We start from the raw sequence: 263,930 nt of genomic DNA on the forward strand, positions 1-263,930 counted from the left end.
AAGGAAGGGTAATTGATGAACCATCGTGCAGATGTTTACAGAGCTGTTAAGATTTATGTGTGAAGTCTGTTCACCCCTGAAGATGCAGTATTTTCTGTAAGGAAGAAACTGGCAGGTCAGTGGGAGATAACCTTCTCAATTTCTCTTCCTGTCAGTGTAAGGTGGTTTTGGACCTAAGAGTGAACTGCAAATTACCCAGCTGCAGTTTGTCAGTTCTTGGGGCAGTAGACTGCGACAGTTTTTTTCTATGTGATTTTTTTTGTTAGAAATAACATGTCCAAGTCTATGACTGGACTGATACAGGAAGATAAAATCATCATGTACAATATACATGACATGAGTCCTGGGATCCACCATTTAAATATTGTGATGTTGAGGAATTACAATATTTGTGTTGGTTAATTTGATGCTTTGTGTTTAGGTATTTGAGATTCCTGGTAGCACTACCAGGGACTCTGTTACCAGTCTAAAGATACCAATAGTCAGCATGAACTTTCAAGTATCAGGCACTACAGCTAAGGGATTTTTATGACTTTCTTCCTCTGAAGGTACTAAAGGCCTTGAAGGAGCAATTTGTGGGAAGCCTTCAAATAAAAGGTAATAAAGTGAAAGGCTGTTTTACTTTCTATGAGCATGGAAAAAAAAAGGAGAAGAAGAGTCTGTATTTTTAGGATACTAGAGAGAAACACAGTTGATAAGGTCTCGGTGTTTTAAATTAGTCTGGTGCTGAATATGTACCAGTTAAGTAAGGGAAAAGATATTATCTGTACTGAAGAAGAAAATCAAGCCACTCTTTAAATTTAGTGAATTTCTACAAAGTAGTTACATACCTAGTAAATCACTTTAATTTGTGACAGATAATGTTGTACTAAAGAAAATGTAGTGGGGTTGTAATCGGGTTTGGAGGTTATAAACTTTGTGGGAAACCAGGCTATTAGGATAAACTTTTTAACTTGGCTCAACTTGTTACCCTGTGAGGCTCCTGTCATTAGACTGTGGTATGCCAGGCTCCCTTGCTGAGTTGCCATCTTTTTCCACCTGAAATGTGCCCTGCTCCTGTGCCTCCCTCTGCCAAGATATCCTATAGCTCTTTATTTGTAGACCTTTCCCTTTTTTGCACAAAAACAGGTTCATAAAGTTGACCAAAGTGGAGGGAAAACTTCCTGATGTTATGCCATTATTGTAATTTTTAATGATACATGGCTGTCTTGAGACATTTTGTCATTTCTGTCCTGCTTTTTAAGGTTGCTACTTAACCAAGATAAACCAATATGTTAATTGAGTAGATGTTCTGACACCCAGATCAGCTTGCAGGATTCATGAGTTATTAGTGGACAGGTCCAAATCTGTCTGAAAAAGTCATTGAGATTAATTTGGAAGATGAAGCACAATTATTACACAGTACAAGCCAAAGCAAGGTGAGGTGCAGAGAGTTAGGCAGGGCTCTTACATCAGCAGTGAAACTGCCCACAGTGCAAGTGAGAGCACTTGCTGAGAAAGCAGCAGTATGCAAGTGCATTTCTTCTTGCACACAATTTGCAACTTTGTACTCAATGCTTTTCTAGGACATTCATTTAAAAGAAAAAATAGTTTGACCTAGCTTTGGGGAGGATCTTAATCTTTAGCCATTTTTCACTTGCTTGCAGGAGTTGTTTCTATGCAGATCTCTTATAATGGCACACTGGTTGCACACCTTGTGCAGCTCATGGCCAACTCCACCTACTTTTAGACCAACTTTGACTGTTCACATTATCCAGGAAATGGACTGCTGAATGGAGATTTTTTTTGCTATGTAAAGAGCAGAGGGTTGCATTTGAGTGTTAATCACATGTTCTGTTAAATTTGAAGGCAGGAGTTGAAGAGGAAAAAATGTGGTAGAAGGCTCAGCAATGTTGTTTAGCTGCTGTAGGATTCATACAGGATCAGAGTTCTGGCTGTATAGATCAGGCTAAGGGCCTAGACAACTTTTGGCCTTTCATATAGGCTGTGTTCCCTTCCTCACTCCTGTTTCAGTCTCTCTTATTTTGTTTATTGCCAGCTAAGAAGTCTCACTTGCTATATATGCTGAATGCAGATTGTTTGAACCAAGATCTGCATCTCGACTAGTTCTATGAGATATCTAGGTCATAAAGTAATTAACAATTAAACCGACAATTCAAATAGAGAAGACCTCCTGGCATGAAGACATAATGCAAGTGTTAATAGTTCTTATTTCAAAAGCAGTGTTGTTTTAAAGCCATAACAGGGAATAGATGTCATTTAGGATAGCTGAGTGGGGAAGAATTCTGAAAGTGAGACATGAATTCAACTTAAAAGGCTCAATGCTGTATGTGATAAGGGACCTGTACATGACACCTAGACGTTGCACACCTGACCTTTCGGGGGGGAAACTTCTGCCTCTGATCCTTGTACTTAGGTCACTCTAAATCAGTAAGTCTGTTCCCAGATGTATCAGTGCAAAATGAAAATAGATGCCTATAGGATGGGAATTTAGAGAATACTTTGAATGAATGATTTTTGTCTGAGCTGCTAATGCAGCTGCTTCAGTGAGGAGACTGGTTGGATTGTAAGCCTTTTGGAGCAGAGGATGTTTTCTTGTGTAAGAGGCTCCAGTGTTCTTCAAGGCCCCATAATCCTGTTGAAGAGTAACCTACAGTGTGTAACCTACCACATGCAAGTTGCTCACTTTTGTGGCAATGACACACATGGAATTAGGATGTGGTGGTGGAGGAGAAGAAGTAGGGGAAGCACTAATGGCTTAACTTTTTACATGTACTTACTTTAGCTACTGACGATGTGATAACAGGGGAAAAAATGCATGAAGAAATATTTCTTCCTCTTTGTCTATAAATGCATATAACACACAAGATATATTTCTGCCTGCTTTTTTAAAATTCTCTGCAGCACTCTCTCCTCTGTGAGCATACAGGATTATGCATTAAGACAGAATTAATCCCTCATTGCGAAACACAGGCTCAGCATTTGCCATGGCTTTGCTCTAAGAAAGGGATTCAGACATTGTGGTCTCTATCAAAGAATGGCAGATTCTTGGCAGAACATTTTTCCATTTGTTTCTGCAAGTGAAACAGTTAATAAATCAATCATGCATCATTACTGGATTAGCAATCACACCCCCAAATACTAAGAACTGTTCACTCTTTCTCCTGAAGATTACCTTTAAATCCTATCAAGGGGCAAAATGCCTTTTGCCTTGCCTGGCATTAGCACCCTACTGACCTACAGGCAAAGTCAATAGTCAGTAAACTAGCTCTCTGTCATGGTGAAAGAACAGCGTGCCTTAACCAGATCCACCGTTTCTTAAGACGATTTGAGTTTCTCCTGTCAGTGCCTCCACTCTTTACTTTTTCCTTTGTTCTATTTTTTCCACCTCAGCAAGTCTGAAGCTGAACAGAAGGAAGTTTGCCACAATGAATCACTCAAGAGTCTGTTGTGGGGTCACACAGGCTGGGGGAGTTTTGCAAAGCTGAAGACTGCAGAGGAGCTGGAACCAAGAAAATGAAGAGAAGGTAGGCACTTAACAAGTTCTTTCTTTCTTGTTAATAAAGCTTATTTACCTCTTGTCTGCAGTGGAATGTGGTCTGTAAAACTGCCTGCTCCTCTTGGTCTGAAAGCTAAGCAACAGCACTGGAGAAAGTTCATAAATTGATGAGAGGATTCACGGTCTGTGAGCTCTCCTTGTCTGCAGTTCCAAAGGAGAGTTACTTTAAGTAACTTAAACTTTTGGACGTACAAAATAATACTTTTATCTTTTGTTTTGAAATGCTCACCAATTAAATGGCTTAGCTCAGTAATGACTTCTTACTTTGCCTTATAAGCTACTTTGTGTTTATTTTCATGGTGTTTGATTCATTATCACTGGGATTCATTTACAAAAGCACTGGAGTATTATATGCAGAAAATATACAAAAAGTAAGATTGCACCTAAGTTATGATGTGTTTCATTTTTAAGGAGCAGATATTTTTAAAATATTTGGGTTTGAAACCTACAATATATAGATACCAAAATATTTTGAATAGTAATTTATATTCTTATAGTTTCATTATGTTTTTCTGCATGGAGGATTCATGTTAATGTATCTGTTAAATATTTTTCTCATAGCCTCACAGGTTTTTTTGCTAACCTGTTATTAGATTCAAAGGATGGTCTGGAGATTTTAAATCTTCTTAGTATGCAGACAAAGATAACAGGATATAAACTGACAGGTATGAACAGTGATTTATCTTGAACACATACCCAATGATGCATGATTGTGCAAGTAACTTTTTCAAATGCCTCCTAGTAAATATGCAGCCACAGCATGTTTGCTGAGCTATGTTTTCTGATATGATCAGTGTGGTTATCTTTTGGAATGAACAGTCAGATAGATGAATGGGCTAGCATTCAGATCAGGGCTCACTATATCTGACTCTAAGGTGTCAGATTGCTTAATCCAGAACTGTTATTTCCTTGAATCACAGAATGAAGTCTTCACCAAAAGTTTAGTTTACAGTGTTTCTTTTCTAGAAATTGCAAACAAAAATAGTAGGTGGAGCCAACATGAGAAAGCAAAGATGAGTGCAACTGGACAAAGAAGAGAGGTTAAGTGTTTGATCATTGAATTGAAAAGTAAGAGAAAATAATTATTTGAGTTGAATGGAACAACTAACTATGTGTAGGGAGAGAATCATGTAAAAAACAAAATCTGAGAGGCACCCAGATTAAAACCAAACTTTGTTTTCTACTACGTCCTCCCTTAAATACAGACCTAAATAGACCAACTTGCTACTATTTAGTCCTCCATCCTCACCTAGCACATGTTCCTCTGTGGACAGTCTCAGCTCATAGACTGCATTGAAAATTCAGATTATGGGCTCATCATTGTGAATGGAATATTTTGCTGGCTTTCAAACCAACTCTTCCCTTTCTGGTTTTCAAACTATATTTTTCTGGCTGCTTGAAACTCTGCTTCATGGTGTGTTCACTGACAGACCTGCTGCCTGTTTATGACTGATGATCTCCCAGCCCAGCAGACCATGCACAAGGTCCCTACTGCTGTCATGCCAAGCACAAAACGTGATGCAGGAGCCAGAGGGCTCATATGTTGTTTCTGTAATGCTGGGTTGCTTTCTTGCAGACTCAGATCACTTACTGCATGACATTTCATTTGTTCTCTTTGGGCTTCAGCTTCTCCTCAAATGAGGTAATAAAGTTTTGCTTACTATATAAAAAATGTGGAGAAAAAGCAGTGCGAGTGCTAATATGACTATACGGCAGCTACTTGTGAAATGATGTGACTATTTTAGATGAAACATGATAAAGAAGATAGAAAGGTCTTAAGATAGTTTTCAGTCATTTTCTAAAGTTATGAAACCCTGTAGTGTTCAAGGCCTTGGAATTTTAATTTTTCTTCCCCAGGTGCTTAAACTTCTTGACTTATTTTAAAACAAAAGGGACATTACACTATTTTTTTCCTAGCATACTGCTACTGTACGCTTGTCTTATTAAAAAGGAAGGAATGAGATGTGCTGTGTAAACATTTGCATCTTGGCTTTGGATATGGCGTGCAAACATAGTGTGATGTAAGGAAAGGTCATTCAGAGAATAGTAGACTCTAAGCTCTGTGGTCACCAGGAAAATTTAAATTCAGTTCCTGCTTTGCCACAGGTGGTTTGTTGAGGTTTTTTGATCATCTTGGGCAAGCTGCTTTGTCAATAAGGTCTCTCAAGACCTAGGCTGCCTCGTTACACAGGAGGCATTGTAATGATGAGTACATAATGAGGCAGCTCATGACAGTGAGCTGCCTCAGGATTGCTCTGTTGGGAGCCATTCGAGTACCTACAAGTCACCCCCTCTCCCTGCAGCAGGCCCTGCCCCGAGGAAGGTGGCTTCATATCTGGATAGATGATGAGTAGTATTTCAGCATTGTGAGTTGGTTCCCAGGCTAGTGTTCAGCGGGCAACAGGAAATCTTGTGTCCACAAAGAACCAAATTTGAAATGCTGAGCCATGTTGGCAAGCTGGAGAAAGATTTAGTGCTTCCATCTTGTGACATATAGCGTGTAGTCCATTATTTTTCTTCATTGTCAGTACAGCCTCAGGACACTAGAATCTTGAGCTATGACTAGGTTTTAGAGGTGCTCTAGTAATACAAACAATACTGCTACCACTAACCAGCTTGATTTTAATAGCGGTCTTCTCTGCAAAACCCCAAACCCAAGTTAATTACACAAGGCAGGGGAATGTGGAATTATTTCAATTAGACCAAGACATCAGCCCTCTGTCCAGAAAAACAGCTTTAAGCACAACCGTGCTGGAGAAAGTTCACTCTAGCTCATTAGAACCAATTGTTAAGATCACAGCCAGCTCCTGAACTGTCTTTTCAAAACTGTTTCTTCTGCTGGTTACTGTTGTCTGAAGAGCTGCTCTGCCTCTGCTTGATAGCATCTCTCTTTCCTCTCCAGCCGAGCTGAGACCAGTAGCTCTCACCTAATGGTGACTCTGCTCTCTGCACCTACCCTGGCCTGGAAAATCAGAGTTTGTAAACCTTCTTTCATGCTCTTGAGATAATTGTGTGCTTATGTGCTGATTTGTTAGGATAAACATAGGTAGAGGAAAACATATGTGTGTCTGTCATTAGGGTTAGTAATTACAATTTATGGTACCTTCTAGTTCTTGAAATCTCTGGGACCAATATATATCTTATGTCCCAATAATATTTAAGTAAGCTCTGTCTGCAGAAGCTGATTTTCCAGTTTTTCTCCTTTACTGGTTAGGAGTACTGAGCTCTTGATTTTGTTCTGCCTAGTGAGACCTGCTGGATTTTACACCTGCTGCTCCCTCACCTGTTTTGAAATTAGTCTGGATATGACTGCTGTCACACTACCATAGCCAAGGACTCCTCACAGGACTGAGATTACACTTTTGAAACAAATGAAATTTGCAGTGACCCAAGTTACATCAATCAGAATGGAAAATTTTAATGCAGTTGTTTTAAAGGTCAGGATTAGTATTGATGAAATGTTGCCATCCACAATTTCTTAAATCTCCTAAGAGCAGGTTGTATCCGCAGTGGTATCTCCTTGGTCTCAAACAGCTGTGAGGTGGCAATTCTTGGGCTTTGAGTCAGTTATCACTTGTGATATCCCATTTCCTGAATGGGTGCGAACTTTGAAGAAACGAGTACTGCCCAACTGTCCACAGCCTGTGGACACAAGAAACAGTTTATCAGTTTGATAGTGTTAGCAGAGGAAGGTGATATAAGGCTGAAGAGGAAAATGACTGAAAGAAAAAAGAGACAGAACAACTTGACAGCTGCATGGAGATGAGGAGAGAAATAAACAACATGGATTTATTCCTTATGAAATGGGATAGATGGGATTAAAGAAATCCTAGGAAAGTAATAGTGAGAAAATGTAAAATGTGCTTGTATGTAGTAAATATGTGCATAGAAGCAAGAGGGCCTGAGAGGAAAAAGAAAGCAAAAAAGAGAATATATAATGAAAAAGGTCTTGCTGAGCTGACAAAAGAATACCCCTGGAGGAGAGGAATGCAAAACTGTAAGGAATTGGATATTGTGACTAGCTTGAGGCAAAGCACAAAGCCTGGCAACAGGGGAAATGAAGCTCTTTGGAAGAAGGAAAAAGTAGCTTTTCAAATAGAATACAAACTACATATATTTAGAGTTAATTTTAAGTCTTATTCTATTGAAAGTTGGTTGATCAGATATTATGCTAAATACTTATCTTTTCTTGGGTAGAAAAATAACGGAGAAGTTTAAAGTACTCCAATTTTTTAATAGCTTTTTCTACAAGGTCTCATGTTTTTATTACCACTTCTGGATGGTACAGTGAATGATCCACATCTGCCACCCAAGAACTTGAATTTTCAGCAAGTCTGGCTTCCTTGATAAGTGTGTGCCTGCAGTACAGAGGAAAGATGCCCCAGACAGCTTAAGGCAGGCTGAATGTAGTTATTGTTGCACTGTGGCTGAAACAGCACAAGCCTGAGTGTGTCCTGCATATGTCTAAGTAATGTTTGAGAGCTGAAACCTATGCTGTTGTCATTGCTCTTTTTTCATGTGTACATCAGGTGCAGGACTATAGTGCAGATGTATCAGGACTGAACTTTGTAGATGTGAAAATGATGTCAACGTTTATAGAAATGCATTAATTCATAATTAAGAACATTTAATGTTCTATGTACTTGCTTCTGCTTTTCTACCCACTGATACAGCTTTGTGTCTCACTAGTCCTGATTACTGCTAGGAAACTATATGCCAGAGGAAAACATGCCATTTCAGCAGGGCTGACCATGGAGGGAAACCTGAGCTCCTGAAAGCCTTCATTCACTTTAAATGGAACTCATAATCTGGGCAGTCTAATTTTTGTTGGCAGGAAAAAGAATATAGTAAAATGATCATCTTATTCTCCAGCACAGTGAAGGTCGTAAAAAGAATGGGTTTGAAAATGGCTTCCTCTGTCTCTATCTGAAGAATGACTTTTCTTTAGAAAAGGAGTTACTTTATTCAACTAGGTTTTTCTTGAGACCAAAAGATTTATTTTCAGGTAGCTCAAACCTCTAGCATAATTGGTTCTAAAAATATCTGTTCAGAACAAGAGTTGGAATATAACTTAATACTGTTTCAAGTAAAAGGGGTAAAACTCCAGTTTAGTCCTTTGTTAATATAGCAAGTGGTGTTTTATGTTTTTAAAGTAAGTTTCTTAGAGTATTTTATCCTAATGCAGGCAGAATAAACTCTGTCAATTGAAACTGGTACATTTGCTAGGTCCAAAACACTACTGGAAAGTTACAAAGAGGAATACAACAAAAGCTAATTTTTTTTCAGGTCTTTGGAAAATCTAATTGTTACCTCTAAGGGTCATTGCTGGAATTTCAACCAAGTTAGAGAAAGGGTTATTTGTTCCTATTTCTGAGAAACCACATTTGATAAGCCTGTGGACTACTGTCCTCATAATAATCCCCTTATGTATTACTCTTGTATTTCTACAAAATAGCTCTTTAATGTATTGTCATGCCAACTTACTCCTTTCTATTGAGAAGATTTCCACATACAAATTATTCTTGCTCCTTTTGTTGAACAAACAAGCCCTGTGGTATAGCTTGTTTCATTTACTCATATTTACGCATGCTCTGAAGGAGAAACATCTCTAAGAGACACTGAGTTTGACCCTACCACTGCCTTTGTGTGATTGGTCTTAGAGACACAGGACTATGTACTCAAAAGTGTTTGTCAGATCAGAATATTTAGCTAGAAGTGTTAATCTTCAGGCTCATTTTAAGAAATGCTAAATGCCTGCTGTGATGACAGGATTGTTCAGGGGAACACCACTACCTCTAATACTCAGTCTTTTCAATAGCTTAACTCTGGAGCAAAAACATTAGGGCAGTCAAAGAAGCCATTTTAGACAAAAAGAAAAAGAAAAAAGAGTCATTTCTGTAGCACCTTAGTTCCCTTCAGTAGTGAAGTGCAACCAGTTTTTACCAGCCACCTTTGTAAACCCCTTTAAAATGAATGAATGGAAGTGTCTGAATAGCTGCTTTGTCTAGAGCCTGATAGTAGCAAATGTTCATACTGTGAGACTCCTACTACTAAAAGCAGCTTTAACTAAAAGCTGCTTGGAAGGCAAGTAGCAGGAATCTGGCCATTTGCAGTAGGCCAGACTGGAGATGCCTAAAGATGCAAATTGTGATCCCCCCCATCTATGAGGAATATGGGTACAGCCTCCAGGTTGCATATGCACTGAAGATGGAAGAAAACTTGTTTCTCAGTACTTTTTCTGCAGGCCATTAGCATGGATCTGCTGCTGTCTTTTAGCCTCCATTGGTATAGGATGTAGTGATTAAGGCTGGCAGGATATCAGAAAAGGGAATCCTAATTTTAATTCAACATTCTTGAAGACTGTGATGGCTCTGTTATTTGCTAGTCTGTAATATTTGTACAGTAGTGTAACAGTCATGGAGATGTTTGCAAATCCTAAAAAAATAGTCATGGAAATCCATTCTCTATTGTTTGCTATTGATTATTTTCCATGAAAGTTTCAGCCACCCACTCAGCAAGAAAAGGCAATGGTTGAAAAGCGTACACGTAACTCAGGCTGGTATGTCCATGAGCATCCAGCATCTGCAAAATGGGCCACCAAATTGTTTGGCAAAAGCATCCAGGGACAACATGTGTTCCTTGACAGTGAGAAATATTTGCGAATGACTGTGAATTGGAGAAGATCAAAACTGGCGTCAACTGGCAAATAGTATTCAGCCAGCTCCAACATTGGCAATTAAAATCTCAAAGAAGCTAAGTTCCTGAAAGTGTGGAAATTGGTCTGCCTCTAGGGCACATGTCTGACATAAAAGTAATGCCTCTTTTTAGTCAACCTTACATAGACATGCTAAGAACATTCAGTCCAACCAACATCAGAAGATAAAGGCTCATTTTCTGCTGCTGTGCAGCTTGTCCACTTGCAGACAGATGTCCAGCACTGTGAGACTGGAGCATCAAAAGTAAACCTCACTATTTCCTGAAGGAATCTGTGGGGGAAAACATTAAAGCTACTTCAGTGTGGTTACAAGGTGCTTCATGTCAGTTGGATGTTGAATCAGTGTAATGTTTCGGCAGTGAGGTGTAACAGAATCACAGAATCTTCAAGGTTGGAGGAGACCTTCAAGATCACCTAGTCCAACTATCAACCCAGCACCACTATAATCACTCCCAAGTCACATCCCCAAGTGCCATATCCGGATACCTCTTGGACACTTCCAGAGACAGTGATTCCACCACCTCTCTGGGCAATTTATTCCAATGCCTAACCACTCTTTCAGTGAAATATTTTTTCTGTTATCTAATCTGAACTTCCTTGGGCTCAACTTGAGGCTGTGTGCTCTTGTCCTTTCACTTGAGACATGGCAGAAGAGGCCAACCCTCACCTCACCACAACCTCCTTTCAGATAGTTGTAGAGAGTGATAAGGTTTCCTCTGAGCCTCCTTTTTGCGAGTTAAACAACCTCAGCTCCCTCAGCTGCTCCTTACATGACTTACTCTCTAGACCCTTCACCAGCTTTATTGCCCTTCTCTGTTCAGGAAAAGTGATAAAAGCAAGAGGTTTTCTATTTGTTTGTTTTCTTCCTGACAGTGTAATTGCTGGCAAATTAAAGGCCAAGTAGAGTGTTGGAAAAAGGCATGTCATGTGCAGGAGGAGGTATAAGATGAAATCTCTAATAGACAAAGTTGGAGTTCTTCAGACATCTGAAATCATAGGGCTGAGGTAATGTGCAAGAAATGACACAAAGCCTGAATAGTGGGATGCTTCTCAGCCTAATTATAAACAGCTTTATCCATAGGCACATGAAGGCATCCATTTGCAGATTGAAGCTCCAGTGCTTATATTCATTACCAAAGAGAAAAAAACTTTCTGTGATGTTATGGCTTTTGTAATTCACTCACTTTTTTGTACAGAGACTGTCGAGGTGACCTGTTAGTAGGATATAATTAAGTATGCAGATCTTGGGAGCTACAGTGCTTTTACCATACTGGGTCTTCAGCACTGTGTAAGCACAGTATAAAAATCTGCATATCCCAGACAGGGCTGTTCTGTTTCTTCTTTGAATGTTTCGTTGCTTGGCTAAGTTAATTTACACAAGCACAGCATGATCTTCCTTAGCTGCTTCCTTTCAAGCTAAGGGAAAACACTTGATAGAGGACAAAAAGTCTGATTTGCAGCAGATCAGTCAAAGCAAATTCCATTTTAATTGGAAAATGTGGAGGCATTTCTTCTTATTTAGCCATCTTGCCTGCCAAATTCGTGCCTTCTATCTCCAGCCATTTCAGCACAAGTCTCTTTTATGTTCTTTGTGTGTGTATGTTTAGAAATGGAAAAGTTTGTGTTTATTTTTCATACTACTGAACTGCTTTTGCTTAGATTTGATATCTTTTTAAAGACTAGCTGGAAATTACCAGCTCAAAGCATGAGTTTCAAAGCTCTTCATAACTGACACATTAGAATTATCAGGAGATAAGGAGAGATGAAAGGAACTTTCAAGGGTAGTTATTAATTTTGCTTCTTACCTTTGAATATTAGTTACCTACAAGGACAACTGTTTCCATAAGGACTCCATGCTAGCTTTTTGGGCATCAGACTGTTTCCCAGGATAGCATTCCATCAGTAACTTCCTGTGGCTCATTTGTCTTTGTTTACCAGAAGCTACCTTACCCTCATTTGTGCTAGTGTGACTGACTTCAAACCTAGATCTGTGAAATGGTCCATTTAAAAAGGAAATAAAATACTTTTGTACTTCAGTAAGGCCAACACATTTTGCAGGTCTGTTTTGGAGTGCAGTCACACAAGTTGTTGCATTGTACAGGGTACAAACTTCTGCCAAGGGGCTGTGGCTGTGAGGAGCAGAACTAGGATATTCTGTTGAAGGAACAATGGCCTGAAAATACAAAGTCTCTTTAGAGTTAAAAGGGCAGTATTCATGCCATTTCTGCAGGGAGTCCTTTGAGTATTTTCTCCTATTACAATGAAGGAGATAGTCCCTGTCGTAGGTAATTCCAGTTTTGCCAAAAGTATGTTTTATGTACCTTTTAAATGTAGTAGAAAGTCATGACTGACTTCAGCGAACACTGAATCAAGTCCCAAACCTGTAACTCCTGTTCAACGATACAGGCACTGAAAGACTCTAATCAAGTGGATAGAAGCACTTTTGCAAAGGATACCAATCATCATATGGCTCAACCTGGTTCCTTGTCCTGGGTCCCTCATCAGCATGACTGCTTTCATCTCTTTGCCTTGCTTTGCAATATCCTGAAGCATCATAAAATCCCTCAACTCCATGCCCTTTGTTGCGTATGAGCATGTTCTTTGTCAAACTGCCTGGAACAGACATACTTCAGCTAGCATTGAAGTCTATCTAAATAGGAATGTTTTGAGGTTGTTTTGTTGCTGTTGTTCTTGTTTTGTGTGGGAGGATGGTATGTTTTGTTGATTTAAGATGTTTTGGGAATTTTAGAGACTTTTTGGTGGTGCATTTGGTGTTTGAAAGCAGCTGGATTCTTTTATCTCTAAACTTGGCAAATGAATTTATTCCACAAACCCTTTGGCATTTTCCAGAATATGCTGCCAACCCTGACTTTTTAAAATAACTGTAGATTTTTTTTCCTTGTGCTGTCATCTTGTTGCCCAGGTATTTTTGGTATAGAATAAAAGCTTGAAAACATATTCATAAAGTGGGCACATTTCAAAAAGAAGTCTGAGTTTTTAAAGAAAAATGGGACGAGAAACAAAGCCATATCAAAACACAGAGCTGCTGGGCATTTAGGATCAAATGTGGATCATCAGTTTCATGCCGTGGCGTGTAGAGAAATCTTGGAATTCACTTGTAGCCAGTAATTTAGCACATGGGAATTGTTTATGTGAAAATCAAAAATCATGAAATATTGCTGTCCATGCAGTGAACACTGCCATTTTGTGGATCAGTTTTCTACGCAAATGGTTTTTATTTTGTTTGCATTGGTCTAATTCAGAGTTCCCAGTGAAATAGGAAGGAATCCACATTCTGAGCATTTGGAATGTCACCACAAATATTTCTGTTGAGTACTGTAAATGGAAAGTCCAAAATTGTTAAAAAATGCTTCTCTAATCAAACACGATGCAGAGTACATAGCTGCAACTCATGAGCCCTATAATACATAACCTTACAAACCTTTGTTTTTCCATTTGTCTGGATATTTGTGTTGTATTGATAATCTTGGGAAAGAGCAGTGATGGTAAGCAAGCTAAAAATGCCCCTAAAGAGGTGATGCATGGGAAATTTTTGCCTGCATTGCAGTCTTGTTTACATTGGCCTTGCAGTTGATGACTACTTTTTCAGAGGGAGAAGTAACTCTTGCCATTGCTGAGGAACATTCAATACCAGGGGATGTTCAAAACATTTCTGGTGCAGTTTAGGAATATACATGTACATATCAGGTTCTTGCTTAGTGCTGCCTGGCCCAGGTGGAGCACTATGTCATGCATCATTGAAGAGGTGTGGGTGATAACCACAGTCCTGGCATTCTCCCTTATAGGTCTCTTGCATGCCAGGATATCTGCAGCTGATGCTAATCAGTGGGAATGACATTTCCTCCCCACTGACACTGGACTGCCAGCTTCCCAGGAGGCAGAACAGCTTAGAAAAAGGAGGTCCTCCTAACTTTTTTTTTGTTATTCTGTATGATTAATTGTGGTGGGGTCTGGACACTTGAAAATGGGTCCAGTAGCCCTGTCTTAATGATCATCCACACCCATCAAAGCAGAATGTTTTATTAATTGCCAGCTGACCTAAAATCCCTCATAAGATAAAAGCGGAAGGATATTATATTTATATAAGCCAAATGTAGACAGCAAAGTCAGTAGGTGCAGAGGCAGGCCAAAAGAAATAAAAGCAAATCTTGATATCTACCTTTATTTTAGCTCAGATTCAGCTAGCAAGCAGTCAGAATACTTTGATGCTTTATGGCTGGGGTCCAGTTCTTGGACAAGGCCCACTACTTTGGATTCAAATATCACTTAAAAAACTCCTATATTTAGGGGTTACTTGTATGTGATAAACTGGCCAAACTTTTCTTGGAATTCTGTTCAGATTCAAGCATTCCCTCTCTTTCCCTTCCTCTTCCTCCTTTCTTGTAATTCATCACTTTCTTAGGGCTCAGTTTAAATATTCTCATACAGGACAAGTAACAGTTCACCTTGCTGTAGAAATGCTGATGTGTTTCAGATGTTAGCTAGACAGCATTCTCATTTCCAGATGAAATACAGGCTGTTTGCTTCACTGGACTACAAACAAATCATTATCCCATTGTGAGATAAGCATTTTTTCATCTGACTGATGATGTTCAAACTTCAGTACATAGCTTTTCACAAAGCCATAACCTTATACCAACAGTGATGCAGGGTAGAGACATGTAAAAGAGATCAGAAGTTAGTCCGTTACCAATTCTTGAGGCTCATCATGCCAATAACCAGCATCTTTGGTGAGACAGTGGATTCGAGATTAAGGGTTCCCAGGCCTTGAGAAATCCAATGACAAGTTATTTTCTGAACCAGCAGACAAAAAGGGATGGAAAGGATTTACTATTGCGATCAACTTTTTAGGTGCTGTGTACAACTACAGAAACATTGTTGCCACTGACAGAAACACTGTTTTTCATGCTCTATTTATGCATGCCCAGGATAAAAGTAGATTCTACATAATTTAAGGAAGTCAGGGGCAGGGAAGGAGTACTTTCATTGCTGCTGAGGAGAAGGGAATATACAAGTTGTTTTTTTGGATAAAAGGTGATTTTGCTGAATTATTCAGCAGTAAAGCATTCTCTCCATCCAGCAGGCATAAACGATAAGACTGTGCCCTAGTTTTCCAGTGTGAAGGAGTTGCGTACTGTAGTAGTGTGGTATATGATGGTCTTTTACAGAGAGGGTGTAGATCAAAGGTCAGAATGAAATGTGAAGACCCTTGACCGCTACTTTGTAATGGCTCAACTTAATAATGTTACATGTGAGAACAAAAAGATTTCTTTGTATTAGTAGCTCTACTCTGTTCTTTATTACCGTATGTAATTCCAGCTACACCCAAGGGACTGAATATCAGTGGAACTATGCTAATGAGAGAAGAAAATGAAAAACAACAACTATCTTGACTTTTTAGCCTATGTATACGTATGTACTATTTTCCAGGGTTTTTGCATATGTAAATGCATATGCATTTGATTGAGAGTTGCTTAAAAACTGTGTACAGCACAGCATAAATGATAGATAAAAGAATCTTACGAAAAACTTGGATTTTGCCCATTAGTGTTTATTGTAACCTTTCTGTTTGCAATGGAAAAAAACCTTTTTTACTTTCTCCTTTACTCTTCTTCAGACCATAGACCCACTTCTTAAGTGTTATGTATGAAAGCCCAACTCCACTGAGGCCTATAGCAAATATCCCATTGACTTCATTGAAACCAAAATTTTCCCCAATTTATAAAGTGGCTAAGCATTACTAAACCACACATGCCATAATGCACACCCAAAATGCCAGTGGTTTCTTCTTAGGGATTGGCAAAAATGCTGTTGCTAGATCACGGGCTATTAAACCAGTGTTTCTGTTGTCAGATATCCAGCAGAACCATTGTTGCTATGCAGAGGAATGTTATTAAACACTCCACTCCCAAAGCTGTTCTTAATGTCAAATGGGAAGTGTACCTTTTTAGATGCTACTTTGGGGGTTAAATATATTTGCCTGTCCACAGTGCTTTGGAATTTAGCTTTTATGAATACATGAGATTCATCTGCAATTGCCTAAAACTGTCAGTATTGGCTTTTAGCTTGGTTTCAAAATATCCAAATGTTGTGTGTCAGAACAGTATAGGATAACCAGCCTCTGAAGATCTGTTATGTGCATCTCCAAAGTGTTTCTGATTTGTTTCAGTAGAACTTTCTAGGCATAGAAGTGTAAGAATTCTTGGTTCTAAGACTTTCAATAAGGACAGTTAACTAATTCTGGGAACTGAAATAATTTTGTATAGATCACTGTACATTACAGAAAGTGGTATTGTCACTTCTGAATCGATGTTGATATAAACTGCTCAATGAAAATCAAAGAGTCTGTATTTAATACCATCTTTAATCGGTATTGATCTGCCCAAGGGCTGAGCACCATTGCAGCCAGAGACTGGAAATCCCAGAGGAAACATGGAGCTGTCATAATGGAGCTACTTCCAAACAGTTTGACAGAATACGTGAAATGGATGTAGATGCACTGTGGCTGACACATTTAAGACTGTTAATGTTTTGGTTTTTTTCTTGGGTATACTTTGATTGCCAAAAATTACAGGCCTTCTTAAAGATATTTTCAAACTAAATTGCTTTTTGTAAAGGACTCAGCTCACAGACTACATTGTTCATCTTGTGTGTCCACATTTAAATGGATTTGTGTGTTTCAATCACTGAATTAGAGATTACTCCCTGCAGTGACTTAATGTAGAGGGAGGCTCCCTAAAGCTGTAGTTCTCCTTACAGTCAAAAGATGGTAGTACAATTTCTATTCCAAGTGGCCCAGCAACACAGAGCAATAGCTGTGCATCCATTGTTTGCACTTACAGGAAGGGATACAGCAAGAAAAGAAGGGCGAGGCTCTGTAGATGAGATCACAACAGCCAGTTGTTTGTCAGGTTGTGGTTATGACCATATCTTCTCTGGTAGTCAGTAATTCTGAATGAGGCCAAGATGGCCAGGTTTAATTGACTAGCACAGCCACCAAGACACCTGGTGCCAGAATGGGCATCTGTAGTGAAGGGCTTACTGAAAGGCTTAGGGGGTTTAAAGAGCATGAAATGAAAATGCCCTTCTCATCATCTCTGATGTTTTCATGAAGGTCACTAAAAGCAACAACTGATGTAATTAAAATGGCAAATTTAATTAGACCTAACTATTGATTAGTATAATGTTAATCTCAAAGTATTTTATAGTGAGGTGCAGATAGTTCATAGCAAGAAAATGGTGCTTCTGTGGAAAATAGTACTAGAATTTCCTTAGTTTAAAAGTTGCTGTGATCTGCTCAGAGATTTAAGACAGGCTGTTCCCTGAGAAATGAATGCTCTTCCTATCACATTTTATTTTCTAGGAATACTAAATAAGATGCTGATGCTAAAGAAAATAAAATATTTATCTGTTTTTTTCAGTAGTCAACAATGGGATTTCAATTCCATTTTGTCTGTAATGAATCCTGTTAGAGCAGTTGTTGGCTCAGGCTTACTGCTGATTGCAGCAGAATCTGAAAAACTTATTTTACACAAGGGATACATGATGTTCTTCAGCAAAGTAGGATCAGTAAGGATCTAATATTCCCTGCACATAGATATTTAGATGCATATGGTGCTATATCTCAGCTGAGAAAGCAGGAAATGGGGTTGCATGCAGCCTGTGAGGAGATTGAGATGGAACGTTTTTATCCTTGATTAGTATAGTGAGTCTCTCTGTACACATTGAAATGCTACTGTGTATCTGCTTAGAAACAAGACTGATAATTTGAGACAAGTGCTCAAATACAAGTGCTCTGCTTTTAGATGTGTAATATCTGCTTCAAGAATTCCAGTTCTGCACTGCAGTGCCTGTAAAAATTGTGCTTGGTCCTAACAGATTAAGCTTAGGCTCCAGAATTAGGCACTGTATAGAGTCAATGAAGAGCCTTAAGGCTCCTTATATAGCCATAAGAAAACAGTGAGTGCAGGAGTTTGTCTAAATTTTCTTCCTTTCAGGAACCAAGGTGCAGTTGAAAGCCCCACATTATCACATTTACCTACCAAGGAGTTCCTCATGGATGCCATTTACTGCAGCAGGATTGTATTTGGAGAAGGCAAAACAAGTAGTGGTATTTTTCAATTCTCTGACTTCAGAGTGAAGAATACAAAGAGAGATATTGCCAAAAAAGCTGTGCAGATCAAGGCAGAAGCCCATCTCTGGAGTAGATATGAGAGCATTATCTTGCAAAACCAAGGGTTTGTTTTCTGTTCTCTGATTTCAGGCTCAGCCTGGGAGCAGAAGGAAGTTTGCAACTTTTAAGAGTCAAAATATTAGTTCTGGGCACTAAGATTATCTGAGATCTGTCTAAATAATTCTCTGTATTATGTAGGAAAAATTGTTGTAGGAGCAGACTGACCTTTGGTTCCTTTCCACCAAGCCAGAGCATATTCACCTCTAGAAATCAGGAAAGCTCTGTGCATGAAAAAGGGCTTCTGCAAAACCTGAAGAAAAGATATTGCTAACATACATCCTTATAGCTCTTTCTTTCCTCTTCCAGTGATCTTTGTCTTAATTCATAGTGGTTTCTGCAGCATTCCAGTTGTCTCTGGGAATTTATTTTTTCAGGCATGTCATAGTGTGTGGTTCCTAAATTATAAGTAATCCACTCAAATATCTGATGTGGACTGGAGTGCTGGAAAAGATTGCTGACAAATGTTTCGAATGAGTGCTTTCATCATTTCCAGTCCACTTGGACCCCCACATGCCCAGAAAGTTACTCAATTCAGTTTAAATTGGAGGTAAAGCCATAAAGAGGTCTAACTAGCTGAATGCGTCACTCACATTGGAATATAACTCTCTTGGTAGATAATTTTGGCTTGTGTGTTTTAACTTGTTTCCTTGTATTTAACAAGTATAAAGACATTCCAAGTAAGTAGTGCTGTAGAAAGTTCCCTCTGGATGTTCCTGGAGTCTGGAGACATCCACTTCAGTCCAGAACTTCTAGGGCACAAATGGTGTCAGAGCAGGCGACAAAATGTCTCCATGCTGACTTGATGACTCAGGAGAGTTAAAGGTAGTTATTTCTTGTTCTTTTATGGTCTTCATGGTCTAAAAGGGCTAAGTGGAGAAGTTGTGAATGCTAGTTATGGTGATGGTGTCAAAGTACTAAAATGCAAGAAGAATAGGGAAGGTGGACAAGGCAAGGCCCAAAATGTTCTACCTATCAGCCATTTGTTTTGCAAATAAGTGATGTTTGACTTCCCTTTTCCAGATACATCTTCCCCTGTGTATACAACACCTCATTTTCACCTGCTGTCTCTTATCTGTAGTCCTGTAGTAACTGTAAGCAAACCAAACAATTTTATTTAATAATAAATGCAGGGTAGACCACTTCAAACAGGACACTGCATGTACTATGTTCCAGAAGCTTTTGCTAGATATATTGGCATTAAAATTTGTCCAAATGTGATTGAAATACCTAATGGCTGTTAAAGGCAGAACCTGCAGCACTGAAGAACAAGTTTTTCATGTGACTAAATCCATGACATAGCTAAGAAGCCATGCTAGGCCTCTCAGATACAGTGCTCTCTGGCCATGAGACACATTGAACAGCACTTTTTCTCTCTTCCAAAATTATGTCAATAGATACAATCCAGATCTTAGCAGAGAAATATGGAATTTCAGATAATTTTCTTCCTGAATTAGAAACCCCCTGTTCTGTGGAAGCTTGCAGAATTGTTTCCACTTTTCAATTATAATGTTAGTAATTGTGTATGTGAATTTCCTGCCTTTCTGGATAAAGTAGTGAGGCACAGATGAGGCTATCACCTTTCATTTCAATGGGCTGAGGCCAGTTGTAAGAGATGCAATAAGGTGAAGTGCTGTGTCCAGCACTTCAGTCACAACAACCACATGCAGCACCACAGGCTAGGGGAAAAGTAGCTGTAAAGTGGTTCAGCAGAAAAGGACCTGGGGGTGCTGGTAGATAGCCAGCTGAACATAAGCCAGCAGCATGCCCAGGTGGCCAAGAAGGCCAGAGGCATCCTGTCCTATATTAGGAATAGTGTGGCCAGCAGGACCAGGGCAGTGATTGTCCCTCTCTACTTGGTACTGGTGAAGCCACACCTTGAATCCTGTGTCCAGTTCTGGGCCCCTCATTACAAGAAGGACATTGAGGTGCTGGAATATGTCCATAGAAGGGCAACAGAGCTGGTGAAGGGTCTGGAGCACAAGTCTCATGAGAAATGGCTGCAGGAACTGCAGTTGTTTAGCCCAGAGAAAAGGAAGCCCAGAGGGAATCTTATTGCTCTCTGCAACTGCCTGAAAGGAGGCTGTGGAAAGGTGGAGGTTAATCTCTTCTCTCAGGCAACCAGCAACAGGACAAGGGGAAATGATCTGAAGTTGTGTGATGAGAGGTTAAGTTGGTATAAGAGCAAATTTCTTCACTGGAAGAGTGTTTAAGCATTGGAACAGGCTCCCTAGGGAAGTGGCAGAATTACCATGTCTGAAAGTGTTTAAAAAACAAGTAGATGTGGCACTTAGTGCTATAGTTTAGTGGGCATGGTGGTATTCGGTCAAAAGGTTAGACTTGAGATCTTGGAGGTCTTTTCCAACTTTAATGATTCTCTGATTTCTGTATTGTTAGAACTCTTTATTTTCAGATGGTCAGTGACAAATTTTACTCTTCTGTGTCATTATTTTAATGCAGCCTCCTCTGCTGCAGCGGTATAGATCCAGTGAAGCTTCTTTCTACTCTCTTTATTCTGGACCTATAAAGCAGATCAAGATTACTGGATAACATCCTTCTTTTGATGCTAAGTGGCAACTTTTCAAATAAGATCAGTTTATTTGGTCTGGTGATGTAACAGAAAATCTGAAAGCATTTGAAGTGTTCTGGATTGAAAAGGGAAATGCTATCATTGTATCATGCAGTCTTTGTGATTAGAAACTTACAGACCAACCACCCTTGTAGAGCAAGGAGAATCATCAGGTTACAAGCAGATAGTGGAACAAGGAGACTATTTTAGATTCCACACAACCTTGACATGAGCATAGACAACTCAGAGGGTTCATGACATTCTGATATAATAATGTTTGACTCAGTAAATTGGGGACCATTCTCAAATATTTCTGAAAAAAAACTTAAATGATGAGGACTATGGACTTTTTCTAGGAAAAAAGGCAAGACATCCTTACTGGGACAGACTATTGAAGTCCTGTGTTGGCCTTTTTCAGGTCTGTTGATTCCTTTTTTACATCGCTCAGCCCTCTTTGAAACAGACAGACTTTTATTTAGCTAGTCACAAGGTTTATTTGAGGTGAAGCACCTTGTTTAGAGATGGTGCTTTGCATCTTACATTGTCATAACATGTAATTTCACAGAATAGTCTGTGTTCCACTCTCCAGGCAGTTGAACATCATCTCTGCTTCTCACCCTTGGGAGTGACTAGTTCATTGGCCATGTCATGCAATCATATCACAAAAACCTTGGGGACTGTCAATGTTTAATCTGCCCTTAATGAAGCCTGCCAGATCAGCTTACACTATTTGTCACTATTTTCTGGCCTGGCTGCCAGAGCCTTGGCAACGATTTGTGCTTCTAAAACAAGGAAAGAAATAGGCAGGCCTGCAGTTGTGAATGTTAACTAAAATTGAAATCCATGAGAAACCCAGGCAGAAATCCACCTTTGATCTGTTTCCTGTGTGTTCTAGGCTGGGTGAAATCAGTTTGGTTTTAATCCCCATAATGACTATTTTCTTGGCTGAACTCCAAGGCAAGATCCATCCATGGACTGAGGCCAGATGTAGGGCCTGCCTACTCTCTGGGGTAGACGGGAGTTCAGGAACCCTCAATCTGGAACAAAGTCACAATGGAGTGCAGGCTTGCACACAGAACTATGGCTTGTTAGTGACCATGCCCAGAGCCAGATTGTGTGTTTCTGCACTGAACTGCCCAGCATTTCTGGTTTATGAGTCAGTATGCAGATCCCTGCCAGCTCAGGTGGCCCTGCTCCCACATTTGTAGACATGGCCTTAAATACCTAATGGCCACCTTAAATTCTTCAGGCAGGAATGTCTGCCTTCAAAACCTGCCGTTTAGCCCAGGTGTCTGGAGACGGAAGCAGCAGCAAGGCTTGAACAGCTGGGCATCTCCCTCATACCTTGGCATGTCAGGACCATCACAGAAGACACGCTGTGCCTGTGCTCTCTGAAGTAGTTAATCTGGCAGAGCTCAGAAAGCACCTGTTGAACCCCAGCAAAATAGCTCCTGTCATCAGGGGCACAGAAAACTGATTCTACAGCTAATGAACAGCCAATTACTGAGGCAGAGATTGGACTTTCAAGGTTAGTGCCTTAAACAACAGTCTGACAAAAGCTACGCAGTGGTCTTTGTTCTCTCCCTCACTCCCTTCGTTATTTACTAATATGAGGACAGCAGCTTTGGGGGGATTCCTACCTTGGAATACCCTACAAAGATACGATTAAATAAGGGAATGTTGGTTAAGCTTTTAGTAGATTTGACCCCAAATCTGTCATTTCTTGAGTACTGTAGTTGGCTCTCATCTCTTCCCCAGTCAGCTTTTTTAAGAAAGGGAATTTAACTCAAGAGAATGGGTATGTATGAATCCAGCTGGAGATAGGCATTTTCCTGTGGTCCAGATGAGGATACCAAGTTCATGGAGAGAGTTCTTAGCATTCACAGTAGATAAGCTGGGCAGTTCTGTGCTAATGTGCTGGCTTTTGTGGGTGTCATTCCTGTGGGTTGCTTAAGCACAGAACTCTTGGCAGGAGGATCTGCAGACTGCAAGGCACCTTGTGGTTAGGAGCTGACACCCCTGCCTGTGCCTCTTTGTGAATCTGTCTCTCCCTTTATTTACTGCTAAGATTTCTTTTCCTCATCCAAAGCATGGCAATCCAAGTAGATAGGAAGTAGGACTTTTTTCTATAATAGGACCATGAGAGAAAAGAGACTACAGTATCAAAAGCAATATAAATTTGATGAGCAGTCAGTACCCTTGAACAAGTAGCTTGTCTATGTAAAAGCAGGAGTAAAGTAAAAAGGAGTTAAGTGAGGTGGTGTGAGAACTAGAGATTTCTTTTGGAATAAGTGATGCAATATTGTACAAAGGATTTCTATTGACACCTCTGTCTATCTCTGAGTAAAGCCATATGTAATATTGCGTTGCTAATATATTTTTTCATAGAACTGATGTAATGATGTGGGAAGAGGTGGAAAACATATAATAAATACTGAGGGAATGGGTGGAAGGCATTTTAAATAACCACTGAAAGTCTTCTGTATGGTAGGCTGTAGAGTCGCTGTAATGTTCCATGATGTGTGCCAAACAATGTGCAGGTCATAACAGCTCAATTACATTTTTTCTGAATCTATTCACCAAGAGGCCATTATTGCAGATCTTGGGCTGTCAAGAGAAGCTTGAACTCCTAGAGTGAGCTAACTCCCTGCTGGAAGGAAAGTAACAGCAAGTTCACAGGTTACAGCTGCATCTCTGTATGCCTGAGTCCTGCTGTGAATGCAAATCTTTCCTTGGTTAGTGTAACTGCCTTCTCAGCAGTATCTCAGCCAGGTCTCTTACAGCATGATCAGAGTTTGAGGTAAGAAATGTAAGTGCTGTGTGTTAAATTACTGGAAGCACACTGGTACTAGTGAAATGTCCACTCCTGAGGTTGGTGCCCAAACACCCTGTCCTTTGCTTGAGGAAGCCACAGGTGTCCATGAATTGGAAACACACAGAATATCTACGTAGATAAATGGAGAGGGATCCAAGTTTATGCTGCTTCCGCTCTGAGCTGGCTAGATGCTACTTAGCTCAGTCCAGAGTCATGTAACCATGTTGGCTTTTGCTGTGACAGGCCTTTCTGTGTTGAGAGACTTGGCACAGCTATGAAAAATAGTTGAACCTTCTCATTCTATGTCATATGTTTGTTTCTTTTTTTTAAAATAAGCTGTTAGCTTCATCGCTTTACCTTGTTATAATATTCATTTCTCAATTTGTCCCTGTTGCTGTCTTTGTGCAATGTACTCTTTGAAGTTCAAGGTTTTACATAGCAAAATGTCAGAACTACATGAGTTTAAGTGACAGCTTAGCTCTTTCTAATCTGCTTATGAAATCTTTTCCTTTTATTGGTTTTCTTTTTGAATATATTGTCTTTCCTAGGGCCAATAAATACATGTTTCACTAGACATTGTCTAATTATTCTGTAATTTTGCATATAAGATTAATTAAGAAATGGATGTAGGATGTCTTGTTGAAAATATTTCTACTTTTTAATTTTTTTTAATTTTAGAAGGCAAAAGATTGATTGTAACACATTGTGGCTGTATGTCCTGTGGATAGAACATGAGAGCCCTGGGGTTCAAAAGTTAGAGGGGCCTGACTTCTGTGTAATGTTTGCCTAGGAATGTGATATTTGATAAATCATAGAAGTTTCAGTCATTTAAGTTTTAGACTGTATCCTGCTGATGCTGAACTTTCTCAAAACCAATTTAACACCATGCATCAAATCTCCTTTGTTTTTCTGTGTAAGAGAGAGAGAATATTAATGCTTTCACATCTTCATGCAACATTTGATTTTCACATACAAAAAGGTGTGTGTGCACAGCCTCTGACAAAATACTGCTCTGTGTGATTATCAGAGTAGATCTTCTGTATTGCATTGTATTCAATGCAATTTATGGAGCAGTTTTCTTCTTTAATTTAAAAGTCCAGGGACTTTTGCCCAGTACAGAGAAACCCCTTTGAGGGATTTTGTATTAGAGAATGTCTCATGACTTGTGGCACCAGCAAGTTTTTTGTGAAACCCTAGTCTTGAACACGTGCTTGGAGAAGCCAGATCCCAAACAACACCTCAGGCATCATGAATGTCGTTTGTTAGAGTGTCTCCACTACACAAGAAAGGAAGATAAATGCTGTGGGGTTTGAAGCAATGCTTCATGCCTTCTTTGTCCCATTGGGAGAGCCCCTTTGCACAGGGGAGTGTAGCAAGACCTCACTAAAGTTTTGGGGAAATATTCTGTAGGCCGAGTACCCTCTCTTATTCATCTTCTGAATAGGAGTGGAGAAGAAAAATCAGTCCCCTATATATAATAATGTGCTTCATGTTAATAAGGGTTGCTAGGTTGACAGATCAGGAGAGATATCAGTCCACTGAGTCACAACATAGATATCTCAGAGGCAGGGTTTTAGTAAAGCTTCCCTAACAATATTGTTCCAACTGAAATCACCAATTTTGTGTAGAGTTAAACAGGTAGCTGTGCCCTCTTAATGATTTGATTTGATTTGTATTACCAGTAGAAGGGTTATCTGCAAGGGTGGCTGCAGATAGGGGAGAGAAGGGAGACATCTACCTACCCGTTTCACAACATCTGTGACGTGACTACCACTCCATGTCATTCCCGACCCACCAGGTCTTCAGCTGCTTAGAAGGCAAAACTCCCTCACCCTGCCCAGCCCCATTACTGGGGCCCTTACATCCCAATGTCCCCAATGCAATCTGACAGACCTGCCCTGCCCACCATGACTGTGGACAGGTTTGTCTCCTCTGAGCTGAGAGGAAAGTCATATAAACAGCAGTGTGCCTTTTATGCTTCTGCTCCACTGCATGCTATGCCTCACTGACTCATGCAGCTCCTTTCAGGCACTTCCTCGAGTTTTAACACAGCATGATTTCATAGTGTAGGGTGACTTTGAAGCTGATCTTTCGGTTGTGAATGGGGTAGATGTAAGAGGTATTTGGGCTCACATCTTTAACTGAGGTCCTGGTTGCTGGAAAAATAAACACACAGGGAAAAGCTCAACTCTGCAAGATGTGGTATTGATTGCTACACTGAGCCATGATGTCAAGTATATGCTTCCCTTCCTCCTTGCTTCCCACAAGTGCTAAATAATGGACCTTGTTTACTGGCATTTACAAATTATTTTGTCTTTGTGACTGATGCAATGACATGCCCCCTACACTCTCATTTAATTCGTAACACCATTTGGATTTTTCTAATCCTATATTTCTAAAGCAGTTATTAAATAACTATATTTCTTGCCCCCTAGACAGATCAGCTCTTATTTTATACTGAGAATTTCAGGGTCAGATTATTTTTAAAAAGAATCTAGGCCATATACATTATGTAAGGTTTCCATAGTAACAGTTTCTCTGAGGGGAAAACCGACTGTCCGTAGTTTCCACAGAAACCACTCCCCGCTGAGACAGGTGCCTCCAAGGGAAGTGAAGGGAATATAAATGAGAGAGAGCAAAAGACGTGCACAGATGTCATATGACCTCTGCGGCATCCCTGCACTGTTGCAAATTCAGCTGAACACTTCTTTGTTTATTTTTAGTTTGTTGTTCTTGACTGCGTGAGTGGCACCTTCTCTACTCGTGTAAAGTCTGGCCACCCTTCCCTCACATGGAACTGGTTTTGCAGCTGGAGGTACGGCGATGCTCCACCTTGGCAGTGAAGTGACCACATCAGATACTAAAGTCCAGTGCTCTAGGAACCACTGTGCGTGGGAGAAGTTAAATGGTAAAAGAGAATTTTACCCCTTTTTTATTAACTTTTTTTTTCCTGAAAGAAGTCAGCAAAGACAAACAGGTATGGAAATATTTCCTTCCAGAGAGGAACTGGAGAGGAGGGAAGCTCAATTAATCTGCCAGTCAATGGTTTTGTTCTTTTGGGGTAGAAGGCATACTCTGCTAGGAAAAATGTATTCTGAAAGATTGGGATGTAGGAAAAAGAAATTAACACAAGTCCTAGGATTTGTTAACTGAGGAAAAAAAGGAAAAATTTCTTTAATGTACTTTAATGTCACTGAGGCAAGTATGGATTGACATTTCTGAAATCCTTTTGCGCTTTTTTTTCACAAATAGTGTTGATTTGTTTTATTTTTTTTTTAAAGGGCAATAAAACCGTGACATTCATTCAAGGCTTAGTGCAGCCATAACTACAGATTAACGCGCTGGCTACTTCATCTTCATCCTGTCATCTCTCTGCTGCTTTATGGGGAAAGCAGGCTGACATGGTTATTAAATCTGGCAGCTGTGTTGTATGCACATGGGAAGCAAGTAGAGCACAGCATATAGAAAATGAGTAGCTTTCAGATAACAGCCTTCGTTTCACTGCTGCAAGACTTGAAAGGCAGCCTAAAAAGCTCTTTCTCTTCTTTGTAATCACCAGTCGCTGGATCAGTGCGCAAATATCACAAATACAGTTGCAAATGTAAGTATTCCTTGCCTGTGTGGTGCTTTCAGATTGCTAATTAAGGTTTCTACCTCAGTCTTCTGCTTGAAAAAGCAGAGAGATGAAAGCTGAAAACATCCTGACAGGGAAAGCTTCTCTGCAGTATTGTTCTGGCTTTCAGTGGAAGAGCTGCCGAGGAAAACGGATGCATGAAAGCTTTCCAGAGCGAGTAGTTTGTGGTTGTGTTTGTTGATTTTGGGGATATCTGCTTGCCATTTTGTCTGTGAGGGGAGAAGTCAAGCAAATGCAGGAGTTACTTATAGAGAGATGTTTTTCTGCTTAGATTAGATAGTATTAGATATACAGCAAGAAAGATACTTCAGCTGTAATAGACAACTTGTGAGCACATAGGGGAGAAATCTCCCCTGGTATTTTTCACCGTGAGTCTTTTCTTTAAAAATCCATAAATGCAGACCTGGACTTCTGATTCGGAAACTCAACAGTACCTTATTATAAGAAACGCAAACAAATAGTCATCATAAGGGGCACCAGTAAGTCTGCAGCTGACCTGATAAGAACAATGAACATAGCACGGTGAGCAATGCATGTTTTTCACCAATCTCACTCTGTCTATACATGAAGATGATCTTTATCTGCTGTGTGGCATGACGACAGGATAGTAAGGTGGTTGGGAAGCAGTGGAGTTGAAGGTTTCTTGGTGTTGCAGTGATACTGTAAGAAAGAGAATTGGTATTTTTCAGTGTTTTTTGGTCTCGTAGCACTGAAGAAACAGCATCTTGGTTTTTATTCTCCTTTCTAATTCAAAGATTCTGTAGTGTAATTGTCCTTTTGAGTTTATGGCTAGTGAATTCTTACTGTGCTGTGAATGAATTCTGCTTATTGAAAACAGCTTGTGGTCAGTACCAAGTATAAATATCAGATAATTGCACAAGAAATGCAGGTTGCAGTCAGTTTGCTTCTGTTGCTGCGTCATGTGTCTTGCTTTATTTATAGGTTTGTTATTTCTTGGGGACCTCTGCGGTACTGTAAACTTCTCATGAGCCATGTGAAAATGTCATTTTCACACTTAACAGGTGACTGCCATTAAGTGACTAAGGAGAGAGTATGTGTGTTATGTTGTTTGCTGCAAGAGAGGGCCAAACATATTAATGGTATAACCCCCTTGATAATGCTGCTGTAACACAGCTTTGTTTGATCAATCTGTTGTCTGTTGTTTATAAGCTTCTCTTGCAATACTTCAGCCTCATCTTACATATGTGTATAAATGCCTATCTTCATTTTGGAAAGTAAAAGGTAATTTTGAAGCTTCTCTTTCCTTCCTCTTGTCTCCTTTTCCCCTTATAGACAGTCAGAAATTCATAGCTTCTCTGAAACTTAGCACTGAAAATGGTCATTTTTGATGACAGCTGTGGAGCTAAGCTTCCCAAGCTTGAGTGGCAGTCAGCCAACTGCTGAGACAAGTGGTGACCTTTCAGGACAATGTCTCTCACAAAAATGTCAAAATATTAAAATGGCAGACATCAAATGCCATGTGTGTGGGGAAGAGTAGTCAGCTGGCAGTCTTTCAGCTGAAGACAGTTAATCCACTGCTTGCTTGGATTAAACATTGAAAGCCCCTGCCTAAGTCTCTAAAATATAGAGAAATTATTCATATGTGTCCTGAATAATTTCAGAAGTTCTTCTGGGAAGATTTGGGACATGGATGGAAAATTTCAGAGGTGTTTTATTTAAAATCTGCTCAGACATCTTCCTGACAGATATCCAGAAAGGCAGATTTTGGCCTTTAATTTCGCCCTTTGCATTGTATACCAGTTTTCCTCCCAAATCTCTTATCCAGAATGTAAATGGATCCTGATGAAGCCTAAGCAAAGTTCATCAATGCACAGCAGGATGCTGAAATTCTGATAGCATGTGCACTGACTTTTTAGGCATATGCTCACTGAATACTAAACAATCCCCTGCAGTTCTTGGTGCTGCAGCCCTGTGCTGAAACCTCATTTGCTATTACATGCATCGATGCTTTGTAACTTTCTTTGAAGGCACTGAGGTGTGAGCATTCCCATGCTCGCTGGGATACCTTTACCCCCTGGTAACAGATCAGTGACACTGTGACAGGCTGCCTTGCTGGTTTCCCCCCCGCCGCATAAATATTTTTGGGAGGTGTGAAACTGCCTGATCCTTTACCTTAGCTATAGAAAAGCCAGGCAGTCGATGAGGACAAACCTGTTCACCTGTTGATTGACCTCTCTTAGACAATAAGAAGCGGTACACCAGTGACTGCACTGGACCAGTCTTGTTCAGCCAGTTTGCAGCTGCCCACTGTTCAAGAGAATTCTCAGTATTCTCCATGCAAATCACAGGGTGAGCTGCCAACACAGGTAACCCTTGCAAAGTATTCAATGTTCAGATTTAATAGTGCCAAATCCATTGTTACTTACCAACATGCTGAAAAGGAATATAGTCCTTTCCAGTATTTCTTTCCCTTTTTCCTTCCCTTTCAAGTTAGGAGTTCTGTGTCATTCCAAGTTTGTTTTCTTACTACAACCAGGCAACTTTTTGTAACTGTGTTTTAGTGTTCTTCACTGCTACTCATAGAGGAAGTGTGTCCCTCCCCATCTGTCCTTTAAAACTGTGAATCCTATATTCCATGGCCACCTTCTCTCTACTGTAGTCATAGGAAAGACTAAGTCTCCATGTTGGTCTTTTCTTTCTAGTTAGTGTTCTGTGATCGCTCCTCCTTTCTCCTAATTCCCTACAAAGAATTTTGAGACAAACGAGATAGGTGAGGACAAATTCTCACAAACATCTTAGAGAAATTTATCCTTCCTTCCCTTCCTTTACCTTTCCTCCACCTTCGAATTTCTATCTGCTTTGACACAAACACTTCTGTGATTTGAGACTTATTAAGATGAAGAAATCTGTTTGGAAGAAAACCATTATGCTCATCTAGTTGAGGAATAAAAAGGTAACTAGAGTACCAATTAATGTAACTTAGCACAGATACCTAGGCTGAGTTTTGGATTTTGATCTTCAAACATCAAACCGCATGTAAGCTCAATCTATTTAATCATCCCTGATAATGGCTGCTGTTTTCTGTGGGCTCTGCATGAAGAAAAAATCTGAGAAAAATAACTGCATGAGCAGTAATTTCTTTTAAATCGAACTATTCAGGACTTGATTATTTCCTAAGAAGCCATGCAGTATCAGATCATTTCATTAAATATCAGTCATTACACCTGATATGAAATTCTGACTTGTCCCCAGACATACTTGTCCCCCCAGCATACAAGCTGTACTACAAAAACCTCCTTAGCACACACTTAGCACCATTCTTGTTTGGCTCTTCATCTGAATTCAGAACACAGATGTCAGTAGTATGTTACATCTGAATTGGTTGTCAGGATAACAGAGTTTTCTTAGACATGGCCTTGAAAACGCATGTAATTAAAATTAGAAAATGACATACACTTACTGTGACCTTATTTCAGAGTTGTCTTACTGATTCACTTGGAATGTCTCCCTTAGGCTGGTAGTGTTTAGCTATTAAGTTAATGAAGTATATTAATTGAAAGTAACTCAACTGACCAAAACATGACTATAATTACAAAATAGTTGTGGGCCACCAATGAAGATTCCCCTTAAAATCATTAAGACATTATTGTCAATTACTAAGTTATTAAGGTTCATGCTAAACTTAATTATTAAGGTAATAATATTCATTATTAAGTTTAATGAAGCCTGTTTACCTTTAGTTATTTACAGATTCTAAATGTCAATGTTCATTATTGGCATGAAGTAGCAGCAGCACGACACATGGCCATCAGACAGTAACTGACTCATCCTGGACCATGTGCTGTGATTCAGGCAGGTGAACAGTGGGGATCACAACATGGGATGAGAGCCTTCATCTGTATTTTCCGCAAGACTGATTTTTCCCATCACTGTGCTCCTTATCCAGCTTACAAGTAGATTTCAGGAGCAGTCCCACATCTGTTAAAATCACCTTTTTTGCTCCCTTTTGTTTAAATAATATGGTGTAAGGTACACAGTAGTTTTTATACCCGTAAACTAGGACTGAATCTGCCATCTGAAATAAATCAGGACAACTCTCTAGTTTACAAAGCCACATTATAATGCACTATTCCATGCTGAAGGTATTTAATTTTTTCAGTTTGTACACTCTTCAGATCATTTTTCATGAGGCAAGGCTGTAGCATGTGAATACAAGCTATAACTTAACTGAGCAAGGTAACCTATATAACTGAGCCAAACTTGTAATTATTCTTTCTGGAAATGTATATTGCATAAATCACTAGAATTTCTAATTGCCATTTTTATTTTGAAGTGATAAACCTAGTTGTATATGGAGGAATAAAAAACTCTAAAGGATCCCAGAGGGCCAAGTTGCAGTTGAAAAAGATGCAATACCTTGAAGTTCCGAGGAGTTTTTCATTTCAGTTTGAAACTATACTTTGCAATAATATCTCTTTTTACATTGACACTGCAACTTGTATCACTTTAGTGACATATTAAACACTAAATTTAAATATATATTCTGACAGCGTTGCTTGACCCTTCCAGAAAGCAGTTGAAAGGATCTATACGATTGGAAGCAAACAAACATGAAGGGCTGTTGTACTCATAAAATGTCTGTCTTTTTTTCATACAAGGAACAATGAGTAGAAGTCTGAAAGATTGTTTGCAAGCATGCAATTAATCATAAAATCAGCTTGATCTGAATGGATAAAGCAGTGGTTTATCAATCTGGTTAGCTAGTACTTTGAAAGGATTTTGCAGAACTCATTAGTTCAGGAATATTAAGATGGGTGCCTCTTTTTTTATGAGACAATAATGTGATTCCCAAATGGATTAGCTAGAAGGTTAAAAGCAAAGCAATTTATCCCCATGGTGGTATGGATTAGTGTTAAGAACATTCTGAAATCCTGTCCTATCATTCATTTATTTCAAAGCATTCTTAAAAGTAATGACCTAATTTTAAAGACAGTAGATTAGAAATAACCAAATCACTGCAGCTTCTTTGTCTTTTAGAAAGATAGGTAGTCTTAATTTAAAGGCTTCAATACTTTTGAGTCTCCTTTACCTGTCTAGGGGAGTAACTGAAAAAAGTTAAACACTTTTTCTGTTCTGTTCCCCCCTCCTTCAGTTCAGTGGGAATTCACTGACACAAGGGGCTTTTTTAAATAATGAGAGTGTTTGCAGACTAATATTGAGCTACTTCTGTTTGAATGCCTTGTAATGAACCAGTTTCCACTCTTCTGTGGAAATAGGTTCACTGAAATTAGTGTCTTTGGCTCTGTCTTAGCAGAGAAGTAGTTCCTGCTGGAACTACTAGTCTTGTCAGGGCTAGGTTTTTGAAAGAGGAGGTTGACATCAACTCCCTTGACATTCTGAGTGTTGCCCTCTGACATACCTGAATCTGTAGGTTGCTCTAGCTGTGTTAGAGTATGTGTGGCCCTCAGGTTTTAAATTAGTCCTTAGATAATGCTGAGACATTAGGTAATTGCTATGTAAAAGTAAAGCAATGAGGCTGAAAATGGATTAAAGAATTAGATAACTAACAGCCAAATTATTTTAGCATGTTTGGAGTTCCCAGGACAATATATTTATTAACCTTTGGCCAAGACATAGCCATCCTACAAGTGAACATAACTCATACTACATATACTCATGGCAAATTTTTACTCCAAATGGGCTTCCAACCACCACTGTTTCTACAAAGTGGAATAGCCAAAGTACTCTTTTTCTCTATAAAATTAAGATTCTGTTCTTCAAAATGAGAAACAGAGAATTTATTCAGCTTTTCTTTTGTTTTTGAGAACATGTTGAGGGTTAACAGAGCGGTGCTTGTAGCATAGATACCATTGTATAGTGCTTATAATGAACACCATGCTATGACATCAAAGGTCTTCTAGAAATCAATAATTATTGATGAGAAAATAGGTCATTATTTTCACTGTAATTATTAGGAGATGTGATGGTTTGCTTTGGTTCTGACCTTAGTTGTTGGTGCACTAAAATAATAATTGCAGCTAATTCCTTTTTTTCCATAAATGTTCATTTCTTGGTCAGCATGACAGAATGTAGGTAAGGGAGGGTACTACTTCTATTTCTTGGGAAGTGTGAGTTTATCCTTTTGGGGCAACAAAAGGTCACATCATTGGCTTAAGGTAATGCTTTAAAAAAATTATTCTATCCTTAAAATGTTTTCTGAAAGGTTTTGCTTTCCTTTATTCTTGAGCAAATAGACATAGAGAGGACTTCACCTGATTGCAAGTGCTATGGAGAGCAGAAAGAAGAAAGTTCTTTGATGCTCCTTGGTCCTTAGCCAGCTAGCCCTTGGAGAAATCAGAGCTGATGTTATGCAACCCTGATTTGGGAAAAAATGGCTTAGATCCTGCAGGAGCAGCAAAGCCACACTACTCTGGCCCTATCACGTGAAAAGCTTTTTCCTGTAAATATATTTCCCCTCTCTTTGTCACTGAGGAAAGTTTGAGTGTTGTCAGAGCAAGAAGTGGCTGAACATTGGTATGTCATCATCTGTGCTTCCAGTGAACTATTTAAATAAAAGTGTTTGTAAAGAGAGTGTAAGAGATTGCTTTAATCAGGGAGATTGCTTTAATCAGGGAGGGGACTAAAAGTAAGTGTAGGGCTGCCTATCACACTGGCAGTGCAATTCTCTAGGTCAGTGGATTGCTGTCTCTTCACAGGACTATTTGTCAATGGGTTTGTGTACAAAGAAGTCCATAGTAGTTTGTTTATCTACTGATTCAGAACAGAAGCTCAAATAGCACAACTTTCATGAAGGAGGAATTGACAAAGAGTGCAGCTGGGCTGAGGATGGTACAAGAAACTCCATCCATCATTTTCCAAAAGGCACAATGTATGGCTTAATTGTTGCTACTAACAATTGTTGACCATTTTATTTGCTATAGCAAAAGTATGATCCCACAGAGAGCCAACTTGGAAAAATACAGTGACAGAGGAGTCTCTTTTTCCCATTCACTTGGCTTCATTCACTGAACAGATTCCACTGGTTCTGTCTGGACCAAGACCTTCCACTATTGCTCACCTGCAGAGCACACTCCTTGACCACCATGAGGTCTTGAGCTGGCTAATATCGTTGTAATTAGGGAAGGAACAGCCCTGACAGTGAGGAAATAGTGTTAGTACAGTATGCAATAAAAAGAGCAATATTCCATATTGGGGAATTTTTGTAAGACAATATTTCTTCTGAGAGAGCTGCCCATGGGAATACTTCTCATACCAGAGAGTTTCCTTCAGTGCCTTGTGAACTTAAACTGTCCTCTTTCATTGAACTGGGTGTGATGTGCCTTGTTTAATATTGTTCTCTGCTGCAAGGTTTATATTTAAGGTATGCTACACAAACACTAGGAAAGGAGAGAAAGCAACATGCCTATATCACATAAAAAATTTGTCTCCCAAGTGAGTATGCATCGGGACACAGTGAGCTTAGTGTACATATTCATGAGATATTAAAAAATTCATTTTCTGGAATAAAGCCACTCCCTATTGTTTAATATTCAGGCTTCTACTGCAAAACAGAGGATTTTAGTGGTTCTGAAATAAAGACGTGAATTTTTGTCATGCAAAGCAATCTGATTTTTCTTAGTCTCAATGATTTTGGCTGAAGTTATAATGAGACAAACATCTAGCATGAAAGATTTGACCCTAGCCCCTAAATACTGTCAATCTATTAAATGCTGAAGCATGGTCACTTAATGGAGAAATATAAAATTGCTATGCTTTCAGATCATCCTACCAAAATGCACTAAAAATGCACAGTTGACAACAAAATGCTGCTTTGGGCAATTATCATGGCATTCAGTACCTCTGTGTAGCAAGGAGGTTCCTAAGTATAGCTGTAACAAGATTTCTTAGAAAAAAAATCTGAATGGTAATTTATTGTGTTGAGGATCATATTAAATACCTCTGTGGGCTCTTCCCCTTCCAAAAAGTGATATTGGAACTTGCTGTAGAGTCTGAGGTTACTGTGGATGAGGAAGGAAGTGAAAGGCAAAAAGACTGGACCATCTTCAGTTTCATTTTTTGAAATGCTACTGGGAAAACTTGACTTTTTCCCTCATTCCCAAATTAAATAGATTTTTCAGTCTGCAGAATATTTTCTTCCAGAGTGCCTGTGTCCTGTTATTTTGTATTGTGGACATTAATGCTCCTGAATCCTCTGCAGTATCAAGGGATTTTAGGCATCATCATATCTAGGGATGCCAGTGGAATGGACTACAATATAAGCTTCCTTTCTGGCTGACTTGTGCTTTTTGCTGTCTTTAACCTGTCCTTAAAATGACCAAGAAATATGGCTTTAAAGTAACTGCATTAATCCAAGCAATTGCTGAATTTTAGCAATTACATTGCAATTATCACGGCCGCCTTCTGTGCGGTCTCTCAACTTGAACTTGAGTCAGAAAGCAGCCAAGAGCAAACAACAATCCTTTAAACGTGCCACATTGCTGACCTTGACGAGCATGCAGAAAAGCACAAGTGAATGCACACAAATTTTCAAGGCCTGCTGTTCATCCAAACACTGCAATATTACCTCACACAGATTTTTTTCCTTGCATGCAAACAGAATCACAGTGTGTGAGCTATAATTTAATACATACTGTAGCCTGGGTCAACACAAAGGCCCTGGTAGAGCACTGTGATACAGTAGGGCAGCTGTGACTGTTTTAACAGCATCAGAGGGTCCTCGCTCAAGGAATGAGGCAGAATATTCATTACTTTTAAAGCAATAAGAAGAATGAAGGCTGGAAGAAAGGTTTTTTTAATATAAGTGTCTGTTAAATAGAACAAAAAGCAGACTGAGATGGAACTGATTTCATATTAATGTAAAAATGCCATAGTGATGCTGGATCCAGGTTATAGAGATTATAATTTTATTTCATGCTGCATACCTTCAGAAAACCCTTACTAATTTAGATAGCATTGGTATTGGTTTTGCATATATGTTTTTAAAAAATTTTTTTATTTGCTTGAGATAGAATATACACTATCTTCAAGCTTGTTTGCTGGCTAGATAATATTTCAAAAGACTTTAAGTTCCTTCCCTTCAGTTAACATTTGCAAGAAACCTATCTAGACTTTTTTGTTTTCAAATGAAAATATATAATTTAGTTGATTTTAGACTCTCATTGAATAAATAATTAAATGTCATGTTTAATTCTTAATTCATGCTACTTGTGTATTAATTACAAGTATTAAAATTCATTACAAATTCTTATGTAGATTTCTCCCTGTAACTTACAGTTGCTGTGTATACATACAGTCATACAAAAACTTCTTATGGAGAATTTGTTTTAAATATGTATATGTATTTCTGAAGCATTTTAGCATTCCATGAATTCCATTTCTTTTCAAGTCAGCGAGAGTATATTGAACAGAACTCCATTCTTTCAAGTATGCATGTTTCATAGGTTTGCTTGAATTTTATAGACCATACAGAAATTTGTGGGAGGTGCTTTCATTCTGAAGTGAGCCATTTGTCTGTACACTTCTTTGTTTTTCTTGCCTTTAATAAGAACCTTTGTATGCTCAGTCTGCTGATGTTGTCTGTTATCCATTTTCACTCAGGTTCTTATATGTGTGATTGACTCAAGAATTACTCTGGGATTATTTTTACCCCCAGTTCACTTTTCTTAGACTGCTATAAAATGGCATGACATAATTAAATCCAGATGTGGGCGTGGTTTGGTTCTGATTACATGACAGGTTTAGCCATGTGCTACTTGGATCAGGAGGACTTTTATATTTTAATTGAGTTCTCCTGTATTGCTAAAGTGTGTAGTATCTTCTAACATTAAGGTCTTCTTTCCCTCTCCTACTGCTCAGAATACCTTTATAACAGAGCTTTGCTTGAGAACTAGCGTGTCCCTGTTTTTATAGGGGATAGGTAATCACTAGGAACTTGACTTGAGAACACCTGGAATTCATCAAAATTCCCTCTTACTACCCTGTTATATGAGGATATTGAAAACTTGGACTGCTGTGTTTGCTTGCAGGCTTCTATCAGTACACACCACTATCTTTTAAAAGCATTTCTTTATCCAAGTGAATGATTCTGACCTTTGTTGTGTCTCTGCAGTTTCAAGCATTTAAATTATTTAAGTATTTCTGCATGCTAGGTAACTAGCACATTTTCTCTAGGCTTGCTCAGTAGAAAGGGTATGGAAAAGTAAGTTGAGTATAGCATTTTTCTTGATATCCCCCTCCCTCCAATTCAGCAAGTAGGAATAAAATGCATGGGTAGTCTCATTCGAGGAGAGGTAAAACTCCTGATCCGCACTGGGAGAGGGGAGGGACAAGTCACATCTGCACCATTAGGCGCAGACCACTCTGGCCATTATTCAGTGGGGTGTGTATGTGTGAAGGGAGTTAATTCCTTTCAGTTCCTGGATAAATCCATGGCTGACCTCATTGATGTGACAGCGAAATCAGCGGGAGTTCTCATATGCTTGGCAGGAAGGCACATATTAAAGTGCTTTCTTTGAACCAAGGTCACTGCATTGCTAATCTGGGCATTTTTCCTGTGATGGGCAAATACCTCTTGGTCTGTGAGCATCCTTTGCTCTTGTTGATGCAGAGGTTTGGTTCTGTGCCAAGGAAGCAAGTGGGATATTTATTGCTGAGTTCAAGATGAATATGGTTTCTAATGGGAGCATGAACCATGGCTATCTTGAAGGCAGTCTTCTAGTTAACTGTATGTGTTTGTTGTGTAACAGCAAGGTCTTTGCAAAAGAGTTCTTTTGAATATCTCCCTTGAGTTCTTCTGTGTGAACAGGAACATCTCAGCTCACAGAGAATTGCGAGGAACTGGAGAGGTGATCTTTTTTCTTTGTAAACAAGCTCACATTGCAAAGGCCATACCTAATAGGGAATTTGTCAGTTCCAGAGATACTGCTGGAAATGTTTATGCTGTTATGTAGAAAAGCATTCCTTGGAGACAAGTCATCTTGTATTTTGAAATTAGGGTGGATGTGTGTGCTACTAGTGTCTGTAGCTCTTTTTTGGCTTTTTATCAGAGTACCTGACACTCAGAATGTAGGTCTGCTTCAAAGCCAAAACATTTGTCCTTCTGAAATATTTTTGTGGACTCTGAAGCTAATCAGAGCCAAAGGGTGTTTCAGCAGTCTTTGAAAAATCCCTCTAGAAGTGCATGAATTGTCCCCAAACAATAGTGGAATTTAAATGTCTCTAGATTCATTCACATAATTTAATAGAGAAATGCCTGTAGTGTAGTATAGCAAGGCTCAAAGTAGCTTATAGCCAGCTTGGGTATAGAAGCCAGTTATGGCAGCATGGTGCTCAAGACAGGCTGATTTGCTTCGCTTCTTGTCTAAGTAGGTTTACTATGTTCTACAACCCCAAAGTTAATCTTTGCCCACAGTGCATATATTTTTGGAGGTGCATCCTTTTATTAGTGCATTTGTGTTATGTTTGGAATAAGTGACCTCAGAGGTGGTAGGAAATTTTAAAAAAAACCCTGCTGATGTAGTTATCCTGTGAAATAGGTAAGACATAATATTACCACTTTACAGAGGGATATAAAAAAATAAAATCACTAGTGCAGCTCTAACTAGAACACCAGTGATAGTCAGACATGACAACTGCTGATGTACATCAGCTGTATAGCCCTTGTTTTCTTTCCACACAGCTTCTAATGCTATAATTGTATTTTTGGGTACAGTTACCATTTCATAATACTCTGCTGCTTTTCCACTCCTGTGGAGCAGAGACACAAGTCTCCATGTGCAGCGTGCCGTTACTTACACTATTAAGTTCTGGCGCATATCTCTGTTTGATCTGATCCTTCGTGTAGCATTACTGATGAGGGTGAAGGAACCATGACAAGCCTTGAAGAGAGGCAGATTCTGGATAGGAAGCTGGCACATTAGGGGGAGATTCCAGCAATTGTTCAGCAGTGCAGGAAGGAGTAGTTGTAAACCTGACCTTTCTATGTAGAGAGGCGTGAAGAGAGAGGTGCTGACAGGAGTTGTTTCAGTTAAGCCATTTGGGCAGGGGGATACTTCCTATAGTATATGTGGCCTCCAGAGGTTAGATACATCCCCAGTCTTTTCTGGCACTTGCTAGACCTCAGGAGGCACCAGCAAAGGGTTAAATAGTTCCACAGTGTGTTGCTGTCTCTCTAATTAGGAAGTAGTCCAAGAGCTCAAAGTTCAAAATGCACATGGTCAGAACTGGGACTGAGCCCAAGTTCCCATTGATTGCAGCCTCATATGTTAGTGTGCTGCATCTGCACATGGTCTCTTCCCATTGCCATTTCTGACATTTGTTTTCCTTTTTAATATGAAAATGAAACAATTCAGCTACAAAGTTTCACTTCTTTTGTCACTGTCTCAAGTCTTCCATTGCTTGAGCTTGTGTGCTTTCTGGGAATAATTTGTGATTCACTTTATAATTGACAGCAGGCCAGTAAAACATGACAAAAATCTTTTCACTCAGGTCCATTCTGCAGCATCTGTGGCTACTGCTGGAGAAGCAGGACAAATCTACTCCCAGCATCGGAATAGATATGAACTGGTCAGGCTGAGCCTCAGGGGACCTGAGGTTCCTTGTTGGCCCCCAAAAGGAGACACAAAGGACAGGCAAAATAGCATCCAGCTGAACTTGTGTTTTGAGAAGAAAGGGCAGAGTGAGGCTGGGCTGAGGCCACAAAATGGGAAAAGTTAAAAAAAATAGTTTTAGCAAGCAAACAATAAAAAGTAGAAGCCAGTTGCATGGATAGTAATATGAAAGGGGACAGAGTCAAAATGTTAGGCATGGAGCCTGCAATCTAGAGAGTGGACAAAGTTCTGCTGAATCATATAATAGAATCATAGAATATGCTGAGTTGGAAGAGACCCACTAGGATCATCAAGTCCAAATCTTGGCCCTATGCAGGCTACCCCAAGAATCACACCATGTGCCTGAGAGCATTGTCCAAATACGTCTTGAACTCAGACAGACTTAGGGTCTGAGTGACAGTGCTGTGACCACTTCCCTGGGGAGCCTGTGCCCAACCACCCTGTGGGTGAAAACCTTTTTCCTGATATCTCACCTAAATCTCCCCTGACTCAGCTTCATGCTGTTTCTTTGAGTCCTGTCATTGGTCATGAGAGTGAAGAGATCAGTGCCTGCCCCTCCCCTTCCCCTCACAAGGAAGTTGTAGCCTGCACTGAGGTCTCCCTTCAGTCTCCTCCAGGCTGAACAGACCAAGTGCCCTCAGCCGCTCCTCATACAGCTTCCCCTCAAGGCCCTTCACCATCTTCATTGCTCTCCTTTGGATGCTCTCTAAGAGCTTAATGTCTTTATCATACTGAGGTGCCCAAACTTCACACAATATTCAAGGTGAGGCCGCACCAGGGCAGAGCAGAGCGGGAAATCCCCTTCCCCAACTGGATGGCAATGCTTTGCCTGATGCCCCCCAGGACACGGTTGGCCCTCCTGGCTGCCAGGGCACTGCTGACTCATATTCAACTGGCCATCGACCAGGACCCCCAGGTCCCTTTCCACAGCACTGCTTTCCGCATCTCATTCCCCAGTCTGGATGTACAGCCAGGGTTGCCCCATCCCAGGTGTAGAATCCAGCACTTCCCCTTGTTGAAGTTCATATGGTTGGTGATTGCCCAGCCCTCTAATTTGTAGAGGTCTCTCTGCAGAGCCTCCCTGCCTTCAAGGGAGTCAACAGCTCCTCCCAATTTAGTGTCATCAGCAACCTTACTTAGTATTCCTTTGAGTCCTGCATACAAGTCATTAATGAAGATGTTGAAGAGAACCCAAATATTTTGTTTTCAGATGCAGAAAACTTAAATATTTCATTTTTTTGCCTGTCAAAATATATCTCCTATCCAAATTTTTCCATGGGAAAACAAATTATTACTATGTTTTCAGAAACTTGCATTTTAATAAAATAAAACCACACCTTCCTTTAGAAAACACATTTCAGTAAAACATTTTAGTTCTTGCTTGAAATCAAGCAAGGGGTTACAGGAGCTTTTGTGACCTCGTGTTTAAGGATGACATGGTTTTGGGGGTCAGAGTTTTAATTTTCACCCCAGAATAGATAGTAGCTTCTAGGGATGACAGTCAGCTTTTTGCTTATGAAAAAGGTGGTGATTCTGGTCTCCACCTTTTTCCCTCTCCTTTTTCAGCTGCATGTGCTTACTATTTACCTCCGCTGGCTCTTGGGCTGCTTAACATGGCAGGGAGATGAGTCAGATCATTAACCCGTCTGAAAAACATACCCAGCAAAACAAATTTGGTCTGTGAGCTTTCACACCATTCCAGGAACATGCATGAGAGAGGGGCAGGCCTGTGCAGCTGGGAATGGTGGTGAAGAGAGGGGGCAGGATGACCCTTTTGGTAAAAGTAAGTTGTTAAATCAGCTTGGCCATTACACGTAGCTGGTGCCTGGGTTGGTATCATTGGCAGTGCTGATAACAATTTTCCTACGTCATACAAAGCTTAAGGACAAAGAGGCAGCTTCATCCTTGGCATAATTCTGTTAGTAGAGTCGCAGGACTTGTACCCAGGGTGACTTTGTCTAAAGTGTGCCTTTTCAACATAGTCCACTAAATCAGCTCATTCTTGCTCTCTCTTTTATTTCTTTATTTGTGGCTACACTGAATTAGCATCTTAAATAAATTGCCATGGGAATCAGAGATGCAATAGCTAGCTTGCTTTCTCTTGTGCATCTACAAACAGTCTTTTCATAGCAGTCTTTTCACAATCTCATGGACAGTGTTTGGGCACTTGATGCATATCCATCAAGGGCTTTTCATGCCTGTCCTGTTCCTTAAAATATAACAGTGTAAGGTGCATAACATGATATATGCTTGATGGTAGAAGATTTCTAGCACATATTTTTTATATACACAGATGAAACATCCCTCCTTCTGAAGTGACTTGTTGACTATTTATTGTTCCTCACTCTCGTACTGATACGTTATTTCTATATTTTGTGACAAGTGGATTGTAGAAAACAAAGAAGAATAGGTAACTTGATTTGATGAAGCAGGGCATTCTCTTCATAGAGGACAAGGTAAGAAAAGTGAGCTTTGTAGGAAGAGAGAAAGCTGAAAAGACAGGCCTTGTGATGAAGAGAGCTGTGGGAGTGGATCCATAAGAAAGAAGAAACTCTGAAAAGGCCTTGAAGTTCAGGACAAGAAAGCATGGCTTTCATAGGGGTGTAGGCAATTTGGCTGTGGTATGGAACAAAAGATAACCTCAATTGCTGAATTTTTTGTGGAAAACAATGCAGGTGCATTGGGAATAAGATCCAGGCTCACTAATCAAAATAATTAAAGTAATCAAATACTGTGATCACACAAGGGATCTCGGCAGAGATTTGCATGTTAAAAGTATTAGAAAAAAGCTCCGGTAAAATAATATTGTTAGTGTGGGTAGCACAGAGTTAACTAAGTAGGAAATCTGGGTAAAAGTAAAGGCAGTGTAGGTTATATACTTGGGTGGCAGCTGATGGAGCTGTGCAATTGCACCAGAATCTCAGATATCATTGAGGAACGTGCCTAGTATGTCTCACTGTGAAGAAAAACTTGCAAATGTGACCCCGATACATTGTGATGCAGCACTATATGCCAGAACTCTCGTGCAGCCTGTCAGCAGAAGCCCGAGAGCTGTGATATGCCTTCCCATCTGAACGAGGTGCTAACTCCAGCATCTGCTTCTGTGGGGTGTTCAACTCCATTACCAAAGCAGAGGGGGAGAGAAATTACTTTTGCCAAGACTACACAGAAATGAATGTAGTGTGATTGCACTGCTTTAATTTGACCCCAGAAAAGGATCTTAAAATTAGGAGCTGTCAAGGCATTTAATACAATATGCCTAAAACACAGGGTGAAATATGGGACTGGAGAAAATCAGAAAGCTGAAAAATACATATGGATGCTTGTAAATCACTAACATAAAGTGGTACAGGAGTCTGCACAAGCAAATAGTAAAAGCTGGACAGACTATAACAAGAGTAGGGTGCCTTTGGGATTGTGAGGGAGGAAGGGGTAGATGCTGAGAGAAGAATTATCAGAAAGGTCAGAGAAAAAATGGTTAAAGCCAAAACGATGGCATGGGTTTTAAGGAGGATTTTAGTTATTTCCAAAGCAAAAAAGAGCTCAAAGAGCCTGAGGCTTGAAGCACAAAGCATGATATTTATGCAGGGAGTTATTATAAAACATTTGATGAGAGTGATTTTGGTGGCAGACAGGCCTCACAGCCAAACTAGAGGCATAAGAAAGTAGGACAGAGCTGGGATGAAATGGGATCAGCAGCTGTAAGCAGAGTATTCAATTAACTAGGAACAATTCAGTTCAAACAAAGGAGAGAGGAACTTGGGGAGACAGGTGGGATCATAGATGGCTGAGGCAAGATTAGCAGGAGCTTGTATTTCAGGGAGTATTCACTCCATGCAGTACCTCTTTTGTCTCTGTGTTAAGATCAGTAAACTGACAGAGAAATATTTGCTTCTGTGCTACATTACCGTTCCTTGAATGATGGGGGGCCACAGTGTAGTGCTGAAGAGAGGAGAGACTCAACACCTCCACTTCTAACAGCAGTAAGTTGCTACATCAACTTGGTTCTCTCACAGAACCTTACCATAAGGTGCCTCTGTTGTGACTCTGCTCATTCAGGGCGATCAGGACCAAAAGAATAAGCAGTTAAGATGGAGGTGAAGAGAAGCAGGCATAGGAGGATCAATGAAGGTTGGAGGGTCAGGTCATGAAGGTCAGGGTAAGACATTTGTGACAGAGAAGTGAGAAATGCCAGTGTCAGCAAATAAAGCATGTTAGGAAGGATGAGAGTAAGAAAAAGAGTGAAGAGAAGAAAAATCAGACTTTGCAAGTAAAACTTCTTTACAGTGAATATGAACTAGACTTAATTTACAGGTTTTTTGTTCATTTGTTCGTATGTTTGATTGACCTAAAAGAAACAATGCATTGGAGATGCCTGCGGGCTCTCTAAAAGTGTTTGTATGAATACACATCAAATATGTGCTTTTCCTGAAGTGACCTATTGATTTTTTTTTCCTTCCACCTTAAGCCTTTTAATGCCTAGCAGCAAACCGTGGAGCACTGGCCCTTCCCAGTCAGTCCCCCTTGTTCCCCTGCTTAAGAATGAAATGCAATATCTTGAACACCCAGAATGCGAAGAAGCTAATCATTGGCTCGCATTGTGGCTGGCAGGGCAGACCCGCCTCTTTGGCTTGTGCTGACAAGCTGTTTATGTTTGTGCAAGGCCACCCTTTAACTCAGCCGCCCGATGGCCGTAATGGGACCAACTGTCTGAATGCAGGGAGCTAAATCTTCTGATCAGAGGCACAGCGAATTTCAGCCTCTAATACTCCTGCGTGGACTCTATGGAACACTAGTAAGTAGCTTTCTGTCGTCTTCTGGCTTTTCTCATAAGACTAAGGGCGTGTTTTAGCAAGGCAGGTAGGCGCTGTCATTCAGAGAGGCAGCTATTAAAGTATTTTCCTCTGTCTAAAGTAAAAGAGCAGCTACTTTGTATGCAGTGTCATGACTACAAGGACCACACGATTTCAATCTCAAATGAGACCTTCCTGGGAGGCAAAAGAGAAGAAGTTAATAGTAACACAACCCATTTCAACTTACTGGGTTATTTTTTTATATGTGCATATATATGTATTAATTTATTTAATCTGAATCTAGTTATTATTTTTAGCTACATTTCCCATATCTGATCATCCAGTCATATTTCAAACACCAGCAGTTTTTGCAAGGTCATGAGTAGTGTGGTTTAGAAAAGTGTGAAATGGCTAGAAATTAGATACTATAAAATAAATGCTCCCCAAAATGCTGATATGTGCTGTCATATTCGAAGATATACGCCTAGCAGTAGAAAAGCAAAGTTACGTTCAGAGATTTCAGTCCTCTTTGTTCAGTGCTACTGGGAAATGTTCACAGCTCCACAGAGCAAAAGACTGCAAAGATGGAATGAGCTTGACTTCTTGTATCTTTAATATGTCCTTTCTAATTTTCAGAATTTGAAATAAAATATTACCTGCTTGGACAGTATTCTTCAACTTAGTCCTGCATAGCATATATTGATGGACTTTTTATATTTTTTCTTTTACCATTTATGCCAGCAAAGAAAATCTTAGTGGCCCTGTTAGAGCTGACCACTATTCAGAATCTTAGAACTGGTCTGCTCCTGAAGTTTTGGCAAGTCTATGTCTAGGTTTCATGTGGTAAGTGAGGCTCAGACTAGAAGATACCTGGGGGAAAAAAGTAGCAGTCACTGTAAATAAGTGTGTTCATTATTCCTCTTTTTAAAATACAGGAAAGTAAGTTTCAGTCAGATCTTCATTAGCCTTGAGTCATGCCAAAAAAAAAAAAAAAAAAAAAAAAAAAAAAAAATCCGAAGCTAGGCCTGATACTATATTCCTTTCAGCTTGTTTAACTTGCCCCCTATGGATGTACCCAATAGGGGGATGCCCTGGGGGTTGTGCCCTCATCTCTGCTGTGCTGCTTGTGTTTTGGGGCTGTGCACAGCTTCTGCAGACAGCCCTGATGCAGTCTAGAGACCTTTGGCTCAACTCTCCTACTCATCTATAGGATCTTAAGGACTGCATCAATGAGTTGTGAATTGCAGAGGGCCAGTCAAGCAATATTATGTGTGGGAAGCAGTGGCTAAGAGACAGACAAAAACTTTCAAATAAAACTGGTCAGATTATGGGCAGCTATTGTACTTGGTACATTTTAACTAGGTGGGTCTCGATGCTGATGGTTGTTCAGCTCTGAGATTGAGCCTCCTCTACAGCAATACAGTGCATGTGTGGTAGTGTATGAACTAAAGCTAATTACAGCAATAAGCTGCTTCTGTGCCAGGCTGTGAACACAAGCCAGAGTGTTTCAGTGTTTCATTCGCTCTAAGTAGCAGATAGATACTAACCCTTGATTAGTAAAGATGGAAATGAAATTGTTTTTTATCTAGATTAAGAAAGCAGGATCTCAGTACTTAAGTAACAGTGAAAGCCATGAGATACACACCTAGGAGTTTTTGCTGTGCTCTCTCAGTACATAGTTAGGAGTAATCAATATGCTTACCACATTGTCTCTCTCTTGACTAAAGAAAGAACTCCCTTGCGCATCACAAGCTCAGCACAACATGGCTGGCTCTGTAGGGGCAGACTGTGCCTGTTTGATTTGCATCAGGGTAAACAGGCAGAAGATTACAATTGATTTTTTTCCTCCTAGAGAGCTCATTTTGAAGATGTATTCATAGGGCTTGCTAAAACAAGGTGCTGAATCAACATCCTTCATTTAAAAAAAAGGCTCTGAACTGCATAAGCTATAATTGCAATTTTTGATTCTGAGATGGTAGGCAGTTTGTGAAAACAAAATTATTTATTTGTACTCATTAATAGAGCATTCAGATAGCCTGGGAAGCAGATAAGCATATCGTCCTCAATCTACAAAAGAGGGAAATGAAATCTGCAAGAAAGCTGGAAATAGAACTAAAATCTGCTTCCAGGGCTGTGTTTTTACTGCGATTCATTCTCTTCCTCTGGCTCTATAGGTGCACTGTATGTTGACTGCAGGATCACTTGCCAACACTTTCCCGTGGTTGAGGAAAATGCAGGCACATTTGTAATATAGCTACTGTTCAGTTGTTCAGCACTCAATGGAAGGTGTTAATTTTGAGTTGACTGAAACCCTGAGCAGTATTTCCCAAATATACTTAGGGTTACCAGATTACTAAGACTACCAGATTTCCCCTTCATTGCCCTTGAGAATGTCAGGCCAGCTCTCAAAGTGGATCGATTTCTTGGGAAAGAACAACTTTGAATTAATAAGAGTTTTGAGTTACTAGAGCTGTAATTCATGACACTGCGCATTTGAATTTTTAGTGAAAGCAGAAGGCTTCAAGGGTTATTTTCATCTCAGGTTTTGGACTTTTAGCAGGTGATCTGCTGCTGTGTCCTACGGGCTTGACACACATGAATTAAGGTTATGATAAGGGAGAGCCTATGAGTGAAATACCTCATGTGCCCCCCCTCTTTGAGTCTGACCAGGAAACTGAACTGTCAGGTAGCAGGAAAAAGTCTGAAGGACTGAAAGAAGCAATGGCAGCCTTCTGTCAGGTTTGAATAGAATTCCTTATAAAATGGATCACTATCAGTAGAACTCAGGTCTCCATAGAGATAAAGGCTGAGATTTGCAAAGAACCCCTCCTCAGCCTCCTTGGGTAAGTTGCCCTCTCTCTTAAATCTAAACCCTTTTACTACTATCCTCCATGCTAATATTCTCAATTTTTACCCATACCTATGAAAGCTTTTAAAATCTTTCATTTGTGGTTTGAGTTTTTCTTTTCCAGGTCCCTTTTCCTAGTTATTAGATCCTTTTCTAGGTAAGGGATATTGTTGCCACTAAAGTGGAACATACTGGTTGGTTCTAAAAAAATGAAAAATGCTAAGCATGCAGCCTTTTCTATTAAAAAAGAAAGAGCAGCAGGGCTGTAGTACCCAGATCTCACTCATACATCAAGAGCAGACAGTCTTCTTCTCATATGTGCATTTCATTTTGATGGTGTTACTTGGAGAAGGCACTGCACTTAGGAAAGAAAAGGATTGCTAGGCAGGTTATAGGTGCAAACTTCACCCCAGGAGAAAAGAGGAGTTTCTCAACCAGGGATTTGCCACAGGGCCCATTCTGCAGGGTGGCCTGAAATATCATGGAAAACTTGGGCCAAGGCCAGAAAAGGGATCACTTCCTATCTTCCTTGCTCGTGGCAGACAGTGAATTGCAGTGGCTAAGTGGTCTTCAGGTCTGTAGTGCCTTAAATCATCTGTATCTACCAGTGTCCACTGGTTTCTTTGACTTCCCCAGAGCTCTTCACTCCTTGCCTTATTCTCCTCCTACTCTCTGTCTTCCTCACTACAGCCCAGTCTGAGAGACAAGGGCTGTTTGTTCTCCCCAGGAGTCTTGGGTTCTTCAATGCAAAGGCCTCAACATACCTTCTTTTACCTCTTTCTTCTACTTGAAGGCAGAAAAGCAGGACAGGTCCAGGATAAACCAGGCAGTTAGTAGTCCTTTGTCTGCTGTAAGACTGGATAGCTCCAGGCAAGGTCAGAGAAAGACTAAGCCAAGAAATATATAAGCATGGTATATTTTTTTTTTAAGAAAACATAGCCCTTTCTATTTATCTTGGCCAACAAAGTGTCCAGTATTCAACAAGTATCTTGTGAACTAACTTCAGGCCCAGAGCTGCTTTTGAACTGTTCACTGTGATTCTTCATGTGCTCATTTCTTTGTGTTACCAGTCACATGGTAACATTTCTGATTCTTGGATGAATGATGTTTTCAAACAAAAAGAGGGATTTGGACACATTACTTTTGGTTCAGAACTTTTCATGAATGCAGACATATGAAAATGTCCTACATCAGTGTTTCCTGGATACTTGCTTTTGAAAGAAAGCTTACTTATGTGAATGAAAGTTTTGAAAAACAGTGATACTGAGACAGTACAATTTTATAGGAGCCAGGGCTGGTGGTTATTTCTCAGAGTAGCAAACTATGATTTAGGGCAGTATAGAGCAGAAGCATAAGCATGGGACAAACTGTATGCCCGTGTTTAAGGGACATAGTTGCCACAGAAGTGAAACTTAGAGCTTGAAGAGTGTGGGCTTACCTGCTGTTTCATAGTATATTTCCATAAGAAGCTTGAGCATTTGGCTTACAGTTGTCTTTCTTCCCCTGCTCTGGTCCATAACATCCCAAGTGTGTGTCCGCTGCAGCATTCAGCGGACCCCTGTGAGCTAATTCACCTCTCATAGCTTGCAGAAAATTGATGCATTTTATCATAGGGCAGTTTTCTGTCAGGCAATCAACTGTATCTGTTCAGTGGCAATTCAACAAGCTCTCAGTGCAAGGTAAGACCTGTGAGTGTGCAACCAGAGGGCAAGAGGGAACCTTTGAAAACAGTCTAATGTTTGTCTTTTGAAATTATGTTCTTCTGATATTTAACCTTCCCTGATGAAAACTACTATGACGTATGCATTGCATGCTGTTTGCTGACTTGTTACCTAAAGAATACAAAGTATACAGCCATTAACTCCTGTCCTGTGGGCTTCAGGGTAGGAAAAAGGGATCATCATTCCAGCATACTTAGAAGGGAAAAGCCTGCGTTTTTCTCCGTCACCAGTGCTCTCAGAATGAGCTCATGTGCCCTAGGCAAGCCCCAATCCCTGCAGTCACAGATGTTAGTGAGACTTGATGAGAAAAAGTGGCTTAGTGTTATGCTTATTCTCCCTTTTTTTCTGGGGACAGCCAGGGGCTACTGCAGGCTGTAGTGAAAACAGCAGCAGCCACGGGGCTTCTCCAATGATGACATCAAGGTTAGAATGCATTATGTTTTTGTCTGAGCTGCGTATTTCTTTCTGTGAAAACAATTGATACATTATAAAGCAAAATACATGCATTATAAAGCAAAATATCAAAAGCACTGAAACAGCCCAATTCTCATCTAACAGTTGGAGCAGGCAGCAAAAGATTATCACACAGTATTATCTCTTTGAGAGATCAACTGACAATTATGTGCCTTTCTGGAGAGGGACAGGCTTTTGCCAAACTCAAGTCACTGGGCACCAAGCTGAAGTACTACAATAAAATACATAATGAGTCCAGACTGAATACAAGCTTAGCATCTGAATCCAGACCCAAGATGGCTGTTCCCTGTGCTGAATTTAAAGATGCTGGTGATGATTTATAATGTCACAGCTAATTTGTCTTTAAAAAATGTGTTATTGTCAGTGCCAAAATCTACCTTATTTTATGTCATTGACAGTGAGTGAACTGAAGCTTTGCCTTGGACTCCTCCAAGGGTAGATTTTTCTCAGTTTATCAGACTTGAGGTTTTTCAGTCTGTACAAAGCCTGCAAGCTTGTTTGCATCAGAAGAATTATCTAGGACTTAAACTATGACCGACTAGAAATCTGCATAAACATATTCAAAATCCTACACCAAGTGGTCTAGTGCTAAAATCAAAGGTGAACACATAGCTGTAGTGAAACCCTGGCTTGTTAATCTACTATCCTGAGCTTCTATCATTTAGGTAATTTCACAGATTCTAATCAAATGGCAAGGTGCATCCTCTACCAAACCCAGACTTTTCACCTGTCACTTTCTCAGTATTTAAGCTGCAAAGAACAGGTTGAAAAACAGGATGCTTTCATCTGTACCTTCGCAGTTCAGCACTCACAATACAACCACACCAGACTAGATGGGAGCAGAATTCAGGCCAAGAGAGATACATACTCTGCCACCTACTGTGCATTACAACCTGTCCATCACTGACTGAGGAGGGTCACTTTTTCCTTGCTTTAATGAACATGCAATGAAGTTTGAAAAAACCTTTCAAGAATCTGCATACAAAGCTGCATAATCAATATCTAAGCTGCATCCTGCTCCACTCTTGTCCTGCTAATATTGCTAACATAGTGGATCTCTGTGAAAAATCAATATGGAAAATAACAGAGTGGTTCTGTATCTGGCATTTGAAAACATCCTAAATGGAAGCGTCTTTTTTTCCAACAAGACAGATTGCTTCTAGGTGGTTGTTTTCCCTATCTGATCTGTTCTTTGTTGTAGTCTTTCCTATACGAAGCTTTCTAGAATAAATTTTCTCACTGTTAAACTGTTGAATATCTTCCATCTCCAGTTTTCCAGAAAACTAGCATCCCTGTGCGATATAACAACACGGTGAATATCTTCCATCTCCAGTTTTCCAGAAAACTACCATCCCTGTGCGATATAACAACACGGTGCTTGACTGCCTCAAAGGTCATGGAGACAAGAGTGTGAGAAAGTGAGCATCAAATGATGTCCTAGTAATATCCAGGCAGCATTGAAGGGACACACAGCTAGCCTGTCTGGAGGCAGGAGCTATCTATGGACAGTAGGGTGCTGGTACCCCAATATGGATGATATGAAAGAGGAAATCAATTTTGAATATAAAAAAAGAGAGAAAAAGACGGTGAATAAGTGTCAGGGAAATGAAGGGTCATTTAAAATCAGTCATCTATTTTTGAATTTTGAATTTTCTTGAAGTTTTCTTACAGAGTTGTTATTTGTGAAAGCTGCCTTTGATGTAAATTGACAGACATATTGAAAAGCACCTGAGAGATCAGTGTGAATTAATGCATTCACTCCTTGGAGGGAAAAAATATCTGTCAGCACAAGTATCAAAAAGTGGTTACTCCCACCTACTCTCCACTTTAACACCATGTCTCACCAAAAAATGTGTTCTTATTCCCAAAATAATAGTCATTCAACTTGTCTTGTACTGTGACAGTACAGTGAGGAGAGAGCCTACAGGCCTAGCAAACCACACAAGGGCTGCTCTGCTGTATCCAGTGAAATAATTTCTGTCCCCAGACTCGGAAGTCTGCTCTACCAGTATCAGGTTGTTTGGTTTCATGGAAAGTATCAGTCCTGGTAAAAATGTGATGTAGTCAGTTCACCCCACTTGATTACTAAGTGGGAGAATAACTCAACTGTTAACAAACCCTGCTTACTACTGTTTCAAAAAATAATATTTACTTCAGCTGATGTCTGTGCATTTCAAGTGTTTTGCTGCTTACTACCTGTATGGGAGAGGAGGGGAAAGATGCTAGAATGCAGGTCAAAGGTACCCAACTATGGTAGCAGCTGAGCAGTAGGGCACATGAAATCTGTTCTCACGTACCTCTTGTTTGTGTGACGTGCTCTGGTGTCTAATAATAAAACTGAACTCATCTGTAGCCTTTTACATTGGATCACTGGGTTGTATTGTATTTCACTCATCTGGAGGGCTGCCTTTTTTCACAATAGCTGTAGGAATATAATACCTTTGAGATCTCTACCTGATGTGACTGAAATTATTCAATGGGTTATACAACTGTTGGAAGGATTTGTGACAGCACAGGAAAAAAAAAGAAAATGAATTTATAATTTCCTCCTTTGCTTCTACTGATTAGAGTCTAGTTGTTTTTTGGGGTTTGTTTTTTGTTGTTTTTGGTTTTGTTTTTGTTTTTTTTGGTTTGGTTGTTGTTGTTGTTGTTGTTGTTTTGGTTTGGCTTTTAAATAATTCAACTGCTTTTGACTTTAACAGTCCAGTCATCTCATTCCTGGATCCAGGTACAAGATGAGTAGACAATCAGCACAATCCTAAGTGTGCAAAAATGAAAAGCTGAGCAAGTGACAAGGCTCAGGACTTTTAGGCAGAGTGTTTACAATGGTGTTTTTATTTTGTTAATGACTCACTGTACTGATTCACCCATGCTTTAGTGAAAGCTGCCTTGTTTAGAGAGTCTCACTGTTCAAACAGGGTAAGATTATTCCCAACAGAAAAGCTTAAAAAAGTCCTCTAGGAAAACTAAAGACTAAATAAAACTTGTTATTTTAAAGTAAAGAACATGCAGATAACAACCTTAGTTTTAAGCAATGGCAAAACTTTTTTTTATCCACCATAAAATCGGTTAAAATTGGTTTTCTGATTTTTTATTGAGAAAACGTTATTCTTCAGTACTGACCGAAAAGCCATGAAGTATCCAAAAATATAGGTGACCCCTAAAGCCTTTGGTATATTGAATTTAATCAGGGCTCTAGACCTTTAAATAGCTGAAAATAGGGACTGAAAGTGACTTGGGAGTTTGGAGTCATGGACTTTCATGGGCTGCTTATCAAAATTTTACTTCTGATACTTTTGGTAAAATGTTCATTCTTGTAATGAATAGCTTGGATCACCTCAGAAGTTCTCTATTAAGCAACTGCCCACTGACTCTTATTAGAGAAAAAACCCACCTAAACGAAACAAAACCTATCAACACAATAGATTTGCTTCTCACCTGGAAGCTTTAGGGGATGTAAGTGGATGAGCATCCACTTCCCTGTTTATAGAAAACATGTTGTTCTAAATGACTTGCTAAACTGTTAAACGATTTCAAGTAATGCACTGGATTTCCCTGCCCCCCTTCCCGAGAGGCTGTTTGTGCTGGGAGGGAGGGCTGTAGCGTCTGTTTGTTTCCACAGCGGCGGGGGAGGACCCGGCTGCCACCTTCTTGAGTGGTGTGTCGTGCTCTGGGCTGCTGGGGGCTGCCTGGGGGAGCAGTCAGGCATCTGCAGACGGGAGACCATCCCGGCATGGGGCTGGTTGTTTATTTTCAAAGCCTTTGTACCTCAGGTTACTTGTAAGGCTGGTGCCTGGGGAGTTCTGCTAAAACTGGACTGTGTATATTCCCTGGTTTGCCTGTAATTTCCAGATTATGAAAACCAGATGGATGACTCAGTGCTCTGCAAGTTAGAGTAGGAACGGGATCTTCTGACATAAGAGCAGCTTTTACAGAAAACACTGAGTTAAGAAGATTCAGGCTCAAGCTAGATTGCTTCTTCCCTCCCCCCCTCTTTTGTCTATTTTTACTGCATCACTGGTATGTGTCCAAGGAAAGTCGGCCATATCATTGGGAAATGCAAGGGGATAAACTTTTGACTGTCGGATCTCTTCAGGCTGAGAGACTCTAGAGTAAATTAACTGGGAGAGAGAGAATTAAAAGGAGGGATTTCTTTGGGTGAACTTTTTTGGTTGTCTACTCTGCCAACAGCAGTGTAAAATAACGAAGAAACTGCAGCAGTCCTTTCCCACTGTCTTTCTAAATAATGTAAGTTACCCTTTCACACTCATCTCTAACTGTTCGTGTGTTTTTTCCGCTTTCAGGTATTTTGTGAGAGCAGTGGTTTTACAGCGGGTGAGCTCTTGCCAGAAGCTCCGCTGTGTGAATGAGTGAATTGCTTTGTCTTTCTTTTTCTTCTTTAAGTCAGGGTGGTAGTGGGGAAGCCGAGTTTGACACCACCTTTCTTTGTCAGTCGTGCTAGCTCGGCTTTAATGGCTGTCGAAACCTTTAAACCTTTTCAGTGTTTGTGCAGAAATTTGTTTGTAGTTGGCAAAAGACAATAGCAAATGTTTGATTGAACTGTGCGTGTCAGGCTTGCTGTAAGAGCAGGCGTTTCAAAGGGGACTGTGTGATGCTATGTAAAGAGGACAGGATGTGACAAGGGAAAACAAATGTTTCCTGCTCTTTAATATTTAAAAGAAATAATTGAAACAGAGCCAAGGAGTTTGCCTAGGAAAGATATAGTGATGTTTATTCAAAGCAAAATAATGACTCTGTAAATCTGAGAGGACAATGCCAAAGTCTAATTAGGAGAGACACTCTACTTTTCACAGTTGTTAATTTTTTTGATTCTGGCAGTTGACATTAATGTTGCCATATTCTGTTGTGCTTTTCGTGAAGAGTAACTTGAGCCATTAGCTGGTGCATAGCTCTCCATAGGTTATTTAGGTAGGTTGATTTACCCCTTTTTAGTTTATTTTACTATTTTCAAAATGCAGTCTAGGCAGATTGTCAGGCAGATTGACAGGTTTAAGTAAAAATAAGGGGTTATAATTAGAGATAATGTACCAGGTACTATACTAGGACAAGAAATAGACCAAGAAAATTGTCCTGAACTCAAACATTCATTAGGCCAAAACAGTTAAATAACTGTTCATTTATATGGGGACAAATGAGAAAATTGTTGTGAAAGTACAATGACTAAATAAATATTTCTTACTTAAGAAAAGTTGCTTTCTGTTCCAGCCTTGGATTTTTTGGTTTTGAGGGCAATGGATTTACTACCTGGATAATAGTCTGTGGCCAACTATTGTGCTTTAATAATCAGAAGGTTTTTTCCTTAAAATTCCACATTCCTGCTTGTGTGAGAACTGAAATTAAATTGACTAGCGATACTAATGAAAGCTTCTAGACAATGTAAATGTTTTTCATAAACTTGAGAATATAAACTGTAGGGCTTAAAAAGCATATTAAAAGGTTTAGTTTGTTAAAATCTATATCAACTTATTTATTTTCAAGCTAGTCCCATAATTTTCTGGAAGATATCTAAAGCCTGGAGTGCTTATAGAAAGAAGGTACCAGAAAGCTACTGTACCTGATTTTGGGACTGCATCATCCTGCTAGAAAACAAAGCTACCAGAAAGAGGAGTTCTCTGTTTCCAGAGAGCTTTTTTGGGGGGAATCAATCTGTTAGCTGCTGACAAAATGCAATAGGGCTTCTGTGCTTTGGCCCTCAACCAAAACTGCTTACCATAAACAAAAGGTTTCCTCAAACTTCTCAGCAAAGGATTTGACAAACTTGAATGGTGAAGAAACTCCCTGGTCTGACCTGGACCTGCAATGCCCAGAGTTTGGCTATAAAGAACAGCTTGGGGTTTTCTCCATGGAGGGTTCAATTCAGTCCTTTAGATTCATCCTTTTTCATGAGAAATGGCTTTGATATGCCTTTAATACACGATGTCTTTCCTCAGGGAGAAGGCTAAACAGAACTTTGCTTCAAGGAGCATCACTAAGACATGCCACTTGAGGGCCAGAAGGAAACATGAAGTGGATTTTATGACAGAACCAATGCTAGATTTGATTATAGGGTTTCTGGGAAGAGGGAAAAATGGAAACAATTATTTCAGTCATCTGGGAAAAATCTTTTGATTTCTTCGTGTAATTCATAAAGGGAGACAGCAAATGTATCTTTCCAGACACAGAATAAAAATTAGAAGTATATATATGCATAATGCCTTGGGGGAGGTGGGTTGTGCGTGTGGGGGGGTGTGTGTGTGTCTTAGAAGTTGATCTTTTTTTCAGCATTGATTTTTTATGAAATCTAGCTTTGAGACAAGCAGTCTCCATGGCCACATGCAAGGGCTGTCTGAATCCTGCCATGTCCGGCAGCATGCACAGTGTTTGGAAAATTAGACCTTACCTGGACAAAGATGACAGTACTGCTGGAGAATTTCCCCAGCCTGTATTTCTCAGGCAGTCCCGGTTTTAGCTTGGAGGTCAAGTTGTTTACTGGAAAATCCCAGATAATTGGTGCTTGAAGCCAGCGTGAAAACATGCTGGGCCTGTCTTTGCCCGATAATGGAATTTCATTAATTCTTAAAAAAAGTAGGATTTGGACAGCTTATACAAACACAGTGATGCTCCTGATTCCTTTGAGGAAAAATGAGGAATTAAATTAACTGAAAAGGTTCTGAGTGTCCCAATGCATAGAACTAAGTGTTGTGCATTACTATACTGAAGCTGAAATTTAATAATCTGCATAAAGTGTTAAATATACACAGTTTTGCTGAAACATGTAATACTATGTCTAGATACATGAACTATTTATATAAAAACAAGGGCACAATGTACAGTAGGTTAGGATAAATCCTTGAGCCAAATGTAAGAGAATTTTGATTTATCTCTTGGCAAGCATATTGTCTCATCGAAATTAAATGTGTCTGAGGATATGGGTGTAGACAGTTTGAACTATTTTTTTATACACAGCAGCAAACATATATATTACTCCAAATAATAAATTCAGTTTATAAAGTATGTTCCTTAATACGGTTGCATTATATAAGGGAATAGCTGTTTAGATTTAATTAGTTGTTTTAAGGACAATGCAATATTCTGTATTACAGAGAGCCATTAATTCCAAAGCCCTAAAAATTTTCTCCTGGAATTTTGCCCATCCATATTTTGCAGGGTAACATATATGAACTTGCTCTTTTCAGTTGTTGAAGCAGACCAGTGACTGTCAGATTGAAATCCACTATTGCAGATGCTACACTTGGCAGACACCTTCAACCAAAATTAGATATTCTATTTCCAGAGAGCACAGGTTGTGATTACATTTTCCGCTAATGTTTCCTGGTGAAAAAACAAAGGTGAACTAACCATGTGAAAAGCCTTGCATGAGCTGTTAAAAAAACAAGACTCTGGAAAAAAATCAATATTTGTTGAAAGGAATCAGTACTGGAAAGGAAATAGTTATTATTTAGAGGTTTCTAAAATACTGGAGGGAAGAGAACAGGGCTTAGCAGTCACAGAAATGGACTTTACCTCTCTATACCTCCATTTTTGATAGGTTAACTTTCAAGACACACTTGCTGCTTCTGTTAGAATTTGGCTTGCTCTTCTATTTGTTGGGTGACATGAATGGATTGGAGGCAGTCCCTTGGTGTGCTGTAAGGTTTATGTTAACGTGTCTGTAAAGGAATGAGCTGCTTGGTTGCAAACACTTAAGATCAATTTGGAAGAATTCCTGTTTTGTGCACAAGATTTCTTTTTCTTCCTCTTTATTTTTGATCAAGTGGAATAAAGACCACCTCCCACTGAACAAAATTCAGGCTGACCTTTGGAGAAATGAAAATGGCATTTCATGTCAAATTTTCTGAACTGTTTTATTTCTATAAAGACCATGTTTTATTTCTGTGGTTTAAACAGCTAAATATTTACTGCATAAATTGTAGCATTAGAGGCATTTGTCTTTGTTTTCTACCACAGAATCTCTAGACATTTTCTGTCCACAACCTGTAAACACATCTTGGCATTGCATGTCATTCCTTCTAATAATTGGGCTGTCTAGCTATATTTGGATTGGGCACTGCTTATTTAAAGAGGTGATTTTAGCTGGAAGTCAGTAATTTACTTTGATCACAGGAATAGCAGTTTGTGACTGGAATACCATACAGTGAAATAAATGACATAACATGTCACTAATGCACTGTGTGGGGACAGCCAAGGATCTAGTTGGCTGAGATGTCTGCTGGCAACCAGGGAGCCTTCCTACTTGCTAGCTGGACTTTAGGGCAATAACTCAGAGGAAAATCCCATACAAAAGGAAGACTCGAAATAGCAAATGGAATATAGTTCTTCTGGTGCTAAACAGGTAGATGTAGGATGTAGATGTTGGCTGGCTCTATCCAGCCGCTATCTACTGCCACTAGCTAGTTGCAGTAGGGTTAAAAGAGGCACAGCTAAATTAAGAAGGATACTAATCACAGCCATGTGAAAAATGTTAGCAGCATGTATTCTGGCACTTCTTACGTTACATGGTGACCCTGTTAACACAAGCATCAAAAGAAACTGGTACCAGAATGGCTACGATGGTTTACTGTTAAATATTAAATCTAGGCTGTAATAACTTTAAGAATATGCCCTGCCACTAGGAGAAGACAAATAACTTAAAAATTTACTCTAATCACATATATACTAAATGTTCCCCTGAAAGAACTCTGAACAACTCTGCTTTTATGGTCAGCACTTTTGCTCATGTGTAAAAGTATTATTCATTCTCTCTCACTTTAAAACCATCTGAATATTATCAGTTTTGGATGCATTTTAGAAGTGGTTAATTAGGAGGATGGTGATCTTCAGTCTTTATGCCAAGGTGGACGCCCTTTGTGAAAGAGTCAAAAAGATTGGAGTAGATGCAATTACTTTTGATCAGGTTTTAAATGCATGAGGTGAATGTTCAGCAATTTGCTTGCTCCTAATCCATATGGATTTATTTGTCTTAGTGTTATTAGTCTGCCTAAACATGTGTATGATCAGTTTATTTATGGGTGACTTTCTGTTCTTTTGTCATGGAAAGCTATTTGTTTTGTGCTACCATGGGCTTCTGTTCTTAATTTCTTTTTCTTTTCGTTCTGGAAACATAGAGTGACAATTCCCTCTTTCTCTGTTATTTTTTTAATGAGTTTTTAATGCTAGGTTTGAGAATACCCCTTCATTGAACTTGTAATTTGGAATATTGTTATTTCTGGACTGATGGCTTAAAGAAAAAGGGAAAGGTTTAGTCTCTGCAAAGATTTATACTCTGCTTGCCTCCTTCTACATTGAAGTTTAGTAAAACTGGATTATTTGTGAGCTTGAAGTTGTGTGCTGTCTACCTATGTGGTTTGTGAATTACTCGGGATTGATTTATCAAGGAAAGAGCAGTGTCTAGATTATTCTGAATGACAAAACTCTGACAAGAATGAAAATATAAATGTGCAAAATACTCCTGCACCTTGTGCAGGACAAAACCCCTCCAAAGCAGACAGAATCTTCAGCAAATGTACTTGAAACAATTACTTACAGTACCCAACAACAAAAAAGACTGCATTCAAACTATTTTGCTGAACTTGGAAATGCTCTTGAAAAGATCCCAACAATTGTGGGTTTTTTGTTCCTCTGAATGCATTAATCTCTGTAGTGGTCTTTGAAGAGACTTAGTATGTGTACCATATTTAGCCCCAGCCATATTTGTCCCATGATCTGTATTATTAGAGAATTTGCACACTCTGGGAGAAACAGGACTTCCAAAGAGCAGATGCCAGCAGGTTCAGTAATGTCAGGTGTCTTCAAGGCCACTCTCGTTCTTCTGAGAACATCTCTAAATTGCAAATCCTGTAAATCCCACTACTTTCAAATTCCTCAGGAACTACAATGACCCCCAGGAATGAAAAAGCATGACTGAGGAACAAGCCTCTTACAGCATACATAAACCCTTGAAGAGGAAAAAATGCCATGATTTCTCTGCATTAGCGCAGCTTTTTGGTTTTTGGTTATTTTTCCTTTTCCAGTGAGGAAACAGTATTCATGAAATATCCTTCTACAACTTTCTCTCCTGTAATCCCTATATTGGTGGGAGTGTTAATGTAAACCTTCAGGGATTAACTCCTGCAAGATAAGCTTCTGCAAGTGTTGGTTTGGTTTTGGTTTTGTTTTGTGGGAGTTTTTTTCTATCTTGAAAGCAGATCTAATTTGATATTTAGAGCTTAAGTAATTGCACTGTACTGGAGAGTTAGGAAACCTAGGGCCAAAAAATCATGTAGAGCCACGTCTTAATTTCATAGTATCTGAGGGTTGGGTTGTTTTTGTCATGTGTGTTCCTCTGGCACAGTACTATGATATGGGCTAGTATGTGTTCTTTCCAAAGGATTTGTAAGTCTTACTGGACCCTCTGCAAAGAAGGCTCTTTATTATTACCTAGTTCTTAGTCTGCTCTGTGTAGTTTTGGGAACAAATGATCTTTCTGCATCTCGGTTCAGGAAACATTTTATAACAAAGAGATAAAATTAAGTGTTGCGCCATGAAGATTTCATCCTGTTTATCAAATATGCAGTGATAATTTTTTGTCTTGTATTAAAATAGCTGGAAATAAATTTTGATTGTGAAATACAAAAATGTTCTGAGATACTTAATTCCTAATTAAAGACAAATAATTTTTCATTCATTTACAAAAGTAATCCTTTACTTAAAATCTCTCAGTGGAGATAAGTACAATCTTTTATTACACAGAAAAGAGAAGACAGTATTGGAGGACTGTTTTATAAGAACTGTACTACATGTTCTGTGTAGGCAGAACTCATACCTTTGCTTCTGCATTCTAATTAGTTTTTTACTATTCCCTCCTACAAAAAATAATAAAAATCCAGACTACACTAGGGCATGCAAAAAGGTTTGTATATATTAAGGTGGATTTGCAAAACAAGAAAAAGTGAGTAGTTCCATTTTCTGTGTTTGCACAGTCCAAAATTTTTGTTTGTCTTATCAGAAGCTGATACATTGCACAGTCTTGAATACAAACAAGCGTAAGAGCAGGAAGGCTTCTTCCTATATCTGACCTTTGGGATGAATTTTTATCTGTGCTCTGGAATGGTAGCCTTTACCCTCTGAACAACCATCATTGTTTGCCCTCTGGGATGTGCTCTTGCAGAAGGCCTGTTCTGAAGATATGCACCCTCTGGAGGGACCTCTGATGATAAAGGTGGGCAACTTTTAAATGAGGAGAACCAGGATAGCGATGAAGGCATGATTTCCCCAAGCTCTATGGCATTGCTTTTAGAATAATACAGAGTACCTCTGCAGAGAAACAAGACTAACTTGACTCTTAAGGAAATATCACTAGAAATATTTTTTTTGTCTTAAGGATAAAGTAAATTTGAAAAGGTTGGGGGAAGTGGAGAGAAAAAGTGCTAGGTTACTGTTGTATTGTCTGTGAAATGGTTCTCTGCTTGGGGTGATTATTAATCAGTCACCATTGTTGTAACTCTTCTTTGTATGACGTCAGAACAGGTGTACATGCTAAAGGTACTCTGTGGCCCTGAGTGGCATTCTTCATGCAACAGTGGTGCATCAAGGCAGATGTCTGATGGATTCATTTCACCTGACATCCCTAAATGGGAGGGCTCTGCGAAGAGATAGAAACAGCCCTGCAGAGCCACTAATGTCCATTAACTATGCCGAAAGGGAGTGGCTACTATGTCAGCTTCTGTGAAGTCTCCTCTGAGTAATTTGAAGGTTTGTCTGGGTCAAATCAAAAGTAAATCTAGTCTAGCCTTATAATATGGATGGTTGCTGACAGCAGATGCTTACAGAGGGGCGGGCATAAGAATAGATCAGACATATCACGGTACTCTTCAGAATGCTCTTACATATTCAATGATTTGTGCTTCCAGTTCTGCTTCTGGTAGAGGTGGTGTCTTTAATCAATCTATTTACCATGAATTTGTCCCGCTCTCCTGGAATGACTGTAAAATATTAACAACTGTAGCATCCTGGGCAATGGGTTTCACAGCTCACAGGGTGAAGAATTATCCAGTATATTATTGGTATCAATAAAAGGGGTTTCTCCTCTGTGGTCAATAAAAAGGAATAGTAAAAAACAATAGATATAAATTGTGAATAAAAAATAAATTGTGAATAAAATTTAACTCAACAGTAGGCTCCACCTACCAAAAACCTTTCATCAGGCTTCCAGAAGCATTTAAATTATTTGAAATACATCCTAATAACTGCTTACTGTGGTAAGAGAAGTTCAGTACCTGAGGTAGTGCAGCCTTTATGTCCTATTTGTAACTGGTTTTCCACTAGCATTTCTCAACTACTTGTAACAGCTGTGCTCGCAGCTGGTTACTTTACATACACCTCTAATGGGTTTTATAGTTTACTACATATAATCTGTTTCAGTAACAACATGGTGCATCCTGTCACAGTCATCACAAGGACTTATGTCTAAAGTCTCAGGCAGTTCTCACGTCCATTCAAGGAGTTGGCAAAGGGAAGAGGATGGTAAGATCTGCTCCTGTTCTCTGACTGTAGGAGATTCATGCTATGTAAGCTGCTGTCTTGCACCTCTTTCTCTACAGAAATAGTCCTTATCTAAATTAATGACTGGCTATGAAAACTTATTTCATAGTTTAGAAAGGTACTTGGTGTCACAGATACAGTTAGATGGCAACAGACGAATTGCGTGAGGCATTAAGACATGGGCTACCTATGTTTGCATAGGACTTTGCACTGTTCTGTGTAACTGGTGCCTTTCACAGTGGGATTCTGGTACTTGAAAGAGATTTCTAGGTGCTATCAAAATCCAAATGAAATTGTGGCTGATGTAAGACAATATTGTTCTTAGCTATCCTGATACCAGTGTTTTTTTCCAAGTGCTTTTTCTATTTAAAAAGACACATGCATCCATATGGTTAGTGTTTTCTGTAATGTCTCCTAATTTGCTTTTCACGTACATAAAAATGTACTGGTTTTCCTGTAAAGTAAAATGGATGCATTTTCATTAATTTCCTGTGTATCCCAGTTCATCCTGGGAGTGTCTTAAAATTGTGCATGAGGGGTTCTGCTTTCCTCCTCTTTCATTAGCTGTTGTTTTGTAAGTTGTGATGTCAGTAAAAAAGACTGATATTCATGCAGGAATATATGTACAAGGGTCCTCTGAGAATGTAATTTTTGTAGAGTCTGACCTACATCAGTGCTGGGCATTTGCTTACGAGCAGCCTAGCAATGGCCCGTAGGGGCCTTGGGCATCTGGCTTGAACCTGCCCTGTGTGGTGAGAACCTGGAAGAGATGTCTAAGAGAAAGCTTAGAAGAGTTGTTTTTGAAGATGAAGGATGAACGAAGACGGCTTTGTGTCAGATATAAACCCTTGTCCTGCAAGGAAAACCCTTGAGGAAAACCTGGGCTGAGCCAGAGTAGCTGCTTGGTAGGCCCTGAGAAAGGGCCACTAGGACTGTCTAGAGATCCTGCCCGCTGAGGGGTTCGGTGGCTTTGCAGGCAGATGGCACATCTTACTGTGGCTGTGGTGAAACTGCTGGGAATTGATTCATATGCTGGGAATTGATTCATTTCTGCAGGCAAGGCATGAGATATAGAGAGCTCTTCATCTCTGCTGTGGAAAGGTTTCAGCTTTTTCCAATAACAGTTCTTTAAATAGGAGTGCTAGTGTGCAATCAGCAAACTAGTGTCCTTGCTGAGGACTGGAAAGACGTGTTTACTGGGTGAAGTTCAGCCATTGGGTGTTTCCAAGTTTTGAAATGCTGGATCTGACTACTGGGAAGTCAAATGGAGTGACCCTGTGAGTGTGGAGGTGGAGGACACAGCGTCACAGCTGGCACACTCGGGCTCTGAGCACTTCGAGCTCCCCCCCCAGGAGCTGTAGATGGCTTTTGCTACGGTTGTTTGGTCTGTTCAGCTCCTGTGCCTACAACCATTGTTAAAACCCACAGAGCTCCTTTTGCCAAGGTTGTCCTGACATTGTTTTTCAGTAGTGCTGGTGCTGCCAGACTACCTGCTGCACACAGCTACGTGTTTACCGTCTTGCTGTGAAAGTTCAGTATTGTACTTTTGCCAACATAAAGAGCCTGCCTGGGTAAACCTCTGCCTGCCACTTAACACTTGAGCAAGGATTCTTCTCAGAATCCATGGACAATATAAATTTTTAGACATATTGCTGTATTTTTGAAAGATATTTTGGTTCAGAAGAAGACTTGGCAGACACAGAAGGTGACATTGCTGCTGGGCTCTGGATAAGAAAATGAGGTGAGTACTGTACAACAGCTAAGGCAAATATGGAGGTGCAGCAACCAATTTTTCATATTTTAAACAATGTAAGTGCTGCAGAGGATGTGAGCCTGATTTCAGCCTGCTCACATGCTGGAGCGGGGCTCTTCTTTCTCTCTCCTTCTTGATCCCTCTCCCAATATGTGTTTTTGCACTAATATGTCTTTCACTTTGTGCCTCTATTGCTTGCTTTTTTAATGCTTAGATTCCATCTGCTGTTTCTTGCTGTGAGACACCTAAGTTGTTTGGGTTTTTTTTCTCCCAGTTTATGTTCCATATGCTGTATCTGATGGGAAGTGGGATTTTTGAAGGCTGCAAGAAAAAAATTCTAAAGGGCTGGCAGTCTCTAAGTTAATTTTGTGAAGTTACATGGCACGTGGCGATTGCTGGGTGCTGCCTTCTCCCTTGCTGATTTGAAGTTTGTGCCACTTCAACAAAATCCTACTGAAGTCAATGGAAACAGAAGCAGAGGAACTTTTCAGTGGTCAACAGAGAATATATAACTAAGCTCCAGCTCCCCTAAAGGGAGAGTTGCAGTGGAGGTGCAGTGTGGGGCAGATCCGGAGGAGTGTCTCAGGAGGTAGTGAAGGAGATGGTCTCTAAGCAGTTCAACCTTCACCACACAGTTCAGTACCAAAAGCACTGAGCATTTGCTACTTGCTTTTAATTTTCTTCCCATTGCTCAGCAAATCTGAAGAAAACGCCTAGAGCATTTTTAAATGTACCTATATCTAAGACTATGTAGAAAAGACCAGGGACCTGTTTCCAAATAGATTCCTGCTCAACCTCCTGCTTTTTTCATCTGCTGCCTGTTTTCCTGCACCTGGAGGGGTTATCAGTAATTAGTATGGAGTCTCCATGGAGCACTTTTATTTCAAGTAGCATTTCACAGCAGATGTTTATGGAAAGCAGCAGTGTTTTGATGTGCAGTTTTAATTATTTGTCAGTTCAGCTTGGTTTTATTTGAGCCTGCATACCTATAAAGGCTGAACAAAGATCTGTCAGTGTTAACAAAACAGGTAGGCCTGGAGAGTCAAAAATGTGCAGTTGACATTGCTGATGTTAACAGCACTGGGTAGTTAGTTGGGGTAGGGTGGTTTTTTTGCTACAGATGCTCTGACTCACTGCTTTGGATGGCAAGTGTACAATTTAAAATCTTTTTACTTATGACTGCACAACATCTAGCCCCTGAAATAATTACTTGGGCCTACCTCACTGCAGATTTTTTTCTAGGAGATCACCTGAGAATATGACATTTTATTAAACATGGAAAGGGCCCTAAATGACTGCTCTGAGGCTGTAATTTAATCTTATATGTGACAGTTTTATCCTATCATTTCCCTTGGCGTGTCCTTTTCCCTTCATTTCCTACCCTTTCTCTCTGAAATCTCATTTGATTGGGAATTTTGGGTATTTGACTGGGGATTTGTGGATGTTCACTGCAATGCAAGCATTGTCCTTGCATGTGCAGTAAATTCAGTGTGCTCCAAGTGTGTTGGAATTTATTGTGCAAGGCCCTGACCCAAAATGAGGTCCTGAAAAGCTCAGACAGACAAATAGCCCAGAAGTAGGTATCATATCTCAGTTGGAGATGACTGTGTGATCACACGAGCTCTAACCTGTCAGTCTTGTTCCTTGGCATGTGCAGGGCAGCCCCCAGCAGGCTCCCTCTCCGTCCAAGAACAAGACAGCTGGGAGATGGGGTCTGTGTGGATGGAAGCAGGACTATTCACCTCCTAAGGGCAGTGGAGAAGGGGTACTGAAGAGGAATGCACAAGTTGTGGGGATGGGCAGAGAGAAGAAAAGTGGGTGTTAGATGCCAGCCATAACCCTCTCTCTACACACTGGAGTATACAGCATTAGTACGCTGATGTCTTAAGAGGTCCACCGCATGTATTTCAGGTGCTCACCCTCTTAAAAGCTTTGATTACAGACTGAGGAAAGGAAGGAGGAAAAAGGAACAAATCATTAAACATGTAAAGCTATTAAGCAAGGCTTTAATTTATAGCAGTGTTTCTATTCCTGTTATTCCTGTGCCTTTAGAAGCCGAAAGCTTTTAAAAGGAACTTAATTCATCACATTTGTATCTGACAGTGGTACTGAAGGTGAGCCCATTGCCGTGCAGAAGGAATGGCAGAGTGCAGAGCTTATTTCTGATGACCACAGTGCCACCTCAATGGCAAATATCCAAAATGGGAAAGAGAAAGAATAACATGGAGGGTAGAGAAGCAGTTTGTGTCTGGTGCTGCCTGACTTGCAACTTCAGTGGTGGAGAGAGGCAGGAAGCACAGTCACATCAGCCAAGCTTAGGCTGGCTGAGCAGGGAGGCCAGGCTGTCCCAGCTGGGCTGCAGTTGTGCTATAACAGCTTCAACCTTGGCAAGCTAAACTAGGCGTAAGCAGAAAGTAGAAGGAAATAGAAGAAGGTGGCAAAGGCATAGGAGGATGGGTGCTGGGGGTGCTGGGAAGGTTTCCAGCAGCCCAGCGTGACATCCCAGGCAAACCTTTCAAGTTCTTTGCCTCCCAGGCTATGACAAAGCCATGTGTTGGATCACAAGCTTTGGGAAAAAGCATCTGCTCCACTAGATCACAAGATGGGGGAGTGACCACAGCTCAAGGCTGTGGCTGGTGGGGAGGAACCAGGACCTAGCAAGGCTCCTTTTGTGGCAGACGTGCCTTGTAGCTACAAACCCACAGTGGGAGGAAGCTTTGGCTCTTTCCAGCTAATATAAGCTACAGACTGGACTATTGGAGATTGTGGAGTGAGGGCTGGAGGTTGCTGGATCTGCATGGATGCACTGCCACACTAGGGAAAGGTAAAGGCCACTAGTTCATGAAGATGACTAAGGCCCCTTGGTTCCTGGTATGGGCATGGTCCTACAATAACAGAGCTTAGCTGTTTCACCCCACTTGCTTTTCTGGCACCAGGGTCAAATTAAGGATGGGCGATGGCTGTAAAAGCCCATCCTCTCCTGTATTTGTGTTCCTAAACTAATCCTCATTTCCAGCATGTTGGCTTTGGGTAATGGATTTCTGGTCTCTCCCACCTCTGGCTTTTCAGTCAGACTTAATTGCCAGGACTGTATTAGCTGGTCATTTAGTTGGAGCTAACCAAATAATTTTTTTTTCTGCTGACATTAAAATCTCTTTTATAGAGCAGGCTGAGTTAGACTACTCTCCCTTCAGTGATCTGTAGTACAGACTTTAGTTCAGACTTTAGTTCTTAACTTGGAGTGATTGGATGACTTATTTAGGGAAGGTCATACCAATATCTACCTATGAACTGTAAATAAAACTGTGAGTTTTTTTGGTAGCTTACTATTTATGGACTCCCTAAGAATATGAATCAGGTTGTGTTTTGAACAAGGAAAAGAATAAATTATTCAAAAATTTGGACATTTACAGGGGATGACAACAGGAGCTAGATCACTCTTTCATGGCACTATGAAAATGGCATGTACTATGTACTATTTTCTCCAGAACTTACCTCACTAGTCAGCAGTGACACACATAAGTCAGCAGCAACGATGAATGCAGCAAATTTATGAGGGAAAGTAGCCTGGTTTTTTTTAAAAAAAAAAAACCAAAAGACCAACAAACAAAACCAAGTACATAATGACCACCCCCACTCCCATCTCCCAACACAAAAGACATACACATACAATAAACCTATCTGAAAGAGTCTGGTTGTAACGGCTATGGGGGTAAAGTGCAAGATTGTTCACTGAGCTGTGAATCCATTTCCTCTTCACTAGGGAGAAGGAACCCACATATCAACATGTAACAAGAAAAATCTCAGGAGAAATGTTATGCATTTTGTCTCATTTTCCTTGTCATTTTCCAAGCACGTTTTTGTTTTGTTGAAGAAGTAGGATTATTTGTGGAGTATCAGCTCATTGTCAGCAGGCAATTCTCAGAGTTAATTATAAGAGAACAGCACTTTGAAGCAATCTCACATTTGGAGGTGTAGATCCCTGTGAGAGTGGCTGCAGCTGTGACTCCTGCAATCTCCTCTGACCATGAGGTATGTTACGGGATCAGTTCTGTTTTGAGACCTGTGTAGTCCTTACTGCTGACCACATATGGAAATAGTAATTTGAGTAATACTTGTCATTTTGGGTTAGTGTACGTAAATTTGATGCATGAAATGAGCCAGGGAAAGCAAGCAGCTAAGTGATATCTGCATGCTTTTGTTGTAGAGTCTTCCACTTCGGTTCTGGGGATGCCACTCCTGAATTTTCTCTCTTGAATTTTGTTTTAAGTGTGCTTTTGTTCCAGTGTTGGAAAAAACCCACTCCTTGGATCTCCTTGTTGTGGGAGTGAAATATGTTACTTGCTCTTCGCAATAGGGATTCTCTAGACAGTTTAAAAAGAAAACAAACTCCAACTAAACATAAAAAACCACCTCTCTAAAAACATGCCTGAAATCTCTGGCCTTTTTTAAACTGTGAATCCTGCTGTGCAGATGCTTGCTGTTCCTGAATGTTGGAGCTAAAATGAAACATACCTTGTTCTCTCTCTTTGAGCAAGTTCAGCACATGTTAAGGGAATCAGAGGAGCAGTATTTTGGCACAAGCACCCCAAATCTTAACACATGTACACACGCTGCCTGATGTTTCATTTCAGGTTATAAACTGGATTACAACATGCTTTCACCCTGTGGGCATTGTCCAGGGAAACCAGACTGGATCTGTCTGATGCATAGAACCAATCTGGCTAAATGATCACCAAGTGGAAAGTAAAGAATGTACACGGAATTTGAATTTTTAACAGGAATTTAGATTACATTTCAGTCATGCTGAATGATTATTAATACTATTTACCTCATCAATTCAAGAATGGAATAAATATTATATTCTGGAAACTGTGCTTAAATATCTTATGGCAACATTTAAAACTTCTCAAATAACTATATCTGCCCTAATTAAGTCAGGATAGCACAGACAGTATTTAGGCTGCACATGTTTTCTTCTTGATGCAAATGGAGCTTTGTGTCCTTTTATTTGTGGGAAGCTTTGTTAGCCTCGGTTAGCTGAAATACTTGCATATGATTTGTTTTTTTCAAAAGAAAAGATACACTGTATTTAGAGATGCAAATACTACCTTGTCTGCAAAACCCACCAGCTGTTATACTGGAAGACAAAGCTAATTCTATGTTGCTTTACTTCAGTAGTGTCTGTGTATTCACAAGCAGCTTTTTAACAACCTTCTCTGCATAGCTGAAAAATAGCAGGGACCAAATTTCTATTTGATTCCTTTGGTAACAGCCTAGTAAAATCGGAGTTGATCCGTGATTTTAAGAAAAATTTAAGCAAGCAAATATATTGACTGTGAGAATATACCTTTTTATTAATGTTTGTAGAAAGGTTGAACAGTGTTAGCTTTGATTCTCACATTCCTTGAATATGAGTTTACTAATTGCTGACTTGAATATTTGACTTGAGTCTGAGTCAGGTCAAATATGTGGCTCTGTAGTAGAAGAAGCTGCTGCTGGTTTGTGTGTCAGTAGCACAGCTTTCTGAAGAGGCTCTTTGCTTCTGCTTTAAACATCTGGGGAGACAAAGAGTGTTTGTGGGGTCTTTTGTTGCTGCTGAAAGTTGGAGCGGGGAAGAATTACATTCCAAGAAATACTCTGAATCTGGAAAAATCAGGGTGGAATAATTAAGTATTAAGCTTTATCTTCTTTATAAACGAAAGTGCTTTCGTTTCATCTGTGATGGCTCCCCTGGTAATGGATGTTATGTAATTACTCTCCCCTTCAGAGTTAAATCCTTTTTCCGATTTGTGAGTAATATTTGCATATGTATTTCTTAGCTGCATTGACATGCCAGATGCACAGTGGTAGCTGTCTCCGCCTGCTAATCCTGTAATAACATTCTGGTGACCAAATTCAATGGCCCTGCGCGGAGTCTCGGAACAGCTGATTGCTGAGTAGGGAGGAAAAAAAAATAACCCAGCGAATCTGGTTGCAGCTCTCTGCTGCATCCCCATCCCACAATCCCTTGCACCATTTGCTGCAGTCTTTCTACACAGGCTGAGTGAGAAAAAGATGTGCTAAATAAAGATTGATTGGTTTGAATCCTGAAGGGGTCTCCCACTTGTAAATGACCCCAGGGAAAAAAAAATTCACGACGACTTCACTGGGCCTCCTCTTATTCTTCCATTTTTCTTTCCACCTGTCCTTTTCGTGGAATGGAGCGTCATTCCTTAGAGCACAAAATCTGTTGTGCATCTAATAATGACTATGCTGTGATAGGGCTTCTTAAACAGTTTTACGCGTGAGGCTTGAAATATTAACAGATGATGGTTTGTTCGTTTGGATTACTGCGGAACTGCAGCTCCGTCCCTGCAAGGATTTTATCCTCAGCACTGCACTGATTAAGCTATTTTTCTACAAAGATGGGTAGGTCTGAAATGCTCAAGTTTGCTCAGTATTATTCCTGGTGGTTGCTGCTGGGTTGTTCCTTCTGTTTTGGCCCCTGATCATTCACTGCACTTCTGCATGCTGTAAGAATGAAGAGGGTTGCTGTGTTTTAAACAAGGCACTAAGCTGATTGCAAGAGTGGGAAAGAGAGGAATGCAAATTTAGCTTATCAAGCCTTTTACACAAGTGGACTGTGTGGTGGTTATGATTATTAATTTGTTCAGTGTGTTCTGTATTGGCTAATTTTGGGGCTGCTGCTAGAAATGGCTTGAATCTGTTTATTCCTAAAGACTGTGGACAGGTGATCTATCTGTTTTAAGGACTTTTAAGCCCTAGCTCTCCCAGTCCTTGAAGCAACATTATTGAGGTTCCCCACCCTTTCTTACGGCTCTCGAGGCCTAACTATTCCTTTGGAAACGTTGCTATTGGAAACCTATTCATTCATAATACATGAATAGACCCTCTGGGTTGTGAACACCATTGATAAGAAGAGGATGAACAAACTGCAAGCAATTTGTTCTCCTCAGGCTGTACTTTCAGGCTAGTTGCACCTCTGGCTGGGTGGATTTCAGTGATAGCAGTGTATCAGCAACACAGAATTCTACTCTTTCAGGAATAGAATCCTGAGAACCGAACAATTATAAGTTTCCCCAATGTCTTTTTGTTGGCCAGGCCATGGAAACTAATATAGGATTTGATAACTGTTCAGGAATTCCAGAGCTCATTTGAAGATATCTGTAGGAAGGGTGCACTTTCATTATTATATGTTTCTACCTACCTGAAACAACTATTCTGGAACTGTTATTTGTGGTTTTTCTTTTCACCCTTTTCTAATGCTAGAGGGAAGTTCCTTTCATATGGGTGGGGCCGCACCCTGAAAGCATGCATGCATAGTGGGGCAAGGATTTCCACTAGCTTAGAGAGCCATTGTGTTCTCCTTTCTTTGCTGTATAGTGTATTTTGAATGAAAAATGATAGTCATATCTCCAAACAGAAGGAAAAAGATCAATGTTATTTTTGGGGTGGCTGGGAAGATAGCAATCCTTGAACCTCAGAGGAATGACAAAGGGGTACATTTCCTGCTCTTAGCAAACCTGAACTATGTGTGTCTTATAGATAAATGGGTGGGAGGTTATATCATTTTTGGTGCAACATTTTATAAACCTTTGGCTTTGCATGTTTAAATTATGAAGTGTAACTATATTGAGAACTGATACACTTATTTTCGAAGCTCGTGCTTCAGCTACTCTGTATTAGCTTTGAGACATTATGAACCTCTGAAAAGCATCAGTTTCTCAGCTCAGAAGATGCTACTAGAAAAAAGAACGTTTTTCTTGTAAAACTAGTGTTTCTTTACAAAATCCCTCACTGCTAATACATCTGAAACTTAGTCTGCTGTTTTGAGGAACTGCTGCAAGCGTAGCAGTAAATCAGAAAAAATACTGTGGTGAAATTCAAAGGCATTGTCCAAAATGTTCAGCTTTTCCTCAAATAGTCTGATTGTACAGTTACTTTCATTGAGTAAATACGCAAAATCATCCTTCTCATAAATACATCATCAAAATTGCATCAAAGGTGGAGCTGGCTCAGAGAAGCTGCAGAATCCTGCAAATCCCGTACTCAAAAATTTTTTTAAATGAACCACTTAAGAAGTTGTACCAGGTAATGGCAAAAGCCACTAATGTATTGATGAAATTCTATTTCCATGTTTTAAACCTGATTTATGTGAGCAAAGTGAATAAATGACAATCATGGCCTCCTGCGTTTCAGACAAAACACAGAATATTAAAAGCACTTTATTTCTGAGTCTTTAATGGTTTCTTTCATTGAGAAAGCTTAAAGCATGAACATTTGAAAAATGAAGTGGCTGGCATGAGCTAAGAATTACTTGATCTTGCAGTGAGATTGGGGGAACATAAAAAACCTAAGATGAAGATCAGATTAATTTCAGGCAGCAGAAATTTTTCTTGTGTCACTGCTATTTTCTGGTATAGCTCTACTTGATAAGCAAAAATACCTGGTTGCAAGAGAACTTTCTTCTGTTAAATGACAGGCAGCATTCACCAGAGACCTATTCTTTCATATCTTAAGTACAGTTTTTTTCCCAGTAGTCTGTGTTCAGTCTATAACAAAAAAATTATACCATTTGTGTGTCCAATTTGGAAATCGTGCTTTTGATAAAAAGTCATCCTGCTTCTGATTATCTTCCCTATTTTGTATGGGTTGCTGCCCCTAACATTTGGGGAGGGAAAGTGGGAGGCAAACACAGCTGTGTCAGTGGTGAAATGAATTTTCTTTTGAAACACATAAATGATGTTCTGCATGTTATGCTGCCAAGTGTATGAATATGTTAATGTGTATTTGATTGTCTGCTCTTTCTACTCCGTTTTGTAAAAGCTATATATTTTGGTTCCACGCCTTGTAAAACCATCTTTAACACAAGCTTGTAACATGGTTTCCTAATTGATCTCCTAAGGTTTATTATGTGTGATTTATGGCATTTAAATAGGAAAAATTAATTTGGGTTTATGTAATACTCACATTTTATCTTACTATGGGGAAAGAAATTTAAAAAATTGTTAAAAATTATTTAAAAAGACATGAAAATATTATCAATCCTGAAATCATGCATTTTTGGGTCATGAACTCATATTTTATGAATATTAAAACAATTTTTACCATTGCAGTTTCCCCTTTATTGGGAAAAAAAGGAAATGAAAGGCCCTGCTGTGAGTGTTTTCCATTGAATTAAATGTCAGTTACCACTGTTGGGTTGTGAGTGACTTTATGCTGCTGTATTTGCTAGCATAGAAGCAATGACCTAGGAACCTGTTATCGGGCAAATCAGTATAGCATGATCCATAATTACTATCGTTACGCTAGAAATAGCCACTTGCTCAATGTAGTAAGTAAACCATACCAGTATGGCTAAATACACAGCTCAGCATGGCTCAGGTCTGACAGATTAGTGTGCCATGCATTCAAGCATAGGAAGAAGATCTGATGTAAAACTGATGATAAAATGCTACCCAGGTCATGCAAATAATTGTGGAATTGAGTGACCTTTGAGTGTGATCAGCACAGAGGCAGAGGGCTTATTATTTCTGTCTTGGAAAGCCGGAACTGCCCTCAAGCTAGATCTCAAATTGCCTGAAATGGGTGGCTAAAAATGGTAGAAACTGTTTAGGGAAAAAGTCAGACCCTCAGGAGTGTACCTGAAGTGAAGCAGTCCAGCTGGGCTTGCTGCTCACAGAGGAGCCCCTGTCAGCTGGGGGTGCGGGAGGACTGTCAGAACTCGGTGCTGTGACAGAGTCGCTGTGATCAGCTCCCTGGGGAGCGAGCCTGTGCCTCCCAGCCCTCCAGACTGCTGGAAATGCTGATGGAGAGGAGTTCTAGCTGGGCCACCCTGCCAGGGCCTCTGCATGCCAGGTTTTCCTAAATTATTTTAGCAGGCAGTTCTCTAAGGGTGTTTCCTTCCTTTTCCTCCTGTCTTCTCTTTCCACGTATTAATTCTGTTGGCTATAATCTGTACCTCCAGCTTAAAAGAAATTAAGTTTTTCTCTCTGGTGCCTTGTGCCAGGACAGAAGGTGTTCCAAGCCTGCAGTTTTAATTCTGTCAGTCACTAGACTTCTTTCTTACCCTTTTATTTCATGCTTTTTATGCCAGGTTATGAAGAGTCTTTAGTCCTAGAAACGTGATTCTTACTACAACTTCTGCCTATAATGCCATTTTTCTTGCATTTATAATTTGGATGTGCTTCATGTATCGTTCCCCCTAACTTTGCTGAATCTCAGCAGCTATGAGTTGCCTCTGTTTTGTTTCTTTTATCGTGAAGATTTTCATTTCACCTATCTCACCTTTGTTGCTGATGCAGAATTTGAGCATTCCCTTCCCAGGGGCTGGCTGGTTCTGGAACTTCCTTCTTGGGGGCTTCTTGGAGTCCAAATCTACCATATTTTTGGCAATACCAGAACTGATAAGTGAAAAAAAAAATGTTAGATGAACCATTTTCAAACTGTGATGCAGCCATTTGACTGGCTGGTGCAGTTCCAGTTTAAGCATTTTTCCAACAGTACTGTAGATGTAAGAAATCCGATGTTTGTTAGCACTGACCGAGCCTACTGGTCCAAGAACATTTTTATCGTGGGATTTCTTTAAAACCAGACATCCCTGTAACTCTTTCAGTCCAGAGGCAGCATGCCTTTCACTATTTCTTCTCACACTGAGGTGGTGTAGACTTGGTGGACTGTTTCCCGGGCTCTTATTAGTGATAAACCATTTTAGAAGTTTAATTCTTCACTGTTTTGGTTTTATATGGAAATATGAATTCCTGCATAAGGATGAAACATAAGTGAATCAGTAACTGATTTTTTTATTTCATGGAATTTATAAGCCATTTTTCTTTTTCTCTTCTTTTCCCCACCCCGATCCAGCAGTGTGCAGGGTAGAAGGGAACAGGACCCATATGTCAGTGGTCTAGGATGGCCAGTGAAGGCTCCAACATCCCAAGTCCTGTGGTCCGTCAGATTGACAAGCAGTTTCTGATTTGCAGCATATGCCTGGACCGCTACAAGAACCCCAAAGTACTTCCCTGCCTGCATACTTTCTGTGAGAGGTAAGTCCTTTCCTCATGTGGTGTCTTGGTATTTGTGTTGTGTGGCAAGCATGGAACAAGGCATCCTTTAGTGGAGGGAGTCTTTTTACTTGTAAAGGACATGTTAAGGCATCATAAAGTCTGGGAAGGCTGGAGAGGCAGGGCTGTAGGAAGAGAAATTTGTATCAGGCAGGAAGAAGAGACAGCAGTGAAATATTTGGAATACAATCCTTTTATGCAAGAGTAAACAAAAAGTAAATCCAATTAAACTAATGAATACAGTTACAACAATGTGAAAGGTGATGACAGCCAGAATTTGGACCTCAAGTTAATGGTCTCATATTTATCCCGATTAGCTTATAATTGGAAACAATAAAGAACGTTCTTTGTTGATTTACTAAGCCAAGAAATAATTATCCGATCCTTTAATGTCCAAGCCTTAGACATGATATATACATTATTAATAACCTATGATTAAATGTCTTCATTATTCTGCAGCTTGGTTGACTGAAGTGGAAAAACTCTATGAAAAGAGATGTGATAAAACAGCAACCTGCCTTTTACTGTGTTCAGCTGAATGAACTGAATATGCATAATGATGCTTCAGTGTTGTATTATCCATCAAATGGTGGGGAAAATACAGCATCTGCAGAAAAGTTATCCTGAAGAATTAGTGGTTAGAGTTCTTTATCTGATGATGAGATGCAACTCTGTGGATTATATATTGAATGGCAGGAGAATTTTAATAAATGGTATGTGGTGTGAACACTTATTTAATTTAGGAGATTTTCACCTCTTAGTTAGTATTGTGGTGTGAATATCTAACTTTGCACAGGGTGCAAGAAAAACTGTGGATATCTGAGTGTGTCAGATGAACTAGTCTTTTATAGAAGAGTAGGATATCCTGGCATTACAGAAGGCAGCAGTGAAACCCTTGCGGAAGTTATTGGAGACAAGATTTTCACCATCATGTGTTAAGTTTCCTGACTTCAGTTCATGTGTGAAACCTAAGGTCAGCTTCTGGTTTTCACCGTAATCCTCTTATGTTGATCTGGTTATGGAGAGAGGCTGGAAGAACTCTTCCAGGGTACTGCTGAGATGCAAAGCCTAAGCTCTCCTTTCACAGAGCCTTTACCAGGGGGTCAGGAGGTGAGCTGCCAAGGAAGATGAAGAGTAACTGAAGTCCTTGGAAATGGATAAGAACTGTGGAGCTGTGTAAGGTCACACTCTCTCAGTTGGCATCTCATGAGAAATTTTGTGTAGCACTGCTTCCCTTGAGAACTGCATTCTGCAAAGCTTCCTCTGCTTATAGGACTATACCGAATAGAGTATATTGCAACTATATGTTGCATGCCCAGCAGGTGTTAAGTTCATTTTCAAGGCCCAATAAGTGGCATTAACTGTCACCTAGGCCAATCTGCTGCATATTGTTGATCACAGAACTTTTGTGTCAGATTTATATTCTGTGAAATTTATTTTTTCAAAAAAATCCCGACACCAGTCCCACCTCCTCCCAATTGAACAAAAACAAAAATCTCCTCCAAAACTCTTCTTAACATAAACAGTGATAACCTAGGATGTACTTCCCTATGTAGTAAAGAAAGCTGTGTTGGTTCTGGCTAGCTGCCAAATAACTTTCCTAATTGAAATAAATGAAAAAATGTCCCTTGGTTTCATTGGGACCATGTTTTACCTCTGAAATACTAACCCCACAAATACAAGCTAATAAAGGAGATTCTGTTGAAAAGACAAGGATCAAACACAGGTTAGTCAAAGACACAGGCTCAAATACTTGATGCAACTTCATGTCTGTCAAACTTTATCTGATAGTTCATAGTTTTTACTGTCCTGTGAGCAGGATGCCGTAGATGTCTGGCAGCATGAATCAACTGCACAAAAATCTCTAAAAAAGGCATATAACTCTTGGAATAATATCAGCTTATTGAACTTTTTTTCATGTGGCAGAGGAAAAAAGGTTTAGAGGAAAAACAATATTCCCCCATTACTTCTGAAGCCTGTAGATGTACCTTTCCTTTTATAATTAGGAGTAGCACTATTTTAAACTAGTTCTTTAACTGAAGGAAGTGTTCTTTTTCCTCTCTGATGATACTTTTTCTTTCTCTCCCCTTCCACCTCCCTTTCCCATAGGTGTTTACAGAATTACATTCCAGCCCATAGCTTAACCCTTTCTTGCCCTGTGTGCCGCCAGACCTCCATTCTGCCAGAGAAAGGGGTTTCTGCACTCCAGAACAACTTCTTTATTACCAACCTGATGGATGTCCTGCAACGAACGCCGGACAACAGCATTGAGGAGTCCTCCATCTTGGAGACTGTCACTGCTGTTGCTGCAGGCAAACCACTCTCCTGCCCCAATCATGACGGAAATGTAAGTGAGACGACCTCCTGTGATATGTACAGGTATTGATGTGTGCTGATTTGTCTGGGTTTCATGGATATTTTGTTCTAAAAAGATAGCAGGGGAAGTGGAATCACACTAATTCTTTGATTTTATATGTCAACAAAAGACAAGTGATTTTTCAAATTAACACAGATGTTCTTAGTGGAGCGTCTTAGAGTAGTCAGGATATTATTGCATCCTACCAGTCATCTGGGATGATACTGTCTTTTAGCACATTTGGTAACAACTGTTGTCCTGCAAGCACTGAACCTTGTGCCTTTACCTCTTTGGGTTGGGTTTCCCTAGCTCTCTTGCTTGTAGCATCAAATATTGCTGTGGGGACCTGTGTGTTTGTTTAGACAACATGTGACAGGGAACTTATAAGCTTAACTCACTTGCACATTTAGGCAGTACCAAAAGGTATGTGAACATATTAACATAGAGCCAAATAAGAGTGATCTCTAGCTGAGGACGCTTTGGGTCAGCACAGGCTAGTAACGGAGAGCTTCTATTTATCTGCAGTGTTTTGTGCATCTCGCGTATTAGTCTTTTGAGGCTGCCTTTTTTTCCTTTCACCTACTCTTTTAACCAAACATGTCCCCACATACATCCTCAAATCATATCAGTGAATTCATTGGCAAGTACCCCCAACTGAGTAAGTGTTCACAGATTGATGCCAGAACAGCTCTAACTCTGCTTACTTCACAATTTTCAGTGTTAACCTGTGTGACTTCATGATAGGCATATGAGCTCCTGATTTATAGCTAGGCTTATGCAAACATGTAAGTAAACCACATTACAAAGCTCAGCAATGCTGTGTTGCATACTGACTGCTGTGCTTCTATGCAAGTTAAGAAATACGTACCAGTAGTTTAAGACAACTTTCTGGGGGCTGTTTTATTTGATACTCAGTGTATGTATATTGTATAGGAATAATTTGGCTGATAGGTTACGATTACTGTAACAGAGGAATAGCTCAGTTTCCTCTCCTTTGCTGACCTGTGGGAATTAGGTGGACTTGTAGAACTGATTTGCTGTACACTCTGGTTAATGAATAACTGGTGTAACTTTTTTAATGTATACTATACCTGTGTTTGTGTAGTGGTTACTGATTAATAAATGCCTAGTTTTTATTTGCATTCTATTTCCTCTCTTTAAAGTGAATCATAGTTCTTTTTTGACATAGCCACTGTGATAGGAGCCATCTGATTGTGAAATGCAGAAGAAAAATCAGAATGAAGGTGTTGTTTGTTTTGCATTTTAAATTATTAGCTGATTATTCTTAAGGTGCACTTAGAAAGAAATGGTTTGCCTACAATTAAAAATATGCCACCTTATACCTCTTGAGAACTCCTTTCTTAGGGAAAGGGAGATTTGTAAGTCCTCTAAACCAAACTGACTTGGCTTGCCTTGAAACACAGCATGCCTTTTAGGATGCTAATAATGTGTGATGGGAATATCTTCTCGCTTCAGTAAGTATCTGGGAGATAGGAGTTGGGGATAGGCTGAGGATTACTCCAATTTAAAGTTTTGTGGAACTAGGAAATGAAAAGCTAAATGGCACACATTAGTCCTTGTGATGGGAGGAGCTGAGGTAAGCTTTGGGGAGAGCTGCTTGAGGCTGGCCAGGTGGGTCTGGCTGAAGGGCGGCAGGGTGCACAGGCCAAGGTGCTGGGCACCTTAGGCATCACTGAGGAACGGATTTTGATGGCTTCATAGATACAGAACATGAGGGCACTGCATGGCAAGTAAGTTAGCTATTAGGAAATGGTTCTTCACACTGAGGGTGGTTGGGCACTGGAACAAGTTCCCCGGGGAAGCGATCACAGCACCAAGCCTGACAGAATTCAAGAAGCGTTTGAACAATGCTGTCAGGCATGTGGTGTGATTCCTGGGGCTGTCCTGTGCAGGCCCACGAGTTGGACTTCAGTGATCCTTGTTGGTCCCTTCCAACTTAGAGTATTCTATGATTCTGTGATTCTAAATGCCTGGCTGCTAGTAGCTTTTCAGGGGGATTTAGGAAGTGAAAGAAGATTGAGCTGGTAGCTGGAGAATGCCTTCACAGAACCAGCAGTCATTATGCATTGAATCCTCCCTCCATTAATTTTTACATATTGCTTGGGGTAGGGTCAGACCCATTGTATTTTTACCATTTGCATGAAGTATATTTCTTTTAAATATTACCAGATTTTCTTCGTATTAGCTTGGAAATAAGTTTCTGTTTAAACAAGTTTTTTCAGTCATTTGAGCCATGCTGGATTTAAACCTCTTTGATTAAAATCACATAGAAACTGATGCACAGATACTTTCTTATTAACTTACCTGTCTACTTGTAATTTAGCCTTCCTCAGGCCATGTAGGTTAGATATTTTCCCTTTCAGTTGGTCTCTTATTCCCGTCACCCATATTTTCCATATGTGCGTGTATTCTATTCCTTCTGTGCACATCCTCTCATCCTCCATTGTGGAATCTTTGTTCTGTGTGTTCTTATGAAAAATGAAACTTAGCTTGCAGTACCTTAACATGAGAGATGGTTTCCTGTGCTTGAAGTATAAACAAATGCTTCCTCATATTGACCCAACACAGAGCACAAATGTATGTTCTTGTAAGTCGGGGTAATAGGGCACATGTGGAACTTCTGAACCTACCAGAAGATTTTTACCTTCTACCTACACATTAAAATAAGATTGGCTTTATTCTCAGCTGCTAAACATGTGCAGCTCTTGTCGTGTATAAGCATCCTGGATCCTAACATTGATCCATGATCATTTAGGGGCAGCTACAGCAGCCAGGACAGGGAAGGCTATGAAATTCTAGCTCCATTACTTCATAGTATGTAATGTGTGGTGTGGACTCTTTGCAGTCACCCATCCTGAAAAGTCCCTGCTTGGGTTTTATTTGAATTTGAAGTGAAAACCAGCCCAGAGTTGAGGATCCATGCTTTTACAGGGGCAATGTATTTTCTGTCTATGGAGCGTAAGAAGAGAGGATACAGAATATTAATTAAATGCTCGTAGTAAGAGAGCATGCCTTAGCTCTGACTAGCTTTTTCTCAAAAGATCACAATATAGCTTGGCAACTTGACAGGCATAAGATTTTGTTTAAAAAACACTTCCTGAACTTGTGCAGGTGTTGCTTACTACCTGTATGCTTCTCTTGGAAAAATAAAAAAGCACCTATCCTTGATATTCCGAGGAAGTGACTTCATACCGTACCTTTTAAACCCTTGTTTTTTCTCCTCACCTCTGTACTTCCCACCATGTCACTTACTCGTGTATCCCATTAAACTGTAATCTAATTCTATTCTGTACTCTTCAATATTCAGTGTGTCATTGAGGCTAAATAAAAAATGCAGAATATCAGGGTTAGACTCTTAATGAGCATTAGAACTAATAAACTGAGCTCACTGCTGGCAAAATTTTGTTCTGCCTCACAGGGAACGTTTAATATAGGTAGGAAGCAATAGTGTGACTGATACAATCATATCTGAATTGGAAAGTCATACAAGGGGTTTGGGTGGTTCACTTCTATGTAAGCATATTGTTTAAGTCATGACAGTCTTACAAAAATATTCTAAAAATTTGCTTAAAGTTTTCAAGTTTATAGTATGGTAAGGCAAAAGCTATGACTAGGCAGAGCAAACCCCCACATTCTAAATTTTATCAGATATCTCAAATGTACCCTCAGGTGATTCAAACGTACATTCTTCTAAAAGCTAAGGTACATGCTAGCCCTGGGACAGAGGAATTAAGCGTGTGTGTGAGATGAGGAAGGTGGGAAGCACAGAGCCTTTTTCTCTAGGCTGCTCTTTTAATTCAAACAAATAGAAAGCACAGGATGAGCAATGTGATTTTAGAGAAGTGGGGCTTGTGATTGGTGAGAGCCTTTTCCTCAAGACCTGAACTTTGAAGGGCTGGAATTAGTGTGTCTTGACTTCGTGTAATCTAATTCAGAAGTACTCGCATCCTTGATTATGCAAATTTAAAAGTTTCTGTAAATTCAGTTTAATTACTGTAGTGAAGATATGCATGGGTCTTCAGTTACATCATTGTGCTGAAATATGCTGGTCTGGTTTAAGGTGGGAGTTAGTGGATGGGATTTCAGAACCAGTGGGTATTATGTCACATGTCTTTACAGCTGATGGGAATGTTCTCATTAAATTCAGTGAAAATACAGCTGAAGCTGGTATTGGATGCCATAGTATATCCTGACCAAGAGCTCTCTTCAATTTGGAAAGGAGAGGTTCAGCCAAATGTAATTTTTTGAGTTATTTTGTAAAGCAAACCTGTTATAATGAAAAGCTTTCTGGGAATGTCACAAACTGTGATACCCATGTTGGGCATGGAGGGGAGAGATGAAAAGCCAGCAACATGTGTCTGTCTGTAGTTAGACATTAGTCTTACCAGATTAAGAAATGCTAGAAAAAATCTTAGCAAATCAACTTATCTAGACACTTGAAGCCTGAATTGTATTAATATTAGGTTTTCCTTCTCCTTCAGCTATGGCACAATCAAAAACATTTAGTGGGAAATGAAAACTCTCTCTCTCAAAACATTTTGAATTTGACAACTATTTCTGTGCAGACATACGCATTAGGTCTTTGTGGTCTGCTTGCTATTACCATTCATGTTACTGTATTACCATATGTGTTTCTCTGTTGCATGAATAAAGAGGAAGAAAGTTGTTTGGGCTAAACTTCAATATGCTAATGAAATGCTTTCTTCATGATATATGTGGCTGCAAATATAATGATGTTTATTATAGAGTGTTCAGTAGGAAACAGAAATATTAAATTATTCTAATCACTGTATCCAAAGATAAAAATATTGAATAAATAAAGGGCTTGTTAAAATATCCTGAACCTAAGCATTATATTATGAGGAGGCAGAAAGATGAACACAGTTGGACACTCATTCAAAATAAATGAAATTTTTTTGTCTGTATAAAAAGACTTCAGAGTTTCCTAATAAAATATTCTTCCTTTTGGTTGTTTCTGCTTGCAAGTTCTTGAAGCCTTTGAAAAGAATTTAAATCCTAAACTGTGCTTAACTAATTTCCTCTATGCACTGTAAGAACGCATCACATCATAGTGCCTACCAAAGTAACTACCAGGCCTCGGGGGATCTATTACCATGAAACTGCTAAATTCACAGTGACTAGAGTAGTGTTGATGAGGATTGTAATTGTTTAAAAGGTCTACTTTTTTTTTCCCCCCCCTTGCTGATATATTTGATGTTACACGAGTTATTTAGAGCAACTTTTAACTTTTCTCTAAAGGGGCTTACACAAATGGCCGACAAATGACTAAACCCTCACTGCATGTGAATCCCATATCTTGTGAATTGAGATAAGAGGGAAGAATGGGAATAAGACCGAAAGGAGCTTATCAGAGGCAAATCCCTATTAATGCTAATAGCCACGTGCAAATCATGATTCTTGCTTCCCCCTCCTTAATTCTCAAGATGCCTTGGAGCAGCCAGCTACTTTGCATGGTACTGTTACAGTTTCCTCTGCTCACCTGTAAACAGCTGATTCTACACAACCATCTCACTCTCAACCAACATCTCCAGCACAACCCTCTTGTGTGAGATGTCTGAGTGCTAGAAGAGCACCAGCCAAATTATTCAAGATTCTGATGCTGTGTTCTGAATGCAAAAGAGCTGCCAAGGTCTTCCTTTGAAGCATATACTACAGGCTTCTTTGTATCCTTTTAATAAGCCTAAAATGCTTTGTGCCCAAGGACTTCCTAGCTGTAAAAGGAAGTCTCATGCTGCATTTGCATATATGTGCATTATTTTGACTAACTTATGATTTTGGGCACAGCATTTCTCTCCTTCTTTCCCTTCATGAATATATTCAGAATTTGGGGTACTTATTACATGTAAAGATCTATTTTTATCTCTAGACAGCATCTTACTGAGAACATAACAGGTTCAAACAATCTCCTCCTCTTTCAAGTGTAGATCAGCATTCCTATTATAATCTCAGATATGAAGTTTTGATGGTTTTAAGGGATTAGTAAGGGATATGGAGATTTTCCCCTGCAGCAGGTTAGTTCATTTAGGGTGCTTTCCTCTAGCAAATAAACATGCTGTTTGGTGAGTCCCATCAAGTTTATGTTCCACCAGAGGTTCTGTTACAAAAAACAGTCTAAGTTTACACTTCCTTTGGCAGAACCTCTGGGAAGACTAAGGATCAAGTTAGTGAGGGTACTTGAATGCCCTGCTTTTTTGAGTTGTTTCACAGAGTACTTAAGACAGACACCAAAACTTACTATTACACAGTATAAAGATGATGTTAGGACCAGCACTGAAGTCCAGCATTGTTCACAGGCTGCTGTTCTGATAGAATAAAATTCATTTAAACCAGCATTTTAATATGAAATATGTAAGAATAACAACCATCTTTTAGGCAGTAAAGTATTAGTGTCTAAAAAAAGAGAAGCTTTGTCTCAGAGGCTGGATAATAACATGAGTTCAAGACCCAGTAAGATGTGCTTTGAATTGTGTTACTGCTGCCATGTTTGAACGTAGAGTTGTGCACTTTTCCAGGTGATGGAGTTTTACTGCCAGTCCTGTGAGACAGCTATGTGCCGGGAGTGCACAGAGGGAGAACACGCAGAGCATCCCACGGTACCACTCAAGGATGTGGTAGAGCAACACAAGGCTTCCCTCCAAGTCCAGTTGGATGCTGTCAACAAAAGGTGGGGAGACTCCACTGATTATTTTCCATTTTCAGTTCTATCGCTGGCTTCCTGTGTTAACTTGGGTAGATGTTTTAGTGTGCTGGTGCCATAGTGAGGATAGCATTAAAAAAATCCATTGAGTGTGATGTTAGAGAAAAGAGCAAAAGATTCCTATGTGTCTTTTGCAAAACAGAGGCCGTTAGAAATGCAAGTGTCCTCCAAAGAAGGGGCATAAAATGTTAAGGAGAAAACTACAATCCAGTTATGAATTTAATGATTGCTAAATAAATAATATTGGGTGCTAAAAAGACTAGTACAAACACTATGGTGCCAAAAAGGCTAAAAAAACCATGAAAAAGTGAGGTAGATCTAGTTATATCTTCTGGAGTAGATATCATGTAGCATAAAGGATGGAGGATCCAAGGTTTCATTGTTGGTAGTGCCTAAAGTCTAATACATTTGCATAAGGGAGGGATTATTTTATGAGACCACACCCACTATGTGGTTATAAAAGAAATGAACTTACTTCTGGGAAATGACTGAGTTTAAAAACAGCCTGCTGATTAGAGTTTCATTAAAAGATACCAGGCAAGGGCCAATGTTTAATGACTTTTGAAACAGCAATCTTTGTAATGTAATTCCTCCCTCAGGCTTCCAGAGATCGACTCAGCACTTCATTTTATATCTGAAATCATACACCAGTTAACCAACCAAAAGGCTAGCATTGTAGATGACATTCATTCCACTTTTGATGAACTCCAGAAGACTTTAAATGTGCGAAAGAGCGTGCTGCTCATGGAACTGGAAGTGAATTATGGCCTTAAACACAAAGTAAGATGCATGTTTTGTTTCAATGAAAAGCTGTTAATTTAATCATCCAGTTTTTACAAACGATGCAGGATGCCACTTTGACAAATTGTGTCTGAGATCTAGAGAATAACTTTTTCGGGAAATCAAGTGCTGCAGAACCTCGCTTGTTGGTGCTCAGCCTTATAAGTGGAATACAGACCCTGCCTGGGCAGATAGCCCTTTGTGAATGGTGTGTGAGGAGGAGCTAAAATGGCCAACACACTAAGCAGGCTTCTACTTAAAGCCAACATGCTGATGTGCAAATGACAGTAAGGGAACACCAAAGGAAAGTCTGAATTCTTGGGCTACAATCGTATGAACCCTTCCATGAAGATACAGGCCAAACAATTTGTCCTGAATAACTGAGTAGGGCTTCCTGTTATGCTTCAAAGCACTGCTTTCCTTTCCAGTACTTGGTAACATATTGCATGTTAGATGTCATCAATTGGAACACATTAAGATTGGAGGGACATCTCACTTTCTCAGGGGAATGCTGAGAGCAATAGATTACAGAGCTGTATTCATACTTTTACTTCCTATCTAGATGATTGAATTTTGGGGTTTACCACCTGTATTGTAGACTAAGCTGCAGAAGCGGAAAACAGAAACCTGTACATTTTTACAAAAAGAAGCCTGTAGCCTGGTAGGTAGGGTTTTTGTTGAGGATTATTAAGTCTGAATCAGGAAAATGAAATTATTTAGTCCTTGTCTTCCTGGGCATCAGTTGTCTGTTTTATATAAAAGAAAAATTTCTTCCCTCAAAGTAGTCTTGAAAAGAAAATAACATCAACAACTGGAGTTTCAAGAGTGCCTGATAGCATTGGCATCTTTGGTCATTCTCTGCCATTGCTGAGCAGCTTGACCATCTCCAGATGTCTGAAGTGGAGGAATGTTGCATTCCTGGATCTGGAATAGGCTTGATCATTAGGAAGGTCTTGAACTGCTAAACCTGTGAAAATGGAGGAATTCTAACATGCGCACAAGATGTGTACTTTTAGAAACAGAGGGAGCCCAAGACCACTGGGGCACAGAAGTTAGTCATCTCCAGAGCTAAGTAGCAGCTGAGAAGTTTTAGCATCAATAATTTGGACTCAGATCCCAGGTTCATCTAAATGTATTCAAGATATCACACAAACGTACTTTCTTAGCAAACAAATACACGTTGGATGTGTACAAAGTTTACACTAGATAGAATATGATGTTAAATTATTGTTGTTGAAAGGGATTTAAAATAGTTTAGTAACTATTTTGAACATTAGAGAATCAAATTTTTGCAAAGTTGCACATAAGCAGTAAAAGAGGCATCTCCCCTCTTTATATTTAAAAAAAGCAGTTGAAATTGGATTTTACTTTTGAATGAATAGTAGTCCCGCAAAATAATTCAAACCCAAATCTTCAGTTATTTTGATCATACTTTTCAAAAATGAAAAATGAAAGATCGGCACTTTACTAAAAGAAAGTTGGCAGTTCAGTTTCCAATGGACTGAAAGAGGCCTTGTGTAAAATACTCAAAGTACATTTTAAATAGTATTTATGTTAAGATTTAATATTTTCAATCTTTGTAATGAAAGAAAACTATCTTGAGAAAATATTGGTTTTAAAACATAGCTGCAAGTTGTCTTTCTCATAAGTTTGTGATTTCTTATCCCAAGCATATGGGGTTTTGTCATATTGGGAAATTATTAGCTATGCACTCTCTTTAACTACTTATGTCCTTGAATAAAGACAAAGCAGATTAAAAATGCCTTGTATTGAATCCTGAGAGGTTTATGGATGCCTAGAAAAACAGATAACTTGAAATTTTAGTGTAGTCTTGACATTTGTTCATTCTGTTTTGATTGCAAAACATTTTGTGTTGTTATCACTTTTCCATATCAATAACACATGATCTTGGATTTTCTCCAGTGGATGAAAAGCTGAAAGCTTTGTAAAACTTAGGAAAAAGTGCCCTTATCATGCAATATCATTACATAGCATGTCTCAGCAAGGGAAAAGTATTTTATAACAATAAATACACCCAGTCTCTAAGTTTACTTTAAAATCAATTGAAATATTTCAAAAATATTTCCTTTACATTGATGGTCAAAAACCCCCCTCTCTAATCAACAGTAATGTCTGTGCTATAGTTCTCTGTAGGAAAAACATAGCATGTGTGTGACTGGGTACTTTAGTTTGAGTATTTTATCAGTGGAGAGTATGGGGGCCAGCTGGAATGTTTTCCTGACTGTCAGGAATTTTTCTGCTAGGTTGTTATAATTCAGGGATCCTTTTTCCAAATCATTGCAAGAATGGTTTAAAAAAAAAGGTTAGCTTTGTTCCCAGCCCACACCTAACAATTTTGAGGTCAGTACTGTTTTAAGGATTTTAGACTGAGGGCCAAAATTAACCCTATAAAAGAAACTCCTTCATAGTCTTAAATATAGAGTAACTACTTGCTGCCCACCAAAATTTCAGGCTACTCAATCCAGCTCTTTCCAATATCCACAACCCATTCTGTATGTTTTACTTTCCACCCTGCTGGAACTAGGGAACCAACTTCCCTGCTTCTGCTGGGGAGAATTTTCCTTTCTTCACTTATTTAGTCCACGAGTCACACTTTTCCTCAGGATGGATGTACATACAGGTCTTGAGAGTGCCTTCTTGTCCATCTCCATAGAGGAGTAACTCACAGTTTCCTTCAGCTCTGAAGAAATGGTTTCAAGAAGTTTCTTTCAGCCTGTCTTATTAATGGGCCTGATGAATCCAAAATATCTCTGCCTCTGTGCACACAGCTCAATTGTCTATAACTATCTCATTAACTGTGACTGCTGAAAGTTAGATGGAGCAGGTCCAAGCTTTTAGATTTGTTGTTGGGGTTTTTTTCTTAAAAAAAAAAGAAGACACAAGACAGGTGGGGCAATAATTCAGTCTAGTGTGGCAGTGGATCTGTGAAGCCCTGAAGACCCAAACCAGGGTAGATTTTTTGTATTGGAGCATTATATTCTAAATATGTGTTGGGGATTACTGGGTACTTTTTCTAAGAAGTTCAAATTAAACTCTAAATTAATGCACTATAAATTTGGGTTCTACAAAGGCCTTCAGATATAAAGTATGCTACATTTTCATAGGACAGTTCTTGTAACATGATGCTAATCTGGTGTTTGGTAATGCACACAGGTCCTCCAGACACAGCTGGATACCTTACTTGAAGGGCAAGAAAGCATTAAAAGTTGCAGCAACTTCACAGCCCAAGCCCTCAACCATGGCACTGAAACCGAAGTGCTGCTGGTGAAGAAGCAAATGAGTGACAAGCTGAATGAACTGGCTGAGCGGGACTTCCCACTGCAGCCCCGTGAAAATGATCAGTTGGACTTCATAGTGGAAACAGAAGGCCTGAAGAAGTCCATTCACAATCTGGGTACTATTTTAACCACCAATGCTGTTGCCTCTGAAACAGTGGCCACAGGCGAGGGACTGAGGCAGACGGTGATTGGACAGCCCATGTCCGTCACCATCACAACCAAGGACAAAGATGGGGAACTCTGTAAATCCGGGAATGCTTACCTCACTGCTGAACTGAGCACGCCTGATGGGAGTGTAGCAGATGGAGAAATACTTGACAACAAAAATGGCACTTACGAATTTTTGTATACTGTTCAGAAAGAAGGGGACTTCACTTTGTCTCTGAGACTTTATGATCAACATATCAAGGGCAGCCCGTTCAAACTTAAAGTGGTCAGATCAGCAGATGTGTCCCCTACCACCGAAGGGGTTAAGAGGCGTGTTAAATCTCCTGGCAGTGGCCATGTGAAGCAGAAAGCTGTGAAAAGACCTGCAAGCATGTACAGCACTGGCAAAAGAAAAGAGAATCCCATTGAAGATGATTTGATCTTCAGAGTAGGTAGGTGATTTTGCTACCTGTGACGTACTTAAAAATAGTTTAGGGAAACTGGATGAAAAAGTTAAATTATTGTTAAGGTAAAGGTGTAAGTAGAGCAACCTGATGATGTCTTTAGACCTCTTGACTTTTGTAAATTTTGAAAGTCCACACTTCTGGAATTATGTTTGCAGCAAATATTGAATTGGGATTTGGATTTAGCAATGCACACATTTGATTTGGGATATTTTAAAAACTGGTAATATTCTTATTACAAAGCTTTTGGTATGGATTAAAGTAATTTCAGCTTGTAATTTCTGCTTCTGTATCCCTTGCTTCTAGTGAGCAGTTTCTGGCTAAATAGCGATATGGTTCTGGTTTGGCTTTTGTTGGTAGTGGTGTTGTTTGTTAGATTTATTTTTCAGCTATTTTCTCCAATATACTACAAACTCTAGAAGTCTTCAACATTTTCCAAAAAGTGCAGTGCCCTTTTTTTTCTCTTGGGATGCAGTCATGACCATGTGCTTTATTTTTGAGTGGTACCTCCTCCCTTTCTTCACCAGTCGAAAAAGGAAGATGAAATAATTAGAACAAGAGCTATGCATGTCTCAGAGTTTTTCCTGATTAAACCTCTCAGAGTGCCGACATTTGGGATATATGGATTGCTATTTTTTAGAAAATCTGAGCTGAGAGTAATATTTCATCCTATTACATGTTCAGCTTTCAGCCACTCATTTCACACAATGATGCTACATAGATAGAGATGTTCCTCTGGGCTTCTGTGGGCTTATGTATGCATCATCTGAAAGGTCTCAAGCCATTGCAGCTGTAATTCTCTAGTGTTTTATACTCTTCCACAATATGCAAAATTATTGAGACAGGTAAGACTTCTGACATTTTCACAAGGATTTCCTTCATGGATTTAAGAGTTCGTTTGGTTCAGCTCACTTTGAAAAGTTAAGGTTTGGTTCATTTGTTGATGAGGTAGTATAAAGTTTATCACTCTTTTCCAACACAACTATTTCTATTTTGAACCCATTGTTGAATTCCTCTGATGGTCCTGGCCAAATCTGGATCTGTATTTTAAACTGGGCAAGATAAATCTTATATTGGGGCTGCCAGAAGCTCATACAGCTGTGTTGGAGAACCACCCTGTAATATTTCTCTGGTCATCCAAGTATATGGAGTATGCTATGGTATGTGCACTGATATATGGGCTTTTATGCACAAGTAAATTGATCAGCTCCTAATAGGAGATTGTTGTCCTGCTAGTATTAGCAAGAGATAGCATTAACACAACATTAGTACATTTCCTTCATGGGGAAGTGTGCATTGTATCTTCTGCCAATTCTGTGCTATTCATGGCTTTTAAAGTGGCATGTGGTTCTCTTCAGACATTTTAAGGTCACGTTATTGACTTCACATTCATAGATTTGTGTAACTCATTATTTACGACAACAGAGCATTTCTTGCATCCTCTTTTTCTGTCTCAATAATTTATATCCTCGACCTATTTTTTTTAAACAGATGCGATCTCTACGGGTGTGTCCATGCAATATCTGTGCAGCATATCCTTATTCTATACAAATGAAAACAAGCATGTTCTTATGATATCTAGAAAATAATTGTTGCTCAGTGGTTTTTTGCTACCTCTACAAGTGGTAGGAAGCACTAAAGTGAGAGGGAAGTCTCTTCTTCATTACCCTGCTTTTGTGCCTTAGACCCATGCTGAGCAGAGGTGAGGGATGTTCACAGTGTCAGCCACTTCCATCTTCCCTGGTAAATCTCTCCCATGTCCTCCAAAGGAGGGTTAAGAGACATGGTTGGCATCAGCTGCTCTGTCCAGGATTCCATTTTGTGTTCTAGCTCTGCTGTGCTGTGTACCTTGGTACTTTTTCTCTTCTGGCACTTTTCATGACTGGGTTCTTTGACACTGTTTAGCAGTAGTGGTGCTATTTCCCACTTTAACTGCTTTTTTCCCTTCATGTATTTATATTTGGGATTAGCATCAGATACAGCCAGATGGAGAGTTGGCCCTTTGCTAGAAAGTACCATTTTCCTTTTCCTCAGACTGTGTTTACTTGTCTGTTCAGTCATGTAACTGAGCATCTAAGTTTAGCTGGTACATTTAGTGTGTAAAAAAAAGAAGTGCCTTTAACAGTACCTTCTGTCAGCCTCCTTACTAGGCGTGAACGTCATCTGGTCTGTTATCAATGCTAAAGGCAAATAAGAGCCTTACTGTGAATCTACTCCAATAAAAACTCAAAACCAAGGCCTGTGTAATAATAGCTTTAGTGCAGTTTAGAAAGTAGGCTTAGGGGGAGCAAAGGGATTCTTGATCAGGTGTTTTGCAGAATTACAAAAGGGGGAAGGTTGGAAGGGACCACAGTGGGTCATCTGGTCCAACCTCCCTGATGAAGCAGGGGAATCCTAGAGCACATGGCACAGGATTGTGTCCAGATGGCTCTTGAATATCTCTAGTGAGGGAGACTGCATAACCTCTCTGGGCAACCTGTTGCAGTGCTTGGTCACCTGCACAGTAAAGAAGTTCTTCCTCATGTTCAGGTGCATAAGGCATTCCTGTACATCAGTTTCTGCCCATTGCCTCTTGTCCTGTTGCTTGGCACCACCAAGAAGAGCCTGACTCCATCCTCTTGACACCCTTCCTTCAGATACTGATAGACATTGATGAGGTCCTCTCTCAGTTGTCTCTTCTTGAGGCTGAACAGGACCAACTCTTTAAGCCTTTCCTCATAAGAAAGATGGTCTAGTCCCTTAATCATCTTGCAGCCCTCTACTGGACCTGCTCCAGGAGCTCCATGTTTCTCTTGTACTGAGGAGTGCTGGACATGGCACTGCAGATGTGGCCTCACCGGGGCTCAGTAGACGGGCAAGATCACCTCACAGTGGTGACAGTGCTCTTTCTAATGCAGTCCATATACCATTGGCCTTCTTGGCCACAAGGGTACACTGCTACCTCATGGACAGCCTGTTGTTCACCAGGATTCCCAAGTCCTCTGCAGAGCTGCTTTCCATCAGGTCAGCCCCCAGCCTGTACTGGTGCCTGGGGTTATTCCTCCCCAGGTGCAGGACCCTGCATTTGCCTTTGTTGAATTTCAGATGGTTCCTCTCTCTCCATCCCTCAAGCCTGTCGAGGTCCTTCTGGAAGGCTGCGCAGCACTCTGGGATATCAGCCACTCCTTCTAGCTTTGTTTCATCAGCAAACTTGCTGAGGAAGCCTCTACTGCTTCATCCAAGTCAACTGATGAATCAGTTAATACTGGAGGACACTGCTAGATATAATCCTCCAACTAGACTCTGTGCCACTGATCGTGACACATTTCTTTAATTGTCTCTGAAGGCTTCTGCCTGAAACTCCATATTGGATTGTTCTTTTTGAAAGGAACAGGGCTGGCTCTAAGTATATACTTGTTGCATTTTTACAAAGATACATAAGGGGACAGATAGGGATACGCATGTCCTTGAAAACAATATGGATTTTTCCAACTGCAGTTAGCCCCGTTGGGTGGATGGTTCAGAGGAACCTTCTCCCTGCAGCAAGCAGCATCTGCTTCCTCCTCTTTCCCCATCCCTTCTCTACCTTTCCGGCAAGGTCGTGTCCTGGCCAAATTACAGCCTGACTAAGGGCATTGGAGAAGAAAGGGATGTGTATGTGGAGTCATTCCATGTAGTACAGAAGTGCAGAGGCCCCTCTGACACACTTTAATCAGTTATTCTTCATTCTATGTTTCAGAACTCTGGAACAAAACCATTAATAATTAGTATGAAATAGCAAGATGTTTTCTATACAGAATTTATATTTTGGTAGAAATAGAAATGCCTGGTAAAGGGAAAATAGGATTTCCTTTTCCAGTTTATTAGCTCAAATCCCTATGATGCTTGTCATGAACTCTTTATAAGCTTGTGGTGGCCACTGTGAAGTTTGGCCAGGCCTACATTGCATTACATTGCAGTGATTACCTGTACTGGACGGGGGGGAACAACTCTGACATCAGTTGCTAGCAAAATCTCCAGCATGAGTCTGATGTCCTGACAACAGAGACCTGGCCTGGATTCTACTCTTATTATTCAAGGTTTGGCTGCTGTACCAGCAAAGAACTGTTTCTGAGGTGCTCCTACCCCTGGGTTTGTGAATACCTAATCTGTGGTGACAGGGGCTCTGCTGCACAGGCAAGTCTTGGAAGTGGCCTTGGCCAAGCTTTTAGGGACAGGTGCTGTGTAAAGCAAATTAATACAAATCAGACCATCTTCACTACCAACAGTGTGTGGGCATATCTGCCAGAGTTCCTACTGAATTATTCATTCCTCTTTAAAGGTTACAAACACTGTGTGCCTTCAACCAACAGACTGATTGATTTTAAAACGTGCAGTTATGTGGGAACTTGGATTAGAAACACTGACATTTGTTTTACAGCAAGCACATAGCCTTAACAATTCAGTGCAGTTTTACAACAGAGCCTTTTGGTTTTCAGCTGTATCTATTATGAGATGGAGCATCACATCCTCGTAATATGTAAGATTTGATTAAATATCTTTTGGCACTCTGAGGAAAAAATAAAGGAAGCTAGGAAACAACAAAACAACTCCTTGACACCTGTCATGCAGTATGTGTGTAGGTCTTTCCATGCTTAGTTTTATCCTTTTTTTCAGTACCACATAGGGAAGAGTCCAAGAAGTATTTGAAGTGTTGTAGGCAGGAAAGAAATGGTATGTACACAACAGGTTATGGTCACTCACAACCTTTAAAGTCTTCCCAATAATCTGTAATATTTCTGCAGTTTTATTTTGTCTCTCTGAATCTACTCTCTTCCTGCTGGAAGGCAGTGACGTGTTTTTTCTTTGTGTTTTAGGAACCTGGGGAATATAGGTAAGCAAGCAAGGAGGTTATTATTCATATTAGTAAAACTTAGAAAGCAAAAACCATTCCTTCTCTTACTGTGCACATCAAAAATATACACCGTACAACAAGTTTGTTCAGATTCCCAGCACTCACAGAGCAGAATCTTATTGCAGTTACATGATGTAATTTTTAACATCTCCTGTGATGCTAATGGGCTTTTAGATTATTTTTTCCCTTCTTTCTGGTGACATTCAATATGGTCTCTAGTGTGCAAGAATAAAAGATTGAAAATATGAAACTTTTTATGTGTGCTAGGTTGTCTTGAGCAAAAAAATGCATACTTACTTTGTTGAAAGCTAAATTAATTGGTTTGTTAAGGCTATGCTCAGTAATACCAGAAGGAGTTAGGACTAAGACAAATCTGGTTATTATCTGTATACAAAAATGATATAAAAGGAGCTATTCCACAGGCCTGCTTCCTAATAACTCTGTTTAGCCTTTGAAAACTCTGCTGTCCTCTCCCAATCCCCAGTAGCTTGCCACAGCAGTTGCAGTAAAATATCTGTCTTTTCCTCCTTTGTGCCCTCCAGTAGCTCAGAACAGGAAGGAGATGAGGCTGGGCAATGACTGGCATGAAAGATGCACGTTTTCATCTCCTAACAAGGCTGCTTGGGAAACACTGGAATGAGGATTCCACCAGTTCCAGCCCTGTGCCATTGAAATGTTAGTGCCTCCCTAGGCTAAGGAGAGATAGCTGACTGCCCATAACAGAGAGAAGACAAAGCATGGAGTGCCTTGATATAGAGTAGTATCTTGCAGTAGAAGATTTTCTGCAGACTCTCTCTCAAGCAGTTATGTTCATAAGGAAGGAAGTTCTGCTTACAGAGGGGAGCTATCATCCTTTGGTATTGCAGAGTCAGTTGCAGGAGCCTGCTTTTCCAGAGGCTGACATACTTTACTACAAGCCTTCCTCTCATCATCTGAAGTGCCTGTGCTTGGCTTCAGATCTTTGCTGTCATAGTGAATTATTCAAAACAGAAAGTTCAAAGTTATCTGTTTTCCTCTTGAACATACGTTAGGAAATAAGCTGTGTTTCACTAACCTCAGCTTTCTTATGCAGAGAAATTTGTGCCACTGCAGAGAGGACTGTATAAAGACCTGTGTGCAAATTAGGACCTATGTGATAGGTTTAATAGCTGCAAAGTGCTAGGTACAAGGACATTTCATGAAGCTGAATTTCTTCTACACACTATGCTAGTAAATTGCTAAATTTCTTAAGCTGACTGTGAAATGTGACTGTGGCATTCCTGGGTAATTTCTTCAGTTTTTCCTTTGATGTATATTTACAAGGTCCCACTGAAGAACACTCAGTGACTCTTTATATAGGTCTCTCTTATCTTTTAAAATGAAATTCCTTGACTTTCAAGAACATTTTTCTAAGGCTAAGGACCATACATTCCATAAAGTTTGTGCTAGTTGGTTCCAGATGCTCTAGCTTATGCATCCTCTTTTTTAACAAATGTTTTCCCTTTACTCTCGGTAGTAAAAGGAATGTTTCTCCCTTTTCTTCCATTCTCTTTGGCTAAAAGGCAAAAAGGAAACTTATCATTAGCATATGGTGGAAAAAAATTCCTGCATGTATCCCTTGGGCACTGCATATTAAAAGAATACACAGAAATGGCTCAAGAATGGGTAATATAATTGGTATGTAACTCACTATTCCCTGAATACGTAGTTTCTCCTTGCAGTGCAAAAATTGAGAAGCATTTGCCTTGTTTAGAGGATGGAGCAGATGGAGTTGAAGAAAATAAGTCTTGAAACAAAGGGACATTCCTGCAGCAGCAAGTACAGAGAAATTAAATGCTCCTTGTTAGCCAGTGACAGGAAATATGAATCCCACAGCCATCACCACAGAAGAAAGAAGAGTTGTTATGAGCATACACATCCCTAATGAAAGCCAAACACAAATTAGACCTAATATATATGTCTTATATTAGGCATCACAGTCAGAACAGTTTTAATCATTGAGCTCCAGGATATTTTGGACTGACTAAAATAAAATACAAGCTTTTCAGTTAATACACAGCCAGTGAATGCTTGTAAAAATATTTTACCAGGAAAATCAGCACTGCATCCAAGTCTTGGAAAGAACAGCTTATAGAGTTGGTTGTTGGTTTGTGGTTTTTTGTTTGTTTCAAAATTCATTCATTCATTATGAATAACCTTAGAGTCTAAGATCATAACTGCAGTCTTTTCTAAAGACCCCTGAGCCTCTTTTACAAACAAATCAAGAATTTGGCTATCCTGTGTTCCAGGTATATTTTGAACCAGCCATTTTGAGGCTGATCTTTTAAAGATACCAGTTTGCTCTGTGATGCTCCTTGGAACATCTCAAAACAGACATCTAAGTAATAAGCCACCTAAACTTACTGAACTTTCATGAAAAGTTGACATTTTACAACTCCTTATCACCTTAAACCATTGGGGAAACAACATAGAGTTGTATGTAAATCACTATTGCATTTGTCCTGGGTTAAAATGAGACCTCTGTGTGTGGACACTGCTTTATGAAACAATCTAAGGTCTTTGCAGAAGCACTCGGTCTTCAGGTGATGGTCTTCATTGGCCCACATGTCCCAGTCATTCAAAGCTAATTCTTCATCTGAGTTTCCCTGCTAAGGGAATTTTTAAAGCCTATGACTGAAAACTGTCATGTTTATGAGTAAATAGGAAACTTCCCTCTCTTGCAGTGGCCCCATCCAAAGTGATATGTTTTAGAGACTTAGCTGATTGTACTAAAACTGTGTAATCTGTGCAAGTTCTTATCTTAGCCTCTGTCTATATTTTCCCACAGTAGTACCCCTTTAATTTCCTTCTCAGTTGAATAAAAATCCACAGTTTAAAAAAAGTCCATCACTTAGGAAAAAAACTTTTACTACTTCCCTCATGCAAGAGGCAATTTGTGAACACTGATTTATGAAAGCCAAAGAGGTAATTATGTTGATGGCATACATGCTGAAGAATATGAATAATCCCTTCTTGTAGGTAGAACTGTGGATCTGTTACTGAGATGGTTCTTTGAAGTTGTAGCAGTGATAAGAACTCTTCAAAATAGAAATCTTTAGATCAGGAATGTAATAATTGCATGTGTTGACATTTAGGTCCTAACTGATTAGTCCTGTCTAACCTGATTTCTTATGTGCTTTGTGTTCAATTTTAGGCACCAAAGGAAGAAACAAAGGGGAATTTACAAATCTTCAAGGTGTAGCTGCATCTACAAATGGAAAAATATTAATAGCAGATAGTAACAACCAGTGTGTGCAGGTATGAGGATATGCCACTTTCAGTGTTTTTCTTTTTCTCCCTGCCCCCACACCTCTGCCTTTTTTGTAGTCCCAGAAAGACACATTTTCTACAATTCAAGCAGATATAGAAAATACAAGGGAAGCTCAATTTTTTTATCATCCATTGTCATTCTATCTTCTTGACCTGCAGCTATCTTTTTCAGATGTATACTATATCTAGTATGTATATCAGAGTTTATTTCCTCTCCTTATGATGTTTGGCAATGAATGAAAAAAAAGTCATGCAATAATCTGGAAAAACGCTTTTTTGTAAATATAATTTTACATTGTACATTTTTTCCCCCGTGCTTTCAAACATAAATCTAGGGTAAGGTGCCACAAATATAATTTCTTAAGGAAATACAAATAGAAGAATAAACATATAGATGTAATTTTCAAATGGCTTTTAGTGTACTTAATTGACTTTTCTGTCTGATATCATGATGAACTCTTTTCTGTGGTAGCACTTCTAACATCCATAATTTCTTGGCTTCTGTAACCTGTGTGAAAATCAAGCTGTTTTTTCTTTTTTTGCTTGCCATGCATCTTTTTTACCATTAACAATTTGTCATCGCTCTTCAGGCTGCCCATGTGGTAGCAATGAACACGGCAGCAGCGTGTGGCTTGTTCTTCAGTATGTGAGAACCAGCAAGCCGCATGCTGTAAGAACTCATTTCCAGGCCTTTTCAAAGAGACAGATATTCATCAGCACCCTCACGCTTCATAATTTGCAGCCACTTCAGAGGAATTTCAGTGTCTAGTTACCTGGCTTGGGGGCACAACCAGTGAACTTATTCCTACGTTTTCGACAGACTTAGTGATTGACTGTGGCTGAGTCACTCAGTGCCTCAGTTTCCTCATTTGTAATATGGGAATAATACCACTTCCTACCAGCTGAGAGAAACATTGTGGAGCTTAATTCACTAAGCCTGTTTGTAAAGTACTTTGAGGTCACTGAAGAAACAGTGCAATGTAAGTGCAGAGAATTTCTTTATTTTGAAATTAGGGTTCAAGTGCAAGCTTCTTCTTAAATTAGACATATCACTTTCAAATATAGACTATGTAAAAGTGCTTCAAGTTACCAGATCTCTTCCTGACTATAGTCATTAGTTCATTAGTGACTTCTAAAATCTAAGCTCCGAGAAATAGGTGATGGTAATATGGAGACTTAATTTTAAAACTTATGCTTTCTATTACAGATATTTTCCAATGATGGTCAGTTCAAAAGCCGTTTTGGCATACGAGGAAGGTCTCCTGGCCAGCTGCAGCGGCCAACAGGAGTGGCTGTGCATCCCAGTGGTGACATCATTATTGCAGACTATGATAACAAATGGGTTAGCATATTCTCATCAGATGGAAAATTTAAGGTACGAGTTACCATGTGAACTCTCCTGAGCTTTCTCTGTCTTCCAAAGGAATGCAAAGTAACATTGTTTTTCAAGAGACTGCATGTAACTTAGTCTAAATTCCATTGCTGTGATGTGGAAACCCATGACACAGCCATGTTGTATAATTAATAGGAGGAGATCACAGTTGTGATGCTAATCTTATACCAAGTAGAGACAATATGTTCCACTTTACAGGTCTGCATACTAGGTGCTTGGATTCCTTTCTATAACTTATGGTCGAGGATAGCTAGTGCCATCAAGTCTAGTTGGACTAGCTCAACAACCTTCATGTCATTAGTACTCTGATAGTACAGAAAGGTATGCGCAGATATGTGTGTACACACAGACAAACACAAAATCTTATGAGGAGTATGTGAAGCTCTGCACTGACATATGGAGGAGAAAAAGAAGGTAGCAGATTGATGATGCATTCCTCCACTCCATGTGTGTCAGCAAATAAAGTGTCTAATTCATGTAGGATTCTGTTGGTAATCAAAGCAAGGAAGGGCAGTTCAGGATGTTGTTCCAGTTCTACAGCACAGACAGGAGTGTTTTAGGTTGTGTGATTGTGCGATGACTGGAAAAACTGAAATACTGTAATAATGTCTTAGGTTTCAGAAATCAGAAATTCTGAGGAAAGCACACCTCTTATTTTCATAGCACCTCTGATCCCTTTAATGGGAGTAAATTAAGATGGCAGCTACTGCGCTGTATTTATGGTTGTCAACCTGCAGTATTTATTTTTCTTGGTTCAGGTGTAATTCCAGAGACAAGTAAATGTTGCCTGTATTTGATGCTGTTCTCTGAATGCATGTTACCAAGTCTGGTGGTGATGCTAGAAAGAGCCACCTATAGCAGCAGTTAGCAGTACTCACTGGTCATTGGGATCATGGATCTGCAGGGAAATTTCTACCATAAGTTCTAGAGTCCTACTTTAGAGAGAAATGGCCTATTTGGCTAATTTTCTGGCAGTCTAATGAGCAAAAACTTGGGTCCTGAGCTGCTCATGTGTGCACCAAGAAATGGCCTGCCTTTGAAAAGTCTTTGCAAAGTGACAAATGCTGTAGCAAATAGGAGATAGTGCTTGTATAGTCCTCAGTGACCTCCATCTGAGAAACTGATGTCTGTGCTTTGAAAAGTATCCAGATCATGTACAGACTTGAAACAAAACTAAAACAATACTAATATGCAATGCAAGTGTTAAAAAAGTACAAATCACTTGCATTTACAGAGAGTATGTGATTTTCCTTGTCAACTAATTTTAAAAATGTGCAGCTACACAGGAAAATCTTGGGTTTGGTTAAAGTCCTTGAATGAAATGGAAACACCAAAACAAACCCAAAGAAAGATGTAATTTAGTTAAGAATCCAAATACACTGAATATCCTAAGTGTGTTTTAAATAATTATTAACATCTTTAATGTGAAACTGGCTTGATCTGAACACAGAGCATGGAGGGCTTGTTTTCCTTCCTTCTCAAGATATGCTGTAAATCCAGCATTTTGGATGGTGCCAGCTCTGGAGGAAAAAGCTCTGGAGAAGTCAGGACCCTATGTGCAATATACTACCAGCAGGGACAGAGGAATTGAATAAAAAATTAATTATGAATGTTGTTCCTCTGATGTGAAGCCTAGCTTTATTTTAGTCAATATATTTGTTGGATTGCAAAAGCTATGCAATATTGGCAATATTTTTTGTGATTTATACAAGTTGATGCATTGGACTTCATAGTTCTTAGAACTGGACTGATTAAATGAGACATGAAACATCAATGTTATAGAACACTATTTTTAGATTGAATGCAATAAGCCATATTTATGAGAGAAAAAAATAAATGTTTGCAGAAGTATTTTCTGTATGGAGAACAGGCATAATCATATCTATGCAGGAGCTGGGTGCAGGGCAGGTGGCAGAGCACGTGCGTGGGGAGAGCAGGAGCAGGGCAAGGGGAGCACCAGGATGGAGACAAGGATGGGCACCGGGACCAGGTCCACACTCTGGGGAGCTGTTCTGGGAGAAGTGGATCCTGTATTGGTGCAGCGCTGGTTAAGGGGGATGCTGTACTGCATGCTATGTAATCAGTGAGCTGTGCTAGGGGACAGGGGTGGGGGGAGCACAGGGCCTGGGGGAGCCCTGGGGACACACACACAGGGTTGGGAGGTTGTGCCCACCAAGGATAAGGCTGTAAGATGGTGCATGGAAGGGATGGGGCTTGGAAGGGATGGGGCTTGGAAGGGATGGGGCTTGTACTGGGCATGATGGTGCAGGGCCAGGAATTGGACTCAATGGTCCTTGTGGGTCCCTTCAAACTCAGGATATTCTATGGTGGGGTTATATAAAATATATTTGAAACACAGGACATAGGTATAACAGATCTAGCCTGTGGGAACTGGGCAAAGCCTCGTAATTTCTTGTGTGTTGGCAATGGTATTTCTTACAGAGGCTTTGTCGGATTAAATTGGGCAGCACTTGCTAAGATAACAGAGAAAGAGAGAGAGAGAATGGCATTTCCCTTCAAAGGACTGTGCCTGCAAGTCATTATATAAGACCTCTGCAGGTGGCCTGCTAGTTGTTAACTCAGCATTATCAGGGGTCTCTTTTGAACTTAATCTAACCATTTCTGATGTTGTCCCCTTCCTTCTGTATTTACTTACACTTACTCTCTTAGTGGCATTTTAATAGTCATGTGAGCCAGAAGGCAAAATTCCCTGGAGCCAGGCCCAGGCATCTTCCTGCTTACAGCACTGGCATGACTCACCCCAGCAACCTCCACTGCCAGGCAGAAAAGTGTCACCTTCCTCAGTTGCTGGCAGCAACAGAGACAGAGCTCTGTTTTCTCAAGGCTGTTTTAACTTGCATAATACAGAGGTGGACAAACACTAATCTAAGGTTGCACCAAGACAAGCCTTTTAAAATGAGAGACTGTATTATCGTGGTAAAGACTCAGATAGGGTCTTAGGATTTGGGGCTTCTATTTCTGGCTATGCCACAGATCTCACAGGTGACTAATGATCTTCCATTTCACTTCTCAGTGCTCTGTTTTCCTCATCTCTAGAAGGCATATAGCAGTGCTGGCTTCCCCTGTCAAATACTCTGAAGTCGCTTAAGAAAACTGTTACAGCAGACATATCTCTAGGCTAAAGAGAGAGCACGTGGTGAAGCAGTAGCTTCTTACCAGTGTAGTTTCAAACCTAGTGAAGGAACTGGACAACAGAGCCAAGAGAATGACTTCTAGTCCTCCGAGAATTATTTTTCTCCTAGTCTTGAAGAGTTATGTATAAGATAGCTGGTATCAACCAAACAGGGCTGCAAGTCAAGATCAAGTTTAGATGAGCGGAAAAAGATGAAAGGAAACATTTTATATGTCAGACTTTTTTTTCTTGTCTCATTAGAAGAATTAAAGAAAGAGCTATTTGAAGCTGGTTGCATGTCCAGATAGCAATAGGTAGTGTGGTTAAATGGTCACAGTTGAATTATGGTGGTTACGTGAATGATAAATTCATGTATTGTGTGATACTGCAGTGTGTAACAAAGCTCTATATCCTTATTAGGAAAATTCTCAAACAGGGAAAGATGGTATGTTGAAAGTCTGTAATTAATTCCTGACAATCGTGAACCTTTCAGACAGCAAGAAGATTGGTAGAGTTAACCTTAAAGCCCAAACACACTTACTTCTACAGTGGAAAAGTCCTTATAAATTTTACATAGGCTGGCTGATTTTTTTTTTTACCTCTAGGAATATCCCACACTAGAATATTTTCCAGCCTGGTAGGGTGACTTTATAAACACATATTTGAAAAACAGTCTAAATTCCTAAGAGCCTATAAAAGAAGGGACATAATGTCCTTGACTGAATTCAATTAAACACATTATTTGTATTATGGGTTCACATGATTCATTATACTGTATTCATTTCTAATGGCAGAAAAGTCTGAAAATACTTCCATTCATACAGTTAACAGGAGTGACTGGGTTTCATAATGTTCTGTTCTAAATAATCAAACCTATAATTCTAAGAAACCTTCTGAAATAAAAATATACAAAGAATATGTTCAGCCAGACCCAGTAATGTGTCGTCAGCATATTTTGATCTAAACTGGAAACAGAGATTTTTAGTAAAAGGCACTGCAAACTCTAGCTGGATATACTTTATTGCTGCCTGCAAATTATATTTTAAATCCTGGTCCAAGGCCAGTGATTTTTATTACTCTTCTCAGCACTGAGTGCCCATTAATGTAGTATGTGATTTATTCATTTTATTTTTCCATATGTGTTTATATGGGCAGGAAGTCACTGTACTCACGAGTCTGAGTTATTTTTCCATAGGAATCCTGGAAAGATGGTAAGGAGGTGGTGCAATGTACAAGCAGACAAACACACGGACATCCCAGAGGAAAGAAGGGAATATGACTTAATCACCCCAAAGGAAATAAATCTACTGATTTGCATTTGATTTATGTTTTTGCTACTTTGTTGTTATGCAAACCTGAATACATTTTGTAGGTCTGCTGGTATCTTTCCCCTGGTGAACACAAAGTAATTTTTAATAGTTTCTCCTGGGAATATTTTAGCATGATTCAACTAGGTGGATTTTGCCTAAATATTTAGGAATTTATAACCGTGTATGTACTTGAACATAAAACAGACTCATGATGCCATTGTTGGCTAATCATAGTCTTGAAGCTGCAAGATTTACTCCCTGGAGTTTTCTTTATTTGAGACTGAAAGAGGTTGTGTAGTGACTTGGTACCAGACATCCTCAGGGAGCCCAGATGGTTTTATTTTAGGACAGTTCCTATTTTTACCTGCAATCCCACCTATGAGAATGTACCATGGAGTAGGAGCGTGGGACTTACTAAGGGTAGTAGAGCTCCTTCTGTTTGCTTTGAAAACATTAGGGACATCAGAGAAATGAGTTAGGTAATAGATATTCTTCATGCTTTGCAATCTGTCCCACTTTGATAGGTTCCACTACTACTCATGACTTGCAGGAGGTAGAGGAGAGGGGCAGAGAAGTCAGAAGTAGATGTGGTAGTTGTGGATGTGGTTTAATGGTGAACATGGCAGTGTTAGGTTAATGCTTCGACTCAGAGGTTCTTTCCAACCTAAGCGATTCTATAATTCTAAGCATTGCTTGTTCTGTGTGCTGATCCGTCCCACTCTGCAAAGGCAATGAGGTGAAAAATGGCCTTGTTTCATAAACAAGATGAGTATTTTAGTATCTATGTAATTTAAATTCCAATAGAAACAGAAAAGTATACTCTTCACCAAGATATAGACCTCTCTTTGTAGGTCGTGTCTCTCACAAATTACTACAGGATCTGAAAGTTCTGGAATCCATAATTTCAGCACAGCCTGTTTGGTGGATTGTCTGTTCAGTACAGTAAAAATGCTGGCAAGAGACTAGACTTTTGAAACCAACCACAGATTTACAAATCTGTGTATCAATTAAAAAAAAACAAAACCAAAAGCAGGACACAAGTTGCTCTATTCCAACCCAAACAACCTTTTTTAACTGAAAGGTCAAAACTCAACTGATTTTATGTAGATTAGAACAGTTTATAGAATCGCTGCCTAAAAAAAGAGCAGAATGGTGAAAAATGTGGAATGGGTTGTGAGGTGATCCTAGAATCTTCTTGGGTATATGCCCAGATAGTTCATGGATTCTTTGAAGGCTTTGTCTCTATTTCTGTTTGCTCTGTTGCTTAGATCCTCTTCTTAGATCCCCTTCTTTTTGATCCTCCTGAAAATTGGTTCTAACATTTTCTGATTTGACAGCTCTCTAACCTTTCCAAATAATCTACTCTGTGTGAGATCCATCTCATCTCCACTGAATGTTTTTCCACTGAAATATTGTATACAGTATTTGTTGCTGGTTATGCTGGCAGATGGTTTTGGTAGTCACAAGGCCTATTTAAAATGATGGAAATTATTTTATTTACTTATGACAAGAGCAAGCTTTGATTTGTTTAGTGTTTCAAAGATGAATTCATTTGCTGTTTGGCAGCATGATCCTCTCTCCTTTGCAGTTTTCAGCTGACACTTCATGTGTCTAAGCAGAAAGTGAAGCAATCTGATGTGGATCTGGTGGAAGATAGAGAGGTTAGCCTGAGATTTAGTTCTGCTCAAATTCTTGCCGAGAGCACTCAGAAGGTGCTGGTGTCTCATGAACCCAAGAAAGGGAAGAGAGGACATCATAGCCTACATCCCACCCACCTCTGATGCTCTAAGAGTGAACTCTGACTGCTTTGAATGCAGGCAATGATGGAGGCATATTTCCCTGTCCATAACCAGGTGGTTGTTGGACTCAGGAATAGAATGCAATAGGAGGCAGAAGTCTTTTCTGATTGTCTGCCTATCCTGCTGGTACCCTAATGCTGGATATACAGACATTTCTTGACAGATGCTGTAGTTTGTCAAGACACACATGATTGTATTTCTTTTGAGTTGTATGTTTGGACTCAGTTGCTGAGGTGGCAGATTTTTCACTCTAGAAAAGATGTATATAAAGCAGTCTTTATTTCAACTGAAGAAAAAATTATGAAGTGCACAGTAAGAACTGATAAAAACAATTGCTTCCAACTGTTAATGACAAAAATGCCTCTCCATCCTGCTGTGTGCCTGTAATACAATCTTCAAAATGTACTAACTAATTTCTACCATGCCAACATATTCTCCTGTTTTGTATTTTCCCTTTTAGGCCAAAATTGGGTCTGGAAAGCTCATGGGCCCTAAAGGTGTTTCAGTGGATCGTAACGGACACATCATTGTAGTGGACAATAAAGCATGCTGTGTCTTCATCTTCCAGCCAAATGGGAAAATAGTCACCAGGTTTGGTAGTCGAGGAAATGGTGACAAGCAGTTTGCAGGTACACTTGATGGTAATATGTAAATCCCCTTTTCTTGCCTCTTCTGCTCACATTTGCATGATGTTTGAGCATGTTGAAGATGCTATATCCTACTCATTTATCCTCTGGGGAGAGGTTCTACTAAACATACAGCTCCTATTCACTTCACCATTTGTTTAACTGGTCAGGAAGACTGCAACATCTGTTCTGCAAATGCAGCTGTAACCAGATTGTTTTATCTACCTCTCTGTGTCTGGAAGCATTTCAGATCAGTGATCCAAGAAAGACTGATCTTAACTAGCATTTTATAAGTGCTTAGTAATGCCCACACTAAGCTGTTCATGATAATCAGCTCAAACACTGTGCTTTGTATTTCCAGTGATCAGATACACATAAACCAATGCCCCAAGTGGTAGCTTCCCACTCATTAGAAAATGAGTGTAATGGGATAGTGTTAAGATTGAGATCAGGAAGACACAGTTATGCAATGGCCGATGTGACTTCGGGGAAACTGCCACTTAACTGACTGCTTGCACATGGTGTCTTTCGAGTAGAACATGCAATTAAGTTTAAAAAGAAACCCAGTTGATGTATTTTAAGTGAGAAGCTGTTCTTTCAAAATTTGAAATGAAGATGCCAAATTACATATGCAAGTCACTTTGCAGGTGTTGGGTCACTTTGAGTATGTAGTCTGATTGGTCTGATGTTCTGACTGGTTCACAGTATAAGAGAGGCATATAGCAGTGGTATAACTGTTTTTATCTTCATTCTCTTGCAATGTCTTATGGCATAATATATATAATTTATGAGCACTTGGGCTCTAACACAGCTAGATTTTCTGGGTATCTTGAATTTCTTTCATTTTAAAATCTATAAGAACACCTCCTGAATATAAGTGTGCAAATACTTCCTAACAATGCATTTGAGAAATGTATCACCTCTCCTTGCTTGTATGCAACAGAAAACACGTCAATTCTCCATACTCAGATCTTTTCATTGTAAAGGCTTTCATCTGTTTTATAGGTTACCCTGATACACTCTGAAAATTGAAAGTGAGTTCTGATCTGTTTAATAACTCAAAATGGAATGAAGTATTTTGATTTGGGGACTTGCCTGTTTTCAAGCTACCATTTGTTTATTAGTCAAATTTGCATAGTTCAATACACAATGTAAACCAAAAATGCACATTTTTCCATGACAACGATCTTCTATGTAACTTTTGTATTTATCCTAAAACTTGTTATCTGAAATGCTTGTAAGATGTGAGCACAAAGAGCATAGAATATTTCAATTAAGACTTTAACATTTTTGAGAACTATTTTCAGTGTATACACCATTTTATACCTAAGCACTATGTGTTTTGAGTTGTTAATAAGCACATAAATCTCTGTATAGTCATATGTATACAAGAGAGGGAGAAATGAACAATGCTTTTGGTAACAATAGCTGACAACTGGTTGAAAAAGAAACTGTTTACAAAAAGCATCCTGAGCTTTAAAAAAAAAAAAAAAAGAAATAAAACTACTCCTACTTTGAAACTGGTATTCCCAATTTGACTGTTATTGCTCAGAAGCCAAACATAATATCCTGGCAGGCTGCATTTATTTTTTTTTTTAATTTAACAATACTTTTTGTTTTAATGCTACTGTTATTTTTTTTATTTTTTTCTTCTTCTGCATTGCAGGTCCTCATTTTGCAGCTGTAAACAGCAACAATGAAATCATCATTACAGATTTTCATAACCATTCTGTCAAGGTACTGTCAATTAATGGCAAATTGGAAAGTTGCCATTTTTATTTTATCATGGTACTTTCTTGGGGAATATTAAGTATTGTTAAAGCCAAAGAGATCAGACTCCATATATATGAGCTTTGATATAAGGACACGTGGTGGTTTCACCCTGGCTGAACGCCAGGTGCCCACCCAGCTGCTCTTATCCCTCCCCTTCCCAGCCAGACAGGGGAGAGAGTAAGGTGGGAAAAGAAAACAACATAAATCATGGGTTGCGATAAGGCAGTTTATATTCATGCAAAGAAAGAAAGCAAAAGCAGCGTGCGCGCGCACAAAGCAGAAGCCAGCAGCTAATCTCTACTTCCCATAAGCAGCCATGGTCGGCCACTTCTCTGAGAAGCAGGGCTCCAGCACACATAATGGTTGTCAGCAGGCAGCTGTCAGAGACAGTGAGTGCCTCCGGTCCTGCTCCTTGCCTCAGCTTTTATATCTGGGTTTATGTCCTATGGTATGGAATATCCCCTTGGTCAGTGTGGGTCAGCTGGCCTACTTGGGTCCCCTCCCAGGATCTTGCCCTCGACTGAAGAAGGAATGTTACAGTGCTGATGCTGTGCTCAGCAGTAGCCAAAACATGGGCGTGTTATCAACACTGCTCTAGCCACCAATGCAGAGCACAGCACTGTGAGGTCTACTATGGGGAAATAAATTCCAGCTCAGCCAGACCCACCACAGGACAGCATGTTCAGAGAACTTTGCATGCAGTGCATTTCTTAGTGAAGATATAGTCCCTTGCCTTTGGTGTCGCTATAATGGCCTCTAATTCAACTGCTCAAACATAAGCTGTACCTGATATAAATAATTTTGACTTAGTTATTAACATTTTATTAGCACTTTACCAGCACTTTACCAAACCTGTTATTGTCCCTATGTTCTGTCCTATTTTAAGAGTCTGGTAACTGCTTTTGAATTTCCCAGTAAGAGCTTTCCACATTTCTAGCTGAACAAAGTTATAACAAAGTAAAGATACGTGACAGTCTTCAAATTCCACACCTGTAAGCTTTAAGATTACCGGATCCATTTACAATCAGATCTCTTAAAAACTGTGTAACCATTGGTTTTCATTCAGTACCTCCTGCATTGGGCAGAACTGGCCACTAGTCCTTACACCCACGGGAAGTCCTGACTCATGGCCTGTTAAAACAGTCATGGTAAGATAGAGAAGTATATTCGTTTGTCCCAGTAATAAACCAAAACAAGGATACATGTGTCGAGAGGTCATGTGTTGGAAACTGTATATGAAGGAGATAAAGGCCATTTCAGAAATTACTCACCTGTGCATGTTTGTTCTCAGGCATTCCTTTTCAGACGCTTTCCATGTGTGCTCTTTTTCCCTCCCTCAACATGAAGCAGCATCAGGTGGATGCAGGCAGAATGCTGTCCTATCTGGGTTCTCAGGCCACATGCATCAAGTCCCATGCACCAATGAAATGCCTGAGATTTCACCTAATGGATGCCTATTTTGATTGAACTCAAATATGGACCCTCAGTTCAGTTCTTCACTGTTCATAACTGCAATGATAAATCTTACATATTCACCTGAAATAGGAAGTTGCTGCCTAAACAGACACTTTCATGTCCTGAGCAGTGCTGAATCATCTACCTTTTGAACAGCAACCTTGCTTGCGTATCGTTTTGGAATTTGTGAGGAAGTAGCAACTCGTGGTTTGGATTACAACACAGAAATCAAGACTGCTGCAGGAGCCTTAAAGCAGACTGTTTAGCAGCAGGATGCCTATGATTCCATAAATTACCCCTCCACAAGCATGGCTTGCCTGGTAACAAGAATGCCTGGAGAGGCTTAACAACAAGGGCAAACTAAAATGAAAAAAAAAGCAAGTGAAGACATGTAAGAAGTGTGGCATCTTAGCGAATTTATAATTATTACATTTCTAATGAGAACAGAGTGTTCTCATCTGTCTCTGGCATGACTCAGTGGGATAAACATGTTATTTGTTACAACTGGGTGCTAACTGGAGAAGATTCTTATTTTTGTAGTGCTGTCTAAATTGGTACAGATAACTGTTGACACTCTGGAGAGCAGAGTGTATAATCTGGGAGCAGAGTATATCTTGTTTTAAATAATAAATTAATTTATAAATAACTAAATAAATTAATGTCACTCTTCTGGGTCCCAAAGCCTCTTCCTGCCACCAGTGTTTTTAATTAAACATGCTCACTCAGCAACATTATTCTCCCTCCTCCGTTAAGCTCCAAGCATGTTCCTTCCCTCAGGCATCTTCTATGGAAAATCCTGCACAATGCAGGCTTCTCTCTCATTTGGTCACTTTAACCCAAGGAGAGAGCAATACATCTTTGCCTGGTTTTTTCACTAGTTGACTTTTTTTTTCTATTTTCTTTTATCACCTGAGGCACCAACCAAGTACATCATTAATTCCCCTTCCCAAATGCTTTTTCTCTGTTCACTGTGGGTGTTCAAGAACAGGATGATTTCCTCAGATCTTCCACCTTATTAGCACTTGGCACTTGTCAGGTCTTTGCATTTTCTTGTGCAAGCCACAGTCAGTCTCTAAGAACACAGTTGGACCTTGTGCTATAGCTGGGCCTGAGTCCAAAGTGGACCAAAATATTTTAGAAATGGCTATGGTATTATGTCAGTGACAAATTCTCTATCTCAGTTGGTCCCACTGGTGCATTCAGGTCACTGACACAATAGTCATTGACCAGTTCCATCTTTCTACTGTCTAAACCTGTTACCATCACAGAGAATTCAGTTTCTGAACTGTCCATACAGAGAGCAGCATGCCATGATTCTCAGTGTGTGTTAGATTATGGAAGTCAGAGAAGGGTGTATCTGCTTCGCTGTGTTTCAGTTCTACAGAAACACAGAACCCAGTACTGCATCTGCCCTCAGCTCTTTTTAATTCAAGATGGGCAAGTTGTAGAAGGGTTCTGGGGCTCTTCGCCTCTGTGTTTGAGCTGACTCAGATGTTAAGTGGGAAGGGAAGGACTGTACAGTGTAATGGAGCTGGAGGGAGAGAGGGATACCTTTTCTCCCATCTTCTGTGTGTGTGTGTGTGTGTGTGTTCCTGGGGAGTCTTCAATTCCTACTTTCACTGGCAGGTGAACTGGTACTAGTAGAATACTAATATTGATGCGATGCCATATTCAGGTTTTTGTTTTAACCCATACAGGTATTTAACCAGGAGGGAGAATTCATGCTGAAGTTTGGATCAAATGGAGAAGGAAATGGACAGTTTAATGCACCAACCGGAGTAGCTGTAGATTCTAATGGAAATATTATTGTAGCAGATTGGGGAAACAGCCGAATACAGGTAGAAATTTCCATATTTCAAAGGTGCTTGATTAAGAAAACTAATGGATTGATAACTCTGGCCACTGAAGTCTTAAGACTGCCCAAGAAACACGATGGCAAAAATTAGAAGTGATGTGGTTTCTCACCTTTTATAATGCCTCGTTCCTGGCCTGTCCACTTTTAAAATTGGTGGTGTCAGATGATAGGCTTTCCAGTGTGACTGCTAGCAATTCTGATGGTCACTGTGACCAAGGCTTTTGTCTGCAAGTAGTTCCCCAAAAGCTATTTGATGACTTATGCAACTTGCAAGCATTGCTGAGATGATAGTAATTTATAATCACCATAACAGAAGATTGGAGACATGGTGGAAAATATGTAAAAGCAAATGACCTGAGGCAAATGCAGCAGCTTTTTATCATCTTTTTAAATATTGAGAAACTATTCTGCTTTTAAGTTATGAGAGTTGCACTCTTTTTATCTTTCAAGTGCTAATCACAAGGTCTTCTTATTTGCCAAAGAATACCCAATAAATAACTAAGTGTATGTATTATTTCCACTGAATACAAAAATGAGGGATCTGCCTATGAGTTGTTCTCAGGAAGCACTATCAACAGGGTAAACAAATTCCTGTTTTTTTCTGTGTGGGAACCTAAGAGTCAGGCTAGCCACGACAGTAATATTTGTTAGGAAAACAACATGTTGGTTGAGTTCCTGATTGAGTTTGATTTATTGTAGTTGCCTATTTTTAGAACAAGGAACAGCCAAGGTGCTTTTTATTATTATTATTTCATTGTGTGTTTAATTCTTGCCAAAGATCCTGACAGCTTTAATTAGCTCTTTTTAACAAGAAATACATTTGTATATAAACTTGCATATTATGAGATAACAGAACAGATTTTTCCCTTGTTTGTTCTAGTGTATGTCAACTGTTTCAGAGATGAGAAGTATAACAGTATAATTGAGAGCAGACTTGTGTCCGCTATTTTTCTTTTTTATTCATAACATTTATTCTGTGCTTTCTCACCCTCTAAGGTTTTTGATGGAAGTGGATCATTTTTGTCCTACATTAACACCTCTGCTGACCCACTTTATGGTCCCCAAGGTCTGGCCCTTACTTCAGATGGCCACGTCGTAGTTGCAGACTCTGGAAATCACTGCTTCAAGGTCTATCGATACTTACAGTAGCAATGAGCTCTGGAGCTGGATAATCACTCACCCTTAAGAAAAGACTGGTCCTAGAGATCCAATGCAAGATATCTCCTACTTTGAGTTCATTTTTAATAATGAAGGAGTCTCTTATGGACTTCCTGTGATAATTTCCAAACTTACCTTGTTTACATAGGACTTGCACCTCTTATGTTTCTCACTGAACTTTTTGTTGCAAGGGTTAATAAAAAAAGTCTTCTTTCACTGAATTCATAAAGACAATGTGAAATTAAACACAAACTGCAAGCTTATGGAACTGGAATTAACTAATTAGGCAAAAATGAGAAAAGTTTGGGAAAAGTCCCCAAAGCTTTTTGACGACTGCGAAGGGTAGCTCCTGCTCAGACCTTCCAAATTTAAAGAAGTATCATTCTTATGCATTATTTAACCCAGAGGTGATCCTGGGAATCTTCTAGATCTCATTATCATGGTAGGTATTACACTTTTAACATTCTTCAGTCTTACTATCTATAACAAGTAGGTCTTTTTAGTATAAGGTTAAGTCTCACAAAATCCGTCTAGCTCTAACTGTCAGACCTAACACAGCTCAACGTTTAGCACTATGAGGATCAATGCAAATTCCCTACTCACGTGGAATTAATGAAGGATTGTTTCATATGCTTGTTTTTCACTTTTCCTCTTGCTCAATGTGCAGGAAGGACTTTGCAGAGACCGGACATTTCTAAAGCTCTGGAAAAACTTAATTGTAGCGATACATTAATGGGAACGGAATTTCTGTATAATGACAGACCTTTTGACACCAAGCTAGTTCATTAGGATCAGGGTTATTACAATGTCAACTCAATTAACCTCATATGTGCCACTCTTTCGTATGTGTTCATTGCCATGTTTCCTTGCGGCAACTCATTGTATTAACCAATAAAATAAAATGCAGCATCACACAGGACAGAAAGCCAGAGAGGTACCCCTGTGGAGGACCTACATTGTACAACCAAAGGAACTGTGGAAAACAGAGGTTGTATAGGAAAGCCAAGGGTTACCAAAGCTATTTGTTTTTATGTGAGAAAAAAATACAAATAAGAATGAATTTGAACCAATTCCTGAAGTCCTTCATTAAAGGGAATTTTGTTAGAGGACAAAATAAGGACTAGGAGATTTGTTCCGATTTGTTTGTATGTATGTATGTATGTACGTATGTATGTATGACTGATTGACATAAAAATAAAAAACAAAGTAAATGTGGGTTATTTCAGCAAACTGGAACGTACGTATGACATTTGACAATGGCAGTACTCTAAATAATGTCCCTCCTTCTTCTGCCAGATCTCTCTTCTGTGTTCTTTGTTAAAGTATTAATTTAACTGGAAATGCTTACAGTCATAGTTCTGTTTTTAATGTTTGGTTTGTTGGAGTTTTTTAAGTGTGAACTTGTCCTTTTTAAAGTAGCATTTGCTTTATTATTTCTAAATCCAGTGGTCAAGGGATAAATTGCTACTGTAGCCTAATGTAGATAGAGTGGTGCTCCCTCTTAAATCTCATTTGAGAAGCTGGTGAGCTTGCTGCCAATGCCTACAATGGCCTGGGAAGTGCTGTCTTTCTTTTCTCATTTTTAGGCCTTGAAACAAAAGGGCATTGGGTCAGAAATGAGGGAGTATTTTAAGCATGTCTTCAAAATGCAAAGAAATCTTTGATAAAATTACTTGTTAAAAGTATTTGTCTTATTTCTAAAAGGTTAAGGTGGTTGTTTCAATGAATTTGAGAAAACGAATGGTTTTTTTTGTAAAGTTGCATTTGACTTGTAAAAATGCAGACCCCAAGGTTCTTAAATGGGGAACTTGTCTGGTTTTTAATTACTTTTTCTTAAAGATATTTCCTTCTCTTTCCCTTGTTTATTTTTTGCACATAGAACCAATGTATGAATTTTCATGCAAATATAAGTTTCCTTATTTCATTGGAATAAATATTTTGTGCATGAAGCTTAAGGTTGGACTGTATAATGCAGCTGAGAAACTGATGGTAACATTATGGAATATTAAAACACAAGTTTATTATTACCAAGAGAACGAAATATCCTCTGCTTGAACTGAGTTTGTCCTAAAATTCTGAAGATGGTATCTCAGTCATTACACAATAAACTGTCCTATCAAAATTTAACAAAGTTGTAGATCAGATTTTCATTCTAAGTGTCCTTATAAGCAACCTTCTGGTAAACAAACAATTTCTGATATTGGAAGGTCTTTAAATGGCACATTTATTAATGAAGACACGGTGCGTAGCATTTTAACTTTATTTATTAGCAAAGAGAAGGGGTTGCACAGATTCTATGAGATAAAAACTTTAAGAGAAAATGAAACGTGCTGTTGCTGTCAGTTATCATATCTAGTTCCAAATATGTATTTTTATAATGCAGTGTTACTAAACTTGCATGCTTACCGTAACTCAGAAAACATCGCCAAATCCTCTGTTTTCAGGAACTTTGAGAAGCATAGAAATCAGATCCTAACCTATATATCAAAACATATACTTAATACTGTACTATTTCACGTACACACTTTTCTTCAAAAGCTTTTCAGTCCCTTTGGTCCAGCATTGTTTACCATAATTTTATATAACCCTTGTCAACCCAGTCCATCCTGATGAAATACGGAATTCTGCACACAACCCCCTTACAACCCAGCTAAAAGCTATTAGGGAGTTTGTGGATTTTTTCTTAAAATTGAGTAGTCCTTTTTCAGGACTTTTAGACATTATCACCAGAGAAGCACCTGAAAAATGTCACTAATTTCGAGTTCCTTCTGATAGCAAATGCGGCCAATTACGATTTCAAATTCAGTGGCATTCCCTTCCAAGGTCTGACCTTATCTGCCTGGCACTGGTACACTGAGAAACACATTGCTTTCACAGTGTGCTTCTGAAGCCAATTTCACTAAAATGCTTGGCTTACAAACCTTACGAAGAGCCACCAAAGCAGAAATTCTGTACTAAAAAACTGGCAGATTTTTTTCTCATCTAATTAAGGGAACGTCAGAATTGCACTACGTGGTTTGCTGAGTTGTTAGCATTTATTAAAGGCTTTATAGGCACGCTGCTGCCAGACTTCAGGTATAACCAAATGTTCCCTTGCTTTCCCTGGAATGCTAATTGACTAGCAGCACAGCATGAATGGTGAAAGTATGTGCTTCATTTAACTAATCTTCAACTCAAAAGTAATCTCAAAAGGTTATTAGATCTTGTGTCATTTGGAGCATTTTAGGACAAACTAGCCAACTGCATTTTCATTGTTTTGTGAATAGAATAAAATAAAAGGATCTGTTCAGATAAATCCAATACAAGCAGTAGGAGATTTTTACATAGGCTAAAACAGCACCAATGTAGCTGAAAAAGAAATGGAAAATGTTTTAGGCACACATTTGCCTAATGAAGGTGGATAGTTATTTATTAGTACATGCACATCTGCTCTGTAAAAGCTAGAGGGCTTTTGATTTTATGTCGATATTTTTTATAACTAAGGATCTAGTGTTGCCATGAGAACTATAAGTGCCCAATATGTTCTGTTTGTTACAAAGAAATGACTTTCAGTTGTGGGAGACAGCTTGTTATGAAATCATGATGTACATGGAAAATTTTCTTCAAGAATTGTGAGCAGTGATTATTTGTGGAAAGTGTGCGAAAGGTATTTGTGCTACAGAGGGGGAAGATTCCTAACAGGTCCTGTTATTTCTGACACATGTACAGCACTTCAGTTGATGTTTGTGAGCAACACAGCCTTAACCCTAACACTTTTGCTTTGGCTTTATGACATGGGAATGTTCCCTCAGATGCATAGTGCAGCAGCCCCTGTTAGAAATCTCTACCAGTTGATATGCTGCAGCTTTCCAGTTCTAGGAGTGAGTGGTTTTTTTTCATTTTTTTTTTTAAGTTTTTGTACATTCCATCTTTGTAAGTCAATCTCATATGTTTTGTGTATATGTAAGCCTTGCACTCTCTTGAAACTCATAATGAAATATTCTCACCTTTTTTTTTTTTTTTTTTTTAATTGTTGTTGGTTTTGGTTCTTTTTTTTTAATCCCTATGAGGCTAAATACAACCTTTTTCTCCTTAAGGTCAAGGATGAAAGATGTGTATCAAAGTGTTTGTGTGTGTGTGTGTGTAGTTTTAGCTTCCTGTGTGCCACAGTATTCTTGATGCTTTAGCCAACGATTAAAAAAAATTTACTCTGTCTTGGAAATGTAGGAAAACCAGAGTCAAATGTGTACCTTTACCACGCACAAAAATTTCAAATAATAAAAATAAAGCTTGTTTCCTCCGTTATTTTCATGGTTGAGGATTTATTTCTGATACGTCTCATATTCACTGTATGTAAAAGTAGCCCCATAATGCAGGAAGACAGGTAATTGTTTCCAGTTTTTTTCCCTGACGCCACAGGTCACAAGAAAACTGATTTTTTTTTTTCATGGGTGTTAGGCTTTTACGTAGACACAGAGGAGAGAGGGACTTGAGTTGTTCTTGGGAAGATGGTGGAGAGTTGGAGCTTCCTTGTCTCCTCCTTTCCTTCTTCAGTCCAATAATCAAAATTAACACTTTCACTGGTGGCAATAAGATTATGAGTCATAAACTTTTCCATTTGCATCACAGAAGTATACAGTACCTTTTAGCTATGCCGCGCCATCATCTTTCAAGAGTCTGCTGCAGAAAATCAAATATAAATTATTGTGGAAAAACAGAAAATTTGCCTTAGGAGTTCAGTCTGACTCTGTTCCTGTAATAACAAATTTTCAGTTCATGTTAACTTTCATTTTACATAGTACCTATGTCTTCTTTGTCACTGGTGAACTCTCCAAACCTGAATCATTTGAGAACTCAGTGTGATTGGCAACCTGCTCACAAAGATAAACAGAATCTTCAGATGTACCAATTCCTTGTTCCTTAGGCTGAAGTTTTCTCTCACATCCAGCCGTGCTGCTCTGCAGTTAACTATCCCCACAGTTTTGCTGACAGTTAATGTGAATGCTGCCTAATTTGGACCAGCCAAAAGTATCTCAGTGACTGGAACAATTAATGTAATTTCTCTGGACAGATGTTCTCCCTAGGCAGGCCCCAGCTGTGCTGGTGGAATAGATACCTACCACTTGCTACTCATTTGCTACGTCCAGTTGAAGACCACTGCCCCTCTGATCTGTTGGCTGAGCTAGGCGTGTGAATGACTTGTTCTTTCAGTGAAATGCCTAGTTACCAAAAACCTAGTATTTAAGCAACTCATCTCAATGCTAATATTGGTAATGCTTACTTCAGCAGCTCTGCCTAGCAAAGCTGTGGAAGCTGTCAGTTTTGGAGGAGGGCCAACTAGCATTTCTCACTGGGTTAGATGTTTGTAGGGAGAACATCTGCTTACAGTCCAAATGCTCATTTGAGGCTGAAATGAGGCAGCAGATGCTGCAGAGACTGGCCTGTATGGGATACTCATGGATCATATTGCTTCCTGATAACTGGTCACAGCCCATGACTGACTGCTTGGACCTCAGAGAAGTTGGTATGACCTCCCATGGGTGAGCATCTCTTAGAGCTCTCCTTGTCCTCCATGGTTAAGCTCTACTGCTGTCAGTCATACGGGTGTTGTGGGAGGCAGCCACAGGACTCAAAAGGCTTGCTGTTACACTTCTAGAAATAAACTGATCTGCTATTCAACATGAATTCTTCCCTTCTGCTGAAAAAAATAGCTCATGTAATTTAGAGACTGCGCTATGGCACATATGGTATGGAAGGAACAAAATTAAAGGAGGACAATTTTTGTTCTCCTACTTCCTAGCCTTCCTGCCATTGTCACTTTAGTGTCCTTTCAAAACAGAATTTCTGAATGTCATTCAACTACAGATTTGTAAGAGCAAAGTGGAGGGTACAAATTTCATCTCATCCAAGCATATTTTAACACTGACAAAGCACTGCATTTTGTCTAACTCAGGAACAGTAAAAAACTATTTTGACTGGTACTTAAACATCTTGGTCAGACACCTAGCATAGAAAATTTAGCCCAAACTGTTAAAGCTTAAGAAAATCACAGGAAAATGAGAACAATCTTCTAATAGAAAGGTACAGTTATGAATCCACCTTCCACAGTGTTTCCATCCATTGTCTTGTTTTTAGAATCATAGCATATGACTAGCAGTTTTGTGAAATACCACATTTAGCCATTCCGAAACCAATTAAAAATGTCAGACTTTTATGTATTTTAGGAATCATTCATTCCACTTTACCCAGCAACAGAAAACCACCCTCAAATGACACAGTATGAGATATTACTGTGTGTTCTCCTTCTGTTTGAGACTTCTTTCACCCCATGGTCTTTCAACTAATTACTTTTGAGCTGGTACTGCAAAACGTGGGAGATGTTAGGGAATCTCTAATTACAGAGCAAATTCGACCCAGTAATGTGGCCATGAAAAGGCTTCAGAGCTGCCAGTGCAGTAAGGATAGCTGAGTGGCTGTCCCCAGGGGGCGTGGACAGAGAAAACCTGCCGATACCCACCATTGCCTGAGAGCATGACCAGTGTTTCAGAGACGAATGGGCTGTCTTGGTTGCTGCGACCACTGCTGAAACAAGGAATGCCTTCCAGCTGTGGTTCCATGTGTGCGCTCCAGCCATGTACTGGCTCTACCTGGGGGAGTGACCCAGGTGTTTGCTGACAGTCTACTTTCAGGTGTAATGGGGAGATGGGAACATTGCTGTCTCACACATGCTGATCACAATACACGAGGTACATGCCCCAAGCCCACTTCAGAGTGAATGACCCTATGAAAACCCCTCCTCCCTCTCCTCCTCCTCTTCTGCATGTTCAGCATGTTCAGCTCTGACACCCACTCTGCTGCTCACATGTGTCACTTGGAGAAAACCCACACGGCAAAAAATGTTGCCGTAACCATTTGTTTGGCAGCAGTTAAAAATTAGAGCAGAGCTCAGTTTTATTTCAGGCTGTGAAGGAACAAGAAGGGGCCCACGCCCTTGGGCAGCAGAGGTGAGTGTGACAGGAGGAAAAGAACTGTCACAGGGAGCGTGGGGACATACTTTGGGGCTGGCCAAAGGAAGGGAAAAGCAAGGAGACAGAATATGACTCCTCACAGCATATGAGGAGGCGTACCAACAGATTTCATTGCAAGCTAGCGAGTTGAAAATGTGCTGCATAAGAGAGAATGAAAAAACAAGCAGCTTTGTGTTTTGTATGAACCTTAAGCTTTGTATTAATAACATCCTTTCTAACTTATGTTTCGTTTTTAGTGATACACTGGTGCACACAACGAGGAACAGGATCATGGGCCAGGTCTGCATGGAAAAGAACCTCAGGTCTCAGGGAACGGGGCACCTTGCAAAAGGCATAAAAAATCTTCACAGAGCCTGCCTGAACATCTCAGCTTGCATGTTTTTATTTACTTAAACTCTACAATTAGTATGGCAGATATCAACCCACTGCTGTTGCAATTTCCCATAAATCCTGTAGCTGAAAGTAAGTGATTTACAACACAAATGATAATTAAAACAAGATGCAAGTAATTAAAGCCGCTAGAACAGTCATCTCAATGAACAACTGTTACATGCAACACCAGATGCGCCCAGGCCCTTCACTTTCACGGTCAGCAAGGGTTTTATTTCTCCATGTCCTGCGGTTCCTGTGACAGGCCAGCTATACAACACACGTCGTTTCAGACCACCGTTACCGCGTTCTTTTTGTCCCCTCGGTTTTATTCTATGGCGCCATCCGGCTGGTAAAAAAAAAAAAGAAAAAAAAGAAGGTAAAACACGGGCACCTTAAGAGTGGCCTTAAAACGATGTGTGTTCTACAGCTGCCCTGTGAGGGTCGCCTCACGGCCGCCCGCCTCCCTGCCTGCCTCCCGCGGCTCGGCGCCCCGGGACAGCCGGGAGCGAGGGGCGGGCGGCAGGCGGCGCTGCGCACGCGGCCTAACCACGGCCTCTTCCCGCCCGGCGGCGCCGAAATCAAACCGCGCCATGGTAAGCGGGGCCGCCCGCCCTCCTCCTCCTCCTCCCGCGCCCCTCGGCCGCCGCAGCCGCGCCCGGGCCGGGCCGTCGCTGAGGCTGCGGCGGCTGCTGAGGGAGCCGCAGCCGTGGGGGCTGCCACTCGGGGCCGCGGCAGGGGGCGTGTGACGGGCGCCCGCGCCCCGCTGTCCCTCCGCCCCGGCGGCCGCTGAGGGGAGCGGGGCACCGGCTCCGGGCAGGCACCGCGGCTCCCGATAAGCTCCCACGGCGCCGGGTCGGGGGGCGCAGCGTCAGCACGGCGTGGGCTGCGCCTTCGGCCTGTTGAAGGGCGATGGAGAGTCAGGCGGCACCTGGAGGAGCAGCCATAGCCCCGTGACAGAGGCTCGGGGTGGGCGCGGCGCCCGCTGATCCCCCTGGGACCCGGGGGCCCAGGTGTGAGCAGGCCGAGCCTCTGGCTGCGGCTGTGGGGAGGTGGGAGCGGGCAGAGCGTGTATCGCAGGTGTGCTCCAGTGGCGCTCACAGCACCGCACACCCGCCTCTGCCTGCGGTAGCGTGAGCGACGGCAAAGGGGATGCACCTGGTGCGGTCTGTATTTGTGGTGGGGAGCACCTGCCAGCGGCGTAGGAGGGAGAAATCGAGGTGAAAAGTTAATAACATTTATTTGGAGCGCGCTTTGATTGGTTGCTTCGCTCTGTTTGTTGGAGCGCGGATGTGAAACTTGGCGCCCGAGCACGTGCTTTCAGAAAGGCCGCTTCGATTCCACGTCATGCACGTACAGGTTTTATTCCTCTGGCTGCTGACGGTGTCAGGGATGTTTGGGAAGGCAGGGAGATGGAAGTTAATCAGTCTGCTTTCCGTTCGTGCTCCTACTCGCATGTATGTGGCGGCTCCAGGCTTTAATCCTGCAATGTAGTGACATCGTAGGAGACAGTTGTGACATCGCTGCTGGCATCGGGCATCACTGGCTAAAGCAGAAGGGAGGAGACTTAAAAAAAAAAAGTAATGGTGCTTTTGTTAAATATAGTATTGAATTGCTTCTCTTCCTGTCTCTGTTATTGTAGCTTCATAAGCTACCTTTTACTTTTTAAAATTGTAGCTTCATAAGCTACCTTTTATTTTTTAAAATTAAGTCAATCTGGCCGGTTTGCTCTTGGTGCACGTTTTAGATGTTGTGCTGCCCTATCATGTGATTTATTTAAGAAGGAAGCAACTGTTAAAAGTAGAAATGGTATTGACTCCCTTCTGTTGACACTTGGAAACATAACCATGTCTTTCTCAAAGCATCATGTTATTAGAATGCCCACTTCCATTGACTCAAGGACGATAATATATATGTCTTTTGGCTTTTTTTCAATGAGACCTTTTTTTGCCAGCAACCTCTGGTGTTCTTTCTATCCCTCTTTCAATTTCTTGTAGCCACACACAGCTTGTGAAGTAGGGAGTGGGGCAAGGGGAAACTTTTCGGATTCACATTATGGCAGTTGCTTTCAAGTTGTTGTGGACTATGCTAAATGCTATTAATAAAACTCCAATTCTCTGTGAAATACTTTATATCCTAATTTTACAAGGGGCACGTCAAAATACTATTTCTGAAAGTCTTCAGAGGAGACTATTTCTCAGTTTGGTATTGGTGGTAGCAGTTTGTGAGGTAGCCATTTCTGCCTTTTGCTTCAAGTTCAACCTATGTTATTTACTGCTTGATCACGCAACTGCAGAGATAAGAAATAAATGAAGCAAAGCTTTTAAAATATGACCTTGAAATTATAAAGTTTGGTAGGACATTTGAAGAAATATATACCTCAAAATGCTCTTTATCTCCTAAAAAAAAAACTTAATGGCCTGCATCTCACAGTACTGTGTGTATATTAAAAGCTAGAAAACAATTATTAAAAAAACTTCAAAAGATATTCCTTCTTTTCTAAGGACTGTTAAACATTTGCGTGCCTTTGGTATAAATACACACTTTGGAATTGGTATTTGTCAAGAAACCTTGAATCTGGAGCTGGATTGGATTGTGTGAAAGGTCAGTTCCAAGCTTAGAAGGTAGGTTTCTCCATTTAATAGATTGCAGGTGGATGAGCTTGGTGTAGTGACCAAGAAATAGTTTGCAAAGAAAGCCTGGGGTTAGTGGTAAGGTGTTTTAAAGGATGGAGACTATAACTTAGAGGTAAATAGATTTGAATTCTGAGCAGCTGTTAATTATTCAAATAGCTGAATTTTTTTTCTTTTCATTGTTCTAGTCCAAGAAAAAAGGTCTGAGCTTTGAGGAGAAGAGAGCTCGCATGATGGAGATCTTTTTTGAAACAGTAAGTAACTTGCAATTATCCTGCATTTACATTGGTGGGAAAACATGTCCTGAAAGGAGCTTAACTGCAGATGAACTCTGTATCCCAGTATGCATTTCACTGATGCCCTGTGTCATCAATTAATAAATTACAGGCACAAAGTTTCCTTCATTTAGCTTCTAATCAGGTGGATCATCTCCTGGTGGAGCCAAGGCATGAACATGCACAGATGTGTTAAAATCTTTATGTGCTACCTATGCACATTGTCTCTTTTTGAGTCTGTTACCATAAGAGGGACAGTAGGAGATTAGGAGGTAGCTCACTGCATTTTAGGGGAGAAGGAAAAAAAATCTGAGTGTTAGAAAAGTTGAGAGCAGACCTAGAAGAGGTCCTTGGGGGGAAGAGACCTGGAGATACAAAAGCAGAGCTTCAGTTGTATTGGTGGCATATGTTATCCACCGTGTTTCACCTATTAAAAAAAAGTACTGTGACCTGAGTACTTGAGCAGTGTGGTGCATCTGGTGCTGGCAATCTGACCTGGGCTCTGTGTGCCCTAAGGGCTTTATGGTCTAACTAGGCAAAATATGGTGACTTTACAGTACCAAAGGAAAGAACAGGGCTTGTTACAATAATAGTATTTTTCTTATTATTTAATTCTCAAGAACATTCCAGTTCTGTTGAGGAATATGCAGCTCATTTCCCTAGCAAAACCAAAACATACAGTGTATTTTCTACTTGCTGTTGTTGGCATTGATTTAGTATAAGAAACACTCAGGCTTAGATGATGCTGTCATTTGGAACTAAATTGTCTTTCATGTTTTGCACAGAAAGATGTGTTCCAGTTGAAGGATATAGAGAAGATTGCTCCAAAAGAAAAAGGGATTAGTAAGTGTTTATAAAAGTTATTTCTCTTGAACCATTAATCATTTTTGGGGCAGGTCAAGTAGCATAAATTTTCCTGGCTACAATTTTAGGCTTGTGGTTGTAATAATGGAAAAAATATCTAGAATGGGAGACTGGTCAATGGCAGGGCTGTAGTGTTAAAAGTGACATGGGATGGGGGCTTTCCTAGGCTCTGAGTTGCCTGACTTGCAGTGACTTTCAGTGTATGAAATCATTATATGCACTCGGGCTTTAAAGATCTGCCTGTAACGTCATAAATATTTTAAAATGCTAGTCCAAACATACACCAACAGTGTTCTGTTGAGCTGTTCCCCTCCAAAAATGGCTGGACAGCTGTAGATGGAAGGAGTTTTTCTTTTCAATGAAAGCCTTCCTGATGAGATCCATTGGTTTAGGATTAGGTCCAAGAGGATTTATCTTATGCTGTTGAATTGTTTTATATGTTCCTCATTCTTCTTCCTTCTATGTTCATTGACAAAAGGGGGGCAAAGCAGAATGTTCATGTAGTTACCACTGTCCTTGACTGGCATATCTTGGTGGCATTGCAAGAGTAAATGAACTTGCTGAAAGAACTGCAGACGTAAATATCGCAAAACTGAGTTTTTCAATTGTGTCAGCAGCTAACAGGCACTCATGGGCTTCTGAAGAGACGTGGTGCTGTCTTGATTGGTTTGCAAATGCGTATATTCAGTTGTAATCTGTGGTAAATACAAGCAGTAGAATTTAATATTTAAAAATCAACTGTAGAGTTTCTAAAAGCATTAACATCTTTGAATACTCCAAATTCATCCAGCCTCTGCGTATGAAGGCATTTAGCCACACAACACAAGCCCCAGTTACTCTGAAAAGAAAAATGACTAGCCTGTGGAAAGGCCCCGTCCTGGCATCCAACCTATGGCTTCCAAAACGTAGATTTTGATCTGGGATCCCTTTTAGACTAGAAATTGAACATCAAATACCAAAACCCATAAATGAGCTCAAAAGTCTTTATATCTTCAACACTTGAGGATAATATAACGATTTTGCTTTGTTAACAGACATCATTTTTTAAAATGGTGACTTATGCCACAGATTTGCTAAAAAATGATCAATTATGTTCAGAAACGCTTTGGGTCCTTGTAACTGCAGGTGAGGTTCTGTATTGGAACAAAATCGAGAGTAGAATCTGTCCCTCCTGAGTCTGTAGACACATGGCTTTAGTACCTCTGCTGCTATTAAATGCTTTGATAAGCATTACAAAGTGAAATGTAATTACACTCCTAATCAAGAAATTGTAAATTAATCCATATTAAAATTAAGATTGCAGGACAACTTCTGAAGTACCTCTCATGGGTTTGTTATGGTATTGTACTGTGCTGTGTGTGTATGTTGTATGATACTCATGAGTGGTGTTTTGCAAATAACTGTTAGCAGATGTGCAGAATAGCAGTCTTTAGGAACAAACTGCTGATTTCAAAGAGATTGATGCTTTCAAGGGAAGCTTCTGCCATGGTGGGTGTCCTCTTGAAATCTTCTAGCTAGCTGACTAATATTAGAGTAAAATATTCATACAGGTGATTATAGATGGTGGGTTGTGCATTAATAATTCTCCATAGTTTAGATGCTATGCAGTTCTAATTTGATATTTTTGCTTTTGTTAGCCTCGATGTCAGTGAAGGAGATTCTGCAAAGCCTAGTTGACGATGGCATGGTGGACACTGATAGGATTGGAACTTCCAATTATTTCTGGGCTTTTCCAAGTAAAGCTCTTCATGCCAGGAAGCGTAAATTGGAGGAGTTGGAGTCTCAGGTAAATTTATTTTATGAAAAATACTTCTTTATCTGAATGGGTTTGCTTTTCTTATACCCCCTGATCATTCTTGTTTATATCTCTTGTGTACAAATGTACATGCCCACACACAGAGATTTTTACTATAGGAATTATCTGTCACACATGGTAGGATGTTCTCACTATCTTACTGTCACATCAGAAAAATGTTGGAAGTTCTTGTTGGAGCTTGAGAACGCTTTTTATCTACTTGGTGCTGGAAGTATGTTATTCATGATGCAATGTGTCATTTAAGGACTCAAAATATTTAGGTAGTGTATGGTTTTGTGTCTCTTACATAATGTAGGCCATCCTGTGGTAATAATGTAAAAGTCATGAGTGCTGAAATGCATAACCTGAGTAAATGTGGCAGTGGTTTCTCATTATGGCCATTGTGCTTTCCTCTCTGCTTTATCTATGGCTTAATTTGTGAGCACTTCTGTAATCCCATACTGTACTTTTAGTAGGAGAGAAGAGCAAATTGGTCATGAATCACAGAATCAAAGAATGGCTGAGGTTGGAAGGGACCTCTGGAGACCATCTAGTCCAATTCCTTGCTAGAGCAGGTTCACCTGGAGCAGGTTGCACATGATCACATCCAGGTTATAAGAGAAGGAGACTCCACAGCGTCTCTGGGCAGCCTGTTCCAGTGCTCTGTCACCCTCGAAGGAAAGAAGTTTTTCCTCTTAGTGACATGGAACTTCCTATTTGTGCCTGTTGACTCTTGTCTTCTCACTGGGCACCACTGAAAAGAGTCTGGCTCCATCCTGTAGACACCCGCCCTCACAGTCATCTCTTCTCCAGATGCACAGGTCCAGCTCCCTCAGCCTTTCCTTGTAAGAACAGTGCTCCAGTCCCCTCATCATCTCCATAGCCTTCTGTTGATCCTATCCAGTAATTGCTTGTCTTTCCTGAATTGGGCAGAGCACTCCTGATGCAGCCTCACCAGGGTGGAGTAGAGGGGAAGGATAGGCTCTTCTGCAGAAGAGCAAGGCAGTCTTTTGTTGCAGCATTGCTGTTCTGTTGGTCTGGTTCTTAACTACTTCTTAGGAACTGTCTTTCTTGCTTCTTCTAATGGGAGTGGGAAAGCATCTGTTTTTCAGTTTATTTGCAACGGGAGTATACGATAACAAGATCAACAAAATAGATTTATGAGACCATGTGTGATTGCACCACAACACTGCCAAGTTTTCCCATGCTTATTTAGCATTATAGTCTTTCATCAAAAAATCATTTGAATTAATGCAAAATTATTGGTAGCATCTGAACATTTTTACAGACTTTATTTTCTTCAGGCATAGCTCTGGTATCATCATTGCCTTCTTATGTGCAGTGTTGTCAACTTCAGCTACTTCATTATATTTATACAATTATATCAAGATAATTTAAAAAAAAAAAGTTTTTTTCCCCAGCTTGAATTGAAAAAGGAGTTTGATTTAACTGGATATAGTTGCACTGTTTTCAAGGATGGACTTAATCTGGCACTACTACTGAACTTAAATTAATTTTTATGAACTGGTAGTAACAATGCACTGATTCTTACTCCAGTGAAGTTTCATCTGTCTGAAACAAGAGATTAGTTTAACTCTGCACTGACTTGGAACTGAATTTCCTAGCAAAGTTACTCAGCTTACTAGTATATTCATGAAAGTTTTAGATCAGGCTGTTTACTCTGCCAGAACATAAATGCCACCTGAGCAATTGGACAAATACATGCCAGAATTCTGTCTCTGTTCACCAAACGGTCTGGTGCCACTGTCTTGTTCAGTGCAAATGATTTGCTCTTGTGAATTTTCTGTTGTTGCTCATACTCCATATTATACTCAAGTAGCTGAATGAAGGAGTTGGTTGGTTCTCTTTGCCCTTGGGCCTAGTCCCATCATGAATTTCAAAGATAATTGGTCAAGCAGGTCTCTAGCATACCCTGATGAATGTCTTGCAGAATCCAGCTAATGTGTTCCACCATAAATATCCTGGTGTTATCTACAAAAATATGCTGTACTGCTTTAAATGTACTTTTACATTATTAAACACAAAACCGTCTATTATTGTGGAATTATAATAAGCATGTAGTTACTGTATTGTAACATCATTTTATGATTATTTCTGTGTAGGAAGTAAATGCTGATATGAACAGTTTTGCAACATAAGACTATTAAAAAGAAATATTTTTTTACCAGACCCTCATTTGCAAACCAAGTCCTGCTCCTTGCATGTGGGTTTATTGGTATAAGAGCTCTCTTTAGCCCATGTTATGAGTCTTGTAAAGTACTTCTATTCATTACCTCGCTTTTCTGATGAGACTTGAAATGTTTCAGCATTTCAGGGAAAAGCATTTTTACTAGCTGAACATAACTTCCCTGTTTGACACAGTGGAAAGGTGGCATTTTCAATGAATAGCTCTCTGAACATTTTTACAAGATGGTAACAGATTCTGTCTGTGAGTTCAAATTAGCTGTTTTGGTGTTTGTAGTCTTCTTGATGTGAACACATACAGATTTTCTTAAGGGTTTCTAAACCCAGTCACCGAGTATCACAAAACTTCCTGTCAGAACATGTAAAGCAGAAGAAAAAAGTCAGCTATTTTACCATTTCTGTTGCATGTTGCCTTTGATCATTCCTGTATACAGCTTTTGGCATGCTGAGAAATATGCTTTGTTTCTGTGTCTTTTCCAGATTGATTGGTAACTTGTGAGTTGGTCTCCTTCTTTAGCAGTTAAAAGCCAGAATCAAGCTGCCTTACTTAAAGCATGTTTAAAAATCCAGCAGTTTAGTTCATACTGCAGTTAAGGCTTTTTACCAGGAGACAATATCTTTGTTTGCTGAGGGTAAATAGTGAAGGGAGTGATCCCTAATGCTGAACTAAGACATTTGAAAATAATTTGGAGGAACAGAACAATCTTCTCCGTGATGCAAATCCTTCTATTAATTCATATCACTGAGGGCTTAGGTTTGACAGGTTGGGCCTGCTGCAGGACCTTTTGCCTGCATACATTGGTACTTCAGCATGTTCTAGACAAGTTGCTCATAGCATTCTGTATCTTACAGAACTTGTGATTGTGGGGAGGCTGTTTTGGGAACTGTTCTTGAAAGAGTTCTTTTGTTTCAGATTTTTTAGTGATTAATAAGCCACACCCCAATTTACTCAGTAGCAAAGAAGTCTGACTCAGTATTCATGATGAAGAGCAAGCCAGTTTTGCCCAGATGTTTGAAGTTGCACTTCACAGGGCTTCTGGTATACCCTAGATTTTTTTTCTATAAGGATATATGACATCATTAGTGTGATCCTTTTGTGCAGCGATATGACAATTAAAAATAATGCTAAAGTTTCTTGACAGCTCACCTCCCTGACCCCATCTTTCAGCTTGCTTTTGTGGGGGCAGGTGTTTGGAGAGGGGCACTAATCCCTGAACTTTTATATGTGGCAAACTTGTGCTGATCTAATTAGGTTTAGGATCTTGGTGGTGCCCTCTAACACAGAGTTACTGTTTGGACTTCTTCCTGTTTTTCTGAAAAGCAAGGACAGCAGATGCTTCTGCTGCTGTTTTCTCCAGTAGCTCACAGAGTAAGGGAATTGCTAAGTAGGTGCCTGTGGAGTTTGTATTGATTTATTTTGCAGTGACATGGCTGCTTTTAAAGGTTTATGCCTTCTGCCAGATGCTTGTTCTTCATCTCTTGGTTATGCTTATGCAGCTGTGAAGGGGACCACTGAAAAAGTGAAAGAAGTTGGAAGTTGCATTGTAGTTAGATGGGTTTATACAGACATTTGGTTTGTTTGCATGTGGAAGTTGCATTTAGTTAGATGGGTACAGCTATGAGATGGTGAAACCATAGCAAGGGTGTGGACTGAGAAATACTGTTTTAACAATGTTTATAAGTGAAGAAATTTTTAGTGGAACCTCACCTGTCCAGAGAACTGTGGAAGCTTTACTGGCAGGGTGCTCAGGTTGTGAGTTTTTTCCTTTAATAAGAAAATGATATGGTTTTATTCTTTATCAGTATTTTCCTGTTGTATTCTGAAGCTTTGAATAACCTGTGATCAGTTATAGTTAGATAAAATGAGATTTTATTCTCGGCGTAACAGTATTGGATGCTTGGGGTTTTTATTAAACTAACAAAGAATTTGACTTACACCATGTAACAGAAAGATCATCATTTATTGGTGATTCCACTGCTTTTTGTTGATTGTGTAGCCTGCATAAAATGAGGAGACTGGATAATGACAGCCATGTTCAATCTTGGGCAAGAGCTGCTAATGTGTTTCATACAATTGTGTATGTGGGGTTTTGTATTGTTCTGCTGTATGTGTTGTTGCAGAAGGGACATGAATGTGAAGGATATGTTGCCTGCTAAAGAGGAGAAGACGTATGCAGCCAAAAACTTGACAACAGTGTTATCAGGTAGGAAATGAGTGAGGAAAAGAGAAACCTTTCTGATGTAGCCTTAGTATAAACAGATTCAGCTTAGATTTTCTTTCATTTTTTTATCTGTGTCTTGGGTAAAACACTTGCAACTGTTTTAGGTGATTTAATGCTGGTTTGCATTTTGCTTTGTAGTGGCTTCAATTAAGCATTAATTGAAGTAACTAGTAACAGTGAGCCTTTGTCTCACAAGGGCTGATGAGTCTGCAAACCATGATCCTCAGAAGCCATGAGGAGTGTCCCATCTCTCCAGCACATTGTCTGCCATAGCCAGTGTGACAGAGGGCATCTCAGCTGGAGTTGCACAGGGCAGGTTTAGTACTGACACGGCAGGGCCTAAGGGAGGCAGAAGCAATTTCAGTGGTCCTTGGTGACATTGAAGAGTGTCTGGCATTCAGTGTGACAGGCATATATGTCGGAACCGTAAAGTTATAGAGGATTGCCATAGCATAGTGTAGTACTTTTAGCAGATAGGGACCTGAAATACCAAGTACTTCAAAGATATTGTGGTTGTTAGTGTAACTGTTGAGAGTACTGGGAGTACTGTAGTCCAATAGCTTGGGGAAACAACCAGTTTGTTTCCTTTCCTCTGTCTGGTGTTGTAACAGTTCATTTCACTGTTCAGTTCAAACCCGTTCATTTCACTGTGTTATTGTTGTTTGTCTCACCTTATTTCTCCTGGTGTTGCTTTCCCGGGGGTTAATCTTTTGTATTCTTAGGCTTTGCAAGGGAAAGTTTAACAGCAAACAGTATTAGAGCTGCTGTTCCAACTGAGAGCAGGATGGTGTCATGTTGCACTGCGAAAAAGATTGAACAGAATCTTTGCGAGCAGGATACAGGATGGACTTTCTGTGCTGTTTCCTGTGCTTGCATCAAAATACTCATGAGCAACAGAGATTTGAGAGTTTCTGGCAATTTTTTTTCTCCCACCAAGCATTGCATTGGGCCAGTGTTAATTAAGATAAAAAGGATTAGTTGATGTTTCATTCCTTAAATCCCTGCCCTAGGGTTGGTAAGAGGAGGGATTTTCACCTCCCATGACTCGTATATTGAGCCAAGGGAAGTATTTAGAAGTCAATACATCCAAACTCTCATTTGACAGCTAGTTTAAAACAAAACAAAACAAAAAACCCTACCGAAAAACCAACATGTTGAAATAAAGTGACTTCATATGTATCAAATTGATTGTACTTATGAGCATTGAAATATGAAAAGCAAAAGGATTTATTTTAGTAAAAAAATAACCTGAGGCAATGCTATATTAGGAAATGCTTATGTTAGGAATGCGCATTGTTTGAAAATAGTTAATGGAAAAAAATAACCATATTGTGAGTAGTGTGGCTTGAATCATCCTGAAGATATTTGACAACATAACTAAAAGGAGAGAACCATGTTTGTTTAGAATGCACACAGAACATTTTGAGTTTTAACTATCAGAAAGTTCTTTCAAGAGGCGGCTTGGGTTTGCTTGCTTTTTACTTTGTAGTGGCTTTTATAAAATACACCTTTTAGGTGTATTTTTCCTCCTTAAATACTGTGACTGGGTTACTGCATGGGAAGTTGTTAAACAGAGCCTGATTGAGACCACTGAAGTTCAGGAAACTTCTGCTGCCCAAACTGTTTCAGTCTGAGCAGCCTCTTCCTTGATCCAGTTGATTCACTCAGCTGTTGGGGTATTTCCACACAGTTTGATTCTGGACTGCAAGAAGGTACAAATGCTCAGTAGTGGCTGACTAAAAGCAACCCTGAACGGAGGTACAAATCCGTGGAGATGTCATGTTCAGTGAGGAGTAACAAGCCTGATGGTGCTTGGGAGTCGGGTGACGTTGCTGAAGCTGCTGGACAAGATGTGCCCTGGCTGCCGCTTTGAATCAGCAGGGAGTGCCTGCAGGCCCTATTGTTGTGAAGCAAGCTTTTGGCATTGCTTTGTACCTCAGCAGATGGTACACCATTGGCCCTTACCAAAGCTCCTTGCATACCTCAGGTCTCTATTGCAATTTTCAGCCTCTGATGGTTCTGAATTCAGGATCTCACTGGGGGTTTTTTGCCTTATAGAAGTGATGAGCTATTCTTACAGGTGCATGTGCGACACCTTTAGAATCCATGACCTAATGCTTTTGATAGAACAGGTTATTTTTTTGGATGTAAGATTTTCACATTATGATCAGTTGAAAAGCTGTAGTAATGCAGTATTCAGTGTGTTTTTAAACAACTTTTTTCATTTATTGAAAATAAAGGACTTGCAGGCATAAAACGTCTTAAGGTTTATCATGATTTTAAGCTTTACTGAAATACCTTTTAGAAAAGCTTAGCGCTATCTTTTTGTATATATTTTATTAATGATAAGGGAGTAGGTGGCGTAGTTAAAGAATTGTCCTCTAAAACCGGAGAAGTACATCAGAACTTTTGCAACTAATACCTGTGACTTGCGTTAGGAATTATTTATTTAGGCGTTTTTCTCATTCATTGATTTAGACATATGTATGCTTACAATTTAATTTTACTAGGTTGAAGAAAATATAATAGATTGTCCCTTTCCAGGAAAAATAAAAGTCTAATTGCTAAAGATGTCTCTCTTTTAATGCCCATTATAAGGCCTTGAGCAACCTGGTCTAGTGGGAGGCATCCCTGACCATGGCAGATGATCTTTAAAGGCCCTTCCAACCCTTAACATTCTGTGATTTTTTTAATACACAGGCAGGATCCCAGTGTGTTGACTAAGCTGTTAGAGCAGTCTTCCCATATCCGTGTTGGGCCTCCCTTTTTCCCTCTTATTTGAGGACATGTCATTTAGCTTTCTCTTTATTTATTTAGTTATTCTTCCTTGGGTGAGCCTGGCCATTTTGATAGTCTGCAGCCCCAGTGTGCTGGGTGATTCCATTTAATTCTGCCTCACTTGTTTTTTTTCTCTTGCATGGTAATGACTCTCCCAACAGAGGCAATTAGTGACCCCTCCCTGCTGCAGGCTTTCACTCACCTGTACACTTTATTTGAACTAAAGGACTAGACTCATAAAGAAAAGGCCCACTGCAAAGCTGGTATGGTATGACTAGTTAACATCACCATCCAGAGGGAGCTGGAGCAGTGAAGAGCTCCCTTTAAAACAAGAGGCTGAGAATTTGCATCATTTAAACATTGCAAATACGTTGATTTTATCTGTGCTGGTTTGTTTGTTGATCCTGTAAAGCTTATTCCCTGGATTAGTCTCCTGGAAAATGCTAATAACATTTTATTTGAACAGTCCAGGGTTTTTGTTAACCTCTTTGCATCTTGCACGTGAAAAATGGTGATGCCTTGAAATGATTCTGAATTTAGTAAGTCCGAAAATGTCCAGCAGAGAATACTCTTCTAATGCTGTAACTTATTAGAGCCTTCTGGAATTATGTTTTATGGCATGCTACAAAGCCCTGGAGACTATGCTTAGTTACTGCTGTCATGGCAGACTTCTAAAAATACAGTGCTCTGGTGGCTTCTGTTAGAATTAAGCAACTTCATAATGTGGTGTTCATTAGTTGAATTTCATGCTTTTCCTTTTACTAGCTGTTCATATGTAACTAGATTGATGGCAACTGTGAAGTGTAGATTTCCCTTTCCTTCCTTCTGGATGAGCATAAGGTAAAATTGGCATGATTTAAGAGCAATTTTTTTTTAAAAAACGCTGCCTCAGTAGGAACTCTAAAGATTATAAAATAGGTTTGAAGAAGATTCCTATTATATTAAAAAGGATATATCATTACCGTCCCCCACTAGTGTATATTATATATTCCTCCTGATATAATGGAGGTTTTTCAAACAGTGTTTTCTCTGAAACTGTCAGTTTTTTGGGTGATATCATCTCACAGTTTACCTTTTCAAAGAGGCTTGCATACTGGCTGCTGACTTAGTCCCTGACATTGCAATGAAATTGTTAATCTGAAATGAAAAGAAACTGGGAGTAAACACGGGGCTTGCACCCCAGAAGCCCGGTCAGAGCTGGCCCAGATGCAGCCCTGCATGTCTCCGTGTGCCCCACAGTGGGCATGGCAGGTGTGAGTGACAGTTCAGCATATCAACAGAAACCCAGTGTCCCAAGGAAGTTTAAAGGGTTAGGTGTTTTGTGCTGTCTGGAAGTTTGCCTCTGCTATAAGGCCAGGAGCTTCCAGCCTAGGGATAGGGCAGAGGCAGTACTACTTTCAAAGCTGGATTTGATGGACACAGTCGTAATCCTATTTAATTTGAACTTTGACTTTCACCTTAAAATCTTGAAATTCAATTAATAAAGCATATTTTATTTTAGAAAATTAGCACACATGCAGAAATAAACTACCAGCATGCAAGTCTACATTCATAGCATTTTCTTCTTTTGAAAGGAATTAAAAAAAAAAATTAGAAAAAACCAGAGTATAAAACCAAAATGTGTGAAGTTATTTTGAACAGGGAGACTTTAGAGGAAAGATCTTCCTTATAACAGCCAAGCAGCTCGTTATTTTTGAACACATGGTAATTCCATCAAAGACTGTTCTATGTATCAGGAATTGTTGATGACTTGGTTATCTGTCTGAGCATTACTTCAAAATGATGAAATTGGCAGAAGGAGTGAATTTGTAAGACTGCTGTCAAAACTCTGAAATTTGATAGATGTATTTTACTGACGCTTTTTATTTTACTGATAATATCTCAGTGTAGAATTTGGGCATTTTTAAGAGTCTGTGGAATAAAGTTTGATTTGTTTTTTGTAGTATTTAAGCAGGACTTGAGCTCAGGGAATATCAGATGAATAATGTGTTTTATCTTGGGACTGTCTGTATTTGGTCCCTGAAGGCATTGTCAGTGTATAGCCCAGCTGCTTAGGATAGCAATCTTTAAAAGCCCTTTAGGGAAAAATTAAAACTTTTCTTCTTTCTCTCCCTTTCTTTTTAAGGGAAAATATTTTTCAATGTTCTTTTTGCCTTGAACAGACCTGTTAACTATCACCTTGGACATTCTGGGTTTAGTAAATACACTAATATGCAGTAGCAAGCATATCCTTCATGTCCAGGTATTCAAATTTTCTATAGCTCTGTCAGTCATGTGAATGTCTTTTGAAGCTCTTTCAGCTTTCCTTATTAGACTACTTGCATTTGTGAAACAATGTTGGAGAATAAGGTGTTTCAGCTGTTTTTCTGTTGTTTTGGGGTGGGTTTTTTGGGGTTGATTGGGGCATACTTGGTATCTGTTTCTGAGTAGACAGCCATCTGTCCCTCAGGTCGTGCCAATTATGCCAACTCTGAAAGCAGACACAGAAATTCAGTTCTTTTATTCAGCCTGCACAACTGTTTCTTTCACCTTTTGTCTATTAAGGAGGTTGGCCTGTTTTTTTTTTTTCTGTTGCATAACTAGTACTTATCAAATGATGTTGCAAATGAATGAAGCAAAAACAAAAGCTCATGACAAGACTTCTCTTAGTAAACTTTAGCTTAATTATTATGGCAAATCTAAAAAGATGGAAAACAATTGAATTAAAAACTACCTTTAATGTAAAGGGGTTTACTATATAGGAATAATCTTTAAAATAATTGAAACTAGCAATATAAAGCTTGTACCCAGATGGATGAAGGTTTCAGCAGAGGGGGAATTCCTCACTTATTTTTTTCTAGATAACCCACGTTCTATTTTATTTAACAAAAAGAAAAATGACTCATCTCGTATTCAACATGACCTGAGAATAGAGCCATGCCTAATTTACCATGTGATACTTCAGTCTCACTCATATGTGTTAGCATGCTAAGTAAATCAGGGTTATAGGACTAAATTTATTCTTGGAATACAAAATTGATTGTGTTTGTGGGAGAGGCAAGTAAGTCAGTATTGCCCACATGAATACTCAAGCAAAACACAGAAATACTGCTTATGAGTGCAAAGTTCTAACTTTGGAATTATTATTTTTTGAGAATCTTTGTAGTGCTTAGTTGTAAGGACAATTATATGGAGAGTCTGATACTTATTCAGTTAGTTCCCTGAAAACCCCTTCATTTATTTAGTATGTATGTCTGATACTTTTTTTAATCACTGACATAAGCTACAGTCCTAAACCAAAAAAAATACCCACTCGCTACCTCTTCAGTACTTCATTAAAAAGACAGAACTTGCACACTGGCGGGATTAGCAGTATGATATTTGGGAACAGGTATTATTCACTTTAAAATACCAGTCCACCAGCCTTTCATTTTGAATAGCAAATATAATGTGTTATGGGTCTCCTTTTTCTCCAGAAAGTTACGTTTATTTCCTACTTTCTCCCAAGTTATTGAATTGACTCTTTCAAAGATTTCGTTTAAAATGAGGTGATCTTTACGTGGTAAAATTTGTAGTATACGTAAAGAGAAGAGTGTTCTGGGATTGAACATTTTTCCAGTATACCTATAATGCAGTATTTAAGAAAAAAAGTTCTTATGAATACAGAAATATGGTGGGCCCTAACTCTTCTCTTTTTCTACAGTCTGTTTTTCATCCATTTTATGGTGTTCTCTTACTGAAAAAAATCTTGTTTATTTTTCAGTTTCTGAGTTCAAATTATTATTCCAAATTGCTTTGATCTCTACTCTTGTTCTCACCTGTATTTCCGGAACTATTTCAGTTTCCTAGTTGCTCCTTCTAAGTCCCAGCAAACACAAATCACTACTTCATATTGCTGAAATAACTTCGAGTGACTTGGGGTAAGACCTTGCATGCAGCTTTTCTCTTCCTTTCACAAACATTAAAAGAAAAAAAGAATAGATCTTTTAATTGTATTTACATAACAAGTGTATGTTTGCTATCTGTGCCTCACTAAGGGTACATCACATCCCTGATTCAAGTCCCAGTGGACCTGGTAACTGCTCGTCCTGTAGTTCAGTTCACTGGATGGGTTATATGGAGAAATGACATTTCATGGGTGGTGTGCTGCATCCTGAGAGCAGAGCGGAAACTGCAGTATTGCAGGCCATGGTGAAGCTCTCTACTCTGCTGTGACCACAACTAGCTGACTGAAAAGTTTGCTTATGTCTATTTGGAGGCCCTTGGAAGTACGTATTTGTGACCAGGTATGTAAAAGAAGTAGCTGTATGCTTACTTAGAAAGCAGTACTTTAGAAAGCAGTTCTGCACTTCAATCTGTTACCCTTTGGAACTTTTCTTCCTCTTGAAAGTTTTATTGTTTTAGTCAACAGTAATTGCTGAGTGGTTTCTTTTTGCAGTGTTCTGTGCCTTTCTTCTAACACAACCGGTCTGTTTTCAATATTTCCAGGTTGTTCTTTGGCTGTTGATCTTTGCATTTTTGCTCTCTATATATTATTAGGCTGCTTTTTGGCTTCAATTTTTTGTTATCTGTCTTTAGAATCTAGAGGAATGCTTTGAAGTACTTTCTCTCCATGCTGTCTGTCAATTCCATTTAAGTTTTTTAGTAGTGGGTTAGTTTTAATGTAGGAAAGAAATACCTACTGCAAATATCACCCTAAAACTCTTGAACCGCTTTTGTATAAGCCAGAAGAAAACTAGCCTTGCCTTTAGCCTGAAACAAAGCACAGTGAGTTTCAAACCTAAGGTAAATAACTTTGCAAGATACAAACAATTAAAAAATGGATGTTCTTATTCTTTTGTAGTGCCACAGTGAGTGATGCTCACTATAGCGGTAGTTTTTAATACCATTACTGGTTGAGTGTTTTGGCTGAAAGAAAACCAAATGTATGATATTTCTCTTTAAGACCATAATGACAGTGGGCTAACAGCTGTGAGTGCTCTTGGTGGTTAGCATATGAGACCTTGGTTTGATTCTTGTCCACTGAACATACTCAGGGTATGTGTTTGCATGGCTTACACGAGGTTTGTAGATATTTTAATATGCTAGTGAGACAAGCTACATGTTTGGTGGGATATGGGTGGTTAAAGTGGTTAAGAACTAGGAACCAGAAGGCATAGAACCAACAAAAACTTGGGCTGGAGAAAAAAAAAATCGCTTTTTATTCTAGAATAAAAGTCTATCAGGCAAGTTTTGAGAAGGAATAGAACTGAAACTGCTGCTGTTATGTGTTGGGGTTAATGTTCCTTTTCCAGATGTACAGCACTGACTTGCTGAAGTGGAACCCTGGTATTAATGTGTTCATACTATATTATAAATTATGTGTGTACGTCTAATCTGTATCCTTTGATACAAAGCAGACCTCAAGGCCTGTGATGGAAGTGATGGTTATCATCAGCACATAGCACTTTCCACACACAAACTGCTGCACAAATGTATGGCTAAACATTGTGAAACCTTTGCAGAGTAGGAAAAATCGTCCCTTTGGGGGACTTTGGATTGCATTAATGTCTAAGCTAGGCCAGTGGTCACTTAATTGACCACACTGGTCTGTAAAATTAAAGAAACTGTTCCCCAAATCTCCTGTTTTATAGATGTTAGTTACTTTCTTCATTAAACCGTCTTCTTGCAGGCTCCCAGTGTGTTTTGAAAACACTGAAAATGCTCTTGTGAAGAATCTTTTTAACATCTTAATTTTTAATTATTTAGTCTCCCCTCATTCTTTGAACAGTTTTCCCCTAAATGATATTTTTGCCACTTTCTTGCATCTTGCTTAATCATATGCTGATTCAGAGCAGTCAGATAGACTGGAGACATGAAGCTTTCTGTACTTCTTTTCCATACCTGGTCACTTACACTTGTGGCACAAAGTTGTTCATGTGTCAGACCAGTCATCTCTTTCAAGAGACATAGAGGAGAGACAATATCTTCTTCACTGGATCAGTCTCACTGTTATTGGCAGGAGTCACATTTCTCTGAGTGGTTAATGTCCCTTGAGAAATTGTTTGCCAATTCCCTTGAAAAATGTCCCAAGGTTGCTCCAAAGATTGAAATATTCCATCTGCTACTATTGTTCTTTGCAATCAGGCTTTTCTACAACTGGTGAGTGGGTAAGTAAGTTACCGTATTTGTCCAGATGTCATCCTCTGCTGTCATACATACACAACGCTTGCAAATTCTGCTTTTTCTCTTATTGCCCTATAACCTGTCAGCTGTCATCTGCCATTTGCCCTTACCTTTCAGTTAAGTATTGTATCATCTGTATACATCCTTCCTCAGATTCCTTTATCCTTGCTGATTGTCTTTCCTTCTCTTATTACAGTTATTTTCAGCTGTGTTACCACCTCTGTATCCAAGCCTTCCTGCTTCTCCCTTTGTCATAGATTTCTTGCACAGACCCTGGCCATCTGTTCCTACCCTTTGTATCCTTGTCCTACGTTAGCTTTTCTTCAATATCTTGCTGCCTTCAGCTATGCCTTTCCTTATTCTCATCTTTTGTTTGTTGTCATGGGGATGCTCACTGTGACTTCCAAATAATACACAACGAGCTGTGGTTTCATTTTATTTTGTAAATTTTTTGGTTGTGAGGACAATTAAAAAACCGCGAAACATCCAAAAAATTAAAATCTGTGAGAGAAGAAAGCTAAATCTTAAATAAGATTGTGTAAAAATCATCTTTGCTTTTAGGCAGATGAACCTCATGGCACGACAATCTTGCGTGTTATTTAGGTGAGAATCTAAGAAATGTCTTTCTCTCCAGAGTTTGTCATTAGTGTCTCTTTCATGATTAAATTATGTAGAATACAGAGGATCAAGAAAATAATAAGATGCCATACTGTGAAACGTGCTTCCAAGCTGGAAACCAGCTTTTATGACTTGCAATGCCCTGAGAGCTCCTTCTGTGCATCCATTTTAGCGAATGCAAAAAAAATTCCTTTAGAACTTCGTAAATATGAAAAAACAGGGAAAACAACACCTTTATGGCCTCTCTTGCAGAGAGCGTCAGCTTCTTCTTTGCACTTTTGGTATAAGGGCCTAGATAAGCTCCTTGTCTTCTCTACCTCCTCTGCCAGTTTTGTACCAGAAAAATTCTTTGTTCAGAGGTGCCAAATGATGTTGTGCTCTGGCGTTTGTCTTCCCTGGGCTTCTGCACCTGAGTACTTGTCCTCTTCTGAACTGTATAATCCCTTTGTTTAGTATGGCATAATGTGGGGACTAACACACCTAATTTTTTAAGAATTGGAAAGCCCAGCAGGAGTACTGTTTAGCTATCCACCAAAATTAAGACGTTGGTGTACTTCAAGCCACATACTGAAACCTACACTGTCTCTGTGGTTACTCTCCCTGAGAGCAATAACTAAACAACTGGACATATTTTTCCTCAAATTATGTATGTCTTACCATTAGTATATTTTCTATGTAAATTGAAGAAAAACTAAAACTTTCTTTTAGAAAGGAAACTTTCTTGTCTGTATGTATGCTTACACATGCATGAACACAGAAAGAGTAATTATATTCAAAAATTGGACTATAAAAGGAACCACTAAACCCAGTGAGCTGCAGTTGGGCTGGGTCCTAATCTGTCTGGACCACCAGGATGGAGTTTCTTTTCTGGCTTTTCTGTTCTGGCTGATGTCCAAGACTTGGCAATAAGCTGTGCCTGATACTTATTATGAATTTACTTGTAATATGTATTTCTGAAAATATGAACTGAACATTAATTTCAATAGAAATTGAGAAGTGACTATAGGTCCAAAACCATTCAGTTTGCTTTGTATGAATGGGGCCTTGGTCTTTCAGCTGCATGATATAAATGATATGGTTAAATTATCAAGGCTAGGGATTGCAAGAAATGTCTAGAAATGCTTTTCCACTCAGTGGGATCCTCAGTAAGAAAGGGAATGTAGAAGTGGAGGCTTCGTGTGAGGGGTTTTGGCGTAGGGCAGAATAAAACCTGGGCTCTGACAGCCATCCTTGTTTTCACAATTAGTCTGATATACTGATGTTCTACCTGACTGGTGCTCAAAGCATCTTGAAACTAAACCAAAAAGTACTTAAAAAGCATGCTATTGTTTCTCCTTTGTTTTTTCTTTTCTTTTTTTCCCCTTTTGTATTGATTTCAAATGCAGTAACTGGTTTTCAAACTATATTTTATTAGTTTGTTTTTTTTTTAAATTCTCATTCATCTCATTTAATCTTTCAAGAGGCTTTGTCCGATGCTGTGTACGTGTCAAGTCATATGTCCTGCTCAGCTAAAAATAGTTTCCAAAGTATCTCTGGAAAACTGCCAACTAAATTGGAAGGTCCTGGTTCAAGATGGGTGGCAGGTTAATGGAGAGAGATCTCTCTTTTCCAAATTTATTTGTCCTGGAATAACAGGAAAATGGAAGCATTCACACCAGCCCTGTGAGATGTGACTTCTGTGAGATTCCTCTACCTCAGACGTGAAGGAGGAGAACTCTGTGAGGTCTAGGAGTGTGAGGGAGCACAGTAAAAGGGGGCCATCGCTTTACAGGCCTTTGAGCTGTAGAGGCTTCTGTTCACCAGCATGTAAAAGGGATTGGGGCCATACCAGTGGCATATCAGACTTTGGGAATACCAGTGTCAGCTGCTGAGCAGGTGAACCTGCTACAGCTTTGTCACTGCTTCCATTGAATAGGGAGAGCTGGAAAAGGACCAAAGGAAATCATCTAATCCAAGGCCTCCATATTATGGAGTCCTTTGCATAGCGATGCCAGATCATGGTATGAAATAGGAGTTTGGTCCCATGCTGAACATGCAAGATTATGTGCCACCGTAGCAAAAATTTCTTAGACTTTAAGTTGCTTCCTGTAATTCTTCTTTGTGGTTCTAAACCTTGGATTTATATTTGGGTGCTTTTGTGTTTATTTTCTGTTTATTTTTATTACATAAGTTATAAATATATATATATCTTAAAAGGGTATATCCACCTGTTTATTTAAATATATTAATATGTATACACATTTTATAGGTATATTTAATATACGTTACTGAATAAGTTTGATTTTGTTCTTTATTTCCTTTACCAGTTTGCTGAAAGCAGTCAGAAAAAAGAAGCTTTACAAAAAAACATTCAGAAATCAAAAATTGGACGTGAAGATACTGTAAGTTGCTTTGAGGGGTAGGCAATCCTACAAGGAAATAGGGCTACAAGTATGCACTTCTTGTAAATACTAGTGTAGTCCTTCCAGGTACTTTCAGATTTAAAAATATCTTAAAACTTGAACTACCCAGAGGTGTATACCAAAGTCACCGATGGTTGCTGAACTGCCAAATCTAGTAACGACAAATTTAGATGTTGGAGTTGTTTTTTTAAAACTTATTTGTAGTATAGATTGCTAAATTACTCTTCTGAGCAGCCATGTAAGCCTGGTGCTCTTTGCGCGCTGAAGCTGTTGACACTACAAAATAATATTTAGGCTTTATGTTTACTATATTTATGAAGCAACATATTAGTTAGAAATACTTGATACGGTGTTCTGTGTTGCAGATTTGCACTGCAGTGCTCTGTCTGAAGTCCAATAAATAAATGCATAAAAGAGGGACAGCCAGAAGCTTTCAGGAGGAATTGAATTTTGTAGTAAAGTGCCAAATCTTTGAATCCAAACTGTTTTATAGAAACACTAGGTTTTTCCTATGTATGCTTCCTTTATCTAGTAAGTAATAGAGTGAACCTTGCCATCAAACTCTGTTGAAGTCTCACTTTCACAAATTTAATTAAAGCTTGCTTTTTGCCAGTACCTTTAACGGTGATTCTTTATCCTCTCACTCGCAGTGAACTGTAATCAGGGAATCATGGGTGGGTTTCTCACACAGTTGTGCTTGTCATCCTTCCAAATGAACTGTTCCAGATTTGGTCTGCTCCAGCATGTGTCCTGCCCTACAGAAAGCTATTGGTCCTGGAAGTCCTGTTCTGGCTTATGTTTCCAATATTTTGGTTCCTGATTATACATCAGGAAGAAGTCCTGAAAAATCTAGATCACAATGTAGGTCTCTGAGTATCTTACGTCCATACCTCAGCGTCTGGAAACTTTTGGTTTCCATTCATTCTGCATTTTCAGAACATGCCGAATCCACACTGTTGGCAAAAGCACTGGGAATATGGAATATTTGGGGAAAAAACCCTAACAAAACCTAAACAAAACCCCACCCCCATGAACACCTCACACTGCTGGGCTGCCATGGAGATTTCCACTGGTAAAAAACCTGATGGTTTACAAACTCGTGATATCTGGCTCTTTTAGGCTACCCAGTGCCCTGGCATGAGTTATTTGAGTATCAGCCAGTTACAGTGTTTGTCTGTAACTACAGACTGAATTAGAAGTATGTGCTGAGTTGGCTGTGGAAGAGCTCATGTTGAGTCAGTGTCTGCAGATTCTTATTGATCGATAGAATCTTTGAGGTTGATATTGTGTACACTCCCAGCAGACTACCATGTCATAAATATCTGAGCTTATTTTTGAGACAGCTGCTCTCAAGTGGTGTGGGCAAATAAGAAAAATAAATTCAGAGGGTGTTCATACACAGCATATCAGTTTGTGGAAGGCTGGATGGTAGGTTTTTCTGTAATGCTGTCTTTAATTACACGACTAGAACTCCTAAATACTGTTTAACCTTTAAGCCCAGTAATTAAGAGATCTCTTTGGAGTTTGTCAAATCTCATTGAGTTCAAAGGTTTTAGAAAATTGTTCTTTTGTTTATCCATTTTGGCCTTAATTTTTTTCCTTCCAGTTTGTACTTGATATCACTGAGTGTCACTGAAAATTTTGTGTAATAAAATAAAATGCTCAAGTGGTTCATTGACAGAAAGCAGTAGTGAAAACAGCTTTTAAATTTATGTATTGTTTTTTTGAAAAATGTTCTGTGTGATAATTACTGTTTTTAACGTTTGTATTTTTTTTTATCTCTCAACATACTTTGAATCCTCAGGCAGAACGTTCAGCTCTAATGGAGGAACTTGCTGCCCTTCGGCAGAAAAAAGAGCAGCTAAAGGCAGAAATAGACAAATACAGGGAATGTGATCCAGACGTTGTTGAAGAAATGCGTAAGTTGTGTATTGTTTAAAGTGATCTTTTGCGTGAAAAGGTCTGCACTTCTTTAGCTTAAAATCTGGTATGTAGAGGTTAGTAAAAAAATAGCTGCTTTTCTTTTTAAAGTTGAGCAATAAAAACAGTACACAGACCATTTCTTTTTATGTTCTGTTATATTATATATGAGGGGGTTTGTTGATATTTACTGTGCCAACAACTGAGCAGTTAACAAACAATCCCATAATTACTGATGCTTTAGAATTAATATCAAGATCATTCTTCTAGAACCATATTAATTTTATAACTTGTGCTGAACCCTAGAATGTGTGTAGGAAGAGTAGTGTCTGGTTCCCACTTACCTTCAGTTCCATACTGGCAAAACAAGTACTTACTTATCTATTTAGAACATAAGCATTTAATTAGAGATGCTTAATTATCACATACGAAAGTATGGTATCACACTGTTGATGGTACTGTCTCTGACATGCTGGGCTTTGATTGGAGTTTCTAATTCTGATGGAATACAAGGAATGGTGAGTGACTTTAATACTTAATACAAATTTGGGCACTGAAATGTACTTAATATTCTGATCCTTAGCATGAAAAATGAAAAGCATGCATGAAATTTTATTGAATTTTCTCTACTGCAACTTTCATGTTTTATGTATTAGGCTCTTACATTGCTACCCAAGCACCACTGCATGTTGCTGTAATGCCAACATGCTGCTACAGAGTGACGAGAAACAGGCACAGTCCTTTTTCTGAACAGATATGTGGCTGAATCTTCCTCTTTCCTTATTCTTCTAATAAAGTCCACAGCTTTAGAAATGTTCTGAGAGGAAGCCAGGAACATAAACAGAGTTAGCAGCATACACCAAATCTGGACAGATATTATTTATTTTGAGGGGCTGTGACATTTTTTGTCAGCTGTGTTATCTTTCCCTAAGGATGTAATGGTATGCCAGGGAATAAGCAAACTTGAGACCTGAGGTTAGTTACTGTGCTGTAAATCCCTTGCTGCCTGCTCTCCTGAGGACAAGACACATTCCAGCTGATTCCAGCTGTAAAAATGAGCAAGGTTAGGCAGATACTGACAGCAGAGGGATGTGTAATGTCAGGTATTTTAACTGCTGAGGTACCCTTACAGTAAGAATTGCACTGAATGGTTTGAGGAGCCTCTTTTTTGAACCAGTCATGGTGAGCACGTTCCTGAATAGCAGGCGGCACAAGGGGGCAAATCACAGCTTGAATCCTAGGGCAACTGCATTAGTTGGCAACGTGGAGACTAATATCCTGGTAAGAGGGAAGGAGACAGAAATGTAATACCTATTTACTTCACTTATGCTCTTGTCTTTTGTTTGTTTGTTGGGGTTTTTTTGTTTGGTTGCTTGGGGGTTTTTTTGTTAAAGTATGTAGAAGGTCCATGTGAACTTCTGTGATGGAGGCATGAGCAATTAAGGGAGTTGGTGAGGTTAGCACTGTTGCAGGGGCAATATGCAGTGGTGTTTCAAAACTAATTTGTCCTTGACCTTTAATTTAAAAATTGTTTTTGCTTCATTATATGTTTTGTCAGTTATTATTGAAGTAGTAGTGCACATTGTTGCTGGCAATGTATGAGTGAATAAATGGTCATGTCAATTTGGGGGAGTTAAGGTCTGTGTCAAAGCTGAATGGAATTTTAGAGGCTTTAAGGGAAAGAGGGAAATGGGAAAAAAGGGTTGGGGGGTATTTCTCTTCTTTCAGAGTGCGGAAAAATGCAAAGGCAGAACAAGCTGCAGGAAGTTATGGTTTTTAGTGTAAGAAGGCAATAAAGAATCTCAGGCAATGGAAGGCATTCAGCTAGACATAAAAGTTACGGCTGCTGCTTTGCAGAAAAACCTTATAATAAAAGTTACTTATTCACAGATTTTAAAGTATTTCTGAACTGCAAGTGATATGATTTTATACTTCTGTGCAATTTAGATAATTGTGATTATTTTCAGTTAGATCACCTGAGCAGGTTTCTAACTCTAAATTACCTTATTTTAGAGTCAGAAATTAGAGATGGCTGTTATGTTATAAAATCACACTCCTAAAAAGAGTTGGATTGTTCAATAAAATGTGTTTTGTAATGGGCAGTTGTCACGTTCTACATTTGGGTTTTCCTTCTTCTTCCTTAATGATTTCAACCTCTGAGGAAATCTTTCTGATGTCTAATATAAAATTTCACTCTATTAATTTCTCATCCCATATCGCAGAGCTGCTTTGGTTCTTCTTGTGGTATTTTAGGGCTGTATCAAATTGTCATCTGTTTTCAGTGGCCTTCAAATTTGGTGAATGCTTTCCTGTGTCTTTTTAGTCACTCATTCCCTCAAAGAAGTATTACAGAAACAAACCTATTGCACAGTGGTAAACCTTATTAAAACACACGCGCACACACACACATATTATTTTCAGGGTCAAAACAAAGTTTGGATGATTCATAGCAAATATCTGAAGACTCAGCTAAAAACAGAACATCTGTCTTGCTTCCTGAATCTTGTGGTGGGAAAGTCAAGTTTGACCATGTAACTAAATATACTATAATGCGTATTCACAAGGGGGCAGATTGGAATACTAAAATACTAACTCTGTTTTTTGCTGACTTCACTGCTTGTTCTCTTCATATCAGTTACAAATGTTTTGCTGTATGGTTTGGCTTAGTTTCCATGTCTTTTGCGTTAGAAGTGCATTGAAGTATAAACTCTTAACGCGTACCCAAGTTTACAGCATTTGAACACAGACTTTCAGTATTTTTATATAACAACTAACTAGAGTAAATAGCAAAAGAAACAAGATTTAGGGCGAGACCACTAGAGGAAGCTGCATAAAAGTCTGGTTTTGTGGATATATTTGGATAATTCCATTTTACAGGTAGGGTATTGTGAAAATAGAATAGCAAAATATGAGGGTTTTCTTTTCTAATGACCTCTGCAATTCAGTGATTGAAGTTTGTCTTTGCCACTTGGAAACAATCTTTAAGACATCTTGTGTGAGTTAGGATTGAGTAATAAATTATTTCTCAACATTAAAGGCAGTAAAACTGACAACAGTCACTGGAAGTAAAAAAAAAAATAAAAAATAGTGGCATTTTATACTTTTCTATTAAACTTGTAATCCTGCTGCAGATGGTTCAGGATGGAACCCTTGTTTCTCAGCTTTGAGGCATGTTTATGTAGGGTGGAAGATATTCTCATGAGAAAGCAGCCATTGTAGAGAGATTCTTCCAGTAGAAAAGCTTATGTGACATAGCATGCATGTATGCAGTTGGATACGTGTGATGCTGCTAGATTCTCTAAAGATTATGGTAGAGGATAAAGGCATGGTTCACAATGTTTCTAATTTCTCCAGATTTTTATAAAGTTGACAGAAAAAGCTGCATGTAACATCAAGATTAACCTGCTGCGTAGGTTTAATTCTTTCTGCCTGCCAGAGAGAGATGTTAGGGAGCTAATAGCATTTTTCTCATAATTGATTTTATAGAAAAGTTTGTCTTGACGACATAACTGTGTAAGTGATGGCGACTTTACTTTGAGTTGGTCAGCTTGTAACTGGAAACAGCTAAACATTTTCAGTGTTCACTGTAAAATAAACATTTCTAGAATTTCCAACTTCTTGTTCTTTCACTGTAAATAGAGGAGTGTTGATTTAAGTTTTATTAAAAGATTGTTGGGTCTTAGCTATTTTTTTTCACAGTAGCCGTACTTTGGTTACTGTGTGCCTCTGCATAGGACAACTGTCTCAGAAATAGTTACATACTGACTGGAGTAAGTGACTTCTGTGTGGTATGATTGCTAATATTTTTGGGGCTTGTCTTAGATGTTGCCTGTTAGAATTCCTCTTTAATTTAGCGTGTTTTTAGAGTGTCCAGTTGCTGATAATTTTTATCTAGGCTTTTACCTTTAAAACAATGATCTTAACATGTCTAGACAAGCCGTATTCTCAAAAATTAGCAAACTACCAGATACAACACATGTAGCAATTTTGATGTCAACCTTTTTACTTTGGCTCTCTTTGTTTATTTTTATCCTGTAGCAAGAGAGGCAAGTGATTCGAATGCATGTGATTTCAAACCACAGATATCCTTTTGACTCTCTGAATGTGTGATCTCAGAGGCATCACTACCAGTCCATTTCAGTGTTAGATTATCTTCTAAAACTAATGGGTATGTGAAAGTAAATTCTGGGATAACATCCAGACTTTACTAAATACCATGGAAATGTTATGGTATATGTAGTATGTACTTGAAAGTGTCTTTTTTCATTGTAGATGCTTCAAAATTTCTAATTCTGATGTTTCTAAACACTGAAAATTTCAGCTTGACAAACTGTTGTGAAGAATTATATCAGGATATACAGACAGTATGAGAAAATAGTTCTGAATTTTTCAGTTTCTTCATTCATCTTAATATCTGAAGGCTGAATGCTGAAAAGTTGATGTTGATTTACCTGCTGGATTTTGTGGGGTGCAGTTTGGGAGTTATTTTTCTGGGTTTTTTTTGGGGGGGAGAGGGATTTTTTTATTTTTTTTTTGTTGATACACCCCCCCTATTCTCTTCTGTTATGCTCAAATAAATTAGAAACTTTGTTACATTTGCAGATGTACTTCATATTACACAAACTTAGTACCAAGTGCTGGATTCTTTTGGGAGTTTCTTACTAACACTGGGAATAGTCCCTGTTCCCAGAAAGGAAACACTAGTGAAGAAATTAAATGAAGATTAGACTATCCTGGCTAGTGGAGAGGCTTTAAAATGAGTTGCATCGATTTTACTCAAAATTCGTCAGAACGCTGATAATTTACAAAAGGGTTTAATGGATTTTATTTTATATTTCGTGGCAAAGATGATTGTTCAGAAAAAGTATCAGAAAGTTTACTTAAAAGAAAGCCTTGTCAGCAGTATCAGTTATTGAACTATTAAGTATCTGTTTTTAAAAATGTAATGATTCACTTGGAAAAGTGAATGTCTACAAATAATTATAAGCCTGGTCTAGGTGCCACCAAGATCAATAGCGTACAGATGAAGCTTATAGACAAAATGTTTTTTTAATCACCACTAGATCCAGTATGTTCAGTTTGCAATTAAAAGGATGTTTCCTAGCTACTGACCATGAAATATGCACCTGGCATCTGAGAGGCAAGCTGTGCTTTTTACGGTTTATGCAACAATATCACTAACAAAGATCTGCAATCAGAAATTAGTCATTCTGCTGAAGTTAGACTAGTGTCTTCACTCACATTTATGTTAGCCTTAGAGGGTTTAACTAATCTTTCTTTGGAGTGAACCAGACACTTGCTTAAAAGTACGTAGAAAAATAATAATTCTAAAAGCAAGCATTCATTTTTTTTCCTTAGTCTCATCTTTCAGGGTATTGTATATTTAGTGTATTCATCTCCGGAGGATCTGAATGAGGATATGACAGGAAATAGACAATGTATGTTCCAGTATGTAACTTGTAGACTATCTGCTACTAATAAAAACAAAACCACACAGCCCATATGCCCACCCCTTTTTCCTACTTCGTCATGGAGTAGCAGAATATATAGAGATGTGCAGCAATAAGGAGAGAACACATTTACTCAACTAATTGCATCAAGCTAAGAATTTTGTTTTCCTTGCTCCCTGTAATGTTCTTAGAATGGTTTGTCATTCAGTTGGAAGGTTGGCAAATTAAATTACCTTTTCAAAAGGTACATTAAAAGATAAATCAAAATGTTTTCCCAAAACTAAACATAATTTAATTTCTAGGAAGAATTAGGAATAATAAATGTACTTCCGTGAAAACATAGTTACATATAGTAACAGTAAAATTTTAACTGTTAAGTAAAATTGATGAGTGTAATTACAAATGTATACTTGGATTACTGATACTCCAAGCTCCTTTGGTAATCATAGCAAGTGAGATGGAATTGCAAGGTTAAGCAGAATATGTGCTCCTTTATTTCAGCCCTTCCAATTTTTTTTTATCTTGAAAGTCAAGGGAAACTTGTTTGCATTTAAGTTATTGAAAATGCTGGTCCTTTGAGAGAGCAAACGCTTGCAAAGCATAATCTGACTGTGATTACCAGAGACCATAATGTGGTGGTTTAAGGACCTTCCCCGACAAAAGTAGGTTAAAGAGTTCTCACCTTGGCCCGTCATTCCTGTGCTGCAGTTCACCAGTGATAAAAGCAAGTTGTCAGCTCAAGGTAGGAACAGATGGTATAGATACCCTTCTTTCATGATGGAATCTCCTGAGGTCTTTGAAATCTCTTTTCCCCCAACAGGTCTGTCTGATGGAGTCTTTTGCTGCCTTCAGAAAGCTTTCATACATGTGTAATTTATCATGCACCTCACAGAATTGTTTGTTTTGTGGTAGTTGCCCTGAAGAGCAACCAGGGATCCTCAGAGCAACTAGGAGCACGTCAGGTGACAAGTTTTCAAAGGACATCTTTGCGAGCTCTGCAGTGAGTTGAACTGTTAGAAAATGGATCTTGGAAAAACTGAATAAGGGAGGAACAGGAGTTGGTAAATGGGTGAGCAGCTTCTGGCCCTTGTAAAGAAAGGAGAATACAACAGCCATGAAGAATAATGAGTGAAGGGTGACCAGGAAAAACTGGGCAGCTTAGGATGTACCTGTACATATATACCTAAGGCACAAAGCTTAAAGTGAAATGTGGGGCTTTTGGCTGCAGCTGGGAAGCTTAAGTTCAGAAGGGGCATTTGGCTTTCAGCAAAAGGCCTTTATTCTTTGCATTTCAGAGAATTTCTCTGTCTCTGTGTTTGGACTCCAGATAAGAGGTTACTCTGCAACGAAAAACTGCCCTAAATGTTTAGACACATGCGTGCATGTGTTTCTATACCTCAAGCACATTCTAGCAAGACTATTTTTCTTAGAGGATGTCAACTTAAGCCAACTTGCTTTAAAATGAAGCTGTGTTTTAGCTGGTTAAGCAAAAAAAAAAACAAAATCAAGCAACACAGCTCATGTTTTGTCATTGGGGCTTTACTTGGACACTCAGAAAAGAGCCACTTGGAAGATCAAATCTGTAGGTAACATATGTAACACCATGCTTAAATAAATTTGCTACTCTGGCAAGTTATCCTTTGTTGAAATCAAATGAAAACACTCACAAGGCTTGTTTTTGTTCTTCCTGTTTATTTTATTTCTTATTTGTTTATATTGGGATGACAGAAAAAATATCTAGAGTTAGAGGGTTATGGGTGAAATATGTGTGAATAGTTTATTGTCTGAGCCAGTAAATCCTTATGGCAAAAGCTGTTGAGCTGCTTAGGAATGGTAGACACTTGATAAAATTTGTGATGTGGAAAATGGCTACTTATGACTACATTTATGATACTCCTTGATTTAGAAATCATGTTTTAAAGCCCTGAGGAAAGCGTCAAATGGAACTAATCAATAGATCATTTATACATGAAACAGAAAGGCTTTTGTGGAGTGAGTATTTTGCTTCTGTCTCCCAGTGTTAGACCTACTAGCTTAATGGTGTATGGTAGCATTCATTCAGACTGTTTCGATAAAGTTATGGTAGTGATATTCAAAGGAACATACTGGTTTATATCTTTTCATGACATCTAAATGCAAATTAGGTCAGGAAAGGTATTGTGGATTTTGGTTCATTGTCTTCAGTGCTAAGTTGCAGAACTGTCAAATGAGGTCTTCCCTGGCCTTCTTTAAAAAATGTGTTGGCAGTCTCATATCTTGAGATATCTCCCATATTTTATGTTTTCATTATGGGTTTATCTAGACTAGGACTGTATATTATCAGGGTATATTCCTAATATAAATACTTTTTCAGTGCTGTTTAACTGCAGAGTTTTTGCAGGGCAGGTTGTATGAGTACAAGACTAATCTTGGTGCTGGTGGTGTATTTGAGAGTATTTCTAATGTTTTTTTCCCCTCTCACTTTAATATCTTATGAGCTAGTTTCACTGAAAAGAGCCGGATATCAGGAAAAAATCCAGAATGGAGAACCAATTTGGGAACACCAAGAAGAACACAGAGTTTTTTTTCTCTACCACTGTAAGAGACCTTTACAGGTGGATTGGGAGAAGTTTGTCTTTGGTGTTTTGACTCAGTTTTGCATGAAACTAGAGAAATACAATCCTGATGAAACAGGAGTAGTGTGAGTCTCAAACTACTTTATAATTTGTTAGCAATTCAGTATCAGAAAGGGATGTAGAATTGATGAAGCTCTATAATATGGTCTGTTGTGTCTTGCATCTGCTCAATATTTATATTGATGAGCTGGATAATACAAGAGAAGACATGCTTTTGTTACATTTGCAGCTGAGGGACTGTGCGGACAAAGGACAAAGTGGGATTTCAAAATGAGCATGACAAATTGCAAAGATAGTCTAAAAAACACAATAAAATTCAGTAGTGGTGAGTGCAAGGGTGTACATGCGTTCAAGGATATGGTGTTACACAAATGATCTGGAGCAGTTGGTTAAGGGGGAGGGTTTGAAAAAAGATATCAGGGTTATAGTAGTTTACAGGTTGAAGGTAAAAATTTTTGTCGCGTAAAGCAAAGTCACCATACTAAGATGCAGAAGTATAACCAGCACGGAGATGTATGAAATAATCTTCCTGCTCAAGCTGGCATTAGTGCAGCTTCAGCCCTAACACTATCAGTGTTGGATATCCAACCTGCATATCCTACCTAATTTATTTCAAAGTATTCATATATTCTTATAACTAAGTGTTCAGAGTAGAGCTAAAAGACCAGACATTGAGCAATCACATTCTAAGAGGAAAAAAAGATTTATAAAATTAGGGCTCAAAAGAAGGTTGCTCCTGGTGGATTTTGCATATCTGTATCTCCTTCAGAAAAAGGAAAGGAATAGCTTGTTACTCAGGTTCCTGGAGAAGTTGGCAATAAGTAATAGCCTTAAATTGCAGAGGGAATAAAAATTAAGTGAAAAACTAATGGTAGCAATAATCAAACACAAAATTAGACTGTCTGGGAAGGTTGTGAAAGCTCTAATACTGGCAACCTTAAAAACAGGCTACAAATACCTCAGAAATGGCATAGGTAAAGTTGAAAATGCATTGAGTTGTGGGTACAGAGACCGGAGGACCTCCTGCAATGCCTTCCACTCTTCTCTGCAACTTCTGTGACACATGAGGCATGCAGCAGATGCAGTCCAGAACTGGACAAAAACCATGGTGCTCTGGAATGGGTCTCCTTGTAAAATGCAGTTCAGCAGCACAGAAATTTGCAAGTTGATGGCAAGTTGAATATGAGTCATTGTGCCCTGGCAGCCAGGAGGGCCACCCGTGTCCTAGGGAACATCAGGCAAAGCATCGCCAGCCAGTTGAGGGAGGGGATTGTCCCACTCTGCTCTGCACTGGTGCGGCCTCACCTTGAATATTGTGTGCAGTTTTGGGTGCCATGATATAAGAAAGATACTATAAGAGCTATTGTAGAGTGTCCAGAGGAGGGCAACAAAGATGGTGAAGGGCCTTGAGGGGAAGCCATATGAGGAGCAGCTGAGGTCACTTGGTCTGTTGAGCCTGGAGAAGAGGAGACTGAGGGGAGACCTCATTGCAATCTACAACTTCCTCATGAGGGGAAAAGGAGGGGCAGGCACTCATCTCTTCTTTGTGGTGACCAGTGACAGAACCTAAAGGAATGGCCTGAAGTTGTGTCAGGGGAGGTTTAGGTTGGATATTAGGAAAAGCTTCTTCACCCAGAGGGCACTGGAACAGGCTCCCCAGGGAAGTGGTCACATCACCAAGCTAGACAGAGTTCAAGAAGCATTTGGATGATATTCTCAGGCACATGGTGTGATTCTTGGGTATGGTCCTGTGCAGGGCTAGGGTTGGACTTAATGATCCTTGTGGGTCCCTTCCAACTTGGCATATTCTGTGATTTTGTGAATTCACTTTAGCTGTGCTGAACATATGGAGTTTATTAGTGAATGAAGTGGGGAGGAAAGAGTTGTCCATTCAGGGAGCCCTGAATCAGCCCTGAATCAAGTTGGTATGCTTGTTTCTGTTTTGTAAGCATACTACTTCCCTCTGGTCTTTGGATAAGAATAGATATATTTTAGTTATGCCACTAAGATTTCAGTGTGGTTTTTCAGGGACACTATTTAAAAGGCAAATGGTCTTTTTCTGTAGGCACATGAATATAGTAAACTTAAGTGCAAGAGCATGTCTTTTGCATAGAGGAATTTTTTGGTAGCAATTCTGACAAATTCTGTTCGACGTTTTTCAAGGAGACCCTGTGTACATCCTGATGAAATTTGACAGTGTGACCTTTTCATATGGGACAGAAGGAGTTTTTGCTGATGAGACTTGACACTTTTTTCAAACACACTGACAAAGATCACAGACCCTTTAAAACCGTGTTCCCAGCAATGTGGATCAGCTCTTTAGTAGCTTTACTGTGCACTGCTGTGTCTTACCATACAGACAGGCACTACAGACTGGCACTATGGTATGTATTCACTCAGGTTTATTTTCAAGTAAACATATATATATATATATATGTTTATATATATATGTATATATATGTTTACATGTGTGTATATATATGTATATATATGTTTATATATATATGTGTGCACACACACACGTTGCAGCAGAAGTGCTAATTTAATTCATTTGTATATCAAAATTTCTTGAGTATTTTTCTATCACAAATAGCTTATATTGTGTCCTATGCCTTTCAAAATGGTTGTAGATTAGTAGGTAGCATTCAAAATCATCAATGCTTTTTCTTGTAGTTCTGAAACTTTATTCAGATCTAAAAGAAGTTGGTGTAAACAGTTCCATTGAATTTGTGATGTCATTTAAATGAGAAATCATATTTATGCATTGTCTTGAATGTAGTCATGAATCCTGAAGCATTGTGACTTGTTGATTAATATCATGGGGATAAGTGTTGTGTGGGATACTGGAGTGTGGGGAAAGAATTATGTGTTATTTTGGATTCAAAGGAGGTGACAGAATTGTGATGTGCTATCATTTTTCTGCACAGCAGCTCTTTATTCTGCTTATAAGAGGAAACAGCTCTTTGGGAAGCATGGGGGAAGGTAAAGATTTCCAGTATTGTGGACTTGTCTCTGCCTAATACCTGATTACAAAACATTCTTCTAAAGCTCTTGCCACATTGCAGTTCACCCTGTTGACAGTGTCACAGACTACTTATTTTTGAGGATACTCGAATACGGACTTTCAAGAAGCCACTTCATCACATAATTGCCATAAATAGTCTCCAATGGCAAGCTGCAGTCTCTTGATCAGTCTCTGGTGTCATTTTGTGAATGGGCACGTCAGTAGGACTTACTAGGCAACTATATTTTGTACCTTCTGTGGATGACAGGTGTATAATTTCTATGTTCACCTTCTATCCTGGCCTTTAGAGATGGGCCCTTTATTTGCATGAGGTATTTTCATTAGTAGGAAAAATTTTGAAAACTCTGCATCACAGGATGATATTATAGTGATGCTGCTCCAGGAGAGGTAGGGAAACATAGATCTGTCCTAGTATGATGATTCTGGAAAAGTGAGGGCAGCCTGTGTGCAGGAGAACAGATAACTCTCTGCAGAAGGCAACAGACAATTAGAATCATCAGAGATTCAAGTTCATGTACACTTCTTATGTTAGTTCCATTTTTTATCTTTGAATTCAGTCTAAGTGAATGCAGAATTATTACAGGAATTCAAATGCACCTAATGCAATTAATTTGCCCTGACCAGTTTCATGAGATAGATTGAGAACCTTTGGGCTAATAATCCTCGCTGGTCCCTGAGAACAGTTGCAGCTGTTCTCCACATTTCATGCAGAAGAATTGTGATTCACACTGTAAAATTACTCCTCACCCACATGCTGAAGGCTGCAGTTACATTTTGTATGTGTCTGCTAACAGTCCCACAGGCTGATGGGTGACTGTCTCCTTGATAAAGTGCTGGTTCCTCTGTAGTTGTGTGCCTTTTAAGTGAGGAAATCCATAAAATTTTCTTGTGGCATTAGTTGTGGTAGGTCCAAACTGGCACTGAAGTGTGCTAGCTGTATAAATACAATTAGCTTTAGTTATTCTATGGAAATAGGGGTTCCTGGACCTTGAAGGTTTTTATACGTAAAAGCATTACTTACAATAGTCCTTGAAGTTATCCTGAAAATGCCACAGTAGGATCTAGGAGATCAGAGAACACTATAGTTCCTTGTGCGTTTCCAAGATAATATGTGGTTGTGAGCTGGTTCTGGCTGTTGAAATTTTTTTTTTTTTACTATAGCTATTGGAACTTTATGTTGCCTTTTGAGCTGAATTCTATTCCATGACTGAGTCCTTAATATTTCTATAATGATATGTGCAGGACTTAAAAAGGCTTTTAGGAAGAACCTGAAAGTAGATTTTTTTTTTTTTTGGAAAACGTTTGTGAGGAGATGGTGGTGGTTGTTGCTATCACAATTGTTTTTCACCTGTGAAAATATCCAAAGTCTCATAGCAACACTAACTTAGTATATATATTGTGTCAAGGAGGCATGTAGTGGTTTTCCCTTCCTGTGGAAATACTTGAGATTCTACAGCTTTTGGCCCTTCATTTTCGGAATGCAAATAGGACTTTTAATTCCTACCACCTTCCCATTCCATGAAAAAAAGGGAGAGAATCTGGGGGAAGGAGGAAAGAAGAAAGCAAAAAGGAAGCTGTAGTTCTACAGTATGCTGAGAATGACTGTGGGGCTTCCTGAGCCAGATCAGAAACATTGTGGCCTTACTGTGCTAAGATTTGAGTCAATATATGTTGCCAGTTCAGATTTGTTCAGAAACAGTGCTGTGTAAATGTTTTGTGCTGCTGGCCTTCACTCCTGACCAGGTGCAGTTCATTTACTTTATAAGGCTCCTTGGTGCATCTCCGACAGGTGTCCATGTGTCCTTTTGTCAGCTCTGTCTCCTGGCCTGCTCCAAAATACCCTCCCCCTGGACCTTCCTTTCCCTACCATTGCTTTCTTCTATGGAAATACAAGGGATTCTGCCTGTGGTAAGGACAATCACAGTTGCTTAGGATAATGGTTCAGCTCCCAGAATCAGGGCTCTTTGAGTTTCCCCCAGTTCTCCAGAAATACCTGGGGTTGAGGGAAGAAGAGACTTCCATGAGGACTGGTCAGAATTTACTCTCTGACCCTTAACCTTTCACTGTTTAGGGCATATTTCCAGGTGTGTTTTGCTAACATAACAGACAAGCATTGCAAGTCATGCTGTTCCTGGGCCTTGCCTTGCTGTACGCACAGCGGTTGCTTTTGTTCAGTTTTGGAGAGAAAATGCAAGCTTCCATTTTCTTTCTTAGAAAATGCCAAATGTGCCCGAAATTCTTCAGCAGAGGGTACAAGTGAGTGCCTCAGCCAAATAAATGACTTGTATCCTGCAGACTTGGGAGTGGGAATATCTATGGATGTATTGTCATACAAGTAGCTGAAATAAATATGTAATATCCAGAACAAATGGATAATTTTGTTGTTTCCAGGCAGCAATTGTATATATTGTCAGCCTATTTGCAGATGTATAGATAGAGTGTAACTAGAGTGTAACGGTAAGGAGAACATTTGGAAGCATCTGGAAAATGTTGCTTCCTGTATTGCTCACCTCTACTGCACATTTGGCCTTTTCATTGTTTTGTGCAGCTTCAGTACTGGAGCACTATTTAGTAGCTGCCAAAAATCAAGTTCAGTTAGAGTAGCTCTGGTCAGCAGGAGGATCAGCAGGACTCCAGCCAAGTTTGGGACCCAGTGGTAGTGGTGGTTTTGGCAATTAACCAGTTGCCCTTAATGCTGTGTATGCATTTCTCCTTTTTACAGATCACACAGTTGGTGTCCTGATTCTTCTTTGGAGTATACATTTTTAAGTTCCCATGCTATTGCTGTCTTTAGATCTTGAACTTTCTTTTTTCAGTGCAGTCTAAAAACCAGAAGTCCAATGCCTGTGTGATCCTCTGGAGCTAGAGAATAGGCAATCAGAAGTAGCATGACACCCATATATAAAGTAGGCGTGTCTGGGGGGTGTCTGCTTTACTACTTCTCCTTTCCCTCATCCTCCATGCATGTACACATACAGGTGATGAAACCAGTGAAAGTCCCAACAAGCAACTATAAAAGGCTTCCAGAAAGCAGTCAAGGTGCAGATTCCTTTATTTCTGTCAGTTCTTGTGACGGAGTTGGAGGCCTCTGGAAGATGGCTGGCGATGATGCAGATGTGGCTGCTGTCTTCAGGTGACACAGGTCCATGACTACCAAAGCCTGTCTCGTTCCTCTTTCAGGCATGGTGTTGGTTACAGCAGGCACACAAGATCACGCAGTGGAATTGTAGGCAAGGTTAAGCCTGATCCCAAAGGATTACATCTTGCCTTGAGATAGCTAAAAGCTCTGCCTGTAGCCAAGAGGCAGCAATTGAGGTGAGATGACATAGTAGTTTGTGAAGATGGATGAGGTATGCTTCCTGCACCCCAAATTAAAAAAAGAAATGTGAAGGGAAAATTTAAGTGAAGGAAATAGTGGTTAAGTAGACTGCAGTGCCATCCTGCAGCAGGGACACTGACAGTCTCACTTGATGTCAACAGACAATGCAGTCTGTCTTGTTTGCGTGAGCTTGCTCAGGCTGGACATGAGGAAAACATGAGTGTCTTGCAACTTGCCAAGATAGCTGACATTGCTGTTGATAAAATTTGCCTGATAGTATAGGCAACTTTCAGTTTGGTAGAATAAATCCATACCTGCATCCCTGTGGTGCTGTCATATACATGGATGTATCATAGGTAATGCGAAATAGCAAGCAGGAAACATTTGCCTCAGCCTCTTGTGAATGTGTTTCTGGGATATGTGATGTGCCTGAGGCTTTGCAAGTGGCTTTCTTTTCCCCAACTCTGAGTCCTCTGGCAGCAAAGTAATGTGGGGGATATGTCATCCCAATTGCTGAAGGACTGAGTCCTCTTCTTTGATGTTCAGACAGGTTGTTTGAATGTCACCTTCACCATCCTGAAGTTCTGCCTTGTGGATTCTTCCATGCTTCTACCATGACACTTTGCTGCCAGTCTGTGATCAGTCCCAGGTGGTGCATGGAAAGAATGCCATGGTTAAAATATTTCTTCATTTTGTTTGTATAGCTTTTACTCTCAGGAGTTTTTGTTTGATTTGGTTTTTGTTATTTTATTTTTTTTCTCTGCTATTGAAATCATTGAAACTGATGCCCACTGTGGGATTTCCCCACTATAGCTTTCTGCTCTCACTGGCATGTTTTAATTTCTAGCCACAGCTCAGTTATAGGCAGCAGCTGCCATTCTAACCACCCTGTTGCCCATGCTGTATATCTGTTTGTCATCTCAGCCTTTTCTCTGACTGAGGTATGTAGTCACATTTTCAGAACACATGATCACATATGTATATTTTGACACACATGAGCAATGTTTGCAGGATGACGATGCACCTTGCTGCCACTGTTTGTTTTTTAGTGTACTGTATTATATGGCCACTGGGCTTTAAGCACAGAGCTGTGTGCTGAAAGCTGCATGAACTTAAAGCTGCTGTGGGATGGAGAAGCACAGAGCAAGGCTGGTTAGCTGCTTCCAGCAAAGCAGAACTTTCTGCTGAGACCTTACAAATGCTGCGGAGTAGGTTGGCTCCCCTGCCATCAGAATGCTGTCACCTTGCTGCTCTGGATCCATGAGTTTAATGCTATCCTACTTTCCCCCACTTCATTTCAAACTTCATTACTTGGAGTCAAATACAGCTTTCAACTTTAACTGTAGAATTTCAGAAAAATAAGGACTGAGGGAAGTATCACAACTAACATTTTAAATCTTGACCAGTGAAAGCTCTTACTCTGCAGACTTGTTTTAAGTAGGGTTAGGTTAAGTACAGTACTGTTCCAAATGCTGTTAGCTGCAAATATGTTGTCAGCACTGCCAGTCATGGAACTGAACAAGTGGAGGTGGCAACTAGCAATCAGCAAAGGAAAAAAGGAATATCTCTCTCAAGCTAGGAACAACTTGAATTTCTGATGCATGCAGGCAAGCAAAAATGCCATCTTCTCACCCACTCTTTTTTTTGCCCATCTTTTTTGCTTTTCTTCATGCTTTGCCCAAACTTTCTAATTGTAGACCATTTTAGAAACTACACTGGTTTCGAAATGTCATATTACTCCAATTTAAACATTTTTCACATCAGTTACTGAAGTATTAAGGTTAGAATAATGAATGCTTACCTTCCTGTGTGCTAGCAGGTGATTTTTGAACATAATTTAATTTTGCTTGAAGTATAATCTGTATAACAATAGATACCTGATCATATATTCACTTCCAAGCACCTCCTGGAGACAAATTTCGTGCTGACCATTCAAATGAGTATTATCATGCAAGTACTAACAAGACTAACTGGGAATACCTAAGTTATGTGTAGGCGTGAGAACCATAATGATTCTGATAAATTCCCACATTACAAACCAACCTGCTTGATTTGATTCAGTACTTATTTTAATGGGAGCAAGGTGGTCTAGGAGGAATTTTTCTTGATAGTTTTGCTTCATGGAAGCTCTACAAAAGCTATTTGTAGTAATGGTAAATTACTATTACGTATTTAGTTCTGGAGTGGTGGTAAGGTTGCTAAGCCAAATTTAATAACCAGAAACATTAATTTGTCTTCATTTCATTGAGGGGATTCTTAAAGCCTGGGAGACCTTCCACATCTCTATGATAAACTTTTGGATTAATGTGATAGACTGATGCCTTGTCATATTCCTTATGTATATGGAATCATGCATACCCATGTGATGGATTACTTATGTATAGAGAGAATTACAAAATATTTTCCATCTCCATTGCCTCTAGTATCTTCAGGCCATGTATCTAGTTCCAATCTTGCTGCAGAAAATTAAGCCCCCAGGGAAGCCAAAGTAGGATTATTTTATTTTAAAATACACTTTTAAAACTCACATTTGTTCATATGGTATCTTTTATATTCCTTGATCCTGTTTTTCTTTAACTTAGCTTTGTGCTTGCTGAAGCCTTGAAAGTGTAAAACAAAAGAAGTATTTGGAAGCAGTGGAATAACTTCCCTATATTGTGTGGTTCCCTAAAAATGACATCACTAAAAACTTAACTCCGCGTCTTGAAACTATGGGATGATTTTACTGTGATGTATGCTTTTATTGTTGTTGGTGTTTTTCTCTGTTTCAGGCCAAACAAACAAAGTGGCCAAGGAGGCAGCCAATAGATGGACTGGTGTGTATTGCAGTGACATAACTTCACATTCGAGCAATTTCAGTAAAAAAACCTACTCATTGTTAAGAATTTTAAATTTGATTAAATTTTTAAATTTTTTTTGTTAGATAGTCCTCACTTAAAAAAACATACAGAAATTTATTTTGCTTATAAACTATTATGATTCAAAATAAAGACTACATCTTCTGAGTTTAGTTACTGAATGTACTTCATATGACATAATAGATTTGTCCTTCTGGTGCTGTCTTGCACACTGTGTTAAAACCTGCAACTCATTTCCTTGTTAGAGTTCAAATCTCTTACAGTCAGAAAAACAATAGAGACTGGCAATGGTGGTGCCCAGGCATTCAGAAAGTTTAATTCTATTCTGAATGTTCATCTATTTCTAAAGAATGCTTTGTGGAACCTTATTGCTGCTACCATGTGATGGATGCTGATATAAACTAGATATTTCTCAAACTAATTCATCAGCTTTTGACATGCAAGAAAAATGCTGCACAGTTTTGAGGAAGATTATTGTGATAACATTCATGTGGAAGTTTAACTCAATTTTCTGTTGTTTGCTATATTGCATTTCCATTTTGCAGAGCAAGCAATTTGTATGTCCTTATTTTTTTTAAATTATTTAGAATGTTGTTTGTAATTTTTTGTCTAGAATTGACCTACCGATGGACTGTTCACTATCATTGGTTATGAAAATGCAGCAGGATATAATTTTCTTATTCTTTCGACTATTATTTTATATCTTCATTTGCACTGGGTTGTTTACTGCATATGGGCAAATAAAATTATGGATTTGAAAATAACTTCTGGGAATTCTGTTGTCAGGGCTTTCTGCTGTTGATGACAGGCTGTTGTTCTCAAGGCCTCGAGTGAGGTAAAGGAGCTATGCCTCAGCCTGTAGAAAGTACTTTGCTTTAATTAGACAATTAGGTTATATGTTGTAGTATATTTTTCTTTTGAAGAGACAGTTTTAAAACCAAAGGTGTGATGGTTGAAGAAAATATTTCTAAGGTGTGCAGACAGAGAACACTTACTCTTTTAAGGAATGCTGCAATTTATGGGTGTTAGAAATGACATAATGGGTTTTAGAAATGACGTAATGAGTTTCAGTCAATACTGCAATGAAAAATTATGTTAAATTGAAGAAAATGTATATGTTAAAGCTAAAAGAGAAGTGCTGATTAAAATAAAGCTTCTTGAATCTCTTTTATTTAACTTTCAAAAATGTACAGTGTCTGAACAAACACATGGGACTAGAAAGGATTTTATAGCTAATTTAAATCTAATTTTTGCAGTTGTAGACAGTCAGTAGGTGTCTAGTTGAAGGACCTATAAAATACTATGCATATTCACACTTACCTCATCACTGTAGCAGGCTTACACTGTAATCATGCTTTTCAGTCTCCTTAAAAAAGAGGAGCAAGGAAAGATAAAGAAAACATCCAAAAAAGAGGAAATATTTTACTTAGAACTGAGTAAAATTATGTTATTAACAAAAGCCTTCTGTTTTCTGTTCTAAATCTACTTAGTAATGATGTTTCCCACTATGTACCTTTTTCAGACACACAAGAGATATTTTAAATGGAAGGATTTTGTTGTAGCCAAGACTATAATTCATGCTTTCCTAAATATTCAAAGCTGAATGGTTTTCATTCTGTTCACAGATAACATCTTTTCAATAAAGTCCTGGGCCAAACGTAAATTTGGATTTGAAGAGAGCAGAATTGATAAAGGTTTTGGAATCCCGGAAGATTTGGATTACATTGATTAGTGTTCTCTTGATGACTGACACCATTGTACATAATTTGTTATATATTTGCAGTTTGCATTTAAATGTGTATCTAAGTCCTCTACAAAAAACTGACCATCCTTTAATTTGCTGGTTTTGTTAAAGTTAATAAAATTCTAAAAATATTTGTTGCATTTTTTTGTCTTGTACTCTGCGGATAGTAAATATCTTGGTTTCGTCTGTGAGACAGACTTAGAATGGACAGAGGTTATAGGGAATAATTATTATAGAATCCTGATTCAACTCTTCCTTTGCTTAAGCTAGAACCTCCAGGGATTTATGTTTAAATATGTTGAAGGCTTTGGAGAAAGAACAGCAGGAGACAATATGGAATAGAATGAATTTTTCCCTCATCTCACCAGTGAAATAGAAAAGAGGCATAATCAGTTAATGAAAACAGCGAGGCAGTAAGGGTGTGAGCAGAAAGGCTGAGGTCTGATTTCAGGTTGTTTTTTATTGTGTTGCTAGAACTACTTGTATGTTTAGTGACAAAATTTTGGTTGTTGGGCATCATCAGAGCTGAATCTGTTCCAGCAAATATATTGGATTTGACACTGAGAAAGCTCTAGTCAAGAGTATAACTGCACAGAAGGGAGACTGAAGAGTACCCATCTATTCAGACCAGTGCAGTGAGATTTAGGATGCTTATTTGCGATGTGAGAGACTGAATTCAATTTGCTGTTCAAAATCAAGCACCTTTGGGTTTATGCACATTTTTCAATTTCAAGCTAAAAAAGCAGCTAACCAAAATAATAACAGATTTCAGAGCGTCTTATTTTTGTTTGGTGAAATTTCACAGGCACCTCGCTTTGTATCACCTTCTGGTTTCTAGTTCTGGTCAGTACGTGGCTATAGAAAGACAGGTGGAAACTACAGACCGATCTTTACCTTCCACAGCTGTGGATTGTAAGACAGCATTTCTGCTGTACATCCCTGGAGGATATAAGCTTTACCCTTAGGAGGCAGGCAGGCCTGCTGCAAGGTAGACGTGTGTATCACTGAAAAGTGTCTGTCTGCCTTTTATGTAACCTCTGATGAGAGCATTGCTGAAAAGGTGACATTTAGCTGGAGATACGCCCAGAAATCTGTCTCCTGTGACCTTTCCAATTAAAAAGTTTCCTATCAGCTCAGCTCAGCGCATGTTAAAATCCAAGGATTTCAGCTATGCCCCTGGTAACTGTCATCTTATGTCTATGAAGACAGCAAAGTTATTGGGAAGATAGCAAGTGGAAGATTTTCCTCTCAAAGACATAGCGTAGCAAGTTACCTGTTGCCTAAGGAAAATGTATGTGATGCCTGGCACATAGTAAAATGTCACTGTGCTTAAAATTGCAAAGATGTTTCCTTTTATGTGTTTGGAAAGATTTTATTCCTAATAAGTCCAGTATTTAACATACAGGGTGTTAGGCACTTAATACACCTGCTGACTGATAAAGGCGTCGTGCAAGGCGGTGGTGCTGAGCTGGGTGCAGTGCTCCTTGCCAGGCCTGGCGTCTGCCCCGTGAAGGGGGTGCTGTGCAGCAAAGCTACGTGGCGGTGCCAAGCCAAAGTATCGGTGCACGTGCAGCTTGGGTGGTTGTTCTTGCTCCTGGATTTTGTGCTGGGAAACAGCAAAGAACGAGGGGTTTTTTTTTTGTTTTTTTTGGTAGTATATCTCCGGTGATTTTTTTTTGTTTGTTTGGCTAAACACCTGGGCTTTTCTGTGACTATTCTGTACACCCTAACAGGTGTCAGAAGCTCTTTGACACATCTGTGTTTGAGAGCACATAACTGCCATACACTGGAGATGATGATGACTCAAAAGGCTTCTTTGTATGAAGGAACATTGAGCACATTAACTTATTGATGTTTTTGCTTCTTAGAATCACTTTCATGTGGCCGACCTTCTACTTTGTCAAGGAGCCTCACGTAATTTGTGGCCTGTAGTGGCTGGTACATCAAGACTTCCTCTGGTACCTGTAGGGATGAGGGTTTCTTACTGATTTTACTGCTTTGGCTACTTTCCAAATTCAAGAAGGAAATGAAGATGACCAGCTATGTAAGTTTAGCTGCAATATTGTGGCTTCCTGTTTGTACGGTAAAAGCATTGTGGACTATAATAAAACCATTAAATATGATCTAAATTAACTGTACTTGAGATAGATTTGCTTAGAGATACTACAGTCAGCTCGCATGGAACTGTAATAAAACCATTAAATATAATAAATATCATTTAAATAACTGTAGTTGAGATAGATTTGCTTAGAGATAGTACATTCAGCGAGCATGAGCAGTACCTTTAAAATGCCAAACACAGTCCTTTTGCTTTGGACACAAAAATTAAGCAGTTGAAGTGCAAGGCATTTCTAATAATATAATTTTCTGTAGAGTTTTGGGTTTGTTTTATAAGTACACCATAGAATATAGACATGCAGTTGCACTCTGTTTTCTGCTCCTGTCTCCTACTGCTGGTGTTGGTTAGCAAGCCCAGCAGAGAATATGTCTGCTTCTGTAAGGACACAGTTTTGGAACAGCCAGAACCGAAATTTCTAAGCTACAGAGAGGAAGGGAAAAGGTGGTGCGTTGTCAGAAACTGATGCTTTGTTCCTCTAGTGGAATAGATTTATTTTGTGCTACCTTTCTCACGATTCTGTATTTGTAGTGTAGATGAATTTCAACATGAAAAGCAAAGCCAGATCCTTTCTGAGACAAAAAGAGGCGATTTGTATGTCTTGAATATTCCAAGACACTTTCAGACTGCTGCATCTGCCCACTTTTGGAAGCTTTTCTTCTTAAAAAGATATGGAGTAAACTACTAAATCCTGCAGTATGAAACCATGTAGGACTGTGTGATTTGAGATGTGTGTTCACTTTAATTTTTAAGAGAAGCTGAGACTTTTGTTTTCTGCTGAGTTAAAAGTCAGTAACAGTTAAAATTATTTTCCTTCTCCTGATATGTTTTTGGCTATTAGCCTATAGCAAAAATGAAAACACTCAACCTGATCTTGTGTCCCAATTTGTTTCTTCAGAGTTTTCCTGAGGTAGAATCTGGAATATTTCTAAAGAATCTAACATGAAAACGATGGAGTTTAAATGCTCGCTTCTACTGTTATTCTTGTGATTATGTCACAGCTATTTTATGTATATGTCTTCCTCTTTTTTCTTTTTTTTTTTCTTCTGCCCTGTAGGTTTTTTTGCCCATGTAAGGTAAATATTTTCAACTGTTAGAGCTAAGTCAGGAGGTCAGGCCCTTACTACAATTCAGTTTTATAATTAAAGCAGCTACTAGTGCAATGTGGGAAAATCAAGGCTGTTGTTTTTAGCAGAGTCTGTAGCTCTGACAGGAACAGTATCAGGTCTAGCTTTTCAAAATAATCTCTTGAGGAGTTTATCTCTACAGTACCAGGCTGAAGTGTTGCCTGCTCTTTGGGACTGATGCTGATTAGCCACTGTGAAGCAACCTAGACACAAGAGAAAATACTTGTTTCTACTTGATCTGCTGGGAAACATTACTGGCTTAAAGAAATTTTGCTGACTACGTCTGCCCTGAAACAGCCCATTCTTCCTTGGCTTTTCTTTTAACTAGCCATCTGCATGCTCCATACAACACCAAGCATGAACTCTAGGACTCCCTTTGTGGTGCTTGCAGAGTGTTAAATGTTAAGAGTCACAAAGGTTTACGTTTTGACATAAATCGGTTGCTAAGCCTTTCATTAATGCATCATCTGAAATGTCATTACTGTTGGGGATGTTTTAAAAGGGAGAATCCAGGCTCTGACGCAAATGTCACAGTGATGTTGTGATCACGTGGCAAAGCTGGAACTGAAACTTATTGGGAGAATAAGGGGAAAAGAAACCCAGTTTGTGATGGTGATTAAGAACTTTGATGAAAGAGCTACTTACAGTCCTTCTGTCACCCAGGCATATATCCACTAGTTGGGTGATGTGACTGGTGCTTATCTTTACCTTGTTTCTTGCAGAGGTGAGGTTTGTACAGTCATGTTTTCTGTCATTTATCTCCTCCTTTTCCTTCCCCGTGTTCTTAAATTACCCAGCGATTTCATCCAGATTTTCTCTTGAGGGGCTGTGGTACGAGCTCACAGTTTATCTGTTCTGTTTGGCTGGCTGCTTGATAAATACAGGCTTTCCTTTTCCCACCTGCCAGTTTAGGGACTCAAGAAGGGGCAGAGAAGGGGCAGAGCATGCTGGGGGCAGGAAGAGGAAGGAAAGCTGTCAAAGATGACTGTAAAAGACCAGGAAGCATTTGGTGCCTGCTGGTGATGGAGTACATGTGAGGCAGCATTGCTGGAGCTGAGATGGAACGATGTGCATCATTTCAGTGGGAAGGAACGGGGCTTAAACAAGTGAAGTCCTCAACTAATCCTCAGTGTCACACATGTGACTGGGTTCTTCCATTTGCAGTTAGCTGCCATCTAGACACAGTGCCTAAGTATTCTTGTGCTTAAGGGGTCTGCCTTCACAGCAGATAGCCTTTCTCTTCATCTTCTTTTTCTCCTTGTCCTATTTGCATTTTATCTTCCACCCCTCCACTGTCATTTTGCTTTCAGATCTGCTTACAGAAACTATGTAGGCTGAACAAGCAGCGCACTACAGTCTGTACAGATGGTTGTCTGTCTTACTCCTCCTCTTGCTGACATGCCTGTCAGCACACTCACCTTCCAGTGTGCAGGCATACAGGAAGGCGAGCATCTATACGTTAGAATTGTCTTTTTAAGCTGTATGTGCAGAAGGTTGCACGTCAAGAAGGCTAGAGGGCAAAAACATCTGTGAACACCACCACTGAACTTTTCAGGGTCACTTGAGAAGCTTTATAATGCCCCAGAAATGAATGAACAGTTTTTATGCTATGGATAATGTCATCATTCAATTGCTACCAAACCTAATCAGAAAAATTTTCCTTATTAAAAAAAAATAACTGCTGAAGTATTTATAAATAACAGTTTTGAAGCAAAACCTGCTGGGTAATTTTCTGTTTCCAGTTTTTGATGAAAACCCAAGTTATTCTGAGAAACAGTAAGCCTTTCTACATGCAAAACTTCATTTTAAAATACACTCCATCCTTCTCTTTCAAAAAAACTTACTGATCTGTTGGCAACCAGTGCTAAAGTAAATCCTGTAAGCAGTCCAAGGGGCACCTTTTTTCGGGTAAGATGATGAACCTCAGCTGTGCTGCAGCTGAACCTCAAAAGGAAAAGTTGTTTAAAATTGTGGCTTCTAGAGAAAGACAGTGGGGGAAGAAGTTGTGTTTGAAGTGAGAAGGGCCTGAGTTACCACCTGCATACTGAAGCAGTGTCTTACAGGGATCCACCTCTTTCCCTGGACACCTTTGATCATGTCACCTTCCTTCAAGGCTGCACCTCAATGGCATTCTGGAGATGAGATTTTTATGTTGAGCTGCAAAAACATAATTTTTTTCCTCATTTTCGCAGTCTACAGTGGGAAAAATATTAATGTTTTCTCTCTTCCCCTTTCTGCTTAGGAAAAAAAGGAGAGCAAAAAAGTCAATTACATCATGTTTTCTTACATTACCATTACTAACCATGCAAAATAATGCCTCTTGCTGGTCCTAGCATTCTGGAGGATTTTTGAAGGACGATAAAAGTCAAATTTTCATACTTTGTTTTCAGTTTCTCAGAAAAAAAATTATATATTGAATCAGATTTTTTTTCTGTGTTATGCTGGCAGAAATGCTTTTTGATTAATTTTTGCATGGACATCAATTAATCATCATAATAAACTATATTCCTCTGTGGGCTTTCTTTTCTCCTGAAATATATTCTAGGCAATATGCTCTTCACTATGTTTTTAAAAGTAAGTCTATTTCTGAGATCAGTCATTAAAAAAAAAAAAAAAATCAAGGCTCTGCAGCAGACCTGTTTGTTATTCCATGGTCATTAATATTGTACCTGTTCGAAAAGGATATGTAAGAAATAACACTCAAGAAAGTTATACTCCAGAACACCAGTCTGTATCATCTGGTGAAAGGCAAGAAGCCTGGATGATATGTCCCATTTTTGGTATAAATACCATCAAAGATTCAGTGAATGAGTAGATTTTTTTCAAACAGCTACGTTGAACAAAGCAGCTTCAAGATGGAATCCATCAACTTTTAATGGTCTTTTCAAGTTAAGCTGTTATAAAAGTGCTGGTTTGCTGTTCTGACCTTAGATTGGAGGTGGTAAAAGTGAAAATAGTTAAAATAATTCAAAATCAAAATTTCAAATTAAAATGTTATATTCAAAATTGGATATCACATCTATCTTCTTCTTGAAGCTGTCTTCTTCTTTAACAATACCACCACCAAAAAAAAGTGCAGGAGCCTTTCCTTGTCATTAACTATCTAAATCATTAGAAGATTGTACAAACCTAGGGGAACTATGCATGTCTGAGTAGGACATACGTCTTCACTCTTTCAAGTAGGCATGATCTAAAATCTGCATTTTGGGATTGCATATTTTCATTCTTACCCTTTCTTCAATGCTTATCCTAGGAACCAAAACGGAGAGAATTTTCCATTAGAGGGCCTTTACTGATAGGCAGATTTGACTGATAACTTGATAGCAACTTGGGGAAATGGAAAAAAAGGGAATTTAATTTCAAATTTTTGGTTCATTTTAGACTTTTGCCTTGTCAGTCTTGAGCCAACAGAATGGGCATTGTCCAACCTCTGGTTTGAAGCAACTTCCCAAATTAGAAAACCGTAAATGAAAAGCATTAATTCCTGAGTTGCTGTGCAAATATTTCCTATACCAACCCACCAACTGCATCATCCAGCTTTTGGTAGGAACCAGATAGAAAACAATAGTGGCAGGTTTTTGTAAAGTTTTTTGCCTTTTTATTGTTACTATTATTGCTTAGTATGTCTCCATCCTGAATTAAGGCCAGAGGGAGGACAGTTCACTGCTTAAAAAGCACAAGCAAGACCTATGCTTAGATCCACTTTTGATAGCAGCTTCCCTCTCTGCTCTTCCAGACAGCTTTATTTTTGACAGATTTACCCTGACAAATGCTTATCTTTGCAAGTGAGTGGTGAGTAGTTGTACTCTGATGCAAGTGATTTTCCATCATAAATTAGTATGCAGTAGTGTAAACAATAATTTACAATTAAAATTCAGAGGACTAGGCTTGCAGGTGTACTATGGAGTTACTGAAAGAAACCATTTGATGTCAAGCTATCTGCTTGGTATGTGATGTTTTTCAGGGTTCATATTTCAGGAGCTTTAGTTTTGTTCACCACACCAATGCTAATTGCACAGTTCTGTCACCTCTGGTATGAATGACAGCAATGATGGAGGGTCACAGGGCCTTAGCTTTTACTAAAATGAGAGAAATTTTGCCAAGAAGCCAGCAGAGAAAGAACCTTCTGAGCAGAATCAGTCTCCTTGAAAAAGAAATATTTCTGCAGTGAAGTCCTTACAGCTTGCTTGATTTCTGAGTAATTCAAAAAGTATCCAAATCTGATTAAGTTAATATATTTTCTCATCCACTTCTGTGCTCACATCCTGCAAAAGCCCAGGGTTTGCCACTTGTCTTTGCTCCACCTGACAGGTGTCATCTTATCTTGGGTTTGAGCCGTTAGAGACTGGCCCCAGGAGTTTGGGCTGCGAGGTTCTTCTTCCAGTGCTGTGGGTGGCTGTGAGCAGAGATACTGCTCCTCCGTTACTGGTGTGCAGAGAACGGCCTCGTATCTGGAAAGCTGAAAAGGTCTTGATAGCCTTGTGTGAAAAATATTTGTGGCAGTGCTAGTAGAACATTATTCCCTTTATTTTAGAGCCCATGTCTGTGTATTTCTCTTTTGAAGTCTGTGTGCAGCCTCCTATCCCTCAGCCTTCAAGGAGAAGCAATAAAATTAGAAAGCAGACGCAAAACAGAGCGAAGACTGAAGATGGGTGGAAGGAAAAAACCTCATGACTTCTACTCTGAACGTTTTAACATTATGTGTTGAGAGACATCCTAGGGGTCCCTCCTACCTCTGCTGCCTTGGGGTAGCAGGCATTTCTGTTTGCCTTGTCTGTGTGGCAACCACAGGAAGAAGCAAAATAACCTGAGTGCAAAGGCACTATAATGACCAGGAGGGCTGCCCTCCTCACTTTGGCCAGTCACGTGTTCCTTTGCATTTGACAGCTGTGAATTTTCAGACTGCCAGGGGAAAAACCAACTCCTTCATAGTAAAACTGAATGACACAAAAGAAAATGACAGCCTGAATGAACTAACTCAAGCAGAGGTGCTCACCTGTCTCTGGCTTTTGCATGCTGAGAGATGCGGTGCCAGTCAGCCTGGCTAAAGCTGTGTCCTGGGAGAAGCTTTTGAGTCCCATGTCCATAGCTTTGAAGGTCATAAAAGCATAGCAATAGGAAGCTGTGACTGTTCCATTTAGCATCGCCATTCCATGCCACTTTAAAATGTGTTATTTTTGTTCTTTGGGTCATCTGGTCAGGTTATCAGTCCAGTTAGGGGAATGGGATGCTGATGGTTCACTGTCCTTTAAAATAAGCTCTGTACCATAGATGCTTTCTTGTTATTCTCAAAATCAGTTTCCATGGTAACTGTCACTGGAACAATCTTTTTTTGATGAGAAGGAGGAAAATTATTTCCTTTTTAGGAATCCCTCTGCTCAATCTAGTAAAATTCCCTTTTTGCTTGAACCCTGCTCAACTTTAGGGAATCAGGATTCTTATCTTCATTCATCTCCACCAAGTGTGACCAGGGTTTCACGCCCACAATTTCCTTCTCCCCCTCTTTTCTGCCTTTTGAGTTTAAATCACTACTTTTCACTTCAGGGATAAAAATCTGTGAGATTCATGCTCCAGAATTCCTTGGCGTGTGGCTTCCATCTTATCTTTTGGCTAAAACTTCTTGAATTGCACCTGATTTTTATCAAAACAGAATAACTTTGCTGGAGCGCTCTTTGCAGCGGGTCTGGGAGGCAGTGCAATGCAAGATGCTGCTGGATATCATGCTTCTGGCCTTTCCCTCGCTGCTCATTTCATTTTACAGCTGGGCCCCAGGATGCGTTTCAGCCAGAGCACTTGATGCCAAAGCAGAGCCCAGTAATCTGTAGTACAGTGTGGAGCTTCTCTCGAGGAAAACTTGTGATTGCTCAGAGATTAGTCATGCAGAGGCTCTGCGAACAAGCCTCGAACTCTACATATTTTGTAATGTCTTGCTGCAGAAACAGCTGTCGCCTGTCAAAGTGAGACGCGAGATGCAGCTTTAGCCTGCTGTGGAAAAAAAGGAGCTCGCTCTGCAGCATCAGGCGGCTTCAAGACTGAAGAGCTTTTGTGGAAAAATGTGCTTCAGTCAAATGCCACTTGAAGCACAGTTGCATTTCAGCCTAGCCTCTGGAAGGGACCAGCCTGAGCATATCTTTCCATGAGCATCATAAAAAGTATTGCTAATTTTTTTCTGGAAATTAATTACATTTTACTTATACCTCAGTCTTACCTGCAAAGTAAGGGAAAGATCTTACTCCACAGTGCAGTTTCTCAACAGAAGTTTTCCTGGCATGCTTTAAGCACAATACAGTCTCTTTTGCTTCTGGCCCCCAAGCAGGTTATTGAGCATTTTTCAACATGTGCCTGGACATCCCTAGGGGTTTAGAGTACAGCCGTGCTAAATGCCGTGCGAGGCACTGGGGCATCTGTGTCTCTTCAGAGGTTTTCAGGAGTCCAAGTCCTCCTGAAATCACTGGGAGCCTAAAAATCTGTCTGAGTTAGTCTCAGGTCTCTTCCCTGTGGTTATTGGATGAATTAAAGTAAATAAGGGACATTTTGTGAGGTTTTTTTCACTTAAGCTTTCTGCTGTTAAAGACAGCAGAATTGTAAATCATCCTTTACTGTAGGAGCAATTGAGCCTGGTTCTGGATACAGCAGGAATACTCAAAGTAGATGAATATCATTTTGCATACTACTGTTTTCAGAGCCCAAAATACCTTGTATAGGATCTGAGGTCTCAACAGAGACCAGCTTTAAAGCAGATTATTTTTTTCTCTGAATAACTGTTTTTGGAATTGACAGAAGTCTCGTGTCCTTTTTTCAGTTTGAGAATTGGTCTCATCCGCATTTAATGCTTTTGAAGAGTGACTGCATAATTTTCAACAATTTAAAACAGAAAATTAAACAAATCAAGTTTCAAGTTTAGTCCATTATGCTTTCTTCCCTTGTTTTCTTGATTGGAATGTGAGGGTTTCCCAGGAGAGTTAGAGGTGAGTTTGCGTTCTTTTCCTTGAGAAAGTTGAATGAAGCATCTTCTGTTTTCACATGCTCATCATGCTAAATGTAATAAAGAAAATCTTCTGAATTTTCCCCAAATGGATGGAATTGAATGCTTAGATTTGGATAAAGCAAAGAAAGATAGTCTAGCTCTCCTGCTGAAGACTGATGAGTTGGCATAAAACCTAGATGTATCCTTTTGTAGGTTGAGTTAGAGTATGTCCATGCAAACTCTTACCTCTGGTTCCTAGAACTCTGAGTCATGGGGGCTGTATGATTCTGTTTTTTTCATGTTACTTCATGTTTTTCTGGTTACTTGCACAAAAAATTGACCTTTTAGAAATATCAGTCTGTTCTCCTTGCTATTGCACATCATACTAGGATATAAACATATAAAAAAATTCAGAACATTTTCTTCTATGACTTTTTTGACTTATCAGGTTTTTTTTGTTTGTTTGTTTGTTTGTTTGTTTGTTTGTTTTTGTATTTTCTTTTGGTGAGGTGATTACTCAATGAATACATTTAATTGGTTTTGATCATCCATAATAGTACAGCCACAGACAAATCCAAGTAGTGAGGCTCCAATTCAGAAGTCTGCATTGAGTAGTGATTTGCTTCTTTATATGCTCAATTAAGAGCAAATAGACAATATAATTCCTTTAAGCAGTATTTTTAGCTTGAGTGGTAACATGGGTTTACATCCGTATGATTTACTGTCCCTGTCTGTCTGTGTAGTCCTCTAGCTCATTCTCTTTATACATGGCAATTACCGGACCACAAATGTATTTTCAGGCTAAACCTTTCACCCTTTTTTGCTGTAGGAAAAACAGTTACATCCCTGTTCTTGGTGTTTCGGGGAATCATGGTAGTGATTAAATTGCCTCTCGAGATTCCTATACTAACAGTTTCTAGCATATCTGTAAAAGAATATTATTAGCATCAGTTATACTTAATGATTCAAAGTCTTTAACCTAATTGTAAACAAGAAAAAAAAGTTTGTAGGTTTGGGTTTTTTTTTTATTGTACTGATGAGTGCACACGTATGTGCTCCTGGACCTGAAGAGTTTGGAGACTGAGAACAAGGTACTGGGGTTACCCCCATGCGCTTGAAAATGGGTTTGCAGTACCTTGACCTGAGACCATGTGATTGATGAACAACCTCTCCATAGTGTGAAGCACCCAGAGACAAAACATGAGCAGATACTGGCCTTGTGGCATTTGGGCTTCTCCTTATGTCAGATACAGGGCTTTGGGCAGCTGCATGGTGCTGCAGGCAGGCTGCTGGAGCAGTGCTGGATAATGCTGGTGGGGAATCGAGCCTATTCAGTGGGATTCTATCCTGTTTGTTTTTTTTTATGGGGCTGAGATGAAGCTGCTAAACTGAGCAATGTCAGTGGTGAGCAAGGAAAAGACAGGTGGCTCCACAGACCTCCGGACACAGCTCTAATAAGCTTGAACTGCCTTTCTGGCTGGTTTTATTTTGAATTTGCTACTTAATTTTAATAACTGAATAGATATCCAAGTTGGAGGAAAACTGAGAGTGACAGGACCCTCAACATCCCCCAGAGCTTCAGCAGTGGTACTCATCCATGGCCTCACACATGCCAGCTGAATCCTACGTGCCCAAGGGCAGGGCAGAGTGGAGACACAGCATCCACTAGCAGGAACTTGAGACCCTCTGGGACTTGCAAGGGGAGCGTGTGCTGTGCCTTGGCAGGGCAGGAGTGCACACAGCTGCAGGACACTGTGGCATCACCAGGCAGCCTCCATATGCCTGTCTCTCTCCTACTCCTCAAAAAATTAATACGCTTAAAAATAGTTTAGCTGCAGGGATGCACTGTGAATTTCCTTAGTTTAAATGAACTGGTGCAGGGACTATATCCCCAGCTGGGGTTAAACAGGGCATGTATTGTTGCCTGCCTTTTTACATCTGGGAATAAGCTCGTAGCTTGTTAACAGTACCTAGCAAGTGGGAGAAGAAAAGTGGCCTTAAACGCAACTCTGGCAAGGAGAAAAATCAAATGGAAAATATGCATTTTTAATACGCCACTGAGTAAGTATATAATAGCAGAACAACATTCGTTGTAACCTGATATCCCTCAGGAATGAGGGAAAAGCTGACTGCTTGCTCCACTGAGCCAAAAAATAAGAAAACATGTAAGTGCAAGTGTGTAGTCAGCAGCGTAAGGAATAATCTCAGCTTCAGAAAGCCAAGAGCAAAGCTGGAGTGTTGAATGTTAAAAGGCTAACAGTTTTACATGGAAACACAACTTATTATTTTCAACCTATTAGTAGGGCTGTTTCCAGTATCCTAAAGAAATTCCAGATCCTTCTGCATTTATCCACCCACGAGATAGCTGTTTTGGCAGAATCCACAGAAGTATTTCATGCTAGCCATCTTCTGATTTCTTCCTGGAAACTAAACAGATTTTGGATGTAAAAATGCAATTCATTACAATAACCAAAATGTATTTCCTAGGGCAGATGTGTTGTTTTCAGAGGTCCCCTTGTCTGATATTTTATCAAGCTTTATCAAGCTCCACAGTTGCATTTCATTTGAGTGCCACTCAGCATATACAACAGGTTTGGAAAAGCAACCTGCATAGCCTTCAGGCACCTGGCAGAGTACATTTTTCGCACAGCATGCGGAGAATTAGGCATCCGGCTCCTGTGGCTGACGATGTGCACAGCTTCTCATCCAGGCTGTGCTGGAGCTGTACCGCTTCCTGTCCAGCTGTGAGTGCCATGCCACTGGGAATAGCTGGTGAGCAAAGGGCCACAGCCCCTGGGATGTCAGTACAGCAGCTGAACGCATGCACATCCCTGGGGAAAGGGCAAAGGTGCTGTGAGGTGAAGACTCGTGCATCAAAAATATGCTCCCCTAAGGAACTGAAAGTATCTGCAATTATTTGGAAGGAGGCTGTACAGTGTCTGTCATTTTCAAAAGACAATGATGGCAATTACAGTTAGAGGGAATTGCAGATGTTCTGTGAAAAGAAATGAACAAGCCTAAAATTGCTTTCTGGGAAGTAAGTCTTCAAGATGTCCAAATCACCTGATTTTTCTGCAATGCTTTTCTAGGCAGCATTTGAAAGTGGATTAGAAAGTCGTAAATATGAAGGCTGATCCCTGACTATAGGAGGAAAAGAAAAAAATTGCTCTTTGGCCTCTTCCCAGGGCAGCATGGGCCTCCCTGCTCCACACAGTGCTCTGGGATCTGCCACATGGCAAGGGCTTCTGCAGAGACTCCTTCAGCAATCAGACCATTTCAGATGAGGGCAGTGAAGTGGCTTCTGTCCCAGGGCAAGGCGTTACTTCCCCACCCTTCCTTAGCTGAGCTGTCTGTGGGTACCACTCACTTTCAGGTCAGTGGAGTGGGCAGTTCCCATATGTTTTTGTGTCCTTTGAGGAATGCTTTTTTGTAACTGGGCACCCATACCTGTCACCCCTGGAAGAAGCATCCCATATTCACACACGATGTTTTACTTCAGTGGTGATGGAGCTGTGGCCCTGGAGAGTACCCTGTATCTGCAGAACTGCCATGACATACTCAACTCTTGCCTAGGATTTTTCTGCTTTATGTGGTATAGGTATCCAGAAAGGACTGTTGTTGATGCTGTGAGTTGAACTTGGGAACCATCACCCTTCCTGTCTCCATGTCAGATGCATTTTACTACTCTAACTTATCCTGTCACCCACACCATTGCTCCCCATGCAGCCTGGGTGCAAGGCAGTGCCCCTCCTCCTCCCCCATTAAAACCAGCCCTGAGCACTATCAAATGCCAATGCTTTGGGGTAGTCAAGGCAGCTTTGTAATAGCATTCCTTGTCCTCAGGAAGGGATTTATTTTCTTCCTTGTAATACTGTGGCTTTTCCCTAAAGGATTACCCTCTCACTTATTTGCTGGAAGAGCGAGGTGCTGGGGAAGGGCATTTGGTGAGAAACTGATGGCTGCAGCCACATGAGTTGTCTGCAAAGAGGTGAGTGAGTAGTACGGTTGTGCCCAGAGGTGATGCCTCCTCTTGGCAGCTCCAGGGAGCCTGGCTCCAGCTGGAGAGCCTGACCTGCCTGTGCATCTTGATGCCCTGGCACCGAGGTGGGCAGTGGCCAGCCCCCTGGGTTCTTTGAGGGTGTAAAACAAGAGGTGGCCTTAAGGCTGTGGCATGAAAAATCCCTGGTACTTCACAAACTGTGCACATTACGTTGTTTTTCTAGGTTACCTAAATTTTCCCCTCAGTTTCAGATGGAAGTGAAACTCTTATATGCTGTCAAAACTGGCAGGGAGGTGGCGGGGAGGGGGGAAGGATAATTTTGCACAGCAACATCTTTTTTTCGAACGGGTTATTTGATCAAATAACTGCAACTTTCCAATTGCTCCCCTAACTGCCCTCTGGCCTGTACCATGAAAGAAACAAACACATTCAACTTCTTTTTGTTGCAGGAGAACATCTGTGACCCATTAACATTGGATCTGGGCTGCACAGCCAGCTTGGAATCGTGGTTTGGGCAAATTTGCCATTTGCTCCTCCAGGAGTTTGGCATTGCTGTTCTCTAATATGTTATCAGCATGTTTATTTTTGTTATAGTAATACTGCAGGACTTAAAAAAAAGAGCTACAACAATATTTTACTGTGTTTTAGTCAGCCTCTAACAGTAGTGTTTCCAATTTGAGTGTATTTTGAAATGTTTTTTACTTCCATGCTGTGTTTTTCAATGTTATCAGAGCATCTTCCTCCCTCAAGAACGACTGCACACATGTGGAACTACTGCATCCTTGACAGCCAAGTTTTTTTCTGACGTATTGTGGTACTAAATTGATTCTGGTTGCTTTCTACTTTGACCAGGCTTTAACCCTTTGGGCTAAAATTTCCTATCTGACTCCAACTAGTTTATTTTCATTATTTTCAGTTGCAGTGAAAAAGGGCTCCTCCAGACTGAGGAGTAAGGTTAAATAAGATTACATTTTACCCCCATTAAAACCTTCCATAACTATTGAAGTTGAAAATCAAGCCACATGGTAACTCTGCCATGGCTCATGCCATCTCCTTTTCCAGTCCATTGAGCTTTGCCAGCAGCTGCGCCCCGATGAAATACTGTGGTCTTATGAATGAGATGCAGCCTGTGAGACATGACATGACTCTCCAAGTGCTGCCAAGGTGTGCCCAGCTTCTACTGGACAGCATTTGTCATGCTGTGAAATCCTATTTCACTGTTTTATTTCTAAACCCGTTCAGGCACCATGGCTTTTTACAAAGCTGGTATCTGTTACACCTGTTTGCTGCAGACTGTCCTGTCAATCTACTTGTGGGCATCCTGTACCTAACTTGATCCATAGGGTCCTGTTTTACATGGATCATTCCTATTTTTGTGTGGGTCTCCCTCTGCTTGTCATTCTCCGTGGTGGTGCAGAGGTTGCTGCCAGTGGCTGAGCACCAGGGGTTTTGCCAGGGAAGCCCTATGAGGCAGGAGAAGGAATTTGTGCCACTGCAGCTGGAGGATGCATGTGACCCTTCACTGCCCGAGTGAGGTGACATGGGTAGGGTCGACGCTTATTTTTGGAAGTCAAGGGAATGTTTTCCTCTTGCATTGAGATCTTACTTACTGATGCAGTTTAGCACTGTAGTTTTACAAATTACATGCCCTTGCCTAGAAACAGTGACAGGTGGGGTTGTACATTGAAAAATTAGTACCTGTCGGGAAAGCACAGTTTTACTGATGCCTGTTTTGCTGCTCTTTCCCTTAGCTCGTAGGTAGTGTAGTTCTGCATTAAATGTTGCCTTTTGCTCAGTCCAGGGATGTGCAAACCACTTACACCGGTGTGGTGCCGCAGGACGGGAGAGTCGCAGAAGCTGGACCTCTCCTGGAGGCATGGCTGCTGCGTCACCCCTTGTTTTTATTGTGCACGTTCCTACCGTTGTTTTCTTTTATTCATAACAGCTTAGGAACACACATAGCAATGGCTTAGAAATCATTCCAGAATGAGAGAATAAATATGCATGGGTAAAAATCTCAAAGGCGGGAAAAAATTAAGGATGCTTTTCTTCCCCTTGGTCCAGGCATGACCTTCAGCGATAGAAACTCCATGTGTGCCCCAGATTTTCTGCTCCCCTACTTTTTCATGCCTAGGTGCTGCCAGGCTCTCAGAGCAGCGTGTCATGTTTTCTACATGATGCCATCACTTCAAACCGTGCAGTGAACTCATGGGTTTAGGGAGTCCAGCATCATTGTCTCTGAAGCTTTCAAAGCTTCGCTTTAGTTTTAAATGCCTCTTTAAGCACAGACAATGCTCCAACAGGCTTGCTGAAACTAAATGAAGCTTATAAAGCTTTGAACGCTATTGTAACATGGTGGGTCCCGCAGGAGACTGCAAAATCCCGCTGTGTGCAAGGATCCACCACGCTTTCAAGTGGATGCACTGTATGTGCTAAAAAATGTAGGCAGAGCAGGGCAAGGAAAGGACAGAGCATGTCAGCATATTTTTTTAATTACCTAGCATTTGATTGATACCACAATGGTAACATTGCTTTTTAAAATAAAAATGTTTACTGTCCTTTCTTTAGTACACAGAGGAGTTTGGGATATATATATATGTATACTTGAGATTCCAGAGCAAGTGGCTTTTTTTAAAATAGATTGCCTAACCGTATTATTTTTCTTGTCAATCTTTCATAAACTGCATCATTATAATAACTTAATATTGTCCTACATTCATCAGGTCTTCTGTGTGATCATAAAACAAGCAAAGATGCTTGTTTTACCATGCAGATTTTTTCAATGAAAAATGCATGAGAAGGCAGCAAAGGAAAAAAGTAGGCCAGGTAAGTACCCTATTTTTCTGTCTGTGTTAAATCACAGCCTAGAAAGTCAAAGAGAGCTGGCAAAAATTCTGCTTGGAAACAAGAGCTTGATGTTTGTTATCCACAGTAATGAGTACGGTGTCATTAACAGCTTATTGGGGCAGTGCCGCTGCCTGTTCGCTTTCCCGTTCTCAGAGAGGCGATGGATGGGCTGCTGACCCAGATTGGGCACGTTAAGACGAGAGCGATTCCTCCCTGACAAGCTCCAACAGTGACAACTGGTCATTAATTGTAAAAATTCTGCCAGTGTGTGGTTTTAGAAACAATTTGTACTTCTTTAATTACGCTGCCAGGGCAGGCTTTGTCCCAGACACTCTTATCAGGCCGAATTAGTCTTTTAAAGAATTAGGCTCAGCCCAGCTCGAGCTGCACTCACCATCTTTGCTAAAAATCTTTGCTTGGAATGGAGGGATGCAGTGGGGGAGTGCATGATGGTAATTGTCACCAGGAGGATGAGAGAAACTCTTGTTCCCGAAATGTTTTATTATTCTAATGATGCAGAGGGGCCCCAACAGAGATTGCAGCCCTGCTCCGCCAGGAGTTACACAAACACTGAGATGGAAGGAGAGTCCCTGCTCCCAGAACACTGTCTGGCTAAGCAAGGCAGCGGGGCAAACGCCAGGGAGAAAAGGGAGGGCTGCTTATCTTCAGTCGTCACACAGGGAACTGGGCACAGACGTTTACGGCTGTACCCTGCCAGGTCCTCTCTCGCTAATTTTTTTTTCCCCTCCCCTTTTTTTCACCCATGAGCTGCTCTTTGGGGAACACATAGTCCTATGGCAGAGGCTGGGGTGGGACTGAGCCCCTGGTGATCTGTCTGGTCACCTGGCGGTGGGTGTTTGAGGAAAGGCTGCCCCTTTGGTGAAGAATGAGCTAGCTGGGCAAGGAGATGACCCAAGTGAAGGTGTTAATCCCCTCTCCATCTCTCTTTGGGATTTGTAGCAAGCTGCACTTGCTGATAAGGCTGGCCCCGGGTGTGTGGGGTGGGTGTGGGTATGTACAGCTGATAAAGCAAGGGAGGGAGGCCACTGAGGAGGGTGAGGAGAGGCCCTGAGCTCCACTGCAGCCTGATGCAGACACCATGGGCACATTCCAGCTCATACCAACTGGGCTTGTCACTGCCGATTTCCCAGCTGGGGATGGCAAAGCGAAGGTAACACTCCAGAGCAAGCTGACCACTTCCCTGAGGCTTTTATAAAAATATATCACCTTTGGTGCAGACCATCTCTCAAACTGCATCTAATGGAAACATCTAAATAGATGACTTAACATTAACCATTGACTGCATATGGTGCAATACATGACTGCAAATGAAATGATTGCATATTTCAACTAGGAAGGCTTCTGCTGGGCTCAGTTCCCCCAGAAATTACTTTTGCCTAGTGTTTCTGTGAAGTCTCACATCTTTTTTGAAAGGCAAATAGCTATTCCCATGCTGCAAGTAATGGGGATTTGTAATGGCATTTAGGGCTGGATTAATTTCTGTGTGCTTTATGATTTGCAGAAGTTTACAGCAGTATCTCCAGACTGCTGTAGGTAAAACTCAGCTCCTTTTCCTTGTAGTTCAAGGGCAAGGCAAACAATAAAAATAAATATTTCAGCAGCACATCCTAGTGCTGAAAAAACAAGTCAAAGATTTTAAAGTATGACAGCACAGGGATTTGTTTTGCATGAATAGTAAGTATGTGTACAGCCTCAAAAAATCTTCTCTAGCTGGAAAACAGCATCATCAATAGGTCCGTGAGCTTTGGAAGACCACCGGCATATTTGCAGGTATCTGGGGGTTCTGCACAGTCCACACCAGGTTGACGTGCGGGACCATGCCCTCCCAGTGCGTTATCTGACAAGTTCTTCATCCAAATATTTTAGCGGTTGTTTGCTTTTCCAGGTTGAGTGGGGCTCTGGACTAGTCAGTAATTTCTGAGGAACAGAAGATTACCGTGGTAGCCCATCAAAGAGGGCCAGCAGGGACATGCTGACAGACTTTGTTTCCCCCTGCGCACCAAGCTCCTTCTCACCAGTACAGGTCTGCAGTGAGACTAGAGGAGTGAGGTTGCTCTAAGTAAAATGGAGCTGTGGCAGCGAGAAGATGGCAAATGTAGGTCGGATGCAGTTGGAAAGCTGTTGGTGGTGGTGCTGATGTGCGCGTAACCAGACGGTGAGGGATGTGTTGTTAGGAGTGCCCAAGCTGCTTAAAGACAATGTGAGCAGAGAGCAGGGTTGCATTTCACATGCCAGCTCACTGCAGGCAGTGCTGTGGGTGAGGAGGAGCAACACAGCCCCTGTCATGCTGTAGAGAGAGGCAAAGCCTGCCTGGGGGAGTGTGGGGCCGGCACCCGCTGAGCGTGGCTGAGAGAAGAATGGGGCAGTGAGGGCTGTGAGACACGGGGGTCTCGGGTATACTCCTGAGCAACCGAGGCCGAGAGAAGCCTGGAAGAACCCAAATATCCTTTCTCATGATTATAGAGCCTTACCTGAGAGGAAGAGCTTCACCCTCTGCTTCCCTCCTGTTCTGCCCACCCAGCACCATCCCTGACCTGTTCTCCCCTGTGCTTTCAGTGGTTGGTGACAGCTCTCCAAGTTTACCTGGGGCTGGCTCAGGAGCATTTCCATGTATATAGCAGTAGGTATGTTTCATTTCATCTCACATATAAAGAACAGTCCCAGGCATATTTTGCTGGTAAAGAGATGCACAGAGGCACAAGAGCAGGAATGTAATTAGGTTGCTTGCTCCCATCTGATGTCTCTTACACAACATGTATCTGCCCATCTGATTGCAACGTCTGCATTATGGCCCTGATTTCCTCCCAGTCCTGCCTGTTGCATCTGTAAAAGCCTTCGGAAAGCAAAGCGTTCAGCTGTGCCGTTTAGTTGAGATGCCTCTACCATGGCTGCAGAACGCCTCATTCCCCCTGCTCCCCAGCCCTTTCCAAAGCTGCGAACATGCCCCTTTCCATGGGGAAGGGGGAACTGTCTCCCAGGTGAACCTTGTCCCAGCCTGGACTGCAGTTTAGACCACTTCTCTCGCCTAACATTTTTAAACCTGCTTAGCTAAACCAAAAATGTCTAGGAGAGTTTCCCTCTAAACTGCTACCTGTGACCAGCCAGACACCCTAAAATGCAGTTGACTTTTAGACTCAGACAGGCAAATAATCATCAGCTCATGCTGGTATTGCTTTTTAAAAACTTGGCAAGAAAAAGCTAATAAGTTAAAATAATGCCAGTCTACAGCTGTAATGGTATTCGAACTGGGACCAGTTGCAGCAGTGATGAGAACAGTTCCCTATTGAATGCACAGCATGTTTATGGTGCCACACAGCCCTCGAGTGGGGTTGTCATACAGAGTTTATGCCATTATAATCCTCTTTTTCTCTAAAGCAGCTATTCAAGCACCTGTCCAAGCATAGATGCATGTTTGTAGACAGAGAAAGATCTAGCCATTCCTATTTTGAAAGGCTCTGTTTCTCTGCAAGCCCCAGGGTGCTCTGGGGCAGAGGCAGAGGGGTGCCATGGTGTTCTGCCCACATGTGGGAAAGCCCATGCAATGAGATTAGAGATGGGGGGACAGGGTGGAAAACAAAAGACCCATCTAACTGGCAGAGAGCAGAAAAAAGGAGAAAAGAGAAGAAAGCAAGAGGAGGATGTGAGCAGGAGACAAGGCTACATTGCTATATGTGGGCTGTTGTGCAACACTGAGTGCCAAATTCTTCTCCTTTAGGGAAGGGGTCATCACTATGATTGTGGAGACCCATCCACACCTGCAGTCAAATCTGGATGGCCTCTGGGTGTGAAAAGCTTTTACAACCACTGAGCAGAGAGGGCATTGCGCAGCTGACCCACTGCTAATGGGGACCAAGGTCCCAAATGTGTTGTCTCGGTTCAGGGCTGAAAATGGGTTTTGTCATTTGTTTGGCTTTATTTATGAGCCTTTGGTGAGCAAGCCCCATGTTGCCAGTGTTTGTGTGAGTTACTATGAGCGATTGGTAAGGAGAGAACCAGACACCATTTTGGGGTTGTGAAAACCTTGTTAGCAGAGTATTTGCTTTCTTTTTCTCCTCAAGGTTTGCAGAACTAATTTAACTACTGTTGTTTCCTGTAATTGAAGCATTTGAGGGTTTATGTTTTTTTGAACAAAAGGGACAAGTGCTTTAAAATACGATTAGAAGGCTGCGTGAGATGCACGTGTAAACTGCATGACCCACACAGCTATCTCTGGGATCTATTCTACACTTCTGTTTTATAAACACCCTGTGATTCCCTGAGAGACCCAACAGGCACCATAACAGTTGCTTAAAACCAAAATGGATTTGAACAGCAGCAGCTATCCTCCAACACACAGCGCTGCCAAGGAAAGACAAATTAACCCTTTGGTTAACACCTTATTGGTGGCAGAGCACTGGAACAGGCTGCCCAGGGAGATTGTGGAGTCTCCCTCTCTCGAAACATTTAAGACCCACCAGGATGCGTTCCTGTGTCACCTGCTCTAGTTGACCCTGCCTTAGCGGGGGGGTTGGACTAGATGATCTCCAGAAGGCCCTTCCAACCCTAACAGTTCTGTGTCATCTGCACTAGGGCCACCAGATCTGGGGGACTTTGGTTGTCTTTTTTCCCCTCACCCCTCTCTTCCCACCTGCGCTCTCCCTCCCCCCTTCATACTGCGTCACGGTTTTCTCCCTTCTCTCTTTTCATGCTTTTTTTTCCCTAAAAATCACGGGGAGCGCCGAGCCCCGGCGAGGTGACACCCGGCACGGGCACTAAGGGCCGGCGGGCGGGAGATTGGGGGGCTCGCGGTCCGACTGCACGGTCGCGGTAACAAGAGCGATTTGGCATCGCATTTCCACGACGACTCCCGCATGTCCCTCTTGCTTTGCGGGCAGTGTGGTGGTGGGGGGGAGTGGCTCGGGCGCCCCCGGGAGCGCGGCTCGGAGGGGCGGGAATGATGCTGCCGCGCCATGTGCGCGGCGCTGCGGGCGGGGCGGGGCGGGCGCAGCCGCGCTGCGGGCGGGGGCGGTGCCCGGTGCCCGCGGAGCCACCCCCGCCGCCCGCCCGCCCCGCCCCAGCCGCAGCTCGGCGCGGCTCGGCATGGCGGGGCTGCGCTTCCCGCAGCACGGCGGCTACTGCCGCGCGGCCGCGGCCATGAACCTCCTACTCGGCGTCTTCCACGTCCTCCTGCCCTGCTTTCGCCCCGGGGAGGCGCAGGGACAAGGTGAGGGCGCCGGCGGGTTGAGGCGGGGCGGGGGGGTACCGGCGCTGCCCGCTCCGGGCTGGCGAGCGGGGCCGCCGCCCCCGCCGCCGTCCCTCGGGCGGCTGCCGCGGTGGCAGCCCGGGGACACAAAGGGAGCCGGGACGTGGCTCACCCCTGCCCCCCCTCCTCAATTCCCTTCCTGCCGGCCCCGCGGTGCCCGGCCCGCCCCGCCGCGGGGAGCCCCGAGCCGCCGCCTGCGGGCTCCGGCCGCTCGCCCCCCGCCCATCCGCAGTTTCTCTCTCTCTGTCCCCGCAGCCATCGAGCCCATCCCCGGCGTGGTGGAGCTGTGGCAGGCCGAGGACGGGGAGCTCCTGCTGCCCGCCCAGGTGAGGGGGCGCGGGGGGTGGGCACGGTGGTGGGTCCGGGGGCCCATGCGGGGCTGTGCCGGGGGTGTTGGGGCCCGGGGGGCGGGCCCGGGGCTGGCGGGGCGGGGGCGGCCTCGCCTGCTGCTGTCACGGCGCAGCCCCGTCCCCGCGGCCCCCCCACCCCGCGCCGTCGGCGTGGTTGTTCGGCTTCATTTATTTTCTGGTTTGCTTTGGGTTTTTTTTTTCCCCTCTGTATCTTTATTTTTTTTTAATAACGAGGGCGTTTGTGCTCGGAACGCACTAGATGTGACTATCGTGAATATGCACATGTTTATATCTTAGGCCTGTTCAGGTGAAGCCATTTTACCCCCCTGAAATGACACATCATTTATGGTGCCGTTCCTCTCGCCCTAGCGCATTTTTTTCCTCTTTAGCCGTTTTCCTTGGAAACTATCAAGATTTGATACATTCTGTGTTGGCGAGAGGGACAAATATAGTACAATGCCCGGCGGGGCTGGTGAGCGAGGAGTGGCGCTGGAAGCGGGGTCTGGAGTTAATGGTATTTGAGGCAGTCATTTAACTCGCACTGACGGACTCTGCCATATGTTGAGCTGGGCCTTCTAGACTTCAAGGCACCAGGCTCATAAACGGGAAGGAGCAGTCCTTAGGGACATCATCTTATATGAGGGGCAAAAGAGGGTAATTTGTTTGTCTTAAGCCAATATATAATTCTCTGTTTAGCGCTCAGCCGATGATAACCGCAAATGTAAGGAAAAATAGCAGAAGTGCTGTTTCTTTCCTCAGCTAGCTAATAATTGATGCTGCTTACCAGGGCTCAGCATTTTATACTGTCGTGTTATGAAAGTATTAGCTATTGTATGTCTCAATAATTTTATAAAATACATATATTGCACTGTTCGGAATTTGCCTGGTGCAGATGTAGTAGCTAAAGGAAGGTGTAGAGTCATTGTGCCTAGAGATGCTTAAGGAACTCGACCTTTTGCTTCTGCATTCTTTACCTTGAAGACATTAAGATGCATTAGATGTAGAATCGTGTAATGTAGTCATTTATAGTCACTTCTCATAGTGAAGCTGCAACTGAGTGATGATGACGTGATGTTTACTTCCTGAGGAGATTAGGTCCTCTTGGAAAACACTTTGTTCTTGAGCATCCTCATAAAAATAAGCTTTAGCTCAGCTAAAGGAAAACCAGGCATGAATGACCTGTTAACTTGGCATGGTTGAACATATGGTCTTGCTAAGTCCTTGCAGGAGTCGAAGACCAAGCTGAGGCTGCTGCTCCTCTACCATTTCTGTGGATGCTACGTTAGGTGTGCAGGAAAGAAAGCAGATCTTCTGGCTTCAGCTGTGACAGAGTAAGAAGTAAAAATTGTGATAGGCTTGCTGAAATAAAAGGTAGATGTTAAAAGCCAGTTAAGCCAGTCTCTGTGTATTAGCAGTGCATTGTCTCTTTTGCATGGGCTTCCCCTCTGAGCTTGAGGGCTGCAGCAGCATCTGATGCATCGGTGGCTTCTCAAGCTGAAGCAGAAGGGCCTGGGTTCCTCAAACAGGTTTTAAGATCAAAATTTGGTTACAGGCCCAACCCTGATGCCTGATTTTCTGTTACCGCGTGGGCTTGGGCTTTACCCAGTGCTTGTTGGACGTGGGTCCTGTGGCCACATTTGAAACCACCTTTTCCAGTTGTTGTGGGGAGGAGGAAAGGAGGCTTCCCTTTGTCTCTGCAGATTTGGCAAGGCACCCTTTCAACACTGCTTTCATGGAGTGGTGGCACTGATCTGCAGTGACTGGTCACGGCTCTTCTCTGGGGGCCTGAGGAGTCACGGGCTGCTCACCCAGCCATGATCCCCTGCTGTGCCTGTGAGGTCCTGAAGGCGCTTCAGCATCCTTGTCCTCCTCAGTCACCGTTCTGGGTTAGTGAGGGGCATCAGCAGAGAAGCCAACATCAGCTCCTGATGGAAAATCGCATTGTCTGTTAACTTCTGATTGCCCTTTCTTTGTTAGAGAGATGCCTAAACTTGCAAGAGGTTTATTGCTTGTTGGTCTCCACGTTCCACTAAAAAAAATGGTCTGACTTACTGCTACAAGGAGGTTGTCCTTACCCTCTTCCTTGCAGGAGCAGACTTTCTTAGTTAAACCCTTGATGAGGCTTGTTGCCCAGTGTTCATGTATCACAGCAATGGTGATGCAATGGTGAGGGTCTGGTAAGAGGAAGAACGTCCTTGCTTTTGAGTGGATAATAAATGTTGTTTGGTAGGGAGTATCCAAGGGTTGCTTCATTCGTGTGTTTGAAGACAGGTCTTGGGCAAGACTGGGAATGGGAAATGTCCTGACCCCTTGATTTAGTTCTTCCTGTTCCCTTTTGGAAGGAGTTTGGCACAGGTGAGTGAGGATTTTGCCTGCAGAAGTGAAAAATTCAGCGAAGGAACCATGCATATTCTTCTCCTAAAGCACCTCCCTCCCACCACTCCCAGCGGGAATATGGATTAGGTTGCCCTGTCTGCCAGCCCTTTTGCCTGTTTCTGGCGGGTTACCAATGCTGTCTGATGGATGTTTTTCTCTTTCTGTCATAGCTTTACACTATTATCTTATTTTCCATGCATCATCAACTGCCTGCCTGTGACAGAGCAGTTTTGAGCATTCCTTGCTGCCTGCAGAATTTGGGGATGAAAGTTGGATGGATTGGTAACCCATTCAGCCATCCGGTTGCCTGCACATGCTTTTGTTCCGAGAGCATGTAGTGAATAAAGACATCGTGTTAAGGGGCGAGGGAGGGAAACAAAGCGTTTTAATATTTGTAGTTGCTTTCTAGGCCTTTCACAGCATCGCTTTGTCTACGTGAGCTGCATGAATTTGCATGCTGGAGCGCAGCCGCCCAGGGCCCCCGCGCCTCCACCCCGGTTGGTCGTTCTACCTTCTGTTTCCTCTTGCTTGCCTTTCATTGTTTCTGCTTCTCGTGTGCCCCCTCCCAGCTTCCCTCTTAACATGTATTTGTGCTTTTTCTTTTTTTTCCCTCTCATGCTTGTGATCATTTGATTTCAGCTTCCTCTGAAGCCTGCAGAGCTGTTTGGGGATGGCTCACCTACTGCTCTTGCTCCGCAGCTGAGCCTGAAGGGTGCCTGGAGCATTGCAGTTGGTGAGGGTGTGCGTGGGCTTGTGTGCTGGAGCTGAGGGGGAGCTGGCTGTATCTAGCCTGCTGACAGTCTTCCACTGGTCTGCAGCTTCCTCCAGCATTTTAATGTTTTTTCCTGGGTTCCCTTTTTAGCTCTGAGACCAGCTGGTTTTCCCAGTCAGATGTGCTGTCTGTATTCCCTTGTGCCCAGTTCTTCTTTCTTGTTGAAGGTGGTGTGAAGTATGGGGTAACCACAGAGCACCCACTTACCTTGCTCTTCTCCTCCTTGGCCTTAACCTCCTTTTTACAGCAAACATCCCTAGGACGGGCAGCTGGATTTTTCTTTTTTTTTTTTCCCCCCCCTGTCATTTGTCTTTAGTGTGGAAAAATATAAAGACTTGCCTGCTCTGATGGTTGGGAGATGCATGGAAAACGAGTGGGATTTTGACATGGAAAATCTCAAGTGCAAGAGGCTTGATTAGAGCAGTTGTGGTTTTTATTCAGACTCCTTGTAATTTTGTGGTTTTGCATGTTTGTTTGTAACTTTTTAATGCTTACTTAACTAAAATGTTTGGGAGAAAAGCTCCTTCATGTGAGACTTGACACCCAAGCCCTTCACCATTTAAGGCTGAAAAAGCTCTAAATATAAAGAGCCAGGTTGTAGCACTTCACTGCAAAGCTGAAAGGCAGTTAGTTATATTTTATTTTTTTCCAAAAAGGAGAGGAAAGAGAACAAGGAAAAGCACAGTAAGGGTATCTGACCTGTCATCTCCATGAGTGTATGACAGGAGAAGCACAAATGCCACTTGTTGTTCATGATGGACACCACTTGAAAGAGGTATTGGAGAGTCATAGTCGAGTGTTTCTGTCTGTCAGAAACCACGTAGGTGGTTACTGTGAGCATCTGAAGGCAGGGGCAGGCAGTTTGAGTACCTGCAGAGCAGGACATTCAGTGCTTTCAGCCCCTTCAGTTTCGAGGGAGGAACTACTTTAAAATGAGGTAATGAAGGTTAAGTTGTAGTTCTTGTTATCGCGATTGAAAATGACAGTAAGTCATCAAAAGCAACATATATTTTGGTGTCAGTGCCATGTCTGACTGATGTGATGGGTTTTCTATTGCTCCTGCATTGTTGCATGTAGGAGATGAGAGAGGTCTTTCATTAGAGGAACACCTTGTGAATGTTTCAGTTTGTTTGCAGATACTAAGGAGATTACAATGACTGTTTCAGTTTACTGTGACAGTGTTTCAGGTGTTTGAATTTTGGAGAAAGATACTGCAATATTTACTGTATCATACTTGTTATAGATACTGGGCAAATACCGAGCTGCTTGCCTGGGTTTTCACTTTCAAGATTCTGCTTGGTTCTGAAAGATTGTTTTATTATTTTTTCCTTCTTCCGAGTAGTAGCGACTTGTCTTCAGTTCCTGTTCTTCAGTGCAACTCAGGGGCTAATAAGGTTAATTGTTGTACTGGTTTCGAAAGCTGATGAAGACCTTGATCTTACATGTGCATCTGAGATATGCGGCACTGCAGTATGTCATTAACGGAGGTGCATCCCATCAGCTATGCACAAATTAAATGTACAGAGTCACCTACTTCAAAGCAGGGTTTGTCTGAAAGCACACAATTTGTGTGTAAGCCTGAGACAAACTTGGGGTGGGAATTGTGTTCCTCTTTGGGCTGTTAAAAGGCTCCTCCAGATTTCCAGCTGAGCTTCTGGGTGGTGCTGATAGGACCTGGGGCTGGTTGGCCACGCAGATTATGCAGAAGCTGTCAGCCCAGGCACTTGTGACTTGTGTGACACAAGAGGGGCGCTTGCAGGGGCTTTCTAGCACAAGATAAGCACCTGCCCGTATTCAGGATGGGGTTTGGAGGAAGGGGATTTTTTTCCTATCATAGATAGACTGCTGAGACCTACATTTTATCTTCAGGAGGTGGTCCCTTCCTCCTATCTCCCTGTAGTCTGAGAAAGCTTGCTTTTTTTTCTGTGTTTTTTTTTTTTTAATCCTCAGTGTAAGCATACATATAGCCTGTGGCATGTAGAGGAGTGAAGATAGAAAGCTGGACATGGGTCTCTATGTGCTCAGAGTCGAGGGTGATTTAAAAAATTTTTTTCTTCTTGCACAATTGAGATTTTGTTCCATGGCTACACTGTAGATTAGGAAGGTTTACCTCGTTGTTGCTTGGGAAAAAACAAAGAGGAGAAATGGTAAGGTGACTAGTGTTAAGAGTGAGCACTGTGTAATGACACAGATCCAGGTTTCTGATGCCTGGCGGATTGTAAGCCATTTAAAGGAGGGGTAAAGCCATTTAAAATGAGGATAGCTTGCCAGCCTGCTGTGGCAGAGAAGCTGTTTCTGGAAGAGGTGGGTGAGGAGTCCTCTAGTTCTGCTTGGTATTGTACTGAGGTCCTAGAAGTACAAAAGGATCTTGGAGAAGCTGGAGAACATGCCGGGTTTGTGTTGTGCCATACTGGTAGAGTCTAACAGCAAGGCTTAGCAAGGTCTTCAGATGAGATGGCCAGGTGCTAGGACCTCTAGATAGGTGTGTGCTGAAGTGTTGTGATGTGCTGCAGATCCTGGACAATTAATGTGGTGTCTCCAACCTCTGGGCAGGCGTACAGAGAGATTGTCAAGTTCTCAAATTAACTTGTACTTCCCTGTCAGTCTTGTTCCAGATTTGGTTATGGTATGGTAGAGGCTATGCTCTTCTCTTCTATGAGCTGCTTGTGACAAAAGATGGAAGTGCAGATGCATTTGGTAGCCTTTGGCAAGATCTGTGTTAATATTAGCCATAAGGTCATTTTTTTAGCCACAGTAATGTTAATTTTAATATTAATATTAACCATATTTACTGCCTTAGTGTGGTTGTAATTTTTCTCCCCCTCGTGCAGTTCAGGTCTTCAGAAATCCTGCTGGCTGTCCCGTTCAGTAGACAGGGAGGACTGCCTGATCTGCTTTCTGAAGATTGTAGAAAGATGTTTACTGTTTACAGGTTATTTTTTTTTTTCCAGTATGTAGTGAAAATAGGAGGTGGAGTCAAAGCTGGTGGCTTGGGGCCTGTTCCATGAAATGCTTTGGTGGGAAACGTGTAGGAAGGGTGGTGGAAAGTACACTCTTTTAATTTTAAAAGGGTTTTTTTCCCCTACTTTCAATTGCTGAGGTCTGTAGCTTGTATCTTGTGGAACCATCACCTGAAGAAGCTGGGAAAACTCACCAGCTGCTCCTGGCAGGATGACTGTGACCTCTTCCTGAAAAATGTTAATCTCCCTTAAAGTTATCCCTGGTTTCATCAGTGGGGGTTCAGTGGCTGTAACACACTTCGAGTTGTACCTAAAGCTTTCCTGGAGATCTTGGCCAGTTCAGAGCAGCTACCTCCTTGTTTTAAATGGATTTCCTGCAGGGAGCTCATTGAACCAACACTTGAGTTCATTTCTGTAGACAGCTCAAAGTGGATCATGGTAAACTGCAAGCTGGCACAGTTCAGCTGCATGTCTTGAAAATTACCTGAGTCCAGCAACTGAGTTAAGGTGATGTGTTCAAAGCTTGTGCTCTCTTATGATTTCTGTATGTGCTGCTTATCAGTTGCTACTAATCAATGATAAGATCTAGCTTTGGGACCTTGCTGTGCCCGTTGGAATGTGGTACTTTGCCTTTGCTTTTGGCATTAACAGGTGATCTGCATTTCAAGGCATTCTGCATCCTATTTCCTCAGGTACTGGCTAATGAAATTTACTGATGGCGACAGATAATTAGAAAGTGGAGGAACTAGGCTTCCTGTAGTTTGAGGACACTTGTTGGTTTTAGATTGAAAATCTGTACGTGAACAGATTTTGTATAGATGCATTTACATAAATGGAAAATGAGTCTGTCCAGTCAGCATTTGGGAAAAAAACAGCAGAACAGCCATGTTAGGGCACCTTTTATCTTGGCAAAATGAGCTGAAACTTCAGATGGGATGTCCAGCGACCACCCTACTTGAATCATAAAAGAATCGCTGTAGGAATTTTACGTTCTTAATTTGTTTTGCAAACGAGTCATATGAGAATCCATTCTCTGAAGGAGTTAAAAATGATAACGTAGCATGTCACAATTCTGAGATTCTTACATAGTATTTTCTCTGTTTGTCAGGCTGATTCGGAGGAGGATGTGGAAGAGCATCCACAAGAGCAAAGGTAAGCAAAACTCAAGTGAAAACAAGAGTATTGAAGCTCATTTTGATTTTGGCTTTAGGAATTACCAAAGTGTAATTGGGCAGACTACTAAAAATTACTTTTTCTCCTGCATGTTATGTAGATTTTTTTTTTCTTGTGACCTTTGATTTTCTCAACTTAATGTTAATATTGATTTGTTAGCAAAACCAAAAAATAGTGCTCAGTGTATGCAAGACTGAAATACCCTCTTTTAGCTCTTTTTCTTAATTCTGTCTCTAAGATGAATTTGCTTCTCATTGCTCTCATTTTTCACTTAAAAAAATGTGTTTAATTCTGCTTTATTGTATATTTTGTAATTGATTTCTTTAAAGCAGGGGACAGTTTTCCATTACAAAATTTGCAAATGTATGTAGTCTTGGAGTGTTAATTTGTACCGAGGCAGGGAAAGAGGTAAAGGAGACTTAAAGCCAAAGGCTTACTGATGTGTTGCTGTGGAACAATAAATATTCTGCCTTATGTCTTGAAATCGGATAAATAATAAAGCTCTTAAGAACTGTAGCCTCAACTCTGCTGTTTCTGTTATGTCAGGCCTTCTCTATATTGAAGGGTTTGGTAAATAGCATCACAGATTATTTTTTAAATACACATTTTGTTGCCACTGAGCGTCCAGGTTAAAATGCTTGGACATCTACCAGTGAAACACTTCCTTCCTTTGGTATGTGTTAATGTGGGTACAGCTTTCAGTGCCATGCCAGCCAGAAAGATCACAAGACTTAAAATAAACACACGTAACAGCACTGTTCTCTGATGACTGCAGTTAGCCAGAAATGCTTTTCTCATTTATCTCCAGTCTTTGCCCTTAGCTTAGGTTTGAGAGCAAATAGATCTGATAAAACACAAGGTTTGCTGAGAGCTGGCAGAAGGAGTAAACCTGGGGGGTGGGAACGGGCTAGTTATGATGGGTCTGTCCTGCATTGCAGCGCTTCTTTGTGTGGCTTTTCCCCTTTTTGCCCCATTGAGAGCCTTATCATCTGAACCCTGCATCACATTAAGGCTCCTGTGCCTCATCTCTGTGGGAATTACAAAGATGGTATAGAAACAGGATGTGAGAATTACTGTGGTCTCTGACAGCTGGTGCTGATTACTTGTGCTTGCCTATGTCCCCCAGTTCCCACCTGCATAGGGGTTTTTTTCTGCCTCCTCTCGTGAAAAGAGTGGTAAACTATTGAAAGCTGGCATTTCCCTGCGCAAATACAGAACTTTCTAATTTTTTCAGCTGGAAACTGCTATGATTTTGACATAAATTTTTCACTCTGTACCTTTCTTTATTACCTGCATGCTTGCTTTATTGAGAGGAAGTCAGAAGGCAACAGTCTCTAAAGTTGTGCTTAAGGTGGTTTCTGAGATTTTTGTTAGTAGGCAGAGAGATGTAGTTTAGGTGGGAAAAAAAAATCTCCACTTGCCTGTTTTTCTCTGGAGGTGGATGGAGTAACTGGCTACTATGGCAGTAATAAAAATATTGTTGAAAGATAATTAGTTCTTGAGAGTTAGATAGGAAAAAGTGGTTTAATTGGTTGGGTTTTTTTGGTCATTCAGGTGCTTAAAGATTTTTCCAGTGATTATTCATTTTCAATAATGAACTTTCTTTCTGAAGGTAACGTTTATAAGGTTCACTTGCATGGATGGAAACATCCTTCTATTGTCATACTGAAATGCTTCAGGAAACTTGCCTAAACAGACACTGGCTTGGGTGCATCTTTTTAACTGCTTTGGTTTGCTGCTGTATGTAAACACCGACCTGAGTGTGCTCTGTATACTGAAGGAATGTTAGAGTGTAGACTTTATGAAGAAGACCCAACAAAGGTACGTTAGAAGGAGTAGAATTTATTAGTTTATTTCCAGATTAGTTTTTATTCCCTTGGCTTATATTACTGCATGGTGAAATCGTGGGGATTTCCTTTTCCTGTAGCAGCAAAACCTGAAGCTTGCAGCATCTTCATCTCACTGTCTGACAGCATGCCGTGGGGAAATCAGCTAAAGCTACTGTAATTTGATGTGAAGTCCCTGGAAGCAAAGCACCTTAAAGTAAGGATATGAGCAGAAATTAAAGGTGATAGAGCAATCAGAAATTTCCCCAGAGCTGAAGGAAGTATGAGGAGTTCATAATCTTGAGGCATAAAAGAGAAAGTCTCTTCCCAAAGCATTGTTTTATTCAGTTTTTAATTCTAGGTTAGTGGGCTCTCTTGGGAGCTCGCTAACCTACTTTAAGAAAAAAAACCAAAACTAGTAAGGTATCAACAGTCTTTTAACTGACTTCCTGTGCATGGGCATCACAAGATCTTCCTTTTGGGGTGGGCTTCTTGGTTTGCTCTTGTCCTTGTGGCAAGTGCACGGGGAAGACGGATATAGTCTCATTATTTCTGCCTTGGGTTTAGCTTTAACAGATAGAGAAATTTGCATGGAGGTAAAAGACGTTATCAAAATATCAACTTCTGTGAAGAGCTATTTGGGAGGTGAATGAGAAACTATTGATTTGGAGGTCCGTGGGTTTGCAGCTTCCCTGAGTGAGAAAAAGATCATTATTAACTCCTTAATTTCCAGCCTGTGACTCCTGCCTTTCTGATTGCTTGGAAGCTACCACATGTTGCTTTCTAGTGTTTTGTGTCACTCTGGATCAGACTTTGAAATAAGAAATGCAGCACAGTAGATACTTGAGTTGCTGGATATACTGTTTCAGGCCACAGACTTTGACAGAACTAAAACCACGTGTATTTAGACTAGCCTATTAAAAAGCTTCAAGTTTCATGAAAAACTTTTTGTTACATTTGAAAGTAAGCAGTAAAGAGATGCCTTCCAGAACAGCTTTGTTAATGATAGGTGTTGACAAGAAGAGGTTTTTGTTGCTGTGTTTGTAATTTTGTTGTTTTGGGTTTTTTTTCCCCCTTCATCCTGGTGATTTTACTTGCCACAACTGGCAGTAGCAAATTTTGAAGATTTGGATGCTTCCTAAAGCACCATAATGAGTCAAATGAAGTCTGACACAAATGAAGGGACTCTACTGTTAGGTGATGTGCACAAATGATTCTATCAAAATTTTTAGCTTTCTTCTTCAAGGAAGTAGTCACTGGACTAAAAAAAAAATAATTTCACATATATGACATAGTTAATATTTGGGTTTTGAGGACTTCTGGAGAAAGGCCTTTGAGGATCCAGTTTCCCAGCTGACACGTAAAACAACATTTGCATCAGAATAAACTGCTGTGCTCAAGATGGGGAGCACATATTCTTACTGTGTGATGCGTAGTAGTTGTCTATGAGAAAGGAAAGCCATAGAATACTAGGAGTATGGTATGTAATTAGCTAGTAAGAGAACATTTTCCAGCCTTTGCCTATGACAGGGCATATTTTGCTTTAAGATAGGTATCAACTCCTAGGAAAATTATGAGTGTGATGCAGTTAGCTCAGTCAGGCATTTCTGTTGAGCCTTTGCCTTTGATCACCGGAGAGCGTTTGACCCTCTGGACTGGAGCTGCTTGGGGCAGTAGATGGTATCGGCTCCCAGTGGGTTCCTGCTGGGGTGTCAGTGCAGCCTGGGAGTGACAGCTGGTGCCTGGCACTTTGACCTCTTCTGATTGCCTGATGGAATTACTCCTAATCCTGTCTTTTTTGCTGTGTCTGTGAAATAGTGCTCCAGACATGGAAGAGAAATTGAAGGTAAAGGTAACCGAGGGAGTAGCTTACTAGTTGCCTGAGAGACAGCAAAGCAGTTAAGGTGCACAGACTGCAAAATTACTAGGGGTTTAGTGCGTACTTACGAGATGTAGTTATAATGCTTGCTTCAGGAAAAATCCGGAGTGGCAGGGGGAGAATGAGCCTGCTTCGCGTTGTGAGGTCATACATTGCATTTCCTCCCTGGCCACAACTTCATCTCCAGTCAAGAGGCACAAATGAGGTCTGGCACCATGGATGGACTATTAAGACACTTCAGAACTGACTCATCCTTCCAAAAAGCCTGTGGTCTTGGTGCCATAATTTTTGACAGTCCAATTCTTGGAAAGTAATGGCATGGGACTGGTGGTATGCCCGTGTACTAGATAACTTGCTTGGGTGGTGGCTAAACCAGGAAAAGAAAGATTGAAAAATATGTTAGGATCAATCAGATTTTCTTTTTCTTTCTGCTTTTTCTTACTGAGAAAAAGAAAAATTGATTTTGTGCAAGAAGAAATGTCTGAATATTAAAAAAACCATGGCTTTATGTTGTGTTTATTTTTAAAACATCTTTTATTAAAATCAAGCTGAGTATTCATTGACAAAGTGTCAATGATCCTAACTTGTAATAATGAAAGCTGTTTTTATTAAGTTTTTAATAGTTTTTAATTTTTTTGTTTTACAAAAAAAGCAGAAATCCATGTGTGTATTAAAAAAGAAAACAAAAAGCTGCTTTTCTTGGGAAAAAGCTTTTTGATCCCTATTAATTTACTTGCATAAGGTAACACATTTCTGCAGTATGCACAGAATATGTGTTTTCAGTGGTTTGTACCAAAAGCTTCTTCAATATTGGTTACCTTATGTTTTTAGTTGATACGTCATGGCTGTTGTGTCCCAGTTGGAATTTCACTAGATCACCAAGGGACTACTAATTTTAATTTTTCCTGGATGCCTAAAGAAATTAAATTTACTTTACATAATCTTAGAAGTAAGTGAGTGGAAACTAGTTGCACATACCTACCTGTTATGCTTGGGTGAAAAATCCCTAAAGAAACACCTGCAGGGAATGCAGAGGATGATGTGAAATTGGACTAAAAAAAGCTTGCTGAAGAGAACTGCAAAGAGGTCAACAAAGTTGGAGGTTCTCTTGTAGATGAAGAAAGCGATTGTTTTGGAAGGAGCTATCAGTGTCACTCTTCCTCTCCTTTCTTACACTTCTGCTGGGCACAGGCAGAGTGCCAGGCTGAACTCCTGCTGCTTTAATTGTTTATCTCTGTTTTATGTGTGGCAGTTGATTCACTGATGAACTTTGCCTTGCTGAACTTCGTATTAAATGTTGTTAGGGACAGCTGTGCCCTTGTGTGCATTGCTTCTTCCAAAATACTGGTCCTCTTACAAAATTATGTTGCTTGCCTGCTGGTACAGGGGGTAAAAAACGTTTTGTTTTTTTCCCTGAGACATTGCATGGCAGTGCTCTGTGCTAACAAAGGTTTCAGCTATTGTTTATTTATTTCTAAATTGCTTTCAGACATTTAATAAATGAGAGCAGTGGCCTAGGCCAGCTGTGCTGTGTTTCACACCAAACTGAGGATCTGATGCTGTGGCTTTCTGTGATCAGGAGTTAATGGCAATTGAGACAGTCCTGCAGTGTTTTGCAAAGAGCTGTCAAACTTCTGTCCTCAGCATAGGTCCTACGTGACCTTGACTGAAATATTTTAAAGGTGATGCATGGCCACATTTAGTAACTGTTGGATTTCCCATCATCACAGTCTTGTCTGTTTGTATTGAACAAACCCTGCTGGAATCTATTTTCCTCACTGTTGTGAGCCCTCTGGGACTGGAAGATGCTCATGATTGGACCAGAGACTCTTTGATCTGTGGGCTCATATGCTACCTAAAATGGACTTTCCCATCTAAGGATGGCAATTTGACTTTGAGAAATTAAGACAATCTTGGTGTGGTAGTTGCAGATTGGTGCCTTTGCTCTCATATGGCTCATGGTGCCTTGAAAAGCCACACAGGCTTCTATGGAAACACCAGTTCCTATACTGGTAAAAATACCAGACGGTGGCTGTCTCCTCCCAGCTGGGGCTGTGAGGTCATTGTTTGCACCGGGATTAGTGTATGTGAATTGTGTTTGTGGATATGTGCTACAGGAAAAAACTTTCTCACATGTAGTGACTAGTTTTAAATAGACACGTAAACTCTGCTTCACATTTTGGTGTCCTGTATCTATCTTTCTTTTCTTCTGTTAATAATTTCTTCACTCTGTTCTCTCTATCTTTTGCAGATCTCTTGTGTACTTTTTTATGGCATCTCTACTTTATTTTTAAGTTCTGCCCAGGCCATGCCTGGAACAGTTGTAGTTTCTGTACTGCAAGAGGAAGAGGCTCTCTTGCCTTCTCTGTTGTCTGGCGCTGTCCCCTGACTTGTGCAGCCTTACCAGTTCTCTGGATTAGAATCACCTCTTTTTTTTTTTTTTTTTTTCCCAGGTTAACATTTACCTGTGATCTCTCTCTGATTAGTTTCCTCTTTGGCAACTGTGGCAGCATCAGCCGAAAATGTGCATGGAAGTGCTCCCTTGGTATCTACATTCCACTGTGTGGGATGGATGCTGGACCAGACACCAGAGCCCTGTGTCACCTGCAGGATGTCATCTCTGTTCTACTTGTCCCAAATTGCTCCCAGGGAGGCCCAGCCTTGTCCAGACCTCATGGCATCTTTTTGCTGTTTCCTCAGTGTCTCAGTCCCCTCTCTTCCTGTCCCTGCCTTTTCGCCTGCTTTTGGAGAGGTGGTTGCGTGGTGATACTTGTGCCAGGGCTGACTCTGCCCCCTTATCTACTGCAGTGCAGGAGGAGCTATGGAGGAGCCCAGCCAAATCTGCTGCTCTGCTCACTGTTGGTGAGATAGAAGAGCAAGTTAGCCCTCAAAAGTGTGGGGCTGAGAGGAAGAGCATCTTGTTATATGTTAGGAGTAACGCCTTTGTCAGTGGCTGTTGGGTAGAAGAAGCGTAAGGCATTTACACTGGTGTGATGGATAGCTGTGGAGACAGTGGGTGGGGTTTGGGTGGATGGTATGGCAAATCACACAGCCTGCCGCTGTGTGGAAAATTGAAAGCCAGTGCACACACACATACATCATTTGTTGTGCATGATTTTATGTTTTCGGGGCTCTTGGTAAATTCCCCATAGGCTGTGCTTTGGGACAGAGCCCACCCAGAATGCGTGACCTTGAGAGTCAGGACAATCCTGATCTGAGCAGGTGGGATGGGGCATATGGTGTCTTCCCATTCTGTGTTTGTTTGAGTCCTGGTTAAAGAGCTGTGCAAGAGCAGAGACAGATCTGGTGGCACAGCCTGTTGGTATAGTCATGCAGCAAACACATGGGGAAGGTGAGCTCTTAATGCCAGGCAGTCGCATGCTGTGAGGGCTGTGCAAGTCTGCTCTGGAACATGGCATTTTTCTTGTTAAACTTAACCTGCATTGTGTTTGGGACACATTTGTATGCTTAGAGAAGAGGGAAAAAAAAAAAAGAAGGTAAAACAAAAGTAAACAGCTACCGTGGCATGTTTGTCCATGTCCATTTGTAAACTTAGTGTACCCTTAGCCTGTACTTGCTGCTTCTGTAATATAAGTAGTTCAGAATAGGAACTTTCTTCTTATACTTTTTCATTTTAATACATTAATAATGGACTTCAGATGTCTGTTAATCTCCTTCTGATTTGTGGGCAGTGGACCACAAAAGATTTAGCTTTATGTCTATACATTTATTATTAAGAAATTATTTTTATCACCATAATAGCTGCTTCTTGGTTACCCTAAAGAGAACTTAATTTGCAGTAATTTTAATTTTACCATTATGCAGTTAAAGGGTAGACATCCAGTGTCAGCAGTTTGAAAATTGACACCCTGTAAGAATTTAACTTCATAGTTTTTCTGGTGTTGCAGATTGGCGAATTGTGACAAAATAGAAAAAAGCCAAAACAACAGTTTGCTCACTTCTAGGAATTTGCGTGGAGTCCACTTCCGAATGATCAACCCCAGCACTCTGGTTTGATTATTATAAGCACAGCATAAAATTTACCTGAAAACTATCTAATGCAGAATAATAGTGATAGGCATGCAGTTACCTGCCTCTTATCTTTCTAGAGGCTCAAAGGTAACACAAATGTAGCTTTTAATGTCTTTTGTATTTTTATTTGACTAGGAAATGTGCTCTGAGAGAGCTGTGCTCATGCCCTTGCAGTGGCTCTGAGTGCATGACTTGTGGGCAAGTAGGTGAAGGAGCCTTTTCAGTAGTTTTGGTGTTTGCCATAGTAACACAAGTAAAAACATGGACAGGGAAACAAAGCAAATAGCTCATCAGTACCACTTCAATATTGGTTATAAATTCAAGCCTGAGTTTTAAAAAACATCTTAGTTACATTGTCTTAAATACCATTCTGTATCCACTGTCTTTGGTAGCTGCTTTGGGAAGAGATTTTTTCTTTTTGGTGATTATTGCAAAATGAGCAACTCCTGTCTTCATCAAGACAAAATGGTCCTGTCCATTTCAGGGAGGGGAACAGTATACATCAAATATTATACTTGCACTTGAGGACAGTGTGTATTAGCTCTTTTGCAGAGTTCTGAATTCTCACTGCAAATATTTGCTTTATATTTGTAGAAGAGTTTGCTTTCATCAAATAAGCTAATCGCCTGGGAGAAACACATGGGCAGTATGAATAATTTAGGTGTCTGCTAGTCCTCTCAGGGGTCCAGCATTCTGTGTTATGTCCAGGCTACCAACTGAGATAAGGAAGATAGAGGGCAAAGCTGGTGGTGTTGATAGTCACCTTATCTTCCTGTCCACCACCTGGCCCCAAAGTGGTGTACAAATAAAACTGAGGGTTTTTTGTATGTGTGTGTGTGTGTGTGTGTCTTAATAACTTTTAGAAATAGCAATGGAAATATAATTAGATGAGGATAACTCAGGATATTTTGTGTGTATGAAACAGACCTTGCTTTCTGTAGAACAATTGGACTTTATATAAATTTTAAACATGGAAATTTCTCAGTCAAAAGCAATCACTGTGAAGAAGCTTTTTTTGCTCAGAATTATGAGGAAAAGAAGCGAGAAGGAAAAATATTTTCCAAGAGGAGGGTGAGAAGTAACCCTCTCTTCTTGTTTTTGCTGAAGTTCTCACGTTCTGATGAGACTCTGCTTCAGATTATGTCGGTTTCAAGATACTGTTGCGGTACCCAGTGAACTGTAGTTAGTGGTTTACCATCTCACCCACCTGCATACCAGAACATTCTTGATGGTGAAATCAAGAAAATTGAAGTGCAAAATAATGCTTTTAGTTACTGCCTGATAAAAGCCAGCTTCTACTTCAAAACTTTGTGAAGACACGTGAAGAAGCTGTAAGGACTCGGAAGTAAAAATGAGAAAGTTAGGATGGTGTATCATGTTCAGTGCTGTTGAAAGCATGGTTCGTGCTGACTCTGGTTTATGGTTTTGTTGTGTTTCAGATAGAAATTGGATTTTATGACAGAGAAAAAGTTCTGTTAAAATGTTTGCTTGCAATAGCATGCTCTGTAAGGAGACATGAGAAATGGAGAAAACAATATTTTTTAAGCCTAAAACTTCTTTCAGCCAATGTGATGGTGCCAAATGCAGTCATGTAACTGAGCTTGCATTATGGAAGAACTCAGTTCCTTTGCAGTACTAAGATTTGAAACCGGTCTGGCCTTTGGAGACACTTGTATCAATAGGATGATAATTTGACATACATCAAAATTCTTCCTAAGACTTTCAGAAACCTGAATTTTATATATATATATACACATGTATATGTGTATATATATATGAAAGAAGAAACTGACCTTAAGCCAAAATCGTTCTGACATAGATATTTGCTGACTCTTTTGCATATATAAATCATTGCATATTGCTTTTCAGTTTTTAAAACTGCAATTCCTTATTTTAATGTTTTCTCTGGGTCCTGGTTATTTTCTTTGAGAGACTGAAGCATAATTCCGTTGTTATATATCTCTCCACCTCTCAAAAAAAAAAGTTAACTTCAAATTAAATAGGCGGTCTCAGCTTTACAAAGCAGATAGAGGTAAAGAAACAGTTTTTAATCTGTTTATCTTGGTTTCTGCTACTGTCTGTCTTGTTGGTAGCACATTTCTGTTTATCTCCTGAGGGAAATTTCCCAACTTTTTTTAATTGTGTGAATGCTGATACCTGATCTAATGGAAAGTTAATAATCTCTCTGTTTACTGTTCTTTGTTGTACTTTGTGACCTGTGAATGCTGCCATGTTCTTACAGCCCTGTTTTCCCTCCTGAATTACTGGAGGGCTTCTCCTAATCACGTGTGGTGGGTATATGCTTGAAAAGCTTTTGTGGATCCCAGGAGAGGATCCAAAAAGAAATTGTCATACAGACTCTCAGATTTCTAGAAGCTCTAGGGCTTGGCTTTGAGACACTGCAAGGGCTGTTATTGCCTCCGCACACTTCTTTCGGAGTTGACAGTATGATGTGTTTAGCACCAGAGAGAGAAAAAACAGATGCATGCTTATTTTTATATTATTTGTGAGGAGGATCCTTTGTAGGGTTTCCAAGGTCTTGACATTCCTGCGTATTGTGCTGCCTTTTAACTTCATGGCTGTAGTGCACTTGGATGAGAGGTGCAGTTTCCACAAGCAGTTGAAAACGCACGTGTGCCAGATTTTTTAGGCTCTCGGACTTCCTCACTGCTTCTGTCGGAGTGCCAAAGTGCACGGTGTTCTCAAGGCTTTTCTGGGTAAGAATATGTAAAAACTGTCAATTACTCCTCTGTTACAGGCTGGCTGTTTCATAAACAGGTGTGGTCTATGGGGACATTCCCCCCATTTAAAACCCATCATCTTCACATACACTGTAGTGTTAGCTGTTGTCATTGCCCAACAGAGCTGAATCCTGGGAGAGTTGTAGAATAACAGCAAAGTAGTTGAATTCTACTGAATTATCTGACAATATAGTAGTTTTATTTTCTTGGAGGATAAATTGTAGTAACCTTTAATAAAAAGGTTGGTTACATTTGGTAAAAAATAAAAACTAATGTTAAAGTTTAAAGTAATTACACTCTTGACTGCTGCTAGTGAGACACTGCTTAGAGTATGAAGATGTACGTTGCATGAAATTTTAGAGTTGTAGATACTAGATGTCATTCTGAAAGATTTGATTGCCTTTGCAGTAGTTAATGCAGAAGTTAACTGTGTGAAATTGTTTGCTCTCTACTTGAAAAGTAGGGACAGTCTATGAAGAATTATTAGAAGTGTTCAAAACTGAAATATAAAAGGTTTGTCTCTTCACCTTTGGATTCTGCCAAAGTTATTGGCAAGTGACTATCATCATGCACAGAGCTGGACACTCCCAGTGTTGGTGCAGTCTGGGCATCAGGCACCAGATCCTGGCTGAAGTAATGCCATAGCAGGTCGGCTCCTGCACCACACAGTAGCTGCAAATCCTGAACATTTTGGAGTAGCAGTGCTGTCACTATAAATGAGTGCTGCCCAGTGCAATGGTTACACTGGTGCCTTGATATTAAATGTCTGGGTGGAGGAGCGGTGGGGTTTTGCTGCAGGATGTGGCAGGAGGAGAGGTGGTTTTCTTTCCCCTCAAAAAGTGCCCGCTGTCTGGCTTGGTGCTCAACAGTGTTTGTCTCACAACAAACTACACTGCAGGGTTGCGCTGAGTGCTGTTTGTTCCCCTTTTCATCCCCTCTGGGTTCATTGAACCCTTGTCCCGGCCAGACCCTGAGCGGCTGTGCATCTGAGGAGGGAGCAAGGTAGTGGCTAAGTGGAGAAACAATAATGTTACTGAGGCTATAAAGACTTTTGCAGTATTGTAAGTATCCCATATGCTTACAATGCCATCATGGCATTTGTGTATTGCCCATCGCTTACCTGAAATCAGGTGAATGTGGAGGGTATGGCAGTGTTCATATTGCACTGGTCATGATAAAAAATGTGTTTCAAAGCAACAGAAGAGCTGTAACTACAGCAGCCAGGCAAGGTTCACCTGCACCAATGACCTGGAGGTGGCCCATGGTGATAGGCAGGATCCATTCCCACTGCCAGTATCTGGTCTCTTCTATGGGGCCAACTGGGTGGTGGAAGAGGAGCAGTTTCAGGACAGTGCTTTAGATGCTGGAAGGAAGACTGGTCATCTTTTGATCCTTGTGCAGTGAGAAAGAGGTTTCATCAGAGAATGGTCAAGGAGTTTAATTTGGTTGCTTTGAATTGCCCTCCCGAGCAGCCTGTTTTTCCTAGTCCTTCACAGGAAGGGGGAATGATAGGTTTCTAATTTCAGAGTCCAGGGTGAGGGAGTGCTCATGTCCCCCCAAACTCTCCTGCCTCCACTGCTTCCTGTGGTGTGTGCACCTTCCCCTTGCTGCAGGGGGCAAGGGGGCAAGGTGACAGGTGAACCTGTGGCAGCCTTTTCAAATCCCCAGCATTTCTGACCTGCCTGACCTGCCCTTGCCCTCTTTGTTCAGGTTTTCACATAAGTTCAGAGACTTGAGACACCCAGCCTCAGTTTGTATTATTCTGGGGCAAAAGCTGTGGCTGCATCTTTGAATACCTCAGAACTTTCTGCTGCAGAAGCAAAGGGTACTCTGCAACCACCAGACCTTTCTCCAGGAGCTGCTGCTTAACAGATTGTGTCTGCTTTGGTGCACAGGGCTCTTCTCTTTAGTCTCATGCCTCTTACTACAGCTCAGAGCAGCATGTTGGATAAGGCAAAACCCAGCTGAAACGGGACGCTGCCATGCACGCGCATGGTTGCCTGGCTGGTGGGAGAGAGGCTGTGCAGCCGGTGAGTTGCACATCATGCTGGTGAGACATCTTGCCTAATGTGTGCAGGAAACTGCTCAGATGCGATGCTGAACCTGTCTGGGCTAGAATTTGTCAGCAGGGGAAGGACGGGGTGTAATTGCAAGAGAGGTGAGGGTGGTCAAAGTGTATGGTAACAAGTGAAAAAATTAAAGGTTGTGAAGAGATTAAAAAAAAGCAAAAAAAGAGGATCCCTAATAAAACTACAAAGTGAACAAAGGTACTGGCAGCTAGGGAGCAAATGAGAGCTTGCTCCTTCCAAGTGGTTGGCCAAACTGATAAGGGACAACAGCAGATTTCAGTCTAACCATGAAAGATACACAATAGCAAAAGGGAAGTGAAATGAGAGAAAGGAGGGAGTGACTGATTCATAACTGCTTGTGCCTTGGGTAACCACCACCTCCATTCATGTCAAATGGTTTTAAGGGTCCATGCAAAACAGAATCAAGAGAATCAAGTCTCTCTACTGTGGCTGTCAGACATGTGCTGCACGCTCACTTGGTGTCAGCTATTATGCAGGGTACTGAGCAGTCAGCAAGTCAGACCTCACTAGTGACACTGTAGGTCACTTCTTAGATTTTGCCTACATAATGTATTTTGGTGGAATTACATTGTCTTATTGATTGCAGTTGTGAGTTGGCATTTTAAAATTAAGGTGTCCGCACATCAATAAACATACAAACAGTAAAGACTTGAACACAGAGATGATGAATATGCTAACCATATAGAAGCATAAATTGTGTAATTCATGTTTTAACTTCTTTTTAATAAAACTGGAAGAAGCACTGTGCTGCCCTTGGGAAGAATGTAATATTGTAGAATAAGTTTTACAGTCCCTTACTCTTTTGTGGATGTAACATGTCTGCTTAGTTTTTGTGCCTGCCTGCTGGTGCTGTGTGCCATGTGCGTCTGCTTTGTGTCTACATCTTGATTCCTGGCAACTGGAGAAGGGTAGGGAGTTGAAGGGCCTGTACTTGACCGACTCCTTGACCCGTGCTTTACGTGCTTTGTTGCTATTAACTGCCTTTCTTCAATAGCTATTGTCTGATTTCTGTCTTGGTGTGTTCTGTCTTTTATTCGAGGTCTTTGCTGCAAGCCTGCTGCCTACAACTCACGAGGTGCCTGCTGCCTGCTTAGGTATTTCTGTGGCCTGTTGCTGACCCAGTTTCTGCAGCGTTTAAACTGCCCTTTTGAAAAGGGGACATTTCTGGCCATTGTGAGCATTCTCAGTGTTGCTGGGATAATGTGGCTGATCCCGCAGATGCGGATAGTCGCTTTAAAACAAACACGCACTTCTGTCCTGGTCCTCATGCTTTCAGTCTTGCTTGGATTTTTTTTTCTTTCCTTGTAAATAAAAACAATTATTCATGCTTTCTGGTCGTTGAAGCGGTGGGCTGTGTTTTGGTCAACAGTTTGTTCCTGGAACAATTACTGAAACGTTTACTGTGTAGGGAGGGCAGGGCAGTGCCCAGCTATATAGAGCGTACACTTCCAAATTTTAAGATAGGAACCTTTGCTTTTGTTCCCAAATTGAGGGAGCTTGTTTGGGACTTGGAGAACTGCAGGTTGCCCCATGTCTTCTGTGATTTTGTTGTGAGGCCTGGTTTGGAGGTTAGGTTGTTTGGGTGCATGTACTAGGTTGGGGACAGTGACACTTGGTTGGAACACTCACACTTTTTGTATTTTCCCTCTACCCACTGAAATCTTGCAAGCTGTAGAAAGGTATGATGAGGTGTCAAAAATGTGACCTTGTGGTAGCTGCAAATCCATGTGTTACTTACTGCTGGCTGTGGTTTGGGGCAGCCTCTCAAGCTTCTTTATTCCCTCTTTTTGCCATACTCCTTTCAAAAGCCACATCTTCCATGTTGACATGATTGAAGATGTGCCTTACAAAGCCTCATTGCTCCCTTTTTAGTGTAAAATATTGCTGTGGAGTGACAGCCTGTTCAGAGGCTGGATGCACTCGCCAAGTTTTCTGTCATGCTCTTAGGTCAGATGTGCTTGTCTGTCAGTATATCCAACTGTGCCCATAAGAAGGGGCAAAGTGTTTGTATTGGTCCTGCTCCTTGGCCCACCCCAGCTGCCCCTCTGCCCATGAGGAGGCCCGCTGGCTTCAGTGGGACTTTGTGCAGGTTCCCATGCAGGACAGTGACATTACTTTGCTAATCTTGCAGAGGAAGAAGAGTTGAGAGATGTATGGCCAAGATCAGTTAAATACAGTTTTGGGCTGTGGAGAGAGCTTTGGCCTGTCTGAAGGAGTTTTTCCTCTCGTAGGCAGCTTGAGAAACCCCAAGTGGAGCATGCAGAAGCAGGGTGCACCCTTTCTTGCAGTGGAAACAGATGTCTGGTTTGAGGCTTGTCAAGAAACTAAAAATAGCATTACTGATTCTTTGCCTTTGGTTTCACAGGTGAGAATTTCAAGTTGGTGAACTCTGATTACCTTAGCTTTGAAATAAAGGAGGAAATGCAAGAATCTAGGGGAGCTAGAGTCTTAATATTGTACTTGATTGCAAGTACTTTTTAAAACTCATATAAAATAATCAAAAGCTGACTTCCTGCTGGTTTTTTCAGCTAATTTTCCTGCTCTTCCATTTCCCACCAGCTATCCTGCTGAAGGAAGCAAATTTTAACTTGTGGGCTCTAGGTTCTCCTTGCTGGAATTCAGAGCCATAACACACCTGAGGTTTCTTTGGTGGTAGACATTTTGTTAATAAGCCTGTGAAACAGGGTGTGTTTCATATGGTTCTGCATTGTATAATAGCAGAATATTGCAGCATTTTGTATGTCAGAAGAAACGGGCTAGAGCATATGCTGTGCATTGCCTTCAACAGATCCCAGATGTTTATTAAGGACCCGGTAATTTCTGTGATAAGCGTTGTAACTACTAATCCTGCTAATGCTAATTTTTTTGTATTTTTACCAGTTTGAATTTTCTGGTATAAATTTTTTCATATCTGTTTCCTTTAACAGCATAATCTAGCAAATTATAAGTATACAGGAGTACTTAGGAGTAGGTCAGAAATATACACTTTGAGCGTGCTTGCTTTTATTAATAGCACTAAGCTGTCTTTCCATTTTGCACACCAGAACCCAGAGCACCAAGTGACACAAGACAGGCAAGCTCAGCAAGCTGTTCTTTTCAAAAGGGGCAGCTGGGGGAATTTTGAAGGCTGTCTGCATGGTGCCCTGTCACCATGGGGGTTTACTGGCTCTAGGAGAAAATGTGGAAATGATCCGATGCTGTGGAGGAGGATTCTCCCTTTCTTTTCCTTCCTGCAGGAGTTTTGTATAGGGAGCTGGGAAAAAAAGCTCTTAGTTTGAGAGTAGGTTTATATGACTGTGAAGCATATAGATGAGGGTGGAAATGAACAGTGCTGTCAGTTAATAAAATGTGAGTGAACAATAAAAGTAGTCTGCAATTTTTTTATTGCTGTTTTTAAGAGGTTTTTCATAAGAAAAAGTTTCTGTATTTTATGTCCTGTCTAAAAAAATATACCACACATCACATATGTAAAATGACATTGATCCAGTAAGTTACAGCACCAGAACAAAAAGCTCTGTCAAGTGACACCAAAACATTTGGAGGGGGACTAAAGAGGTTATAATACATCCCAACTGAGAGAGGTGGAAAACAAGAACAAGAGAGTGATGCTCCTGTAAGATGGAGGTGTTGATTTGGGGTCAAAGCTACTTTTTCAGTGTTGCTTTTTGGCTAGTGACTTATCTTTAACTTTTCATCCTTAAGATTTGGTAGTAGCCCATGGGATACGGGGGAGCAACTTCTGTTTCCCTGCTGTTTGTAGGACAACTGTGTAACCATAGCTTCACCTTCCAGCACCATGCTTAAAGTACCTTTAAGAAAAGTGTAGCGTTGCTTCTTCTCCTTATATTTTTATTGGCATCATAATTTCACATTCATATGGTATGGCTTGTGAAAATGCTTTTCAATGACATGAAAAATCAGGTATTTTTTAGAAATCTATTTGTCGTAGTTTGGACATGCTTCACAAAGTCTTGTATGAGTTTCATTTGCTAGAGGAGATAATTAAGTTTTTAATAAATTTGGCACTAATTTTTCTCCTTATAAAACTGAAACATAGCAGTGAGAAAACTGATCTTGGTGTGTTACTCAAGCAAATGTTTGGGAAAAGGATTTTGTAAGTGGTGCATGGTTCTAAGTTTTTGAGACATACTTTGCTAGCATCTTATAATTTTGTAGAATAAATTACTGCCCAATGCATTGAAACTATATATTGTAGTGTTTACTTTTTTGCATTTGTAACATTTGAGGCTGTCTGTTAAAGTGCTGTGGAAATAACTTGTTCAGTTTTCCATACTGAGCTTGTATTGGTTGCTTGTTTTCATAGACTGGCTTAAACAAGGCATAGTATTGGATCCTCATGGGTAAATTACTATTCATAAAGGTTGATGCTCAAAGATTATACTTTGTTTTTAAAAATTTGGGCTGAAATTCACCAACCAGAAAAAAAATGCAGAGTCCAGACTGATGTTTTCCACTGTTGTGTCAGATGTACTTTTTGTAGCTGGTATCAGGTGCACTGTCCAGACTGTCCACACCTAAGGAAATAAATTAAAAGCAGAAGTTATTACTTTTTAAAGTTCTAGGTCTGAGTTTTCTTATATTTGCTTAGCTTTCTTTTTAGTTAGTGTTCTTCTTAGTTTTCCTGGATGGTAGTGGTGGTGGGGAGGCACGAGGAAGGATAATGGGGTTTTTTAGCACTTAATGGATTCAGTGTAAAGGTTTCCTATGGGCTGTTAAGAACTACGAAGCAAATACGTGCCTTCACTGCCCTACAGGCCTTTACTCTTTCATTATAAAAAGAAACTAAAAGGCTTGGATTAATGTAGAAACAGAAAAAGGCAGCTCCCATGGGAAGATTATTACTCTTAATTGCTGTAGAAAGATTATCGCTCTTAATTATTAAGCAGGTCAAGCGTATCAATGACCACAGAGCTGTTTCATGCATTTTACTGAACTGCCCTAACTTAAAATGGTTTCTGTCAAGATAGAAGTTTTTGACTGTGGCTGGTAGGAGAAAAAGGAAATGGTTGGGTGCAATGATATTTGACAAGAATGTAACTTCCTATTGCCATGAGCTTTGCAGCCCCACAGTGCTTCCTGTCAGTGCCTCCCTCTTTTCTCAAGGCAGGAGCCAGATTTCCCCAGCCAGAGAAGAACTAGTCTCTCTGGCATGTGAAACACTTGAAGGAGGGTTGCTGCTGACTTGACAGAAGTTGGCCCTTTGCTCTTCGTCATGGGGACAATTTTTGAGTAAAATTGGGTGTGCTTGATGAAATGAATTTTTACTTTAATTGGTGAAAACAGAATTGCAGTTGCTGCTTTAAAAAGGTGAAGTCTGTTTTCACGTGGATGTCTTCCTTCTATACTGGTATCCTGTAGACATGCTGCAGGAACAGCAAACATGTTCATTGTTACTTTTATGGAAATTAATTTAGTTGTGGCAGGTGTGATAGAATTGGTATTTGTTTCTTCTGAAATATCTACCTCTTCCTTTGTTCAATTCCTAATTATGTTAGTACAGGACTATGCTTAAAAGCTACCCTTGCCACTAAAATTTTCTGTTGTCATTTTGCCATTGCAAGGATAGAAATACGGACTTAGCTGCCTAGTAAGTAAACATACTTGTGTTCTTGTTAGGTAGAAGGTGGGTGGTTTTGTGGCCTATCTTCTGACTTTTTTAAGGTTCTTTTATCCTGCCTCTTTCATGAGACCATGCTATGAATTTTGAACTACTTTCAATAAAAGGCTTTGAAAACTGTGGGTAGGGAATGGTGATTTAAATTTCATGGTATTTCAGCATAAGTCTTACAGTTAGTGCTTTGTTTTTAGCTGGAGAAGGCAGCATGTTGACACCATGGAAGCCTTTTCTTTAGGTCCTTCTCCTTGTACTCTTTCTCTAGGGTTCATGTTTTCAAAGTGTCTGAAAAAGGTTGTGAGCAGCACATCTCATTTGAAAATGTTTCGTTTTCGGTTTAGAGACTGTGGGCCAGAGTTTGGCTAGACAGAGTGATCTTTCAGAGATGTGGAGTCTCATAGCTTCTCTTGAAGGGATTTTGAGTTGTGGAAGTTGAGCAGTGTTCTTCAGAAAGCAGCCATTTATTTGCATGTATTAAATAGGCCAGGGTGCTTCAGGTTTGAGTGCCTTTCTTAATGCTAATGAATTGAGTAAGATAGGTAAAAATTAACATTGCAGCAATTATTCGTGATCTTAGTGGCAGCTTTTGAAGAACAACCTTGTGTTTTGCAGGCAATTTAAATGTTCTTGGGGTTTTTTTTGGAGGGTTTGGTAACTACAGGAGAAGTAAATTGCTGAAAAAAGTGAATTTGACTATAAAGTTTTGAGGTTTAGAAAAGAAAAGAAATAGCATGAGCTGCCTTTGGGATTTGGGTTTTTATTTTGCATAGTCATGGGCTAGAAGCATTCTTTAAAAAGACATGAAATGCAGTATTTTCTCACAACCCCATAGGTCCAGGACCTGGTAATTAAATAAATATAAAATGTCAAGAATACCAAGACTCCTGATGGAGCCAAAACTGTGTGTTTCTATTAGGCAAGTGGCTCTTTTAATTTGTCTTGGGAAGAACTTAAAAGTGTAAACTGTATTGTTTCTGAAATTTCAAATTTAACAGAAGATTGCTGACTTCTTAAAAAAAGATAAATTGTAAAGAAGCTTAAAAAAGAGAAATGTGAGCTAAAGGTTTTACTCTAAGTACTTATAGTTCACCTATGGAATATTGCAGAATGAAAAGGCAATTGCTGAATTATATGAAGCCAAAAGTAAAATGAAGGTAGATGTTCTGCTTGCCAGGATATTTGGGATTTGCTGGCAGTGGTAGACGTGCTTCATAGGAAAATATGTTTGGTGTGCATTTTGATCTAGGAGGCCCTGTACACTCATCCAAAACAAATAACTTAGGTACTGTCTGTCCAAGATGCCCACAATATACATGATCCCCCTGGACCATCTCTAGAGAGTGTTGGTTGTTGCTTGAAATTTGGGAGGCTAAAGAATTTCGAAATAAGAGGTTTCAGAAAAGAATTCCAAATGAACTCAAGTCATTGTGAATTAATGTCTTAGTTTACTACAGATTGCGGTTATTTAAGAAGTTGAGGACTTATTTATGGGAGGGAATAATTCCGTTCTGCTGTTAAACATGCTTTGCTGTGCTGCTTGTGCTACTAAAATACAAACCACAGGTGCAGCTGGAGAAGAAAACCTTTTCTTTTCACCAGGATGCTTGCTGTAGAACTTTGTGCCTCACTGCTCATCATCTCCACTAGGTTTCTTCACGAGCCTTAATCTCATTTTTATTGTGGTTTGCATTTAACTTCTTTGGACATTTTTCAAGGAGACTGGGTGTGAGGATAGGGAGAAAAATCAGGTTTTTTAATCCATGTCTTTCCATTTACATCCCATTGAGAAATGTGAGATTTAAGGGCTGTACTGTGAGATACTGTAAGGTTGATGATTGCCATTTTGTAATAAATAAAACTGACACACTGCTGGCTTAGGTTCTGTGAATTCTGCCAATGGTTTGTGTAAATGTTATTGCAGAATTTGGTGGGCAAAGGGAGCACAGGCAGCGAGAGGTGAGAAGGTTGCCTGGGAAGACAACTTATGGCAGTGGAAACACCAGGGCTAGAGTAATGGAGCAGAGGGGGCTGCTCGAGTTGCTGGAGGAGAGCAATGCACAAGGGGCCAAGTTGAAGTAACAGAGAATGGTTTGTGCTTTACACATTAAGCTAGGTGTACCTACCTCTTTATTTCACTACCTTGGGAAATAAACTAAGTAAGCTCATTGAAACTCTTGTGAGCAGGTCTTGGCTATATGCTGCTTCAGAAGTTTAAAAAAAGAAAGAAAATAATAACATTGCTAGACCTGTCTTCCTCTTTAAATTGTGACTTTGGCCAGAAATCATGGGATTTGCTTTTAGAGAGGCTGTCATATCCATTTCACTGTTGGGGTTGTTTGTTTGTTTTTTGGTGGTTTTTTGTTTGTTTGTTTGTTTGTTTTTTGTTTTTGTTTCATTGTGGCTGTTTTTTTGGTTTTGTTTTAGTTTGGGGCTTTTTTTGTGTGTGTTTTGGTTTGGTTTTTTTTTTTTTGATTTAGCTCCCCTTTTCTATTTTCCTGTAGCCAAAACATGCAAAATAGCAAACATGTGTGCCCTTGCTCATTGATGGGTCACACTGTTTTGGCCTTTCCTGCTTTCCAGAGTCTAGGATTCAGTCCCTGATGTACACAGTAGTAGTAGTTCAGAGGAAATAAAGATGACCAACCTTCTTCCAGAATCATAGAGTGGTTTGGGTTGGAAGGGACCTCAGTCTGGTTCCAACTCCCCTGTCATGGACAGGGACAGCTTCCACTAGACCAGATTGCTCAGAGCCTCTGACCAGCTTGGCGTGAGCACTTCCAGGGATGGGGCATCCACAACTTCTGTGGGCAACCTGTTCCAGTGCCTCACCACCCTCACAATAAAGAATTTCTTCCAGAAGCAGCACAGCTCTCTGGTAAAGCATGTAAGAGAATTCCTCACAATGGGTTGTGAATCCCAAGCATTCAGAAGCAGTGAGTCAGTCCTCCCCCTCTTCCCTAAACAATGCAGTGCTAAAAATAAGGATGCTTTTTTCCTTCTAGTTTTTCAGTGTTTGAAATTCATGTTTGTGTTCTTTTGCCTGCTGGTCATTCTTTTTCTTTAAAAAATAAAAAAAAATCTAGAAGGACTGAGTGGTTCATGTGTTGTCACAGGTCGGTATGGGGCAGCAGGAGAAGTCCTGCAGGTCTCTCGAGCTGAGGTGGCAAGCATGACTGCACTTCTCCAAGTGCCAGAGCCCTACAGGGACACGCCATGTGTAGCTTGCCCATGAGGTCTGTAGAGTTGTTGCAAGCTGAACTAGTTTCTGGTTTCTGAGAAATCTTTCTGCCTGTAAGAAGGAAGATAAATTTGGTTACAAAAAAAATCACAATTTAAAACTATTCCTTTTCTGGTTTTGGCAGAGTTGCCTTGATGGTAAACTGAAGTTTTAATTTTGTATTTCCAAGCAATTTCATAATCTCTTTCGAAACTACTGTATGTCTTTTAGGAGCTGCAGTTTAATCTTCTTAATAGTGCTTGGTTCTTCTACTGCCTTTGGTAAAGGGAAGGTTGAGAGAAGAGAGGGACTAGGCATGGGATAAACAAAACTTTGCATCAGTTCTGCAGAAGACTTTGGTTCAGCTGCTTTTTCTGTTTTATATCAATTTCCTCTTAATAACATGTTTTAATTTGTCAAAATAATTTCTTTTCATCAGCTGTAATCAGAATGATTAAAAGTATTTGGATTTGGTTGTTTCCGTACGTGTTCCATTCTGCTTTTTTTTTATCAGGTGTAGTCTAGAGGAATGAATCTAAAATTAGTCTTTAAATTAGGGGGTCTAAATTTCCTATTCTGCTTCAGTTTACATAAAAGAATTGTGCTTTCCTGTACAATACATGCACACTTTTGTATCTCAAAACCTCATCTTGTGGGTTCATTAACATTGCTACGCTGGTGGTATGAAGTGCCAAAATGCTGAGCATAAGTCACATTTTACTTTTATCAGTATACTGAAAAATAAAACAGTACTGCCTAAACAGATTCGCTCAAAAAGGACTTCTTGGGTGTTTAAGAATCCAGTCCTTTTTGCCTGCTGCTTCCAAGAAAACCCTGCAGCCATAAAGCAAAAAACTCGACAATAAAATGCCTTCCCCCAGCTTGCTATTTCATCATCTGCTGTGAACAAAGGGTGCAAAAAGGAAGGAAGAAGAGAGAGCACTACGTAGCAATTATGATTATTCTCAACTACAGACGCTGCTATGTGAATCATCGGATAATGTGCATGCTAAGATAATATAAAGTAATCAATTAAAGTGAAGAAATAAAGATACAAGGAAGACTTAAAGGAGCTAAGAGAAGAAAAAGGAATATTTGGATCAACTTGCTTCAAGGAAATGTCCTTCACTCCTGGTCAAATGCAGTTTATTCTGCAGATTGAGTGTTTTATGTGTATAATTAGATTAATCAACTCAGTTTTAAAGTTTCATTAAAAAAAGAACAAAACACAAATATGCCAATGCAAACCCCAGCAATTTATTCAGAATAGATTGTCTTTTTTTTTTATTTTTAGGATAAATATTTGTCTTGTGGTTTTGGCCAGTAAAGTATGAATAAATCTGCTATGAAGGATGACCTGTTTCTGTTGAACTTTGGGGGAAATAAAAGGATTTTGCTTACTTCAAACAAATGTTTGTAATATACATTGCATAAAAATTTTAGAGTTTTGGATTGTAAATGAATACATAAAATCATACTGACCTGGTTGTTTACCTATTTTTACTTAACGCGTTGAACACTAACGGATCTGAAAGAAGCAAGGGCAAACAATTTCAGTGGTATATTTCACAGTGCTCTCAGCATCCCTGTATTAGCATCCCTTTTTGTTAGTCCCACGTCAACAGGACACCAAAATGTTCTTTCCTGGAGCAGGAAACATTGTAAAAGGCTGGAACCTCTCCATGTTCTCAGCTGCCCTTTTCCCTACAGATAAGCACCTCTGGAGCTTCTCAGTGGAGGGAATGTGATGGCTTCACATTTTACAGCTCACGTACCTTTTAAAAAACAAGAACAAAACCCTCTGAAATTGCTGCCCTGGAGTTATATGTTTCTCTGCTTCCACAGGTGGTTGAGGGTGCTTGCATTCCTCCATCCTACTTTTCTCCCCTGGTGTCACCCCTCTTCCTCATCTCACCTTCCCCTCCAGCCCCTTTTTTTCTGCTCCACATCCACTTTTCTCCCCAGCAGGTGTTCCTGGTGCTGGGGGTTGTGTGCCCACTCAAGATTTGTCCCTCCCTGCTGGGTGTTTTCTGTGAATTGGAGTGATGAGCTGGAGCTGCAGGTTTCATGGGCTTACCCTCTCCTTCCCTACCAGAACCTTCCCCCAAATCTTCCTCGTGCTCTAGGTGTCCGTATGGTGCCCTCTCTCACAGCTCAGTGTTTCAGTTGTTCTTACTCTTTTTTTCTCCCTGGAAGTGGATGGGTCAGATTTTTAAATATGTTATGTGGATGGAGAGGAGGAAATGCATTGAATTGTTGGACTGGCAAGTGATAACAGCACCAGTTAAATGAGGTTTTTGATACAAAAGGCTATTAGCACTGAGTATTCAAAATAATTACCAAGAATTTCCTTCCCCTCTTCTGTTTCTTTCTCCTGTTTCCCTCCAGTTCACTTGTGCTTAAAAATGTTCTCTGAAATGTTGGAATTGAAGTGCTCTATCAAAATCTGTCATTCAGAAGATGTTGTTCAACTGGTCTGCCAAAAAAAAGAGGCCATGGAGTATGGAGTCCAGCTTTGTGAAGTGGCATGCTTAATGGAATGTTAGCTGATTTTAATAGCAATGAAAGAGTCATTGGAAACCAGTTTCTTTCTGTTAGGAAGAGGTCTGTTTCTCCACATTTGTTGTTTCAAGACTTCCATTCTTAAGCAGATATTTGTGTCATTCCCAGGCCTGTAACATTCTCATGAAACAATCCATGTACTTTTTTGGACATGTCATCTGTAGCCAAAAGAGTAATTTTTGGCATAACTTGAGATGAATCTGTTGGTGAAATGAGGTCCTTAAAAAAAATATTTTTTTTTGTTAAAAACTGACTTCAAAATTTAAATGTCTTAATAAATTGCCTTAGTTTATTTCTATGTCAGGTCCCCCACAGAGAACTGAATGTGCTGAATTGTGTTTGGAGCACAGGGATGCAGAATAGTGTTCTGCCAGCTTCCATTTGCCTTTAAGAGACTTACAGTAACACACTGGAGAAGTGCACTTCTGATGTAGATGGGCCTGCCTCTTTCTCTCTATAGCAGTGCCTTTCAAAATGCATCCTAGTTGTTCAAAGTGTGGTGAGCAGAATGTTCCCCTGCCCGTTCCCACTATTCCAACCTGTCATCTTCTCCCTTGAGGGAAAAACCCCCAACCCAAAACAGTGGTAGATCTCTTTCCACTAGTCCTGCTGTTGAAGAAACTCAGCTCTCAAGTTATGTTTTGTCAGTGCTTTGGGGCCACTGATAAGCGGTGCAGATGCCCTGGAGCTGGACAGCTGCTGGGTGATGGGCACACTGCCATAGGAATGTGACTGTTCTACTTTTGGGGCCAGGCTGGGGCTTGAAGCAATTTGGCAGCTTTTGTGGGGTGCAGAGCACAAGCTGAATGTCTTATAACCATGGGACCATTCCTGGGCAAGCGGTGTGCTGGAATGCTCCGAAGTTATCTCCATGCTCAGGAGCCAGCTCAGAGCCCGCAGAGTTTGTTAACTGAGACTTAACTTCAGCCATTCCAAGTCCAGGCTGCCTTCTCCAGAAGGGGTGGATGGCTGCCTTCTCCAGAAGGGGTGGATGGCAGCCTTGGGATCTTCCTTCTGCTACTCTCACAGGCTTTTGTCGTTTTCTGACTAGTATAGGGTTGGCTGAACAATAATACAGTGCATTTTTGAGACCTAGTGCTACAGTGTGGCCGTGTTCACCCAAACCAAATGAAATGCAGTTTCCTACACACACAGCTGGATTTTGCACCCAGTTGGTGCATTTGGTACCTATTGCAGAGAGCGAGGGTTGAGAGGAAAAGCTCTAGAGCTCTCTAGAAGAAAGGTTAGTAAGTCTTGAAGAACCTCTGCCAATTACATGAATTGGCAAAGAGAGGCACTCAGATTCTTGCTGTTCTCAACAAGGATTTTTCTGGCGGGAAAAGGTATTTTAGCAGAACCTGTAAGGTGCTAGAAAATTAAGTGGTGGTGGGGTTCAAGGTTGTACTGTAGTGCATAAATTGGTGGCTTAACTTTTATTCCGCTGTATATGTGTGTGCATATATGAAAATTATCTGAGGACCTTTAAGAAATGTGCCTTCCCCAAATGTCTGTGGCTTTTACTATAGTAGTAGTTTTAATTTGTGTGTGTTTACAACGGTACTCAGACTTTCCTTCTGGGTATGTCCTTGAGGCTGATTTTTGGAAGGGGAAGGAGTTGCTGATTGCTGCGGTGTTTCTAGGAATGGAACAAGAGCTGACTGCAGCAGAGACAAGGTGGCTGGAAGGAGACTCTCAGTAGCAGCTCCTCAGGAACGCTACCTGGATATTGCATTCCTCCTGCTACAGCAGCAAGGGAATTTTCTCCCTTGTATGAGTCTGTGTTTTCATAGAAGCTGTCGGCTTTCATAATAATAAATTATGATTTTTCCTGACTGGTAATAAATTATGATTTCTCTTTTGCTTTGGAATATAGCAGCAGAATTGTGTACGCACTAATGTATATTATAGGTGTAATGTTACAGAACTACATTTTAAAATTTGGAACCAATTAACTGTACTACCACACATTATACAAAGCAGCAGGATGACTAGTGAGACCGTAGTCCACCTCTCCCTTCCCAGACTCATCCTTACTAGGATGCTTATTAGCATCATCCAGTAAAGATGAAACCGGTTCTGCTTCTGGGAAGTTTTTAACACTGTAGCACTGGGTCTGTAGATGTAATGAACAAGTGCAGGGCTTTTTTTTTTACCACTGTGGTTGTTGGGACTTGCAGAGGACAAGTTTTAATTGATAAAGTGGTGAAGATGTCCTGGAATTTCCATATTTTAGGGTGTCAACTGATGTTGAAATAAGCTAAAAATGTGATGGAAACTTTATTGTGAATTTTCCTAGGGCAAAGGAAAGATGATGGTGTATGTGTTTCACAGTATTTCTTACTCTTTTTTGCACAGAAGAAATGAAGACTGGGAATCTGCTCCATGCTGATGTAGTTTTCATTCCCCAGGACTCTTTTTAGTTGTTTTCCCTCCATAGTTTACTGCACAGCCCCATAAACAGGTGTATCACTGTGACTAGGGAAGTATGTGCAAGGAAGGGAGGTTGTCCAAGCCAGCACTGCCTCTATAATGAGATACTTCTCAAACTGCACTTTTGATTAGCATGCGCTTTCCTTTATTAGATGGTCAGTCTTCCAGCAGTGAGAGGAATGGATGAAAAGTTTTGGAAATACTGTGTTCAGAACATAAAGAGTTAAGAGTCTGTACTGTATATTCCTTTCCTGCAAAGTGTAGCATCATGCCCACTGAATATTAATTGTGCTTCTTTTCCCTTCTTTTCAGCTTCCCAGCAAAGATGCCTCCAAGTGGGAAGGCCTTACATTTTCACCCATCAGTTCTGCATTTTGGAATGCAGTGAGTATCTTATATTATTGTTATTTTAGTTAATAATGAAGTGTGGAGGAACAGCTATACTGAGCTCCATTTGGGTAAAGAGCATTAGTTGAGGTCATGCATCCTCTGAAAAAAAGAGAAGTAGTAAGTAATTGCCATGGAGCTGGAACTGCTTTTCTTGCCTTGCACTGCTTTGTAAGTTAAAATCAACATAGTTCTAAGGAGGAAAAGGTAGTAGGGAACTGTAATGTGTTCTGGGTATATTTCAGGGGAATCTGCATGGATGTGAAATCATTACTTCATGCTGGTTGTTAATTTTTTGAAAGATTGCCTTCCTAGTGGAGAGAGAGCTTGTTTCCTTTAACTTCTAAAAATGAAATCCAGAAAGTCCCGGGCAAACCATAATGGTGGAATACATGAGATTTTTTTCTTAGGTCTCTTTTAAGAAAACTTAAAAAAATTATTCTTAAATGATAATCAGCTTTTGGTCTGTTGGTAACCAAAAAGAAACGCAGTCCCCTTGTGAGTTAAAGGAATGTTTCAGAGGATGCACTGGAGGAATGTCTGAGATGTTGGGTTTTAGGATGTACTAGCTTAAGCAAAAGCCTTAAGAGAATCATTGCTTTAGCTGACAAAATAAGGCTTAGTTATATAAACCTTTTTTATTCAAAACTTTGTGCTTTGTAAGGGTTATTTTTTCCTTAAACTCCCAGTGACTCCAATGAGTTTTGTCCAAGTGCACCTCTCGTGTCCCAGTGTTACATATTTGCCTTTGTACACTAAAGGCAAAATTTATTCAACATGTTTCCAGAGATAAGTTACAGCTAGGTAATTGTTGCAGATGAACACCTTTGAGAGTGGTTTGTGTTTGTTGCTTTTTTTCATACATTGCCTGTGCTTATAATGTGAATAATATATTTATATTTTTTTTCCCCCTACTTTAGGTTATTGGGGTTACCCAGAGCTAAAATGCTACATGCCTACAATCCTAGTAGAGATAGAGATGTTGTAGTCAATTCAGTGTTTACAGCTACTAGACAGTTTCATGTGTCTCCTGCTCATAGCCGGGTGAGTGTTGATGTACTTTTGGAAACTATGTAGTGGCCAAGTGCCAAGCCTTCGTGCTTCCTTTGGCACAAGCTCTTCATTCTGTGTTTTCTCTTCGTGCTTTTTTGTAGGACCTCCAACTCTTTCTCTGTTTTGCTAGGGGTTTTTTTTACTCACTTCTACTTAGACTGGTATGGGATGAGACATCCAAAACCTACAGTAGGAAATGTGTTTGACAGTAACAGAGGAAGAGAAGAATTTTTCAGTGTTAGAGAGGCTGTTTAAATCTCGTTCTATTCTGAGCAGCATTATACGGTGATCCACAGGCCATGTGGGTGTTCTACAGCCTTGAATTTTCAGTCTTTTGAATGGTCTTGCATATTCCTCAGAAAAACCTACAGTGAAATGTTTTATGCATTTCATATTGCAATTATGACCATAATTGCCTTTATAATCTAAGACCATTATTTCAACTGATTTTTTAAACAACGTATAACAATATAATGCATGTTAAAAATGAATTGCTGTGATCTCGGTTTGATGAAGCCCAGATTTTATCCTCTGCTGATGCACAAAGGGGTTTTATTAGGTCTTCATCTGATTTGTGCTTTTACTATGGCTGAGTGGTTATTACTGTGCAGACATAAATGTCATTGTTCTTTCAGTTAGACTGTCTGGTTACTAATGGTGTTGCCTAAGTTCAGCTTTAACTCACTTGACTGTGTATCACAGGGGGATTGATTCACTTTGTAATAGCCATCTGTATGTGGGGAAGTGTTTTTGTGCATGCAGAGGCTGTTGGTGATGCATGGTTAACGACTTACACAAAAAGAAACCTTGACCAATGAGGCCCGAGCTAGCTGAGAAACTCCAGCCATTATTTGGCAAGCTACTGTATGGTTTCAGTTCTTCTCTGTGGTGAGAGTTGAGAGTTGTGGACAGGTGAAACTTCTCAGCACTGAAGTTCTGCTTAGTGAGATCTACAGATAGGGGTGCATGTGTGGAAATATCCACTGGGCCGTGTGACTGAGTGGTGGATGTGTGATCACTGGCACCAAGCAAGCAAGCTTCTTTGTGATCTCTGCAGGTGATTCCAGCGATGGGAAAGGTGTCTTTCAGAGTACTCTTCCTGCCGACAGAAGAAGGCAGTATTGAAAGCTCATTATTTATAAATACCTCATCTCATGGAGTACTTTCATGTCAGGTAACCAGTCTTGTTTTTAACTTGAGTTTTGGATTTACTTGTGTTTTATAAAGTGAGTTTCATATTTTTAGAGACTGTCAAAATTTGTTGAATTCCTGATACAAATCAGGTGGGGTAATATCAACAATACATCTCTTTTACCAGATCACGCTAGTCTCCCGATCACGTACATGTATATGGTTAAAATTGCTACTGTTAGTGGGGCTACTTGTGGTTGTAAAATGAAGTGTACGTGCTTACCTACAAGATCATTGTCTAGTTGGTTTCATATACTACTGCAGTCTAGACTGCACTGTGCTGGAATGCATTTGTTATGAAAAGCCCACTAGAAAATATTTTAGGTGCTTTTCAGCTACTCTGCAGGATTTTATGTAAAGACATTAGAGATGTAGCACAGGGTGAGAAATTTAGGCCCTTGAAACATGAAGGTAGAAGTAATGGTTGTGCATTAAAGCTGTCTATTTTCTAATTAACCAGTGAACTCCAGCAGGTCTTTGGCTTTTTAAAAATTTTATGAGGGACATTATATACTCCAAATTCTTGGCTTTTATTAATTTGTTAAAGAAAAATTTTAACTCTGAATAGAGTGATTTATAAAACAAGATGAGCTTTAATCAATCATTTAGCTATTTCATCTTCATACTTTGATACTGCGCTGGAAAACAAAGCTCCTTAAATTGAAGCTTAGGTAAGTTCAATTGAAATACATGTTTTGTAATACAAACTTTACATTTATCTACTATTTATTAGAGGAAATGCCACATTTGACAGGAACATTTCATTAAGGATGAGGAAAAAGTGCATTATAAAGTGATTGACCTTTTCTTTTTGACATCCCTCCTCTCCTTGTGCTCACTCCTGAGCATTTATTGCCCGGTCAGCTCAGCCAGGGCCTTTTCAACAAGTTATAGGGAAGCAGTTGTCAGTGCCACCTAAAAATCAGTTTGTTTCCTGTTGGGCTGAGGCAAAAATCAGTAGCAGACTGGTTTTCATGGACATTTTCACCAGTGACCTGAAACAGAGGAAGTAGCTACCATTGATTTCAACTTGCATTAGGTTTAAGAGTTTCAAAATCAGGCAAACTCAAGTGTTTGATGCACAGTTACAGTGCTTTTGAGAGCCCCAAAGTCTTGAAATGTTTGATGTCTCTAGTGCATTTATACAAGAGTATGTACAGAAGAATCATCCACATGGAGATGAGTTACCATTATAGTAAAATGTACTTTGTAAATACCTCCATTAAAAAAAAGCCATATTCCCTCTCATCTGGTATTTTCTATCTGTAGTCAGAGATCTTCAGTGAACATAGAATGCATTTTATTATCCTCTTAATTAAAAAGATGTGGGATTTTTCTATTAAAAAATAATAAATCTTTGCATACATGTGAAAAAACACAAGTAATTTTTCTTAACCTCTGATGATGCCCCCCTCCTCAATGTCTCCTGGCTCCACACGCACCCCCCCAGTTATCGTGCGACTCATTCTCATAAACTAATCTTGGTGGAGCAAAATATAAATGCAGTAAAACCATACAACTTAAAAATCTTACAGTGTTCTGAAAATTGCAGACTTTGAAAACCAAAATGATCAGAAATTATTTTACTCAGTTTTTAAGGTAGATGGTGATGTATGTATTGTAATTGCCTGAAGAATAGCAGGAGTATTTAGGTACTTTCTTTTTGGGATAACCTGATACTCTGCTGGTGTGTGTCTTTGTAATAGTGCCTGAATGAGTGAAGATTCTAAAGTGCTATTTATGTCTATGGTTACTTTCTGCATTGGAACTTTATGTCTATAAATTGTCTTTTGAAAGAACCTAATGTGAAAAACTGATCTGTTTTTTGGGAAGATTGTTATTATTAGCAAAATAGTTTTGTAAGTTGCTGCTATAAGTGAAATACTAGATGTTGATATAATGAACTTTTTTTTAACACCAGGTTTTTGGAACAGGAACTCTGATGTCTTCTCCAGAAGAACCTAAAGTGCAGCTAGCAAATGCCTACTTACTACTTCCGCACATTCAAAACGTCCAGGCATCACACACACTGGTACAGTATATGTTTTGAGTGGAGATGGAACCTAAATCTGCTTAACTATAGGAGATTTTTGACCCCAGGTTGTTGGGATGCAAGGAATATTAATAAAAAATCTGAGTACCAGTGGCTGCAAGAGAGAAATTGATTTCTGTGACCAGCTGCTTTTATAAAACAGTCTTTGACATTTAAACTATTTGCACTTGTTCTTGTTCATGCTCCTGTGCTGGGCTGTTCTGTCAGTTGTGCTGACGAAACTAGCTCAATGGGTTTTTGTCAGGTAGTATCTGAAAGTTATAGGCATGCTGTTTTACAGTTCAGTCTGAATCCCTGAGTAGTGAAGTTTTGGGGAACATTTGACATTTTCCTTACTGTAGAGTAACAAGCATTATCCTATGCTTTATTTGTGGGGAGTACAAGCTTGAGGTCGTGTTTTGCAGCATGATACCACCTGGCACTAGTCTTGTTGCAGGATATGAGTTGTGAGAAAGCATTGACTCAGTTCTCTGGGTGTAATTTTGCTGTGCTGTAATTGAGGAATTACTCTTGCTTGGAGTGCTCTGGCTGTGGTCCTGGATCCCAGGTTTTCTGGTCTCCTGGCTCACTTGTTGGGAGGAAAGAAGAGCTGTGTCCAACACTGAGTTTTAGTATGTCCACGTGGCCATTCAGCAGGGACTAGTTAGCACTAAGCCATAACAGATGGTGGAGCCCATATAGGTCATCTTTGTTTATCCAGCTTCTAGGTGCAGTCTTTGCTCTAGTTGCCTGGTTTTTGCCGTTGTTTAGTATTTGGATGGCACTAACAGCAGCTACATCACTGCCTCAGTATGTTCAAAATGGTGTAAATGTCAATGGAGGAGTGACATGCAGCATAGAGGGCCTTATCACAGGAGGCACAGGCGTCTCTTTGCTGACTTCCCAGAGGAGTTCGAAGTTTGTAAACTGATGACTTGGGAAATACTGCAAGTAGTGGCAGGAGTTGAACACTTGTTAAGCTGTGTTTTGGGCTGGTGGGCAGAGGGTCAGAGGAGCAAACATGCAAGTGTGGTGCTTGGGTGTGGAGAAAGAAGGTAGTTGGACAGTAGAGTTTTTTTGGTGTGCCCTCCTGATAACTGCCTGCAAAACACTGATGAAACTCTGCTGAATCATTTTTGCAGGGACAGCTTATTAACACTGTTCAGAGTGGAAATACCACTTTAGGGTCTGTGACTGTCCAGGACAGAAACTTTGAAGGACTGACCTATAGGAGGAAGAGCAGGCTTGTTCAGTGTTTGTTGTTTTTTAACGATACTGTACCCAAACTCTAGGAAGTGGCTTGAACTTTACAGTCCTGATAATGATGCAGGAATATATCCAGAAATCTTTTATAGAGCCATGTCTGATTGACATCTCCTTGATGGATTAATTATTTCCTAAGTAACTGCCTGCTGTACTCTCCTCCAGCGAGAATCCTAGACCTTTGTCAGAAGTAGGGCTTCTTGCAAATCAGATGGAGGGTTCAGATTTTTAGGGTTTTATTGACAGAGGCCTCTGTTTCTTTAAAATTTAAGTGTGAGAACTTACCAAAACTGGCAAGAATTTAATTTGTGTGGCTTCGATCAGTTGTCTCTATTCAGTTCATATAGCATTTGTGGGTGCCAAGTTGTGTGTGCACATACAAGTGTATGTGCCTGTGTACCTGATACGGAATAGAGGCACCAGGTAATGAAGTGGCAGAGGTTGTACTGGTTTGCAACGCTTTAACTTTTCCCTGCTGTGATACTCCTTTTCAATTTGCGTCTGGTACAAGCATTCGCTGCATAACTCAACTCTCTGCTCTGATGCATTAGCAGTGATATTTACAGTGTAAACAGAATGCTTGCACTGCTGGGAGATGTGGATGTGGTCCTGGGTTTATCTTCTTGGAAACTCTGCTTCTGACAGTGTTTTCTTCTCAGATGCTTTATCTTCTCTTTAGGGTTAACTCAGAGCCATCCTGTTGGTGTTGTAAGATAGTGGGCATGACAGTTACACGTCTATTGTCTGCCTTAGAGAAATGCAAACCCATTTCCTTTTCTGAAGATAGCTTCACAAATAAGTAAAATTTTCTCATAGAAAACAGATCAGCATCAAATATACCCCAACAGCATTTTTTTCCCCTCTGTACGTTTTACATTAGCAGCTTTCTGTGTTAGATCTATGCCAGGTCAAGAAAACAAAGGCTGGAAAAATATAATGTACTTGATTTTTTATTTTTATTTTTTGATGGTGATGTGGGGGTCTTAAACTACTTTAAACTACAGTGGCATTGAATAAGGACTAACAAATCGTTATTTAGGATAATGGAAGCAGTAGCATTCTCTCAAGAAGCACTCATAATGGAAGTCTGAGCTTAAAGGTTTATCTGAGGTGACCCTCAAAGTTGTAACCTTACTGCCTCGTTAAAACTCCACTAGCAGCCGTGACTGTGAGAGGTTAGGAAGTGGTGCATGTTTTGGAATCAAATGGAGTTTTTTTCTGCTCTCAGAATTTGATGAGGACAAAAGCATCTGTAAATAAGAAAGGAGGTTGCAGGGGTTCAAGTTGCTGGGGACAGAGTTTGAGTCGCTGCTAACCACCTTTGCAGGGCTTACACCGCCCTCTTGTGTGAAGCTTCAGTCATTTTGGTATGAAATCCTATTAAATAGGCAATGCAGATGTTGGCTTCATTTTCCCAGTGCTTTTATAAAACTGGACCCTGTGAAATGCCACACTCATAGTAAACTTTGCTGCTCAGATGCCCCCTGTCTGCCCCCTTCTTCCTGTCCTAGGGAGGTACGAAATAGAGTGCTAGAAGCTTTCAAAAGTTTCTTCGGTTTTCCTTTTCAGCATCAAATTATTAAAATTGTTTAGAAGTCAGTTTCATCAACACCTCCAAAATCTTTAACCTGCAGATACCTATTGAGATATTTAGTTCAGTATCACAAGAGAAACAGAGGGCGGGGGTTCCACATCGGTTTCAAAATTAGATGGAAATTTTGCTGTAATTAAGGCACTGATAGATCTGTCATTCTGATTCTGGTTTTTGTTTGTTTGTTTTTGTAACTTTTTATTTGATTTAGAATCAAGACATACTGGCTGAGCAGTTTGTGCAAATAATTTGACACTGCAGATTTTCCAGATAGCTTTCATGAACTATACTTAACTTTGTTGGTGCTGTTGCCCCATTACATTTATGAGTGCTTTACAAGGTAGCAAAGTCAATGTCATCTTTTATTTTATTTTCTTTTCCCATTCCAGTCAATAAAAAGGCAACACAATCAATAAAAAGGCGAAACAAGTATTTTCTGTCTGTCCATTTTGGCATGAAGCCTATGTATCAGACCATGTCCAGGAATTATTATGTTCTTGGCCTAGCAGCTGTGTTTCAGTATCCAGTCAACAAAGAAAATACACAGAAAACAAGGAAATAAGCTTTTATATTATACAAAAAGGGTCTGTTGAATACAGGTTTTTGACATATGAAGGTTTATTAGAATTCTCATGCAGATGCTCTATAAATATTGAATGATCATGTGTAATAATACTTCGATAAGTAAATAGATACTGATAGAGTCCTGAAATTTGGAGACTGATTGATGGTCTACTGTATAGAGTAGTCGTATTCATTTTAAAAAATTCCCTACATTGCTCTGTTATGTATGCATGGAAGCAGTCTATTATCTTTATAGTTTATGGTATATGAATCAGATTTATGTGATATCATTTGAAGCAATGTGCTTGATGTTTTCTTCAATTTTCTTTCTTACAGGCAGAAACTATGAATGCCACTCTCTTACGGGTTCACCTTGAATGCAGTTTACCTAATGACACATATCAGTTAGTTAAGGTATGTTTTATTATTATTTTATATCTATTTAGGTCTTCTTATTTTAAGCCAAGCTTAGAGGGATGCTTTCTAGAGCTCTAGAAGTTTTAGCAACAATGTAGTTTTCAGTGTCTCAAAGGGGAATTGTGCTTTTATAAAACTGTATCCTGGGATACCAAATAAATGTGACACATGTCACACTAAAATCTTTAGGAGAGAGGGAGATGAAAAAAGATACCCAATACTCCATAAACGTCCAAAGAACCAAACCAATACCAATCCAACAGGCTAAGTGTTCTAATGTGTGAGTGTTGTATTACTTACATAGGGCACAAAACTGATTAGATCCCTGTAATTTCTTTTCTCCGGAAATGTTTCACGAATGTCTGGTTCACAGTGAGAAGTGATCAGTGAACTGAGGGGCTGAAGCCTGGGCTGGCTGGTCCGTGTTGGGGGTCTCTGGAGGAGGCCACGGACCTGGGCTATGAGGAGGGGCGAGTATGTTAGCAGAGACGCCCCCTCCAAAAGCACTGAGGCCCAGACTCCGTAGCTGTATTTCTGTACATTGCACGTGGCAGCTGTCCTATGCTGTTCCTCTTCATGTTTGGTTCTTACATTGAATAGTGCATAGGTACACCTGAACATTTGAGGTTGCATGGAGTGCAACTGCCTGCTCTTTGATCTGAGCTTCCCAACTCTGTGCCTGTGCTCCAGTCTCCATGGCAGCCTCCTCTCCTGCTCCTGGCAGCCATTTCAAGTGCTGAGGTTTTCTTTGATGCTGTGTGAGCGGTGAGCTGGCATCCCATTCCCAGGCATTTCCTGGCTCCTGCTTTACTTCCTTGCTGCACTTCAGATTAGCTGAAGGTGTTTTGCTGCACTTCTGAGAGCACTTCATGTGCCAGTTCTCTACTCCTCCACGTCCTAAGCAAATTAGTCCTCTTGGTAGGGCATTGGAGCTTGGGTTGAGCAACCTTTGTGGTGTGATGCAGAATCAATTTATGTTATTCACTGTTGATTGTCTAGTTTTGTTTTGCTTTGTTGGCTTTAATTTTTTGTGTGAAATGTTGTCTGTGTCTTTGTAGTTGCTAGGACTCAGCTGTGTTAACAGCAGCCACTCTTTACAGATAGAAATAAGATCCTACTTGTATTTATCTGAAGTATTCTAGCCAGACGACAGTGTTTTCTATTAAGAAATGTACATGTATGTTTGTTTTTTTAAAATTACTTCAGTGAGAAATGGAGACAATAAACACAGGATTTGGAAAAATTAACTATAAACAGACCAGTGAACATGAACTGTCTTCCTACCATTAAGACACATGCATCAGTCTGTTTATGGCACATTTTATTGAAGGCAGAGGATTTAACAAAGGAAACTGTTTTGCAGTCCCTGAGGTGAGACTGACTAAGACAGTTTATGAATTTGCATTCTCTCAAGGTTCGGTGTCCTTTTTAGTTGTTTTTGTCTTTGTTTTTACTGTGCTGTCTGTACTTGCACTGTGTTTGGTTTCTTCTGAGATTTTAGCAGAGATCCTAATTACTCCTGTTTTGCCAGCATTTTGGTGCTGGAAACCTTGTCTATTAGATAATACCTTTGATTAATTTCTCAAGATACCTTACTATAATGAATTTTTTCTGTTCTATCCCCCATCACACACACCCCATATCCCTTGTCTCACTTCAGAGTTGCTGTTTTATGTCTGATGACCCAATGCTGCTAGAAATGAGCTTAACAGTAAGAGTGGAAAATGCCCAGCAAGATTTTGTGGAGCACAGACAATACTTACTGGAGAATCTTTTTGTTGTTTATGTAGCAATGGAAAAAACAAAGACCTCAGGTAAGTCCTAAATATGCCTCTTAATTGTAATACAGCTTGGTTTTATACTTAAATTGTAATTTGATGTGCTAAATTGAATAAAATTCAGTTACAGCTTAATTTCATGAGTGAGGGAAACCAAATCAGTTCAGTTAAACACAGCTTGTCAGAAAATTTGTGTAGAGTTACCTTAAACACAGTTCTCTTCATGAAGGTAACAGTTGGAAAGTTGTAAACTATATCTGTTTCATTCTTTTACCTGTTTCATCTTTTATCTGTTTCATCTTTGATCATTCTTGTATCTGTTTTTTGTCGTTTTTCTTTCTTTTATCTGTTTCATCTTTTATATCTGTTTTCATTCTTCAATCCTCCACGCTTATGCATCTGCTTAAGTAGTATGGAAAGATGTCATGGTCCTTCGATTTCTACAACTGCATTTCTGATTTCTCATTAATTAAATTGACCATAATGGGACTGTGAATGCAGAATGGTTCTTACAGTACTGGGAATAGTGGCCGTTTTGGAAAGTAGGATAATGAAGTAATACAGATGTCCGCGTCATTTCTTCTTGTAAGCTAGAATTCCACAGGCAAAACAATCAACTCCTTGCAGTTTCTTTATGCTGCAAATCCTCTAAATCCAGGGGATTTTAAATTATCATAGAGCTTTGCAGTCTGTTAGAATAGCTTTTTTTTAGACTGCAAGTTTTACTTACTGATTGGAGAAGAAGGAACTGCTTAAGAATCCTGATTAAAATAATATTTTTTTAACATACTTGTTAAAAATTAACATCTTTTTGTCTTTTGCAAAATGCCTTTCAAAACCTAGTCACAAAACAATATGTGCAATATATACTATTTCCCTTGTGCCTGTTCTGTGATGTGATATTTCACAGGTGAAACTGAAATACCCATTGTAAACCAAGGTTCCTTGCCGGTGAGATGCCAGTGCTTTGCTATATTGAGTTGTGGATGTACATTTATTCTGATGGTGGTAGAAAATTGTTCATTGTCTCTTCGTGTCAAGGGTGCTCGCCCTGAACACTTTCAATGGTTAAAGTACTGGAAGTATGCTTTTAGGGCTGTTTTCTGTTAAATGTGGTGCACTTATAAGTCCTCACTGTGTCAGAGGTTGGTCCTGTAAGCCCTTTGGAATTGCTGTTGGTGAGAAGTTCCATGTTGTGCTCCATCAGTACCGATGGTGGCTTTACCATATCAAACAGCAATGCTTGCTTGCCTTCTGTTTGAATAATGAAATGAGAAATGTAGTCTTGAGGGAAACGTCTAACTGATGGGAATATGATGCTGTGTTAGCCTCTGTGTGCAACATGTGTCAGCACCTAGAGAGGGACAGCAGGTAGGGAGTGTCTGCACAGGGGAGCTAGCCAGCTGGAAAGGTTGAAGAAGAGTATGCGCTTTGCACAGCTCTCTGGGTATATGGAGCATCTGTTCACTCATAATTAGCATCTTGAACCCTCTTTTGGAAGCTGGCGCTTGTAGTCTTTCTTTCAAACAGCTGAGCAAAACACACACATTATTAAAAATTGTGGCTGGTGAACTGGGAGAGTGTCCTTTCACTGTGAACCTGCATATACTGATGTAATTCAAGCATAAGCAAGGGTAAGAACTCAAGTTGTCTTCCTTCTGGAAGTTGGCTGACCGCCCGTAGTATAAAAGTCATCTCTTATTCTGTTCTGCTGTTCTTTTCTTGGTTCTCTACATCTTCATCGTGTCCTGTGGACAGGAACATAGCTTTGCCAGTGACAAAGGGTGATTACCCAGTACAGGTGTACCACTTTATTGGCAGTTGAAAGCTGTGTTATACCTGTCTCCAGTTGCTTTAGGCAATAGTTTGCTACTGTACCAGGTGATAGGACCATTCCTGTTTTGATCCCAAAGCACTGAGTCTGGGTTCACATTGTCTCCTTAGAATGCTTTCTATTTAAAGCAGGTGAGCCAGGGTCTCGTGTAGCTGATGTGATGCAGAACAGTAAAAACTGATTTCTCTCCTGCTGTTCATAATCTGGTCCTTAGAAAGTTACTTCAGCACCAGCCATCCTTCTTTCTTTCTCTTGTCACGCAAAGATTTTTAAATTTAAATTAGGATTGCTTCTCATATGAGTGTCTGACAAAACAAGAGTGCTTCCATCCTTAGTGAACTTACCTTGGTGTTTGTTCTTTTGGACAGGTCATTCATCAGTAGACGTGCATATTATGCATTCTGGAAACAACCTTGTGCATATACAGGTAATTGTGGTCTTCAGGAAGTCATAATTTAGGGTGTCGAATTTGACTGGGGAATTAACTCACTGGCTTTCTCTAGTAGCAGATTGATTTTACTGGTAGCAAATGTCACACTTCTAAATTTTTAAAATGTCCAAATGTCTAATAAATCCTTGAGACGATGAGTTGTAATTCAGTGATGGATTTTTTTTTAATGACATAAGAGCTGTTAAACTGAATAAAAATTCATGTGTTGATTTAGAAGATATGAGAAAATGGCAGATGGTAGGTTGCAAATTTGACAAGAAGATAGACTAATACAGGAGCTGCTATACTAATAATGGTAGTACTGCTACAAAGATGATCATTTCTTGTCTTCTTGCAGGAAATACGGCAATTGTCACAAAAAGACACACCACCTGTGGAGTTTGAGCCAGTACTGCTATCTTCATCGTCTACTAACTTTACAAAAGTTGCTTCTATTTCTTGTAAAGGTACAGGATACATATATTTCGAGATAATATGATTAAACAGGATTTGATTATGAAAGGGTAGCTTTTTTCAGCAGAGACCCTGAAAGATCTCAAAATCAATTTGTCTGGACTTTATTGAGAAGGAGCATGAATTCCTTCTGCTAATTGTTTCCACCATTTTTGTATATAGATATATATATACTTCCTCTTATGCTGATCAAAGGCTCTAAGGAAGGGGAAGAAAACATTTGCTAAAATGTTAGCATAATTATTGAATATGCTTTCTCAACATCCTTTTATAATATGCATTTTTTTCTGTTTCACATACATTGCTAAAAGGCTATTGTGCTTGGGTGGTCATTTTCTATGACATTTCTTGGCAGGATCATTGAAGAGGTTTGCCTGAGACCAGACATTTTTGTGGCAGAGGTTGACATTTCAGTGTTCCTGAGTCCAACCTGTTTTCTATTCTGACCACTAGACTGCAGTGTACAGACTTTAAACTTTTATGAAACAAGCTGCTTTCATAGTGACACTGAGACACGTTTTTCCTAGCAAAAAAAGGGCAAATAAGAAGAAAGAAGAGACTATTATGTTAAATGATTCTTTTTTCAGAGCAGTTTTTCACTTACTAAAAGGAGGCAGTGTGCACTGTTACATAAGAATGCTGTGCCAATGACATGTGGTTAAAATTGGTCGGGTTGCTCTTTGCAGCCCTGTTGTATGTGTTTTTTGAAGGTGTTTAGCATTCGTAAATTCTTCTTGAAGTAAGGCTTGAAACCTCTGAAAATTAGGACTCGAGCAATTAAATGGTTTGCTTATCTCTGTGAGGGTTGGACCAGCAAATGTTCCTCTTTATGGTGTTCTTGCAAATCTTCACATGAAAATCATTGTGGATATGCTTTTGTCCTGGCTGATCTATTCTGTGTGTCTGCTCTTTGCCCAGCTGCATCCTGTGACAGTGAAAGTCTTTATTCTGACAATAAGAAGAACAATGTATTGGAAGGCACTACAACACTAAAAGCCTGTCTTTCCTGTCCTGTAATGGAAGGGTAGGTTGACAGTGGATTTTTGTATGTTTGTTAACGCTCACTGGTATTATAATAAAAATATTGTAACGTGCTTTTAAGAGAGGAAGTTAACTTGCTTTGTCACTGAATGATTCCAGGGTCAGTGAAGAGGCTTCTTCCTGTTATTATTGTGTCATTTACCTGTGACATGTCAAGCAATAGTTACATATTTTATCCCAAGAAGAAAAGGATACGCCTTAGCAGCTCATATCATATAAATGTTGCTTAGTCTATGACAACATTTCCAGCAACCTGGTTAATGTAATGCAGAAGCTGGATAGTTTTAGAAAAAATGTGAAGTCTTTTCTTTCTTCAGTCATCTTTTGCCAATTTCATCCAACCTGCTGTTTCACAAAGCAGTAAGCAATGTTGTACTGTAGCATAACCAGGGGGTAGAGTTTTTGCCTACCTCTTTTACATGGTTTTTGTAAATTTTTGCTCTCTTATGTAATTATCAAAAAGGACATAATTTTGTTCTTCTCTGTAAAAACTTAAAAGAGTTTCTTTATGCAAGAATACTGAGTATCTTGTCTTGCATGGACTACTTATGTGTGGTCAAGGACTATTGCAGATGTATTTTGTTTTCTGGATTTACTTACAGGTATTTTGCTGTAGATCCTTCTGCAGCATTGTTTCATATAGAACCACATCATAATATTTCAGGATTTTGGTCCGTATGGTTTACAAATAATTTTTACTTCAGCATTGAATTGAATGAAGTCTTCATAGCCAGAGAAACAAAGAACATAGTAAAGGTAAGCTTTATTTCTTCTTCCTACAGTGTTTTGTCTCTGATTTAAGGATATGGACCTTTGACATAGAAAATGGATTCTCTGAAGAACTTTGTGTTCTCAGAGCTGGTTGGAATCAGTTAAAAATAAAGGTATCTGTAGCTATTAGGTCCTGAAGATCTTACTGTCTCGTGAGGCATTATTCACTGTCCAGCTTAGTTTTGTATTGTTTTATTAACAACTGTTCTTTCATTTGAGTTGCAGCTACAGATGCATCAAATTATAGACTCTTGCTCTGTTCTCAGAACTGTTACATGTGTGTTTGTGCTCTTCAGGATTCAGCATTTCTTCATAGGCCATAATAGAAGTCTTTAGTGCATAGATGAGCTTTGAAGTTTAGAAGGCGAAGCCAATAACTTACTCGCGCAATTGCTTGATTCAAAGCAGGCAAATCTGGTTTATGAATACATCTAAATGTCTCTTTTTGTATTTTGATAGGAGATTTGCATGTGTGCACTGTGTGGGTCACTTATGGGCACATATGTGCATGTAGTAACAGCAAAAACATGAAGGAAGAGAAATTTTACATTTTTCAAGGTATCTCTTGCACCAGAAATGGTGTATGAATTGTAATTCAGTTTTTGTTTGATTCTTTCTAGATTCTGAACTTTGATGAACCTTTGACTCTACCTCCAGGCTGCTGGAATGTATTTTCTTTGAAGCTCAGTGTGAAAGACACTGTAACGAATGTGCTCTCTAGTATTTGTTTGGCCACAAATGTGGGAGTGATATTTGAAATACCTCTGCAGATATATGCGACTGTGTCCAAGGTATTGTATTCAACTGTGTTGATTTATTATTAGGCCTTGCAAACCCAAATGCAGCAGTGCCTCTCTCAGGCCAGAAATCTGTTCCTTAGTCCTGAAAGAAAAGCTAAGTAGCAGACCACGCTGTGAAACAGTTCTGTAGCTTGAGAAGTCCCCAAAGTTGAGCAGTGATGGAATTATAGTTCTCTATTTTTAATTCTTTTTTTTTTTTTTTTAGTCATTAAAATTATGCACTGAGAAACTGAAATTTGTTCTCTTATTTTGTCATATGGTCAGTCGTTTTTGTTTTGGTTTTCCAGCAGGGAGATCTTAATTTTGAAGCAGTTGCCCACTGTGATATTCAGTGCTACTTGGGAAAGTCTGATTCAGGTAAGCTCATCTCCGGCTTTTTTTGGCATCTGTCAGTAGTTTTATTGTAGAAAATTCATTTTATGTAGCAGGACTTGTAATGAGAATATGATAACATGATGACTTTTCAATGTCATCCATTAGAAATGGTGGCAGTAAAAAGGACTTACTAGAGCATATAAGCCTGTGCAATACACATACTCTTGTTTGCATGTACAATTACTGTGGTTTTGCAGATGTATTTCCTTAAGCAAATCTGATATGTAAAGTAATTTATATACCCTCACATATGCTTACTTTGAAGGGGAAAAGTGGGTTGCTGTTTTTATTTTTGGGTCTGGACCCTTTGCAGATACTGATTACTCATGTTCAGAAGTAGATTGATGGAAAGAGCAAAATCTGTTATCGTTTTAGCAAATCTGCTTTGGCAGAAGAGTCTCTCTCTCGACCGTTCTGCCTGGGACCTGGATTCTGAGCTTGCAAGTGACCTTTATGGAAGATGGCATAAAATAAGACATGGGGAAGCCTGCAGGTCTGTACAGAATCTGTTGAAGTTCTTAATTCAAGCCAGTACAGTGTTGTAAGAAAGAATATTTCTGTTCTGAAGTATTCTTAATTAGAAGAAAACATTTTGGACCTTCCTACGCTTAAGTTAGTTGTCTTGAAGCACCTGGAGTTTCAGAGCACTCCAGAACACACCCAACTTTCATTTCAAGACACTACCAGCCATAAGTAAGCTTTTCAGATGCTTGAACTTTAGAATGTAAATAATGTTCTGACTGTAGTTACCTCACCATGGCTACCTAGCATAAAAGCAGTCAAAGCATGTTTTACCAGATCATTTATGGAGTTGCATGACTCCTTCATCAACAGGTTGCATAGCAGTCCTTTCAGGATTAGGGTCTTTGGATGGCTTCCAGGGTACTTAGTCCCTGGTGTACATACACATAAGTTACACTGGCTCTCTGCTACTAGGGTGCAGCTTTATGGGCTTTATTTAGTAAAGAGCATTTTCAAGGAAAGATAAGTTGATGTAATTATAAATCCTGGCAAATCATCTTTTTTCTTTTTCTGAAAATAAAAAAAAGAAAACAACTAACAAAGTTTTCTGGTTTTGCCAATAAAGCAGGAGAAGTATTTTAGGATCGCCTCACTTTATTCAGCAGAACAAATCTGAAGAGGAATCCTTTGCCTTTTTCTTGCCGCGATTGACTACAGAGCCCAGCCTTACACTCAACTTCAGTGCCACAGCCGTTAAAAGTAGTATGGTGAGGATGGTTGTTATTACAGTTTTCTGAGTTGTGTATGTTTAGCTTGTTTAAATAACAAAGTTTGTGGTTAATGTTTGGTGTTGCTTAGCATTTTCATACTGCTGGTAAATCAGTGTTTTGATCCAATTTAAGATACTAGATTTATATCCCTTTGGCTCTTTGGTAAGTTTTCTAGCTACCTAGTTGTAATGTCTTAATACAAGGAGAGGAGTAAAGCAACATAGGTCTTATCCAACAATTGTTTGTGGTTGTCAAAGTTTTCCTTGCATCATTGTATAAGTTACATGCTTGTGGTAAAATAGTTGAACAAAGGACTAGGGATAGGATATACTGTTATTAATGGTGGTTACAGTAAAGTCTTCCTCATGCCACTGCCTTGTGTAACAGAAGTGTGTAAAACATTTATGAGAGATACACCACTTGCAGAGCACTCTTCCAGCCACACTGACAATTATGTCTTTCTTGTTTGTCAGATTTAGGTCTCCACTAACCTACCCTATGCCAGAACCAGTCATATGGAAATAGTTTTCATATGCACATTGTGAATTACCTTAATATTCCATGTGTCCAATTTAATTGTTAGTCATTACAGTAATGTGTATAATAACCTGCTAGCACTCAGACTTCTGTGAGAAGGGGTGGCACTTCACTAACTGCACTTTCTTCTGTGCAAGAGCTTTGTTCACGTCTGCCTGCATAAATCAAACTCCAAATGAAAGGATTGTTGGGGGAGCGGGGGCAGTCTATATTTTTATACACACAGTTCTTCGGGCACTCTTAGCTGATTTTCCAAATTATGACATTGTGGTGACATGTCCTGCTGTTCCATGCAGTCTTGTGCATGTATGATTATACTGCATTAAGACAGAAGCCAGATTGAAGTCCCTTGAAAATGCAGATCATATTACCAGTGCTGAACTGTTTTAACATCCAGTTCTCAAATATGTAGTTTTTAACTTTTTCTTTTCCCCTCCAAACTATTTAGGTAAAATATTTCGTACTAAGAAACCCTTCATCCTTCCCAGTTACGTTGCAGCTTCTGCCTCTTTCTTACTACCCTGATCCCCAAGCTTCACTGAGTCTGCTGAACAAATGGTAAAAACTATCTCAGGATACTGTTTTCCCTTTTAAAAGATCTATTTGCTATGCCTTATGATTGTTGCTTATTGTAGTTTTTTAGTTTTTCAAAGTGTCACTTAGGTGGGGACAATGTTCTGACTCATTTTAGATGATATAATCATGTTCAGAGCAGCTTCCTGTATGGTGCTTGACTTTGTAATGTACCTCATCATTGATGAATTACAAATTGAGTATGTTTTAAGCAAGTTTCTCTCTGCCAGATCTAAACTGCAGTTAGTCATCTTTTAGGATCTGAGGCTTAGTGCAAGCTGCCCAGGTGAGGTGAACAACTTACAGAATTGGGGATGTGCATGTCCCCACAATGCCGGTTGGTATCTATACAGGGTCTGTAGCCTGATCACTGAGAAGAAGGTATCTGAACCGTCCCACCAGGAAAAATTTTTTTCTTAGCCTTTTCTTAGATAATAATCCAAGTTACAGAGGACACAGGAACCAGGAAGAAAAATTCAGGTCCAGAGTCAGGAACCCCACCATAAATGTTTAGGGCCAGCTAATTAAATGTTTCTGCATTGTTTTGGACTTCCTGTTTTAGAACTGGGATGATCTAATGAGAAATCTAAATTAGAGTTAGATGAGCAATAAAGGGGCACAGTGAGGTGAGCTGAAATTCACCAAAATAAGCCCTGGCTGTCACACTTTGAGAAAATGATGTAGTTGGTAGGACTGCTTGGTTCGAGACAGTGGGATTTTACTCATGTGCCGAAGTGTAACTTGCATATTTGGGGTCCAGATTCCTGTGTAATTGCTTCCTTAACCTCATTTCTTTACATAGGTATGTGTATGTGCATATATATATGTGTGTGTATGTATATATATGCACATTAATAACTACATCTGTTTGCATACTAAATGTGATTTCCACAGAGACTCTTTCTAGTGGTTTGAAATTACATTTTCTCTGTATTTTCAAACTTTAATTTCTGGAGATCTTCTAGGTTTACAAGAAATCACATCCATTAACTGTTTCTTTTTAAGCTAATGTCATTGACAGTTGGGACAAGTGAGTTTTCATTTTAGTGGCTCGAGGTCCATTAGTCCTCTATAACCTAAATTTTACCTGTTGGTTCTCTTACGTCAGTTTTTAATACCTTCATGTCAGATGGTTATAATTTGTGCTCAGGTAAATAATCAACTACTTTACATGAATTTGATTTGCAAATTATGTGATAGAAAACAGAAATTTGTCCCAAACAAATCATGAGTAGAAATTTGAGTAAATTAATGAGATTTAATGATTATTATTTCTTAACAGTTATGTGGGCAGAAAAAGCTTTGGGGTGTTTGTATTTGTGTGGCTTAAAAATTATATTTCTTGACTGTGAGCATTTACAATATTGTACACTGACATATCTAAAATGCCCAGCTATTTGTCTGTGTTCCAAATGTGTGGAATTCATGTAAAACTGATTTGTAGTGTATTCTCTTAAAATGCAGACCCGTATTTCACATCTGCCAAAATGAAATTGTAAAAATAATCTTTATTTTAGAATGGATGCCAGCATGTAAAAATAAGTCAATTCACTTCTGACAGGCTGGGTTTCAAGTGCTTAACTTTTTCTTTTGGTTTATTTAGGTTCGGCATAAATGTGCAAGCTATTAATTTCACAACCACCGAATTCAGGCTAATGGATGAATGTTCTCACAGGGTAAGATGGCTACTTTTGGTAGAAGAAGTGGTCTGGCACACTAGAGAAAACTTTTCCTAGCTATGCTACTTTTCAGTCGTTCCGAAGTACTATTTAAAGCATAGTGTTTTCTTGATTGTTAGGTGTGTATCTTTGCAGTTAATTATTTTTCAGAGTTTTAATCTGTTTTGAAAACAGACTCAAAAGCTATATTAAGGGAGTGCATGTGTGCCTGGACACTGTGTGTACTTGTTGAGGAGGCCACCGTTTGCATTCTCCGTTGAGACTTAGCTTTTAGCTCCAGGTTGAACATGAAGTGTTAGGCTTTCGAGTCAGTGATGTCAGGAACTAGCTGATTACCTTTTCAGTAGAGGGAAATACTGTCCGGTAGTTCAGTGAAGGAGAAGGCTGGATTTCTACATTTCAGCTTTGTGTCATTGCAGCTCCCAGATTCAGGTTTGGAATGTCATGGTTCTTGCTGGTTCCCATTGCCTAATTTTTACATATGTGTGATAACACTTGACTGTGTCACACCAGTGCTGAGCTGTGGTTAAACCCTGAGATGATGTGTCATGGGTGACAGAAATAGAGAAGATGCTGTATCGGGGATGTTGGCATATTTTGGTGACCAGAGTACCATCCAGAGTATGCAGATAATTTCTTCTTAGACTTCTGGTTTGTGCAAAAGCCCGGAATTCATGTATTTTCCTTGCTTTTTGGGCATGCTCTAGACTCATCTTTAATGTCCTGTGTAGATACATGTTTCTGCACATATACTTTAAGACCTTAATGAAATTTCTTATAAAAAGAAAAGAGTATGTTTGCTGCACTAATCAAAGCTGACCTTTCGTTTTTGGCAGCAGTTGTAAGAGTTGTTGTAAAAGAGAGGAGGCAGCAATTCATAAACCCTTACCTGCAGGCACACTCTGAGAAAGAGAAGGTAGTATGTGGGTAGGACTGAGTTTCGACAGTCCCATGCACCATACTCTTGACCAAATGGAAAAATAGTGGTACATCTTTGCATCAGTGTGTGCAACACATGTTTTTCTTTAGATTTGAAGAGCTATGGGGAACATCTATGGTTAGATAGGTTTTCAGCACATATGAGATGGATCTTGGCTTGTTAAACAAATCAGTAGTTCTTAATATTCAAATTTTTCAATTCGTTATCATTTCCCTAGTCACTTTATGTGTAATGAATTGTTAGGTTCACGTTTGAGCGCATGCATTTCTTTTTAGGGAGTGACATGGGGAAGTTTGCAAATGTCGTATGTGACTTGCTTTTAATAAATACTACCTGTTAAATGCAGGTTCTGAAAGTTTTTTTATGTTATTTTTCTTAAAATAGACTAAGAATAAAAACATTCTGAACTGAAAAATATCAGAAAAGCTGTTAATAAATCAGCCATAAATGAAAAACAATCAAGCAAGAGCCTGTTTTGGAATGTTTATGGTTGCTTTGACTGCTATAGCTATCTGATCACCCCTTTCTAAGAAAAGACCCCCAGTTCTGGAAGAGCAAGTTTTAGGGCTATTTTCATTTCTATAGTGGCAGAAAGAATAAGCAATGGTATCAAAAACAAACAAACCAAAAATTTACATTATTTCCAGACGAAGTGAACTTCTGGTAGTTCTGGTTTTCAATAATACAGTAGGGAATTCACTTTGGCTTCTTTCCAGTGACTCAAATGATCAGCATATTTGCCAACAGTCCCTTTCTCACTTAAATCAAGTTGTAAGTCATATGCTGAGGGTATAATGGTTGCCACATTTCCCTATGCAATCAGTACACTGTCAGTTCTTGTGCTGTGAAGTGTTTCAGGATTCTTTGAGTATGAAAGACACTATATAATTTCTTTTCCATCTGAGCAAATAAAAACTGTTTTGAAAAAAATGAAGTAATACATTCCTCATAATAAGTGCAGTAATATGAACTTTTGCTCAAATAAACAACCTTATCTGATGTTTTATGCTGTCAAAATGAAAGACTTTTGTATAACAAGTTAGCAGTTTCTGCACCTTGCCAAAAATATCTTATGTAGTGCTAAGTAACGATACGGTGCTTTCTTTATTGACATCTTTAAACACACATGGTTTCTGTGAATAAGAAGTGCATTTTTGTTTAACAGAATGCACATCAAGAGGATTTCATCAGCAAGAAATGCAGTTCTGAGCTGCTTTTGTTAAGTTTACAGCCACTGGAAACCAGAAGAGTTGGTGTAATTTTTACACCGCTTGACTACAAAAGAGTAACTTCCCTTATTTTAATCAGGTAAGCCACGTTTCAGTTTTAAGTCAGAATCAAACAACTCAATGTAAAATGAATTTGCAAAATCGCAGAGCATGGACAAATTTGAAAGCCAGAATATTTCAAAATTTGAAAGCCAGAATACCTCTGATTTTATAGAAAGTGCTTAAAGTGTGTTTGTGCCTTATGTCTCAGTCATTAAAAAATACAGTCTTATTTTCTTGATATGTGGTCATTGGGTTATAAAATGCGTATGAATATACTGAGGTAATTTTGAGTTAGGAGAGAAACACATTGCATGGCTTTGCTATTTTCAACTTGACTCCATAATGATAGGATTTATGGATCCAATGAGTCTTATGTGCAGCCAAACATTGGTTATCTTTGTAGGAAAAGAGTTTATGGAAGAAGAAACCATTTTTACTAGGTGGCACAATTATTATCCAGTGACAGTGGTTACAAAACTTGTTCCTTCACTATGTGAAATTCACTAGTGACTGGTTCTGGAGTGATCCCATCTCTATTTAGGGAAAACCTGACCAGTTTTGGCCACTGACTCTGTTACTGAAACACTGTTGTTGGTTTGGCACCTAGAGAGCAAAGCCGTGATTTTGCAAACTTAATTTGTGTTTTAGTGACTGATTGCTTGATTTTTACATTATGGCAGAAACAACTTAACCGTTCTGGATGTGGTCAATGTAGAAGGCTTTGGAGCCAAAGAATTGCTTAAAGTAGGGGGAAGACTACCTGGTGCAGGAGGATCTCTTCGATTTAAGGTGCCAGAAGCTACGCTAATGGACTGCAGACGACGTGAGTAAGAAGACACAGGTCTCTAGTTTTGTAGCTGGCTGCATTACTCTGTAGTGGTACTGATATGGTACATTAATGTTAAGTAAACAGAATGTTAAAAGGTGAACAGCTTGGTCATGAGGGGTGTAGATTCTGTTTTTACAAAACACTCACTGAGAATGGTTAAAAGTTCTAGAACTACACTACTGCAAAACAGGTTATATTAAGTGTTTTATTAGATTGTAAATAAAAATAGCAATTTACTTGTAAATGTAAGAAAGTCATTTTTATGCACTGTTAAATGATTGCTCTCTTTTTTTCCTTTAAGAACTGAAAGACAGCAAGCAAATTCTATCCATAACGAAGAACTTCAAAGTAGAGAATATTGGGCCTCTTCCTATAACAATTTCATCGATGAAAATCAATGGTTACAGTTGCCAAGGATATGGATTTGAAGTGTTAGACTGTCAGGAATTTTTCCTGGCCCAGAACTCATCAAGAGAGATCAGCATTGTGTAAGCACTGACAAATTTGCTGACAAAATAACTTTAGTGGAAATTTGTGGATATGATGCTGCAGTAACATACCCACACTCAAACTTGTGAATGTAAATGTCATAAGCCTTTCCCTAGGGGTAATAGTAACAAATGGATAATATAATAGTGTCTCTTTACAGGACTCATAATTTCTAAAAAGCAGCATACATACTTTTATCAGTGCATTATGAAGTAATAAATTAAAGCAAAAGAGTTGCCACAATTTTTAATTTGATTGTTATTCTCTAGCGTGTTCTGAGTAGCCCGACCATAATCTAGTCATGTTTTCCAAACACTGAACATAGTCTAAAACTGATTCTTTTTAAAATCCTCTTGAGTGAAAGATACTGTGACTTAAGCATGAGTTGATATTACTATATTAAAGTAACTGCGGTTTCCTATACAACAAGTATCATCTCTACTGGTTAAAAAGGCAAGTCATACCTTCTAGCAGTACCCGTGGCAGTCAAATAGAGTAATGAAGTGGGTCAGGGAAGTGGAGGAAGAGACAAATCTGATGTTTTCTTCTGCTTTCCCTGTCTTTCCAGCTTTGTACCCTAGTACCTGGCCCATTCTGAAATAATGCTGCCTGTACTCTTGACAACTGTGCTTTTGTTAAAGAGTTTTGTAAAACCTGAGTTGTTCATGTGCACCTCCTTGAAAAAAGGAAAACGAGTCGCAGTAACGAGAGTATTGTGAAGAGTCACAAGAAAACCACGTATATTACCAACTGAAGATGACCTAAAAGTCTTAACTGCTGTTAGGTGCTAATGCCACGTGCACAGTTTAAGCAGGCAGTGGACATTTATTTCATTGCCTTTTTTTTTCCATATTATCAAATCAGGAATTATTTTGTATTTTTTGTATCAATGTGACTTCAGAAAATTAAATTCAGCCCAAAAATGGAAAAGTAACACCAGTTCTGTCTGTTTTTCCTAATAGATTCACTCCTGACTTTACGTCTTCCTGGGTAATTCGTGAGCTTACACTGGTGACTGCTGCTGATTTGGAGTTCCACTTCACACTCAACGTGACTCTTCCTCACCATCTCTTACCACTCTGTGCAGACGTGGTGCCAGGCCCCAGCTGGGAAGAGTCTTTCTGGAGGCTCACTGTCCTCTTTGTAAGGTAATGCTTTCAGGACCCTTGCAACAGTTTGAAAGGGACCTGCCAGGGAAAGATCAGCAAGCACTTTTGCCTTCTGTTAGATTTTTTGTGATGATAGGACCTTAAATCTCTACTGCATCTGTCTCCCGAGAGTCCTGCCAGCTGGCTGTGACAGCTTAGGTGTGGTAAAAGTAGCTGGTGATGGAGTTGGCAAGCATTTCTTGCTGCTCCTCCTGATAAACTTCCATGTTAAGGCTGCAATGAAAAAGGGTTAGGATATCCCCATGGGAATTCTCAGCATACTAGAAGACTTGCTCCCACCACAGTAGAGACACACATGTAACATGTTAGTATCTGAACATTATAAATAGAGTTGAGTGGGCTTGAAGATTCTCTTTGAGTATTCCTGGAAAATTAACGTGAATTTTATTTATAGTTTCAGACAACTACTTGAGGACTTGCTTCTTCTTCTGCTTCTTTTCTCCTTTCACATGTCAAATATTATTTGTGTTTATGGTTAGTTTTTGCTAGGCACACTGCAAAACAGGCTACCCCAGAAAGATGGTGGGGCTTGTGTTAGCTGATTCTTTGCTGGCACATGCTAAACTGCTTTGAAGAAGACTACCTTTGTAAAACAATGAAGGGTTCTGCTTCTGCACACACTGCTTTTTTTGTCTTCCTTTACTGACCTTTCACACTGAGTAGTGTGAACTGAATGCTGTGTTGGGCACAGGTGATGTTCAGTGCTTTCATCACACCAACCCTGAATTCCTACAAGAAGCAGTGACTGTGAATGTCACGATGGTAACATACATGTACTGATACATATCTGAGATCCTGATGCACACTGCGGTGCTGCTTGCATTGTTTTGACACGGAAAACAGAGCACAAATGAAGAAATAGCAGTGACCACATTGTGTGGTTCTAGATGCAACAAAAAGGGACTGTAGGGATCTGAAAAATCAGGAATTTCTCATTCTGTTTTCCTGCTAACAAAGTTTATACTGCATGACTGAGAAAGGTGGTTTGATGAATTACAAAGATTTTTGTTCTGATCCATTTATTTTTGGTGCAATTAATACACCATGTATAAAGAGGATATTTTGCAGCTTCATTTTTAGTTCAGAAATACAGTAGCATTTGTAACTCATTTTATGCCAGCATTTTCTCTAGGAAAAGAAAGGGACAGTATTAAATAAATATCAAAATAATAACATGACTATCATGAATGAATAGAAGGCACTCAGAAGACTGATAGGTATCATTCTACGATGTATAGTCATTGACTTGTAGTGAGACTTTTAAATTATCTCTAAATCAATGACTAGGTTTTTTAGAAGGCACTTCTTCTTTGTTAGTTTTTTTTAAAGCTCGTGACTGAGTTATTTTATAGACCTAATAACTAGTAAGGGCTATAAGGAAAAAAAGAAAGGCTATTGCAACTATTACTTTTCACAACTATGTTGAGTTTTCTTGTCTGTCTTTTTACTTAGAATTTACTAGCAAAATATTTCAAAAGTGCATCCTGTTAGAAGGTTTTTAACTCTTTCACTGAATATTTCTGGAAGTTGTAGACATCAGTATCTGTTGTTCTCTTTGGCAGTTTGTCCCTGCTTGGAGTGATTCTGATAGCCTTCCAGCAAGCCCAGTATATTCTAGCAGAGTTCATGAAATCAAGACAGAGGCCAAATCCTAATTCTTCACCACAACAGAACAGCAACTCTGTTGACGTAATCAGCTCTGATGCCTACAAGTAAAAATACTTTTTTTTCTTCTTTTGTACCTTGGAGTGATGCTTTCTGTCTGTTTGTATTGTGATATTGCTGTGGGCTGGTTTAGAGGAGATGGTGTTCTAAGCAACCTCTTTTCAGAGAACTTTCAGTGTTGTGGTGTGTATTTATCTCCACACAAAAGAAATTGAAGAACTCAAGGGTTTATTAATCTTGTATATTGCCAATAGTACATAAGGAAAAATTATGTGATGAAAGTAAAGGATGTACCATGTGTGGCAGCCATGGAAAGAATGGAAAATACACTGATGATTCACAAATCTGACCCTCTTGAGTGGTCAGTTATACTGAAGCATGTAAGTGTGTTTGAAGTCTGAGCACATACTTAGTCTTGCTCAACTCCCACTGAATCAGAATGTGCTTAGATGTATGATAAAGTGAAGACTTAATGCAATTTCATGGCTTGAGAATATGCCCCCCTTTCTTTTCTTACAAAAATATCTCATAAAGCAATTCATGTTAGCTTTATAAAGAAAAATAACCCCAAATAACTTATTTCTTCTCCAGGGGAAGTTGCAAGACATTTATGGATTCCTACAGTTCCTCAGATAAAGGTAAAGGGAAGGGCTTCCTGTCTGTAGGCGCTTCTTCCAGCCGAAGTCAGAGCGCAGCAAAGAGAAGTCCTGCGACCTACAGCCACTCTCAAAAGAAACACAAATGTTCGGTTTACTACAGTAAGCAGAAACCAAACACAGCAACTGGCAGTGCCATTGCAGCTGCTGATGAGAAACAGAATCAGATTGCAGAGAACCAAATCTCAGCACCAAAAGAGGACATTTGCACTGATGTTGTCAGTGAGAACTGGGTAACTCTGAAGTATGCAAATGGCATAAACGTTAACAAGAATTTAGCTCTTCCAGAAGACTTTCTGGGTAAAGAAGAAAGTACACTGAAAAATACAGTTCTCATTAAAAATACTTCTTCAGAGTGTGATCTGAAGGAAGATCTTCAAACATGTATGTTTCCTAAGGAAACTAACCTTAAAACTTCAGAAAATCTAGCTGAGCTCAAAGAACAGGAGTTCTGTCCTGTGAAGATGTCCAAGAAGCTACCTGAAAGTCACTTGTACAGAAATTCACCTCAACAACAGCCGGAACTGCAGGAAATTTCTAGGAAAATTAGTGGTAATTTTTTTCAAATTCTATTACTCTAAATTACTAGGTGAAATCTTTTGAGTTCACTGTGATCAGGATTTTGTCTTTTGTGTGGGACAAGGAGACGTGATACTTCTGATGCGTTCACTGTGATTTATCTGTTTACACTCCTAAGGAAGTAACTTGCATTGAAAGTTGTTTCATAAGTTATAAATTTGCTTCATTTGCAGATTTCAATCTTGTGCTGTAGCATTTTAACAGTTAAAATAATTGATATCATAGATCTGCTTATAAGACACAAATTGCCCTTGTCAGATATTTAGAAGCATCCCAGTTTGCAATTTTCAAGTCCACTGACAATATGATGCTTAATAGTCACCAACAAGGATGTTCAGAACTGGATCTGCAGAACTCCTTTGATGAAACTACCTAAAATAACAAAAAACTGACATCAGAATGCTATGAACTTACATTTTGTAGGAATCTGCAGATCAGTGTTTCTCTTAGTAATTGCATAGCTATATTTTTTTATCTTGTTTTTCTTTTTTTAAAAGTGTGAAAATAAGCTGCCTGGGAAGTCTTATCTCTTAGCTTCACAATTCAAAATTTTAAGAGCAGCAAAAGAACACCTGGGAGAAGTCAAAAGCAGGGTAGGAGAATGTATCCTCTGGAAGCTCGGCTTTACTGAGGCACTCGGCAAAGAAGCTGAATGCTGAAAACTGGCATTTGCTGTAGCTGTGGCAGAGTTCAGTGAGTGAGCGATCACAGAAGGATTTCAGGCCCTGCTGTCACATGTAGTTGTTACCACGGGCCCGTTGCTTCTGGTTGTGTCGTCGTCTGTGAGATACAGCGGGTACAAGTGTGCAGTCTCAGGTAGAGGCAGGATAGTTTCACTCATACGTACGGAGTACTTTGACCCTGTGCTCCTAAACTGCAGTGTCGTTTATTGTTTGTTTTGAATTAGGAGATCAGATGGGAGGAGAGAGAGGGGGGATGTGGGAGTCAGTAATTATGTCTTAACTGTATTTGTGTGCACAGGAAAGTAGCTTTGAGTATAGGCTGTGGAAATCATGCTTATACATAAACCAGTTGGGAGATAATAGACCTACTTTCATTGACAAAACTTCCACCTTGAGAGAGGGTTTCAGGAGTCCTGACAGTTACCAGTCTCTTGTATTCAGTGGTAAAGCACTAAAGGTAAGCTCCCTTGTTGTCTATTAGCAGTTGTGGTTTTCTGTGCTATCAGGGATGTGAGTATTTCAAGTTGTTTCAAGATGTTTCATGGGATAAATAAGTCTAAAAAGTACTGTGTTGCAGTGTTTGTATCTTCATTATAGTTACAGATGTGGTTTTGTGCAAATAGTGAGTCTTCAAGACCTTGGGTACTTGCAGGTTTGTATGCTGGAGGTCAACAGAGAGTTCTTTAGAGTTCTGTCAGCCTCCCTTGCCTGATGTTTCATTCACAAGCACTCCTTTTGCAGTCACCATGGCTGCCTGCTCCAGAGGGGAGAGGATGTCTGACTCGGAGCTAGGATGTTGTAGTTTGTTGGTAGGAAACGGTAAAAACGTTTGGGTGTGCCTTTCCCATATGAGAAGACCAGTTCAGTTCAATAAGTGATGACATTTCTCATGTAAAGCAGTCAAGAGTCTTGGTAGCACATCACTGTAGATGTATGGTAGATATCTGAGATACCTGGAACTGATTAGAGGTGAAGTTAATGCTGTCCTGTCCAGCATTGGCAGGGCCCAGATGAGGACTGTGACTCAACTGGACAACTCAGCTAGTTTTTGAGGCAGGCTTCCTCTTGAATCTTTCACCTTTTGGACTTTGTTACACCAAAATAATAATTCTCCCTCACAAGTCTCTCAAGAAAAGGAACTTTTAATGTGGAACCCATCCTAAAAAAGGATGATTTCCCTTTGTCTTCATAGTGAACGCAGAGGGCACTTCAGAGGTGTAAAGCACCAAGTAAAGGCCGTCCTTAGTTTGATTTACCTATTCTTAAAAAGTCTTCTCCCTACTCAGCTTGCAGGTTTTTTTCTTTTTGTTTTTTTTTAGCCCAGTATGCTCTAGCTTCAGATTCTACCTTACAGATTGATGGCTGAGACCCAAATAGCTCGAATTCAGATAAGATGAGCGGGGCTTGTGTAATTTATGCATGTGCTAGGAGTTGTGTGCTCATGAACATGAACCAACCAGCACCACACCAACCACAAAGCTACGTTTTGCAACTGCTCTAAGAATTTTTACGCAGCATTAGCTTTTGATTTTGAAATTTTCAGTGTCATCAGCCTAGAGCTTAGTATCCTAGTGTTTTGGAAAGCAACACAAGTCTTTGTAAAGAAAGGTAGTGGTTATGATTAGGAGCCCATTCTCATGCCAAGCCAACTGTTTTTACTGTTTGATTGTAGGGAATAGCCAGCAAGTGCCTCTCAGGAATGAAGCAGAAAGCTGCGAGACTTTAAAAAGGCAGATCAACCTAAAGCCTTCCACAGAGAAAAAGATTAATAAGGGACCTAAGGAAGAGCCTCCATGCTGTGCAAAAGAGGAGACCACTTGTTCTGAGGTTTGTATTGTGATCCTTCTGCTTTTCAAATTTAAAATTATCTTTTTATTGTTTATTTATATATGTATACACATATAGGTATGTATGTGTATGTGGGGACTATTACATACAGTCACAGATCTGAAACACCGTAAATCAGATGACTGAGGAAGTAAGCAGATGTGCTGTCCCGCATCCATTGTGTATTAATGCTGCTGTAGAGAATGATGAACAGTTTGTGTAAAAATTAAAACAGCTCTTATATTGTGATATTTGCCATATCAGAGCCAGAGATTGTTACTGTCAGAGCAGCACGTGTGTACTGGAATTTAATGCCAGCTATCAGCCACACTAATGATGTGGGAACATTCTCTGGAGGGGAGGTGGGCATATTGGGCTTCAGTTGCAGGCCTGATCTCCAAATACAGGGCTTTGCATCAGAAATTTGCATTTGAGAATACAGCAGGCAGAAGCCCCTTAACAGATTGCAGAGTTGCTGAGAAGGATCATTTCACCTCTGGTTTCTGAGTATGATAAACACATCAGACTGTACCTTTGTTGCAGGCAGCCTAAAACACTAAAAGAACTTTTATCAGAACTTTATTAAACCCAATAATTTGGATTATGTTTATATCCTGTCTACTGGATAGGAATCCCACAGCAAAAAAAGTGTAAGGAGGAATCGCTAACCATGCTTGGGGAATATGTCAGAAAAGGTCTAGTCTTATTATGGGCTCTGTTGTTACAAACTTCTTTCCATGTGTGGCTGATGGTGCTCAGTTTGTTTCTTGCATTTTTTTAAATTACTATTATTTGTTGGTAACTTACTCCATAATTTTCCAAATAAGTTGTAATTCAAATGAAGGCTTTCCCCTGCCCCCTCCAGCTGCTGAGGGAGGATTTATTGCTGCTGAACTTGCACACAAACTGATCATAAATCTGGCAGATGTTTTTTGTTTTTTGCACATTGGGAATTTTATTGACTGCTTTACTTTTTCTCCCTCCATTTTTTTATTTCCCTGGAAGTCAGAGCTAGATGCTGTGAAGGGGAAAATGCTAAGTTTGGGAATTCAAAAATTTTTCTTGTCATCTCTTGCTGTCTTGATGGACAGAGTCTTGGAAAGGCTGATCAAATTCATGATGCTGGAAAGAAGATGTGCTGTGGAAAGGCACTAAATCATAAAGTAACTATGCATTTGGGTCGGGTCATGTTGTCCAAAGAAATTTAGCTAGAAAAATCCAATTAAGTTCATTGACTGAGTTAAAATCATTTTATAATGTACATATTGTCTCAGCTCATATTTTTACCTTTAGCAAGAAGATACATATAGGAAGAAGAAACCTCAGGAGAAAAAGGAAGGAAATGTACCAAATATGAATTGGAATAGAAATAGAACATCTAGAAAAAATAAGAAGAAAAACGTTAATATATCTACAAGGTATGTATTGCCTCACCAAATCATGAAGAAATCCAGAGTTACTGTCATGTTTCCACAGGTTTTGAATAGTACATTAGGCAGGATTGTTTTATCTATTTAAATAAACACACTTCAATCCTTGCCTGAGGCTTTATTTTTAAGAATGTACAGTACTAAGTATCACCAGCAAAAAAAAATAAAATTTCCACTTGTAAATCTGTATTTATATAGATGCACTCCATTCTGCATAACAGTGGTAGCTCTCTGTTATTGTCTGGAGTGTGCTGTCTCTGAAGTTTGATGGTTAGCTTCCTTTCCATTGTGTATTATGTGGAGAAATTCCAGTTGTGTATTCCCTTCAGTGAAAAAAGGAAAATAAAATTGTTGAAATGATTCCATCTTCAGGAGAATCATCTGCTATATTGAGTAACTGGGGAATGTTGTCTTCTAGTAATTTTGGAAGAGAAATATGTAGAAAGGAGACGATGGCTTGCATTTTTGCCATAATGATTAAAAAGACTAGAGCAGCCCTAGACTAAAGAATATGGAGAGCACAGTGGAAAGTTACTTTTTTCCCCCATGAGGATTGTTTAAATGCATTTTAATGTCAGTTGCAAATCACTTTTAAATATTGTTTTAATGTATTTTAAGTTTAAGTTATTTGGATTGTTAAAAAATACTATTTACAAACTGCTGCTACAATAGAAACACTTCTGAGGAGAAAATCATCCTCCTTCCCCTCCCCCAGCACTTTGAATTAAGGTCACAATCCTACAAAGCCTTCACAGACTTAATTTTTATTGCAAGCAGTCCTGTTGAGGTCAGTGGATTTAACAAGAAGATTGTAAATCTGAAGGGACTGTTATAACTCATTATGCACAAATTACTATTCATTGTGTGGGAAGTCAGCACATGTGTAAATCTTTGCTGCATGCATACCTTTATAAGTAGGATGGATAAAATACCAGAAGTGAAATACTGAAGTTCAGTGTCTGTTCCTTGGACCAGTTCAGCCTTTGCTACTTTCTGAGTTAAGATGGAACCATTCCCTTTCTATAGAAATTTGACAGCTGGCTTTTATTCATTTTCCTTAATACTCTATAATTACAATATTGAATGGAGATACTTCAGTTTTACTAGCAAAAACTTAGGATCGCTTCAGATTATGATTTTATTCTAGTTATAATTATGCCAGTGAAATGAACACAGGGCACATTTTTCCATGTATCTGGATATATTCGTACAGCGCTAGACTGTGCTTATTACACATTAGTGCTTATTCCTCTAACATCTGATTGCAAGTGCATTAGAGAATGAAGTTAAATATACACATGTTGTTTTGCCTCTCCCCCTGAAAACTAGTCATCTGTGTAGCGAAATATTGTATTTTGAGAAAGGTTTTTTAGGTTTCTGTAAAGTTGGGAATAAGACTCCCAAAACTTTTCCTTCCCCTGCATCCTGCCTATATAGGAGTGTGAGTTAAAGTGTTTAATGCCTGAAAAGGAAAAATGCAAATATAAAATGCAAACATATTTCTTCGGGTGTGATTGTATTAGGGTCCCTGAGCAGAGTGAGTTGAAGCATATGTGCAGTGAATTTGAAAGGCCGGATCTGAGAGCGAATATTGGAATAAGAGCCTGGTGTCCTCAGAGTAACGGGGAAAATTGTAAAGCAGACCAAAAAGCTGGGAGCTTGTCTATACAGGGAGAAACAGGTACGCAATCTTAATTGTCTTAAATGGGGAAAGAAACACAATATGGATTCTGTGGCATTAGAGCTGTATTCCTTTCTTGAGAGACCTGTGCTTTTCTCACTTTTGAACCCTGATGCTAAGATGACAGTGCCTGAAATAAGTGCTCATTTCTGATGGGCTCTGCATGCTTTCTCCAGGGGGTTGGTTGGTGATGCAAATCAGAAAATGAGTCAGTCTGAAGCCATAATCCATCTATTCTTGATGTAGGACTGACAGTCTTGTGTGTTCAAATGAAAGCTGGTATTAACTGAAGCAACTGTATTGCAAAGGCCAGTTTTAGAATAAGCAGGTCATTTTTTAAAAACCCCACTAGCTTGGGTACCTGCTTCCTGCCTTTCTGTCAGGATTTTAATCATCTGTTTTCCCTGACTTTTGGGAAGATGAGATCTGATGAAAGATATCAATGTCTATAGAATAGTCGTTTGCCTCTCTGATGAGATAATAAGAAAGGAGAATCTATCACTTATGAATTCGTTACTTGCAACATTTTGTCATTGCTCTTAGTATGCATGATCCTATAGCCAGGATATGTTTCACGTTTAAAGTGCTAACTGTATATTTCAAAGGACAGTATGTGCTTCCTCTTTCAACCTGTTGCCTGTAGCTGCACTTTATCCTCACTTGCATTTATTTTACTGGGATATTTTACTGGGACGTTGTGTAGGACATAAGCTCCTTGTGGTAGGGGCTGGTATATTTACAGAGGCTATCAGTAAATATTTTCTCTCTTACTGTCAGTAAATACAGAGAATACGTGTAAATTTATGTTTCAGATGACTTTTCACTGACAAAGCTTTCTTAAATGTTGTGTTGGTTTTTTGGTTGTTTTTTTTTCCCCAACTTCTTTAGAAAGCTTTTATCAGCGGTCCAAAAAGAAGTCTTTGGACAAGTTTTGTTCTGATTCAAGCTCTGATTGTGGAAGTTCATCAGGAAGTGTTCGTGCCAGTCGTGGGAGCTGGGGTAGCTGGAGCAGTACCAGCAGTTCAGACGGAGATAAAAAGCCAATGATTACTGCCAGGCATTTTCTTCCATCCAGTAAGTTTTGCAAATAGTCTCTCTTCACAGTGGCAGGCAAAGTTTTTGCCTTCCTTCTGAATGGAAAGGGCTACCACAGCATGGGGCACATAACTTGCCTTTTACAGGGCACCTCTCAGAAACAGAGGGCGAGATTTAAATAACTTTGTACTTGACAAGAAGTACCACAAGTTTTGTGGAAATGAAGATGACCTGTCAGGCTCCAGAGAAAGCATCAGGCTCCTCGCTGGAGGAATCTGAATTAGTTTTTGTGGAAAGATGGGAGAACTGAGAGCAATTTCTACCTTTGAATTTATGTTTCATCATATTATTCTTTTGCTATTTAAGAAATGCACAAATGAAGAATGTGTGAAAGCAGTTCAGATCTGAGGATGTGGGGTTTGGATAGACGTATTCAAGGCATAAGTAGACAGGAGACCTGTGCCAGTTGACTATTATGAGAAATGGGAGCTGTGGTTCATTACTGCAATTTTTGAATGCCTGAATATCATTAAAATAGTTGAAAGCGTAAACCCTGTCACTGCCATAATTTTAAAATGTTGAAGTGACACAAGCAAACCCAGCTTTGAGTACATGAAAAAATATGGTTTGAATGATTTAAAAATATGCAGGAACTTACATGTGTATTTGTGTATGTATAAAACTTTACATTACTGAATGATAGGACGTGATGTATCTGAACCTGAGATCTAAAAGATAACGAATTGTGTGTATATGACTTTTCTGTTTGTTCAAATTATAATGCCCTTTAAAAAAAAAAGGAAAATAAGTAAATACAAATTCAAAATCAATTTGATAGTAACAGGTGAACCTCTCCATTAAGAGTATGGTAATCACATCTGAGTCATAAAATACATTTTAAACCACATGGACTTAGGTAGCATGCTTTGAAATTAATGCAGTTAGTGATAATCCAGTCTGAGAGAAAACTTAATTAACACCATTGATGAATCTATTTGTGTGTATGTATATTCTATGCATACTTCTTTTTTTTAGGACCTTTGATTTTCACAGTCATTCTTTTCTTTAGGAGAGAATATTTCACAAAATGATTTTCCATCTGAAACTCCTATCACTTTAAATCTGTCTCATAACATCTGCAATACCAGGTAAAAAAATTTTAATCTACACCTGTAAGACATTAAAGAAACACCACCAACTTGAAATTGTGTCTCAGTTTGGTAAATTATACCTACCTGTTGTCATTCTTTATGATCATCTGATTGTACTTACTAGTTGGAAGAAGATCATCTTCAGTATATGAAAAGCAACTTACTATATTTCCACTTAGTTATATTAAAGTAGTAATGTTTTTTGAAAAAAAGGTGGGAGTGAGACTTTCAAGTTGATGCTATTCTTTTAATGGGAATAATGTTCTCCTAGGATATACAGCATGAAAATTGATTCCTCCCTCCCCTACATTCTTTTCTACCTCTTTACTGTATTAGAGATAGAATCTGCAATTAGTGTGAGTCCTCATTTCACTTCTCATTCTTCACTTTGTGTTTTCATTAGGAGAAATAATTTAATCCTTTTCCTTTGGGATTCTGGTGCTTGAAAATGTTTCCTTTCCATTCATTTTTACTAGTTTCTTTGATGGTTTTTGATGAATATCAAATTGATGCTAGTGTGTGTCTATGTGTCTTCATGGACATAAAAGTAAACTTGCCTGGAATTTGTTGAAACATTATGAGAGGTCCTACTGATCTTCATGAACTACAACCTGTTTTCCAATTTTAGAGATAAGCTGTTGAATTAATTTCCAATAGGTTGATATTGGATAGTAAAAGTGGGATAATTAAGGCATATTAATTTTATTAATTTTGCATGTGTGATAAGTAGCTGGCTTTTAATTGGAAAAAAAACCTTAAAAAATTGCACAGTGGTAATTCAAAAATAAGAATGATCAGGACAGTGGGAAAGCAGCAGCAATCATGATGTTCATTAGAATATTTTTACATCTCTGTATATTTCCTTTGAAATACTTTGGATTATGAAACATAACAGTGTCTAGACTTAAAAAATTAAATTTTATTTTAATTCAGCAGAGACATGAACAGCATCCCCCAGTATCCTGAAACCTTATGTCCCAATTTCACTGACATACCTGCAGATCCTGACAAAAATAAAGGTCAGTATTAAAAACTGAAGCTGGTTTTTGCACATTTTGTCAAGCAGTTTCAGTGATGTTGCTAATAACGTTTGTGTACACCAACTTGATAGACATGTTGTTACTAGAACTTCTAAACAACTTAGGTCCAAAGTTAGCAAATGAAGGCTTATAACCTTGATAATTTTTACTTATAACCTTGACGATTTTTGCTGCATCTGCTCTGTGTGAAGACTGCATTTAGCTTTCAACTCGTGTTCTAGGAATTCTTTATTTTCTTTATCCTCTTGCTTTGCACAGATTTATGTCCAAAAGCAATGCAGTTGGGAGATCAAGAGCATTAGTTGCTGTGTTAAAGTGAAGCTCAAACATGACTCAAAACAAACATGGCCATTTTTCTCTCTAAATTTCCGCAGTTGGGACTTGCTTTCTTTGAAAGCAATGAGTGAGGTTGGGTTGAGCTGTTAAAACTCTTGAGCTTTCGTTGTTTGTGTCTCAAAGGGAAGTAATATTAGCTTTTTGAGTGGGATTCATAAAGGCATCATGGTACATGGTGGAGTTTGAAAGCTGGTTAGGACACATAGTTCTTTAAGCAACAGCACTGCCTACCCATCACTATCCCTTCTCATGTAGGTTTAACGTGTGTCTGATAGGATATAAATGCTGATTAAACTTTTTACATGGTAATAGTATTAACATGTTTCATGAAATAATGCAATAGAGCTAACTTTGCAACCATTTTTTCATGGAAATTGCTGATTTGGATTTTTTCCTTTCTCCGTCTGCCAGTTCTCACAGAGTTGATGGGAACCAGGTATCTGTGGGTAGTCAGGGCATTCAGTCCATAAAGAGCAGCACAGTGAATATCTGCCCTAGGGGCTAAATACGAGTTCACAAATTGGTTATAAATGGCTCCAGTCTATTAAAAAGTTGACTCTGTTGCCACTGTTTTTGTGTAGTTGGACTTCAGAGGTGCTTACTGACTGATGTGTAGGGGTAAGGAGGCCAGTGGGAATCACATCCCTGCTCTGTGTCCTGCTGTGTGGAAGGGTGCCATCTTCCTCTGTAGGAATTTCTTACCATTTTGTTGAATTCCAGTTTCTCAGGTCGAATCTTTATACATATGTTTTATAAAAAATAGAAATTTTGAGATTTGAAGGTGGACATTTATCACAAAAAAAAATAGGTTAGTAACTCTGGATTTTTTTCTCAAGCATACATTCCTTATTGTGGATCTGAGAATAAAGTGTCGTTGTGACAGAGTTTGCAGAGTCTCCTTCCTGTTGCTCTGCGTTTCATTCCCCTTTCCTTTTTTAGGTCTTTACCCAACAGGAGACTTGTGGCCTGCCCAGCCAGTCTGCATGACAAACAGTTTAAACTACAACCTTGAGAATAATATACCGTGCATGATCCAGGAAACCCCCTCTGTTCACAACAGGCAAGTTACATTTTATGTAAAAAGTGTGGCTAATGCTTTGCTTAGGTTTCTGTGATGCAGAGGATTGTAGTTGACTTATATTTGTAAGGCAGATGATAGTTAAATTCTTGCTGCCTCTTCAATCTTAGTTCCAGTTGTTAATGCTCTTCCATTAGTACACAATGATTAATTTTACTAAGACAAATTCACTGCTGTTCCTATTCATATGTAGATATTCTAGAATAACTTCTTTCAGGTTTAATTAGTTACATTTTGGAAAGCTATTAATTCCTTTCATATTTTTGCATTGTCAGGCAGAGGGCCTGGCTTTTAAATTTGTTATCCTCTTGCTAAATACATAGCTTCTGTATATCACAGGGTGTGTTATGTAGTGTGTACTTGTGTTAAATGGCATGAGCAGACATCCTTATAAAAAGACAAATATTCCAGTTTGAAGGTGGTTTAGGCATACGAGTTGGTATATTTCAGGCTCTGTGTGTATTTGGGTTGATCTTCCTCTAGTAATGAACTTGATTAATTCTTGTGTTTTACATTACTCACATGTCAAATTTTACTAATGAAAGATGCACCACAAACTAGAGAAATGCAGAAATGTTCTGCCACCACATAGCAGTGAAATACGGCCAGTTCTTCAAGTTGTGTGCTGTCATCCGAAGTGACAGAAGGACCTGGGGGTCCTACTGGACAACGGGCTGTCCATGAGCCAGCAGTGTGCCCTCGTGGCCAAGAAGGCCACTGGTATCCTGGGATGCAGTAGAAAGAGCATTGCCAGCAGGTTGAGGGAGGTGATCCCACCCCTCTACTCTGCCCTAGTGAGGCCACACATATGGAGTACTGTACAAGAGAGACATGGAACTCCTTGAGCAGGTCCAGCAGAGACCTACTAAAGTTGGTCGAGGGAGTGGAGCATCTCTCTTATGACAAAAGGCTGAGGGAGCTGGGCCTGTTCTGCCTCAAGAAGAGGCAACTGAGAGGGAACCTCATCAATGTCTATAAGTATCTGAAGGTAGGGTGTCAAGAGGATGGAGCCAGGCTGATAGAACAGGAGGCAATGGGCAGAAACGTGAAGGAACATGAGGAAGAATTTCTTTACTGTGCGAGTGACCGTGATTGCTGGCAGATTCCGTATTATGCTACTTGCACGTAATTATTTATTGATATTTAGTAGTGATAGCTTAAGATAGCTTCTTGGCAGAATAGTAAAACTGAATTAGTGCAGCTTCACATGAAATCCTTTTATATGTCTACCTTGTCCAGACTGGATCCAGACTTGGACTACTTCAACCTTTTGGCATAGCAGGGCTTGTTTCACTACTGACATGTCTTCAGGAATTACTTCTGAAAAATCTTCTTGAAATTTGAAATTATTTTAACTAAAAGAAGTATAATCCCTACAAATTAATGTGTAGTTTAGAAAACATATTGTTTAACAGGACTTTAGCACATGTTGTGAGGAAAATAGAAATCTCGATTTTAATTGCTATTCTCAAGCATTCGAATGCTTGAGAATGGTATAAGTTTTCTTCTACCTCAAATCACATTATCCATGATTGTGGGAAAGAAGTACAACTTTATTTCTGTGGAAGAAGAAGTTGAACTCAGGCATAGCAGGACTCTGGTAGCTGTCATTACAAGTTGTTCATTCTCCCAGATGAAAAAGAATTCGGTGAGAGAATCTCTGTGATTATGTAGTGGCACAGAGTAGATACTGGCAAAATTGACAAATGGAATGGGAAAAACCTCATGATCAGATACAGGCGTTTTGCATCCAACAGCTTTACCTTAAATAAATATTTCTAAATAATTTTCAGAAGTTCTGCAAATTGTTTCTGACAGCATATTTTTTTCCTTGGGACAGCTTCATCGACTGGAATGCAGCTTGTGACAGCCAGTTTTCCAACATGTATTGTCCACTAGAGATGAATGAATATGGTGCTTTCCCAGAAGGTAAGCTTATGAATCATCACAGAGCATGGTTATTTTCCTCTCACCTTTTATAAAACAAAAGGCTGAGCTTGTCTGTACACATCTGGGCATTCGTTGCTTAAGTGGACTTTACATTTTCCAGCTGACTGAGTGCTCTGTAGAAATAAACAATGTGAGCATGTGGTGGATGAGAAGACTGGCCTTCGTATGGAGTTATTAAGCCTGAAAAGGCGGTATGCAGGACTCTCAGAGGGAATAGAGAGAAATGCTTGTGACTACAGTATTACAGAAATCTTTTTGTACAATTTTCTTTGTTTCCCCTCTGGCAGGCTCCTGCCTTCCAGTGTGTGAAATACAAGGCCTCTTGTGACCAATTACCTTCCCAGGCTAGAGTTTCTTGGCTTGGGGAGCACACTGGCAGCAATCTAGAATTCTTTAGCATTACCTACCTAAGCAATAATTAAAGGTCAGACTAGAGTATCACAGGCAGGACGGTGTTCCCTTGGGTGCTTAGAGCTGAGACATGTTGGCAAAGAGGCCTGGGTAGGCTCTGTCATGCATGTTCTGTGGCTAATAAAGACTGTTCTCCAGTAGAGGAGTTGCCAACTCTTTATCCCATCCTCCTGATAACAATTTGTTAGTGGCTCCCTAACAGAGAGTGGTAGTCCTGTTGACAGAAATTGCTAGGCTTCGCTGCTGTGCTACCCTGAAGCTGCCTGAAGTCACTGAAGGATTAGGTCAGTTCCAGCCTGGCTCACTCTTGACAAGATTCAACATTCCTCCACAGAAATGTTTGTAGTGTTTATATTGCAAAAGCCTTAATTTGTCTTCCTGTTTTTATAAACTGCAGAAAACATGAACTATCCCAGTGGCTTCCCAGGTACTGCAGCAGTGCAGAATACAGCCTTCATTGACCAGAACTGTCCCTCAACCTGGAATGCTCATCCCAACTTGCCACCTGCCTGGGAGCCCACCAGTTATGTCAACTCCACAGTGAGTGTTGTCACTGTGAGGCGCTGCCTTCACGTACTTTTTCAAAACCTTCGTAGTGCATTTCTGTCTTCTCCCTATCTGTTGCTTGCATATTATTCATTAGTCTTTTAAGTAGCCTGATATATGTATTTGGTATTGGCATATGTATTGGCATTGGTAGCCTGGCTTTTTCCCAGCTGTTCGTCAAGGATGTTACTGACCTTGTCTGTGAAATTTTAAGACAGATCCTTTTTCCTGAAAATTGACTAAAATCATCTTACATATGGAAAAACATTTTGGACTTATGTAGTCTACTGAAACTTTTTCCTATCGAAATCAGTTTTTCCAGTTGAGGGTAAAACACAGAAATGGCTGACAGCAAAACCCAAAAGATTTGGAAATTGTAGAGCTGAATGGACAGCTGCTCTCAGTGACTTTGACAGGTGTCTTTTTGCTAGGAAATCCAAGTGATTTAAGCTGGATTTGTGCAGCTTTCTGAATGCTGAGTTTGACCTGTTTTACTCCATACTAGCCATGTTCGTGTCATCCCATAGTGCAGTGTAGTGACTTCAGTTCAAGGTGGTCTTTAATTGTAATCACCTTCTCCTCTCCTCATATTTCAAGATCCTCTGTTTTAGAATTTTGATTTTTTTTTCATTTACAGTAGGTTTATTTTGAATAAAACTAACCAAATAAAGCAAGAAATAGTTTTAACTGTAAAAGTGAAAATTCTTCTGCGTTAAAAAGTTAAAAACTGGTAGAAGACTTTTGCCTAAAACAAACATGGCTTTATTTCATATTTTGTTCAGGAATGCCAGGAAACACAGAAGGTAGAGATTGGAAAATACATTAGATAATTCAGTTCATTTCCCTGGTGAGCTTTTCTCCACAATACATTTCAGTGTTTCATTCAGTTTTAAAAGTCCCAAGACTTCCATGACCTTCACTGAGAGACTTCCTTGCAGACTAACACATCTTGCCCTCCAGGAGGTTCTTTATAAGCTTTCAAAATTTTCTAACTAAATTCCCTAGCTCCCAATTATAGTCTCTCTTTCATACTGAATATCCCTTTCTACTCCCTGTATGCATAGTCTTTCTGTACTGACATATACTTGAACCTTTTTCTTGTCATTTCTAGGCATCCTTCTCTTTTAATTTTAACTCTCAAAACATGGATGGTGTTCTTCACGTGCCTTCCATTTCTCCCTTATTTTCCTTAGCATCCTGACCAGAACTGAATACTGGTTACAGTATTCTTGTTACAATATATTCTTGTTACAGTAATATCTATGCCTTACAGGGATGAGCTCACATGGCTTGATTCAGTAAAGGTCCTTAACACACGCGCGCGCGCAATGCTGCTGTAATTTCGGCAGCCATATTTCTTTGTAAACTTTTTACTGTGTGTTTCTCAAGTTTTCTGCAAGTGCTGCTTCCTCCCATTTAGTACTACGTTTTCAGGTTTTCTTTGGCAAATGGTCCATTGTGCAGTTTCCCATGATTGTTTTATCTTGCTCTACAGCCCTACCTCTCAAGCACCCGAAGCTTGTCTCCAATGTCTGGACTTTTTGGTTCCATCTGGGCACCTCAGAGTGATGTTTATGAAAGCTGCTGCCCCGTCAGTGCCACGACTCAACATTCAACCCATGTGGAGAACCAGGCAGTTATGTGTAAGCAGGAATACTATCCGAGGTTTAACCCTTTCCGTGCCTACATGAACTTGGACATATGGACTACAGCAGCCAATCGAAATGCAAATTTCCCTCTTTCGAGGGACTCGGGTTATTGTGGAAACGTGTGAAAGGAATTTGATTTAAAAATGTGAATAAAGATGCTTGCAATTTTGATTACTAGAGTAAGCTGGTTGCTGAATAGATTACAATGTTGGTGAATATTTTGGCACTTTTATATTGAAAATAAATTTTTTTTACTGAAGTCTGAGCATTCAGTGCATTTTAAAAAGCACAGCATATTCAGGACACTTATTGTCAGGTGAAGGCTGTAAATTTAAAATTGATTTTTTTTTTTTCATGGATAAGGACAGTATTAGTTCTTAAAAGCATCCAAGAACCTGTACTGCAAATGTTTCTTCTGAAGTTTGCTTTCTGTGGTATAAACTAGGAGTGATTTAGCATTTTTAGGTAGAAACTTACAACCACAAGTAATCATATCTATACCAAATAGTAGCACTGGGGACTTACCTATTGATGCAGATCAGAGAATTTCCAAATGGTGCCACTTCTAGTGCTGACAATAGTTGTTTGTGGGTGTAAACTTCTGGCAGTAGAAAAAAGGCTGAATTGTGGCTTGTTTATCTGGCTTCAAAATGCAAGCTCTCGCTTCGATGATGTCATGGTTGTGCAGTGTGGGTGAGTGGGCATTTCTTCCAGGAACTTTTCTTGTGACTCCTGGCATTTTGTGTTTATATTTTTAGCCTTCATGTTGTAATAGTATTTTCAGTGCATTTAATTGCACTTGTTTAAAGTTCCAAAGCTTGAACTGAAACAAATGTTTCTTTGAGAGCAGAATTCACACCACTCTCCAAAACAGAATGCCATTGTGTTGGCTCATGTCAGGAGACTGAATCTCTGTAGTGAGAAAGGCAACTGAGGAAGCGCTGCCACCAATGCCAGGTCTAAATCTATTGTGCAAGCTGTCTCTGCTTACCCTTCCTGTAGAGCCTTTTTTTCTGGCATGGCAGAGTGTGTCTGGGTGTCAAAAGTAAGGGAAGGCATCCCTTTGATTCAGAGATGTCCTTGGCACAAGGGGACTTGTTAAGCCTGAAGAGAGAGTGAAGGCAGATCCTTGTACAGCTGCTTAAAGAAGAGCCATAGAGATGGCAGAACGAAGTCTTGTGGGTACAGGCATTATGGCAAGTGGCAGCAGTCACAGGTTGCCACATGGGAAGTTCAGGTTGAACATGAGGAATAATGACTTCACTTGGAGGGTGGTGCTACAGAAGAACAGGTTACCCCAAGGGGTGGACAGATCTCTGCTTGATGTTCATGACATGGCTGAACGAAGCCGCATGTGACCTGCTGTAGTGGTCATGGCAGTCCTGCTCCTCATGGGAGGTCAGACTAGAGACCACCAGGGTCCGGTCACCATTCTGAGGATTCTGCGAGCTTGAACAAATTCCTTACTTTTTGCTATTTAATTGTTTTCCTCTTGGCCTTTGCACACAGAGTGATTGGAAGAGGAGTCTCTTTGACAACAAGAAATTGAGGCTTTTGCATTTCTTTTTATTTAAAGGCAGAACAGAAAAGGCACTGTAAAATAGCTGACAGCCTGCATGGAAGGCTACTCAGTAATCTGAGTTCCCAGACCTAAATTCTGGCCCAGCCAGTCTCACAACATTGCTGAGCTATCAGACCAGCTCCTCTGACTTGCTGGTTTCATCCAGAAATGCCATCCCAGGACTTGAAATGTTTCAGGAGAAACAGCTCATTTCCATAAAAAGTTTGTTTCAGTAAATCAGCAGTTCCTGCAAAAAAGCTTTATTGAAAGATACTCTGCCAGCTGTGCTTTCACATGTGTTTGGGTTGGCTCAGAAGGAGGTAGCAGCTGGTTGGGATACTCAAAAGCTGCTGCATTTACCTGCTCTAATTACTCATGCGGAAGGTGCTCCTAAGCCTTCCTTTGTTTTCGATGTCAGAAAAATGGGATCATCACTGAATGCTTCTCCAAACTATGGTGTTTTAATTGCTTGATCAGGAACTAGCACCTGGAGTCTTTGCTTTCCATGATGTGCCTTGCTGGGCAGGAATCTGTTTGACTCTGGAGTTAATCATAATTGCTTGTGATTCGAAGGAAAGTTCACATGTTCATATGAACTCTGATGCTCCTGAAATTAGTACTAAGCCACAAGAAGTAGTCATAACCACTGAAATGCTTTCTGTGCACCTCTTGCCTATGGTAGGAGACTTCAGGAGGAATATAGTGGGAGTATAAACACAATAAATACAGATTTTTTTTTAAAAAGTGATCCTTTGGTTTGAAATGCAATGAAGTTCTTTATTCCCTGGGTTTATTGTTGCTTGTTATATAGCATGCCTGTTGGATTTTGGATGTACAAAGGCACAGGAAAGAGGAGAAGACCTGGAAAGCTGTGCTTACTTGGCTTACTCAGTTTATTCTGTTCTGTTAAATGTTTCAAGGAGATCCTTATTTTCTGTGCACTGAAGTGAAGCTTTTCCTTAAGTTCCACTGTGAGGAGGTACATTTCTTATATCTGGAACAAACTGTAACAACAACTACAAAACCCCACTGAGTTCTGATAAGCACCAAGTCCCTGTTGTAAGTAAAGCATATGTTCCAGACAAAAAAGATCACTGGAAAAGAGAGAAAAAAACTGTGCAATAAACCAGGCAAACGCACTGGAGAGTTCAGGGAGAGCAAAACCAGATAGAAATGTTTGGAAAAGAAAATATCTGTGAAAAAGTTGGTCAGAGTTGTTAAAAGTGCCAAAAAAAAGACAAGGGAAATGAGCTGCAAAGAGCTTGAGATATACTGCTAAGAAGGGAAACAATCATTCCCTTTAATCAAACCAGAACAGATCAAGAAGCAATTCCCCCGGGAGCTGTGTAGTATTAGGCAAAGTATTTCATATAACTTTTCATAACAATAACTAAGGAATGTAGCAAGCTCATTAAGGTTACCAGGAATAATTGCTGCCATCAGGAGACATCTGTAGCTTAATTAGCAATCCAGTTGAATGTAAGTGGATTTGGGCTCAGTTAAAAATCATTCCTCCTACAGTGAAGGGGAATATGAAATAAATAATTCCA

The 263,930-nt window shown here is 39.9% G+C and overlaps 3 protein-coding genes and 2 long non-coding RNA genes across 25 annotated transcripts in view; 4 read left to right on the forward strand and 1 right to left on the reverse strand.

Annotated features, from left to right (window-relative positions):
• The window catches only part of LOC120323897, a 9,519-nt gene extending 6,016 nt beyond the window's left edge, over positions 1-3,503 (forward strand). Inside the window, exon 3 of the long non-coding RNA XR_005564812.1 lies at positions 3,394-3,503. This is a non-coding gene — a long non-coding RNA (uncharacterized LOC120323897). The remainder of the gene's footprint in view (positions 1-3,393) is intronic.
• Positions 3,504-26,557: 23,054 nt separating this feature from the next.
• TRIM2 (tripartite motif containing 2) lies at positions 26,558-116,060 on the forward strand. Of its 12 annotated transcripts, none has more exons than XM_027747337.2 (13): positions 26,558-26,817; positions 27,191-27,510; positions 75,129-75,310; positions 77,438-77,675; positions 84,239-84,390; positions 85,023-85,203; positions 88,378-89,101; positions 97,159-97,262; positions 98,482-98,649; positions 105,370-105,550; positions 107,202-107,272; positions 110,461-110,601; positions 111,615-116,060. In XM_027747337.2, exons 3-13 carry the CDS (start codon positions 75,177-75,179, stop codon positions 111,765-111,767), a joined length of 2,247 nt encoding a protein of 748 aa, XP_027603138.1. In that variant the 5' UTR covers positions 26,558-26,817; positions 27,191-27,510; positions 75,129-75,176; the 3' UTR covers positions 111,768-116,060. The 12 variants fall into 12 exon arrangements, with proteins under 12 accessions (XP_027603138.1, XP_027603141.1, XP_027603139.1 ...); XM_027747340.2 differs by having other exon boundaries at positions 75,132-75,310; XM_027747338.2 differs by lacking the exon at positions 27,191-27,510.
• Positions 116,061-119,143: 3,083 nt separating this feature from the next.
• Positions 119,144-120,202, reverse strand: LOC120323896. Its single transcript, XR_005564811.1, has 2 exons — positions 120,084-120,202; positions 119,144-119,501 (listed from the first exon to the last, which is right to left on the reverse strand). It is a non-coding gene; the product is annotated as an uncharacterized LOC120323896 (long non-coding RNA).
• MND1 (meiotic nuclear divisions 1) lies at positions 119,671-162,159 on the forward strand. Of its 7 annotated transcripts, XM_039384655.1 has the most exons (9): positions 120,440-120,732; positions 121,657-121,756; positions 121,974-122,039; positions 122,846-122,903; positions 124,562-124,710; positions 140,993-141,067; positions 142,893-143,007; positions 160,189-160,233; positions 161,901-162,159. In XM_039384655.1, exons 3-9 carry the CDS (start codon positions 122,016-122,018, stop codon positions 162,005-162,007), a joined length of 573 nt encoding a protein of 190 aa, XP_039240589.1. In that variant the 5' UTR covers positions 120,440-120,732; positions 121,657-121,756; positions 121,974-122,015; the 3' UTR covers positions 162,008-162,159. The 7 variants fall into 7 exon arrangements, with proteins under 7 accessions (XP_027603171.1, XP_039240592.1, XP_039240590.1 ...); XM_027747370.2 differs by lacking the exons at positions 120,440-120,732; positions 121,657-121,756 and adding an exon at positions 119,671-119,748; XM_039384656.1 differs by lacking the exons at positions 120,440-120,732; positions 121,657-121,756 and adding an exon at positions 119,847-120,167.
• A 21,995-nt stretch (positions 162,160-184,154) lies between these two features.
• TMEM131L (transmembrane 131 like) lies at positions 184,155-261,078 on the forward strand. 4 transcript variants are annotated; one of them, XM_027747329.2, is made up of 35 exons: positions 184,155-184,300; positions 184,595-184,665; positions 191,906-191,949; positions 218,695-218,766; positions 219,690-219,813; positions 220,880-220,996; positions 222,935-223,045; positions 226,800-226,877; positions 228,541-228,694; positions 230,861-230,919; positions 231,281-231,389; positions 232,315-232,420; positions 233,040-233,193; positions 233,829-233,999; positions 234,296-234,365; positions 234,759-234,876; positions 235,471-235,612; positions 236,601-236,710; positions 238,329-238,401; positions 240,510-240,652; positions 241,296-241,438; positions 241,746-241,932; positions 242,896-243,081; positions 244,665-244,814; positions 245,359-245,975; positions 248,358-248,512; positions 249,806-249,930; positions 251,466-251,623; positions 252,512-252,697; positions 253,728-253,806; positions 254,743-254,828; positions 256,125-256,245; positions 258,104-258,192; positions 259,022-259,164; positions 260,666-261,078. In XM_027747329.2, exons 1-35 carry the CDS (start codon positions 184,177-184,179, stop codon positions 260,942-260,944), a joined length of 4,854 nt encoding a protein of 1,617 aa, XP_027603130.2. In that variant the 5' UTR covers positions 184,155-184,176; the 3' UTR covers positions 260,945-261,078. The 4 variants fall into 4 exon arrangements, with proteins under 4 accessions (XP_027603130.2, XP_027603133.2, XP_027603131.2 ...); XM_027747332.2 differs by having other exon boundaries at positions 254,746-254,828; XM_027747330.2 differs by having other exon boundaries at positions 235,474-235,612.
• The last annotated feature ends 2,852 nt before the right edge of the window (positions 261,079-263,930 follow it).

Source organism: Pipra filicauda, unplaced genomic scaffold (assembly GCF_003945595.2).
Source record: "Pipra filicauda isolate LSUMZ 115617 unplaced genomic scaffold, ASM394559v2 scaffold368_size711631_pilon, whole genome shotgun sequence".
Taxonomy (NCBI): domain Eukaryota; kingdom Metazoa; phylum Chordata; class Aves; order Passeriformes; family Pipridae; genus Pipra; species Pipra filicauda.

What these genes read in the sequence shown, in the direction of transcription:
- TRIM2 (XM_027747337.2), top strand. Translation starts at nt 75,177, where the DNA reads ATGGCCAGTGAAGGCTCCAACATCCCAAGTCCTGTGGTCCGTCAGATT. An exon ending in CTGCATACTTTCTGTGAGAG is followed by an intron (nt 75,311 to 77,437) that starts GTAAGTCCTTTC and finishes CCTTTCCCATAG; the next exon opens with GTGTTTACAGAATTACATTC. An exon ending in GCCCCAATCATGACGGAAAT is followed by an intron (nt 77,676 to 84,238) that starts GTAAGTGAGACG and finishes GCACTTTTCCAG; the next exon opens with GTGATGGAGTTTTACTGCCA.
- MND1 (XM_027747370.2), top strand. An exon ending in TGGAGGAGTTGGAGTCTCAG is followed by an intron (nt 124,711 to 140,992) that starts GTAAATTTATTT and finishes TTCCTTTACCAG; the next exon opens with TTTGCTGAAAGCAGTCAGAA. An exon ending in AAATTGGACGTGAAGATACT is followed by an intron (nt 141,068 to 142,892) that starts GTAAGTTGCTTT and finishes TTGAATCCTCAG; the next exon opens with GCAGAACGTTCAGCTCTAAT.
- TMEM131L (XM_027747329.2), top strand. Translation starts at nt 184,177, where the DNA reads ATGGCGGGGCTGCGCTTCCCGCAGCACGGCGGCTACTGCCGCGCGGCC. An exon ending in ATGGAGTACTTTCATGTCAG is followed by an intron (nt 220,997 to 222,934) that starts GTAACCAGTCTT and finishes TTTTAACACCAG; the next exon opens with GTTTTTGGAACAGGAACTCT. An exon ending in TCAAGAGAGATCAGCATTGT is followed by an intron (nt 241,933 to 242,895) that starts GTAAGCACTGAC and finishes TTTTCCTAATAG; the next exon opens with ATTCACTCCTGACTTTACGT.